The sequence below is a fragment of the Bos grunniens genome, chromosome 6 (genome assembly GCF_055505025.1).
Source record: "Bos grunniens cultivar Pamir isolate PY7600 chromosome 6, Bosgru_T2T1.0, whole genome shotgun sequence".
Lineage (NCBI taxonomy): Eukaryota > Metazoa > Chordata > Mammalia > Artiodactyla > Bovidae > Bos > Bos grunniens.
In genome coordinates this window covers 93,538,444-93,788,436 of record NC_141170.1, presented here as the reverse complement: position 1 = coordinate 93,788,436, position 249,993 = coordinate 93,538,444, and the positions used below count along the sequence as shown (strand labels likewise).

At 39.6% G+C, this 249,993-nt stretch overlaps 5 protein-coding genes, 1 long non-coding RNA gene and 1 other non-coding gene across 15 annotated transcripts; 4 read left to right on the top strand and 3 right to left on the bottom strand.

Moving 5' to 3' along the window:
- Positions 1 to 7,934: 7,934 nt before the first annotated feature.
- LOC147371024 (uncharacterized) lies at positions 7,935 to 70,508 on the bottom strand. 2 transcript variants are annotated; one of them, XM_086406743.1, is made up of 5 exons: positions 70,304 to 70,508; positions 13,570 to 13,711; positions 13,365 to 13,410; positions 9,940 to 10,026; positions 7,935 to 8,709 (listed from the first exon to the last, which is right to left on the bottom strand). In XM_086406743.1, exons 1-5 carry the CDS (start codon positions 70,475 to 70,477, stop codon positions 8,583 to 8,585), a joined length of 576 nt encoding a protein of 191 aa, XP_086262869.1. In that variant the 5' UTR covers positions 70,478 to 70,508; the 3' UTR covers positions 7,935 to 8,582. The 2 variants fall into 2 exon arrangements, with proteins under 2 accessions (XP_086262869.1, XP_086262868.1); XM_086406742.1 differs by lacking the exon at positions 70,304 to 70,508 and adding an exon at positions 28,315 to 28,815.
- H2AZ1 (H2A.Z variant histone 1) lies at positions 66,166 to 68,358 on the top strand. Its single transcript, XM_086406744.1, has 5 exons — positions 66,166 to 66,273; positions 66,717 to 66,794; positions 67,075 to 67,188; positions 67,540 to 67,669; positions 67,923 to 68,358. The coding sequence occupies exons 1-5, from the start codon at positions 66,271 to 66,273 to the stop codon at positions 67,982 to 67,984; spliced, it is 387 nt and encodes a 128-aa protein (XP_086262870.1). The 5' UTR covers positions 66,166 to 66,270; the 3' UTR covers positions 67,985 to 68,358.
- DNAJB14 (DnaJ heat shock protein family (Hsp40) member B14) lies at positions 69,924 to 111,637 on the top strand. 3 transcript variants are annotated; one of them, XR_015165711.1, is made up of 8 exons: positions 69,924 to 70,080; positions 83,963 to 84,134; positions 89,474 to 89,619; positions 96,931 to 97,116; positions 98,631 to 98,725; positions 100,301 to 100,410; positions 101,381 to 105,185; positions 106,732 to 107,303. XR_015165711.1 is itself a non-coding variant. In XM_086406737.1 (8 exons), the coding sequence occupies exons 1-8, from the start codon at positions 69,948 to 69,950 to the stop codon at positions 106,854 to 106,856; spliced, it is 1,140 nt and encodes a 379-aa protein (XP_086262863.1). In that variant the 5' UTR covers positions 69,924 to 69,947; the 3' UTR covers positions 106,857 to 111,637. The 3 variants fall into 3 exon arrangements, 2 of the variants coding, with proteins under 2 accessions (XP_086262863.1, XP_086262865.1); XM_086406737.1 differs by having other exon boundaries at positions 101,381 to 101,553; positions 106,732 to 111,637; XM_086406739.1 differs by lacking the exon at positions 83,963 to 84,134 and having other exon boundaries at positions 101,381 to 101,553.
- Positions 91,135 to 115,931, bottom strand: LOC147371022 (uncharacterized). Of its 2 annotated transcripts, XR_015165716.1 has the most exons (3): positions 114,943 to 115,931; positions 114,567 to 114,683; positions 113,270 to 113,412 (listed from the first exon to the last, which is right to left on the bottom strand). It is a non-coding gene; the product is annotated as an uncharacterized LOC147371022 (long non-coding RNA). The 2 variants fall into 2 exon arrangements; XR_015165715.1 differs by lacking the exons at positions 113,270 to 113,412; positions 114,567 to 114,683 and adding an exon at positions 91,135 to 91,345.
- A 71-nt stretch (positions 115,932 to 116,002) lies between these two features.
- LAMTOR3 (late endosomal/lysosomal adaptor, MAPK and MTOR activator 3) lies at positions 116,003 to 127,395 on the top strand. Of its 2 annotated transcripts, XM_086406745.1 has the most exons (7): positions 116,003 to 116,077; positions 116,378 to 116,423; positions 119,310 to 119,344; positions 121,587 to 121,645; positions 123,165 to 123,298; positions 124,587 to 124,650; positions 126,383 to 127,395. In XM_086406745.1, exons 2-7 carry the CDS (start codon positions 116,415 to 116,417, stop codon positions 126,454 to 126,456), a joined length of 375 nt encoding a protein of 124 aa, XP_086262871.1. In that variant the 5' UTR covers positions 116,003 to 116,077; positions 116,378 to 116,414; the 3' UTR covers positions 126,457 to 127,395. The 2 variants fall into 2 exon arrangements, with proteins under 2 accessions (XP_086262871.1, XP_086262872.1); XM_086406746.1 differs by lacking the exon at positions 124,587 to 124,650.
- An 825-nt stretch (positions 127,396 to 128,220) lies between these two features.
- Positions 128,221 to 128,292, top strand: TRNAS-GGA (transfer RNA serine (anticodon GGA)). Its single transcript has one exon. It is a non-coding gene; the product is annotated as a tRNA-Ser (tRNA).
- Positions 128,293 to 133,073: 4,781 nt separating this feature from the next.
- On the bottom strand, positions 133,074 to 188,430 carry DAPP1 (dual adaptor of phosphotyrosine and 3-phosphoinositides 1). 4 transcript variants are annotated; one of them, XM_086406740.1, is made up of 9 exons: positions 188,186 to 188,430; positions 166,424 to 166,546; positions 163,909 to 164,042; positions 145,389 to 145,519; positions 140,361 to 140,408; positions 138,702 to 138,764; positions 137,934 to 138,019; positions 134,757 to 134,844; positions 133,074 to 133,429 (listed from the first exon to the last, which is right to left on the bottom strand). In XM_086406740.1, exons 1-9 carry the CDS (start codon positions 188,284 to 188,286, stop codon positions 133,361 to 133,363), a joined length of 843 nt encoding a protein of 280 aa, XP_086262866.1. In that variant the 5' UTR covers positions 188,287 to 188,430; the 3' UTR covers positions 133,074 to 133,360. The 4 variants fall into 4 exon arrangements, 2 of the variants coding, with proteins under 2 accessions (XP_086262866.1, XP_086262867.1); XM_086406741.1 differs by having other exon boundaries at positions 133,074 to 133,249; positions 188,186 to 188,415; XR_015165712.1 differs by lacking the exon at positions 145,389 to 145,519 and having other exon boundaries at positions 188,186 to 188,415.
- Between the last annotated feature and the right edge of the window lie 61,563 nt (positions 188,431 to 249,993).

Below are 249,993 nucleotides of genomic sequence, written 5' to 3'. Positions count from 1 at the left end.
ACCAAAAGCTTTTCCTTCCTGGTCGGACTTACCAGGGAGACTAAGTCCCTTACTGACGCAAGTGCCGTACTCGTCCCTCCCAGTTCTACCACCGAGATGGGGTGGGGATGTACCAGGGGTAGACTTGATAGCATCCCTACTTGACGTCCAGCTCTTCACCTTTAACCTTGCTTGCCTCTGATGTCACCCAGGGTGAATCAGAGTAACCTTCTGGAATGCCTCCCAAGCTAAGACTGCTGGGGGAAACATTCATCATCACCTGAGTGCATGTGCACATCCCTGAGTATTTCCTGACCACAATAAGACCGACACGAACATAAAACTGAGATGTTCTTTCCAAGCATCACCACACCAGTATAACAGCCTCCTCTGATCCACCAAGAGCCGGTGTTACCAAAGAAAAAAAACCCATTGCAGTTCCAATCTGAGTAACCTTTAACCTCAGAGATGTTCTGGGAGCTACAGCTCCATCTAGCTTCCGAACTTTCGATTCCTAGCGAGGCTAGACGCTTTCTTGAATACCAATCCAAGTTTGGGACCTAAGCCACAGTACACAATAACAGTATAGATCACAAGTCCCTTGAAAGTCTATGATCCAATAGATTGGGTTAGTACTTCTAATTCCCAAGGAGTTATGAAATGGTCAAAGAAACCGAAAAGTTTGACCGAGAAAGGAGAGTTCGGTCCACACGCTTTGCTCATTTCTGGTTGGTTCCCGAAGGAGACATTGGGTGCCTCTTGGCATTGGCAGATCGGTATAACCCCCGACAGGTTTCTGCCATTAGCCGTATGAGATCACCGTGGAACCGCAGAGCAGGGCTCCTTACTTGCTTCATGCAGGGCATGCCATTCATTCACACAAGCACACGGTAGAGTTAGTAAAGCACAGCAGAAAACGTGTTCGCTAAGAGAACAAAGAACTAAAGCTCCAAGCATCCTTACCTTGTCCTGAAGGATCCCAGATGAGCCCCCAAGATGAAAGGTTGTTGTTGAATCACGCGAAGACACCGGGATTTTTGGCCCCCAGAGGAGAAGAATTCAATCCGGGGCCAGAGACGAGGCTTGCTCACTCAGAGCTTTTGTGTAATAAAGTTTTATTAGACGAGGCTTGCTCACTCAGAGCTTTTGTGTAATAAAGTTTTATTAAAGTATAAAGGAGATAGAGAAAGCTTCTGACATAAGCATCAGAAGGGGGCAGAAAGAGTACCCCGCACCCAAGGATCTTAAAATACAGATTCAGATTCAGCAGATCTGGGGTGGGGCTTAAAATTCTGCATTTCTCCCCAGCTCCCAGGAGATATTAATGCTGCTGGCTCAGACTGCAGTGTGGCTGGCAAAGCTAGGGAACAATATCCCAACAGAGTCAGGATCCTTCTAAGGAAGGAGATGGCCTAAAACAAAGTATTTCAGTAAAAGTTTCTTTCTTTTTTTAGTAATTTTTAAAATTTTGCTTTTGAAATTTATTAGAGATGATTTTTTTTTAAATTCATCTTCTGGTTGTGTGGCCTGTGGGATCTTAGGAATCAAACCTATGCCCCCTGCATTGGCAGTGTAGAGTCTTAACCACTGGACCGCCAGAGAAGTCCCAAAGCCTCTGCTTTTAAAAGCTAATCTATACAAGGTATGTAATACTGGAGTGATTTATCCTAACCCAAGAATTTAAAGTATATAGAGAAAAAATAGGTATTCTATTGATAATACACATACCTTATGCTCATAGTAATCTACCTTTCAGTTCAGTTCAGTTCAGTCGCTCAGTCGTGTCCGACTCCTTGTGACCCCATGAATCGCAGCACGCCAGGCCTCCCTGTCCATCACCAACTCCCGGAGTTTACTCAAACTCATGTCCATCGAGTAGTTGCAACAAAATTATAACTGACCATTTCAACTAGAGACAGGTACTGATGACAAGATGTCAATGGAGCGAGGGGGTGGGGGTGGGGGCGGTGGCAATCGCTAATTACACACGTGACTCTGAGTGAGTGCAAGGAAGTAAAAAAGGCCAAAGCAGAGGGAGATTAAGAGGGGGGAGGAAAATGGCCTCCTACTTTAATGCCTAGAAGACAGATTTTTCTAAAATAATGGCTACATAACAGCATGTGAAATAAAGAACTTCTCTTTTCAATTAACAAAGGATGGGAAAGAGCTTCTGAGACTGCTGTTTCAGAGCCCACAATTTTTTAACAAAAGTGCATATTTTCAATCACTGTTTTGCTTTTGACTTAGAATCGGTTGCCAAGGAAACATCTATATCAAAGTACATTCAAGGTAAATCTTTCTTCCTCTGGCTTTTGAAGTGAGTCGTTTAGCAAGGTAGCAAGGAATTACAGATTAGTTAATCCAACCGATAGTTGGGTTTAATGCCATCTCTGTGTCCTTGATAAGTCAGATGGACCTCCTTCAGCCTCAGTTTTTTCTCCCAGAAAGTAATTCTCTCCAGTTTAATTCTGGGGCATGGTAGAGTTTGTTATCTCATTATGTATGGTCAGGAATCTGTAGCGTCAAAGTCTCCTGCTTGATTATGCAGGGAAAGAAGGGGACTAAGAACCCCCATTTTCTCCCTCAGAAATGCAAAGCCAATACTTGGCTTGCTAAAAGGAAATGAACCAATGGGAAGAGTGGAATGAAATTTTAAAAAAATCTCAGCCCAGGAGAAGGGTAGTCAGGGAGTTTGGGATGGACATGTACACACTGCTGTATTTATAATGGATAACAAACAAGGGTCTACTGTATAGCACAGGGGACTCTGCTCAATGTTATGTGGGGCGGGGGGGGGGGGGGAGTTTGGAGGAGAATGGATACATGTATATATGTGACTGAGTCCCTTCGCTGTTCACCTGAAACTATCACAACTTTGCTAGTTGGTTATACTCTCAGTTCTGTTCAGTTGCTCAGTCGTGTCTGACTCTTTGCGACCCCATGGACCGCAGCACACCAGGCCTCCCTGTCCATCACCAACTCCTGGAGTTTACCCAAACTCATGTCCATGGAGTCGGTGATGCCATCTAGCCATCTCATCCTCTGTCGTGCCCTTCTCCTCCTGCCCTCAATCTTTCCCAACATCAGGGTCTTTTCAAATGAGTCAGCTCTTCGCATCAGGTGGCCAAAATACTGGAGTTTCAGCTTTAACATCAGTCCTTCCAATGAACACCTAGGACCGATTTCCCTTAGGATGGACTGGTTGGATCTCCTTGCAGTCCAAGGGACTCTCATATAAAATAAAAAGCTTTTTTTAAAATTCCATCACTATAAATACAGTTATCCCTCCAGTATCCACTGGGGTTGGTTCCAGGACTCCCATCCCCACAGACACTGTGGTCCACAGATGCTCATCCCTTCTATCAGTTCAGTTCAGTCACTCAGTCGTGTCCGACTCTTTGCGACCCCATGGATTGCAGCACGCCAGGCTTCCCTGCCAATCAGGTTTCCTTGTCAAGGGAGAATCCCTGGATACAGAAGCCATGACAGAGTGCTGACTTGTATTTAGGTTTCTCAGTTTTACACTACTTTAGAACTCACAGACAAGGAAAGTAACAAGCAGAGGTATGTTAATCAAGGTCCTTTTGGGCCATTTGGCAGACGATCACAAAGGGGGTCAGATCCAAGTAGTGTGCTTCAGAAGCCTGTACAATTTGAGGGCTCCCTTTAGAAAAAGAATCACAAACTTGTGAATCCAAAATTGAATACAGATGTATCAGGGAATTAAAAAAAAGGAAGAAAGAAATCACAACAAATAAACTAAAAACTGACACATACTGTGAGCATCCAGAAAGAAATAACAATGGTGTTAACTTCCTGACATACTCCTATTAGCCTTTTTTCCTATGTTTTAGACTTCATGCTTTTTGAACACTTTTTCATAGGACAATTATTTTAAAATTTCTATAGAGAGAATAGAAGGACTTTGGTATCTCTGTAAACAGGGTTTGCAAATTTTATTTTATTGATAATTTAGGAAAACTTTCAGTTTCACAGCTTATTATTGGTAAGTTCATGTGACTTTTGGGGATTATGATTAATATTGGAAAGGCTTTTACCAAATTTATATGACATGAGCCCTAAGGGTTTAAAAGAATTTTATACTTGTTGCATCTAGTTTATATGGCTGCATATCAAGCTATGTCCTCCTCCACCACCCACGTATTTCTGAGACTGGCTCCTGCACAAATATTCAACAGCTTGACCACACCTCTGGTTTTGCACCTGCACAAATCACAGTGAGCCGTTGGAAGTTTTCCAGAAGCCATTGCAACACCAAGACAGCTAGCAGTAACTCAACTATACGTGGAAGTATGAGATATATCCCCCAATCCCAAACTAAGTAAGCAAGGAATTGCTAGTCACTCAGTTGTGTCCAACTCTTTGTGACCCTGTTGATTGTAGCCCACCAGGCTTCTCTGTCCATGGAATTCCCCAGGCAAGAATACTGGAGTGGGTAGCCACTGCTTCTCCAGGGGATCTTCCTGACCCAAGATCAAACCGGAGTCACCTGCATTGCAGACAGATTCTTTACCGTCTGAGCCAACAGGGAAGCACTAACCCAAACTAAACATATTCTCAACTCAACTTCCCACAACTGAAATCCAGAAATGCCTGCAGTCCTTCAATGCTGGGTTATGCCAGGGCAAATGTGATAGAGAAGAAGTCAAAATGAGAAGTGAAAGTGATCTGAGTCAACTCGGATTAAAATATCTTATTCTGAGTACATTTGCGAGGGGTTCCAGCAAGTGAGGACCTGAGGCTTAGTTTCATTTGCTTCACTCTGACAGAAAACAACGACTCTCTCATTTTCTCACACCAGACAACGTTTATACCCATCTTCAATACAGTTGCTTACTTTATGCAAAGCATTGTGCTTTTTAAACATTAGCTCATTTAATCCTTACAGTGACTCTATGGGGTAGTTGATATTGCACAGCTGAGGCAACTTAGAAAGGTAAATCCACATGTTCAAGACTGCAAAACTCATGCAATTGTTTCCAAAGCTGGTGCACACTCGTTTGGTCTCCTGCCTCCTTGACAGAACAGCATGAATTTAGAGTGAAAAAAGAACAAGAGGAGGACTTAACATGTTTACTTTGGCACAAAAAGAACATGTGTAAATTTCTAAGTCATATTAAGAATTTAAAATGCATCAATAGTTTTTGCAGTAAGTTGGATCCTAGGTGAAAAAGTTTATTCAGATATTAGTACTGCCTTTGGGTTACCTGGGTGAGCAACTCACCAACAGTTTAATTCAGTTTTTAAGATATGCCAAATACTAATTTTTAATAAACTTTAAAATACATTGTTTCCATTTCTAAATCCAGATTCAATGGACACAAACAAGTTCTCTCTGTTCCTCTTCCCCTCTTCCTCTTTATTTCTTGCATTTCTCACTTGACTCTTTCTCCAACTCCAGGAAGGAAAGGTAGAAGTATTGCTTTGGCTTCAGGGGATTCCTGATCCTTCTCACTCTCCAGTTTTGCATGAGGGATTTAGCTTCAACCCTAGAGGACTGGCAGGTCATGCTCTATTTAACACTCTGGCATAAAGGTTAAAAGTGAAGAGGTTTTAAAGTGAGTACATACATAGTCTTTCTAATTGTAGTTATGCCTTTTCAATTAGTTTATTACTTTATTTCAGCAACAATGAACTATTAAAAGACATTATCTTCAACCTAGATAGCATATTGAGAAGCAGAGACATTACTTTGCCAACAAAGGTCCATCTAGTCAAGGCTATGGTTTTTCCAGTGGTCATGTATGGATGTGAGAGTTGGACTGTGAAGAAAGCTGAGCGCCAAAGAATTGATGCTTTTGAACTGTGGTGTTGGAGAAGACTCTTGAGAGTCCCTAGGAGATCCAACCAGTGCATTCTGAAGGAGATCAGCCCTGGGATTTCTTTGGAAGGAATGATGCTAAAGCTGAAACTCCAGTACTTCAGCCACCTCATGCAAAGAGTTGACTCATTGGAAAAGACTCTGATGCTGGGAGAGATTGGGGGCAGGAGGAAAATGGGACGACAGAGGATGAGATGGCTGGATGGCATCACCGACTCAATGGACGTGAGTTTGAGTGAACGCCGGGAGTTGGTGATGGACAGGGAGGCCTGGCGTGCTGCAATTCATGGGGTGGCAAAGAGTCGGACACGACTGAGCGACTGAACTGAACTGAACTGAATGCAAACAAAATCAGTATTAGCTTGAGATGCTTATAGAAGTCACCTGAAAGAATTTCTTAAAAATAAATTTAACACCAGTTAGTGATTATTTCTACGGTATATCCTCACAATGGCCAGTTTTGGTTGTCACTACGAAGTGAAGTGAAGTGAAGTCGCTCAGTTGTGTCAGACTCTTTGTGACTCCACGGACTATACCCTACCAGGCTCCTCTGTCCATGGGATTTTCCAGGCAATAGTACTGGAGTGGATCGCCATTTCCTTCTCCAGGAGATCTTCCCAACCCAGAGATCGAACCCAGGTGTCCCGCATTGTAAGCAGACGCTTTACCGGCTGAGCCACCAGGGTCACTATAAGAAATACTTATATGTCTTTGAAATACGACTTTAAAATGAAATACACTGAAGTGAGTATCAGGGCTTCCCAGGTGGCTCAGTGGTAAAGAATCTGCCTACCAGTGCAGGAGACACAGGAGATGAGACTTGGATCCCTGGGTTGGGAAGATCCCATGGAAAAGGAAATGGCAACCCATCCCAGTATTTTTGCCTGAAAAATCCCATGGACAGAGGAGCCTGGAGGGCTACACTCCATGGAGTAACAAAGAGTTGGACACAACTTATCAACTTAGTACGCAGAAAGTGGGTATCATCGTGAAGGTAAAAAAAATGCACATTTACAAGATGGTTGAAATTATTGTCCTAGTATTATGCAAATGGAATTCGTGGCTCAGGATAAATTTTTCAGAGTTATTAATATACCTTAAACAACATAGACTGAAGTGAAGACTGTGTCCTCTGGAAAAATGTAAAGAAAACCTGAAGTGTTTCTAGGAATGACAGAAATACTTAACAGAGGTTCAAGTGAAGACCTTAGTTTATGAATTTTGGATTTTCTACATTGAAGAGTTTTAAAGTGCTTGTAAAATAACGAAAAGCAGGAAAAAAGAAAATATTTGACCATTTTTATCTTCATCCTTTAAATGTTTATATGTTCAAGTCTGGACAAAGAGACTGCCTGAGATTCAGTCATCCTGAACGTGCACCTAGTATAAACTCGACACTTGAACTTAAAGGCAAAACAAGTATCTTATACACAGCTTAATTATGTTATTGAATTCTATTGTAACACTTTTGTCATTCTTACATCATGTTTCTGAATTTAAATTCCCAGGAGAGAATCATGCTATAATCGAAATGTAATAAATGCAGCTAGCTATATTGAAGATTAAAAATACTACTTTAAAAGAATATGAATATGTGGCTTGTGCTCAAATAATACAGTTAGAAAACATGACTGAGTCATTGGCTAAGGTAAGTTCTCATTGTGTACTAGTAATAGAGTCATGTACCTGCTCTTGGAGCGTCTTTGAATTTCTTAGGAATGAGATGTTAATAATTTAAGGGGGAAAAAAAAATAATTTAAGGCAGAAGTGTTAGTCAAACTAGTTAAGAAATTTAAACCTATTTTACCAGTCATGCTATGACTCTACACATATTACTTCTCTACACCTGTTTCTACATCTATAAAATGGGAATGATAATACTACCCACCTCATAAGGCTTTGATCCAAGTTAATACTAACATACTTGAAAGCAGTTAGGAAAAACCATACACATGTCAGGAGCTCAATAACTCTGAATTCTTCTACTTTAGCCTTTTCCCTCCTAGTGACAATATTCATGGCCTTCTTATTTTTCCCCATAAAGGCCTTTTTGTAATACAAAAAGCGAATACAATAAAACACCATAGAAACCTAATCGAGCAGAAAATTGAAATGTAGAGATGAAAACGAGTTTATTTTAAGCAGAACACCACATGTCATAGATTAGGCTAATGAAGAGTTTATCTCCTTCACCGTGGATGTGTGGGCGCCAACTCACACATCTAAGAAGCCAAGTCTCTAGTGTGACAGGTTTCTTCCTTCCCTCCCACCACTGTGTACAGTGCTCACTGACTTGAAACTTAACTGAGGTGAGCAGTCATGCAAGCAAAAGAAAATACCTCTCCATCCAGAAGAGGTCAAACTCCGACCCCAGGAAAACATATAGGCAACACCTTGCCTTAAAGCAACAATACCCAGCCTTGAGATCTAATGCCTGGTGATCTAGCTGGAGCTGATGCAATAATGAAAGAAATAAAGCACATAATCAATGTAATGCGGTTGAAGCTTCCCGAAACCATCCCCCGCCCATCCCCTGGTCCGCGGAAAAAATTGTCTTCCATGAAACCAATTTCTGGTGCCAAAAAGGTTGGGTACTACTGCTTTAAAGGACTTGGAACAGCAAATTGAAGATGCAGCAGCATATAAAACTGTAAGTAAAATCCACTTCCACTGACAGTTCCACAAAACACTGCAAGGCCACGGTTGACGAGAGACACACAGACCCTGCTTCAGAAAAAGCATGCGTGACATGTGTTAATGTTTATAAAAAACTCCCCACTCTTTTAGTTGGCAAGGGCTTGCTTTTAGTCCAAATAATATTCTCCAGAAGTTCCTGGGCCTCTTGGATCCCCTGTCTTGCAGCAACATGAAGGAGCATCTCTATGTCCCTAGGAGAGAGAGTTACTTAGTAGAATCACAAAGAAAAAGTGAATTCAAAGAACCTGCATGTCCAAGTGTTTAGGCTAAGGGCCATGTTAACACCGTACTGAGTGAAACACTTGCCATTTCATCTGGGTTTCATCATGAGTGTCTTCATAATAAAATAAAAAACTACCCCAAGAAACAGTCTTACAACATCAGAGTCCAGCTGGATACTTTTGCCCCATTTAGAAAAATTTTTCCAGCCAAGACTCTTAGGTAATGTCTGAGACACCCCTTTCTTACAAGCAAATTCTATATTTTGGTTTGAGAGTGGTAACTGGAGAGGGGCTCCATTCAACCTGCTCATCAGTCAGTTGTAAAACTGCCCACCAGCAGTTGTGAAAGAGAACACTGACTGCACCATATGATTTGGCTGCCTCCCATTGGTCATTTCAAAATTTCATTACCAAGTAATGCGTGAAACCGATATACCTGCGTGTTACACCAAGTCCCTAGACCCACACCATCCTTCAGGCTCTCACTGAGACTCCTTCTTTCTGAACCTCATCTACTCATCAGCTTGAGCTGGATTGGAGTCTACAATTGGGGGGTGGGAATTACACATAGAACGTGGTAATGGAATACATGTCAGTTGCATTTCTTAAAACAAGCTGAAAATTGAAGTTTATTTGGGGAAGGCCTATGAAAGAAGATGTTTCTGACTCAGAATCTCTGCATGAAAATATCATAGATTATGAACTACTCAAAAACTTTAAGAAAAACTTCTCCAGAGAAAAAAGTAGTATTTCTCTTGGGACTGCGAATAATCAAAAGGGGATTCATCTCATAAACACAAACAGAATTTGTGTCCCAAAAGAGCTTTCTACCTTATACTCTTCCATGTTCTGTTCTGTTTATGAGAAAATGCTCTACAGCTGTAAAGATGGGACTCCTAGGAACCTTAAAAATTCACAGGAGACTCTTAGGATCATGAAATAACCTGGCCTTTCATTTTGGACTCATCAGATACCTTATGAATTTATTCCATGGGCTCTATGCACATATATGAATCTTAGATCCTTTTACTTTGTGACTTTTATCATAACTCATAGCACTGTAAGTAGATAAAAAGGCAAGAGTGGGAAGTGCACTATATATAAAATGCTTTCATCTGTCAATTTCAGGTAATGTATGGGGGCAGGTTTAGAAGGAATGACATCTCAGTTGGAAGGGAGAAGACTGCTAATTTTCATTACCCTACTTCCATGGATCCAGTTATGTTTTTCAGTTTTCCTACTGCAAGGTTAAAGGAACCATGAGGATGGTTCTGCTGGGAGGCTCGTCTGAAAAAGAGAGGAAAAGAAAATGGAAGTGGAAATCAGATTGGAGAGGAATATGCAACAAAAAACAAGGAAACAGTGCTGTGAAAATGGATTCCCCTAATACAACCAAAGGCACTGCTAATACAAATATGTAACCATTACTGGAAATCATGGGGCTTCCCAGGTGGCACTAGTGGTAAAGAACCTGCCTCCCAGTGCAGGTGACGTAAGAGAGGCTGGTTTGGTCCCTGGGTCAGGAAGATCCCCTGGAGGAAGACATGGCAACCCACTCCAATAGTATTGCCTGGTGAATCCCATAGACAGAGGAGCCTGGCGAGCTACAGTCCATAGGGCCGCAGAGTCAGGCATGACTGAAGGACACTCTGAAAAACCATTACTTCTGTCTTTTACATTGGGACAAATGTTAATAAGCCTCTTTCATTAAAAAAAAAAAAAAAAAAACAACGAAAACTCTTATTTGAAACAAGCAAAGCATTAAAAAAAAAAACAAAACTGATGTTGTAAGACTATTTCAATCACTTATTTGTTCCAAACTCATTCATCAGCTTCTCCAAACATTAAAATAATTACAATCTTCTCTCCAAAATATATAGGAAATCAAAATATAGGAAAGGACCATCTGGGAATATTAGGAATTCAGTAGCATGTAACCTGATTCTTAAGCACTATTTCCAGTTACTGAAATATGTAATGTGCCAATATTTTCCAACAGAAATTTCTACAAAGATGACAATGTTTGGCATCTGTGCTTTCCACTACAGTAACCATTAGCTGTGTTTGAGTATTAAATACTTGAAATGTAGATAGTGCAACGAGAAACTGAATTTTTTTAGTTTATTTAAATTTAAATGACCACATGTGGTTAATGGCCATCATATTGGGCAGTGCAATTTATATAATTATTGCCTTGCTACTTTGCAGTTCTTTTCATTTATTTATGATTAGGTGGGAAAAGTCCAAATTACAAGGAAATATACAAAAGTTTTCTATCTCTAATGCATAAACATTTTGAAAAGTAAGCAGGAAAATAACAACATCCACTGGGAAAGTGAGCAGACTGCATGAATAGACTTTTCACAGGAAAAAAAAAATATTAAAATTACAACATGCTGTGTGTGCTTAGTCATTCAGCCGCGTCCAACTCTTTGTGACCCCATGGACTGTAGCTCGCTAGGCTTCTCCCTCCATGGAATTCTCCAGGCAAGAATACTGGAGTGAGTTGACATTCCCTTCTCCAGGGGATCTTTCCAATCCAGGGATTGAACCTGGGTCTCCTGCATTGTGAGTGGATTCTTTACCATCTGAGACACCAGACATTTAGATAAGAAAGCTTCACAATTGACAAAAAGAAAACTTTAATGAGGCACTAATTTAATAAATAAATTTAATGAGTCATGAACCATAAAAGATATGTTTAAAATATGCTGGGAGGAATCTTGCCTTGTAATACTTTCCCCATCCCATTCCTGACAGTGGACTCCATCACTGAAAAATAGAAATGTTTTTGAAATTGGCTTTTAACTGTATGCCCCATGTAAGGAAGGTCTGGTTTACAAAATATTATTTAGGGCAACACTTCTAAAATTTTAATCCATGTACTAGCCACCCCAGAATCTTGTTATAATGAAGATTATGAATCTTCATTCACTATAACAAATGAATCTTGTTATAATGTTTCAGTAGGGCTGGGGTTAGGGCCTCAAATACTGCATTTCGAACAAGTACCCGCCTGGTGATACCAGTGTTGCTGGTGTGTGGCCTAGGTCTCAGTAGCAAGGCTTCCAGCCAAGCAGAGTTAAATACCAACCATGCTTAGCCATTCTAGAGCCATGTCATTCCCTTCCTGATTCTCAAAGGTACTTCTGTTGGTAGGTGAATTTGGTCAGAATATCCACTTTAAACTTCGTTTTAAAATGTGTTACTGAAATGACTTCCTCTGCTGGTTCGTTTTTACTTTATAAATCAATGTGGACTTCTAGAGCAGTGGTTTGACTTCCCTACATGTTACAGCTACCCAGGATGCTTTTCAGCACAACTCAGTCAGTCTGGAGTTGGGCATTAGTATGTTTCAAAAGCTCGCCAGGGGACTCTAATATGTAGCCAAGCCTGTCACCCACTATTCTAGCAAGAAGACAAAAAGCATCTGAGAAGGATGATCTCATCAATACGAGGGCAATGGCAAAGCCATGGCTGTGCTCACTGCTCACTCAGATAACCAAACACTTCTCTGGATCATAGGAGACTCTGATCATCAGCATTACCCTATAGAAATAAAATGCATGCCATGGTAATTTTAAATGTCCTGATAGCCACATCAAAAGTTTTAAAAGGAATAAGTAAAGTTAAATAATATATTTTATTTAATCCTATATATCCAACATATTATCATTCAATGTATAATCAATACAAAGAATTGTTGGTAAGATATTTTATATTCCTTTCTTCATATGAAGTCTTGGAAACTCTGTGTGTACTTTACATGCATAGCACATTCCATTCACACTAACCACACTTCAAGGGCTCAGAGGCCTCTGTGGCTAGTCACTGCCATATTGGACAATATCGTTTTAAAGAATACTATGGCAAAATTCCATTTTCAGGGGTTTCTACTTTTGATGAAATTGAGACTTCATGAACCCTAAGCCAGTTCTCTATATCAAGTGACTTTGACCTTAGTCCTAACTTGTCCTTGTTTTCTACCACAGTCTCCATGTAGAATGGAGTTTCTAACATCTCAGAGCCTATTTATTCCCATTGTCTAACCCTTAGAGTGTTAGGTAAAGCATTCAAGTCTTTGTTTCCAAAGTTATTATTACTTTCTCAAACTGAAAATATAATATGTTTTTTTCTGTGAGGACTCATCACACCAATGCTATACAATCAGAATTATAAAAGCTGCCCGTGGAAAAATTTGTATATTGAATGGAATTTAGGCCCCAAATAGAATAAACAATAGATAAATGCATTTCTACTTTTAAATTCAAATGAATCTGTCTCTAATTGTCAAGAGATCAAAACTTTAATAAGCAAGGTAATGCTAATACAGTGCTGGTTAATAAAATTATTGATGTTCTGGATCTTGATCTAGAATAGTACATATTCTCCAGTTTAGCTCTTTTAAAGCTAATCTGTAGACTGTTTTGAAATGCATGAGACATCACTTCCGTCACTAATCCTACCTCACTGCTGAGTGGAAAAAGAAGTTACCAACACTTCAAGAAAGTGTACCTTATTTTTGTTCTAGAGAAGAAGCGCCAAAATCATAAGGTTTTCTATCTCAGCACTTCCTGAAATGACAGCTCTAGAGGTTTGCTTTTGGTAGGGGTTGTTTTTCTTACCTAAACCAGTGCATTGCCATCTCTTGATCCTTCACCACACCAGCTCCTGGGTGAAACCAAAGGGTATCAGAGAAAAAAGGGACTCAGTCAATTATTAACTAAAATCTTCTGTAAACCTAGAGATACATAAACAAATTCTAACCAGCAAACGCCTCTCCTTCCCTTTCCCCTAGTAAAATGAGCACAAGATGAGCAAAGGAGTTACCTTTCAGGTATCTCTGGCCAACAATATGCTGGGCACTGGGGTACCCCAAGTGAGCATAAAGATGTGCCACATGGAAATGGAAGCTCTGGGAATACAGCCAGATGTAAAGCAGAGAGACCATGCTTCCTGATATGACTAGGAGCTACAAAAATAAAGAGGAACAAGAAGAGAAGTGTGGGGATATACTTACGGTTCAGACGTGGGAGAAATGAATATATTCTAGAAGAAAGGCATTTCAGGATGAGATTCATATGGTTTACAGATGAAGGATGTTCCGCATAGGTCTCTGTTTATAGGGGAACATTATCACTAGTCTTTTATTTTTAATCATTCTGGGTGGTATACTTTTAATTTTCTGGGTGATGTAATATAACTGGCTTGGGTAACTACTTAGGATTGGATACTGACCAATAGGATCTTAAGGAAAAAAAGGGGGAAAAAATGAAGGCAGAAACAAAAGAGGAAGCAGAAAAGAGAATTAATATGTTTGCTGTTTGGGCAGAAATATGGTGCTGAGGCTAAGGTGGGAGGGAGGTTCCTGCCCTGTTCTGCCAGTCTGAAGGACCCACAGCCCTGGTCTCCTCTGACACTTCTGGCTGCAATGACAGAATTAAAAGACCTTCAGATGGCACTTTCAGCTTCCTCCCTAAAGATGTCCAGGTGAGCCAGCGGGTCTCCGGAAGATGAGAAAACCCACAGCTTGCTAGGGCTGACATAACCAAATGTGACAAACTGAGTGGCTTACACAGCAGAAAGGAATTTTCTCACAATCTATAACCAGATGCTCCAGATCAAGGTGTCAGCAGGATTGGTTTTTTCTAGGCCTTCCTCCTTGACTTATAAATGACTGTCTTCTCCCTATAACTGCCTCATCTGTCCTCTTTACATCTCTGTGACCAAATTTCCTCCTTTTATGAGGACACCAAAAGCCCATACTAATGAACTTATTTTAACATAATTACCTCTGTAAAGACCCTGTCCCCAGATACAGTCACATTCTGAGGTACAGTGTCAGCAGGGAGGTTAGGACTTTAACGTATGAATTTGGTGGAGGACAAAATTCAGCCCATACCAGTAGCCTCGTCTGATGGTGGAGGATACTTCCTAAAAGAGCTGGTGGATTAGCAGGAGCTTTGACATCAATTTTTTTTTTTTTTCTTTTTTGGCCATGCTGCATTGCTTGCAGAATCTCAGTTTTCTGACCAGGGATCAAACCTGGGCCATGGCAGTAAAAGCCCAAATCCTATCCACTAGGCCACCAGGGTACTCCCAACATCAGTCTTCTCTAGCAACTTGAACATACCTGTAAGTTCCCTTCAGGAAGCTCTACTAAGTGAGGTTCTTCCCATAAGAAGCTTGTACTTCAGCCATGGGTTGATGCTCAAACAAGTTTACATTGTCCATCAACAGAATCAATGTGGCCATTACTGTTTTCAGAAATATGGCAAGCACCTTCTGAGATGTTGATTCATGCAGAGGTCAGTGGCTGAGAGGAAACTCAGTCCTGTGGGGCAGCCTTGAAATGCAGCAAGACCATGAAGAGCTTCACCAGCATGGACAGCTCAGGGCCCCATACCCTTCTCTTACCCTTACCTAGCTGGATTCTGAGGAGGGCCTCAGACTCTGAGAAAAATACAGTGTGATTGACATCTTCCCTCTCAGGTATGATTTTTCTTCTAGGAGAAGAAAAAAATGTAGCTTCAAACTTAAAAACTCAATTCTCTATAGCTGCCATGAAAGCTAAATATCTATTACTGATTCCAAGATCAAGAGCTTAAAAACAGACTTTTCCACTCAAGTCTTTTAACCAAACAAATCAATCAGGAATTGAAAACTTGGAGAACAAGAGATGGTGTTTTACAGACTTTCATTTAGAGTTCTTATAAGCACAAAACAAAGATAATTAAATATATTTAATGGTCATATTGAAGATACACTAGAGAAAAAATAATTAGCATAGTCCAATATGAACAAAATGATGAGTTATAATTATAAATATTTATACTTACACAATAAGTTGTATATTACTCTAATTTCTATAATGTAACTTCAACTTTGATAACATATCTCTTTCCTCTTTGGTTGGTTATTCACAATAATGTATTGAAAAGTCTTTGTTTCAGTCTTTGTGTGAGTGCATTTGCGATAGTAGTGGTGTTCCTTATTGTTGAAGTGTTTTTGTATTTTTTTTTTTTGGTCTGTTCGAATATGTGTGTGCATTGGAGGAGACTTTAATTTTTTAATCCTATTAGGGCATCCAAAGTCATCTCTATTGATTCTGCTTCCTGAACAAATACTCTTTCACATATTTCTATATGTCACAAAGTTTCACAGAAGATGAATGTCTGTTTTGAAACTCTTCAAATCCTTTTTGAAATTATGTCATTAATTCAGTATTTTGTATGTGTCAGACACTGTTCTGATAACTGTGAACAAAACAAGCAAAATTCACTGACCAATTGTAGCTTAAATTATAGTTGGGTTAGAAAATGAGTGAACAGACAATAAATTTTTTAAAAAGTAAAATTTATATTGGATGATAATAAATGCTATAAAGAACAGAAGGATAATAGGGAATAGTGTGAAGCAAGAGGTACAAATTTCAAAGGGATAGATGAAAACAATGGGCAAAGAAAAGTAGAAAATGATGTGTGATGGTGGCTCTGTGCAATGGAGTGAACTCTAATGAGCCTCACAGAATGTCCAGAAAGATTTGAGAGAATTATATCAGCAAAGATACTCATAGGGACAGAAAGGGTGCAAAATAAAAAGAGGTCATTGAACCTCTGATTTTCTACTTACAGGAAGTAAGCTAAGAAAACTCACCTGCAAAACATGATTTCTGTGATGAAGAAAGGAAGGATGAATCAGAGAGTGAAGCCAAGGGCTCAGAGGATGGAGCCAGAAGTCATGGAGAAGGTCCGGAGTCATTCCAGACCTTGGAATCCAATCAAGGAACTTCCAGTCTTTGTCTGGGGGTACCCCAGAACTGCTCTAGACTGGGAACTCCTTTGTGACTCCCACTTTCCCCATTTTTGAACTGTAATGTCTATGGCAGTTTTCCTATGCTGGTTCCAACATCATATGTTGGGTGTGTGGAGTCAGATGACTTGTCTCTTTAGTCTCATGGGTCACAGGTAAACAGATACTGCATTCAAGGAGTTGTACTTGAGTTGTATGTGGTGAGCCTCCCCCACACCAAGGATTTCTGGAGCCACTAGAAGCTGGAAGAAAAGTATGGAGCAGAGCCTCCAGAAATAACCAACTGCTACTGCTGCTGCTGCTCCTAAGTCGCTTCAGTCGTGTCCGACTCTATGCGACCCCATGGACTGCAGCCTACCAGGCTCCTCCGTCCATGGGATTTTCCAGGCAAGAGTACTGGAGTGGGGTGCCATTGCCTTCTCCAAGAAATAACCAAACCTGCCAATAACTTGACCTCAGATTTCTGGCCTCCTGAATTGTGAGAGAATAAGTGTCTGTGGTTTTCAGCAGTTTGTGGTATTTTTGTCACCTAGGAAATAAACACACCCTCCAAAGCAAAGGTTAGTCAGGCTTCCTGTCTGGTATAAAAGATCAGGATTCCCCCAAATCAGGGTTCCTGTGATGAAATTCAACCCGCTGTACGTGAACTGTCGCCTGGCTCACCTGATTTCACCCTCTGGGCACTTGGTTTTGAAAGCCAATAGGGCTTACTTTCGGGGCTTCCCAGGTGCCACTAGTGGTGGAGATGCAGGAGACTTAGGAGACATGGGTTCAGTCTCTGGATCAGGAAGATCCCCTGGAGGAGGGCATGGCAACCCACTCCAGTTTTCTTGCCAGGAGAATCCCATGGACATAGGAGCCTGGAGGGCTACAATCATAGGGTCACAAAGAGTCAGACACGACTGAAGCAACTTAGCCTACATGTATGTATACACATCCACATAATACAATTTATTAATTTCACCTGCAAGCCTTCTAAGTATATAATTCATTTGGACCAAAAAATATATATAGGCTAACTTATTAAGAACATCTAGGCCATTTTCCACAATCTACATACCCAAATGGCAATACTGATAAAAAGTAAAGGTCAAATTTGTTACTGTCATCTATAATTTTATGCCATCAGCTCAAAGCAGTGAGTCTATGTCTTCCTCCAAATCTAAAACCATTTTTATTCTTTTCCAATTTTAAGGAGCTTCCATTTTCTTCCTATAAGCTCATAAATATTACTTACTTATATTTCCCCTTTATTGATTGATGCTTGAATTTTTTTCACATATCCTTCTTTTATCTGGGTTCATAGGCAAATGCATTATGTAAATATAAATCTTTTGAGAGAATGATTTATCTTCTTTCTCTTTAGACCATTTGTTCATTAAAAAGAAATGAGCCAGGGACTATGCTAGATACTAGGTAGTGATCAAAACAAAAACAATATTGAAAACATTATTGCTTATGATATGGGAGATAAATACTAATAATAAAATATGCAAGTAAAATTACAACTGTGGTAAGTACTAGAATGAAACTGTATAACAAGAAAGCTCAACTTTTCATTTCTTTGTATCAAAGAGCAAGGGTTAGTTTGGGGAAGATGAAGCTGGAGGAGACAGTGGGAAAATTAAGAAAAGTTTTGATCAAAGGCTATGTTAGGATTTTGGTCTTATTTTAAGAGCAATAGGTAATCTCTGGAGTGTTCATGTCTATGGAAGAGGGGGAGAGGGACATGAGTTAGGGGGGAACATGATCATTTTGAGTTTCAAAACTGTCACTCTGATCACACTATAAAGCCACAGCTGTCAAAGTGAAGTACACAAGATGTTCCACTGGGGAGTAAGGAAAATATTCAAACTTCTGTGAACATAATACATTAAAAAATTTAAGCTCTACTGATATTTAGCCCAGGGATTCATTTGGTCTGTGTGTCAGATGATCATACGTTGCTTGGGGGAGTAGAGATAAGCCCAGGATAACAAGACTGTTCCACAGCGCTGCCTGGGAACCCTCATTCATGCACATGCTTTCACTCATTGACTGTGTCCCAGTTTGTGTATGTTTGAGTTCATGGACTAATGCTAGTTTACTTACAACCTTGATAAAGTAGACACAGTTTTAAAAAGACTCCTGTAAAGAAGCCTGGGATGAAGTGAATGCTAACATTGCAAGGCTTAATGACCAAAAAAATTGCCCTGGGCTTCTGACTTGCAGTGACTCCAATCACTGGATTAAGAGGACCAGATTAGAATGCACTCAGTGGGAGAGGAGGCAGAGGTGGCTGACTTTTGTTTGGATCACATTGGGCTCAAGAAGGGTGGTACAGCAGGCTGCTGGCTATGGGTGTTAGGAATTTTACAGATGTCTAGATGTCTGAGTCATCTGAATAAAGGTGATAATTTAGGGTTTATAGGCTTCAATGAAATCTTAATTTTAAATATCAAATTTTCAATTGTTAAAATTCTCATATAATTTATGATCTGTCTTCCCTTATTGTCAATAATTGAAATTCTGTGTTTACTCTGATGTTTTTAAAGTTATCCTTTCTAAAGTTAAGGGCAGATGTTTTCAATCAGTATTTAGAAGAGAATTTCACAGTATTTTTTTTTTATCATGAGTAAATGTGTTAACTTTTTAATGGGTATTTGTTTTAAAAAGGCATTTGAAATCAGCCATTTCACTTTTAAAGTATGAAATTTTAAAGCATTCAGAAAATAAATTTGATTCCCATGTACCCACCAGCCATATTGAGTAGGTTTATATTTTGTCATATTCACTCCAGATTTTTTTTTAAAGAATTAAAGCACTGTAAAGATAAAAACACACTCATTCTCATCTCTTACCCTCTCTTCTCATAGAAGTAGCAACCAAGCCAGCATTAAAAGTTCAACATTGTGCTGAATTTTTAAGCAAGAATGAGCTAAAGTTAGCTACATCACCAAGCATTAATCCTAAAAATCAGCATGAAGGGAAAAAAGGAAATTCCAAGCTATTTTAGTATTTCATAGGACAGGACTGAGTGACTGAGCACACACACACACACAATATTTAACTACAGTAGCACTGCTAAAACTAACCAAAACATCAAGTTGCTTTACTTTTGATTGGAATTTTTTAAGGATTATGGTGTGTGTTTATATCAGCAAGGATCATAAGCCAGAGATTATTTTTATATTGCAATTTGCTTAGTAGAAATGTATTAAAACACAAAATTCATTACGAGAAAAAAGAGTTTTAAGTGCATCCTTTGTGATAAAAGACTGAAATCAGTATTTCAGTCCCTGGCTATAGTCAGTCCTATAAATCTGAGGACATAGTTTGTGCTACGCTCTGTGGTTACAAAGATAAACATAGGACCTGGGCCTTGATTTCAAGCATTTCAAAGTTGTGGGGGGAGATATAAGCAAGTTGCAAAACAGAATGATAAGCTCTTTTATAAAGATGCAGACTACATTGTTCCAGGGGAGAGAAGAGGATGGTACTTGTCCAGAGTTAAATACCCTGTCTTCTCCCTCACAGCTCACCCCTCCTCACCTCCCGTGCACAGGTGCTCAGCCTCTCAGTCCTGTCCGACTCTTTGCGACCCCATGGACTGTAGCCCGCCAGGTTCCTCTGTCCATGGGATTCTCCAGGCAAGAGTACTGGACAGGGTTGCCATTTTCTTCTCCAGGGGATCTTCTTGACCCAGGGATTGAACTCGTGTCTCCTGATTGGCAAGTAGATTCTTTACCACTGAGCCACCTGGGCAAACCCCTTCCCTTACATTCAATCAATTCCAAGTTCTGTGTCATCAGACTCCTGTCTCTCATATGTTCGCTCTTCTCCTTCCCCACTGTTGTGGACTCACTTTAACCGCCCCCATCTCACCTGAGCTCTTCCGGACGGTTAGAGGACCCTCCTTTTCTTCCATAGCGATGGGTACTCACCTCTGTTACAGCATCAGTGATACCACTCCCAGCCCCACTCACGCATAAACCCACATTGTATAGGCTCCACAAAAAAAAGGTTGTTCTGCTTATTTTCATTTTTCTTTGTATACCCAGCTACCTGCCTCATACACTGTAGCTTCTTTAATAGTTCAATGAATGAGTCTAAGTGGAGCAGAACTTGAACTTAATTTACAATACTTACTGGTTATCTCTAGCTTGTCCTTAGCTTCAGTTAGGGAAAACCCATTGAATTCATTTATTGAGAAATAGGAAACCATAAAATACACTGGTAATTTACAAAATGAAAATAGCTTTAATTACTAAAAAAAAAAAAAAAGAACCTGAAATAACAGTTTTGAATTTGCTTTTACAGTACCTCAGTGGTTGTTACTAGTCCAACTTGACAGCCAGGCTCACAAGCCACAAACTGGCTTCAGTCTAACAGTCTATTTGCTCAGCTTTATGGAGGGAAATGCGGGAGGAAATACAGGTGGTATAATCTCTGCATTCATCCGGGGGCCTGGAAGCCACCCCTCCGCCACAACTTGCAGGGCGGCCACAGAGCAGGTGTGTGTGGTCCCTGGGCCTCCGTGAGGCCGCCCTCAACTTTCCACCTGTCTTTTAAACCGTTCCAGTCAGGTCAGCCTAAGGCCTGCACCACCACTCACTGCACCCCAGCTGCACAGACCAAGGGTAAATAAAGCAAGATAGACACAACATTCCACATTTTATCTTCACTCTGCTGTGGCCATGGAAACAGTACCATGAGGAGACATTCCAAGGCAGGCCTGGATCAGCCCACACTTGCTGTTAACCCTTTTCTCATGGCCTACTACCCTTTCATGCCCTCAATTGCAATAAATAACTGATCAACAGGTAAACTGTGGCGGGGGAAAAGTGGGGTTTCCCAATGGCTTAGTAAAAATCCAATGCAGGAGATGCAGGTTCGATCCCTGGGGTGGGAAGATCCCCTGGAGCAGGGAAAGGCTCCCCACTCCAGTATTCTTGCCTGGGAAATTCCATGGACAGAGGAACCTGGCGAGCTACAGTCCATGAGGTCACAAAGAGCCTGACATGACTTAGCAACTAAACAACTAGGGGAAAGATACTCTCTGCTGCTAAGTCACTTCAGTCGTGTCTGACTCTGTGCGGCCCCATAGATGGCAGCCCACCAGGCTCCCCCATCCCTGGGATTCTCCAGGCAAGAATACTGGAGTAGGTTGCCATTTCCTTCTCCAATGCATGAAAGTGAAAAGTGAAAGTGAAGTCGCGAAGTCATGTCCGACTCTTAGTGACCCCATGGACTGCAGCCTACCAGGCTCCTCTGCCCATGGGATTTTCCAGGCAAGAGTACTAGAATGGGGTGCCATTGCCTTCTCCAAGATACTCTCTAATAAATTATAATAAAATAAAACCTGAGAGGAAAAAAAAGATAAAACTTATGGCTTCTCCAATTAAGTGCGTGACTCATCTCTCATGATTGCTACATGTCTCCTATGCCATCTTACATATTCACCCTTCCTGTGAGTGTTTAGCCCAGGAATAATCTTTGCACCTATTTCCTGAATGACAGATCTGGTCCTCATGTTGGAGGGGAAGCTGGCAGCAGCGCCTGCAATCCACATGTATGTCCATGCTACAGAAAAAAACTAGTCCTGGTTAACATTAGAGGAGTGAAAGCTTGGGGAACATATAAGGAATATCGAAAGCCACTGTTAAGCTAAAAGAGAACCACAATAATCAGTTAAAGGAGCATGCATTCTTGAATGTCCCTTGAATCATAATTATCTGTGTAGAAGGCTAAAAATATAAGCTCAAACTAGGATAAAATCTGGCATTTTCTTCTCCTATATATAAATTAAGCAACTGTAGTATTTTTCAGTAGTAGTAGTATTTAGTAGTAGTATACACTACTATTTTTCAGTAGTAGCATTTCAGATTAGTAGTAAAAATGACACGTTTGTATTTTGAGTGTTGGGTGTTTATATGGCCAAGAGAATGCCATATAATGCCATATAATCGAATGTCACCGAAATTTGGGACCGGCTTAACATTATGGACAAGATAAAGATTTCATTCAAGGGATTTTTTTTTTCTCCTACTTGGGAATAATTTCCCTATCCTAAACTTTGTGGATGCATTTCTAGACTGGTTAATAATTAGTCAGGCATCCTCATAAGTTTTCATGTAAGGTGATTTCATATTTAAAAAATAAAAAGGATAATGCCATATCAACTACCGGTTTAATACTGGCCACTAAGGCTTAGCCTGGAGAAGGAAATGGCAACCCACTCCAATATTCTTACCTGGAGAATCCCAGGGATAGAGGAGCCTGGTGGGCTGCCATCCATGGGATCGCACAGAGTCGGACGCAACTTAAGCAACTTAGCAGCGGCAGCAGCAGGGCTTAGCCACTAGCTCTTAGGGAACAGTTAGTTTACTGCAAAACTTCAGTTTTTTCACAATTGTCAGACTTGTGATTAAATATCATGCCACAAATATATATTCATGTATTCAGTTCAGTTCAGTTCAGTCGCTCAGTCGTGTCTGACTCTTTGCAGCCCCATGAATCACAGCACGCCAGGCCTCCCTGTCCATCACCAACTCCCAGAGTCCAGCCAAACCCATGTCCATTGAGTCAGTGATGCCATCCAACCATCTCATCCTCTGTCATCCCCTTCTCCAGGGTTTTTTCAAATGAGTCAGCCCTTCACATCAAGTGGCCAAAGTATTGGAGTTTCAGCTTCAACATCAGTCCTTCCAATGAATACCCAGGACTGATCTCCTTTATGATGGGCTGGTTGGATCTCCTTGCAGTCCAAGGGACTCTCAAGAGTCTTCTCCAACACTACAGTTCACAACCATCAATTCTTTGGCGCTCAGTTTTCTTTACAGTCCAAATCTCACATCCATACATGACCACTGGAAAAACCATAGCCTTGACTAGACGGACCTTTGTTGACAAAGTAATGCCTCTGCTCTTCAATATGCTGTCTAGGTTGGTCATAACTTTCCATCCAAGGAATAAGCATATTTTAATTTCATGGCCGCAATCACCATCTGCAGTGATTTTGGAGCCCCTAAAATAAAGTCAGCCACTATTTCCACTGTTTCCCCATCTATTTGCCATGAAGTGATGGGACCAGATGCCATAATCTTAGTTTTCTGCATGTTGAGCTTTCAGCCAACTTTTTCACTCTCCTCTTTCACTTTCTTCAAGAGTCTCTTTAGTTCTTCTTTACTTTCTGCCATAAGGGTGGTGTCATCTGCATATCTGAAGTTATTCATATTTCTCCCAGCAATTTTGATTCCAGCTTGTGCTTCATCCAGCCCAGCGTTTCTCATGATGTGCTCTGCATATAAGTTAAATAAGCAGCATGACAATATACAGCCTTGACGGACTCCTTTTCCTATTTGGGACCAGTCTGTTGTTCCATGTCCAGTTCGAACTGTTGCTTCCTAACCTGCATATAGGTTTCTCAAGAGGCAGGTCAGATGGTCTGGTATTCCCATCTCTTTCAGATTTTCCACAGTTTATCGTAATCCACACAAAGCCTTTGGCATAGTCAATAAAGCAGAAATAGATGTTTTACTGGAACTCTCCTGCTTTTTCGATGATCCAGTGGATGTTGGCAATTTGATCTCTGGTTCCTCTGCCTTTTCTAAAACCAGCTTGGACATCTGGAAGTTCACGGTTCATGTATTGCTGAAGCCTGGCTTGGAGAATTTTGAGCATTACTTTACTAGCAATTGTGTGGTAGTTTGAGCATTCTGTGGCATTGCCTTTCTTTGAGATTGGAATGAAACCTGACCTTTTCCAGTCCTGTGGCTACTGCTGAGTTTTCCAAATTTGCTGGCATATTGAGTGCAGCACTTTCACAGCATCATCTTTCAGGATTTGAAATAGCTCAACTGGAATTCCATCATCTCCACTAGCTTTGTTCCTAGTGATGCTTCGTAAGGCCCAGTTGACTTCACATTCCAGGATGTACGGCTCTAGGTGAGTGATCACACTATCATGATTATCTGGGTTATGAAGATCTTTTTTGTACAGTTCTTCTGTGTATTCTTTCCACCTCTTCTAGAATATATTAAGAGGAAGGTAACACTTTGTAAAGCAACACAGGATGAATTAGATATAAGCATATGGGAAATTAATCCAAAAAATAAAAAGATGAAAGTATAACTGTCGAGACAACAAAATTATAGAAGAAAGTAATTGTAATCATTGTGTTGATGGAGCTCAGAATAGGAGACCCCAAAATATGGCACCTTGGCATATTTAATATTTTAAGTTGAAAGAGTCTGAGAAAACTGAATAAGCAAGAGGGTCTCTTTGACCTTCCCCTGCCCCTCTCCCCTGAAGCAGGTCACATGATCTCTCCTGTAGAGGTACCCTCCCTATACCTATAAGAAAGGAACATCCTTTTCTCTAGGACCCAGAATCCGGATGAACAGGTCTCGCTAAGTTTTCCCTGTCACGTCACTGACTTCACACCCTTTGTCCTATCACATTTCTTCACAGCTGTCCATTCTTCATCAGACCTAGCAAAAACATTCAGGTTTAACCACTTCTTCAGATCTTCATTTCTTTATGAAGGTCCCTATGTCATGTAAAAACATGTCAAATAAATTATGCTTTCCTCCTCCTATTAATCTGTCTTTGTCAGTTTAACTTTCAGACTCAATCAAAAGGGTCAAGGAAAACATTTTTCCTCCCCTATAATATACTACATGGGTCAGCTGTAAATGATATTTAAATGGGCATAATAATAAACATTGAATATTGGTTTAGCAAAGAGGAAGCTGTAGCTATACTAGAACAAAGAAAGGGTAACTTCGTGTTTGAAGGACAGGAGTGCAGAGGTTAGAAATAAGAATTTATCAATATTAATACACTGAACAAAATAGTACTACATGAATGTTATTTATAAATACCAGGAGAAAGATCTAAAAGTTGAAAGTAGTTTTTGAGGAACAATAATCAGGAGAAGGAAGGAGGAGAAGACTGCTGTTTTTAAATGATAAACCTTGTGAAATACTTGATTAAAAAAAAAAGTCTGTTTATAGCGTTAAAATAAAATTTTAATTTAGAAGGTAGAAAAAAGACTTTTATCCTCAGAGACTCAAATTTAATTTATAAATAATGACAAATGAACATTTTAATGATGGTTGACCTAGGAAAATAAGTATTGAAGAGGTGTAGACTCTTGTGACTTCCTGCTGGCACATACTAAGGGCATAATGATTCATAACTAGCAATACAACTAGGATACTTTCTGAGATATGAGATGCTCATCTTGAATACAATCACTGTGTAACTGTTCTGCCAAATTTGAATGGTCCTATTTACACCCAGCAGTCTTTCTTCCCAGGTGGCTCAGTAGTCAGGAATCTGCCTGCCAATGCAGGAGACACAGGTTTGATCCCTGGGTAGGGAAGATCCCCTGGAGAAAGAAATGGCAACCCCCTCCAGTATTCTTGCCTCGAGAATTCCATGGACATAGGAGTCTGGCAAGCTAAAGTCCATGGGGTCATCGGACAGGACTCAGTGACTAAACAATAACAACAATTTGCACCCAGCAACCCACCTGTCGGACTGCTATATGGACCAATTTAGATGGCAGCAGGGAGTATCAGAGAGTGTTCCCGTCATTAACTGTCATCATAGCTTGTTTGTCATTCCAATTTAATCTCACATTTATTGCAATGAGAACTAACACAGTGCTGGCATTCATCTGCTATAAATATCAAAACAAAACTTTGGCATTATAGGAGCCATGGGTATTTTGATAGGACTTTCTGCCATACCATTTTAGTAAGTTTTAAATGGTTGCAAATTATAGCTATTTTGGTGACATCATCAATTTTTTAAAGAGAAAGCTCTATTGCTGAATTATTAATAATAGGTATTTTATATAGACAAGATAGTTGTATAAATTTATCAGTACTCTGCAAGGAGGAAGATGCATAGCTTCTCCCTGTTTTGTTTTTTGTTTTGTTTTTTTTAATTAGTGTATTTTCAGGTGGCTGGTGATAATTCACCCAAAACAGATAGGAAAGCTTGGTTATAACAATAAAAAACAAAGAGTAATCTGTCTCTTTTCACAGTCCAGGTCACCCATATCATTCAAACTAAACAAATAAATCACATTCATTTTACATTTTCATTTGGATCAGCTGTAATTTCTTGGCGATGAACTAATGAAGTAGGGTCCATTAAGGGAGGACAGCTTCCTAGGAGTTGTCTATTTATCTTGAGAGAGAAAAGAACTCTCTCTAAGGCAGAATGGGGACCATGCCTGGCATAATCAGCAAACTCTCAGTTGTCTGGACTGATATGGAAGTCATTTCCATGTGAGAACCAAAGACTAGAATTCTACTTTGCTGTTTTAAGTCAATGGAAAACTGAAGTTCTTAAGTTTCAACCAAGAGACAAAATAGAGCGTTTGAAATTTTCCATATAACATCTCTGGACAACACACAAGATATCTTAACTGTAGTTGCCTCCAGGGGGCAGAATTTGGTGGGTGAAGGTTAGGAGTGATGAAGTAGGAGTTTGTCATAGGGGATTAGTGGCTTCCTCTTACTATAATTCTTGAATTTTGCACTGTATCCATATGGTGCAAAAGTTTTTTTAAAACTAATTTTTTAAAAACCCTATACATAAGGAAGTATCTGTAGTCTTAAAATATTCATATAATTGCTGTTATTCAGACTCAGTATTGCCTGATAGCATAGCAGTTACGATAGTTTCTGTTCAAGAATATTCTGTAAAACTAAGTTCTACCTTACTATATTCCATAGCTTTTTTTCTTATGCGCACATCACAGCTTCTCCCTAAATTCTTTTGGTTTCTGGTATGTATGTGTGTGTGTGTGTGTGTGTGCGTGTACACAGCTCAGAGTTGAATTTTTATGCTCCTTAAAGGTCCTGTCTAGTTTCATTTCTTTGGGGATTATCAGGTGTACAATGTCCATTAGCCATCAACTAAGAGAAAAGAAATGCACAGAGATAAAGTAGTAGATTTAAGGGGAGTTGTGAGAAGCAGTACAAATCAAGACCAGTACCATTAAAGTACCTAAAGTTGCATTTCTAGCTGTAATAGATGTCTAAAAATGTGTACTTTTTCATTAGTTCATAAATACATTTTCTTTGCCATCACAAAACCACTAGCATCCCCCCTCCACCACCTCTGCAGCCCCCATCATCTTTATTTACCTGCAAGAAAATAATCCAGTTTCTAATACCTCAGAGTAAGAGGATGTTAAAATATGAATGAGCTGACAACAGTAATAGCAAGCAAGTCTCGTAGTAGATTTTTATTTTCCTCACACAGAGCTTCAACTTTTTAAAAGCTCTGTTTGATACCAAACAAACTTTCAAAACATAAAAATATTAACTGAAATTGATATTAGTCCTCCAACTTTTCAGCTAAGTTCGTATAGATTAAACTATGTTTATATGATTTCTATCAGCAGATTAAAAAATGGAAAAATGCGAGGCTAGCTATCTGGTGTCAAATAATCAGCTAAATTTTAATGAGTGTTTTATGAGTTCTTTGTTTACAGGTTTTTAAATAAACTAACTGATTAAGTCAGGAAGTCCAAATTTGTGTGTATATATACATTTTGAAAAAACTTTTGATGCATATAATCTTAAATAAATGTGTCTTCAATATATTGTCCAAGAAAACAAATATTTCCTCTATTAATTCTTAACTGCAGCATTGTGGAAAAATACAGTGTGGTTCCTATGTTATGTAACAATGATTTACAATTAGCACATTTCTCCCTCTTTTCCTGTTTGGTCTCGTGCCCGGGAATTGAGCCCTTACCTCCCATGTACTCCATGAATCGCGGGCGTGCGCCTTGTACTTCTGGGGCAGAATTGTTCCCAAGGCATGTGTGTCACTCGCCTGGGATCTTCTTTTCTGGTTATGAGGCATCAAAGGCGTCATCTTTTTCTTCCCTAGTCAGTGCCTCTGTTCTGTCTGTGCTCACCGGCGTGTTTGTTGTGTTTGGCCCAGTGGACTCTCCAGGGGTCCTTTAGTCTTCCTTTCTCCTTCTCTGGAGGCTTATTCCCTTTCATCCTCCCTCCAGGCCCAGCTTTGCTGGGTAACTGGCTTTTCTATTCTGATTTATGCCTAGGGTAAAGCAGCTGTCTTTTAAAGATAAGAACCAGAGAACAGAGATATCAAAAAGACATGAAGAATAACCTAGCAAAGACAAAAAGCCCCTGTCCCTAAACATGTCTTTGTCATTAGCTCTTTTTATGCTGAACACCCAGATTTATTTCCTCTTGTCCCTCAGTTTGAACAAACCAAGTTAGTCAAACTGCCTCAATCTGAAGAAAAATAAAACAGGGAAAAGGTTGTTTTTGCCAAAGTAATACAATATAAAAAGTGACTAACTTGAATCTTCATTTTTAGTAACTGTTAAAATTAGAGTAGTATAATAAAAAGGAAGTGATTTTGCTCTAAAAGAAAGTATAGGATGAAAAGATGAAGCAGAAGAAAATAAACTGTAGGAACACCAAGGAAAATGAAAAGCAAAGTAAGGTAAGCTTAAAATCATGAAGCAAAAGTAACACATGGTTATATTATATTAATAAAGTTAACCTGTACATCTGGACTCACAAAATGGAGGCCACCTCAGTGGTCAGGCCAACATCACAAATCTAAACCTAAGCTATACTGCACTTATGGAAAATCCCTGTCAAGAAAATTAACATACACCAGTCATTGTCTTCCATCTCCAGCTCAGCTTAACTAGCTCATTTTAGAAAACAGGGCCTGCTGGCCTTACCAGGAAACCCTTGACCTCCTGTTTCCTAGTTCCTACTTCTAATCTATACATGCCTCAGATCCCTCATTTAGCAAATGGGAATACAAGTACTTACTCCTACCACTGTGGGCATATAATGAGGAATACATGCATAGGAATAGCAAATGTCCATTAACTATTCATAAAGACAAGTAATAAAATATGGTTCAGGATTCCAAAATTGAATTCTATGCTCTAGTGCGCACACAATTAAATGTAACTAAAGCTGGGTTTTAATTCTAAATGTTAACTGAATTTTATGATGATTTCCCCAAATGAGATAGTCATTTAAAAATGAGTAGTTTCAAAAGGACCATCCATACCAACTTCCTAGCTAAGCAAGTCCACTTTCCTGGAAATGGGTTTCCTTATCTGAGCCTAAGAGCCACTCAGCTAATTTCCTTTCCAATTCTAAGTTTTTATTTTATGGTATTTGCTACAAAAATTGATACTCATTCACTGATTAATTTGGAATATCACAAATTAGATGACATGATGGCATAATTCTTAGTCTTTCTAATTTATGAATATTTTAATTTAGAGGGAAGAGAATAAAAAGGGAAATATGACTAGACTAAGAGGCAAAACCTAAAGGAGGGACTGAGTGGAATCCTGCAGATCTCTGATTTCATTCCTATAACTGTTAGATCACTAAGGCTGTGTGTAATTAAATGTGTTAAGTCAGAAATTCCTAAACATCATGGTGCATAAAACTCACGTGAGCCTCTGGCTTAAAAACATTAATTTCTAGGACCTCATCTCTAGAGGTTCTGATTCAGGAAGTCTGAAGAATGAAGACCTTGAATTCGTGTTTATAACAAACACTCAAGGAAATTACTCTGTAGGCAGACCACAATTTGAGAAAACACTGTGCTAGGTGGTATTTCTTCTGTCAAACACAGCTTGATTATTGCATATTAGATCATATAATGTATGGGAGCTTCCCAGGTGGCACAGTGATAAAGAATCTGTCTGCCAATGTAGGAAACGTATGTTCAATCCCTGGGTTCCTGGCAACCTGCTCCAGTATTCTTGTTGGAAAAATTCCATTGACAGAAGAAGCTGGTGGGCTACAGTCCATGCGGTCACAACTGGGCACATGCAAACAGATCCTATAATATGAAAGTATTTTCGACTCACAAATAACTACCCATAATGGGTTTAGAAGATCCCCTGGAGGAGGGCATGGCAACCCACTCCAGTATTCTTGCCTGGAGAATCCGCATGGACAGAGGAGACTGGCAGGCTACAGTCCATAGCATTGCAAAGAATGGGGCACGACTGAGAGACTAAGCACACACACACAAGCGTGCCCTAGTGTTATACACAGGTAGAGCTACTGTCATCTGGGAAAATAAAAATATGTTTCTATTTTGGCGTAAGTTCTGTGTTGGACATGCTAAGCAGCAGTTAAATAATTTAATGTTTATGTTTCTCTTTGTCCTTAATCACAAAACAGGACTGATCTGAAACACTTATTTTAAGGATTGCAAGAAATAAGTATTTCCAAAACTCTAAAGCGATTGTAAACATAATGTTGATGATCATACTTCTTCAGTTCATGATTATTTATAAGTGTGTAGGGTTCTTGAGAGCAGGGACTTCGTCTTGTAAATTTCTTTTGGTGAGCAGCTATTGTTTATCTTCCCTGGTGGCTCAGTGGTAAAGAATCAGCCTGCAAAGCAGGAGACTTGCAGGAGACTGGATCGGGAAGATCCTCTGAAGAAGAAAATGGCAAGCCACTCCAATGCTCTTGCCTGGAAAAATCCCGTGGACAGAGGAGCCTGGTGGGCTACAGTCCATGGGGTCTGTTGGACATGCTGCTGCTGCTGCTGCTGCTAAGTCGATTCAGTCGTGTCCAACTCTGTGCAACCCCATAGACGGAAGCCCACGGGGCTCCCCCGTCCCTGGAATTCTCCAGGCAAGAATACTGGAGTGGGTTGCCATTTCCTTCTCCAATGCATGAAAGTGAAAAGTGAAAGTGAAGTCCCTCAGTTGTGTCTGATTCCTACCTACCCCATGGACTGCAGCCTACCAGGCTCTTCCATCCATGGGATTTTACAGGCAAGAGTACTGGAGCTGTTGGACATGACTGAGCTACTAAACAACAATCTGCCTAATATCCCTTCCCATTTATTTTGGTAACAGAATCCTGATTTTCCTTTGGGAAACCTCTGTTCTTGCATTCTCTGCTTCTGCTGCTGCTGCTGCTGCGTCACTTCAGTCGTGTCCAACTCTGTGTAACCCCATAGATGGCAGCCCACCAGGCTCCCCCATCCCTGGGATTCTCCAGGCAAGAACACTGGAGTGGGTTGCCATTTCCTTCTCCAATGCATGAAAGTGAAAAGTGAAAGTGAAGTGGCTCAGTCGTGTCCGACTCTTTGCGACCCCATGGACTGCAACCCACCAAGCTCCTTTGTCCATGGGATTTTCCAGGCAAGACTACTGGAGTGGGGTGCCATTATTCTTGCATTCTCAGGTCATGTTATTACTGCAGAGGAAAATGACTCCATGCTGGGTCCAGTTGAGTGCCTATGATTGAACAGGCAAGTCAGAGCATCCCATTCCTCCCTGCCACTGTGATTGGTTCAGAAATTTGTAAGTATCCAAGACCAGCCAATGGGAGCCAGGCCCAGAGATTTTGTTGAAACTACGGGATAGACACCTTTCTTTTTGAACTAGCTAAACCTCCAACTAAATGCAACCTGGAGTGATGTTCACCATCACAAAAGAAATCCTAGCTGAAAACAAAGCCAATGAAAAAGAAAAGAGAAAACCAAGAGTTTGAAAGACTTGTCTGATGACATTGTTAATCACACCTAGACTTTTCCAGTACAAGAACCTGCCTCTGGCTCTCTCTCATTCCTTGGGCAATTATCAAGCAGTTGGAGGTTTTCAAATGTTGACTGATCTGTTTGCTAGTGAAACAAAAATTCTTAGTCACAGACTACAAGGCAAAATTGTTGCTCAAATTCATCGTTGCAATGTTTTGGCTATTCATTCAAAAGTAATGCATGCATGTATGTAACTGAGAGGTTTTTCAATTTAATCAGCAGAGTAACCCCAAATGTCTTGTATAACTACTAGACAGTAAAATTAGGCACGATCCATAAATTATTCTTCTTTGTACAATTAGCCAAATAATTCCCTTACTTGTTACCCAAAATCGTTCAGTTTGAAGGATGAGTCACAGCCTGATTGTCTGGTTTTATTTTAAAATCTCGGAGCTCAGAGCTCTCTTAATCCTTGCTGTTTTTGAAAGCTGGAAACCGTCATTCACCCTCAGTTCCTGCATCTGTAAAAATAAACTAGATAAAGGTTTCACTAAGTAGGTAGATTTGAGGTTTTTCTCTTTGATCATATAGATGTTTTTAAGTTAAAACGACGGCTTGAAGCGAAGGACTCTTTATTCCTTTAACATACTGCCATCATGTGGTTACCTTGCTCATTCACATTCAAGTGTTTCCAAGATGTTTACAGTGACTCCTTTATTCAGCAACATGTAAAGCAGGAAGCCCTCAAAGAAAAGGAAAATGAATAGAACACATTCTTCCCATGAGCTTAGTGCAGAGTATGGCATAAAATAGGTATAACTTGCCAAAGATGTGAAATATACATGCAATTTGCCAAAGTCCAAGATGGAATATGGTAGGAACCTAAAAAACTTAGACTAAGTGCAAAGGAGACTCAGGTGAGAATCAACTGTCTTAAACTGCAATCTATTTTAAAACCTTCAGGCCATAATTTTAATAAAGCTATTTAATAACATTTGGTATTAAGTGTTTATACTATTAATTTTTTGCAACATCTCTGCAATCCTTTTATTTCTGAGGTGCTTGAGACCCATAAAGTATTTGCCAGATGTCTCAGTGACCTAAAAGCAAAAGTGACGCTTTACTCATAGTTTGGTTAAAATACGTTGGACTTGTAGAGCTTTATGTAGTTTATACTATTGTTTTTGTGTCCTGTGAGATAGATAAGACAGAAGAATTAGAGAAGATTCCATCAAAATTTTCTGGCTTTAGTATATTTCTTTACTGCATTTTGCTTTAAATTTAGGTGCTCCAAAAAGTTGGTTTCATTCAGTTGGATGGATCCATATGAAAATACTGGTGAGTTTTGAGATTTTGTATTGATCTATGATTTCCTATAAGCAAAGGAAAATTCAGTAAAAATAGCAGGATTAAGTTCTATTGTAATATTGTCAAATTGTTTTCAGAATAAGTTTTAGCACCTAGAGCAAATTAGAGAAGTTGTGCTTTTAAGTCTCTCACACACACAAAATGTTTCTAGTGCTGCATACATAGGACACATACCTACCAAATTCTCCATATATGTAATTGCCTAGATCATGTCTGCAAATTATTCTTTTAAAACATCACTCTCATAGATTGCATACTGAGAGGTCTTCTCAGGCCTGTTCATGTTTGGAAATGCCATTATCTCAGACTCCTAGCCCTTGACACTACTATCTTCTCAAATTAGAAACCAATACAGCCAAAGGAGTCTTTTACAGTCTCCTTTCCTCCTCTCTTAAACACAAAATTTTATTAAGATTAGCAAAGGGATTAATGTTGATTGTGTCCCTCTCAAAATTCAAACGTTGCAGTCTGCATAGGTAGCACTCCAAATGCGACCATATTTGGAGATATGATCTTTATAGAGATAAGCGAGTTAAATGAGGTCATTTGAATGGGCCCTAATCCAGTATAACTGTTGTCCTTATAAAAATGATAAGTGTGGATGCAGAGACACCGACAGAAGGAAAACGAAGTGTAGACACCAAGAGAAGACAGCCATCTACAAGCCAAGGAAAATCCCATGGACGGAGGAGCCTGGTGGGCTGCAATCCATGAGGTCGCTAAGAGTAGGACATGACTGAGCGACTTCCCTTTCACTTTTCACTTTCATGCATTGGAGAAGGAAATGGCAACCCACTCCAGTGTTCTTGCCTGGAGAATCCCAGGGACAGAGGAGACTAGTAGGAGGCCGTCTATGGGGTTGTACAGAGTCAGACATAACTGAAGCGACTTAGCGGCAGCAGCAGCACAAGCCAAAGAGAGAAGCCTGGAAGAGAGCCTTCCCCCTCAGCCCACAGAAAGAACCAACCCTGCAGATACCTTGACCGTGGACTTCTAGTGAACCTGGACTGCCAGTCTCCTGGATTGCAAGAGGTTCAGATCTGTTGTTTTAAGCCACCCAGTTTGTGGTACTTGCTTGTAGCAGCCCTAACAAACTAGTGCAATTAGCCTGAGGAAAATGAATTATATTCACTTTTTAGGCCATGTGTATCTTTATGGCTAGCCCTAACTTAGTTGTTGAAATTCCAGAAGATAGAAAAACAATAAATTTGTCATTTTCATGGAGAAATTGTAAATGTATTAAATCATTTTTGAGAAAAAGTAAGCAGATGGAAAGAGACTGTATAATTTTAATATCAGAGTATTGTGAAGGAAGGATTACAAATTGGTACTTTCAGGCATAAACTCTGGCTTTGCATAAATTTTGGCTTTGGCAGCTATTTCTTTACCTGTAACCTCCTCTTTCCTTTCTCAGCCAAACTCTGACCAAGTTATGCAAAGAGGGGACCAATTATTTTCCTCTTTAGCCCTCAACATTTCAGGCCAAGAGAAGAAATAGTGTATCAGATTGATTTTCAAGTGGTCATCTTTTGAAGATCTCTGCCCAGAGAAGAAAAGCAGGTGAGAATTGCTGATGACTGTCAATCTTTTCGGCCATACAGAATCTAAACACCCTTCCAATGATGGAGCCTCCCCCATTTTATTATTTGAGCCTGGCTTTGACTACAGAAGGTGAGCATGCCTGATACTGGCTTCCATAGCTTCTCTTGAGTTAGAACATAGACACCACAACCAGATCACGGACCAAACAAAGCTTAGACAAACTAAATCAGATGCTATGCTTCCAAAGATCAAAGGAGTGCTCTAAATTTAAGCTAGAGAAGCCAGTATCAGCCACATCCATCTTCTAGGGTAAAGGAAGAGCGGTACCAGCAGTGGCCCCCAGGGTCTTTTATCAGTAGTGATCAAGCCATGCTCAATGACTGTGACAGACTCAGAGTTCTGTTACTTGACTCAAACCACTATTCACAGATGAGTAACCTAGTTAAACGCCTGCCACAGATTCCAGAGCTGTTCCATTTGTGTTCAAATCATCCATTGTTTCTATTGCTTCCGACTAAAACCTCCGACACACACAAAAATTGTATCTTTAATTTATCCTTTAATAAATGTAGAATCATGGTGATTGCAGCCATGAAATTAAAAGACGCTTGCTCCTTGGAAGGAGAGTTATGACCAATCTAGACAGCATATTCAAAAGCAGAGACATTATTTTGTCACCAAAGGTCCATCTAGTCACGGCTATGGTTTTTCCAGTAGTCACGTATGGATGTGAGAGTTGGACTATAAAGAAAGCTGAGCACCGAAGAATTGATGCTTCTGAAGTGTGGTGTTGGAGAAGACTCTTGAGAGTCCCTTGGACTGCAAGGAGATCCAACCAGTCCATCATAAAGGAGATCAGTCCTGGGTGTTCATTGGAGGGACTGATGTTGAAGCTGAAACTCCAATATTTTGGCCACCGGATGCAGAAAGCTGACTCATTTGAAAAGACCCTGATGCTGGGAAAGATCGAGGGCAGGAGGAGAAGGGGACGACAGAGGATGAGATGGTTGGATAGTATCACCGACACAATGGACATGGGTTTGGGTGGACTCCAGGAGTTGGTGATGGACAGGGAGGCCTGGCATGCTGCAGTTCATGGGGTTGCAAAGAGACAGACACAACTGAGCAACTGAACTGAACTGAAATGTAGAATCATTTTTTAATTGATTCTAATTAAATCTAATTATTTTTTCCTTTTACCCAATAAGGAAACAGACCACAGAACTGTGCTCAGTAAATAGATATACTACATACATATACTTAAAATCTTACAAACGGTTAAGAGAGAGAAGGAACAGAAATGAATAGGAAAAAGAAGACAGAGAATGAAATGCTGAAGGGAAGATGATCAGCAGAAATTCTTTCAAATCTTTTCTCTTTAATTATTTTAAGATTAAAAACCTTCTGTTTTGACTTCTGACCATTATTTGGATTTTATTTTACAGAATTCAAAATAACCTGATCAAACTTGTCTTTACGATACCTATATAGAAATATTGGCAAATTATATTAACAGATACTTAATAAAAATGGAAAGACGAATAGTCCTTAAACACATGAAAAGATAGCCAACTGCACTCACAGTAAGAGAATACAATTTAAAACAACAATGAGATACTGTCTTTCATCTATCAAATTGGCAAAACCCAAAAGTTTATAATTCACTGTGTTGGAAGGAGTGTAGGGGAAACAAACCCTTTCATATTGCCTCTGGGAATATAAATAAAAGCAACCATTATTTCAGGGGGTGAAATTTAGAAGCATCCATCAAGGTCACACATACACCTGCCCTTTAACCCAGCAAGTCTATCTCTAGAAACCAGTCTTATGGATGGATATATACATGCACAAATCAACAAAGGTAAAAGAATATTACTTGCAACTGCAATAGAAAACTAAATAAGCCAATTCTGATACACTCAAACACTGAAATACTATAAAGCTGATTAAATAAACGAGGAAGCTCTCCAAATGCTGCTATAGCAATCAGAGCCAAGTCTTACTGGTAAGTGGGTGAAGATGCTTTATTACATAATATGTTGCCATAGGGGAAAAACAATTATAACAATTTCATAATTATAGCAGTCTTTATATTTATGACTATATTCGTGTGTGCATGAATTCATGTGTGATTGTGCATGGATAAAAATATCTCTAGAAGGTCTCATTAAAAATAAAAAAAAACTTTGGCTCCTCCCTGATGGTCCAGCAGTTAAGACTCCTCATTCCTAAAGTAGAGAGTCTGGGCTCAATCTCTGGTCAGGGAATTAGATCCCACATGTAACAACTAAAACTCAGCACACCAAATAAATAAATAATTTTTTTAAATGCTAGTATAAGTAGTGATTCCTTCCTAGAAGGGAAGATAAACATCCAGAAAACAGTGAAGTGTAGATGAAATGGTATGTATGCATTCTTGTATCTTCTGAATTTGATAATCTGTTTCTGTATTAATCTATTTTAAAATTATGTAAAAATACTAAAGCATACACATGAATAAGTATATAAAACATACTATGTCATTTTTGCTTAACTATAAAGTCCAAGTATAAAAAAAAATCAAAACCATAAAAATAAACCAAAAAAATCAAAAACAAGTACTTTATCAAGAATTTTGTTGTTGTTGTTTAGTCACTAAATCCTGTCTGGCTCTTTTGCAACCCCATGGGCTGTAGCCCGCCAGGTTCCTCTGTCCATGGGATTTCCCAGGCAAGAGTACTGGAGTGGGTTGCCATTTCCTACTCCAGGGGTTCTTCCTGACCCACAGATCGAACCTGCGTCTCATGCATTGGCAGGCAGATTCTTTACCACTAAGCCACCAATTAAGAATTGAAAATGCGTCTCATGCATTGGCAGGCAGATTCTTTACCACTAAGCCACCAATTAAGAATTGAAAATGAAGTGCAATGTTAGTCACTCAGTTGTGTCTGATGCTTTGTGACCTCATGGACTGTAATACACCAAGCTCCTCTTTCCATGGAATTCTCCAGGCAAGAATACTGGAGTGGGTTACCATTCCCTTCTCCAGGGGATCTTCCCAACCCAGGGATCGAACATGGGTCTCCTGCACCGCAGGCAGATTCTTTGCCATCTGAGCCACCAGGGAAGCCCTAATCAATCATCAAGAATTGGATTCATGCCAAAAAATCTTCTAAGCTTTTTTCTGATTGAATAACTCAAGTCTGTTGTTTTCTCCTGACAAGATGTTCCCTCCATACATCTTTCCCTCTGACCCTAGATTTCACTTTAGGCCTGGGAAGACTTGAGAAAGCAGGAATGAACTTGTCCAAAGTCAAAGAACAAAAAAAGCTTGCACATGTTCAGGCTTGTACCTGTACATGACACGGTTAGAGAGGGAGAGGAAAGGTTTTGATTCTAGGAACCACAGTCACACACTGTGACAGTCCTGGCTGTCTCCAGGACTTGGGGAGAAATATCTTTCAGATAGAGAAACAAAAGCAAGGATACAGAGGGCTGCTACGGGCAATGACAAAGTGGTGCAGAGCTACACCGAAAGCTGACATTTCGAGCTGAAAAGATATTAGATATCATACGTAATCCATGTAACTCTTTAAATTTTACATATGAAAAAACCAAAGGCTGAGAAGGCTGTGACTAGTTCAGTGTCACACACTTTGAATGCAGCAGAATTAAGATAATAACTAACATTCCCCAACTCCAAGGCCAGTGGAGTTGCTTCCCTGCACCCCCAACTGCATTCATTCCCTGCCTCCCCATACTTGATTCTTCTACACATAGCTGCTTCCATTTTCAGTATAAGAGACAGAAAATTGCAGTACTTTCTTCTATTCCAACAATTGTGTAGTCAATGCTTCCACAATTCTTGATCTTTCAGTTTGAGACAGCTCCTTATTCTGGCCTCCAGTCCTGCAGACTAGGGATGAGTAAAGTCAGCCCTAGTCGGGTTAAGGCCATGTTCCAGCAACAGCTGTTTTGGGTGCAAAAACCAGAAACTTGAACTCGCATTAGTTCAAGTACAAAGAAAGCCAATACTGGCGATACAGGGGCACTGTTCTTGGTTTTACATAGTCTAAGGACAGGGAAGAAGTTAGGACAGATTTCACGTGAAATGAAAAGTTGGGAAACAAAAATGTTTTCTATACACTTTCACTTTTGCATCTGACAGGACAAAATCTACAAAGAATAGATTAAATTCCTGCAGTTGAACCTTAAAAAGCCACTGGGGGAAACAGAACAGGGGAAGTATGGCTCAGCCACCAGCCATTGCAAAGAAAAAGAAAAGTCAAGATTTTAACTAAAACTTGAATACGAACTAAGGACATGTTAGGGCTTCCCAGCTGGTGCTAATGGTAAAGAACCCACCTGCTGATACAGGAGACGTAAGAGATGTGAGTTCAATCCCTGGGTCAGGAAGATCCCCTGGAGGAGAGCACAGCAACCCACTCCAGTATTCTTGCCTAGAGAACCCCATGGACAGAGAAGCCTGGCAGGCTACAGCCCATGGGGTGGCAAAGAGTCAGACACGACTGAAGTGACAGCACACACACGTACAGGGACACATTAATAGAGGTACTGGACCTAGAATAAAGAAAGTGATTGTTTTCCTTATAATTCATACCACATCTGGAATACTCTGCTCTATTCTAGATACCATGAGAAAAATAGAAAAACTGAAAATGTCTAATGCACAGTGGTCAGATTGGTAAAAACTTGAAAACCTAGCGAGAGGAATTCACTGTTCTTGTCAAATATTTGAGGGGCAGTTAGTTAGGAATATTCTGTGAGGCTTTGAGGAACTAGGATTGATTAGTGGAAGCTGTGAAAATGGAATAGTCTGTGGTGGGTGACATTCAGTGTCAGAGGGGTCATGTGCAAGCTGGATGGACACCCATATGCTTATCGAGTCTTTTTAGCACATGGCCCAGTATGGAGGGAGAAAACTCATAGGTTACATTTTTTTAATCTCAAAGTCGTTTTTTTGAATTCCATTGGGGAAATTGTTTTACAACTTAGACGGCATTCTTTAACAAACAGCAGAATGTTGGGAAATTTTGAAACTTCTGTGTAGGCATTAAAATGTTAATACACGGACCTGTTTGCAAAATAGCAACTTTTTAACCCTGTACTCTGGTGTAGCCCTTGAATTCACAAAATGCTCTTACATGAATTATTTTATTTTGGAAACATCTCTTACAAGGTAAATATTACTATCACCAGAAAACAGGCTTAGAGAGACAAAATGACTTGCCAAAGATCCTAGAGAATGAGGATAATGTTCAAGCAATACCTAGTTCTTTCCATTCAATGTAAACTTAAATGATCAAGATGGGTTATTAAATGAGACATAGGCTCAATAAAAGACTAAGACCCAACCATAGGGCTGTAGAATACATCCCTACCCCAGCAGCTGGCCACCATATTGCTAAAGGTCTATTTATAGCAAGCTCTTTTCACTAACATATATTGTCCAGCTAAAAAGAAAAGGAATACTAAATGAACCCCCAAAGAGATCTACACGGAGAGAGAATTCACTTAACATTTAACATTGGGAGTAATAAAGTTGGAGGATATTTACAAGAATATTGTAAGTTGTGGTGGACAGATTATTAATAGCCCTGAAAGTCTGTTTGAAGAATTTGGACATTACAAGTTATAAAATTCTCATTATGCCTCTATTTTATTCTAAGCATTATCAAACAGGCTATATGGTGTCTGTTTGGCCAGTATCACTGGAGAACCTTTAATTCATTAATGTATCTCAAGAATTTCAACAGCTTCAGAGATGGGAAGTAGTATATGGAAGTAGAAGCATGTGATAATTACATGCAACTGCTTTTGCATACATTCTTATTTGATTTTTATAGCATCTTTGTAGGAATTGGACAGTATGAAATCATGTGTCATTGTCCCTTTATAAACTCTAAAACATAATAAGAATTAAAATATTTATGTAGTATTAAAACAACCCTATGAAGTAGGGCAAAGCTTATGTTTTAACTGCACTTTACTAACCTGGAATCTGAGACCCAGAGAGATTAACTGACTTTTCCAAAGTCACAAGGTCAATGGCAGAGTCAGTACTGTTAGTAGAGTGTAGTAGGAAGAGAACCAGTTTAGAGGTCAAAAAAGTGAGGTTCCAAAATATCTGTGATAGTAATTAGTCATGTGACCTTTGGAAAGTCAGTCATTCCCCTTCTGAGTATTAGTCTTTTAATTTGTAAATTGCAGTTCATTGTAAAAATATGACATTACCTTACAGAAGCTGTGAAAGCTGTGTCTTTGCTCTTCCGTGCTCCTTTCCTTTCTCCACTCTCCTTAACCTTTTCAGGTTTTCTGTACCCAATAATCTGAGCAGACACGTGGGCTGTCACTTTCCAGCTCACCTCTTAGGATTGCCTGGTATGGTCTTTCTTTTACAATTTCCCTTATATCTAAATCAGTATTAACATTCTCTAGTTCAACACCCCAAGTGAGGAAATATGATTGGTTTAAGTTAGGGGGAAATACACCTAAAGACATTAAAGCTATGCCTTGAGAAGTCAGACTGAGGACATGGACTTTAAGAAAGAAGGGGAGATGGGAGAAACACTTACTGCAGAAGCGCCATACAAACTAAATATTAGTCACTGTTCTGATTTGTAGTCTAGGTGCCTTCCAATGGTCCATATATCAGGAAAGACAAGCCACAATGGGAAATTACCTTCTGGGAAATTCCAACAACTGATCTCTGATGTAAGTCATAAACAGTAAATTAGTTACTTATGGATTCCATATGCCATTATTTAAATTTTTCTACCAGTTGAGAGAAAACCAGATCTTATTCTTAGACTTGTGCGGTATCTTGTGAGTGAAGATTTCATTTCTAATCAGTCTCTTTTGCCCCATTGGGCAAGTTCCAACATAAAATACTTTATCCTCTAATGACTTGTATATACTTTAAGCTTAAAGTATACACTTGAAGCTCTTCCTAAGAGATTGGAAAAAAAAAAACTCATAATCTTCTTTAAAATATAGAATTTTAGAGTTCACAGTTATCTTTGAGTTACTTTAGACCACCTTCCTATTTTATAAGGGCATCCCAATTGGCCCTAGTGGTAAAGAATCCACCTGCCAATACAGGAGAAGCAAGATCTCTGGGTTAGGAAGATCCTCTGGAGTAGGAAATGCAATCCACTCCCGGATTCTTGCCTGGAAAATTCCGTGGACAGAGGAGCCTAGTAGGCTACAGTCCACAGGATAGCAAAGAGTCAGACACAACTGAACAACTAACACTTTCACTTTCTTTTCTCTTTCCTATTTTTTTATTGCTGAGGAAGCAAAAGGTCCTAAGAGGTTCAGTGACTGCTCTAAGATACAACGGCTGGCTGAAGGCAGTGAGTGTAGGACCCTGCATTTGGCTTGGCTCTTATACAAACACTAGCACTTTATTTTCTAATGAGTCTAATAAATAAAATGAAGTTTTCTCCACACACAAATTTTTCGGACAACGAAAACTTAAGGACTAAATAATTGTCAGTCGTTTTTCTGAAATCAGTCCTAATGTGTATATTTCATATTTTCCTTCCTGTAAAGACAAAGTAAGTGGAACTTCACTTTGCCTTTCAAGATGCCTCATTTAGCATTATGATTGTTAATTACTGGGTTATTGTAAATGGAAATCTTAAAAGACTATTGGAAATATGAAAAGTTTGGTCAGCAGTGATTCTCTGTGTCTTAGTAGAAGTTCTAAAAATATTTGTTAGTGGATTGGTTCTGCACTTTGGCTATCAAATTCTTTGTTGTTTGTTGTTGCTACGGACTGTAGTTGGCCAGTCTTCTCTGTCCATGGGATTTCCCAGGCAAACGAACACCAGAATGGTTGCCACTTCCAGGGGATCTTCCCAAACCAGGAATCAAACCCAGGTCTCCTGCACTGGCAGGCCTTCCTATACTTCTACCACCGCATCGCCTGGGAAGCAGAGGGACTCAGTCATGCATAGACATGTATCCATTCTCCCCCAAACTCCCCTCCCATCCAGGCTGGCATAGAACACTAAACAGAGTTCCATGTGCTATACAATAGGTCCTTGTTGGTATATATACAGCCTTGTGTTCCTGTCCATTCCCAATTCCCTACTATCCCTTCTCCCAATTTGTCCCCTACTCCCTGCAACCATTAGTTTGTTCTCGAAGTCTGTAAGCCTCAAAATTAGTTCTTTGTAATTTTTCTTTAAGTTTGAGATTTTTAAAAACTATGCTTGTATATTTTAAAACTTAGCTCTTCCTGACTCAAAGATCACCTTCTCAGTGAAGTTTTCCATGACAATCCCTTTAAAACTGCAACCTCTGCCCAGCACTCCCCATACCCCTATACTGACTTGTTTTCTTCACAATATTGATGCTCAAACATTGTATATAATTTACTCATTTGTTCTCTATCTGTGTCTTTACCCCACTCTGTCCCATTACAGAATGTATGTTCTTTGAAGGCAGGACTCTGTTTTTGTTCACTGTTATAAACTAGTGTTTAGAACAATAGCTAGTATAGAGTGGGTACTTAATAAACACTTATTAAGTCACTGAATATAGTTGGTTGTTTACTTTATAAACTGATGACTTTTTTGATCATCAAAAACCCAGAAGGCATTTCGTTCCAAACAAACTGGTCTAAATATGTTAACTAAGGTAGGGGATTAAGGGTTCTTAAAACTCAATTTTCTCATCCCAACTTCTAACTAAAAATACAATTCTAGAAAAGCAATTACATAGATCTCACAAGCTTGTAATAAAATTCATTGCTCTGTTTCACATATTAACATGTGGCTCATTTAAGATCATCCGTATCTTGTACATGGATGGATGAACGGATAAAGAAAATGTGATATATACATAGAATGGAGTATTACTCAGCCTTAAAAAGGGAAATAAATTCTGTCATTTGCAACAACATGCACAAACTTGAAGGTTATTATGCTGCATGAAATAAACCAGTCACAGAAGGACAAATACTGCACAATTCACTTACAGAGGGTGTCGAACATAGTCATACTCATAGATGCAGAGATCAGAGCACTGGTTACCAGGGGTAGGAGGCAGGGGGAAACAAGGAATTGCTAATCAATAGGTATAGAGTTTCAGTTATTCAGATAAAGTTTAGAAATCTGGTGTACAATATTGTGCTTAGAGTTAACAATATTGTTTTATACACTTAAATATATGTTAAGAAGACAGATCACATGTTACAAGTTCTTGCTATAATAAAATAAAAAAATATATTTTTAAATATATTCCTTGCTTATATTTAGATTTTTGTCACACAGTTCTCGATATATACTACTTCCTGAATATTAATTATTTCTTGGTAGTCCACAGACCACTTTTCATTAAATCAAAATTTTGCCTTTCTAATATTTATGGATTTCACTTGTATTGAAATGATATATTGACTCAGAAATTTAGCAGCACTATGCATATTTAAGCTTACTTTGAGTAACATTCTAAAAATTGTCACTTAATTAGAAATAAACATCAATAATTTACATCAACTTTAAACCTTGTTGGTTGGTAGATATGTATTTTTAATTCACTTTCTCAAATATCAGTGATCACTTTGGCATTCAAGACATTTTGAAACATCTGCATCTCCACCCATCACCGCACAACTCACAAAATAGAGATTTGACTTTTTACGCCCTGGAAATATGTATCTTTATTTAAAAATAGGGCTACTTATTGATAACACTGCACATCTATAAGGCAATTCTAAATCCAGGGCAATGCTGTAGTTTCTTGGGTAAGGAAATATTATTTTCCAGTAGTGCTTAGTGTCCACTTTTTCATGCATGTTCTGTTTGTGGTTCTAAAACTGCTCATAAATTAACATGACAATCACCATAATTGCACATGGTAGCCGAGAATCGATTTTCAATATGGTCATTCATATTATAACTGAGCATGTAAATCTATATATGGCATCAGTCGTGTGCTATCAATTCTTTACATTACTATACAGATTTAGATATTGCCTTAAGAGACAGCATAAATTCCAATAAAAATGATGCCAATGAAATTTTAAATATTTTGTAAAATCTTTTAGGGTAACAATAATTTATGATACGCAAACCTACTACAATACTTGATATGTAAAATTCATGATTCATTACCAGATCTAAGAACTGCATTAAGAATTATATTAAAAATCTGATGGTATTGCTTCAGCAAAGTTTTGCCTGATTAAAATTAATTTTAAAAACTATCAGGGCTTCCTTGGTGATCCAGTGGTTAAGACTCCGTGCTCCCAAGGCAGGGGACAAAGATTTGATCCCAGGTAGTGAAAATAATATCCCACATGCTGCACTGTGTGGCAAGATTAAAAAATAAAATAAAATGCACACTGGTTCGTTAAAGCATTTTTAAAAACTATCAAAAAGTTCTACTGAATCAAAATATATTGTCTAATTTGGCACACTGCTACAGATGTTGCATTAAAATATTAATCATAGCATAATTAATGACATTTCTAAAATGAAAGGAAGAGTAACAATTATTATTAAATAAATATATACTAATTTATTAGTTCCATATTCCTTTATATTATCTAAATATCACCGGTTCATCAACAAAAGGCCAGACATGCCAACCATAATTAAAATCAGTCATCCTTTACATTTTCTGACTTTGAGTTATAAAACAGTAACATAGTTCCTCATATTTTAAAATTTTTGTTATTATAAATGTAATCCTTCCAGTGTAGGGAGATAAAAGATATTTAGCAATGTTAGCTTAATTTTTAACATGTAAACATTCAGGAATATAGTGTATGAGCCCCCACAAATGCAAGGGTTAATTTATTAAAAGTCATTACATAAATATATAAAGTATTGTTTCATTCCCAAGGATTTACACCTTATTTACCTGCCTCATTTACAGTTTATTGGTTGTTATAGTTTGTGATGCTGAAAAAGGATACCACCCATACTAAACAACCACACTGAAGATTACAAAACAAAGACAAAATGCAGTAATAGGTTTTTTTCGCATCTGCAGTGCTTTCTCTTCATCATTGGTTGTCTGTGCCTCATCCGATGTTGTCTCAACCCGGGAATCAGAGTTTACTATTTTCGTGAACAGACGGTACAGAATGAATCTTGGAGGAGCAGTGCCTGCTGGTGCTCCAAGTGAACCACGTGTAGATATGCACAACCTTCAGTTTCCTGCCCTCTGGAGCTCACTGTTGGCAGTAAACAGACATTGAATGAACCATGATAGATCCAGGATTGGGAGAGAATTTGACCAGAGCCCTGTGTACATCAGGGCCTACAGGCTGGTTGCAGCCTGATTTCAGTTTGGTTCAGTCCTGTAACAGGAATTTAAGCTGTGGAGTCTGAATGCAAGGCCTCTTGAGAAAGATGTACATTTACGGAGAAAGCATGAAGGTTTAGGTTGTTGTGTAACCTGGATGTCCAGAGTTGAAAAGCTTGCGGCTGCTTTGAAAAATGAATTATTATATTAAATTTTGGTTATAAAGCTTTTAACTTCGTAGCCTTCCTGTCTGAAGAAATAAAATACTTTAAATGAAAAAAAAATGCAGTAATAGGATAATAATAGAAATTGGTTGCACATTAAGACATTGACGGGCTTCCCTGAGAGCTCAATTGGTAAAGAATCTGCCTGCAATGCAGGAGACCCTGTTCAATTCCTGGGTCGGGAAGATCCGCTGGAGAAGGGATAGGCTACCCACTCCTGTACTCTGGGGCTTCCCTTGTGGCTCAACTGGTAAAGAATCTGCCTGCAATGAGGGAGGCCTGGGTTCAATCCCTGGGTTGGGAAGATCCCCTGGAGAAAGGAAAGGCTACACACTCCAGTATCCTGGCCTGGAGAAGTCCATGGACTATACAGTCCATGGGGTCACAAAGAGTCAGACACGACTGAGTGACTTGCACTTTCACTAAGACACTGACTTCTGTGTTGTTTTATTTCCAGTCCTACAAAGACAGTATACTTTGTTTACTTTATTATGAACTAATAAATATAACCTATAGATACTAATAGAATTGTTATATATATCATGTCAGAAATTATTATTATGAGCTTAAGAGATTCTAACAGAAATATTAGAAAAAAGATTTAGTCTAGGTATTCTATTAAAAGGTATGCAAATCTATTAATGATAATTAGAGTTATATATTGACAATGTTCAGCCTCATTAAATATTTAAATAAATTAGTGATGAAGATGAGGGCCTCGATCTTGACCCAGGTGCTTTTGAGACTCCCTGTTTCTACAGTATACCGGCATTTCTAAATGTGAACAATTCTAGATGCTTTGATACTAAAAACATATTTGAGATGGATTTTATTATTGAAATATATGTATACATCATTTTATTGCTACATCTCTTTCTCCCCCAAAATATCTCTTCTACATCAAGTAACTTCTCTGTGGCTTCCTGGTAATGTATACATTTCCCATTTTAAAGATTTCTCTACTAGGTAACCCTTCGGGCTTCCGTGGTGGAAGGGTAATAAAGAATCACCTTGCAGATGATAAAGAATCTGTCTGCAATGCAGGAAACACAGGTTTGATCCCTTGGTCTGGAAGATTCCCTGGAGAAGGGAATGGCAACTGTCTCCACTATTCTTGCCTGGAGAATCCCATGGACAGAGGAACCTGACTCCGTGGGGTGGCAAAGAGTCAGACACGACTGACTGACTAACACACACACTACACTACATTCTCCATTGTACAAGCAGTTTCAAATTAGAGCATACAGGAGTACATCAAGATGTTTCTGCTGGAGACGAGTGGGGAAGAATGGAAAGGATGCTTGAAGGGAAGGCTAAAGAAAAAGGGAAACCTAGAAGTTGATGGAGGATTTTGGAAGGAACAAAGGTAGCTGTGGTCTGGAGAAATTTAAGGAAAGAACCAAGATATGTAAAGGAGTTTGAAATTAAGGAGTTTGTCGTGTACTTTATTTAAACTTACCTCTTTCACTTTATAGCCTTAAAGTGAGTTCGATTTGTAGGCTGTAGTCTTTTCTAATATCACTGAAAAGAAATTAAGGTAAAAATTTTTTTCAAATCATTTGCTACCTGAAATCATCTCTATGCACAAGTTGTACACAGAAATGTGTGGAGAAAGCAGAGGGCTTAGGATGAAGCCCTAGGAAACTGCCATCCTGCAGTCCGGTAGCAAAGAGTCAATAAAGAGGGGACAGAGGGAGAGGAGAAGGAGCAACCACACGGATTCAGCAAATCAAGAAAGATAGTGTTCGGAGCATAGAGTGGTCATGCTGCTGAGAGGTAAGGAGGAGGCAGAAAACTGGCCCTTGGGTTTGGCAACATGACAAGTGACATGGACAAGGACATTCTTGAGGCCTGATGGGAATGAGAGCCAGATATAAGTGGGTCGAAGAGAGACTTGGAGGAGGAAAAAAATGACAACCATCTACATAGCAAAACCTTACCAGAAGGTTTTCAGGGAAGGGGAACAAAGAAAATGTGGCTGCTGGAAGAAGGGCTACGGGAGGAAGAGGAACACTTTTTTACCTGTGACCAGAGAAAAGCAGGAAAGATGGCTGTGAATGCAGGAGTGGGCATGTCTGATACTGATGGGAAGAGCATGGTTTCATGAAATGCGGGCAAGGACTGAGATGGAGGGCATGCAGGTGGGTTGAGTTACAGATTCTTAAACTTAGCTTCACATTGGAAGCTAAGTTATGTGGCAAGTTTTAAATAGTCCTTATGTGCAGATCACACCCCCAGAGATACTGATGTAATTGAAATGGGGTGAAGGTAGGAGATTATGAGTTTCTACATCTTCCCAGCTTATTCTAATAGCAGTAAATTTTGAGAAGCACCAGGTAAGATGTTTGAGGATAGAGAACACATTAGGCATCAAGTCCAGACTGCCTATTACGTGAAAACAAAAGAGATAGGGATCATTTCTTGCTTTCAAGGAACCTACAAATCCATAAGCCATTCAGAAATCTTCTGTTCAGGAAATCTGAAAATAGGCAATGGCAACCCACTCCAGTACTCTTGCCTGGAAAATCCCATGGACGGAGGAGCCTGGTAGGCTGCAGTCCATGGGGTCGCACAGAGTCGGACACGACCGAGCGACTTCACTTTCACTTTTCCTTTCATGCATTAGAGAAGGAAATGGCAACCCACTCCAGTGTTCTTGCCTGGAGAATCCGAGGGACGGGAGAGCCTGGTGGGCTGCCGTCTATGGGGTCGCACAGAGTCGGACACGACTGAAGCGACTTGGCAGCAGCAGTAGCAGCAGCAGCATTTTAAATATATTAAAGAAAGCAAGGTATAAGTCGTATTCAATTATGCAAAATAAGGGAAATAAGGAATCAATTTTAGAGTTGATGGTTCAAGGAATGCTTGTTATAGGAGAATAACGAGCTACATTCTGAAGAAGTGAAGGGGGAAAAAATGAAAGATGTCTGAAGGACATTTCAGATAAAGACAGCAATGTGAACAAAAGCAGGTGATCAAAAAAATATGGGGGAAACATATTTCTGGATAACTGGGGTACAGGGATGGGAGAGAGAATTTTCACTACATACCTCTTTTTTTAGCCTTTTAAGCTGTTGAAGTGTGTAAGCATTTAACCCCTTCAAAAACAGGTAGATAGATATGTAGGTAAATTTTTATCTTAAAAGATCAGTCTGGATTGAAAGACAAGAATAGTAAAAAGCGAGGGCCGTGAAATATGAAAGAGCCAGTTGATAAAGGTGTTAGAAGTATTAACAGTATCCATAGGAATATGGTCTGTTTTCTCTGTCTTTTCACCTGAATAATAGTTTAAGTCCACAAGGCAGCACAGAACTGTAGAGAAGCGGGGCTTGGCAGGCGCCAAGCAAACAGCCACTGTGGAGCTCTGTATTTGATGAGCTGATCTAATCCTTCTACTGACATAAAATGTAGAATTGGATGAAATGCGTTTCTTATTGCTATTCATTGGGAAAAGAAATCTTTTTTTGTTTGTTTGTTTGCTTGTTTTACAGTATTTGCAGCCCTTAAGTCATTAATTACTTGAAAGAGATACTCATGTTCTTTCGCGTGGTCTCTTCTGTCAAAGAGTGCTTGTGCTTACTCTCAGTCGCTCAGTCCTGTCCTGCTGTTTGTGACCCCATGGACTGTAGCCCGCCCGGCTCCTCTGTAGGGGGGTTTCTCAGGCCAGGATACTGGAGTAGGTTGCCATTTTCTCCTCCAGAGGATCTTCCCTGGCCCTTCCCTTCCTCCTACATTGGCAGAGACAATAGGGCAAAAGGTTATATGTTTTCTCTTTAATTCTCTTTTCATGATTTACAATTATATTGTAAAACAATTTTTCATTAATGCAAGATGTTTAAGTGCCTTAAACAATTTAGAGAAAAGCTTAGTTCAAGGGCATAACAGCACTGAGTATTGACTGCAAATTGAAATTATAAATTACTGAAAACAAGTTAAGCCACAGTCAATGTTACCTGTTGCCCTTCAGTATGGTACTAAATTTACCTGTAAGTTTTTGAATAGGTGGAACTGTATTAGGTGCTGAGGTAAAGCCAACACCAAGACTTGGTATATTGAAGAAAAGCATAAAACAGTGAAACAGGTACATTATGAAAGTATCATCTCTTTACTCTGGCATCTTTTACTGGAAAACTTTGGTGTGCTTATTTGCTTTACTTTTAAAAATTAATTTAGGAAACTTTTCACTTTTGGAAAGTAAAAATAATCATTGAAATATTACCAGTATTCATTCTTCCTGCTAATAATGTAATAAGGGTTTAGAGTTGAAAAAGTACCTCCCCTAGCTCCTGCAGTCTTTACAATAACCATGTTACCCTTCCCATCTTGCCCAAGAGAAGTGCAGTATTCACAGAGATTGATGTGACCAATGTCCCCTAACTGGGCAGTATCAATGTCAGATCCACATGTCTGAATTCAATTTTCCTTTTATTCTAGTCCTGTTTTATTGCTCCTTATCTTTTGTGGTTCACATTGGTACACTGTGAACTCTTGTACAAATTCCCTGTATGTTATTTTAGTACAGCCAAAGCAAAACAAAATTAACAATAAAAACATTTAGAGAGATAAACTTGTTTGTTAAAGACAGCTAGCAACATCAAACAATAAAAGATCCTCACATGGTGAAACCAGAGTGGCTGAGGAGCCATCCTCGTTTGTACAAATCAGATATTGGGGTTACTCTTTACAAAAAACAAAATTAAAGGGCAAACCACGATGTAAAACAGTTTCAGACCCAACAAAGGAGGGGCCATGTGTGTTGAACTTAAGCGTTGCAAGACTACAGAGCAAAGTTTACAATTTTTTCCCTTCCCCACCATGAAGATAACATGGTAGCAGTTTCATTGCCTTCAAAAAAATTTTTTTGAACTTTGCCTGAAATTTTCAAAATATAAATACCCAATTTCAACAATCATCAACATTTTGCCAAGTTTATCTTTCCTGCATTAAAAAATTTTTTTATTTCGGTTGAAACATTTTAAAGCAAATTCCAAACATGTTTTCATAAATATTTTTGAGTATTTTTTAATAGAAACATGTTACCCTAAATATTTTAGTGTGCCTCTTTACAAATAATAAAATAAGGGACATTTCTTTACATAACTAATTGCTATTAATTTATTTTATAACATTAATGATAATTCATTAATATTATCTAATGCTAAGTTCATATTCAACTTTCCCGAATTATCTAAACATAAAAACAAAAGAAAAACAAAACTAGGGACAAAACATCAGCTTGCAAAGAAGGTTCACACATACTATTGGGTTGTACTGTCTCTTTAATTCTTTTTTTAAATTTCTCAATTTAGAACAGAGTTCTTCTCTCTCTCTCTCTCTCTCTATCTCTCAATCTCTCCCTCTCTCTTCCCCTTCTCTTCTCACTACTATTTCCTTATTGGGAAAACCAGGTCAATTTTCCACTTCATATATGTGGCTAATAATGGTCCTTTGCATTGCCTGTCTGGTGTTCTTTGATTTCCAATGGACAAGAAGTTAGTCCTAAAGACTCAAATAGATATGAAATAAACTACACAGCCTCATCTATAAATATTCTTTTACAAAGATTACTCCATGTATACTTAGAAATATTTTTCTTTCAATCTTCAGTGGAATATACCACGAAGAAAAAGTGGTTTTACCATAGATTTATGAACTTTAAGTGATTCATGTGAAGGTTGCAAAATGGGATTTTTTTTTCTAATTTTATTATTTCTTCTATATTTATTAACTGGAATTCTTTTGTTTAGAAGAAATTTTCCTCATTAATTAATTCAGTATAAACTGCAATATGGGCTTCCTTGGTGGCTTAGATGGTAAAGAAACCACCTGCACTGTGGGAGACGTAGGTTCAATCCCTGGGTCAGGAAGATACTCCAGAGAAGGGAATGGCAACCCATTCCAGTATTTTTGCCTGGAGAATCCCATGGACAGAGGAGCCTAGTGGGCTACAGTCTATGGTAGGGGCAGAGTCATACATGAATGAGCGAGTAACACATTCACTTTTCACTTCAAAATGGAATACAGTTCATTGCATAGAGATAAGATGTACTGTTCACCTCTCCCCCTATAACTGTTAGTTTTTAGAGTAATGAGTTGATACTGTGGACACTTCCAATGGCATTCAATGGACTTTCTTTTCTCTTCTCTTTCTCCTTCCCTCCTCCTATCCCTTCCTTCCTCCCTCTCCCTCTTCTCTCCACTGTCCCATTTCTTCCCCTCTTCTCTGTCTAAGTTGAACTCATTGCTTTTTCTCATTTCAATGTGTTGGGCTTACACTTAAAGGTATTATTTCAATGTTCAAATTACCCCCATTTTGGCCAGTGGGAGAATCTTCACACTTTTTTCTATGTCCTTTTTGCAGGATTTCACTATCTTTGATAGTGTCCTTACTTTCTGGGACAATATAATATTATAATATCACAAACCCATCACATACGTTTTTTGCCCCAGCCCTTGGAGTCAGTCACTTCTCCAATGACTGCTTTTAGTAGGAAATGGTATTTAGAGACAGGGATCTTGCCATTATTTACTGCTAGTAGCTGGTCATTGTTTCTAAGGCTTTTCCTTAGAGAGATTTAAGATACAGAGCTTTGCCTTTTTGTTTTTTAAAGAACCAAGGAAAATTTATATTTTTTCACTGATATTCCCATTCAAATATAAGATTACAGGGTCTTTTTTCTGGTTTTATATTCATATCTCTTTTTCCCCTTATGCTAAATTACTGATACTTAAGGAAATTAACGTACTTCCTTATCCTATTATATACTTGTAATAATTTTAAAAGTAACAATACTGATATTATTCCCAACATTGACTATTTAAAGAATTATAAGACTTCTTGGTATTTGTGTGTGTGTGTGTGCCTTTATAGTATATTCCAACTCATTGAAAAAGACCCTGATGCTGGGAAATATTGAAGGCAAAAGGAGAAGGGGGCAGCATAGGATGAGATGGTTAGATAGTATCACCAACTCAATGGACATGAATTTGAACAAACTCCAGGAGATAGTGGAGGACAAAGGAGCCTGGTGTGCTGCAGTCCATGGGGTCACAAAGAGTCAGACACCACTTAACAACAACAATAATATATTCCACTAAAGATTAAGAGTAATACTACTTCTAAGTTTACTTGGATATACTTTCTTCTCTCTGTTAGAAAATGGCATTAACTTAATATCCAGGCAGATTTATTTAGTTGTTTGCTTTTAATGTTTACAGACTACTTATTAAGTTCTATTTTTTAATTATATAAAAAGATTTAAAACACACCAAGGTAAAACCTGTGAAACAAGTTTTGCTTCCATCCCTGTTCTCTTTACCCTCCCTCTTACTAACATAATTTTTATTGATTTTTGGCTTATCAATCCACTATTGTTTCTTTTTGCAAATATTACCAAATATGCAACTTATACAAAACACAACATGCTAGATAACCTATTACGTACTTTCTTTCTTTTATATAATTTCCCATTACAGCTCCATCTTATTTCATTAAGTTGATGAACCATAGTTTATTAATAAGTTCTCTATTAATGAAGCCCCCTTGTGGCTCAGGCAGTAAAGAGTCTGCTTGCAATGCAGGAGACCCAGGTTCAATCCCTGGGTTGGGAAGATCCCCTGGAGAAGGAAATGGCAACCCACTCCAGTAAACTTGCCTGGAAAATCCCATGGATAGAGGAGCCTAGCAGGTACAGTCCACAGGGTCACAAAGAGTCGGACTGATCAATTTCACTTTCACTTTTCACTTTTCTCTATTAATGATCTTTTTCTGATGGGTGGGGCCATGCTCAGTAAATCTTTAATCCAATTTTCTGTTGATGGGAGGGGCTGTGTTACCTCCCTGTTGTTTGACCTGAGACCAAACTCTGATGGAGGTAATGAAGATAATGGCGACCTCCTTCAATAGAAAATTGGATCAAAGATTTACTGAGCATGGCCCCACCCATCAGAACAAGACCCACTTTCCCCCACAGTCTCTCCCATCAGGAAGCTTCCATAAGCCTCTTATATTTATCCATCAGAGGGCAGACAAAATGAAAACCACAGTCACAGAAAACTAATCAAACTGATCACATGGACCACAGACTTGTCTAACTCAATGAAATTATGAGCCATGCCATGTAGGGCCAGCCAAGACAGACGGGTCATGGTGGAGAGTTCTGAAAAATGAGGTCCACTGGAGAAGGGAATGGTAAACCTCTTTAGTACTCTTGCCTTGAAAACCCTATGAACAGGATGAAAAGGCAAAAAGATATGACACTGAAATATTAACTCCCCAGGTCAGTAGGTGTCCAATAGACTACTGAAGAAGAGTAGAAAATAACTCCAGAAAGAATGAAGAGACAGAGCCAATCCACAACAGTTGTGGCTGTGACTGGTGATAGATGCAAAGTCTGATGCTATAAAGACAATATTGCATAGGGACCGGGAATGTTAGGTCCACTAATCAAGGTAAATTGAAAGTGGTCAAACAGGAGATGGCAAGAGTGAACATCGACGTTTTAGGAATCAATGAACTAAAATGGACTGGAATGGGTGAATTTAATTCAGATGACCATTATATCTACTACTGTGGGCAAGAATTCCTTAGAAGAAATGGAGCAGCCATCATAGTCAACAAAAGTCTGAAATGCAGTACTTGGGTGCAATCTCAAAAATGACAGGATGATCTTTGTTCATTTCCAAGGCAAACCATTCAATATCAAAGTAATCCAAGTCTATGCCCCGACCAGTAGTGCTGAAGAAGCTGAAGTTGAATGGTTCTATGAAAACCTACAAGACCTTCTAGAACTAACACCCAAAAAAGATCTCTTTTTCATTATAGGGGTCTGGAATGCAAAAGCAGAAAGTCAAGAGATACTTGGAATAACAGGCAAATTTGGCCTTGGAGTATAAAATGAAGTAGGATAAAGGCTAACAGAGTTTTGCCAAGAGAACACACTGGTCATAGCAAACACCCTCTTCCAACAACACAAGAGAAGATTTTACACATGGACATCACCAGATAGTTAATACTGAAATCCGATTGATTATATTCTTTGCAGCCAAAGATGGAGAAGTACATTCTGTATTTTCAGCAAAAACAAGACCGGGAGCTGACTGTGGCTCAGATCATGAACTTCAGTTCAGTCACAGTCGTATCTGACTCTTTGCGACCCCATGGGCTGAGGCACTCCAGGCTTCCCTGTCCATCACCAATTCCCAGAGTTTACTCAAATTCATGTCCATTGAGTTGGTGATGCCATCCAACCATCTCATCCTCTGTTGTTTCCTTCTCTCCTGCCTTCAATTTTCCCATCATTAAGGTCTTTGCAAATGAGTCAGCTCTTTGCATCAGGTGGCCAAAGTATTTGAGTTTCAGCTTCAACATCAGTCCTTCCAATGAATAATCAGGACTGATTTCCTTTAGGATGGACTGTTGGATCTCCTTGCTGTCCAAGGGACTCTCAAGAGTCTTCTCCAACACGATAGTTCAAAAGCATAAGTTTTTCCGCACTCACCTTTCTTTATAGTCCAACTCTCATATCCATACATGACTACTGGAAAAATCATAGCCTTGACTAGATGGACCTTTGTTGACAAAGTAATGTCTCTGCTTTTTAATATGCTGTCTAGTTTGGTCATAGCTTTTCTTCCAAGGAGCGAGTGTCTTTTAATTTCGTGGCTGCAGTCACCATCTGCAGTGATTTGGAGCCCCCCAAAAGTAAAGTCTGTCACTGTTTCCCCATATATTTGACATGAAGTGACGGGACTGGATGCCATGATCTTAGTTTTCTGAATTTTGAGTTTTAAGCCAACATTTTCACTCTCCCCTTTCACTTTCATCAAGAGGCTCTTTAGTTCTTCTTCACTTTCTGCCATAAGGGTGGTGTCCTCTGCATATCTGAGGTTATTGATATTTCTCCCAGCAATCTTGATTCCAGCTTGTGCTTCTTCCAGCCCAGCGTTTCTCATGATGTACTCTGCATAGAAGTTAAATAAGCAGAGTGATAATATATAGCCTTGACATACTCCTTCCCTATTTGGAACCAGTCTCTTGTTCCATGTCCAGTTCTAACTGTTGCTTCCTGACCTGCATACAGGTTTCTCAAGAGGCAGGTCATGTGGTCTGGTATTCCCATCTCTTTCAGTATTTTCCACAGTTTATTGTGATCCACCCAGTCAAAGGCTTTGTCATAGTAATAAAGCAGAAATAGATGTTTTTCTGGAACTCTCTTGCTTTTTCAATGATCATAAAATCTTTATTGCCAAATGCAGGCTTAAATTGAAGAAAGTAGGGAAAACCACTAGGCCGTTCATGTATGACCTAAATCAAAGCCCTTACAATTATTCAGTGGAAGTTACAAATAGATTCAAGGGATTAGATCTGATAGACAGAATGCCTGAAGAACTATGGATGGAGGTCTGTGACACTGTACAGGAGGCAGTGTTCAAGACCATCCCCAAGAAAAATAAATGCAAAAAGGCAAAATGGTTGTCTGAGGAGACCTTTCAGATAGCTGAGAAAAGAAGAAAAGCTAAAGGCAAAGGAGAAAAGGAAAGATATACCCATTTGAATGCATAGTTTCAAAGAATAGTAAGGAGAGATAAGAAAGCCTTCCTCAGTGATCAATGCAAAGAAATAGAGGGAAACAATGAATGAGAAAGACTAGAGATCACTTCAAGAAAATTAGAGATACCAAGGGAACATTTAATGCAAAGATGGGTACAATAAAGGACAGAAATGGTATGGACCTAACAGAAGCAGAAGATATTAAGAAGAGGTGGCAAGAATACACAGAAGAACTGTACAAAAAAGATCTTCACGACCCAGATAAACATGATGGTGTGATCACTCACCTAGAGCCAGACATCTTGGAATGCAAACTCAAGTAGGCCTTAGGAACCATCACCAAAAACAAAGCTAGTGGAGGTAATGGAATTCCAGTTGAGCCATTTCAAATCCTAAAATATGATGCTGTGAAAGTGTTGCACTCAATATGCCAGCAAATTTGGAAAACTTAGCAGTGGCCATAGGGCTGAAAAAGGTCAGTTTTCAATTCCAATCCCAAAGAAAGACAATGCCAAAGAATGTTCAAACTACTGCACAATTGCACTCATCCGACACACTAGCCAGTGTTCTTGCCTGGAGAATCCCAGGGACGTGCGAGCCTGGTGGGCTGCTGTCTATGGGGTCGCACAGAGTCAGACACGACTGAAGTGACTTAGCAGCAGGAGCAGCGGCAGCACACGCTAGCACAGTAATGCTCAAAATTCTCCAAGCCAGGTTTCAACAGTATGTGAACTTCCAGATGTTCAAGCTGGATTTAGAAAAGGCAGAGGAACCAGAGATCAAACTGCCAGCTTCTGTTGGATCGTAGAAAAAGCAAGAGTCCCAGAAAAACATCTGCTTTATTGACTATGCTAAACCCTTCTGATTGTGTGGATGACAACAAACCATGGGAAATTCTTAGAGATATCAGACCACTTTTCCTGCTTCCTGAGAAAACTGTATGCAGGTCAAGATGCAACAGTTAGAACTGGACATGGAACAACAGACTGGTTCCAAATAGGGAAGGAGCCGAAGAACTGATGCTTTTGAACTGTGGTGTAGGAGAAGACTCTTGAGAGTCCTTGGACTGCAAGGAGATCCAACCAGTCCATTCTGAAGGAGATCAGCCCTGGGTGTTCTTTGGAAGGAATGATGCTAAAGCTGAAACTCCAGTACTTTGGCCACCTCATGCGAAGAGTTGACTCACTGGAAAAGACCCTGATGCTGGGAGGGATTGGGGGCAGGCGGAGAAGGGGACGACAGAGGATGAGATGTTTGAATGGCATTACCCACTGGATGGACACGAGTTTGAGCAGGCTGCACGAATTGATGATGGACAGGGAAGGCTGGCATGCTACAGTCCATGGGATCTCAAAGAATTGGACATGACTGAGCGACTGATCTGAACCGATCAACGATCACCTGGGTTATTTCCAGTCTTTTGCTCTTACAAATACTGCCATGGAAAGTAAACCTGTGCATAAGTCATATTTTTACAATAACAGTCTTTTTAAAAGTATGGACTAATGGGGACTTCCCTGGTGTCCAGTGGCTAAGACCCTGCACTCACAATGCAGGGGTCCTAGATTGGATCCCTGGAAACTAAATCCCACATGCTGCAACTAAGAGTTCACATTCTCAACTAAAGAACTTGCATGCTGAAAATAAAGATCCTGCATGCTTCAACAAAAATCGAAGATCCTACATGCAGCAATAAGACCCAAAGCAGCCAAATTAATTAATTAATTTTTTAAAAGTAGAGAATAATGAAAACAAGGATTCTTTAGTAGGGAATGTTTGCCAAAACTTATCCTTCTATTTTACAGTATTGGCAAATGAAATCAGCATACTAATAATAATAGATTACACATACGTAGGTCGCACAGAATTGGACACGACTGAAGCGACTTAGCAGCAGCAGCAGCAGCAGCAGCAACAGGTCTCTCAAAAACACCTCTGCCTTCACGTTTTGTGTCTGTAAGCTAGGCAATTAGTTAGGGAGGGCTAACTGCTGTAACAAACATACAAGTATTTGCCTGGTGTTTTTTCTTGGCAGGTGGCTTTTGTGAGATTGATCTCATGGTTTTAATCTCTTATCTTACTTGGAAGTCTCCTGCTTTGCGTCCAACTCTCAATAGAGAAAAAGAGGGTGGAGAAGGCACATTTATTTTTCAAAAGCCCTGATATAGAAATGACACACACCACTTCCACACATCTTGACAAGAAACAGTCACAGGCCACCCCTTCTGCATGGAGCAGGAGTTCTGGTGGAAAGCTCAGGAAGAAAAAATGGATTTGATGAACAATGAGCCAGTCTTGGTCATTTAAGTCTCTGGTTATCTGCTTCATATTCTTCAATATATTTGTTCCAATGTTTCTATAGAAATCTGTAACCCATAAAAAGATCATATCAGTGAAAAGGCGCTGTGTCCCACTTGCAAAATAGCCTTTGGATATGTGTGAAGCAAATGGAACAAAAGAGCCATGACAGGTGCAGTTCTCTATGTGTCTGTATTTTTACATGAGCTATCATTCAACGCAAAGTTTCAGCACCTAGGAGTGACTTGGGGAGATTTGACCTACCTCCAAAATAAGCAGGCTGAATAAAAATGTGATGCTTTGTAAATGCAGTCTCAAGTCATGTCCCCCACTTTTGGGAGGCAATCAGATTGCCACAGACAACCAAGAGTAGAGCCTCAATATTTCGGATCCCATCTGAGAATTTTTAATATATCATTGGAAACAGAAACTGAACTACGGTTTAAATCAGCCACAAAGAATGTTTGTAAACCTACTTAATAGAGAACACAAAATACAGAAATTTCCAAATATATATTATAAAAGTTCTTGATCTTTGATACATTTATAAATCATTAATGCTATTATAAATTCTTTTTTAAAGCATATCTACTAATACTGTTCTGGGCAAAACTATTTTCTGGTCACTTGGAGTGTTATATATGATCTTTCTAGGTGGCGCTAATGGTAAAGAATCCACCTGCCAAAGCAGGAGATGTAAGAGACATGGGTTCGATTCCTGGGTCACAAAGATACCCTGCAGAAGGAAATCGCAACCCACTCCAGAATTCTTGCCTGGGGAATCCCACGGACAGAGAAGCCTGGGGGGCTACAGTACAGAGTCGCAAAGAGTTGGAGATAACTATATTTGTTCTTGGCAAAACTATTTACTGGTCACTTGGAGTTTTATATATATCCATATGTAAAAGTATTATACCTTTGCTATATGTTTATTTTTATACATATCATATATATATTTATTTATCAAGTGCTCTGTAATTTATAATATTCATTAATTTGAAACAGCACTTTCTGTAAAATTAGTAAAGTTTTATTACAAAATCAGTATTGTGAAACAGGTTCTACATTATAATAATATACAGTAACTCTTTTCTCTCTTCTTCAAATTTTTATAAAATTCCTGAATTGTCAGCTAAGTTTGGACAAAAAGTGATTTGTTTCATTTTTGAGAATTAAAATGAGTACACTGTTTTACTTTAAAAACAGGAAATAAAAATCTAAACAAAGAGCCAGCATGTAAATTTCCATATCCTGTGGTGAAATATGATGAATGACCTGGCCAGCTCTTGCCTAGACTTGTTGGAATAATCTATTAATGGAGGAAGAGTTCATCTCAGGCTGCTTCCTGCTGAGGTTCTGAGCAGTAGAGAAGGCTTATCGAAGAAATTAATAACTTATTTCACAACACATCAGGACACGAGAAGATAATGAAAATGGTATTCATCTAGAAAGAATAACATTGATGTCTTCAAAATTGTTCAGAGATTGCATCTATTTCATTTAAGACAGAGAAGATCACAGGTATATATGGTCATGGGCACTAATCAAATCCTCTCCCAAGGTTTTTAACTCAGAAGTACAAAACTATAAAAGACCACAGAGAATGTACATCGGGTCTCTTTTATCCCTGAATGTCCCCTAAGTCTGTTTCTTCATCTTTTAAAATGAAGATAAGCCATGATCACGTCTACCTCAGACATGTTTAGGTTGAAATTTGACCTCTAGGTCAAATTCCATAGAAAACTCATAAAATGCCTTGTAAGTGTACAGAATTTACAAGGCTCAAAAAGTATTTTGAGCAATTGATCTTGCTTAATATCATGCCTCAAAAATCCTAAACCTAGTGATTCGTTAATCATGATCTGATAGCCTTATCTATTCCTTTGAACAAAAGCATTGCTCTTTCATTCTCTGCCTGGGCCCAGACAGTGTGAAATCTCAATGAAAGTAATTCTATAGCAAACTGGGGAAAACTTAAAGCAGCTACAAAAGTAAACAAGATGATTCTCAGATAGATTGTTGGTTGGATTAGTTAGCTTTCACTAGGTTACTCTACGCTGACAAATAATTTCAAGCAACCACTCCCATTCCTACACACACACACACACACAAACACACACACACACACGAATACATAAAGTGAAGTGAAGTCGCTCAGTCATGTCAGATTCTTTGCGACCCTGTGGACTGTGTCCATGGGATTTTCCAGGCAAGAGTACTGGAGTGGGTTGCCATTTCCTTCTCCAACACACATACATAGCACCTACACAAAATAAAGCTGGGAAAGTCTTAGGGAATGGAAAAACGTTCAGCTTCTTCTCTGAGCCATGATTATCCTATTGAGAGGCCCAGGGAGTCACACTTACCTGTGCAAGGTTTTAACAATAGATGTGATGGTCACATCTTTTACATGGTTTTCCCCTGGGGCTGAGTCTGTAGAGGACTGTGCAATATAAACTGAATGGCTTTAAACTTGCCTTTTTTTGTGGTGCTCCCTTAACTTCTCAGGATGAAAGTGGCATTTCGATTCCCAACAGTACTAAGATAGCCTTGTGGAATTTCTGATTTACAGCATTTACCAAATGGACTTTCCTCATTATCTTACAACATTGGGCAAAAAATATTTACTTAATAACCAAGACTTTTGATAAAGCCATTTAGTTTCAGAATTTATGGCAACATCATCATCTTTGGTAAACAGAAGAGAGTGCTGCTGCTGCTGCTAAGTCGCTTCAGTCGTGTCTGACTCTGTGCGACCCCATAGACGGCAGCCCAACAGGCTCCCCCGTCCCTGGGACTCTCCAGGCAAGAACACTGGAGTGGGTTGCCATTTCCTTCTCCAATGCATGAAAGTGAAAAGTGAAAGTGAAGTTGCTCAGTCGAGTCCGACCCTAAGCGACCCCATGGACTGCAGCCTTCCAGGCTCCTCCGTCCATGGGATTTTCCAGGCAAGAGTACTGGAGTGGGGTGCCATTGCCTTCTCCAGAAGAGAGTAGTAAAGACCAAATACAGATTGTTCTTTACCTAGAGTGAGCAATATACATGTGGTAAACATCATCTTACAAGATGTAGTAACTACAGTTTTCTAGTTTAGTGTGGAATCATTACGTCTAGTGAGACACTACGTTTTACTTCTCTAGATCTTTTTGACTGCTCTTCAGCTTTCAGTTGCATTCACTCTTTTCCTTGGTATTGGCGTCTGTGGTGTCAAATTAATTAAACAAGGTTATTAGACTGAGGTGGCTCTAATGCTATGAAAATAGGCTAAAATCTATACCTGTGAATGCCTCAAGGCTATGAAATCAAAACCTAGAGATGACCAATTGCTTTAAGTTAATCAGATCTTTTAAAGCCAATCAAATAATTTCCTTTCTTTGCTTCCAGACTTTCCCTACAGAAGTCTTCTCCCCCAGCTCCTGTTGGTGGAGTGCCTCTAACTACTTCCAGCTTGGCGCTGCCAATTCCAATTGATTGCTGTTTTTACATGTTAAATCGATGATTTTTTAAAACATGTTTAATAACAAGAAACTTTAAGTAAATGTTAGTTACTCAGTCATGTCCAACTCTTTGTGACCCCATGGACTACAGCCCACCAGGTTCCTCTGTCCATGGGATTCTCCAGGCAAGAATACTGGAGTGGGTTGCCATTTCCTACTCCAGGGGATCTTCCTGACCCAGAGATCAAACCTGGGTCTCCTGCATTGCAGGCGGATTCTTTACCATCTGAGTCACCACTTTGTTGAATTACAAATTTTAAAATGGCTCACTTAATTTAAAAGTGGATCCAACCAATTTTTGCTCACATAAACTGTTAAACATGCCTCATGCTATCTTGTAACAGTGCTGACATCATCACCTAAAGTTTCTTTATTAGGTATGCTTCTTAGGATATATCTTTGAAAATTTTTCTTTCACAAACTCTTGCCCTCATTGTCAACATACTTACTAGAAAATTCCACTTGGATTCCCCGAATGTCAGCTTAAACTTTTCATAACGTTCCTGGCTTTCCTCTTTCTTCTCTCCTCTGCTCATCCATGTCTACCCTTTTGGCATTTTCATTATTATAGATGCTACTTCATATCCTAAACCATCAATCCAAAAAACCTGAGCTTCTTCTTGTATGCCCTTTCTCATTTATCTACATCCTTCCTACACTTTCTTAAATGCCACACCCAGTTACTAAATATTACTCAGTCTTCCTTCAAGATTTTACATCCTTGTCTTGGTTTCAGTGTTACATGGTTTTAGGGTTTATACCTAAATGACATACATCAGCTTTACCAGTCTTCTCACAAAAATTTTCTCTTTTATGATTTGGCTTTTACCCCATGCTAAATTAGTACCTTAAAATTGAGGAATGCTGTATTCTCCCCTTCTCAGAAATACTGATGGGTTTCTCAGTGCTGCAGAGTAAAGTGTGTTTCTTTCCCCAAGATTTAGGGTGTTGACTTACTATAACAGTTAAGATCCATTTCAGCAAGTGATAGGCAATCTAAAATTAAAGTGGGGATTTCCCTGGTGGTCCAGTGGCTAAGACTGTGCTATCCCAATGCAGGGGGCCTAGGTAGGTTTCAGGGTTGCATTGAGGCTTTTTACTTTCATGTCAAACGAAGACGGTATGCTAGACAAGGGAAAAGATGTAGGAATCAAAGATACTTTATTTCATCCTTCCCCAGCATCCAATGTGTCTGCCTGCAATGTGGGAGACCTGGGTTCGATCCCTGGGTCGGGAAGATCCCCTGGAGAAGGAAATGGCAACCCGCTCCAGTACTCTTGCCTGGAAATTTTCATGGACAGAGGAGCCTTGTAGGCTGTAGTCCATGGGGTCGGAAAGAGTCGGACACGACTGAGCGACTTCACTTCAGCATCCAATGTAGAGGACACCATCATTATTATCTGCTGCTATGTGATAAACACACGTTGGAGCATACATTGCATACCTTCTCCTTTAATCTTTCAACAACTAGCTGAGAATAGGTAGTACTGTACTCTTTCCATACGCAGAAGGCAATGGCACCCCACTCCAGTACTTTTGCCTGGAAAATCCCATGGATGGAGAGAAGAGAAACTTGAAGCTCCAAAAAGTAACTAAGATGACATACTGAGAAGGAAGCAGAGCAGAGTTCTTGTCTACTTGCTCCAGAGCACATTCTCTTAACCACTGTTCAGTGAGGCAACAGTGAATTCCTATAGCTGGATCTCATAGCAAAGAGTACATATTATCCAAACTGGAAAAGGTATTAACGTTGGCTTCTAAATTACATATCAGGAAGCCTCTGCAGAGCTCAGATTAACTATTACATCAGGTTTCACAGTTTTAAAATGTCATTGTAACAATTCAGTGGGAGAACTGATTAACTCTTGCTACTGACTACAATGTAAAAATTCCTCATTTGTAAGGGGAAGAAAATAACAAAACTCTCTGTCAAATTGTTGGGAACTTCTTCACTGGAACTTACTTACCTACCAGATATGGAGGGGTCCTCTAATTTGATAAACTCTTTCAAACTGAAACTCAAACTACAGTACTTAAGAATACATATATTAAAACTTTTTGACATCAGAAATATATTTAAAAGGTAATACACTATTAAATGCTATAAATATAAAAGATTTAGATCATTATTGTCTTCAAGCAGCTGGACATGTACACAGGTGTTATTAATCTATTAGTTGGACGACTAAGTAGCTGGCATTATGATAGTACTGTGTGTACAGTACTATTTTTTTAGCCCATCATTTGCAACTGATCACATGGACCATCTGTAACTGTCTTTGAATCACGTTAGAAGTTACCCCACTGACATTTACCGAACATTTGTCATGTAGCAAACTGTTTAGCATAGAAAAGTTGACACAGAATAGCTTTGAGGTTTCATTAAATCAACTTTAGACACCAGGCTATAGGTACAACCCATTGATGTGTAATCTCCAGAAAGATACGGGTTATGATTTGATTAAAGAATACCGTCTCACTCCAAGCCCTCTAGGGGTAGACCGACGTGTCTTTTCTGACCAGCAAGAGGGCTTTCATCACCGTTTTTCCCGTGAAAGTATGCCACTGGGGTGGGGTGGCGGGGTTAGGGCATTCAAAAATGGTGAGGAAAGACGAGGGAGTTAGAACTGAAAATGACGTGGGAGCAGTGTATCATGATCAGTCGGTGGCTCGAGACTCGCCCAGTGGGGTTAGAAGACTGAAATCACTATCAAGGATGTGGTCAGGGAAGGAATTGGGGCTCCTCTCACTGGACGCGTTCGCGCCACCTGTCAGACTGAAAAAGCTGGGCGATGCTGAGGGTATCAAGGAAGAGTACCCCGGGCCTCGGAAGAAGGCTGTGGACTGGTGGGTCTCTGCCTTCGAGGTGCTCATTTGGAAGGGGAGGGCAGGAAGTGGGGCGCGCTAGACCCCGCGGAGACTTCACGTGGTCTCCGGAATCAGGTTAGGAGACGAAGGCGAACGGGTGATGGTGGGGTGCGCGATACTGCGTGCCCCTCCCCTGAGCCTCTCAACTCCGCCTCTCGGACACGTGACCTCAGCCAGCGCGGGGGGGCCCCCTAGCTCCCGCAGCATAGCTCGCTCTGTTTCTTCCCTCCCGCCGCTGTGCCCTTCTTCTCCCCAGTTCCAATCCCTCCGCCCTCCCCCACCTCCTTCCGCATGCTCCAATAGGAATTCGAGCTGTGAAGCGCCCGCCCCTCCGCCCTTTTCTTCGCTTTCTCATTGGCTGAAGCTTCAAGGACGCGTCCCGAGGGCGGGTGGCAGCCATTGGTGGGATGAGCAACCCGAGTTCCCGGATGAGGGAACATTCTGCAGTATAAAGGGAGCGGGGAAGGCGGGAGACAGCGCAGTTTGAATCGCGGTGCGACGAAGGAGTAGGCGGCGGGTTCTCGCTGGGTGTCTGACTAGTCCTTTCTCTGCCTTGCTTGTTTGAGCTTCAGGAGAATTCGAAATGGTAAACTTGGTGGAGACGCTCGAAGACTCCGCGGGTTTTTGCCGGCGGGAGAAAAACCCGTTACACACGGAGATGGGGGTGAAGCGGCGACGGTTGGGAACGCGCGGAGACAGGATTTGGAAGAGCAGGGGGAGGTGTTTTGTCGGCGGCGAGCGGAGCAGCCTCGGATCTCGCGGCGGGCGGTGACGGTTGGGTGGCGCGCGCAGCGCCGCTGGGGGCCGGCGGGCGGCGAGCGGGCGGACCGAGGCGCGCGGCCGCGCCGAGCGCGCGGCGGGGGACGGGCGGGCGGGGTCGTCCTTGCGGCGCGCGGCGGGCCGGAGACCCCGGCTGGGCACGGGGCCGCGCTCGCGCCCGAGCCGCGGCGCGGTGGGGGAAGGGCGCGCTGCTCTGGTAATCCTATATTCTGCGTTCCTCCTTCGCTCGCGGGCGTGTGCGCGCCGCAGGCTGGCGGTAAGGCTGGGAAGGACTCCGGAAAGGCCAAGACAAAGGCGGTTTCCCGCTCGCAGAGAGCCGGTTTGCAGGTCAGTGGTGGTTCGTGCATTCTGGGAATCGTGGCGTTTTTCTTTCCTTTTCCTCTCTTGTTTATCATCGCTCTGGATTAGCGTTTCGTCTTTGCGTGGGTGATAGTGTCGCGACTTGGTTTACCGATGCAATAAATATCGGGGCGGGGGGGCGATCACGTGTGTCTGTGCTGGGGCGCGTTGCTGCACCACCGTCCATGCCCCTGCCTTTGGCGCGCGTATAATTATCTTTGACTCGTCTATCTTTGTGCATTTATGTTTGTGTATGCTAAAAACGAAGTTCCCGGTGGGCCGTATTCATCGACACCTGAAATCTAGGACGACTAGCCATGGACGTGTGGGCGCGACTGCCGCTGTGTACAGCGCAGCCATCCTGGAGTACCTCACCGCAGAGGTAAATGGGTGTACGCCTATAATCTGGAAAAGGTTGGGAGGGGGTGGGGGGAGGCGGCGAGAGGGAAGGAGGAAAGTGATGCAAGAAAACTCCCAGGCTCTGAACGCGGCGAGAAGCTTCCGACAACGCTAGGGGGGGCTGGTGATCATGATGGGGATCCTCCTGAGCTTGAGTTTGCGGCCTTAGGAAATAAAATTGCGTGCCCTCTTTATGGCTTTTGCTTATCTTGCCATTCAGGTAGTGGGGGAGATGACAGTTGGTAGATACACCTTCATCGTGAAGGTTTGATTCTTGTCTGGATCTTGACATTAATGTAAGTTGGAAGGAGATTGATTGCATTCTGCCTTCTAGGTACTTGAATTGGCAGGAAATGCATCGAAAGACTTGAAGGTAAAGCGTATTACCCCTCGTCACTTGCAACTTGCTATTCGTGGAGATGAAGAATTGGACTCTCTCATCAAGGCTACAATTGCTGGTGGTGGTATGTAAATATTAACTTATAAATTTCTCTAGAGAAAAGAATTTGCTTTTAAATTTCCCTCTAGTAATTTTCAGTCTAAAAGAGGACACAGTATATTTTCATTGATCTGTAGTATGGTTGCATCATGAAATTTGATTTCTCTATGTATTTCTGAATTTTTACTCTGCACTTAGCCTCACATTGAAAGACATCTTCCAAGTTGAACATTAAACTGTTGGTTTTAAAGTGCTATGTTATTTTATCCCTCTTCTAGGTGTCATTCCACACATCCACAAATCTCTGATTGGAAAGAAAGGACAACAGAAGACTGTCTAAAGGATGCCTGGATTCCTTATTATCTCAGGACTCTAAATACTCTAACAGCTGTCCAGTGTTGGTGATTCCAGTGGACTGTATCTCTGTGAAAAACACAATTTTGCCTTTTTGTAATTCTATTTGAGAAAGTTGGAAGTTTAATTAGCTTTCCAACCAACCAAATTTCTGCATTTGAGTCTTAACCATATTTAAGTGTTACTGTGGCTTCAAAGAAGCTATTGATTCTGAAGTAGTGGGTTTTGATTGAGTTGACTGTTTTTAAAAAACTGTTTGGATTTTAATTGTGATGCAGAAGTTATAGTAACAAACATTTGGTTTTGTACAGACATTATTTCCACTCTGGTGGATAAGCTCAATAAAGGTCATATCCCAAACTAGTTGTGTATAAAATTTGCTTGATTATAGTAGGAACAGCTTTGTTGAATAGGTATCTTACCTAGCAATAACTTAAGCACATTTCTTCCCTTTAAATTACTGTTAATTCTGTCTGTAGATCAACAAAGTTAAAAGGCCCAAGTATTTTTTTTTAAATACTGTGTAATGAACTATTAAAAGATTTTAAAACTTCAGCACAAGTTGATGTTTTTTAGGCTCAGTTTAACCATCTCAGTTCATTAGCTTTGATTGCTGTTTGTGATAGCGGCACTACACCAGAGCACTGTGGGGGCTTGGGTGGGGTTGGGAGCAGAGACCAGTTAGGAAGGTCCTGTATGTAGCTACCTACACAGAAGGGACTTTTCAGTTTAGACTGATAATTGTAGTGTGCTACACGCTGTTTTGAAGGTTACTTGCGTTAAATTGTTCAGTATATGGTAACATCTTTGGGGAACATACTATTCACATTTAACAGAGAAGAATCAAGATTTCTTTGAAAGTCCTGAGTTACCATATTTGCTGCTATAGCAGACAATATCTTTACTGAACAATGTGTGAAAATAGTTACTTTGTAATTAGGTTAAGTGGATCATTTTGACACTTAGTTTCTGGCAAGTTCTTAATACCAAGCAAAAAGTGGGCCCTTTGCCTCCACTGAGGATACCAACCTGGCAAGTATTTCACAAAGGTGATGATTAAAATGGGAGAAGGGAGAAAACCCAAGTTTACCTATATGAGGTAATACATTGCCAAAGAACTGATTCCTGTCCTTTCTGGTCATGGCTACTAGTGTGTTTATTTTCACCAGAATAAGTGCAAACTACAAATTAAGTGTTTGTACCTCTTGGGATGTACTAAGTTTAATGGCCCTGAGTCAGAAAAATGGAGTATGAATGAAATAAGGCAATGAAACGGGAATTAGGGTCAAAGGACACCCTACTGGGTTCCTGAACAGCTGTGCCGGAAGCGGTGCCCAGGGACTGGCAGCCCGGTCCTCACCTGACCGAATTCTCCCTAGTCTGACCGAGGCCGAGGGGGGCCGGAGGTGGGGCTTTCGATCCCTGGGAATTTTCCTGAAAACGAATGTCACCACCCCCACTCGTCGCCCGGAAGGCGGGCTGCCGCCTTCGCGGGCCGCGCTGGGGGTTGGAGGGCATCGCGTTGCTGAGGCTGGCGGCTGGGTCCACGCCGCGACGGAACCCCTTCAAGAGAGCCCCTCCGGCGGCCAGCCGGCCTGGTATCGCCCGCACGCCCCCCTCACCCTCCAGGTCGGTCGGCCCCGAGCCTGTCCGCGCCGGCAAGGACCAGCGAGCCGGTTCTGACGGCCCGGCGGCGGAGCCCAGTCCGGGGGCCAGAGGGATGCGGCTCGCGCCGTAGCGACCCGCGGGGGGCGGGGAGGCCGCCGTGAGGAGGCGGAGCTGCGAGCCCGCCAGTGCGCCCGGGCCCCGCCGCCGCGGTCGCCTGCGCTCCTCCCCGCTCGCCTTCGCACGCCCCCAGCCCCGGCCGGCCTTGTCTCCTCAGCGGCGGCGGCGGCGGCTTCCGCCCCTCGTTGCTGAGCTCCCGCAGGAAACGGAAGAAGGCGCAAGCCATGGAGGGGAACCGGGATGAGGCGGAGAAATGTGTCGAGATCGCCCGGGAGGCCCTGAACGCCGGCAACCGCGAGAAGGCCCAGCGCTTCCTTCAGAAGGCCGAGAAGCTCTACCCACTGCCCTCGGCCCGCGGTGAGGCCCTCGGTCCCTTTCCTCCCCGCCCTGTCCCCGGGCCGCCGCGCAGCCCGCCCCCGCCCCCACCGTCGCCCCTCATGGAGCCGCGGAGCCCCCCACCCGCCGGACCCCGCCGGTCGGACACCCAGAACGCTCCTCACCGACACACCCCCGCTCGGGCCCTGAACATCCGGGCCGGGCCGGCCGTGGGCTCCCCGAGACTCCCTCCTCACCGGCCTACCTGCGAGATGCCGGCTCTGAGCCACCCGGCTAGAGTTGCCAGTTCGCCTATCGGTTTTCCTGAATGTCCAGCTGTCATTCTCCCAGGAGATTCATCTGGTCCTGCCTTACCAGATGGGGCTTTATATCTGGATGTGTGGTTGTGTGACGCCCCCCCCCCCCCCCCCATCCTCATCCGCGATTAAGGCCTAGGTCCCTAGTGAAGTGAGAGGAACAGGGAACTCAGTGGTTAATATACAGGTCCCTGGTTCCACCGCCTCTGGGGTAGAAAACGCTGTTCCCAAAGCAAACATTTTCGAACACCTGAGATGACATTGCTTTTCCCTGGGAGAGAGTTCTTCAGAAGAGAGGACCACAAGAATGATAGAGTCAGTGAAGGTTTGCTAAATAGTATCTGATTTGATAGCACCATAATTATCGACAAATGAGACACATCTTTAGGAAGAGCTCTGGACTTCCTTTAGTCGAAATCCAAGTGCTCTTCTCTTGCTCTCTAGGCTCTAAAGTAATTATAGCCAGCACTTCGTGAGTGCTTATAAAGTACCTACTGTTTAATATGACTTATTTCATTTATTCCTCAGATCGATCCTAGAATTCATTTGACCAGGCTCACTCATATGGAAACAGACCTTTTGATGAGTGAATGAATGAATGAGTGAATGAATGAAAATATCTTACCCAAGGTCAAACAGTAATTTGTAGCAAAGTCAAAATAGTATTTGAGCTCTCCAGCTTCAAAAGGCCTTTAACCACGACATTCCATTATCTGGTCCATAGGATACAGTTTCACTTGAGGTTCAGGATATTTCCACGTTAAGAAGAAAATTAGCAATAAGTCAGTAAGAGTGTGGGGTTACCTGTTTCATTTTATTGTTGTTTTCTTAGTTTTTTCCTACTTACTGAAGTCCTTGAATTTCTTTACTTTTTTTTGTCCTTTTTATTTCCCTGCTGTTGAGGAAAATGAAAGAGGGGAAATGAAAGAAAATAAGTGATTTTTTTTCTTAATGTGGCAAAAACAGAAGCTTACCAACTTAACCATTTTTAATACAATTCCATAACGTTAAACATTTTCACACTGTGGTACAACAGATCTACAGAATTTTTTGTCTTAACAAAACTAAAACTTTATGCCAAGTAAACAATTCCCTGTTTTCCCTTTCCACCCAGCCCCTGGTAACCACCACTGTACTCTATTTTAAAAATGTGGCTACTTGGGATACTTATTATATAGTAAGTGGAATTATTTAGTATTTGCCATTTTTCACTGGCTTATTTAATTTAGTACAATGTCCCTGAAGTTTATTCATGTTGTAGCATAAATATGGTGGTTCCTTTTTGAAGGCTTCATAGTATTCCATTGTGTGCATATACCACATTTTCAATATCCATTCACCATCTAGGAATAGATTGCATTGATAGTTTCCATATCTTGAAAACCATCACAGTCTATATTGTAAATAAGGCTACTAAGAACATGGGTGTACAAATACCTCTTTGTGATCCTGCTTTAATTGTTTTTGATATATACCTAGAAATGGGATTGCTGGATCATATTGGTAATTTTAATTTTCACATTTTTTGAGGGATTGCCATACCTTTTTCTGTAAGAGTTACACAATTTTACATTCCTACTAACAGTGGGCAAGAATTCTTGTTTCTCCACATCCTCATCAGCAGTTGTTATTTTCTGTTTGATTTTTTGTTCGTTTTTGACAGTACCCATCCTGGCAAGTAAGGTGATACCTTACTGTGGTTTTGATTTGCATTTCTCTCAAGATTAGTGATATTGAGGATCTTTTTATTTGCTCATTGGCCATTTTTATATCATTTTTTGAGAACTATTCAAGTCCTTTCCCCGTTTTTAAATTAGGTTATTTTTAGTTGTCGAGTTATGCCGGTGTGCTAAATTGCTTCAGTCTTGTCTGACTCTTTGTGACCCTATGGACCATAGCCTGCCAGGCTCCTCTGTCCATGGGATTCTGCAGGTAAGATTACAGGAGTGGGTTGCCATGCCCTCCTCCAGGGAATCTTCCCAACCCAGAGATTGAACCCACAACTCTTACATCTGCATTAGCAGATGGGTTTTTTAACCACTCATGCGACCTAGGAAACTCTTACCAGATGTCTGATTTGAAGGTTTTTTTTTCTCCCATTCTGTAGGTTGTCTTTTTTCTATTGTTTCCTTTGATACATGGGAGTTTTTTCCTTTTGATATAGGCCCATTTGTCTATTTTTTCTTTTATTGCCTATGCTTTTGGTTTCATTAGAGCTGCCCTTGTAGCTCAGATGGTAAAGTGTCTGCCTGCAATGCTGTAGACCCGGGTTTGATCCCTCAGTCAGGAAAATCCCCCTGGAGAAGGAAATGGCAACCCATTCTGGTACTCTTGCCTGGAAAAGTCCATGGATGGAGGAGCCTGGTAGGCTACAGTCCGTGGGGTCGCAGAGTCAGATACCACTGAGCGACTTCACTTCACTGGTTTCATATTCAAGAAATCATTGCCAAGAGTTAAAACTTTTTGAATCTTTCTACTGTATGAATGCATGATTTCATTTAGTCATTATGTAGTCTTAGGGGGTGCTTCCCAGGTGGCACTAGTGGTAAAGAACCTGCCTGCCAATGCTGGAGATGAAAGAGATACAGGTTCAGTCCCTGGGTTGGGAAGATTCTGTGGAGGAGGGCAAGGCAACCCATTCTAGTCTTCTTGCCTGGAGAATCTTATGGACAGAGGGGCCTGGCGGGCTACTATCTATAGGGTTGCAAAGAATCGGACGTGACTGAAGTGTCTTAGCACACATGCACGCACAGACTTGAGGGACAGTTTTAACTTTAAGCATGTAACCACTCCAGACAGAATACCTTGGCTTTTGAAGCCTTGACCGTAACTCCCTTGTAACCTTAATCTTGGGCAAGTTAAATAACCTATCTAGCTTGTAGCTTTTCTGTCTACAAAATAGGACAATAATGTACCAATTTCATAGGGGTGGCATGAGGATTAAATGAGTTAATACATGGGAAGCATTTAATAGTGCTTGATAATTTTGGTGTCATTTCTATTTAACAAGTGTGAGACAAAGAGTTTTTAAACCTATAGTCTGTAATTCTTCTATGAAACAAGCAACGTGAATCAATCTACTAAAGATACTGTAAGATATCAAAGCACAATACAGCTGTTGCTTTTAAAGACATGAACATTGGGAAAGTTACGACAGTAACAGTGAAAGTTAATATTACAATGTATTGTAAGGCAACATGTGATTATGACATAAAGTGTTTAGCTACAGTTGTGGTGTAGTCTGAAGACCTTATTCAGATATGGACTTTGCCTCTGACAGATTTGAGTTACTCTGACAGGGATGAGTTACTTATCATTGCCAAGCCTTGTTTAGTTATGTATAACATAAGGATTTCATCACAGGGTTAATGTTAGGCGAAATAGATCATGTGCAAATACTTAACAAAGTGTATTTTACGTAGAATGTTCTCAGATGTATACTGGAATAATTTAAGAATACAGAGGAGGCGGAAAAGATCTAGAACATTTGTATAAGCTCCTGATAAAATATTTAGTGTAGAAGGGAATTGAAGCTATTGTTTAAAATGAAATGAAAAATTGTTATCCCTGAATTTCATGTATTCTAGACCACTTTCACATCTTTATAACTTAGAGCTTAATATTCCTCTTGGATGTATTTTCATGCTAAGGTAGGCAAAATAAAACATTGCATTTTGATTTCTCTTGTTTTTATATAGTAAATGCAAAAATGTGAGTCTAAATTCTAGCTAAATTCCAGAGTTTTTGTCCCCTTTACAATTTTGTTCTTGCTAGGTAAGGAATCTGATTGATAAACCACTTAAAAAAATTGGCAAGGGTTTTCCTTAAGGAAAAACTGCATCCTCAAAAGAATCTAGGACATTGCTTGCTTTCTAAGTATTTAGTTGAGAATATTATTTTACAGTTTATTTAAATGGACTTCTAAGCAAATTGGATTTATAACTTTCAAATATTTTCATATTATAAGTTTGGTTTACATTTGAAAGGATTAATATATGTATATGATGCTACATAGGAAATATAAACTTGGAAAATATCAGCAAGAGGAAGTAAATTGCATTTTGATTTCTTAAACTTTATGTTTACTGGATTATTGATATGTTTTAGATTTTTACAGAGAGATACAGCCTCTCAGTTTTAATGCTTTACATTGCTTTTTATTTTTTACATTGCTGTTTTAATACTTTAGTGTTTAATTCTAATTGTTAGGCAGTTTGAAGTATAGATTTTTTTCAGAGAAAAACATTTTAATTATTTTCAAGAGTTTCATAGTAATTTGAACCAAATGGCAGTCTACAGCTTCAAAAACGGCCATCCTGTGTCTACTTAATGAATAGATAACTTATATAATTTGCAACCTCTATCTGTACAATAGCAAATTAAAATAGTCCTCTTTTTATTATTTCCCCTCAGGTGAGAGCTATGTGTAAAGATTTTTCTTCCTTTTTTTTTGCTACTTTATTTTAAAATTTAAACCTGATAAAAAGTTCAAAGTTCTGTTCCCTTTAGTCTCATTTAAAATGATAAAACAGTTAAAACTGTCATTTCACATCTGGAGTATTATTCAGCTATTCCTTTGAAGACAGTACCGTTTTCTTTCTGTTTCTGACTTAATCAAAATTTAGTGATAAGTGTAAATTATACATTCAAAACAGTTATTTTGGTAGCACTAGTTAAATATTATAAAATGATTTCCACATTTCAGCTAATAACCAAACTGTTTCAGACATTATAGTTGAAGAAAGAATACTAAACTTAGTTTTGAACCTTAATTTAATGGTTTTATTTGTTTATATCCATAACTGTCTTTCTGAGCCTCAATTACGACATCTGTAGGATGCGGATATATTTATTCAACAAATATTTACTGAATCCATGCTTCTTTGTGGCAGGCACTCTTCTCAGAACTAGGGAGTCAGTGATCAATAAGACAGTTCTTGTCCTCTTGGAGCTTATACATTTTAGAGAAATGAAATAGGAAATCTCTGCTAGACACAAAAATGGTTCCGTTCCTATCATTCCCTTTTCCTTTCCTAAGCCACAGTTTTCTCATCTGTAGTCTTCACAGGATTATTATGAGGTTAGTTTATTAAGTGCTATAAGAATTTCATGTATTAGTACAATGGCAAAAGTATTTGGATGATTGCTTGGAGTTACTTATATAATATTTGTCTCTTTCTATCATTTTTTATTTACCTGTTTAACATTAAAAAATTGCCTTAAGTTAGGATTAATTTCCATGTGAATTCAGGTACTCATTCCATTCTTAGTTAATATGTAGTTCTCCCTGCTTTGCATTTATTTCTTGTATTATTTATGTATATAGCTCTTCCTCTCCTAGATTAAAAATTGCTCTGCTGTCAGGAACTGTTTTAATGTTATCATCTTTTCTACCAGTCTTTTGCATATACTTGTGGCATCTATAAATCCTGGTTTTCTGGAATGATACCTGTTTAGGTAGTTTTATCTCTTATCAGTGAAGACAATTTGTTCATAAATAAATGAAGCTGTAAGGCTTTTTGTGATAATATATTCACAAATGAAATTTTCCCACAATAGACAAGTATGGGAAAATGTATATAAGGGTTGTCATTGTAGCAAAAATTTGGAAAGAGTCCATCATTGGGAATTATTAAATAAATTGAATTGCCTGTATACACTGTGCACTTAAAAACAATGATGTGCCTCAGTAATTTTCCGTTAAGTGACCCACCTTACCGTGCTCATTGACTATAAGTTTCCAGTTGTCTTTACTGAATTCAGAGTTCAGCCTGCTGTCACTCCCCTATTGCAATAGTCCTGAATAAGGTCTTAAAAAATAAAGATGATGTGCACCTAGATTTATTGCTATAAAATGATATATACATTGAATTATAAACCTATTAAGGGCATGCTACCAACATATGTAGATTATTCTCATTTTGTTTCAAAATATGTAAAAAAGCTAGACAGCTAGCCAACTAGAGTAGCTAGATATATATAAATATATATATTTATATATATATAGCTAGATATATATAACTAGCTACTCTAGTTGGCTATATATATATTTATATATAGATATATAAATATATCACAATGGTTGAGTGATTTTTTTTTTCTTGTGTGTGATTTATAGGAGATCTTTACTTTATCTTTTTTAAATGAACTGAACAACATTACTTTTATAATCACACAAATAAAAGCTATTTTCAGTTTGCCTGGAATGAAAAAATCTGTTTTCCAAATCATATATTCTTATTTTAGGTTTTGTTAGTGATGGGTATTATATATAATAGGTGTGCAGCAGAACATTATGAAATAAAAATGGATCTTGGTTATTCACTTTTGGATTAGCCACATAAACATTTTTAATACTATGTTTACTTTTTCACTGGTCCTTAATATGGGATATGTGTAAATTAAGTACAGATTACATTAATTAAGACATACAAGCAAAGCTGTATGTCTGGAAAATGAACATACAAAATAAGGTTGGACAGTTTTAAAACCAAAAGTAATCTGGTTTATAAGGAGATATCTTATATCTGTTCAACTAATGTTTGTAATACTGCTCATTATTATAAATGTGATCTCATATAATAGCTAAGACATTTAATAAGTCAGAAAAAGGTTGTGAGTTCCAAATTCTGGCAGTACTTGAACTGAACCACATTACCTTCTCAGGCATTGGTTCCAGTGATTGTTAATACAGAAAACCTTGCTGATTCCATTTTTAAGATGATAAAACTGGATATTGGGACACAGAGGTAATGGAACTTGTTCAAATTTTCACTGTTTGGAGCCAAAATGCTTAGTGTGAGTGCATATATATACATAGCCGTTGTTAAGCAGAACCCCTAGGCTCTGAAAGATTTTCAGTATCATAATAACTTGAAAATTTAAAACAGCTATATGATCTTTTGCTTTAGCAATATCCAGCATCTAGCTGTTAGCATGGAAGATGTCTAGAAAAACTGAGAGAATGTGTTTGTGCAAAGAATGAAAGGAATGTACAGATAACTTCTAACTAGCATGCATAGGGACTTTGTGGCCACCTGTAAATATAAATACATATAACCACTTTCCCATCTGGCTTCACAATTTTTTCAAAATAATTTATTCTTTTATAGGCTGAAATAATTCTATAAAGAGACACTTCCCCCTCACCTATCTTAGGGTTACACAGTGGTAGAGTTCATATAGGAAAGGCAAGATATGATAAGTGCTTGACTGCTTTTATCAGTTTTCAAGAAAAGGAATTGACTCCTGTTTTCCAAAAGCAGATAATATCATTTTTTAGGTGTGGCTGGTGGAACCTGTTTAGGTTACCTCCTGAGTTTCATAGACACATTCCTAATAGTCTTTAATAATTTTCTTTCTCTTTGGTATGACATAAAGTTTCAGATTTCTCTTATACATTCCCTGTACTAGATCTTGAATCAAACGTAACTCCAATAAGCCCTGGTTTCTTTTAGTGGAAAATGGTGTTTTAGTATCATGGTCTGGTACAAACGATGCTGTGGTTAATAGATTGTCATTGTTTCTGGGCCTTTTCAGTGTACAGACTAGGGAATTTTTTTTTTTTTTAAGTTAAAACATCTTATACATTTATACTAGTAAATGAAATTTAAGTTAAGTATTTTGGGGTCTTTAAACTTTTCTTGCATATATTTCTATCTTTTTCCTTCCACAGTAGTAATCCTGGTTTTCAAGGCCATGGCAAATGGTAGAATATGTCATGATTATTTATTTGCTTTATGCCACATGATATATGTAGTAGTTTCAGTGTAACATTACCAGTACTACCTCACTGATAAAATTACTGAAAACAGTTAAATTTTCTTTGCATATACTTTCTCAATTTTCCCTCTTCATTTTAGCTTTTTGAAAATTCTGAAATACTTTGAAGCGTATAGGAAAGTCTTAAAAATAGTGTACACTTCCTGTATACATTTCACTCAGTGCTTCCTATTTGATAAAATTTTACTGCATTTGCTTTATCATGCCCTTTCTTTCTCCCTGCTATCTCTCTTCCACCCCCACAGGTATACAGTTTGTTCTTATATTTTTTCCAGAACCAATCAAGAGTAAGTTGTAGACATGATATCCTGTTACACCTAGGTAATTCAGTGTATGTTTTTTAAGATAAGGACACTCATACATAACAACAGTATAGCTGTCAGAGTCATGAAATTAATGTAAGTACCTCATTCAGATTCTGCCAGTTCTCCCTGTTACGTTGCATTTATTTGCCATATTTTGTTATCTAGATACCATCTTTTCTCTTTTCCTTTTTTAATTTTTATTTTATATTGGAGTATAGTTGATTAACAATATTTTGTTGGTTTTAGGTGTACAGCAAGGTGATTCAGTTATACATGTATCTGTATATTAAATTCTTTTCCCATTTGCACAGAGAGATCCTTGTTGATTATCTGTTTAAAATACAGCAGTGTATTTATTCAAAACTCCCAGTTTATCCCTCTCCCCTACACTTCCCCACCTCGTTCCCTCTATAAGTCTGCAAGTCTTTCTGTTTTGTAAGTAAGTATATTTGTATCATTTTTTTTTAAGATTGAACTTAGAAGCAATATCATAAAATACTTATCTTTCTCTGTTTGACTTACTTCACTTAGTATGATAATCTCAAGGTCCATTCATGTTGCTGCAAATGGCATTATTTCATTCTTTTTAATGGCTTAGTAATATTCCATTGTGTATATGTGCCACATCTTCTTTATCCACTCATCTGTGGATGGACTAGGTTGTTTCCATGTCTTGGCTATTGTAAACCGTGTTTCAGGGAACACTGGGGTGTACATATCATTTTGAACCATTTTTTCTCTGGATATATGCTCAAGAGTGGAATTGCGGGTAGCTCTGTTTTTAGTTTCTTAAGGAACCTCCATACAGTTTTTCATAGTGGCTGTACCAGTTTGCATTCAGTCTCTTTTCTTTCTTGATCTTTGTGTTTTGATGAATGCAGGCCAGCTATTTTATAGATTTTCCCTCAATTTAGGTTTGGCTGACATTTCCTTATGAATTTTTGGCAGGCATACCATAGAAGTGATGTTGCATTCTTAGTGTAACGTATCAGGGAACATGCTGATTTGGTCCTTACTGATGAGGTTAACTTTGATCACTTGGTGAAGCTGGTGTTACCGGGTTTGTCTACTCTAAACTTACTTTTTTTCCCCTCTTGTAATTAATAAATATTTTGTGGGAAAATACTTTAAAACTCTGAATGTCCTATTCTACAACAAACTTCCAAAGCTCCTTTTAGCATTCATTGATGATTCTTTCCAGAATAAATTTCTGATGGTTGCCAAATGTTGGTTTTCTTATTCCATTATTCCTTCTACAGTTTATTAATTGACATTCAACCTTATTTATTAACATGGATTCCTATTTAATCTATTATTATCACTGTTCATTTTGATGTTCAGATTGCCTCAGATTTAATCAGTAGGAGCCCCTTCAAGCTCCTGTGTCTTATGACATGTCCTCATCATTCTTTGAATTTCTTTACTTTCAAACACAAAAAAGTTTTCAAGCTCATTTCTCTGCCCTCGGAATCAATTCTTGCCCCAGGAGTCCTGATTCTTTTTAGTGGATAATGATACTTGGAAACTAATATATAGACACTTGATAAGCTCATTGCTACAAGTGTGTCATTGCCTCCAGATCCTCTCAGTAGACAGAGCTAAGAAATATATATATGCATGATGCATGAATGTATGTGTATGTGTATCTGTGTGTTATATGCGTTGGAAGTAAAGTTATGACCAACCTAGATAGCATATTCAAAAGCAGAGACATTACTTTGCCAACAAAGGTTCATCTAGTCAAGGCTATGGTTTTTCCTGTGTTATGGAATGTGAGAGTTGGACTGTGAAGAAGGCTGAGCGCCAAAGAATTGATGCTTTTGAACTGTGATGTTGAGGAAGACTCTTGAGAGTCCCTTGGACTGCAAGGAGATCCAACCAGTCCATTCTGAAGGAGATCAGCCCTGGGTGTTCTTTGGAAGGAATGATGCTAAAGCTGAAACTCCAGTACTTTGGCCACCTCATACGAAGAGTTGACTCATTGGAAAAGACTCTGATGCTGGGAGGGATTGGGGGCGGGAGGAGAAGAGGACAACAGAGGATGAGATGGCTGGATGGCATCACTGACTCGATGGACGTGAGTCTGGGTGAACTCCTGGAGTTAGTGATGGACAGGGAGGCCTGGTGTGCTGCAGTTCATGGGGTCGCAAAGAGTCGGACATGACTGAGCGACTCAACTGAACTGAACTGAACTGAATGAGAGCCTACTGTTCAGCACAGAGAACTCTACTCAATGCTCTATGTTGACTTAAATGAGAAAGGAGTCCAAAATAGCTACCTAATTAAGAGCCTTTCTGTACCATCTACAACTAAATTGTTATAAAAACTAAATATCTTATGTCTTTGGTGACCTCTTGAATGCATGAGCTATGAAAAAGATTTGGAAGAAAGTTCTCTTATATGTTCAGTTCAGTTCAGTCACTCAGTTGTGTTCAACTCTTTGCAACCCCATGAACTGCAGCATGCCAGGCTTCCCTGTCCTTTACCAACTCTGGGAGCTTGCTCAAACTCATGTCCATTGAGTCAGTGATGCCATCCAACCATCTCATCCTCTCGTCCCCTTCTCTCCTTCCTTCAATCTTTCCCAGCATCAGAATCTTTTCCAGTGAGTCAGTTCTTCTCATCAGGTGGCCAAAGTATTGGAGTTTGAGCTTCAGCAACAGTCCTTCCAATGAATATTCAGTACTGATTTCCTTGAGGATTGCCTGGTTGGATCTCCTTGCAGTCCAAGGGACTCTCAAGAGTCCTCTCCAACACCACAGTTCAAAAGCATCAATTCTTCAGCGCTCAGCTTTCTTTATAGTCCAACTCTCACATCCCTACATGACTACTTGAAAAACCATAGCTTTGACTAGACAGACCTTTGTTGGTAAAGTAATGTCTCTGCTTTTTAATATGCTGTCTAGGTTGGTCATAACTTTGCTTCCAAGGAGCAAGCGTCTTTTAATTTCATGGCTACAATCACCATCTGCAGTGATTTTGGAGCCCAAGAAAATAAAAGTCTGTCACTGATTCCGTTGTTTCCCCATCTATTTCCCATGAAGTGATGGGACCAGATGCCATGATCTTAGTTTTCTGAATGTTGAGTTTTAAGCCAACTTTTTCTCTCTCCTCTTTTACTTTCATCAAGAGGCTCTTTAGTTCTTCACTTTCTGCCATAAGGGTGGTGTCATCTGTGTATGTGAGGTTATTGATATTTCTCCCAGCTGTCTTGATTCCAGCTTGTGCTTCTTCCAGCCCAGTGTTTCTCATAATGTACTCTGCATAGAAGTTAAATAAGCAGAGTGACAGTATACATCCTTGACATACTACTTTCCCAATTTGGAACCAGTCTGTTGTTCCATGTCTAGTTCTAACTGTTGCTTCTTGTCCTGCATACAGATTTCTCAGAAGGCAGGTAAAGTGGTCTGGTATTCCCATCTCTTTAAGAATTCTCCAGAGTTTGTTGTGATCCACACAGTCAAAGGCTTTAGTATATTCAGTGAAGCAGATGTTTTTCTGGAATATTGAAAATAATTACTGGCAGTTCTCTGGTGATCTACTGTTAGGATTCAGCACTTTCATTACCATGACCTGGTTTCAATACCTGGTCAGGGAGCTGAGATCTCACAGGCTGTGCGGCAATGACTGCTGGATTTTTTTTAATATCTATATAGCAGCTTTGGTGGTGGTGGTTTAGTCATTAAGTCATGTCTGACTCTTGCAAACCCATGGACTGTAGCCTGCCAGGGTCCTCTGTTTGTGGGATTCTCCAGGCAAGAGTACTAGAGTGGGTTGCCATTTTCTTCTCCAGGGGATCTTCCTGACCCAGGGATCGAACCCAGGTCTCCAGCATTGCAAGCAGACTCTTTACCAACTGAGCTACAAGGGAATATATATAGTGCTTTACTGAGATGTAATTCACATATCTCACAGCTCATTCAGAGCATACCACTCCGTGGATTCACAGAGTTGTGCAGCCATTGCAACCATTAATTTTAGAACATTTGCTTCATCACAGAAAGAAATCTCATACTCACTAGCAATCACTTCTTACTTCTCCCAGAGTTCATCCTTCCCTCCCCTTGGCAACAACTGACCTTTCTGTCTCTAGATTTGCCTCTAGATTTTGTATAAATGGTATCATACAGTATATTGTCTCTTGTGACTGACTTTTTTCACTTGATATGTTTTCAAGGTTCAGCCGTATTGCAACATATATCAGTACTTCATTTTTTTTTGATTGTCATAGTATTCCATTGTATGGACCTGTCACATTTTATTCATCTACTCGTCAGTTGATGGACATTTCAATTGTTTCCACTTTTTTCCTATTATGAACAATACTGTTATGAACATATGTGAACCAGTTTTTGTATATATGTTTTCATTTCTCATGGATATACACTGAGAGATAGAAATATTGGGTCAGATAATAACTATATGTTTAATCTTTGCAAAAACTACCAGATCTTTTTTCAAAGCAAGCACCCCATTTCCTATTACCACTAGCAATATATGAGTGTTCCCATTTTCCTAGTAATACATCCTGGTCAACATGTTATTGTCCACCTTGTTGATTATAGTCATCCTAGTAGATGTAAAGTGGTATCTCAAGGTAGTAAATATCTTCCAGTGAAATCTTAGTGATAATTTTATCAGTGTTTGTTTGTTTGAAAATGTTTTTAATCTTACATAATTTCCAGAAAATTAGTGCAGAACTCCGGAGAAGGCAGTGGCACCCCACTCCAGTACTCTTGACTGGAAAATCCCATGGACGAAGGAGCCTGGTGGGCTGCAGTCCATGGGGTTGCTAAGAGTCGGACACGACTGAAGCAACTTAGCAGCAGCAGCAGCAGTGCAGAACTCAAGTTGACAGTTATTCTCCCTGACCATTTTGAAGCTATTGCTCAATTTAGCTGCCATTGTTGCTTTTGGGAAATAAGTGTGTGTGTGTGTGTGTGTGTGTGTGTGTGTGTGTGTGTGTGTGTGAAGTCGCTCAGTCATGTCCGACTCTTTACGACCCCATGGACTGTAGCCCACCAGGCTCCTCTGTCCATGGGATTCTCCAGGCAAGGGTACTGGAGTGGGTTGCCGTGTCCTTCTCCAGGGGATCTTCCCAACCCAGGGATCAAACCTGGGTCTCCCGCATTGCAGGCAGATGCTTTATCCTCTGAGCCACCAGGGAAGCCACCAGGGAACTTGTTTCTTTGTAGATAATCTCATTGGCTACTTTAAGGATTATTGTTTTCTTTGGTATTTGGCAGTTTCACCATGATATTACAAATAAAGTATGTCATAAGAAATTAGGTGATAGTAATTTTGAGTTATTAACATTAAACTTAATATTCTACTTCTAAATAGTGATTAGTGATCTGTGAACAGCTATACATAAGGGAATGCTTACTATCTATTTAAAAAGGCCCTATGGTGTATCTTTCTGGAGTACACATTTTGTCAGCTTTATAACTTTCTTCTCAAGACCATGTGTATGTATCTTGATGTAAACAGATGGAGTATGCTTTCCATATCTTTCTACAGCACTGTTGGAAATTATCATGAAAAATGGAAGCACTGCTGGAAATAGCCCTCATTGCCGAAAACCATCAGGTAGTGGTGATCAAAGCAAACCTAATTGCACAAAGGACAGCTCATCTGGTAGTGGTGAAAGTGGAAAAGGCTACACCAAAGACCAAGTGGATGGAGTTCTCAGGTAGGAATGAATATGACTTATATATATGTCAGTTGTTGTTGATGCTAATGTAAGTTTAATGTTGTAACACCTAAAAAATGGGTTTTAATTACAATTCAGTAGAAGAACAGACATTGAGGAGTTGAACTCTTGGTGTCTTATGCTTCATATTCTTTATAAAGTAGTGTAAATTACCAATTCTATTGAAATTTCCATCTTTTAAATATAAGGCACAAAACTAATTACCAAAAAAATTTTTTTTTAGGAAGATTGCTTCAATTTTTTGACACAGTACAGTGAAACCTTCCCTGATGGCTCAGTGGTAAAAAAATCCCCTTGCCAATGCAGGAGACATGGGTTTTATCCCTGGGTCTGGAAGATCCCCTGGAGAAGGGAGTAGCAACTCAACTCCAGTATTCTTGCCTGGGCAATCCCATGGACAGAGGAGCCTGATGGGCTATAGTCCAGGGGGTCACAAAAGAGACAGACAAGACTTAGCAACTAAACAAACAAAAAAACAAACAACAGCAACAGCAAATGTATATATATATATATGTATGAAGGAGAATTTCATATGAGGAGAATATTGAGTGCGATTGCAAAGCATTTTCAATTTTCTACTTATATAAATGAAGGATAATTTTTTTTCTATTTATATTCTTTCTTTAAGGCTGTCTTTATATATAGCAAATACTATAGTCTTCTCCTTTTAATATTTTTTCTTACTCTCATTGTTCTGCTTCAGTGTTATATTTTTACTTCATGATACACCTCTACTTAAAGCAGGAAAATTAGGTAGAATTGGTAAATTATGAACTGGGTTTTGGAGATTTAACTTTATTAATTTTGTAATTAAGAAAATCTTTTCTGGAAAGAAAATGAACTGAGTATGAAACACTAGAAAAAATACTGTTATTTTTTCTATACACAACATCAATACACCTTAAGGAGGCTGTATTGATGTTGTACTGGAATTGCTCTCTAGGGAATCTAAAGTATAAGGGTGAAGGACTCTGATTAATCAGATAGTTCAACTTGAAGAGTGAATAGCAGGGAACTAGCTTAAGTGAAGAGTAGGTAAAGCTAGTTTTCTTTCTCTTTTGCCCTTTCTTATTATCCTCTTTTAACCGTACTTCCTTTTTTTTTTTGTTTTTCCTTTTTTTCTCCATTCTTATTTTTAGTTAGTTCTTTTTAACTCAGCATTATTTGGAATTGAAGTTATTTTTAAATTAAGTATCAATGTATTTATATTTTACTTTTTTTCATACATATGCTAAAGTTTAAATGTAACATTTTATCTGTGTGTGACAACAATAAGAACAAAGACTCCCTAACTATGATGAAATCATGATAAAGGGTATTCGATTGGCCTGAATGGTAGTGAAGTCCTTTAAGAATTATAAATAATGTTGGTGACCACTTTTATAACTGTAGTGTTGGGTCAGAGGCTGAATAAGTGAGATAAGTGAAAAAATGAGAGATTTGCTTTTGAATTCCTTTAAGAAAAAGCTTCTACTAAACAGTGTGCCGAAATGTGTTCTAGGAAGCCATCTCTCTCCAAAAACCAAATTGTATTTTCTGCTAGAAATTACTTTTTACTAGGAGAACATATTCTCAGTAAAAGACCTAGAGTGAATTTTGTTATATGTGATTTTTATTTAGAATTATTTTAAATTTGTTTTTAAAGAAAGACTATAGAATCACCTGTATATTGGAAAATATACCCCCTTCCCCAAACAATTGAAATTTTGGAGAATAGGAATCTCCTGAATCTGATATTATTTTAAAAAAATCTCTTTTCTTCATTTCTTCTACTCTAGCCTTGAAAGGAAAACAGGAGTAGCTCAAGATATGGTAGAAATAAAGAAGAGCAGTGTTTTGTTTTCCGCTCTTTTTCAGTAGTTAGGCAGGGGGACATTTTGAGAATAGAAGAATGAAAGATGATGGTGGGTGCAGATCCACTTTTGTATGTGGCCACAATTGGGCAGAGGGAAATAAAATGTTGAGAGAGATCCTGTCTGTTGGGTCTGTATTCTCTGTGAAATTGGAGATGAAGTTATCCTCTGAGGTTTAGAAGAAAGAAATGAGATTGAAAGCTTGAGAAGAATAGTGAAAGTATGGAATACTTGCAGCCAGAAAGGCAGACAGGAAGGCAGGATTGCTGGCTAGCACTGAGGAGCCAGCCAAGTTTCAGACTGAATTCTTAGTGAGTTACAAGAATTAGCTTAGTTTTGTGCCTGTGTTTAGAGATGGTTTCTCTGGTCAATTTTAGCATACCTTTTTATTGTATTACATAAATGTAGTTTTGGGGGGGATTAATATGATCAGAACATTCTTTAATAGAATCCCTGAGTTATTCAGAGTATTTCATTTGCTACTTTATATAAGAGTTGCTTAGCTTTAGCTAATCATGTAACACTTATTCATCATATTAGCCTTCATCAGTGTTGCTTTAGTGAGGTAACAGATCACCAGCAAACACTTACATGCTGTGTGTTTTTGTTTTACCTGTACACTGGGGATTTTTCTGAAGAAAGCCATGTTATCTTGCTGGTTAGCATGATTATGCAAACAAGTTGCTCAGTGACATTTTGGCTCAAAGGGAGAAGCCATGCAATAATACTGCATCCATTGCATAAGTAAGAGCTAGCGTACAGTAAGACTGAACAAAAAGTGTGTAACTTTGTAAAACTCATATTCTGTGAAACTAAGCACTGTTTATTGTCTTCAAGTGTTGAAATGTGTTGAAAAATCACAGTGCAAAAGGTGTCCTAGGTCTTATTTGAGGAGATTTTTAATATCTCATTGGAAAAAAAGCCCATCTTTTTGTTTTAAAAATATAAGATCAGTGTGAAATCATTAACTGGCCATCATTATATTTATCAGTTAGGAACATTTCTGTATAACTGTTAAAATTATTTGAATTATGGGGATTTCATTAGGATTGGTTTTAAGCTATAGTTCTTTAAATGGAAACAAATCATTTTGCTAAATTTATAAAATAAATAATCTTTTGTCTCAGGAATAAAGAATTATTTTCCTAAATACCAATTAAATTTGGAGTACATTTAAAAATCATCTATAATAACAACAACAAAAAGTCATCTATAACATATGAAAAAAGAATAGAACAAGGCCTCCCTGTCCCAGCCAGTATGCTTTCTAGCACATAAAGGAAGACATAAAAGTTGAGCCATGCATACTTCTCCCTTGTTGAGCTCCCAGACAGATCTTTCTGGCCTTTGTCCACAATGTTTCCTTCCAGTGCAGGTAACAGTTTACCTCTTTTTAATTTATTTTCTTTTTCCTTACTTCCTTTCTTTTTTAATTCTTCAATGAGAATGGAGAAGCAGGAGCAAACTATAAAAACTGTGACAAATGCATTTAGCTGGTGAAAATGAGTATGATGAACAATATATGGATTAAAATTAATACATGAATGGTAATTTCTTGCTTAGGTGTGAAAAGTTAAGTAAATGAGTTTATGTTTAGCATTACTTGAAATATGTAGTCTACAGTTTGTCCATTGGTGACATTGACTTTATACCTCTCTACTGGCTTCTCAAAGAATTTCTCCTCTTCTGGACACAGTAGGTGTTCTGTACATGTCCTTCTTCCCTTTATTTCTGTCACATAGTTTCTTTTTTTTTTGTCACATAGTTTCTTAACATATCTAGGAAAATGAGTGTCTACAAAGGTAGAGTAATCATTTTCTGTTTTGTTCACTAACTGATCTCAAGAACCCTGGGATATAAATGTTATTGACTCAGTAATGAGTCAATAAATATTATTTCCTAAATAAAGGAAATGCCATGCTTATGAAATAAATTGACTTGTGTCAATATTTATTATCTAAAGTAGAAGAGTCTAATTTTAATTATTATTACTATGAAGAAGACTGCCTAACAGATTTTTGTTGATGTGATTATAAAATAATTCTGTAATCTTTTCAGTGTGTTCTCTTTTTACCCTTGTTCATATAACAAATGATGAGTGCTTTCATTACGAAAGGAGAACTAAAGTTCATTTATTCCATAAATATTTACTGAGAACCCCTCATGTACCAAGCACTGTGATGACTAATAGGTGTAGTAGCGAAAAAAGGTCAATCTTTTCTCTTTTCTTTGAACACCTAGAGTCAGCCTTTGCAGTCCTCTAGCTGTCAATGAACAATTGTGCCTCAGATCCATTAACCTGTTACTACCTGTCATCAAGCCACTCATACATGGAACACATTTAAAATCATAAAGTACACACCAAAAAATATGTAAAATATATCTGTATTTTAGAGAAGGAAAATTATTAGGTCATGAGAAAATGTAAGCATCCAAAAGGATTACTGTTCTTTGCTCCATTCGCAGTACTTCTTTTCCTAACCTACTTCAAAGACTCTGGGCTTAAATATTGCATATTTAGGGTTATAAACTATGTAAGTAGTCTTTTAAGAGTATGTTCATCAAAATGAAAATCAGGTGTAACAAATATGTTTGAGTCCCATAATGTATTTTATTATGAGATTATATCTTTCATGGAGAGTGACACACGTGAACTCTCTTTAACATTGCCTGGCTGAATTCACTTGCTTTGACATTTAAGCCATGGGATACAGTAGTTGTTTTACATGCACTAAACTGTTGCTTTGCTATTTGGTTAGGTTTGCATTATGCAACAACAAAACTCTTGAAATGCAGTGTCTGTTAATCTTTAGCTGTGACATCTTGAGAGGAGTTTTGGGATTTCTTATGTATTTAAGAGCACTGTAAAATTGTTCTTACTCTCTCATTTTAGTGTGCTCTGTCCTACATCCACATTTGTTATGAGCTTTGCTTTACTTCTCTGTAGTTGAGATAAATTGTACAGGGACATTCTCATGGTTAATTCTTCTTAGAGAGGGGTTGGAAAAATGGTCTGTGGTTGAAAAGAGAATGGAGCAATGACCCTTAATGGATAAACTATCATTTAATATTGAGAAAACAATCCACAAATAGTTCTTTATACTATTCTGGTGTTCATTGGAAGGACTGATGCTAAAGCTGAATCTCCAGTACTTTGGCCACCTCATGCGAAGAATTGACTCATTGGAAAAGACTCTGATGCTGGGAGGGATTGAGGGCAGGAGTTGAAGGGGACGACAGAGGATGAGATGGCTGGATGGCATCACTGACTCGATGGACATGAGTCTCAGTGAACTCTGGGAGTTGGTGATGGACAGGGAGGCCTGGCGTGCTGCGATTCATGGGGTCTCAGAGTCAGACATGACTGAGTGACTGAACTGAACTGAACTGAATCAATAAAAAATTAGAAGTATTACTCAAAGTTCTTCCTTGAAATTTACTTATAACACACTCTCTTGTTCACAGCATAAACAAATGTAAAAATTACTATGAAGTACTTGGAGTAACCAAAGATGCTGGTGATGAAGATTTGAAAAAAGCTTATAGAAAGCTTGCTTTGAAGTTTCATCCAGACAAAAACCATGCACCTGGAGCAACAGATGCTTTTAAAAGTAAAGTAAACCTTTTAAAGCAATTTTCTAAGCTCTTTTTAGAATTCACTTTATAGTATTTCAGATACTAAGTCCTACCTTTAGACTGGTGCATAAGCATTTTAGACTGGTGAGGACCAGCATAAGCATGGGTCCTCAAAATCCTTTAAAACTTAACTTGTTATACCAAGAGCCAAACAAATGCTGTTTGGCTTCACAAAAGCATCATGTCAGCTTTTGCAAATTTCAAAGTAACTTTTCTAGATACACAAGCATGCTTTCTTGTTTACCACACAAGTAGTGTGATGACTATGCATGAGCTTCTAGCATTTTACCAGCTGGATCTAAAGGAGTTAAAAGTAAAATATATTTTCTGTGAGTTTTTTAAATATTAGAGACTGTCTAGAATTGGAAAATTACTTAGAATCACTGTTTGTCCAGTGTTCTTCTATTTCTGTTAACTCCAGACAATTTTTTGCATTTTTCATATGTAGTTCTAACATGATTTTTTTTTCAAGAATGTTTGTTTCCTCTTAGCTACTATTCATTTTTCTTCATTTTCTTTATTACTTCAGTTTTATTTTGTCAATTTAGTAAACAAGTGTGAGAGAACTGATTTTATAATTTCATGTTTATTACAATTTATTCATAGGAGTTATTTTCTGGTTAATAAGAAAATGCTTAAGTTATTATTTGTTTTTGTGAATTTGGCATTCATAGAGCCAACGTATGATGTTTACGGTGAAATGCTGGGGTTTTGGAATAACAGAAAGGAGATACTAATTTTTTAAATTTTCCTAAAAAATAGATGACTCAATTGGTCACTCAACAAAATACCGTTAAAATTGTTTCCAGAATAGTTTTATTTCTTAAAGGAAGTTGCCAATCTGCATACATTTGGGGATTATTAATATAGTTCAATAAAAGCAGCTGCCAAAGTGGTACTGGTGAAATTAAGATATCACTGTGACAGTGAGAACCTTCTCTGATTGTTTCCTTAAATTAAAAGTAGCATATTGAAAGTACAGGAAAAGTTTCTTTACTCAAAAACACTAGCTTTTACCACATATTCCCCCCACAAAGGTAAAAAATTTTTTTTCACATTCAGAATTAAACTCATTTAATTTAAAATTTTTTGTGTTTGTAAGATGTTTAAAATGTTTGGCAGTGAAATATTTGCATGTCTGTGATCTGTTAGATGATTTCAGTATTAATTCTTCATTAATGCTAAGAACATGCTTCTTTCTCCCATTTCTGTATTGAAGTTGTGTTATTAATAGCATTATTGGTCTTAGAATAACAGTGAGTGGATCTACCAATATTTTTACAGCTTGTGTTGTGTTTTGAAGAGATGAGCAACATAAATGTCATCCCACACAGACACTCAGAGAAGTTTTACAAAGGTGATGCTACTTTGATGTGGTACATTTCAGAATCTAATGCTCTAATTTGCAAAACTAGAAACAATATTGATCAACATGCTGGGTGATGACTCATCTGTAGAGGAAAGGTGCACATTATTCAACACACAGGTTATTTGTAAATCAGAATGCCAGTTTATTAATTCCAAAGAGGATCATACTAGGGTGGTGGTTGATGAACCCATTTTTCATTGAGTAGAAACTACATAGAAAACGCAGATTGTTGGAACTTCCCTGGTGATCCAGTGGTTACGACTCTGTGCTTCCATTTCAAGGGGCATAGGTTCAATCCCTGGATGGGGAATCCTGCATGCCACATGGTGCAGCTATAAAGAAATAAAAGAAAACCCAGACTGTAAGCCACAGAAGATTGGTGAACAAAGGTAGTTAATTAGACAATATTACTGCTAGTGTGTCATCACAGAGAAGTGGCAAGTTTCCTTCATTCAAGTGGCAAGATCCTTCATAGGATCTTTTCATGACCTTCTGAATCATCTTATTTTCTCCTTAATCAATTGATCTTAACTTCTGTGTCTGGGATACCAAGCTATTTAGTCTAAATAAAGACTATAGTTTTTTGTTTGTATAAGAAGTAAGTATAGATTTATTGCTCTGTGATTGCTAAAATACTTTTTACAGAAGATGGAAACCGTTTTTTTTTTTTTAATTTCCTTCAAGAATAGAAAAAGAGACAATTAGTTAAGGAATGAGATTAGGTAGAAGATATATTTTCATTGTGTTTTGTAAAACTGTAAAAATAAAAGCTTACCAGCAAAGAGGGTAGATTAAATAAACTAAGGTCATATAGCTCTTTGTCGTTTAATTAGGTTTTTGAACTTCTCAAGGCAGGGAATATTTTATTTACATCTAGACAATAACTTGCATAATATGTATAAACATACCTTTAAAAATATTTGAAATATATCCCTTTCCTTCTCTCTGATGTGGATATTTTCAAAATATGCCCTGTCTGCATTTATCTTCAAAGACTCCAAGTATTTCGTAGACTGTTTGAATAATACATGTGCCTGGTGACATATGCATGAATCTGATTACAAAGGGCATTGATTAACTGTATGTTTGTTTGTTTGTTAAATAATAATGGATCAGATGCTACTGCCTATGTCAGGTTTTGTAGTTCAGTATTCTTTTTTTTCTTTCTTTTTGACTGTGCTAGGTCTTCATTGATACATGGGCTTTTCTCTAGTTGTGGCAAGCAGAAGCTACTCTCTAGTAATGTTGCATAGGCTTCTCATTGCGATGGCTTCTCCTGTTGCAGAGCCAGGCTCTAGGGCACATGAGCTTCAGTAGTTGTGGTTTCTGGGCTCTCGAGCACAGGCTCAGTAGTTGTGGCTCACGAGCTTAGTTGATCCGAGGCATGTGGTGGGATCTTCCTGGACCAGGGATTGAACCTGTGTCATCTGCATTGGCAGGTGGATTCTTTACCACTGAGCCACAAGAGAAGCCCCTCAGTATTCTTAACATCTAGACTGATTTTCTAAGAATAGAGAAGTCAGTCTACCTTGTGGGCTAAAGTTCTAGAGAAATACAAGAAGAAAATATGAGATATCCTCTTATTAAATGAATTTGTAATTTATGAAGAGGAGACAAATCTCACACAGAACATTTGGAATAATAGTAATATCTAGCATTCAACAAGCATTTTATAGTTTTTCATTCCCATTTTTAAAACTTTAATGCTATTAAAAATCTTCTGAAGTAAACAGGAACCAGTGTCATCCCTTTGCAAGTAAGAAAATGTGAATCTCAAAGAGATTAACTGATTTACCCAGGATCTCCCAGAAGACTGACTGTAATTAAAATTCAAAACATAGAATAAAGATATCCAAAGAAAAGCCAGATAGGTACAGTAGAGTTATAATCAGAGTAATTGGAGAAGCTTCCATATTATATGTGGAAATTATGTATTCTCAAGATGAGTGTGATTTCTTTGGTTAGAGAAGATGGCAAAAACTTGGGTATGAGAATGAGGGAAGTGATTTAAAAGTCAGTGAGGACTTCCACTTTCAGGAAGACTTTTCCCTGTTATTCACACTAAAGTACAACTGAAAATTAGTTATAAAACAAAACAAATATAAGTTACTCAACATAGTGTTGGAAATTCTAATCAGTGCATTTAGGTGAGAGAAAGAAATGAAAGGCCCATAAACTGTCCCTATTTGTGAATAACATGATCATGTATAAAATACCTAAGGAATGTACCAAAAAGAAAATCCTAGAACCAATAAGTGAATCCTGCAAGATTTCAGGGTGTAAGATAAACATAAAAAGATCGATTACTATTTAGTATATATCTGCATACTAATGTATACTATTTAGTATATTTCTTCATACTAACATGTAGACACTGAAATTTAAAAATGCATTACTATTTATAATCACACACACACAAGAAATATTTAGGTGTAAATTTAACAAAACTTGTTTAAGATTTGTATGCTGAAAACTATATAATATTAATGAAAGAAATCAGAGAGGATCTAAATAAATGGAATGATATATCATGTTCATAGATTCAAAGACACAGTAGTAAAGATGTCAAGACTTCCCAAGTTGATACACACATTTAATACACTTCCTGTCAAAATCTTAACAGACTTCTTTGTAGATGAAAGGAAGTTTATTCTGAAAGTCATATGGAAATACAAAGAACCTGAATAAATGATTCATTAAACGAGTAGGAGAAATAAGTGTACCTGATTTTAGGACTTACATTATAACTATGGTTAGCAAAATAGTATAGAATTGGCAGAAGAAGAGACACATAGATCAGTGGAACAGGATGGGAACCCATAGAGATATGACAGAAGTGCAAAATCAATTCAGTGGAGAAAAGATAGCCTTTTCAACAGAATAGTTTTGGAGCAACTGGACATTCATAGGCAAAACAAACAGCAAAATTTAACCTTGAAATAAGTCTCATGCTTTATATAAGAATGAGTTCAACATGAATCTTATAAAGTGTAAAACAGCACTTCAACTTTTAGCAAAAAATCATGGGAACAAATTTTTAGGATCTTAGGCTATGTAATGACTTCTTAAAACTTAACACTAGACAGTTTATAACACAAAAAGTAGATAAGTTGGACTTGATCAAAAAAATTTGTTTGCTTTGCAAAGATGCTGTGAAGTAGAAGAAAAGACAAGCAACAAGGAAGGAGAAAATATTTGCCAAGCACATACCTATCTGACAAAGGACTAGTGTCCATAATATATAAAGAACTCCCCCAAACTCCCAATTAAAATAGACAACCCTATTAGAAAATGGATATGAGACATGAAGAGACATCCTATTAAAGCTTATATACACATGGCAAGTATGCATGTGAAAAAGTTTTTAGCATCATTCATTAGCCATTAGAGATATTGCAAAGTAAGACCAAAATGAGATTCTACTGCACACCTATCAGAATGGTTAAAATAAAAAAAAGTAGGAACACCAAATACTGGTACAGATGCAGAGTAACTGGATCACTTACACATTGCTGATAGGTTATGAGATGACATAGTCACTCTGTAAAACAATTTGGCAGTTTCTCCCAAAACTAAGTATTTAACTAATAGACAACCCAGCAATTGCATTTCTAGGAATTTATCCTAGAAATAAAAATATATATTTACACACAAACTTATTCATGAATGTACATAGCAGTTTTATTTGTAATAACCAAAACCTAGAAACAACGCAGATGTTGTTCATTGGGTGATTAGTGAAACAGTGATACATCCATCCCATGGAGAACTAATCAGCAATAAAAGGAATGAATGACTTACATAACAGCTTGGATCAATCTCCAAAGAACTATACTGATTGAAAAAGGTCAATCTAGGAGATTTCATTCCATTTATATACTGTTATTCCATTGATTTAACATTCTTGTAATGTCAAAATTATAGAAATAGAGAAGACAAGTCAGTAGTTGTAGGCAGTTAAAAGGGAAAGGAGGAGAAGGAAGTAGATGTGGGTATAAAAGGGCAGCCTGAGATGGTGCTGGAAATGTTTTATATCCTGATTGTTATCAATGTCAGTATGCTTGATATAATAATTTTATAAGGTATTACCATGGGGGAAATTGGGTAATGGGTAGAAGAGTCTATCTATATTACTCTTTACAACTTCGTATGAATCTAAAGTTAACCTCAAAATAAACAGTGTAATTAAAGGAAAATTAATAAAGTGGACTGTATCTTTTTGTGAAGTAAACAACACTGGGATGGAAATGTATTTTGTGAGCTTTGAATACCAAAATGAATTTTGGTTTTAATTTTTAAGATAATAAAGAACTGAAAAAAAATCTTGATTATAGGTATAGCACAAGGTAAATAAATAGTAAATTAGTCACAGTAGATAGACTAAATTGTCTTACATATACAATTATGAATTATGACAATTTTTCACAAATGTCATCTAAAATATCATAGCATTTGGAAATTATTTTTATAGCAAAGCCTTAGAAGTAGAATTGAGTTGCCAATATATTAATAGTTTAAAAAGTAATAGTATTATGAACCTGAAATAGGTTCAGTGTATAGAGGTTAAGAATCCTAAAACTGTTATTAATACTGGAAGTACAACTTTGGCAGATATTGATAAGTATGCTTCTTTTTTGGGTATGTACCTTGGTGATGTTTGTAAGTACATTACTTGGATCTCTGATTATGCTTTCCCATTAGAGCAACATTATAAATGATTGCTATATTTCTGAGTCATAGATCTATTTGGAAATCTAAAGAAAGTTCTGGGCCATCTCCTCAAGATAAATGGACTATTCATCTAAATTTTCATTCCATAGTGTTCACAGATGACTGGAAAGCTATCTCTGAATCAGAAAAAAGTTCCAGAGTATCTGCATATAATTAATTTCAATGTGATATGTAGTCATCCAGAAACAACTATCTAATGAGCATCTATTTGCTTGTTCAGTACCTATGACAACCACCACATGGGATCCAGAAAGTATTTTTAAAATAATCCCATATGCAAGAGGCTTATGATCTAGTTTGAGAAGCAAGTTGTATTTGTGAAATGATTAGTTATTAGAAGTTTCAGAATAAGAATAGGGTAATTCCTGCTGTTAGATTAAAGCAGTACAGTTTTTGTAAATTACCTCAAGAAGACATTTTGGTAATTAATGTCCTCTTTTGGACATGGAAATGTGAGATAGGAAATCGAACTTTTTATGAATATCACAAAAGTAGCAAAGTAAGATAGGAAAACTAGAGACTATGTGGATTCATTTTTTTAAAAAATTCAGACTTTATGCTAGACCATGGAGATATTGCAATGAAACACACAGTTCCTACCTTCATGGAGTTGACAGTTTAAGAGAAATAAATTGTTCAGGATTAGAATGAAGAATACCTCACTCTGGGCTGGCGTGTGCAAAAAGAAGTTTTATGGTGTAGGTTGCAGAGAGTTCACTTACTATGCTAAAATAAATTTGATCTTGAACAAGTCTCCTAACCTTTTTGAAACTCGGGGACTTCATCTGTAAAGTGGGGATACTAATGGATAATATAATAAGATATTTGGGTTCAGAGCCTGGCAGTTTGTAGCTATTGCTGTTACTAGTGAGTGACTAGATTAGGATACTCAAAAAGGAAATCATAGCAGGCTATTAGGGGATAGAGCACAATAGTAAGAAAGCAAGATGGGCATTCCTTTATCTTCAACGCAGTAGGGAGACTGTACAGTATAAAAAATTATATTGGGAGATAATACATATAATTATAAGCAATGTATATAATACCTTTAAAAGAAATTGTTACTGTTGTATTTTTTTTTCTGATTAGCCTCAAGTCTTTTTTGTTGTTTGACAAGTAGCTTTTATATGGTACAGTCTTTTTTAATGTGAAAACTTTGCTTATCAATTTCTCATTACTTTTTCAGAGATTGGAAATGCTTATGCTGTTTTAAGCAATCCAGAAAAACGAAAGCAGTATGACCTCACAGGCAATGAAGAACAAGCATGTAATCAGCAGAACAATGGTAGATTTAATTTCCATCGAGGTTGTGAAGCTGATATAACTCCAGAAGATTTGTTTAATATATTCTTTGGTGGCGGATTTCCTTCAGGTATTTTAGTGTTAATTATAAATATTATATTTTATGAAGCTAGAGATCCTTATCACCAATTAGGCTATTTAGACACTTATGTACCTCCCTCTGAGATTTCTTACAGTATTATGGTCCTGTGATAGTTCTTCATAAAAATATGATAAAAATGTAGACTTATTAGCTTTATTGTAAGTCTGTATTTTTCCCAGAATATATTTTAATTTTAAAAAGATGTTCTATATTTTACATAAAGCTGAAAAAAGGATCTATAAGTAGGAAATCGAGTGGCAATGTCTTAGTTAAATGCTGTTACAACTATAGGAAGTAATCTGTCTATTGGAGGACTATTTGGCATGGGTTCTTTGAAGATCTTCATAGATATTTAATTAATAACATTATAGATATATTATGAATACATGTGGAGATATTTTCCATTGAAATATTAAAATGTCTGAATCATTGGTTCTATATAAAGTGGGTTTTAACACCTTACATTAAGATAGAAATAATTACTTGAACTAGGCTATCAAAGTAAAGTGCTATAGAAGTACTACTAAATAGACTTTTTAGTACAGCATATGTAGTATTGAGTTTTACTTACATTTACTGTGAGTTGCTTGTGTGGAAATTAATTTTTTTTAAGAGTAGCTTCTCTAAGGTGTTTAAAATTGTAGCTCTAGTTTTGTTTACCACAGTTTAAAAAGGTGCTGAGTTAAACATCCCATTCAAAATTAGGAGAGTCTTTATGAATGTAGCAGTATAATTTGGCCTGGTAGCACTGTCTGAATATTATTGAGAAACACTGTGGTCATTGATAAGGTATTTTGTAAAACATCCTTGAAAGAAAGAGGATATATAAAACAAATTAATGACTGAAAATATAACCTTGACATATTAGGATATGTAATTCCCTCTCATAGAAAAATTATTCAGACTAATAATTTTGACTAAAAATATGCTAGGAACAATTAGAAATCTTTCAGGAAATAGTGACTTTCTGATCGTTGATTTGCAGTTTTTTTGCTTGTCTTAACATAGTTTACTTTATCAGTGATAGCCCTTGCTCATTGGTCACCTTTTTTTGAAAACAGCTTGAATGTCATCAACAAGAAAATGTTGGAAAGTTGTGGTCCACCTGTATGATAGTTTATTATACAGCTGTTTTTTTTAATGAATGAAAGTAGTATCATTTGATTTCTAGAGATACTTATGATTCATTGATAAATGCAGAAGGCAGAGTTTCAGATTAATGATCCCAGATTTGTAAAATCAACCAACCACAACAAAAGTCCTGTTTGTATGCAGTATTAGAGAGGAATTCTTACTAAAGTTTTCATCAAGAAAGAGTTTCTCCTTTACTTTAAGGGAAACAAAGAAGAATCATTCTGGGTTTTGTCCACTTTTCATTTACAGGAGGGCAGTAAGAGTTCATTACTCAAATGTGCATTATTTTAGTAATTAAAAAAATTAAAATATAAAGGAAAATATAATATAACTTTCTCCCTAATTTAACCTTGCTTTTAATTTTCTAGGTAGTGTACATTCATTTTCAAATGGACGAGCTGGTTATAGCAATCAACATCAGCATCGACATAGTGGACATGAAAGAGAAGAAGAAAGAGGAGATGTATGTTTATGATATGATTAGAAATCAGAAAATGGCAAATTTCAGCTCAGGAAAAGGATAGAGTTGTCTGAAAACAGATCACGTTGTTTTAAAAGGAAGTAATGAGTTTTCTTTTGCCAGAGGTGTTCAGCATAGACTAGAGAATCCCCTAGGGATGATGGGGGACCAGGAGAAGAAGTCAGGGTGGCAGGTGGTTGGGCAATATGGCACCTTCACATTTGATATTCTATGATTCTAATGAAGATAAATCTCAAATGTTCATGTTCCTAAGGTAAATTCTTATTGTTGGGTCTAAAGAGTTTAGAATTAATACTGAAAAACTTAAATTAGAAGTAACTTTCCTTGTTCTAATACAGTTATACTTAATTGCATATAGCAGTTAAATTACACGAAAGAGAAAGGTAAATGGAAAGCGCTCTAGACTAGAAATTAAAAGGTCTGGGCCCCAGTTCTGCCGTTTTCATCAGTGTCTACGTTCCACCCTCAAATCCAAGGTAAAAATAGTTTTGCAACCTGCTGCATATTGATAGAGTATCTATGGAAAAGAAAAAAAAAAGAGGGAGACAGAGAACTTCCTCATCTATATAATGAGATCAGGTTATATCAGTTCAGTTCAGTTCAGTCCCTCAGTCGTGTCCAACTCTTTGTGACCGCATGGATTGCAGCACACCAGGCTTCCCTGTCCATCACCAGCTCCCAGGGCTTAGTCAAACTCATGTCCGTCGAGTCAGTGATGCCATCCAACTATCTCATCCTCTGTTCCCTTCTCCTCCCGCCTTCAGTCTTTCCCAGCATCAGGGTCTTTTCCAAGGAGCTGGTTCTTCACATCAGGTGGCCAAAGTATTGGAGTTTCAGCTTCAGCATCAGTCCTTCCAATGAATATTCAGGGTTGATTTCCTTTAGGATTAACTGGTTGGATCTCCTTGCAGTCCAAGGGACTCTGAAGAGTCTTCTCCAATACTACAGTTCAAAAGCATCAGTTTTTTGGTGCTCAGCTTTCTTTATAGCCCAACTCTCACATCCATACATGACTACTGGAAAAAGCATAGCTTTGACAAGACAGACATTTGTTGGCAAAGTAATGTCTCTGCTTTTTAATATGCTGTCTAGGTTGGTCATAGCTTTTCTTCCAAGGAAGAAAAAACAAAATGAAAACCACGATTATGGAAAACTAACCAAACTGATCACATGGACCACAGCTTTGTCTAATTCAATGAAACTATGAGCCATGCCATGTCGGGCCCCCCAAGATGGACGGGTCACGTGGAGAGTTCTGACAAAACGTGGTCCACTGGAGAAGGGAATGGCAAACCACTTCAGTACTCTTGCCTTGAGAACCCCATGAACAGGTTATATCAGTGTTTTCCAGAACAGTGTCAGGATCTCTAGGTGAAGCACCTAAAAAGTTGTATTATTAAGAATCATCCCAGGACGTTGGTTTGATCAGGCAGATTTGGAAGCACTGAATCAGATGATCTCAAATGTCATTTCTCCTCTAAAAATGTTTGACAACTGTTGGATTATTGACAACTACAGTTATATTGCAATTTGTTATTCTTTGATGATTTTTTACAGGGAGGTTTTTCTGTGTTTATCCAGCTGATGCCCATTATCGTATTGATCCTCGTATCATTATTAAGCCAGTTGATGGTCTCTAATCCTCCTTATTCCTTATATCCCAGATCGTAAGTAGCTAAGTGAAGTTTTACCCCCCAAAATTGTTGTTTTTTACTTAGATAACTTTAAAGGGCCCTGTGCACTTTTAAACTTTTAAATGACAAATCTTCTCTTACTTCATGTGTACCATTTAAAAATCTTTAATTTTAAAGATAGTTTACCTAAGCAGTAAGTTTGTGTTGTTAGTTTACATTTCTGTTCTATTGTGGATAAGGACAGAAGTGCTATATTTGAACTTGATAGCAATTTAATGTAATAGGTAATGGATTGACATCAAAGACAAAAACCTTCAGAAGACAAAAGTACTTTAAAGACAAGGTATGGGGAGGGAGGAGGGAGGAGGGTTCAGGATGGGGAACACATGTATACCTGTGGTGGATTCATTTTGATATATGGCAAAACCAATACAATATTGTAAAGTTAAAAAATAAAAATAAAAAAAAAAAGACAAGTAGAATTGTGATTGATGCTACATACATAGATTTGTGTCATTAAAGTGGAAATGATGTTACTCTTCTGTTTATAAAATATTGATTAAATAAAAGCAAATATTACTTTTTATGTATTTTTCCACAATATATTGTACTCTATAAGCGATCGGGACAAAGCAAATTTAATGCAGTATACATTCTAAAAAACTTTAGTATAATACAATGAAGATAAAGGAAACTTTGTAGAACCATATCACCAGTTCTTTTATAGTATTAAAATGATTGGTCTACAAATAATTTATTTCTTACAAATAAGATTTTTGCTAACTAAAAATTGAGAGAACTTATAAGAACATAATGTATTAAAATATGATTACTTTATCACATAAAAAAAGTAGCTTTAGGTAATTTGAAATTATATAAATACTTGATTACCAATAGTAATTTTTTTAATTATTTTTAATTGTTTTTGTTAGCTTGGTTTGTAGAAGCAAATCAGAATGTACAATTTTAATTAAAAAATAATGATCAAACATTTCTTTTACAGTGGATCAGGACAAACAATTAAAATGCAGACAGAAAACTTAGGTGTCATTTATTATGTCAACAAGGACTTTAAAAATGAATATAAAGGAATGTTACTACAAAAGGTAGAAAAGAGTGTGGAAGAAGATTATGTGACTAATATTCGAAATAATTGCTGGAAAGAAAGACAACAAAGTAAGTTTACATTTTAAATGTTTAACATTTAAAAACTTATTCAGAGTCTTGGAATTGATTACTGAAGATTTCTTTACTCAAAGGATGTTCTAAAATTGCCTGGCACCTACCCGGAGCCTGGTACTTAAGTGAGACAATGTGTTTTAACGTACTTGCGGCCTTATAACAATATTTGGCACGTGGCAAAGACAATGGTATTTGTGTTATTGTTGTTCTTAGTAACTATAGGTGGAATAAGTAGATAGTATCAAATTTCATTGTATTTAAGATGTTGATGGTTGTAACATGCATCATTATTTTATGACCACTAAGAAAGAAAGTCTTGGCATAAACAATGTCATCAGTTTTAATATACATCCTGTTTCAGAATTAACTTTGAAATTCTTCATTAATTTAGCTTCAACAGGTAGCACTGTTAGTGTACAATGAGTTTTGTTGACAATTCATTTTCCTTTACTTATTTTGTATGTAGAAAAGTTCTTGTGAACACTTAATTGTTTAGCATCTTCCAGCCTCAGCTTCCTTAATTTAGTTGTTTCTATAAAAAGATTGACCATAAGAATCTGCTGAAATGTTCCTTGTGAACTGTTCATTATAGTTTTTTGTCTGTTCCAAGTCATAAAGTAGATTATATAGTATAGACTTTGGAATTAAATAGACTGAAATTGAATCCTAGCTCTGAAATTTTTAGCTGAGTGAGTAGTAACAAATATTCTAACCTCATGTATAAGATGGATGATAATGATCAGTGGGAAGAGGAATAACTGTAGTTTATATAATACCTATTTTCTCAGTCATTGTCCCAAGCACTTGATGTATATTAACTTATTTAAAATCTACAACAACACTGTGAGGTTATTATACCCAATTTGCATGTGAGGAAACTGTGCCAAAGAGAGATTAATTAATAACTTGCCAAAGTCATTAAGGTAATCTGTGATTCAAAACCTATTTGCTTTCAGAATCTAGGCAGTGTGCTCTACAGTCTTCTCATTAATACCTAACTTTATGGGTTTGTTATGAAAATTAAATCAGGGAATAGCTAAAGTGTTTCATATGCAGTAAATACTCAGAAAATGGAAGCAGTTAACATTATCTCTTATCTACTAGGGAAAATTTGATAAAACATTACCTTTATATATTTCTCAGAGAGTTCTTATCTCTAGCCTTGGTTTCTTCTTCTATATTTTGATAATTAGAGTAGAAACCTCCTTGGTGTTTGAGTCTCTGAGTCTGTGAATCAGTATGTTCTCAGTGTAGAGAAGGTTACCTTAGTGGTTTTCAACTGGGAATGATTTGCTCCCACCTCCCAGTGGACATTTGATAATGTCTGGAAACTTTATGTGAATCAACATGGGGTTGGAGTAGAAGAGATTGCTTCTAGCACCTAAATGGGTTAAGGCCAGGGATGCTGCTGAAACATTCTGCAGTGCACAGGACAGCCTCCACAACAAAAATTATCTAGCCCTATATACCAGTTTTGTTGAGGTTGAGAAACTGTGCATTAGCCAAATGTCTTAAGAGAAGTATTTGCCAAATTTTATTTATTTAATTTTATTTCACTTAATTTTTTTATCTGTAGTACCTAGCACAATTGTTGGATGAATGAGTAATGGATTTGTATGAATGAATGACAGGGCTCTGGTGTCTCAGATGGTAAAGAATCTCCCTGCAATGTGGGAGACCCTGGGTTAGGATGATCCCCTGGAGAAGGGAATGGCAACCCACTCCAGTATTCTTGCCCGGAGAATTCCATGGACAGAGAAGCCTGGTGAGTTATAGTCCACAAGGTTGCAAAGAGTCAGACACAACTGAGCAACTAATACTCACACACACATGAATGAATGAAAGGCCTACCTATTTTGTGCTAAAAGAATGATGAGTACATTACATATATCACTTTCAAATACAAGTTCTAGTCCCCAGCCAAAACGGGTGATTTTTGAGTTTTGCATGCTTATATTCTATTAAATAATAGGGAAGTGACCGCATAAATAGAAAGGAAAGATAATTCACGTTTATGGATGAAAGTGTAATGTTATGTTTAAAGTGTTGGCTCTTGGAATCCCTTGCAAGATCCTGACTTCATCAACACAGTTACCTAGGCCAAGTTACTTAACCTCTCTAAATCTCAGTTATCTCATCATTAAAATATGGACCAGAACAGATAATATTTGTTAACACTTAGCATAATGCCTTGTACCCATATGTATTCTATATTACTGTTTGTTATAATTTTGTTTTACTCTTTCCCTAGCATGAGCCAAGTGGGTTTTTTTTTTGCATAATTTAATCTCTTAATAGTTCAACAAGATCACTTATCAGTTGGTTTCATGGACCCTTCAGTCCATCTTCTGTCCACTATACCACATTGTCTACAGCTGTATTGTACACATTTCCATGTGTCTTTCAAAGTTACTATCAGAAGTTTTAGCTAAATCTGTTTAATGTCATTATTTATAAAACAACTTGCTTGTGTTCAAAAATATCAATGAAACAAGACGAAGCTCTTAAAGACAAAGAGACATGACAACTGAATACAGTATGTGATCCTAAATTGAATCCTGGGTGGGAGGAAACCGTTATAAAGGATATCATTGGGACAACTGGTAAAATTTGAGTATGGACTATGTATTAGATAATAGTATTATGTCTAATAGTATTATGTCATTGTTAAATTTATGGATTTGAAAATTGTATTGTGGTTATGTAAGAGAATGCCCTTGTTCTTAGGAGAAACTTGCTGAAGTATTAGGAATGAAAGGTCATGATGCCTGTAACTTAACTCTCAAAAAGTTCTACAAAATAATCGCCACCACAACAGTAACAGCAGCCTTTACTGTAGAATGCTAAAGCAGATTTGACAGAATGTGAAAAATTAGTCAATCAAGGTCAAGGGCTTTAGAATGTTTATTGTGGTACTCTTTAACTTGTGTATATTTGAAATTTTTAAAATAAACTTCAGCAAATTCAGCCTCTTGATGAAAGTGAAAGTGGAGAGTGAAAAAGTTGGCTTAAAGCTCAACATTCAGAAAACGAAGATCATGGCATCTGGTCCCACCACTTCATGGCAAATAGATGGGGAAACAGTGGAAACAGTGTCAGACTTTATTTTTCTGGGCTCCAAAATCACTACAGATGGTGACTGCAGTCATGAAATTAAAAGACGCTTACTCCTTGGAAGGAAAGTTATGACCAACCTAGATAGCATATTCAAAAGCAGAGACATTACTTTGCCAACAAAGGTCCGTCTAGTCAAGGCTATGGTTTTTCCTGTGGTCATGTATGGATGTGAGAGTTGGACTGTGAAGAAGGCTGAGCGCCAAAGAATTGATGCTTTTGAACTGTGGTGTTGGAGAAGACTCTTGAGAGTCTCTTGGACTGCAAGGAGATCCAACCAGTCCATTCTGAAGGAGATCAGCCCTGGATTTGGAAGGAATGATGCTTCCTTCCAAAGGATTTCCATTTCTTTGGAAGGAATGATGCTAAAGCTGAAACTGCAGTACTTTGGCCACCTCATGCGAAGAGTTGACTCATTGGAAAAGACTCTGATGCTGGGAGGGACTGGGGGCAGGAGAAGAAGGGGACGACAGAGGATGAGATGGCTGGATGGCATCACTGACTCGATGAACGTGAGTCTGGGTGAACTCCGGGAGTTGGTGATGGACAGGGAGGCCTGGCGTGCTGCGATTCATGGGGTCACAGAGTCGGACACGACTGAGTGACTGATCTGATCTGATATATAGGTTAAAGGCTTGGATAGTCTTTCGCCAGCATTTTTCTGTTTTGAAGTCACTTCTAATACTGTCAGAAGTCTAGATTGGTTAAATGGGTGTTTTATAAAATACGAGCAGTAATCTGAGGTAATGGAAAGAATATTCGGCTAGGAGGTAAAGATTTGAATTGGCATCTAGATTCTGCCTTTACTAGCTCTATGAACTTTGGTTTATCTACCTCACGTGAAAAGAATCATCTGCAGATGGATTTTTTGCACAGAGTCGGACACTACTGAAGTGACATAGCAGCAGCGGCAGCACTTGTAAATAAAAGCAGTGGAATGATTTTGATTGATTGGTTAAATCCTGATTGATCATTTCTGAAGATTTTTACAAACAGAGTATACACTTATCTTTGAGTTTATTTTGAATATCGTCCTGATTGATGTCTTCTAATTTAGTCTCTGTTTTTGGTTACATCTTACCTAAACTGCTCCCACCCTTTAGAAGTGTTAATAGTGAAATGGCTGAGACTACCAGGAAAATGACAAGGAATAGGTTCCCTGAAGAATGTTTGATTTCTAGTCTATATTTCTTTACTAATGTTACCTACATATTGAAGGAAGGCTGAAAAGTACTTATTTGCTAAATACCACTACTCTGATTGTATAGTAAGGTTTTTTTGTGTGTGTGTGTTCCTTCAATAAGTTTAGTATATATGGTTTCTAGAAATTATTGGTTTATTTGGCTGTCCCAGATCTTAGTTGTAGCACTTGGATCTCTAGCTGTGGCATGAAAGGATCAAACCTGGGCCCCTGCATTAATTCAGATAAACTCAGAACAAGATTATAAATTTTTCTACTCAGACCTCAACATAATTAATCTGGAACTTTAGTAAAGGTCACAGCAAAAACAACCACTGACAGTATTGAATAGCATGTGATATCTTTGGGGAAAGAGATCCAGAGGATGCTTTAGAGCAGTTGTTTTTAAACCTTTGGGAACAGGAGTAGAGGAGGGAAAGGGTTGATAGGATACTATTCTTATTTCTTTTCCTGAGCAACTTGTATTTATTTTACGTGGTAAGATTCTACATGGCTTTTAGGTCTAATACTTGGATTTCTTTCAAAAAAGAAAACAGCTAATAAGAGACTTCCCTGGTGGTCCAGTGGCTGGGACTCTGAGCTCCTAATGCCGGGGTCCCCAGTTCAGTCCTTGGTCAGGAAATTAGATCCTACATGCAACAACTAAGAGTTCACATGCCAAAATTAAAGATTCCACATGCTACAGTGAAGGCTGGAGATTTTGTGTGCTGCAACTAAGACCTGGCCTAGCCAAATAAATTTAAAAACAAAAAACAGTTAATAGAAATATTTTGAAGGGCTTCTATGAAGCATCATGAGTTTAAACAACTAGTTGATCTAAATTATTTACTTAGCAAAATATTTTTGTTTGTTAACAGAAACAGATATGCAGTATGCAGCAAAAGTTTACCATGATGAACGACTCCGAAGGAAGGCAGAAGCCTTAAGCATGGACAACTGTAAAGAGTTGGAGCGGCTGACCAGTATTTATAAAGGAGGATGAATGGGAATTTTATTTATACCTTTTAGAGTACTTTCTATTTTTTCTGTAAGTTTAGTTTCATCATGAGAGCTAAAGAAAAAGATTTGATATTGAAAACTAAACTGAATAGTTGATCCTGAAATCTTGGACTGTTTATGACCTACTGGCTCCTTTAAATAGTAAGAAAATGAAAACTAAAATTATTATTTTAGTTATGCTTCTGTAATTATTTTTACTTTAAAAGCTTATATGATTCCTAACTAAAAATGTCTTGAGAAAGGATTATCATACCTGTAGCAATTTCTGGTTTTTAGATCCTCCATTTTTTTCCCTTGTCATGTAAATATTTATAGAATGATCATTTTGTGTATATACAGTTTATTGCCTTTTTATTTAAATTCTTTTGGGTTTAACTCCATGAGACACTTTAGTTTAAATTGATGGAATAAATGTTTTATGACAAAATTACATTTTTCTTGTCAGATGTCAAATGTGTGGAGTTTACAATGAAACTTTATCAAAAAGAGAAGAAAAAAAACAGAAGCTGTTTAACTTGTGTAAAATCTTGTAGCATTATCAGCTTAGATAAAATTGATATTTTTAATATTGCCATTATATTCTAAAGTATATATTGAGATAAATGAACTGGTGTAAAGTATCATTTTGCTATTTATTTAGTTTATGAATTGCTAAGCCATGCATAGAAATGAAATGCTATACTGATAGATTTTAAAGAAAATATGAGGAAATGGCTATATAAATATTAACCAAAAAGGGTCTTCAGCAGTAAATTGCAGTTACATCATTTGCAATTCCAATAACTAAAAGGCCCCCACATGTTCATATGTACGTCTTTGAAGGCTGCTAAAATTTATGAAGAAAAGGACCTACCTGTTTTACCCCTTGCCCCGTGGAAATCTGCAGTTTCTTCTTAGTGATCATTTAAGCAGGATCCAAAAGTAAATGGGTTCTTACTATTGTCTAAGTAATAAGAAAAATTACTACTAAAATGAAGCTTGTGCCTTTTAACCTGATTGCCAACTGTTAAACATATACGTAGATTACAGCACACTTACTTGATCAGAGCATGATCTGTTTGGCCATACGCACAGTGAACAGAAATATAGCAGCAGGTAGAATAGTGATTTATAGCAGGTTATCTTTACAAAATTTGAGCTCAGATTTATTCACCATTAAGTAATTCAGTTAATCCTATAGGAATAAGCTCCTTACAGTTACATCCAAAAATGTAAATTAGAAAAATTGAAGTTTTTGGTGCCTATATATGAGATATGAAGCTATTTGATTTCTAGTCTTCTATGTTTTAACAAGTTGTAGTATTTTAATGATTTTGCTTTCATACTCATTTAACAGAACATAAACACATCTTTGGTTTTTTTCTGTGTGTGGGAGAATGCTGGTTAGAGCGTGGTGTTCTTTTATTTAAAGTTTTTTTCCTGAGTATAATTTATATAGCATATGTTGAATAGAACTTCTGAAATGACCATTCTTTTTTAAATGTTCTCTTATCAATAGAAATGCCTTGATTGAATTAGTCGTTTAACTAAACAAGATACTGTCCTAGAAAAACTGGACAGCTTAACCAACTTTCTTTAGAAATGTAACCTTAAAAAAAAAAAAAATAGCATGCCTAAAAGAAAATATAATCTAAAATGTTTTCTTCAGCCTATAGAATGAGTTTCTTAAAAAAATAAAGTAATAGCATTCTAATTAACTGAAAGTTTATATGCACCAAAAAACTTATAAAAATTTAAATGAAAAAATTCCATCCATTAATTTTCTGGTTTTAATGGGAAATTTACACTATTGTGATTCATGTTTATGTGAATTGAACTCTTGTTGACTGATTGTTTTTCCCTTAATCCTGATTTTAAAGGAACAGGTGAAGTTAATCATGTTAAGTGAAGTTATATATTACAAAGTCATACATGGCTTTTGGACAGTATTATATTTCAGTTGCATTACAGCAAATTTCATAAAATGTGTTTGATAAACTGTTCAAATGACTTTGGTAAAGGACTGATCGAGTGCCTGACAATTTAAGCTACATGTAAAGTATGCAAGTAAAGAGTAAGTCCTTAATGTCACCTATGTCATGATGTAAAGGCCCGTCCAAGTAAGTGTCTTAGAATCTTGGGTTAATTCTACAAAGTAAAATGACCTAATCTGTTTGTTTGTTTCTGTAATCAAAGTATAGTTGATTTTCAGTGTCAGCTATCTTAAAACATAAGATTATCACTTTTTCTGCTCTTCTAACAAAAATCCCAATGTTTAGCCATCGTATTTTTAGCTACCTGAGCTCTCCAATTTAATGTGATAACTTGTCCTCTTTATTCTAATCATTGCCTAAATGCTCTCAGTCTTTGAATATTGCTTTACTAGCTTCTCTGACTGGTATTTTAGAAGTTTGGAAGCAATTATATTAATGCTTTACATTTTTATCCCTTTTAAACACACACACAGACATCAGTGTTCTTGCAGGAATTTGGGGGAAAGTAAAATAGTACCTTTTCTCCTCTTTTGATTTTTTTGTTTCCCGATAGATGTTAGTCCTTTGTAAGTTTTGGAATTTATTGTGAGCAAATCTGAGAATTTAATTCTTGACAATGAGAAATAATAAGTGAAACTATGTTTTGGGAACAGACTGCATTTGAATGTTTAAATAAGTATTTGTTTCGTAATCATTCCATTCTTATTTATGATCTACAAAGATTTGGTAGAGAAAAGTAAATCCTTAAGGTACATGTGTGCCAGTACATTAGGCCTCTCTGCTTGTATGTCACCTCAGGTTTTATTGGTAAGAACAGGAAGATAGAATTCCAGCTCTTTATGTTAATTGCACTTTAATGCTTAAGTGTTCTTCCTGTTGTATCTTTAGTTACACTAGTATGTAAAATAGATCCTGAGAGAAATGATTAACCTCTTGACTTCCCTTTGTTGATCTGTAGAATTTTTAAATGCAGGTGTTATTTAACAGATGTGACATGTTAATATTACTTAATAATTCATTCAACAGATTTCATTTAAAAACTCCCACCTGTGTAAAGGCAGTGAAATATTCCATGATGTTGGCCTGAGGACCAATAAGCCGTCTTTTAGTTAAGTAAGAATTATGTCAAAAGACCAAAAGATTCAAAAGGAGAATTTGTGCACTTACTTAGCTTCTCCATATGAAGCTTGTGTTCAGTATTACTATACTGTTGTCTGTCTTCATACTGAGTAACCAACTGAAAGGGCATTTATAATCTTTTTTTTTTTAAACAAAACCTTCTGAAAATGAATAATAGATCTTAATTTTAATCTGTACTAGATAGCTGAAAGACTTTATCTCTTGGCCACATTGGACTACTGCTTAAAGTTTGTTAAATTCTCTATATAGTCTCATAATAACGTCATAGTTTCTGGGTATTTTTTTTTTTTTTAATTTTTAAAGAAAAAGTGCATAGAATGAGCATCTTCAAGAACTCTTGTACATCCCTTTGATCATCTGGCAGGCAATACAGTCCTCGAATTCAGGCTTCCTTTCTGGTTTTATTACTATTAAATAGACAGTTTCATATAAATGGAAACATTTTCCCTCAAAACACTAGTTCAGAACATATTCCTTATATTAAGGATTATGTAACCACATCTTTTGTAAATTCCTTGTGTGTAACTTTCCTGTTGGTATGTAATTTCTTTTCATTTAATTTTATTATCTGCTGGTTTTGGGGCCAATAGATTTGTGAATATTCTCTGGATGTGTCCATGTATAGGTGTATATATATAGATAAATATATATATATAAATATATTTTCCAGCTAATACCTCAAATGTGTGATTGTTTAATATATACCACACTATATTTGCACAGTGCAGGGCTTCCATTAGCAGTGGATTTTCTTATTTCTAAATTTGAAAATCAGTCCATAGAATTTCATTGGTGCGAGTTCTTTTTATTGATCTTTTCCATATTTTAACAGAGATTCCTACTATAAGGCCCATACTTCAAATATAATTGTATTTTCTATAGCAGTCTGGAAATATGTAAGGGGTAAGAAGTGTTTTTTGCAATGTTTTAGTAAGTTTTCATTAAAAATTGGGATTATTGATTGCGAAACTGTCTGGTAATGCATAACAGATGACATCTGGCATGAATGTGAATGTCTCATTCACTTCAGTACAGGAGTTGGGAGATTCTAATCTGATATTCTACTTTGCCATTTAATAGTACCACTAAAATAATAGATTTTTCAGTGACATTGGAGTATTTTAAGCATCGATTTTAAAATGAATTGTTTTGGATTCTGGATGGATGACTGTATCAGTGAAAAGAAAGAAACTCACACATAAATGGTATTTTTGTAATTTATTTGTATTAAGAAATGCTTCTTACCTTTTTTGTTTTTTTCAGTTTTTGGATTGCTACATAAGACTTTTCTTTCCATATAAAGCTTAGATCATGTGTTTTTTTAAAAGCTGCAGGTAATTTTCAAGGTGTGATGGAATTTTAATGGAAGCCTTGTATAAGTTAAATGAAGTGAAATTGGTAAAGATCTTATTTGTCTATAGTGCATTCAAAATTATACAGTTAGATTTAAAAATGAAATGTCTGAGTTGTAAAATATTTAATGTTGTATCAGACTTACATAAAATGAAATTTTCTGTGTGAGAACTCTGTTAAAGAAAATACATTTGATTTTTAATGAATGTTCTGCTGAATGATTTATGATGAATTTTTGTCTTTCAGTCTTTGCAGTTTATCTCAATATATGAATAAAAAGGTCTGTTCTCACTGTAAAGGATTTGTTCTTATCATGTTTTATATTCTTACTATGACTTTTCTTTCATTCATTCAACCAACCAACAAACGTATGCATATTTGCTATGACCTGGGAAGTAATGTGGAAATTAATCACTGAACAAGACCAAAATCTTCATGAAGTTTACATCTAGCAAGGGAAATAAATGTCAAGTAAATAACTACTTATGATAAATGCTATAAAGAAAATTACAAGGTACAATGAAAGCATGTATCTAGAAAACTTTGGGAGGTTAGGGAAGTTTTCTCTGAGAAAGTGAGTTTAAGCTGAAACCCATAAGATAAGATAAGTCAGAGTGAGGTGAATGCTGGATAAGTATTTCAGGCAGAGTGTGCTAAGTAGATAAGGTCATAGAAACTTTACAGAAGTGAAAACAAACTTGTAAGATTATGACCTAGGGACCGAGACCAGGTTAGAGAATTAAGGGCCAAATCCCATGAGGCTATATATATATATATATAGATATATCTATCTATCTATATATATATATATATCTATATATACACACACACACACACACACACACACACACACACATACATATATATATATATAGTTCATCTAAATTTAGTTCATCTAAATTTGAGGTTATGTCAGGCAGGAAAGATGGCAGGGGTGTGTAAGATGTTGACAAGTGAGTAATTTCACTATTAGATGTAAGCCAGAGATCAAGGGAATTAGTGATTTCTGAAGTGACTGGTGTGTGACAACAATGGGTGAGAGTACAGTAGAGAAAGTTATTGTATAGATCTTAAATTGTATTTTCCATGGGCTAAATTCCAAGCCACAGGCAGAATCAAAATTTATAAGACATTTTACAACTCAGCCAGTGTAAGTTATAAAATTTTTATTTTTGTATGTTGGAGAATCAGCAAGCCTCTCCTTCCCATTTGAGTTTGCATACCAGCTAGAATTTTTACACAGACAGTGGAACCAACCTAAATTCAGATGATTGTTTATTTTTTGATAGGAAACCAAAATTTTTTTAAAAAGTGAGAATTAAAAAATTTTTTTAAAGCTGTATTCAACAGCTGAGAGAAATTTAAGCTCAAGAGAAGCAAAAACAAAGGCTCTGATATAACAAAGTCAGAGCATGTGTATATTTGTTAACTATATAATGTACTATTATGCAAAATAGCAAATTTGTATAATGAGATAAAAATTTTATGTGCATAGGCATGCATACAATGTCTGTTTCTTTCTGAACCTCAGCAATCATCTGTTACATCCCACTTTGGAGAACTGGCATATCGTGCTGATAATCTTTTAGGTCAGTAAATATTTCCCTTAGTCCTGGACCAACAGCAGTGTTATTGATGGGTAAATGCAAACACATCAGTCTGAGTACATAAGGAGCTCTACCGACGTGCCATAATTTAGAAACCACCATGCTTGGAAATTAAAAATCTTACTAGATTTTTCAATTGGCAGACGTTAGTGATGGTATTTGGTATCTGAAGATCTTGGAAAGCTGTGCTCTCCCTTTTTGCCACTCAAGAGGAAGAAAAAAATCAGCAATGTTTTCCAGGTCAACTACTATGTAATAATGTTATTAAGATGGATAATTTTGTTAAAATGAAAAGTAATGCTTCCAGAAATTAGAAGTCTTGGTAGAGTTCATATTTTTATTTGACTCCAAACTTAGGGGCAAATGAAGGGGAGAAACAGTGGGGAAATGAGAAATGAGTTTTAGTCAGGGTCAAGACTAATGACTTCTCGTAATGACTTTCATTCTGCAAATGTTGAATGCATACCTACAGAGTGCAAGAAACAAGCATTGTAAGAAACTGAAAAAAAAATTGAAACCATGACCCCTCCTAGACTTTATGGTCTCATTGGATAAGCAAATTAAAGCTATGATACATAATTATGCACAAATAAGTATCAGTTGTTCTTGGTAATATATAGGAACATTCAAGAGAATATGATGGATGAGAAGGTGTTATAAGGAAACAAGATTTAAATAGCTAAGGTAGAAAATAAAGGGGTTTAGAACACGTCACCCTGAAATATGCCACAGCAAATGCATGAAAGGCTCTCTGACCTCCCACCTTCACTTAAAGGCTTGTCATAAAACTTCCCATGGGAAATGTGCCCTCCTTCTACCAGGAAGAGAAGAACATTCTTATCACCAGAGATGGGACTGACACTGATATGGACCTATATAAACAAACCTACTAAAATAACCCTTATCTTCCACTAGTTTATTCCATGTTTAATAGTCACTGTCATACAATTTACTGCTCTTAGCCTAAGCCCCTTGTTTTGTCTCATCCTCACAAGTTTATTGTTCTTTGTGTAAAATGGCATATCAATTTTTGGGCCTAACCAAGTTTTGGAACTTCCATTTTTCTTCTGAAGACTCTCATGTACATGTAAAAGTAGTAAATGCATTTCTATGTTTTGCTCCTGTCAATCTGTCTGTCAATTTCACTGTTAGCCCAGCCACAAAATCTAATAAGGTATAAGGAAGTTTTTCCTCTCCTACAGGAGAAATAAACATTTCAGATTTAGGAATTTCCACAACTGCCTGGGATAATAGCCATTTTGATGGAAGGGTGAGATAATCAATTTGGCTGAAAAATAGGATTCACATTAGATTGCATTTACAAGTAAAATGATTAAAGACTATCAACTATTGTCTGCAGTGGTATGTAACTAAAGATTTGTTTGGTCAGCAATAATGTACATTGTTTTAGAAACATTTAACTGGGCTTCCTTAAATGGCTACTGATACAAGTCTTGCTGAATAAGGGTTGAATGAAGAGCTGAAAAAATATAAATGTAAAAAATCATTGTTAAGTGAGAAAAGGACATGAGAAAGGAAAGAGAAAACATGATACCTGACAGAATCATGGAACCAACAAGGACATAGATCAGGAAACAGGTTTACTGGAGTTTTTAGTACCTTTGGGTTAGAACTGACAGAAGTATGTAGAAATATCCAATATCCAACCAGCAGCTGAAAATATGAACCTCGAACTCAGAGGAAAGGTGCAGATTTAGGAATCACATTCTCAGGATACTGTGGAAAGAAAAACAGCAGAAGAATTGAAGACAAGCTTTAAGAGTAAGGAGATTGGGTGAGAAACTAAAATAAGTGCGGTGTTCCAGAGGCTAAGAAATCAACGGAAAAGGAAGTGGTCTTAAATGATGTCAGTTGCTATGGAACTGTCAAGTTCTCTTATAATGACAAGGAGATCATTTTTAACAGCTAGGTGCTTTGTAACTTACCATTTCATCCTCCTAAGGGTAACTAGCAAATTAGTATCTTTCCACCATACCTTGGTCTATAGCTGGTTCCTTTTGCACTTCTATCTTCAGGGATCCCTTGGATTTCAAGGAGCTCAAATCAGTCAATCCATCAACCCTAAATTTTCACTGGAAGGGTTGACGCTGATGCTGAAGCTCCAATACTTTGGCCACCTGATGCGAAGGTGACATTAGAAAAGACTTGATGCTGGGAAAGACTGAAGGCAGAAGGAGAAGGGGACGACAGATGAGATGGTTGGATGGCATCACAGACTCGATGGACAGGAGTTTGAGCAAGTTCTGGGAATTGGTGAAGGACAGGGAAGCCTGGCGTGCTGAAGTCCATGGGGTCGCAAAGACTCGGATAGGACTAAGCAACTGAACTGAACTTGATGACCTGTGGAAAAGAAGTTCCCCTAGAACTCATTTTCCTACCACTTACTGTAGGTTTTCCTTCAATGTGCAAACAAGCAATGCACCAAAAAAAAAAAAATTATAGACAGTCCTTAAAAGTACGGTCGTCTAAACAAAGAGCCAATGAAAGAAAGTTGCTCCATGTCTGCATATGTAAAAGCTTGATGTACACACAAAGGAGATCTCCAGAAAGCTCAAGGATCCTTGATTCAATCCAGACAAGTCACAGTACGAGGGTAGCTCCCACGGGAAGCGAAAGGATTATTAAATTGCTATCAGAGACCGACGGACCTGGGGCTTGCTGTTCAGTATGTAACACCACCCCCTTTAAATTTATTCATCTACAAGAAGAGGTTTTAAGATAACGGACCCTAAGAAAAAAATAATGAAATTTATGCACCCTCCCCAAACAAATACGTTTTCTTGCTTGCGTTTTCTGGGAAATCTTCAGGGTTCCGCGTTCTCAAAGCAAAGCAAGCTCTACTCAAGTGCAGAGGTCTGGGACAGCCGGAACTCCGCACGGCCGCAAAAAGCACCCGCGTTGAGTGGGCCGGGGCTTATCGCGCAAATGCGCGCTCCCTTGTCGAAGTACCGCCCCGGAAATCCCGAGTCACCCAGCGTCGGAGTCTTGGGAAGTGCTTCCGGGAGCACAGAAGCGGTCACAAATCATGTGACTGCGGCTTTTAGAGGAACCTGTCCGAGAAGTTGTCCCTGAAGTGGCAGTTCAGAGAACCAGGCAACCCAGAAAGCCAGGTAACTGCAGCCACTTTGCCCGGTGGCTTAGGCCGCAAGTGGCCCGGGCGGTGAGACGGAAGAGAAGACGCCGCTTTCGCCTCCCGGTTGGGCTTGGATCTTGGGGGTTAGTGAGCTGTCAGGCATCTCGGTTACCCGCCTGAGTATTTGGGAACTCCGACGCTAATCAGCCTCCTTGGCTGGAGCCCTGGAACCGTGGATCCTTGCCTGACCCAGCGGAGAACTGACACTGCTTATTAGGTTGGGGGTGGGAGGGAGAGGAAGTCTTGAGGGGAGAGTCACCCGGAGTTTCTCTTTCAGGCGTGGAGACTGATCCTGCGGGAGGAAAGGGTTCATCATGGCGGATGTGAGTTAACACCCCCACATAAGAGGAAGGAGAGAGTGGAGAGTAGGTTGAGACTGCTGGGTGGGGAGAGAGAGCGCTTCCCAAATACAAATTTGTTTCGTTTTACCGCTTCCCTCCAATTGCTTTGTCTAGGATCTAAAGTCAGAGACTAATAGGAGTAATTTTCGGGGCCCTGAGTTTCTGCCTGGAATGGGGGTAGAAGACACTAAAGGTGCCTGAGGTTGAGACAATTTTATTTTTCCCACACCCCAGTTCTGCGGGCATAAGACAGGTTCTTCATATTTACCCATTCAGTTTGTAAATGGTGGTTTGCTGCTCTGAATCTTTTTCCAGTTATGTCTCTTTAGGTTCACTGTAGCAATTTCAGATGATTTATAACCATTGCCTTAACACAGCAATATAATTAAAATTCTAAATTTAGGAAACTTTATTGTACTAGTTTCTGGAAACAACAGGGAATTAATATTATTAATGTTTATATTTGTTTATATTTTACATACTGTTATTTTGCTTATATTGGAGAAGGAAATGGCAACCCGCTCCAGTACTCTTGCCTGGAAAATTGCATGGATGGGGGAACCTGGTAGGCTACAGTCCATGGGATCACAAAGAGTCGGACATGACTGAGCGACTTCACTTTCTTTCTGTAATTCCTTTTGGAGAAAGAAATGGAAAGCCACTCCAGTGTTCTTGCCTGGAGAATCCCATGGACAGAGGGACCTGGTGGGCTGCAGTCTATGGGGTTGCAAAGAGTTGGACACGACTAAGCAACTAACACACACACATTTTGCTTATATACATGCTAAATATTCTTTGGAACGTTGAACAGATACTCATTTAATTATTACAATAACTTTCATGAGATATGCACTGTTATTATTATCACTGTGTTTATAGATGAAGATGCTAAGTCACAGAAAGATCCAGTAACTTCCTCAGATTACACAGCTAGTTTGTTGCTGAGTCAGGATACCAACCCAGGCAGACTCCAGAATCCATGCTTTTAACTACACTAAATGATTATTCAACAATATGAATCTGATTTTTCTTTTAGGTTGCAGGATTATGTGTTTCAACATTTAGCAACTTTTTATGTCTTTATCACTCCATTTTTGGGGGTCTTCCAGTATATTTTTGAGGCCTCATTCTCTAGGCATAATCAAATCGCTGAATTCTTTTGAGCATCTCCCTTGAAAAGATTGTTCTTTAAGGGCTGTGGGAGAAATAAAGATAACTAAGGTATAATTTCTCTCCTTAAGGATTTTTAAAGGTTAAAAAAAAAGTACAGTAGGCAAGTGATCATAGATATGCATACATTATTGTGTGAAAATTCAGAGAAGAGAGGGATTACCTCAGTTTGTCTTTATCAGGGAAGCCTGTTTGGAGTATTTGGTGGTTGAGATTAGCTCTAATTGATGAGTAGCATTTTTTTTTAAGATCCAGAGGGTATTAATATTAATAGTTAGAATGTAAGCATGAGGAAAATTAAAGATAGGAAACAGAAAGATGTGTGTTGCAGAGCTGTGAATAGCCCATTTCATCTGGGGCTGAGGAAATGTATGAGGGAGTGGTAGGAAGCAGGACTATAAAATGTGTTGTAGCCCATCCATATTGTAGAGAGCCTCAAATATCTACAGGATTTGTACATAATTCGGTAAACAGTGGAGAGCCATTCAAACATTGGTTCATGATCTTGGCTGCATGAAAAATCCTCTGGGGAGCATTTTCAATACAGGCATCAGAGTTCTTTTTATACTCTGCAAGTGTTGTCCGTAGCCAGGGTTGAGAGTCACTGCAATTGTCCATTTAGAGAAGGAGAATTATATGATTATTGGCTTTGTGTAGAAATGTGTGCGATAGAAGTGGTAGGCCATCATACCAATTGGGAGGCTGGTGTAAGTCATAAATATTAAAATGAACCTAAATTGTAATGTCATCCGAAAAGGAGAGGAGAACATCAGTTTAAAAATACTTGACTTCACAAGTGGTTTTTAAAGTGACACATGAGTTTAGGGTGATTATATTACCTTAAGTTTCAAAGCTAAGTAACAGGGAACAGTAATGCCATTAGTGGACAGAGGGAGAGATTGGGGAAATCCAGATTTTGGCTGGAAAATGATGAGTTTTGTGATTTTGTGTTTTAAGATGAGAGCAAAAGTAAGCTGGTGGTGATAGCATGGAATAAAATCAACATTCAGGTTTGGAGAGTAGTAGGAATTAGAGGGTCAAAACAAGATATATCTGATTTACCTATGTAGAACTCATGATTGCTACCTGGATTGTCAGTGAAATTCCCCAAATGAGAGTGTAATGAGACCAAGTAGTCTTCTAATTTTTTTAAAGTCATAATTATGTTCCATGCTGAATGCTTGACACACATTGTCATTTGTCTTTGGTCATGTAAGAAAACTGAGTTTCATGAAGTTAGTTAACTTACCTTGGATCTTAAAGTGATGTTAAAAAAGTCTGTGGACGTGGATAAGTATTCATAATATATTCTCAAGTGAACTCAAAGTTAGCAACAAGATGTACAGTAGTATGAGAAGTGTGATCTAATATTATAGCTAATATGTATTTGTGTTTCCACTGATGGATATGCTAACCACTTGACATGAGTGTTTTCAATAAACTTTAGTAACAGTCTTATAATGTAGGTTCTTTAATTATGCTTACTCAGCAAATAATGAAACTGAGGCTTAGAGAAAAAGATTAGTTGTTGCAAGTTACACCACTCCTTAAAACATCAAAAGCAAAACGAGAAAGACAAAGCACAAGCAAGAATGGTTGTGAATGAATACTTAAGGTACCTGAGATGTGGCTAGGACAGTATCTAGAGAACCAGTACTGGGCATATTATTATAATATAATTTTTATACTCTCTTTCAGGATCTAAAACGATTCCTGTATAAAAAATTACCGAGGTAAAAAATTACTACTTTGTTACTAAATGAATTCTGCTTAACGTGTTTTGTTTAGTATTTCATTTCTGTTTATCTTAGACTAATCCTGTGTTCTGCTGTTATTTAGCACTTTCAAATAGCTAACATAATCGTAGGTAGCACAAGTGATACGGTTTGAGTTTGCAGATAAACAACATGATCCCCCAGGGAAGTTACATGCCTTGTCTCAAATTAAACAGCTGGTGAATGGTGAAGGGCTAGAACCCAGTTTTTGCCACTTTAGAGTTCTTTCATAGCAGTTTACTGGATTAAAAAACCTAGGAACTTGCCTTTATTTTTAATACTGCCTTTAAGACCTAATTGCTGCATCTACGTGGGGGTATACAGTATAGTGATTCACAATTTTTTGTAATGCAGGAGACTCAGCTTCAATCCCTGGGTCAGAAAGATCCTTTGGAGAAGGAAACGCCTACCCGCTCCATGGCTATAGCCCATGGAGTCACAGAAAGTTGGATACAACTTTGTGACTAACACTGCCACGTTTTGAGTAGGCAATATATTTATAAAGTTCAAGATGCAAAAGTTAATTGAAGGACACAGAGTGAGGAGCTTCTTATCCTTGTCCTCCAGCCACACGATTCCCGTCTCAGAGACACCCATTGTTACCGTCAGAGATACGCTATGCACCTGCAGATTAAGTTAATAGTAATACTCCTCATTCCTAAGCTAAAATATTAAGCTAATACTTCTCTTTCCTAAGCTAATAACAATCATCCCTTTATTTGGAGATGTAGTAGGAACAGCAAGCGTTGCAGCTTGTAGATATTTTAAGATACAGGCATGCCTCAGAGAGGTTGTGGGTTTGGTTCCAGACCACTGCAATAAAGTGAATATTGAGATAAAGCAAGTCACAATTTTTTCTGTTTCCTGTTGCATACAAAAGTTACGTTTACACTCCACTGTAGTTTGTTAAGTGTGTAACAACATGATGTCTAAAAAAAACAATGTACATTGTTAGGTAAAAAATACCTTATTGCTAAAAAAGTGCTAACCATCATCTGAGCCTTTAATGAGTCTTAATGTTTTGCTGGTGGAGGATCTTGCCTCAGTATTGATGGCTGCTGACCAGTCTGGCAAGTGGTTGCTAAAGATTGGGTGACTGTGGCAATGTCTCCTGCATTAGCAGGCGGTTTCTTTACCACTGTACCATGTGGAAGCCCAGTATAAATGATGATGATTTGAATGTTTCCCCATTATAATTTTTAACATTTTGGGGCTCTAGGAATTCTCACTAATAATTTCATGTTTAAATTGCAGGGACAAATTATGTTATTCTCAGGGTGTACAGATGACAACATTGATATTAATTCATATTTTTGAATATTAATCATGTACCAGCCACCCTCCACTTTGCATGCATCATTGTATTAAACTTCATGGTAGCCAAAGGTTCAGCAGTAAAGAATCCGCCTGCAATGCAGGAGACCCTGGATCAGGAAGATCCCCTGGAGGAGGACATGGCAACCCACTCCAGTATTCCTGCCTGGAGAATCCCATGGACAGAGGAGCCTGGCGGGCTACAATCCATGGGATCACAGAGAGTTGAACAGGACTGAAACGACTTACACACACAGATGAGTACAAGTATCCCCGTTTTCATATTAACTGAGGCTTAGCGAGGTTTTGTAACTGATGCCAGGTAGCATAAACAGTAAACACCAGAGCCTGAACAGGAGCTCAGGTCTTTCTTACTTCAGAGCTGTGGTCTTGACCATTCTGTTTACTTCTTGTGTAGACGTGTTGAGGGGATTGCCCTGTGACCTCCCTTCTTTCTGTCCTCTTCTCTTGGCTTACAATGATCTCCCCACTCCACTTTTCTTATTACCATAATGTCTCAGCTGAGGAACCACTTCCTCCGGGAAGCCTTCCCTGACCCACCTATCTGAATCTACCCCTCCTTTTGTAAGCGCTCTCGTGGCCCCACACATCTCTTAATGGCAGTTCTCACAGTTGTAGTTTTACATTTGTGTGAGGTGATCTGAATGATAGCCACTCTTCCTTTTAGATTGTAAGTTGTGTGAAGGCAGCAACTGGATCTGTTTTTGCTTCTTATGGTGGAAGAGTTTTGCAAACGTTACAGGAGCTTATATCAGTGATTGAGTCCTCATGGTTTTTCAGAAATATACATGAGAATTATCATTGTGATTTTGAAGGTACATATTTTGAGACAATGTTTTATCGTATATTAACTTTTCCTTTCTAGTGTTGAGGGGCTCCATGCTATTGTTGTGTCAGATAGAGATGGAGTGCCTGTCATCAAAGGTAAAATGCCGCAATTACATGTCAGTGCCATGTTCGACTTCGAATAAAAATGTATTTCTATCTGAGTAATACAGAAAGCAAGCAAAAAATAACCCATTCAATACATTCAGGACATAGTCTTAGTTTGGAAGAAAATGTTTGATTTTGTGTGTTGAAGGATAGGTTGGAATCTTATTATATATCAACGATTTCATGATAGCATGAGTTTAAGTAAGGATTTATTGAAGGCCCAGTTTCCCATTAAAGACATTTTATGTATAACGTAAACGATTAGTAAATCTGAATGATGAGAATGAGCACATATACAGCTAGACATACTACACCCATGGACTCCCCCAGCATATATTTTTCATCAATATTGCTGGTGGTTTTAGGATAAACAGCCATACATTTGAATTAACATAAATTTATTGTTTTGTTTACTCTTTCTTGTTCTTCCTTATTGGAAATAAGATTTTGAAAAACTTTTAACTTCACAGTTACTTTAGTTAACCAGAATCTAGCAAGAATTTTTGCCTAAAGAAAAGTTGGTTAACCTAAAAAAAAAAAAGGAAAGAAAAGGTTTCTTTTTGCCTAAGGTTTAGCTTTTTTTTTTAAGTATATGTGATATGACAGAAAGGTTAAATAATGTCCTGCATATTTTGTTTATAATACATTCTCCACCTGGAGTTATCATATATGTCAGATAATTTCAGAGTTTAGAATTCAATCAAAGTTTAGAATTTAGCTAATGTAGTTCTTTCATTTTATTAATGAAAGTGGTCAGGTGCAAAGAGTACATTGTCAGCTGCAAGTTGCTCATGAGTCAGTGACGAGATAGTCATAGAACCCATCATCTTCTGATACGTGATCCAGTGTGCTTCCTAACCCAGCACAGAACATAGGTAGCCATGGGCAAATCACTTCCTTTTCTCAATTCTATAATGAGGACTTTGAACAAAGTAATCTCAGATTTTCAGTTCCAGTGTTCTTTTTGAGGATCTCTGTGTTAAAACCTTAAGCTCAGCACTTACGGTACAACCAACTCCATCTAGACCTTTCAGTGAGTGTAAAAAAACTTAAATCAGTGGCCAGGTGTAGAAATATCATCGTCTACAAATGATGTTTCTGTGGGTTTTGTAAGAGCAAAGGTTTATGAAACTTTTTTTCAGTATTCTCACTTTGTTCGTAGTTAACCAGAATGTTCAATTTATTAATTGTACTGATAATCCTAACCTGTTTTAAGTTAGATATTAAGAAAATAGAGATATTTAGTATTCATTTGAAATTTTTTGAAAAATTGTGAGAACCAGCATTTATTCCCTTAGTTGTGATCCCTCAACTTCTGATTGAATGGTTTTTCTCACCTAAACTGATGAGACCCAATTAGTATTATGAAGTTCAGTGTTGTGAAGCCTAACTCTTGTGCTTCTTTTTTTCTGTAAGTTTATGTTTTTGTCCAAAAAAGCAAATAACTACTGTAAATCTCTTCCCACTGTATATCCTGCATAATTTTTACTTAAATCACTTGTATTTCCAGTGGCCAATGATAATGCTCCAGAGCATGCTTTGAGACCTGGTTTCTTATCAACTTTTGCCCTTGCAACAGACCAAGGAAGCAAACTCGGACTTTCAAAAAATAAAAGTATCATCTGTTACTATAATACCTACCAGGTAAGTTCATAATTATCAAATGGTTTGCTGATGATTTCAACTATTATTATCTCTTCTTTGTAGAATAGTTTGTTTATATAATTCTAAATTTTGGTTTCCAAAGTGATGGAATTTTAACATCTTAACCTTCAAATTGGTTATGTTAAACTGTAGAGATTTTTTTTCACATTTTATTTCAGGAATTAATTAATATGAACAATTAGATTAAAAATTAAATAGTAAAATATATGTCATCCTGAAATGGGTAAGTCAGGTCACTGTTACTAATACCTCCAGTAGATGGTGCCCTGAGCTTATTTAACAACTGATTTCTCAAATGACACACTTGTCGTCGTCGTTGTTGTTGTTGTGACAGATACAGGATTTTCCTTGAAAGTCAAATGATAGTTATTTACATTTGTTATTGCTACTAATCCCATCTTTTGGCTTGAAATATATAAATATATAAAATAAATGAGGTTATTATTTGTGGGAGAGAAATTAGTTGCTACAGATCTCTTGATCTCCAGCTGCATTTTCTTTAGAATAAATCAGTAACTTCTTCACAGTAGTAAAGAATCTGCCTGCCAATGCAGGAGACACAAGACACTGTTTCAGTTCCTGGGTCGGGAAGATCCCCTGGAGTAGGACGTGGCAGCTTACTCCAGTATTGAGCAACTGAGCACACACGCTGCTTTCTACAGAGCAGTGTTTCCCAGGGTATAAGTCATGCACTACCAATGATACATGTATGGTATTTTTTATTTTAAAAGTTGTATATTTTAGTGTCTATTAGGCAGAAGATAACCAGCTCATCTGACCTTTAATTTAGTCAGTAAAGGTTAGGTTGAAACTAAACTTTTTAAAAAGATGGCTGATTTAAAGTTAACTTAAATGTAAGTTAATTTAAATTATAGTGGTACAGAGGAGGCAAAAGATTGAGACTTTATAACCACTTGAATGACTGAGAAAAAATGCCTTTAGCTCCTTAATTATCAAATATTTATTGAGCCCCTACTATGTCATTGACACTTTGCAGGGCTTTAGAATATAAAAAAGATGAGGAAGATGCAGCCCCACCTTAGAAACTTTCCAGACTAAGTGGTATTAATGTCTCTAAGAAATAATTAGTAAGTCTGTTTTACGGAAATACTTATTTTCAACTCTTTCACCTTTCATGACATAATACCATGATGTCAAGCTAGTATCTTACACATTTAAAGTTTTTAGAAAGATTAAGATACTTGATTTGAATTATACCGCCTTTTCACTACATAACAGTATACTTTAGATCTTGTTCTCTTTTTAGGTGGTTCAATTCAATCGTTTACCTTTGGTAGTGAGTTTCATAGCCAGCAGCAATGCTAATACAGGTATGTTTTAATCACCTTAAATACAGCTTTTAATCTTTATAATACCAGATCTGAATAGTCTAATATGATAACACAGATTTAGAGTAAGAAAACCTTAATGCATGGCCCAGTGCTACCATCTATTCCTTGTTTTCTGGAAATATAACTTCTCTGAATTGTTTATATATATATATATATATGTATATCTGTATAATGGAGCTAAGAACTGCTTTCTTGATCTTGTGCTATTATTTTTTAGTTCAGATGAGATGACGTATAGATAAATATCATTTAAGATAGAACGGAAAATTAAATGTTATTTTCACCTCTTTAATACAGTATCTTGCTCATATTACAACAGTTTCAGAAAGCAAAAAAAAAAAAAAAACAGTAGAGAAAATAACCAAACAAAACATAAAAACGATCACAGAATCAGGACCAATCTATAAAATCTTGAACAATAGTGGGCAAGGTAAATGTGTTTGGGAATTTAAAGAGTGTGACTAGGATGAATATACTCAGTTCTTTTTCACAGTGGAAGAATTTGAGGACAAACACTTGGAAGCTGTACTTTCTAGAGAGCATTGTAAGATCTCATTATATCCAGGGGTCTTCACTGGCTATCTTTGTGTAAAATCATAACAGTATTCAGTATTCAGTTGAATTACAATTTTTTTTTTTTTACTCTGTTTTAGTTTAAGTGGAATTTTTTAAAGGTCTATCTCCAGATTTCACCAATGTTAGAACTGCTTTACTTTCCTTTTCTGTTTTTTTATTTGCAAGATATTTGAGCCAGTTTTGTTTCCAGCTGTCACTGAAGCCTGTATTTAGATTGCTTATGTTTAAAATGTGGGGTTTAGATTGAATGAACTGTTGGGTGTCTTTCATTTCTAAATGCTTTCAAGCCGTAAAATACTGTGTGTGAAAACTCTTTGTAAATGTATAGGATAGTAGTGGTGTCGGTATTTTAAATATGTTAAACCTCAGTTGTGGTAAATCACTATCATACTATAAAATCATCAGTTATTATAAATTATGATAATCTCCAGAATTGTATTCTAGTACATAGAACATTTCCTTATGAATCCCAGGTGCTTTGAATGCTGTGTGAGACAGGAAGATCTTTAGTTGAGCGAAAAACAAGCAGTGTTTAAGATTATATAGCCTTCTACCCTAGGAAACTAACAAGCTGGATGTGCTGATTTCTAGATTAGCTTGCTGCTTTCGGTGTGTATTTTATAGTCCTATGAGGAGGCATCTTTAAAATATTTTTGCCTTTGAAATATGCATTTGTGCCTTAGCTTTACTGAATTTATATAATAAGTATCTAATTTTTCCTTTGCTATCTACCTATCTTTTAATAAAGTTCATTAAAATTGGCTCAGGAAAAAAGTCTTTTTTTTTTTTTTTCCTTTAGTAAAAATCATGTGTATTATTCCTGAATTGGTGCAAATTTTGAAATAATGAGGTATAAATGAATTGAAGTTTTTCATAAAACTCCAGCAAAATTATAGCACATATATAATTTATTTTGCATCTTCTAATGCATATCAATGGTTTTATTTACTTACATTAATAATAGATGATGAAAGTAAACTTCATAAGTGTGGGTTTTCAATTATTTTGTTCAGAATTACAGTATTTTGTTTTAAGTGTAGTTATGGAGAATGAACTATGTCTCATTTACTTTTTAGTATACAAATTTTGATAAGCATTTTTCTAATGTTCAAATTTCTTAATCTCTTTGCTTTAGGACTAATTGTCAGCCTGGAAAAGGAACTTGCTCCATTATTTGAAGAATTGAGACAAGTTGTGGAAGTTTCCTAATCTGGAGTTTTCTTCATCATATCATACACAATATCAATCCAGCAATCTTTAGGCCACAGTGACACTTGTATCCATGTACTCAAGGACCCCCTTTTTCCACTTTACTCTAGAAAAAGAGCCTTACAGATAGAATTTATGGACAGGTTGATGGTTATCTTTTTTTGTGTAGGGCTGTTTCTTATTTAGTGAGATCTGGGGATACCACAGAAATGGTTCACTCTATATCGCAGCTCCTGTGGAGTTAGTCCAACCAAATATGTGTGAGATCCTATTTGGTGGCTCAGAATCAAAATGATACTTTGATCCCCTTGAGCCATGAAGTGCTCCCTTTTATACCATGTGCCAGGCCTGCAGAATAGGGCAGACTCTTTTTATTGTGAATAGTGAGGACATATTTTTCTTCATATTATTTTCTTTGCATTGAGTGTGAGAAAGATAAAAGTGGCTTAGGAAAAGTGAATGAAACCAGTACAATCACTAACTTTCATTTGTATATATTGTTGTGCACTGTAGGTGAGTCTTACTAATGAATTTGTTTCTTCTTAGAGGGTGCTGCTCTTTGATGGAAATGAAGATGATAGCTAATGGTTTTTTCTTCCATTCTGCTTTCTATAACCAATCAGTGTTTTTTTAATGTTTGTTTATTCTTTGTAAAATTTAGGTGTGATTCATTATTGAATTCTGTTTCCAGTATTGGTATGTATGTACGCATGGTAGTATATCCCTTTTTTCATACATGAGGATAAATAGTATTTTTAAAAGTACAGTTTGAACACTATATAGCTTTCCTCCCCCTCCCCAGACTGTTTTCAAATGTTTAAACTCTGTAATTTAATTCACTCTTGCAACCACATAAATAAGTGTTTCTTGTCTAGTTTGGAGACTGTTTTACCTTAAATAAGTTGTCAGTTGGAAAATAAACCTCATCCAGGAGCCTAATGTAATCTCTGTGTAATTGGTCTCACAGTTCTAGCATGTGGCTTTTCATGTTTAGGAACGCAGTCTATCATTCAAGGTTTTAATTTCCTCCTGGGTTCTTTGACAGTCAGAGTTCATCACTGGTACCTGGCATTGAGTAGCAAATGTGTGCTGTTCACTAGAAGTACCACATTGCAGAATTCTAAGGCACACAAGTGTATGTCATATTTCTGTGCTCCAAGGATGCATTTTATGTGCCATAAGACTGAGTGCAGTCCCTTAAGTTGTGTGGTGAGATTGGCTAGGCACTGGGCCTGCCTCCTTCCTTCTTCCTCCCTCCTTCCCTTCTTCCCTCCCACTCTCCTCCCATCCCCTACAAATAAGAGACTAAATCGTGGTACCTATCGTTAAAGAATGTACAGCTCAGTAAACAAAACAGGCATAGGAAGTGTTGCGATGAAGCTGTGCACAGGATGCTATAGAAAACACAAGATGAGGCATTAAAATTTAGCAAGGACAATAGTCTTTACAAAGAAATTAGGACAAGAGAAATGTTTCACCTGCAGCAAGCTATAAATAGTTAGTTGTTACAACCTAATGAGGCATTAGACACATTGATAAAAATCTAGAATCCCCATTATCCCAATTTTTATTTAATTGTGCCCAGGAAGTTTTTGCCAGTGCAGTGATGCATGAAACAAGAAAGTCTTTTATAAATGAGGTGACCAAGATTGTGATTTTATTTCTCTATATATTATATATTTTATACACACACACATACACACAATGTGCATACATACACACACCCCAGGAAAGAGAACTAATAAATGGAGATACTTAGGGGCTTCCCTGGTGGCTCAGTGGTTAAAGCGTCTGCCTGGAATGCGGGAGACCCGGGTTCGATCCCTGGGTTGGGAAGATCCCCTGGAGAAGGAAATGGCAACCCACTCTAGTATTCTTGCCTGGAGAATCCCATGGAGGGAGGAGGCCATGGGGTCGAAAAGAGTCTGACACGACTGAGCGATTTCACTTCACTAACCTTTGCATAGTGAATAGTACTACTTTTAAAATTTCCATTTTAAGAGGTATAATAGATTCTATAATTATTCTATAGTTCATTGGAAAGGTAAAACTTAAGGAATTTTTGAAAAGATAATATAGAACTAGATTATTTTTAAAGATAGTACAAACCTACATCAGATGTATGACTAGACAGATCAGTAGAACAGAATAACCCAGAAACAGACTTTAGTACACACATATAAGACATAAAAAATTGTAACAATGACATCATAAGTCAATGGGGAAAGATTCAAAAAGCACATTTTTTAATTCCCCACTGTTGGAAATGTGAATTGTTATACCCTTTTAAGTAGCACAATTTGGCAATCTATACCAAGATCAAATGTGCATAATCTTTGACACATTGTATTAAGATTCTCCAAAGAAACAGAACCCACAGGCACAAATGTGTAATTTGGGCACCCAATGACTGGTGAAGTTGACACAAAAGCCCCCAATTCCACTTCTAGATATTTATGTTGCCAGTCCATAGGGACGTGTGAAAAGTGTATAGTACAAGTGTATTCACTGCAATTTAGTAACATTAAAGGATTAGAAACAGCTGAAGTATCAGGCACAAATGTTTAATTTGGGCACCCAATGACTGGTGAAGTTGACACAAAAGCCCCCAATTCCACTTCTAGATATTTATGTTGCCAGTCCATAGGGACGTGTGAAAAGTGTATAGTACAAGTGTATTCATTGCAGTTTAGTAACATTAAAGGATTAGAAACAGCTGAAGTATCTATCAGATAAGGTGACTTTTTTAAACGTCAGTTTATACCTGCTGTTCTTGGTGTAATCGTTAGTGCTCCTTTCAAGTGTCCCACTTTAGATAAATTATATGTTCACTCTAATATAGAGGATTGGTTAGAGAAATTTCTACATTGGCTCAATGGAAAAAAAAGAAGACATTAGGTACTGAGGTGGAATGATCTCCAAAACATAATGTTCAATGAAAAATAGTGTTCGGTGAAACTGCAATGCTGCAATTTATGTATAGGAAGAAAAAATACGTGTGCATGTTGATACTTGCTTGTATTGATATGATGGTGTCCGTGGAGATACACAGAATGGGGTGTCATTGATAACCTCCATGAAGTGGAACTGGATACTTGGGGAACAGAGATCCTAGGAATGACCCTTTTCACTGTAAACTTTATTGCACTTCTTAAATTTTTAACTATTCAAAAATAATAAAATATTTTAGCAAACAATAAAATATAAAATGATGAGGTATTTGGGAAAAGAAGTTGTATCACTCAGGGTTCACCGAAGAAACAACCAGTCGGATATATATGAACTAGATTAAATTCAAGGAACTGGTTACCTGATTTTGGAAATTGGCAAACCTCAAATCTGTAGGGCAGGCAAGAAAGCTGGAAAATCTCAGGCAGGAGCTGAGCCCGCCATCTGTTTCTTCTCTGTGGAAACCCCAGGTTTGCTCTTCAGGTCTTTCAAGGGCTTGAATGAGGCCCACACGTGTTACGGAGGATAACCTCTTTTATATAAATTCAAGGGGCTGTAGATGTTATTAAGCACATTATAGCAACATCAAGATGAATTCTTCCTCAAGAAGGCTCTGGTATGTTTTACTTGGCAGTCCACTAGCCAGAGCTACTTGAGATGTAGTCCACAGACTGGGCTATTCTCTTAGTACATGACAAATTACAGAAGTTGAGAGTTCAGGGTATAAAAGAACAGCAGGTATACTACATCTATTGAATTTTAAAAAATATTTTATCTATTTATTTGGCTGCACTGGGTCTTAGGTGTGGCCCACAGAATCTTCCATCTTAGTTGCAGCATGTAGGATGTAGTTGCCTGATCAAGGATTAAACTTGGGCCGCCTGCATTGGGAGCTCAGGGTCTTAGCCACCGGACCATCAGGGACGTCCCAAGTCTATTGAATTTTAAAAAATGGATTGTGATAGTTGTATTTGTTTCTTCAGTTTTCTAGTAACTAGATTTTACAAAATCCCAGTGATCATAAATATCAAAAAAGAAAAAAAAATCTGCCCTTTTCCACAGATAATTTAAGAAACTCCTGAATCCATGGTAAGCAGTGTGTAAGGCTGCATGTGGCTGGAAAGATGGGCAGAAATTCAGGTTTGCTGCAGTTGACCTGAAGTAGCAGTAGAGGAGGGGAGCAGAATTTACATTCACCCTGTAGTAATTCTCTTGCTCTTTCCTGAAACCGACAGTGTGACTCCCTAAGCTGCACTCCCAGCGTGAGAGAGAGGAGAGGATCAAAGAGCCCACTTGTGGGTGCCGCCTGGCTGGATGAGAGGGCTCTGAGCACTGAGCATTCTGCCCAGCGGCCCTGGAATAAGGGCAGGTTTCTCTGGAGGCAGTTACAGCCATTCCCATTGTTGAGTGGGGCTCCCCTCATCCAGAGGCAACAGTGCTTCTGTGGGGCAAGATTTTCCCTGGAGGAATTTTGAGAACAACTGCTGATACTTCGGCAGGGTCTTGAGGTACTTCCTTTACAATGAGCACGTACTGTTAGTGACAGCTTGACACGGACCGCTATTATCTCAAACAACCCCACTTGCCTGCCATTGGCACGAAATATCCTTTGTTCGAGGCCCTTTTCCTGATCTCCCTCAGGAGGCGAAATCACGACCACTTTCCAGGGCTGTTGAGAGCAGGTAAACATCTGGGTTATTACTAATTACATAGTATGTGTTAGACTGCCCTTTTCATGTCAAAAGCCTCCCAAAGAATGATTTCCTCCATGCTGAATCCTAAAGGAAATCAATCCTGAATTTTCATTGGAAGGACTGATGCTAAAGCTAAAGCTCTAATACTTTGAACACCTGATACAAAGAGCTGACTCACTGGAAAAGACCCTGATGCTGGGAAAGATAGAGGGCAGGAGGAGAAGGGGATGACAGAGGATGAGATGGTTGGATGGCATCACCAGCTCAATGGACAGGAGTTTGAGCAAGCTCCTGAAGGACAAGGAAGCCTGGCGTGCTGCAGTCCATGGGGTCACAAAGAGTCAGACATGACTTAGTGACTGAACAACAGTCCTGCTAAAGCACACCCCATCATCTAGCGCTGCCTCACTTTCAGCATTTATTGTGTTTACTTTTATGCGTTATTATGCATGTATTTCTTATCTTGCCTATATTCAACTAAAAACTCCTTGAGGACGGGGACTATTCAACTCTGAATCCTTCAATCCTTAGTAACTTGTAGTCTAACCAAAGTGGATTCTTCATTGCTATTTATGGTATTAATAAATTGTATTTTTTTAATTAGATACTAAAAACACTTTAATAGCAAAATATTACAGACAGCAAAATCATGCTCTTTTTGATACAACCAAAGGATATAAATAACATATTTTACAAAAAATAGAAACAATGCTACCTACACAAACACTTCTGGATCTAAAACAAAACATGAAACTACATCTCAGTGAACATTTATGTCTAACTTCTTACTTTGCAAACTTGACACAATACATTTTAACTTGACATTTGCTTTATCTCATATGATACAAACATTACAAAATACATTAAAAACCTTGTTGAAATGTAATTTTTGAGAGATGTTCAAATAACAGAAGAAATGTATTCAATAACAAAGTTGCCCTTTGGACTGTAAGAGCAGTGTCATAGCTTTGCCCTACAACATCTTTATTTGGTTTCTTCCTACACTTTAATCGCCCTTCAAACTTCAGCCTATTAAAGCATTATTAATAAAGATTCTAGAAGGAGTTAGAATCTACTTAGGAGCTCTGGATGATGGTATCTTATCTCCCAATTTCAACCCCCTTATTCTGGCTTGAAAATGCTGTGTAACACATCATTACACTCCGCATGTGGGTTAGTGTTGCTCCCTCAGTAGGCAAAAGAAGTTGCTCTTGAATAAGGTGTAGGATGCTCCTGGCAGTGCGGGATACATCTTACTTCTCTTGGGCCAGTACCTACTGCTCACTTTTTGGAAGGCACTGTTAAAACACACTCTCCTTGAGAAAGGCTGTTTGAGAAGTGTGGGATGAAGAACTTAGTGCTTACAAGTCCTCTCTTACTGTTACAGTAATAATTGTCATGATTATTATATTTAAACTAGAAATTACCTATACTTTCTCACTCTTCCTCTATTTGTTTTCTCATTCTTTATAAGAATGAGAATAATATAAGAATATTAATAATATAAGAATTCTATATTTCCCCCAAAATGACTAAAAGAGATGATTTTTTAATATTGTACCTCCTGTTATCTTTATCATTCTGCCTCATAGCCCATAGGAGATTTAGTTCTCACGGGTTTCTCATTAGAAGGAAAACAGGACCCATTAGATATCTGAGCTGTTTACAAAGAGAAAATAAATATTAAAAATATTTTCCATTTTTGTTTTGGAAATAGCTTTGTTTTTTGTATAAATGAGGGAAAAAATTAAAAACAAAAATACTGCCCTCCCACCAATCTTGGACGTTTTCTATCCCAATATACTTTCTGAAGAAGCAGTCTTACGCTTCAGGCTACATAAATAGCCATTTCCTTCCTGGTTAAACACACAGTCTGGGACTCAGATGAGCTGACTATGATGCAGGGTGGGACTCCGGGTAACCAGTCAACCAGCTTGGGGACAACAATGAGGGAATACAGAACCATCTCCTACTGCATGTTCTAAGAGCCAGCATGCCTGGTTGCAGTGGTCTGTCCATTCCTGTCAGAACGAGGACGCTTCGGTAGTCTCAGGGAGATGGCAGGATCCTGAAGGGCAGCAGTTTTCCCTGAGTCAGCAAATATGGTGTCTTCTGGACGGTCCAAATCTGCCTCTGCTTTTGATTTGTTTCTACAGAAAAGCCCTCAGTCAGTTCTCATGTGAAATGTGCCGAGGACCCCAGCATTGGGAGCATTCCACCCTGCTCCTGCGTCAGGGTCTCCCTCACCGAGGGGGATCTGTCTACTGAAAGATGAACGACCGAGATCGGACTGTGCCATCCCCTTGATCGAGCTGTTTTCTTATTTGAGACTGTAAGAAAGCACACCCACCTGTATGGACTATTGAGCAACTTTAAGATAACAAACTTTGGCTTTTAACCAATATTAAATACAAAATGCTGACCGGTAAGAAAAGTATGCAACAACAAGTAATTATCATATCCCCACTTCCCCAATTTTACTCTTGTTTTCTGTTTTTTTCTCAGGAGAAATACTATAAAGTGGTTGCTAAAACATACACAAATTGGGAACCGGCCTAGCACTTTTAGTAATAGCAACACTAATGAATCAAAATGAAGATATAAATCTAAATGTATTCATATGGAAAAATGTTCATGATATATTGTTAAGTGAGCAGATGAAGAACACTACAGAATGATTAAAATTGGTTTTAAATGTTTATATGCAAAGGGAGAAATCTGAAATGTTCATTTGCTGTTTTTACTTTAAATTTTCTATAATGATTATGTGTCACTTTCAAAGTTATCAAACAGAAACAATAAAAAATAATTCATATTTGAGCAAAGACTTCATATGGCAAAATATTTCCCCACTGAATATCAAATACATTGGAACTATCTCAAAAGGAGGGCTATAGCTCTTTGGATCTAAAATTGAAAAGACAACCAAAGGCAAAAATCCTAGTATTTAGAAAGGACTATTCAGTAAGATTCTAAATATAAGCTAATTTCATTTTGAAAATTGGAGATTACTGTCTATAGCTGAAAACATCAAGGGATTCAAGGTGGTATTTATATGAAATTTGAGAAAGCTTGACAAGCTCTTGGCTAACAACTGACTAACTTGCAAACACACACACGCACAAAAATTGCATGAGACTAGTATGTTCTTATAAGCACTTTGTCTTCCTCCCAGGAGGTATATGGAAAGCAGATAAATTAGAATACCTTTTGTCCTTGACCTGCACAAAGTAACGATTATACAGGACACTAAGCTAAGTCTTTCTGGCAAGTCCACCTTCTCTGACAATATAAAAGGATTTTCTACTACAGAGGTATGTCAGCGTTCCTCTTATCTGTCCTTCTGGTACCACACGTCCTCCTCCAGGCCAACTTGGACCACCCACACACTAACAGGAAGTCTGACAGACATCAGAAGTCTGATACACACTAGGCTAGGCTCTGGCAATGAGACCCCGGTGCAGCCTCATTCTTCTGTCCTTACTCCTTTCTTCAACCCTTCCATGTTCGAGAAGAATGAAGAGACTCTTCCACAAGCCTGCATGTTGACTTCCCATAGGTTTTCAGGGGTTCCCTGACTCTTCCAGTAGAAATAAGTTTGAAATCATCAACATGTGATTTGGGAGTACTAGGCATTCAGAGACACGAATAACTTACCAACTTCCAGCGTAATATCTTGATCCACTCATCAGCTTCTACTCCTGTCTTTGCACAGAGGTAAAATGTCCTGAATGGAAATACTAAGCTGATAAGACAAAAGAAAGAATGTAAGATATTCCAGACCATTGAACATCTTATTAGTTGAGCACTCATTAAAGTATTCCAAGTGGAAAAAGAATTGACGTAGAACTTGGGTAAGAACCTCAGGAGTTGTATATAGAGAGCTAGGCCTGCTGGCAAACTGCAGAAATGTTGAGAATGTTGTAGATTCACATTATTATTTTTACAGGCATATTTATATATTTTAATGAGTCCAAAGAGTGGGATGGAGGTGGGAAAGAGGTCCAGGTCAAACCCAGATCCTTTCATTGTTCATGATCTAGGCTGAATACACACATGTGTTTATTCCGCTGATTTGTTACATGGCTCAGAACTTGTGCTACAATTCAAAGAACAAGCAACACAAATAAGAGAGTTTGCTGAAGGAATTCATTTGTGTTAGCTGGCTGCAACAAGGAAGACAGCGGCCTCTGTGAATGAAGGCAGTTTTAACTTTTCAGAGCGGCAAAGGAGACAATAAATCTCTTCAACTATTCACTTTGCCTCCTTCTTGCCATGAAAATCTTTGCTGAAGGGAAGACAAACTTGCCTACTGGCATGAAAGACTGTTCTAGGAACAGAATTAACTCCTCCTTTGATTGTGTCTTGGGTTATAGAGTCAAAATCATTTGACTCATGGACTTCCCTGGTGGTCTAGTGGCTAAAACTCCCAGCTCCCGATGCAGGGGTGCCCAGGTTCAATCCCACACGCTGCAACTAAGAGTTCAAACGCTGCAGCTAAAAGATCCCACATGCCATAAATAAGACCTGATGCAGTCTAATTAATTAACTTAAAAAATCATCTGATTTATATCTTGCCCACACTTCCTATCCTAACAGTTGAGACACAAAACACTAAAAAAAATTTTTTGTCCTTTTCGTGAAAAAATAAAAATAAAAAAAGCCTTGAACTGAAACCAGAAGGGTTTCTATACTCTAAAACCAAAGCGACGTATCTTGTTTACACTAGTAAATAATGTTGAATAGACAAGAGGTAAGTCTCTGTGTATGAAAGGTAAACCTTGATGTGAAGTCCCCTTGGGCAACTAGTAGACAGAGGGGAAATTGGGGAGGGGGTGTGACTGATTGCTGGAATTGTCATTGTTTGGTACTCCTTATGAGAGACATGATTAACTACCTGTTAATAGAGATCATTTTTCCTTTCTTCTTGCTAACAGAACCCCAGGCAATAAATTACAATTAGAGCCAATTATAATCATGTGTGCATGCTCAATCACTCAGTTGTGTCCGACTCTTTGCGACCCCATGGACTGCAGCCTGACAGGCTCCTCTGTCCATGGGATTCTCCAGGCAAGAATACTGGGAAGGATTGCTGCGCCCTCCTGCAAGGGATCGTCCCGAGCCAGGAATTGAACCTGTGTCTCCTGCATTGGCAGGCAGATTCTTTACCACTTGAGCCACCTGGGAAGCGCAATCATGATCATACTAGTATCCTTTTCTAGCTTCCCTTGCTGCTGCCGATGGCCATTGGCTGCAGTCTTGGCCAATGAGATAGGAGGGAAAATATGATAGGAGAGTTTCTGAGAAAATGTCTGCTTTCCTGATAGGGCAGACCTGGCTCCTCCCATCCCAGCATCTTTCTTCATGGCTTACATGAAAATATGAGACCTACAGCTAGACTATTTCTCTTGGCCCCTGAAGTAGTAAGCAAGAGGAAAAGACCAAAAGAACTATATAGACATTGGACAGGACCTTGTCAGTGTAGCCGTCTGCCTCCCGATTGGTTGTTACATGAGACATATAAACCCCTGTTAGTGTGTACAGTGTCTTTATGTGAATTTAAAAAAGATTTCCATCATTGGCTGATACTATCCAATCATTAATTAACAATAGTTGATGTTAATTTTCTTAGGTAGGACAGTGATATTGTTCTACAGGTGATATTTTTATTCTTAGTAGATACAAATTTAAATATTCACGGGGAAAGTGCCATGATGTCTGCAATTTACTTTCAATTGGTTCAACAAAAGAAAGTGAATAGATAGAGATAAAGCAAATATGCAAAATATTAGTGATTGATGCATCTAGGTGAAGGGTATATGGGTATATAAGTCAACTTTTTTTATTCTTTTTTTTTTCAAACTTTTTATTTTGTATTGGAGTATAGCTGATGAACAATTTTATAATAGTTTCAGATGAAGAGCAAAGAGACTCCGTCATACATGTCCATATATCCATTCTCCCCCACACCCCTCTCCCATCCAGGCTGGCACATAACATTGAGCAGAGGTCCATGTAAGTCTTTCAAATTTTATATGTTTAAAAACTTTAAAATAAATGGTGGGAAATAAAACACTTTTTTCTCAAGACACTTTACTCCTCCCAGTTGGAAAATTATCATGACACACTGATAGTGTTAGAATAAAACAGTTTGGTGCCATCTGCAAGAATTGTCATAATTACACAAATCACTCATTCTTGGAGTCAGCAAAGTTATAACTAAAATTGAATAAAACATCTCAAAGGAATGAAAGCTGTCTAACATGTGACTGGCATCCTGCCATGGGCATCATGTTGCAGTGTGCGATGTAAAGAATCAGACCCAGCAGAACTGCTTATTTGTTTATACGGCTTTAAATGAGTATAGGGCTTCCATGTGGCTCAGTAGTAAAGAATCTACCTGCCAGTGCAGGAGATGTGGGTTTGACCCCTGGGTTGGGAAGATCCCCTGGAGAAGGGAATGGCATCCCCCTCCAGTATCCTTGCTTGGGAAATCCCATGGACAGAGGAGCCTGCTGGGTACAGTCCATGGGGTTACAGAAGAATCAGATACAACTTGGCGATTTTCCCAACCCAGGGATTGAACCCCCGTCTCTTACTTCTCCTGCATGGCAGGGAGATTCTTTACCGCTGTGCCACCTGGGAAGCCCAGCTTAGCGACTGAACAACAACAAATGAGATTTTATGTCACATTCAGCTGAAAGGACTCCTAATATGCATGTACCGCCTCAGATCAAAACATCTGTGTACATTAGACATACAATTTTTTATTCTGCTAAAATAAGTGTCTGGCAAGAAGATTTTAAAAAACATTTCCTCTATAAAACAACTTACCAGAAGCAGTTTACCCTTTCCTGTGAATAATCAAATTGTACAGCTGAACATTCCGTCAAATCTAGGATCCGAATTGGTTCTGGTGACTTAAAACAAAAGGACAAACTATGTCATGATAAAACACACACACACAAATCTGTTCCTCACTCATTCCCCAAACAAGTTTCCACTATGAGTGACTGTTAACTTTACTTCCACTACAGGAATTGATAATAGAAAAACTTCCTAAGGAAAGCCACATGCTTATCTGGGGATTGGCTTTTCATGAAATCGGACATTAGAAAGACACTTTCATTGTCAATTCAAATTCGGTGGAGATGGATTTTTAACACGTGGAAGGAAGGCATATTTTTCTCCTGTGTTTTTAGACATCCACTTTCTCAGAAATTTTGTGTAGGAAAAATGAGAAGAGATGAAATAATTTTAAATTTGCTTAATGAGTTAGACCTGATAAATGGACATATTTTTAATAGAGGAGAACACTGCTACAGAGACAGTCCACCCAATGTGGTAAGGGAACAATTCCACTGCTCTAAACATAGGGGGTGGCATGCCCCTGAGAGCTAGAGGTTAGCCAGACTGAGAACAGTGTCTGCTATACAGGTCTCATTTATGCAAGAAAGCTCTGCTCATATCAGGAATCAAGAACTCTCATCTCCAGTCATTTATAGGATGTTTCCTATAAATTTCAGGGATTTTAAAAGGCAGATATTCTTTTCATTTCGAGAGCTCATTTTTAAAGGGAAAATATATGATCATGTTTCTTACCATCTGGTCTTTGAAGTACTTCAGTTCATTCCTGTGCAAAGTAAACCACCTCGTTTTCCAGGTCTGAAAAAAAAAAAATGAAACATGTAGGCTTTGCATACACGATTATAATATCTGGACCGGATAATTTCCTTTTGTTGTAAAAGTACCTACAAGATTAGATACAATGAAATATTCTTGTGGTGTTATTTCTGAGAAAAAAAAACTTTCAAAGTGAGCCTTACAATTTTAAAGTTTAAAAAATTAAAATGATTCCATGCCTTAAGCTCATAACAGAGGCAAAGATATCATTAACATTTTTAAGCAAATAAAAAGAAATAACCTATCATAAATATTTAAGGTGATTTACATTACAATAAACCACTAAAATTTCCATCTTAGTAAGACTTAATAATCTTAATAAAACTATGGTAAGAATAGATATAATTTTTGAGCACCTATTGAAAATTCATACTATCCTTGGAGGTTTATATACATTATAGACAGCCCTCATACAATGCCAAATATTACTATTCTTGTTTTACAAACAAACAAACTGAGGTTTAGGAACCTCAAACCACATGCTATTCTAAACCTTGCCTAGAAATTCCAGGTCATTGGTGGAAAAATGTTACCCACTGTCTTGTTACCCTCTGTCTCCCTTTTTTTTTTTGGTCTCCTTCTTCTGTACTAACTGAACGCTCATCATCTTTGGTGGCAATGTTCCCAATTAAAGGAAGTAACAGTGGATTTAAAAATAATGCTACGAACATGAATACTTCCTCTTCCCAGGAACAATACACTTGAGTCGGGACAAAATAACTAAATATTTAGGTTAAATTCAAGCAGGCCAGTACCCTTGAGAGATTCAGTGCCCTGACACTTTAAATGAGAAAGAACAGACACTCCATGAAGGCCTTCTTAGCCCATGAATATGAAATTGAGTACCTTTAAAGGTACAGTCACATAAACAAAACAGTTGAATACCTCCCAACTAGTAAAGTCCTAAATTTTGTTTTATTTGGGATTTTATAAGATAGTTACATTAGTACCAGTGAGATGGTTGGCCTGTTGTTCTTTTTTTTTTTTTTGTCTACTGTTAAGTAAACATTTCATAAAATTTTGACTTTTTTTTAACTAAAAAAAATTCTTAAAAGGCAAAGGTATGTACTAGACATGGAACTCTGCTCAATGTTATATGACAGCCTGGATGGGAGGGGAGTTTGGGGGAGGATGGATACATGTATATGAATGGGTGAGTTCCTTTGCTGTTCACCTGAGACTACCATAACATTGTTAATTGGCTATATCCCAATATAAAATTAAAGGCTTAGAAAATGATTGAGATGGTAAAAAAATTATTGAATAAAAAAAAGATATGTGCTAGAGTTAATTTGCTACTTTAATCCTCAATTGTTGCATCAAAAGGATTTTAAGTTTTGAGTATTAATGATAGGTAAGCTATTTTCATACATGTCACTTTGCCAAAGAATCGTCAAGTGATTTTATAGAATTTTGACTAACATTAGCCATCAAAATGAATTCTGTAAACAGGTAAATGTTATAGCTGGGTCAAAATGAGTAGGCAGTTCTGCTTTTTAAAAGTCAAAATGAGAACTGAGCCCCCAGGATGCGTTCTCTCTCTTTGTGGCTGATGCTGGAGGCCACGTGCTTCCTTACCTTGACCAGACCACCCTGTTTGGTGAGGTAGCCTTCTTTGGTGCCCAGCTGAAAAAGAAATAAACACTCAAATGAAGCCCAGGACTATCACAACTTGAATTTTGTCTATTTCTGTCCTATTTTAAAATGAAACGAATTTGCCTTTGATTTTTAGTAATTGCCTTTCCTTCTTCATTGAGGCACTTGAAAATCCTTCCCGTGTGGTAAAGACTGTTTTCAGACCAGATTGTCCGGTGTGATTTTGCAGCAACAGAGAACAGTGCACAGATTCTCCTCTGACGTGAGTTAGCACTTTGCAGTCAACCAGGTTATATAAGCTATACCATTTCTAAGAGCCTGCATTGGGCAAAGGATGTCTGTGCATCCCAGCTGCTCGGATTGTTGCTGGGGTGTTATGTACATAAACACGGCCACACACACTGCCATAAGCTCAGTACATGGGCAACTTTGGATAAAGCAAAGAAGAGGTATTTCTGTACTTCCCGGAGTCTGTATTCTGCTAAACTGCTTTGTGAATTAGAAAGCACGTTTTCTACAATTTATCATATAATTCTCCAACCCCACCCCTTTGTTTTTTTCACAGACTATCTCTTGAGACCTATATTCCATGGGATAGACTCTCAAGAGTGCATATCTATTTAGACTTAATTCATCCAGAAAGGATTTAAAGTGAGAATGAGTCATTTCTTTTATCTCACCTATCAATAATTCAAGGGTAACAGTATGACACATAGCTGGCACCTATGAAGTATAAGGAATGGTGGGAACAGTATGAATAGCAATTTGCATAAAACCAGAACCCTCAGGTGAAAAAATGTCAAAATTCATACGTTCCTGAAGAAATTAGATTCATGGTAGGCTATTTTGTTCTATGATATCATAATACATCTTATATTAGTAAGAAAAAAATGAATAAAAATTGGGAAATGATTTGATTGATGTCAATGTTTTTTCATGGGAGTTTCCACAGTATTTGTTCCTGAGATGAATTCTCCCTACCAAGGAAAAAGAGGAACAGCAACCATCAAAATAAAGATTTAAAGCCAGAAATAACATATGACTATGACCACTTCCTTTAAAATTCTTAGGGCATTGAAGTAACAATGAAATTCCCAGGTATTCATTTAAATAATGTTTAATAGCATTGGTGAATATGATATTGAATAATCAATTTGATTCATTTTGACATTAGAAGAAATTGAACTGACTGAATTGAGTTTGGATATTATATTATGGAAACAGAAAAAAATTACCATTTTGGATTATTGAGTCTACAGAGGCAAAATAAAGATAAATTATTTTGTGGAAGATACTGATAGAATTGAAATCACACTAAGAAATCATGCTACTGACTCCATCTTACCTCCATCCAAACAACATATGATAAATCTAGTATTTTTCTAAGGTTTTGATAGATAAGTGAAAGGCTGCAGAGAAAAGAGCTGAGCATACCAATTTTATTTATGGTCTTGGGAGGTAAGAAAGGAAATATCTATACAGCAGCAGATTTATTTTTTAAGTCTTCTCATCTAGAAGAAGAGAGTTAATAGCCCCAAATTGGAAACAACCTAAATATTTTAAAATTAAAGCATTAGTCCGGCTATCATCCTTTCTATCTGCCTGCCTTGTGTGTGCTCATGCCAGTCATGGCCAACTCTTTGCAGCCCGATGGACTGTAGCCCTCCATGATCCTCTGTCCATGGAATTTTCCAGCCAAGAATACTGGAGTGGGTAGCCATTTCCTACTCCGGGGTATCTTCCCTGATTTAGGGATCGAACCAGCATCTCTTATGTCTCCTGCATTGTCAGACAAGTTCTTTACCACTAGCACCACCTGGGAAGCCCTGCCTGCCTTAATTTTAGTCAAAAGCCATCAGGTGGGATAAACTGAGGACGTGTTCCAGAATGAAGCCTACTCAAGAGGCGGGACAGATAAAGGCAACTTGTGATTTTGGATTGCATCCTTATGCTCTAAGGCGCCTTACTAAGAAAACTGATGACTGACGCCTAAATGGAATCTGTGGATGGGAGTGTGGCACTGCATCAATTCTAATTTCCTATTAGAATCTGGGTTAGAATTCTGCTGATGATTGTCATGATTCCCCTACTACAGTGTGAGCTCAATGAGGGCAGAGCATTTGCCTAATTTATTGCCAACCCTCCAGTGCTTAAAACAGTCCTCAGTGCATTGTAGGCACTTTCTTAAAAAGTTTGCTAAGCAAACGAATTAATTAAATTCATCCTATCTCAGAAGCCCAACTCCATGTTGTGTATGAAATATATAAACAATCATTTCCCCAAATGCAGTTGCCAAAGGATGGTAAACAGTTTTACAGAAGCATCTACATTTCTGGGTGATAGGACACCTATTTTCATTTTCACTTCAAGCAAGAAGTTCTTTTTCCTGTAAATAGTACTTAATCACCTTCCTCCACTGCCAGTGCTTGTGCAAGAAGGGCATCTCCACAAGAGCAGGCAGAAGCCCAGAAGCAAGCCCTCAATCAAAGCTGTGAACTCCTGTGTTCAGCCAGGGGAAGAGAGTCCCTGATAAGACGGTGACTGTTCCCTAGCTGGCTGGTTCATTCCGTAGTGAGGAGTACTGTGACACAAGAATCCACTAGAAAATCTTTCTAGTTTTCTGTCCATATCAATGCACAACAAATGTCATGGACTTATCATTATACAGTGTGAGTGAAGACATTTTCAACTTATCCACTCACCATTGTTTCATTTTTTTTAATTAGTTAATTTTGGCCTTGTCACTGGCCTGCAGAATCTTAGTTGCTTGATCAGGGATTGAACCCAGCCTGGGCAGTGAAAACGGCTGAGTCCTAACTATAGGACCCCCAAGCTACTGGACCCCCAGGGAATTCCAGCACTGTTTTTAAAATGCCATTATGCAGAACCTGCATATATTCATTGCTGGATCCTTGGGCATGTGAGTCCATCTGACACCTGGAGTGGGCAAAGGAGGCAAGCAATAAAGCTTGCAGAATTTGATCCCAAGAAGGTTGTTTCTACCTAAGTATGCCCCATGTCTCATGCTCACACCAACTCCACAAGTGCGGTCTTATCTGCATTCTACTATTGAAAAAGGACGCACGCAGTAGGGTCTGGTTTGATCGACCTTGAGTGGATATCTTTAGGGGAAGGTAACAGAGAAGAATGTAAAGTAAAACTGAGAGTACGAATGAAAATGATGGTGAAGTGATTGGTGGTGGGGTAGGATGGTGAAGAGAAAGGACAGGAAGAGTACTGCCAAGTCGCTTCAGTCATGTCCGACTCTGTGCGACCCCATGGACTGCAGCCTGCCAGGCTTCTCTGTCCCTGGGATTCTCCAGGCAAGAACACTGGAGTGGGTTGCCATTTCCTTCTCCAATGCATGAAAGTGGAAAGTGAAAGTGAAGTCACTCAGTCGTGTCTGACTCTTAGCGACCCCATGGACTGCAGCCCACCAGGCTCCTCCATCCATGGGATTTTCCGGGCAACAGTACTGGAGTGGGGTGCCATTGCCTTCTCCCGGAAAAGCACAGTCGACCGGAAAACAAAGACTTGGTTGGATCATGTTGTATTGTCTGGTCTGTTTCGACTTGAGACTATTTACTGTCTTGCGTTCCTAAGTTTCTCTAGTTCAGAGGTCTTCTACGTCCCTTTGTAAAAAAGCTAAAACATCTTCCTCAGCCAATTTCCAGGATTTTTATTTTTGAGTGGACGTAGTGTAGTAATAATGTAATGTGTCGTGAACCTGATTAGCCTATAAAGCTACTGATTATGATTCCAGTTCCGGGTAAAGTCTCAGGCTCCTGGGAAGTGGGGACTCCGTGCAGGTAGCCAGCCTCCTGTCCGATGATTCTAGGATAAAGGTGAGCAGAGCATGCACAGAGGACGGGGTGTTAGAGGAAGCTAGAAGGGGTCAAGAGGGCTTTCTGGAAGAGACTGATCCCAGATGCAAGCCTCTAAGGATGAGGGAACAGCAGAGATGTTGGCAGGGTTTCAGATGCAGGGAGGAGAGGAGGAGCATTCAGAAACGTGGGGTCTTCCAGCGTGAATGTGGGACAGCAGCATAAGGTCAGGCCAGGGAGAAGAGGAGGATCCAGGCGGATGAAGACAGTGGCCATCCGCCGAAAACTGTTAAGGGGAAGTCACGGTAAATCTGCTTCTCAGGAGAGATGTCTCTGGTGGCAGGGTAGAAGAAGTACGGCCGCAGAGACAAAAAAGTCATGCATGTTTTCATTTAATCTGTAGCTAAATACGTATAATGATTGCTATCTAGAACTAGTGCTTGACATTTCATTTAGGTGTGATCCTCTTTATCATGAGGACACAACCAGATACCTTATAGGAGAGCATGCAGCCAATGAGAAAGAGGAAAGGAATCAGGGCGCCCTGGGCACAGTGAAGGGAAGAAGGTGCTGGAGAGGAATCTTTGCAGGGTCACAGCTCACAGAACAAACGTCAGTGGACTCCAAAGAGAGCAATGAAAGCCCCCACTGCACTGAAAGTGAACAATGGCTCACATGCTACAAAGGAGTCCAAATGCTTCTGTCTGGATCCTTCATTTAGTGAAGGAAAAACATAAGCAATAAAAAGGCCAGGGAAGAAAATAATATCCTGAGAATTTATAGTAAAGGTGGAGAATCTTTTTCTTCCAGAGAAAGTTGAAATGTAAAATAACTTTTTTTTTTTTTTAATGAATTTATAGAATAACCGTTTAGACAACTGTGTGACCATAAACATCTTTCGCACATTCTACCATGAACTTGTTTGGTGAAGTAAGGACAGGATTTAAGTGCCATTTTTGAAATCTTTAAAATCCTATCACTATCGCATTTTAATTTTTTTTTTTTTTTTTTTTACACTTTACCCTGGACCACATGAGCCATAGGCTTAGAACTTTACGTTCCTTTTCCAGTTTTATATCCCAAGGTAGAATTTTATGTGAACAAAAGTACTGTAAAATGTGTGTAACTTATTGCATGTTATTGCTTTTGGACAGTGAGCCCGGTGGGCAGATGGATGGCCACTTACAGAAGGCGCAGTGGGCACCAGGTCATTTTCTGATCTTCCCGTCTGCATTGCTGTGTGAACCCGGACGGATTCATAAATGGATGGTTCTTCCACTTTTTTGGGATAGGGGTGTTTCAGAACAATCAGAGTGCCTGCATGTAGACCAAAAAAAAAAAAAAAAATCGAATATAAGCCCCAAAAAGAGAGTCCAAATGCTAACACCAGATCACTGTGCCTGGATCATAAAGTTTCTTGTTTTACATGGATTCACTGACTCACTGTCTCAACATTTATCAAGTACAAACTACATTCCAGGCTGTTAAACTGAACACTGGAGATATAAAGCATTGTGAGATAATTTCTGCCCTTCTAGTCTAGGACAGAATTAGCCATGAATATAGTCATTTAACTGAATAGGGTGATGAGACCACCGTCGGCAGTGTGAACCAAGCATGCTGGTTGTGCATGTGGTAACTCTGCTTTTTAGGAGAGATGTCTGTAGGTGGCAGGGTATAAAAAGTACCACAGAGACAAAAAAGATCATGCATAAGAAGTGCAGTTCTATAGAATGCTCTAGAAATGTTTTCCTAGGGGAGGCAACACCATTAGACTCCATTAGACCTTAGCAATAACTGTTGGTTTTCCAGGTGGGCTTTATAAAAGTTGTGCAAACAAAACCACACAATGTACCAGGTATAGGAGGATTTATTCCACTGTTCTACTTTGTACTATTTTCAGAACAGCTTGTAACAAATCCATGGACCTAAAAAATATGACCTCATAGCATTTTCCCTACTGTCTCCTACCACCCCATTGACAGCTGAAGGAAAAGAAGGCTTTGCTTTTCTTTGGTGGATATGAAGTGAATAGGCTAAGGCCACTGTGTAATTACCTTCACTTCCATGTGAAGGAGGTGGTCCAGGCAGAAAAAGCCCACCCCACTCCCAGCCTGTGGGGGCCAGGTATTGGGGGCTGAGAGCTTTCAACTCAACACTGATATTTCCCCCTTCTGCATCCTTCCCTTCCCCTGATCAATCAGTCAATGAGAAACTAGAAAGTGACTACAAAAAGAGTAAGTTAAGGGTTTTCTCCCTTTTGCTCTGGCTTCTTGGGTTTTTGTTTTTTTTTTTTTTCACTTGGGTCTTTCATACGGAAGGTCCAGGATTGTACCAGACACTGGGTGAGATGCAAAGATTTCAGTAGTTGATTCAACACATATTTCCTGAGCTCTCCTGAGTGCCAGGCACTTGTGTAGGCCCAGGGGATATAGCAGCAGACCAAGGAGACACAGCATTCACTCTCATGGCCACAGAGACAGAAACATTTTGGGAAAAAAAGAGAAGTCAGAGAATTGTTATGAAAACCCTAACAAAGCAAAGTGAAGGAATGAAGAGTGAAAAGAGAAAGGGGTCTGGGTAACGTGGTATTTATATCAGGTCAGGGAAATCTTCTTTGATGGGTGACAGAAAGCTCACAGAAAGTATAGACTTTGAATTGGAGTGAAAAAGACGCAACAAGGAAAGGAAAATACCTCTTCTGCAGTTAAAAAAAAAAAAAAAGAACATAATAATGATAAACCTACAAACAAAGCAAAATCTTTCTATGAGATTTGAGTAGAGACAGTGAACTGACTGCAAAAACAGAACAATGTCTTCTGACACAGGGGCTCAGATAAGGCCCTGCTGGAAAGTGAAAGGGTCACTGAGAACAGCCAAAGAGGGGGACCCCAAACAGTGGCCTCCTCCTCGCTCTGCACCCAACTCATCTCAGGAGCACTGGGATCACAGTGAAAAGTGGCTTTTGCAGTTCTCAGAAGGCCCAGTCCTGCTCTTGCACACTGCCTGCACTCCTTTCTGTTGAGGAGATTCTTTCATGAGAACAGATCCAGTCATCTTGGGACGAGGGGCCGGTTACAGGTTTACAGTCATAGTGAAAGCAGCAACACCTAAACCCAGAGCAGCCGTTGTGCAGGGCCCGTATGGATGCAGCTGTGACACGGCAGAGGCTTGCTGAACTGGGGACCGGTTACTCAGGGACCTGCCTGAGAGAAACACTTTCTGGCAGCCACCCTGGCTTTGTGGAAAGAGCCACCATGGCACTCAGCCCCTGTTGCTTTGGACATTCTATTCCAAGCTTCTCTTTCTTCCTCTGACAAGTGAGAATGATTACCCTTTCTTCATGAAGCTGTTTTAAGCTCCAAATAAAGACGGGCTTGTGAAAGGATTATAAAAATGTTAGATGTTGTTACGTTCTGATATATTTTTAAATTCTTAAGTGAAATTCCAGTGAGCGCCATCTTTGGGAACATGGATTTTAAAATTAGGTAAAAAAGACCTAAATGGAACTATGTGCTAAGAATAACCATGGCAGTAGTCTAGAGAGTCACTGACTATAGCACTCAGACAGACGCCTCTGAACACTTCCGTCTGACAGTGGAGGAGAAGACCGGAGCTCAGGTCTCAATGCAGCTCACAAATTAGAAAAGAAATGTGAAATCTTGTGCTTCATCTTCAAGTGACGTGAAGTCGCTCAGTTGTGTCCGACTCTTTGCAATCCCAGGACTGTGGACTGCCAAGCTCCTCTGTCCATGGGATTTTCCAGGCAAGGATACTGGAGAGGGTTGCCATTCAAATTCAAAGTTGATGCTAAATTATTATCCTATTCATATGCTTAATATGAAAATAATATTTTAAATGATGCCCTAGAAAGATGCCCCTGGTCAATCCTCTGTCCTTTTGCATAGAACCAAGCATCACCCAGGTATATACTTGCCTATACTAGTTTCCTATGATGTTGAAGCTGAAACTCCAATACTTGGGCCACCTGATGCAGAGAGCTGACTCATTTGAAAAGACCCTGATGCTGGGAAAGATCAAGGGCAGGAGGAGAAGAGGACAACGGAGGATGAGATGGCTGGATGGCATCACCGATACAATGGACGTGGGTTTGAGTGAATTCCAGGAGTTGGTGATGGACAGGGAGGCCTGGCGTGCTGCAGTTCATGGGGTCGCAAAGAGTTGGACATGGCTGAGCCACTGAACTGAAGTGAACTGATTGCTGCTGTAACAAATCATCACAAATATAGTGACGTAACTTGACTTGATTATCCTAGAGTTCTGGAGGTCAGAAGTCTGAAGTGGGTCTCATAATTTAAAGGGAAGGTATTGGCAGAACTGCTTTCCTTTTGGAGGCTCTCAGAGACCATCCTTTCCCTTGCCTTTTCTAGCTTCTGTAGGCTGCCTGCATTCCTTGATTGGTGGCTCCGTTCCTCCATCTTTAAAGCCAGCAGCAGTGGGTCAGGTCCTTCTCATGCTGCTGTCTCTCCAGGTCTCCTTCTCTGCTTCCATTTTATAAGGACCACTGTGCTCATAGTGGATGCTCCTGGGCAATCCAGGATAAGCTCTGCATCTCCAAGTCAGATAATTAGTAGCCTTAATTCTATCAGCAAATTTAATTCCTTTTTCCCATGTAACATAGCATTTACACTTCCAGGGAGGGATATGAACACCTTTGAAGTGGGGAGGCATCATTATTCTGTTTACTACAGTATCAGTTTCTGGGTGGTAAGCTTAGCCTCAGGGTCCTGTTGTGCTGCAGTGTAAGGATCTCTGGGCCAGGGTTGCTGCCTGAGCCTGCAGTGCTGTAATCACTTGGGACCATAAAGCCGTTGCGTTTCCAACACACACATTTCCAAGCCCTGTGAGTCCTTTCAGAGAAGGTATGGTGTCAAATTTATCTTTGTATTCCTACCTCCTGATACAGTTTCTGACATGCTGCTAAGTCACTTCAGTCGTGTCCGACTCTGTGTGACCCCATAGACAGCAGCCCACCAGGCTCCCCCGTCCCTGGGATTCTCCAGGCAAGAACACTGGAGTGGGTTGCCATTTCCTTCTCCAATGCATGAAAGTGAAAAGTGAAAGGGAAGTCGCTCAGTCATGTCTGACTCTTCGCGACCCCATGGACTGCAGCCTACCAGGCTCTCCGTTCATGGGATTTTCCAGGCAAGAGTACTGGAATGGGGTGCCATTGCCTTCTCCGAGAGTTTCTGACATAGGGAAAGCTTAATGAGTGAATGAATGAAAAAATGCCACAGTAATTCAGGTGTAAGGCAGGGAAGAACATGAAATGAACCAGGCTTCCAGGTCCACAGTTAACTTGGCCAGGGCAAGGACAGGACAGGACAACAAACCCAAGTTCAGCTCTCCAAATCTCTGCTGTGCTGTGCTTAGTTGCTCAGTCATGTCCGACTCTTTGTGACCCCATGGACTGTAGCCTGCCAGGCTTCTCTGTCCATGGAGATTCTCCAGGCAAGAATACTGGAGTGAGTTGCCATGCCCTCCTCCAAGGGGATCTTCCCACCCAGGGACTGAACCCAGGCCTCCAGCATTACAGGCAGATTCTTTACCAACTGAGCCATCAGGGAAGCCCAAGAACACTGCAGTGGGTGGCTTATCCCTTCTCCAGGGGATCTTTCCAAGCCAGGAATCGAACTGGGGATTCCTTCATTGAAGGCAGGTTCTTTACCAGCTGAGCTACCAGGGAAGCCCCATATCTCCACTGGGAGCACTCAAATTCTATTTTGAAAACTTCCTCTGAAGTTTAATCAATGAGTAGCTAAACTAATGTAAATGATACTGAGTCAATCAGGAAAGCAGAACTGACATATTAATTTTAACTACGAAGACTATGCGTGAGGCTAGTTTGAATGGTGTCATGAAGAAAATAACAAGCTACTTATAAAATTCAAGCTTCCACTGATACAAATCTGGTCTCCTGAGAGACATGTCTCCTTAGCCAACCATTCTGCCCAAGAAAGGGCCAATATATGGACTTCTTGGCATGGCTTCAAGGCTTACAATGATTTCCTCTTTTCTAAACACCATCCCATCCCCTTACACAGAGGTAGACCCCCAGAGATCCTAGCTCTCCCCAATAAACACCTAACCTGGACTCACTCATTGGACTGACCCAGGGATCTGCTTAATCACTTCTCTGGAGAGATGGTTCACTAACTTCAGTTTCTGTTCACGAAGGAGACTGTTGTTTCCTGCCTTTGACATGAAAGCTGGTTTCAGAAGCAACTCCATGAAGGCACAGTTTTGAGTTGATCAGAGCATGAGGAAGGCAGGTATTTCAATGTGCTGAAAGCTTCAGAGTAGCCTCATGATCACTTGGCTGATTCCTTGTTGTCTCTTTCTGTTTCTCTTGCCCTTAAATTTTGAATGGGAATACGAATATCTTTCCAAAAAATTCCCACTTTTCTCCCCGTATCTTTTTTTAGAGAAGTTCGGCTGGCTAGGGTTAGTTTCTGTCATTGGCAATTGAAAGAAACTTATCTAATGTAGACATCACAGACTTATTAAGTTAGAAGATTCAAGGTTCATGACAGCATGCTGACTTCATAAGAAAGAACTCTGGGTTAGTGATATTCAGACCAAACAAATTCCAGGACTTAGAAGATTCTGACAAAGGGCAACAAAAGGAGGCAGGGGCTGGTAGAGAGAGAAGAAAGATCTGCAACTACAGGTTGGAACCCTGGCTGTGTTTCACTTCAGTTTCCGAACTACATGAAGGAGATTGTTGTTTCCTGCCTTTGACATGAAACCTGGTATCAGAAACTCTTGGTGGGGGAATATTTTTGAACTGTAACTTACAGACACCTACTTAGGGTATAGTACTATGAGATTGCATTGAAAGACTCCTTATCTTATATTCCAGCAGGAATTCCGAAAATAAGTAAGGACAGTCTCAAGCCTCAGGCACTGGTTTGATATCTAAACTAGGGTATAGTGCAGGGCACACATAGCTCCCAAAAAGGAAACTTTGTTTAGAATATTTCCTTTTTCCACTGAAGTGAGCGCTGCCACCAGGTTCCCCACCTAGACTGGAAGACGGCTGGAGGGCAAGGACGATACCTGTTTTTTGCTATATTATCAGTGGCCAGCAGTGCCCAGCTCATAACTGATTCTCAATACAAATGATTAATTATGAATTACATTAAAATAGATCATATCCATCTATGTTTCATTATTGCCCTCAGGTTCAGAAAACAGGCTTTCCTGCTGCATATGCATGGCAGATTCCTCCATCTCCTCCGGCTAATACAGGGTAATTTTCTAGGGGAGTTAAAAGAATATTGAAGATCTTTGTTTTCTTCTTTGCTACCTGCTCTGCAAATGGACTTGAACTCATCATAAAATAGTGCTAGTAAAATCACGTTTGTTTACACATGAAGGAGTTTTAATATTTGATTTCTAGTCTCATAGGAAGAAATACACTGAGTTAAGAAAAGCAGACATGACAGCCAGGGCAAGAGAAGATTCTGTTATAATATCCAAGGCAAATCAGTTGGAGTACTTGATTCTACCTTTCGTATGAGTGCACTATGGAACTGACTTAAAATTTGAAGAAGACATCTCAAAGATTTAATGAAAACATTAATCCAATTGTCCCTCAACCAACGCTTCATGATATGTCAAAAATATATAGCTCTAGCGTATAATTTGGAGAAGGCGATGGCATCCCACTCCAGTACTCTTGCCTGGCAAATCCCATGGACAGAGGAGCCTGGTAGGCTGCAGTCCATGGGGTTGCAAAGAGTCGGACATGACTGAAGTGACTTAGCAGTAGCAGCAGAAGCATATAATTATTGGAATGAATTACCATAAAAAGGCTTCTTAAAGTAACATTAATAATGATTATTTCTGCCATGCTAAGAATTATTATAAATATCATTATGCTACATGCCTAATCTCATTCAGTCTTCACAGCAAGTCATTAAAGTATCAACTATTACCATCAGCTCAATTTTATAAGATGATGAAACTGAAGCTCAGTGAGGTTACATAATTTGCCTGAAGACACACAGCTGGTACATAGCAAAGGCTGGAGTTAGACCTGAGGTTCACATGTTTACACATCATACCACCCATTTTTCTTAGCCTTAGTGTTAATCACCACCATGGAAACTCTCTATGGCATGTGAAATGTACTTTGGTTATTGTGGACAAGAGAATCACGTGTATCAATCAAAATTTGATGAAATGGATTCTTCAAGACGCAACTTAAGAAAAGAAAATGAGAGTTTTTACTTCAACGTTTCCACCAGACCTCAGTTTCTTCATTTGTAAAGGAGTAATTAAAAGGTCTCTGAGCTCCCTTCCAATTCCAGCATTGCATAAATCTGGTTAACTGCACAAGCCCAACTGAAGGTGAAGAAATATTAGGATGTGTAGTAACCAAATGTTTATCCTGTTTCAGTAAATGTGCAATATTCATCTGATGTACTTCACTTCTGATGTCATTTTATTTTTGCCTCTCATTTTTCTTTTCCTCCCCCTTCTCTTCACACTGTAAATTTTATTTAACTTTACTGTAGTTACATAGGCTGTTTTATATCCTTTCTGGAGAGGCATGCATGAGGGCCTAAGTATTTGGGGGATGTGTTCTAGTCAACTTTTTTTTTAATGTATTTGATTATTTTATTTTTGGCTGCACTGGGTCTTTATTGCTGGTTCTCCAGTTGCTAGGGTGGGCTTCTCCTTGCGGTGGCGTCTCTTGTGGAGCATGCGCCTAGCGTGCATGGGCTCAGTAGTTGCAGCATGTGGCCAGAGTTGCCCCACGGTGTGTGGGATCTTAGTTCCCCGACCAGGGATCGAATCTATGTCCCCTGCCTTGCAAAGTGTATTCTTAACCACTGGACCGCCCTAGTCAACTTTTTTTGTGTTTTATGATTTTCTAGAATAATTTCTCCAGTAAAAATTCATGTTAATAAATTAAGAATAACAATAAATCCAAAGTTCAAACTGAGTCATATTCTTTAGAACAAGGATTTTATATCATATCAGAAATATTATTATAGGCTTTAAGGAGACTGAGGACTAAACCATGTACTGTAGGCCTGCCATATCCTACAAGCATTTTGTGCATCACGTGGCATGGACTCCTAATCCGCGTGGGGACTCCTAATCCCCATCCTAATCCATTCAGAGCCATGCTGTGCTGTGGCAATACTGCCTGTAGTGTCACTGGGACACCAGTTTTAGGAGAACACAAAGTGAGTGGAAAGCACACAGGCTTTAGAACCAGGTTAGCCTGGATTCCAATCTCAGCATTAATGTTTTCTATGTTTGCAACTTGGGCAAATAAATTAAAATCTCTGAGTTTTTATTTCCTAATCTGAAAATAGGATGACTTTACCCATTATTGTGGGTGGTCCAGAAGATTAAATAACTTGGCATGTGTGAAAATATCTAATAGCATGCCTGGAACTTAGTAAAACTCTGCAAAGTTTTGTTTCATTCTCTTCCTTGCCTGCTTTTTACTTTTCCAAACATGCCTCATCTACAAATGAAGATTTGTGTTTCTGGCAAACATAAACTAAAGAAGTGACTTCTGGGCTTCCCTAGTGGCTCTGTGGTAAAGAATTCACATGTCAATGCAGGAGACACCAGTTCAACCCATGATCCAAGAAGATCCTACATCCCTGGAGCAGCTAAGCCTGTGCACACAACTATTGAGCTTGTGCTCTAGAGCTCAGGAGTAAGCAACTACCGAGCCTACGTGCTGCAGCTACTAAAGCCCAGATGCCCTACAGCCTGTGCTCTGCAACAAGAGAAACCACTGCAACGAGAAGCCTGTGCCCTGCAACTAGAGAGCAGCCCAAGCAGCAATGGAGACCCAGCACAGCCAAAGGTAAACAAATAAATATAAATATTAAGGAAAAAAAAAAAGAAGTGACTCCTGGTCGTGGTTTGACAATATTCTAAGTTATCACCAATTATTTTCAGAAGTGTCACATAATTCTCAAATTAAAATTAATTTTAACTTAATTATTTTAAAATGTCGCCTGGATGAAATGGCCAGAGTCACAAAATAAAATAATAATAACCGTAGCAGTTATCAAAAGGTTGGGAATCCCCATATCAGAACAAAAAGAGAAGTGGAAATTTGACATTTAACAAACAACCAGATAGGATCTTCAAAACTGAGAACCAATCACTATAAAGGGTAAGCACAAACACAGCACTTATTCTTTTTTTCATGCTAGTTAGGTGATTAAAGTCACAACACAGTAATTTATATAATAAATTGTAGATGACAATTTCATGTACAAAAGTATTGCAATATAGAGAAAAGATAATGGAAAAGGCAATTTTTATTTTAATACTATTTGGACATGTAAGCATAAAGATAAATGCTGGGTACATTTTCCAAGACAAATCTTAGTCAAATACAAGCTGCTGCTGCTGCTGCTAAGTCACTTCAGTTGTGTCCGACTCTGTGCAGTCCCATAGACTGCAGCCTACCAGGCTCCTCTGTCCATGGGATTTTCCAGGCAAGAGTACTGGAGTGGGGTGCCATCGTCTTCTCTGGAGTCAAATACGCGAGGATTCATTAAAAATTAATAATGAACCAAACATGTCCATACTAAAAAAAACTCATATTTTCAAATCTATTTGAGTTGAATTTAGAAGCCATGTACAAATATGAGTAGAAGATTCACATAACATCTTACTATTACAGGGCTTCCCTAGTGGCTCAGATGGTAAGGAGTCTACCTGCAGTGTGGGAGACTCAGGTTCAATACCTGGATTGGGAAGATCCCCTGGAGAAGGAAATGGCAACCCACTCCAGAATTCTTGCCTGGAAAATCCCATGGGCGGAGGAGCCTGGTGGGCTACAGTCCATGGGGTTGCAGAGTCGGACATGACTGAGCCACTTCACTTTGCTATTACAAATGAAAGGCAGAGTCTGAATTTAATAATTACTGAGCATGCATACAACACAAATCATTTTCAAATTATGCTTTGTACATATTTTGGAAGTAAAAATTGCCAGCAGCTTGCTAGTTGTTATGTTGTCCCCAAAGCTGCAATGTGGACGTTGGTATTGGTATACTATCCAAGGAATGCTGTGGGTCATGATTAGCGTTTATTCTTTTAGGTGATGGGGCATAACAGGGAAAAAAAATGACAAGAATCCTTCTTCTCATAGACTTTATATATGAGTGTGAAGATATTTAAAAAAATAAGTGGGTTAAAAATAGGGACTTCCCTTGCAGTCCAGTGATTAAGACTTCACCTTTTGATGCAGTGGGTGCGGGTTCAATCCTTGGTTGGGAAGCTAATATCCCATGTGTCTCGTGGCCAAGACATGAAACAGAAACAATATTGTAGCAAATGCAATAAAGACTTAAAAAATGGTCCACATCAAACAGTTGAAATATCTTATAAAAATATGTTAAAAGGTAAAAGGGCTACTGAATAGAGTAAAAGCAAATGGGTACATTGTATATGTCTATGATATACTCGGGAGATGATTGGGTTTTGAGAAGGAGAAGTATCTTAAGAGAGAAATAAGAAGAAATTACAGTGAATGGAAACTTTAATGGAGATTAGAGATATTACAGCAAGGGAAAAGGAGACTTAAGAATAATAGAATCCTGAAGTTATTAGGAGGGTTAGATCTTATTCACAAGAATCTTCATTCTTTATTAACAAAACAGAAATCCTGGGAGTTTAAAGAAAAGAAAATAAGAATAAAATAGGGGAAATAATCTTAAAAAAGTATATATCCCTATAGGTTAACACTTTTACCTATCTTGAATGTGAATATTTTCTGATGACCCAGAACCAAGCATTCTGGTTTCACTCTACCGAAGACATTATTCAGACCGAAAACTGTAAAGCAAAAGCTTACAGTTGTTGGTTATTTGATTATCTTTCCCATTGCCCTCAAAGATAAAGTCTCTCTTAAATAAACTCACTCCCAGGCCCTACAGACTGAGGCTGGCCTGAGTGGGCTCTGGCTGAGACGCCTGAAATACCCAGCTCTAGTCCTTCCCATTCCAGAGATCAGGATGTCAGGACCCTGACAGGGTCTCATCCACAATGCAGGAAAATGCATCCCCAGGTGATCCTTAACCAAGCAAAAATTTTAATAAGAATTTGCACTTCATCTGATAGTGAGCAAGGAATCATTAGCTGGAGGTCTTCTGATCACTAGAAGCCATTCCTTTTTTATTAATTTAAAATTGTTTTATTGAAGTATAGTTGATTTACAATTTGTATTAATTTTTGCTGCACAGCAAAGTGATTCAGCCATATATATGTGTGTATATATATATATATATATATTCTTTTTTATATTCTTTTCCATTATGGTTCTATATTCTTTTTATATTTTTTTCCATTATGGTTCATCACAGGACCAGGAATATTAGTTCTCTGTGATATAGAGTAGGACCTTGTAGCCCATCCATTCCATATATAATAGCTTTCGTCTGCTAACCCCAAATTCCCAATTCACCCTTCTGCTGCTGCCCCCTGCCCTTGGCAACCGCAAGTCTGTTCCCTATGTGAGTCAGTTTCTGTTGCACAGACAGATTCATTTGTGCCATGTTTTAGACTCCGTGTGTAAGTGATATCACATGGTATTTGTCTTTCTTTTTTTTGACTTATTTCACCTAGTATGATGATCTCTAGTTGCATCTTTGTTGCTGCAAATGGCAATGTTTCATTTTTGTGGCTTAGTAGTACTCCTGCGTGTGTGTATGTGTGTGTGTGTGTGATATATACATGTATATCACATCTCTGTCCATTCATCTGCCAGTAGGCATTAAGGTTGTTTCCACGTTTTGGCTGTTGTGAATAGCGCTGCTATGAATATAGGGTACACGTATCTTCTTGAATTACAATTTTGCAAGAGCCAGCCCTTAAATGAACAAGAGTTTGGTTTTTAGGAGATGGAATCCCAGTTTCTGTTCACGGTTGTTCATAGGTCACAGTGCTGACTCTGTGACTTCCAAGAATCATTGGGATTTAAGAGCCATCACAGCTTCTGCGTGTGGTGCATGTTATCTTATTTCCTGAGGCCTATTACTCCCAGAGGACAAAGTAGGAACACTCACAAGTTATGGGTTTTGCCTCTTGTTCCTAGCTTTGGTGGCTTTGCCTTCAGCTGGCAGGGACAGATAAGAGGAATTTTTATAGTTCCTGGAATATAACTCAAGGGCTGGAAGCCAGACTGTGAAGTGCAAATCTATCATCACCTGGAGTCTATAGCAGAGGTTTAAATAGTAGCAAATTCCCAACTTGGTAATGAATAGAAGAGAGGAGAGGCAATGGAGAGGATGAAAATCTCAGTTTCCCAAGTTTTATTGCAATAAACAAAATAAATATTATAGTAATGACAAGAGATGCAGCAAGCTTTAGATTTGGAGAAATCTACTATAGGAGTCTGGGTTACAGATCTTTATAATCCCTATTGTATTAGCCACAGACATTTACTCAGATGACTGTATTTGCTGGAAAAGCTTAACATTGTCCCAATGTCCCAACATTGTCCCAACCACCTAGTGATTGGATCAGTGAGAGGAGGTTCAGCCAGAAGTTACTGCAACATGTTCATTTCAAATAAAACACATACATATGCACACAATGAAATACTACTTAGCCATAAAAAATGAAATCTTGCCATTTGCAGCAATATGGATGGAGGGCATAAGGCTAAGTGAAGTAAGTCAGACAGAGAAAGACAAATATTGTATATCACTTATATGTGGAATCTAAAAAATAGAAAAAAATAGTAAATCTGCCTGCAATGCAGGAGACCCAGGTTTGATTCCTGGGTCAGGAAGATCCCCTAGAGAAGGAAATGGCAAGCCACTCCAGTATTCATGCCTGGAAAATCCCATGGACAGAGGAACCTGGTGGGCTACAGTCCATGGGGTCGTGAGAGTTGGACACGACTTAGCGACTAAACCACCACCATGGTGAATAAAATAAAAAAGAAGCAGACTCACAAATACTGAGAACAAACTAGTGGTTATCAGTGGAGAGAGGGAAAGGGGAGGCACAGCATAGGGGTAGTTGGTTAAGAGGTATAAACTATATGTATAAAAATAAGCTTCATGGATAATTGTATAGAACAGGGAATATAACCAATATTTTGTAATACTATAAATGGAATACAACTTTAAAATTGTGAATCACTATATGTACAATGACCTGCCTCTTGAAAAACCTACATGCAGGTCAGGAAGCAACAGTTAGAACTGGACATGGAACAACAGATTGGTTCCAAATAGGAAAAGGAGTACATCAAGGCTGTATATTGTCACCCTGCTTATTTAACTTATATGCAGAGTACATCATGAGAAATGCTGGGCTGGAAGAAGCACAAGCTGGAATCAAGATAGCTGGGAGAAATATCAATAACCTCAGATATGCAGATGACACCACCCTTATGGTAGAAAGTGAAGAGGAACTCAAAAGCCTCTTGATGAAAGTGAAAGTGGAAAGTGAAAAAGTTGGCTTAAAGCTCAACATTCAGAAAACGAAGATCATGGCAATGGTCCCATCAGTTCATGGCAAATAGATGGGGAAACAGTGGAAACAGTGTCAGACTTTATTTTTGGGGGCTCCAAAATCACTGCAGATGGTGACTGCAGCCATGAAATTAAAAGATGCTTACTCCTTGGAAGAAAAGTTATGACCAACCTAGATAGCATATTCAAAAGCAGAGACATTACTTTGCCAACAAAGGTCCATCTAGTCAAGGCTATGGTTTTTCCAGTGATCATGTATGGATGTGAGAGTTGGACTGTGAAGAAAGCTGAGCACCGAAGAATTGATGCTTTTGAACTGTGGTGTTGGAGAAGACTCTTGAGAGTCCTCTGGACTGCAAGGAGATCCAACCAGTCCATTCTGAAGGAGATCAGCCCTGGGATTTCTTTGGAAGGAATGATGCTAAAGCTGAAACTCCAATACTTTGGTCACCTCGTGCGAAGAGTTGACTCATTGGAAAAGACTCTGATGCTGGGAGGGATTGGGGGCAGGAGGAGAAGGGGACGACAGAGGATGAGATGGCTGGATGGCATCACTGACTCGATGGACGTGAGTCTCAGTGAACTCTGGGAGTTGGTAATGGACAGGGAGGCTTGGAGTGCTGCAATTCATGGGGTCACAAAGAGTCAGACACGACTGAGCAACTGAACTGAAATGAACTGAACTGAACTGATACACACACATATAGTATTATCCATCAACTACACTTCAGTTAAAAAAAACTTTAAAAAAATGATTTTTGAAATCTGCTGGTATGCAGAATATGTACCCTTTCCTAACTTGGAGAAAATCCATACAGGAGCATGGAGAATGACCAGAGAGATTGAAAATAGAATCTAGAGGGAGAGTTTAAAAGAAGGGAGTCAGCTTTGCTTGGAGAGAGAAAAGAAGGCTGAAAGCAATAATGATACTGGCTTTGAAAGACACAAAGAGCTGCAGCTCATAGTCATCATTCATTCATTCACTCATTCACTCACCCAAAGTATCACTCACTGTCCCAGCACCTGGGGGACAAAGAGAAGGACAAAAATCAAAGTAGGTGAAACAGAGTCCTTAGCTTCAACATCTACTGCCCATTGCCAGTGCCCAAGAATTGAACAAAAATAAGTGCAGGTTGGGACACAAGTAGGAAATAAGCCTGAAGGGAAGAGATTTGAGAAATTAAAAAACTTTCCAGGCAAGAGTGAACACCAACATCTTAGAAATCAGTGAACTAAAATGGACAGGAATGGGCAAATTTAATTCAGATGATCATTATATCTACTACTGTGGGCAAGAATCCCTTAGAAGAAATGGAGTAGGCCTCATAGTCAACAGAAGAGTCCAAAATGCAGTACTTGGGTACAATCTCAAAACTGGCAGAATGATCTCAGTTTGTTTCTGATGCAAACCATTCAACATCATTGTAATCCAAGTCTATGCCCCAACCACTAATGCCAAATAAATTGAAGTTGAATGGTTTTATGAAGACCTCCAAGACCTTCTAGAACTAATATAAGAGGTGAGAAAAAAAAAAAAAAAAAAAAGATGTCCTTTTCATCATAGGGGATTGGAATGTAAAAGTAGGAAGTCAAGAGATACCTGGAGTTACAGGCAAGTTTGGCCTTGGAGTACAAAATGAAGCGGGACAAAGGCTAACACTTTTGCCAAGAGAATGCAGTGGTCATAGCAAACACTCTCTTTCAATAACACAAGAGACAACTCCACACATGTATAGGACCAAATGGCCAATACCAAAATCAGGTTGTTTATATTATTTGCAGCCGAAGATGAAGAAGCTCTGTATAGTCAGCAAAAATAAGAGTGGGAGGTGATGTGGCTCAGATCATGAACTCCTTATTGTCAAATTTAGATTTAAATTGAAGGAAGTAGGGAAAACCACTAGACCATTCAGGTATGACCTAAATCAAATCCCTTATGATTATACAGTGGAAGTGACAAATAGAGTCCAGGGATTAGATCTGATAGACAGAGTGCCTGAAGAACTATGAATGGAGGTTTGTAACATTGCACAGGTGGTGGTGACCAAAACCATCCCCCCAAAAAAGAAATGCAAGAAGGCAAAGTGGTTGTCTGAAGAGGATTTACAAATAGCTGAGAAAAGAGAAGCAAAAAGCAAGGAAGAAAGGGAAAGATAAGCCTATCTGAATGCAGAGTTTCAAAGAATAGCAAGGAGAGATAAGAAGGCCTTCTTAAGTGAACAATGCAAAGAAATAGAGGGAAATGATTGAATGAGGAAATGGGAAAGACTAGAAATCTCTTCAAGAAAATTGAAGATATTTAGGGAACATTTTATGCAAGGATGGACATGATAAAGAAAAGAAATGGTAAGGACCTAAGAAGCAGAAGAGATTAAGAAGAGGTGGCAAGAATACACAGAAGAACTGTTCATAGGTCACAGTGCTGACTCTGTGACTTCCAAGGAAGTCAAAAAATGTCCAAATGCCCCTGATAACTACCATGGTGTGGTCACTCACCTAGAGCTGGACGTCCTGGAGTGTGAAGTCAAGTCAAATGGGATTTAAGAAGCATTACTACTAACAAAGCTACTGGAGGTGATGGAATTCCAGCTGAGCTATTTCAAATCCTAAAAGATGATGCTGTGAAAGTGCTGCCCTCAATATGCCAGCAAATTTGGAAACCTCAGCAGTGGCCACAGGGCTGGAAAAGTTCAGTTTTCAATTCCAATCCCAAAGAAAGGCAATGCCAAAGAATGTTCAAACTACCACACAACTGTACTCATTTCACAAGCTAGCAAGGTAATGCTCAAAATCCTTCAGCTAGGCTTCAGCAGTATATGAACCAAGAACTTCCAGATGTACAAACTGGATTTAGAAAAGGCAGATGAACCAGAGATCAAATTGCCAATATCCATTGGATCATAGAAAAAGCAAGGGAATTCCAGAAAAACTTCTGCTTCATTGACTACACTAAAGCCTTTGACTGTGTGGATCACAACAAACTGTGGACAATTCTTAAAGAAATGGGAATATCAGACCACTATACCTGTCTCCTGAGAAACCTATATGCAGGACAAGAAGCAACAGTTAGAACTGGATATGGAACAACTGATTGGTTCCAAATTGGGAAAGGATTACATCAAGGCTGTATATTGTTACCCTGCATATTTAACTTATAAGCAGAGTACATCATGAGAAATGCTGGCTGGATGAATCACAAGTTGGAATCATGATTTCCAGGAGAAATATCAACAGCTTCAGATATGGAGATGATACTATTCTAATGGCAGAAATTAAAGAGGAACTGAAGAGCCTCTTGAAGAGGGTGAAAGAGGAGAGTGAAAAGGCTGGCTTAAAACTCAACATTCAAAAAGCTAAGATCACGGCATCCAGTCCAATTACTTCATGGCAAATAGAAGGGGAAATAAGTAGAAACAGTGAAAGATTTTATTTTCTTGGGCTCCAAAATTGCTGCAGATGGTGACTACAGCCATGAAATTAAAAGACTCTTGCTTCTTGGAAGGAAAGCTATGACAAACCTAGACAGCATGTTAAAAAGCAGACACATCACTTTGCTGACAAAGGTCCGTCTAGTCAAAGCCATGGTTTTCCAGTAGTCATTTAGGGATGTGAGGGTTGACCCATAAAGATGGCTGAGCACCAAAAAATTGACGCTTTTGAACTGTAGTGTGCTGGAAAAGACTCTTGAGAGTCTCTTGGACTGCAAGGAGATCAAACCAGTCAATCTTAAAGGAAATCAACCCTGAATATTCATTGGAGGGACTGATGCTGAAGCTGAAGCTCCAATACTTTGGCCACCTGATGGGAAGAGCCGACTCATTGGAAAAGACCCTGATGCTGGGAAAAATCAAAGGCAAAAGAAGAAGGGGACGACAGAGTATGAGATGATTAGATAGCATCACCAACTTAGTGGACATGAATTTGAGCTAATTCTGGGAGATAGTGAAAGACAGGGGAGCCTGGCTTGCTGTAGTCCCATGAGGTCACAAAGAGTCAGACACAACTTAGCAACTGAACAACAGGGCCAAGGTAGCAATGGAAATAAATTCATCCCCACTTGCTCTTTATTTAAGAGAACTACTGCTGGTTAAATGGTAATTTTCAGGGTTGATTAGGAGAATTTCCACCAGAAAAAAAAAAAAGATGATCGCTTCAGTCTTACGGTTTGGAATATTCTATTAAAGATCTTGCACGGTCAGTATAAGGTAAGGCAACTATTTTGTGGTTTCCGTCTCTGCTCAACACTGTATGATTCATATCAGGGTCTGTTCGGGCCACAGAAATAGCAGAAGAGGAAAAGGCAATCGTATCTCTCCCCAGAGTGGTTAACAAAAAGCCCGCTAACCAAGTTTACCATGAACATGAGTGTGTACAAATTCTCAGCAACTGACTGTGTTATTAATGCTTGAGTTCCTTTTGTGCTTGATTCTTGGAATTGTCCAACTTTTGATTAACTGAGAATTAGCATCATTTAGGACATACAAAATTGTGATTCTTTTTACACAAATACAAAGGAAATCTTTTACATACTTTAAATAGTACAGACAAATGAGCTAGATCATTAAAAAGTCAAGAGAGTGTATTTTGTTTTTAATTTGAATTTTCTGGTTTGACTCTAACCACCCAAAAAGGAAATTTCAAACTTTTTCAGGCATACTTAAGCCCCATTTAAAAATTTACAAGAAACCAAGACTTAGGAGAACAATTTTTAGTCAGTATTTTCACTATTCAATGACCTTTGGGGAAATTTAAGTGTAAATTTCATTTTTTAAAATGCTCAAAAACTGTTCAAAATGAACATTTTGTGTCTCCCAGATAGGCAAACTGCCCATACCTAAACTTCTGATGAATCAAAAAGTTTTTTTTTTCCTCTATTCTTTATTGTATACATCATTAGGCCATTTTTTTTTAAATGTGTGCTTTTAGTCAATCCACTAAATAATATATCCTGAGAAAAATACCTATTTTGTACAAAGCACCTTGTTTTCTCCTAAGGATAATACTGAAATGTCTGTATATAATTTATTTATATATAATTTATTTATGTAGCCTATGGCACAGTAATTGAAAAAAAATGTTTCTAAACATACCCAATTGTATATAGTATGCACATAATCCAATAGAAGTGACAACCATTTACTTGAAATCCATTTTGTCCCACCTCCCTTCTGAAACAATATCTCTCAGGTCAACTATATGTGCATAGCTTACCTGTCTCACTTCCAATCAAAGGCTGATTTGCAAAATGCTTGACAAAATCCCTCAAAGATGAGAATTCATTAAAGCCAAATTTAAATGAATATCCAGTATATTCAACATGAAAGTGTTTGACTGAGTCTTTGGCTCTAAAAGAAAAAAAAAGGAAAAAAAACCTTAATGCTATTTAAGAAACAAGTATTTTTTGAAGGGAAACGTAACCTTAGGCATTAGTATCACCATGAAACCCTTCTCAAAACGGAGTTATGACACAATCACCAAAACCACTGGCATTTAAAGAATAGTACTCCTCTAATAATTAGTAGTGTTGAGAATCTTTTCATGTGCTTATTTGTGTGTCTTTTTTGGAGAAACATTTATTAAGGTCTGCTCGCTTTTCAAATGGGTTGTTTGTATTTTGCTGGAGGCATAAGTGTAAGAGAGACAGGAAGAGAGATGATAGAAACGGCAGGCCACCCTCTCCCCAGATTCTCCTCTGTGCCTGGTCCTCCTCCCTTACTTGGGAGTCAGTACAAATTCTGCCTCTTTTCACTTAAGCAGTTATGTGAGCCCAGTCCTTTTCTTCCCACACCTATTTCACTCCCTGCTGAATAAAATACCAACTTTCCTACATTGCCATTTTTGGAATAAGGCAGAAAATTAAATTTTATGTATATCTATAAGCATATACACATACACACTCATACACACACACACATGGCCTCACTTCCACTATTATTCTCTTTCAGGTAACTTTCCACCTTAAGCAAAAACCAGAAGTCAGAATCACCCAAAGGGTGCAAGTTTCTGGACCTTACCCCCTGAATTCCTGATTCAGTAGGTCCGGGGCTGGGCCCAAGACTTGTATTCCTAACATGCTCTGAAGTGATGCTACTGGTCTGGGGACCACATTCTGGCAACTGCCATAGTCCAGCCAGCTGTGCTTTTCTCCTAGGAGCTTCTGTCTTTGTCCCTTAGCTTGTACTGTTCCCTTCACCTGTGACTTCTTCTGCTTTGTTTTTGATTGTGTCAGTTCAAATGCCACTTATTCTATCAAATACTGCATGATATTCCAGCTTGAGTTACTTGTTTTTTCTCTTCTCAACAATCCACACACTTACCTTGCCGTCTTTCACGTCATTTATAGCACTCTCCTTTGTAGTAAAGTATTTATATGTGGCCTTATTGCCCCTGTGAGGCTAGACTTCCTGAAGACAAGGTCTTTAAATCTCCTACAACACTTATCAAAGTGGTAAGCACAGAATGGACGCTCTGAAATATTATTAAGGAAGTGAATGAACAAATGAATAAAAACAACCATTCTCCGGAGCTGGTCTTTGGTCCTTCTCACTTTTGCTGGTGGTTATTACTTTTTAAAGCATTTCCAAGTGCTTGTAATGGAAATTAACAATTTATATTTTAAATTTGTATATAGGTGTAATATATGTGTTATCTCTTTGTAAGCCTTATGAAACATGTAAAAGTGAAAAGTTAACTTTCTTTGAGCCAACAATTCCACAGGTTTGTCTGAGATTTTGGAGTGATCCATGCAATAAAGGATCAACAATCCAACCATTAAATATAATTTTAACATTTGCTGTTGATTCGAGAAAGCACAATTCCTGCTTCAACCCAGATTAAATTCCTACTTCAAGCAGAATTCCACTTTTGATTAAAAATTTTCCCAAAGATGTTGTTTAGAAAAATTTATAAACAAAATAAAACAATAACGGTTTGAGGTTAATGGATGGGTGGCCGAGGGCAATTTCATGGAGTCCTCAAATCCTAGCAACTGCCTGTGAACCCAGTGAGACTTGATATATGTCAGTGGAAGCCAAGGTGACAGATGTTAACAGATAACCAATGACTCCCCTTGATTATCAGGTGGCTAGGTCACCTTCTCTGAAAGGGAAGTCAGCCAGGATAAAGTGTGCAAGAGAAACCCTGAAAGGGCTGGCCAATGACTGTTTTGAGCCAGGCCTATCTGGTGGGGACTAGATTAACTTTCTTAACAGTGAGGGGAAATGGAACTTTGAGAAATTCTGTTTATAGAAAAAAATTAAAAGTTGCACATTGCCTGCTTGAGTTTGTGGTTATGAAAGTTGCATAGCCACAAGTCATTTTGATTTTCCAGAGGAGCAAAGAACAGTGAAAAGGGTACTGGGCCAGGCTCCAGGGATGAGGATTCTGGTGCTGTTTCTAGCATGGTTTTATTGGGTGGAAGACACTTTACCACTTCAGTTTCTTCATCAGTCAAGCAAGAGTTTTGGATTAAATAATTCATAAAATCTCCTTCAGCTTTACATTTTTATTTTGTCCCAGCTCTAATAATATTTTCCCTGCTAATGGAAGGAGCAGGCATGTTTTTTGCAGTCTCACCACTCAGAGCTTGGCATCCTTGGACCTGTTGATCTAACAAGAATCAAGCGAATTCCATTTTCTGGCAATCTGCCTGTGATGCTGAAGTCAGTGCCCATATAAGTAAGAGATGGGGCCCCACTAAATGCATTAGAGTTCTTATGAATCCTACCTCACAGAGAGGGAGTAGAGCCCAATCCTTTCATTGCTGTCCCGCAGAAGGTAGCTCCCATCACATCCATTGGAGAGGAGCAGTGCCTCAGCAGCATGGCGGGTGAGGTTGCCATGGTACCACCTGGGGAGGAGAGAGCAGCACTTTCACTCAGAGTGAACTACGGGGGACTCTTCCTGCACTGGGTTTTCCTCTCAGAGATTACCTCAGCAATATTCTCCACCCTGGTAGCCCTGAGACCAAACTCTGAGCCAAGACATCAGGAAAAGTAAATTGCTGGATGAGGCTGAAGGGGAAAGGAGGGATTTGCCTTATCCCAGAGTGTTATGGGTTGAATTGTGTCCTGAACACTCTTATGTTGAAGTGCTGAGCCCTAGTACCTCAGAATGCTTCCTTATTTGGAGACAGGGTCTTTAGCAAGTTATAATGAGGTTCTTAAGGTGGGTCCTAGGGGTCTCCTCCCTTGGTGGCTCAGATGGTAAAGAATCTGCCTGCAGTTCAGGAGACCTGGGTTTGACCCCTGGGATGGGAAGATCCCCTGGAGAATAGAGTGGCTACTCACTCCAGTATTCTTGCCTGGAGAATCCCTTGGACAGAGGAGCCTGGCGGGCTACAGTCCATGGGGTCACAAAGAGTCACACACGACTGAGTGACTAACACTTCCATTTTCAAGGTGGGTCCTAATTCAATAGGACCATAAAAAAGGGACTTTTGGAGACAGACTTGCACACAGGGAGAGTGCCTTGTGAACACTCTCCCTAAAGACGGCCATCTGTAAGTCAAGGAGGATGAGCTGGAGCAGATCCCCCTCATAGCCCTCAGAAGGAACCAACCCTACTTGGGGTTGACACCTTGATTTGGGGCTTCTAATCTCCAGAACACGAGACAATCAGTTTCCTCTGTTTAAGTACTGCCATTTTGTGGTACTTACTCATGCAAGTCCTAGCAAACAAACACACATTACTTTGTAGACAGAAAGATTTTTAAAATTTCAAGTCAAAAATAACCATAAGAATAGGCTTGGGCCAATTATCTCTCTTTCTTTTGATCTATCACACTGTCTTTTAAAAGTGTGGTACCATGTTTTGTAATGTGTAAAACCACTGAGCTGTTATACCAGAGTCCATTGTCATGAGGGAAATGAAGTTGAACACAAGGAATTCAGACGTTTTATACAGAGATGCAAGCCTTGTTCACTATTGTTTAAAACTCACAAATACCTGCAGAGTTGGGGAAGTCCCAAGGATATTCAGACTAATGTATGTGTTTAAAAAAATAAATAAATAAACTCCAAAAACACATTAGAAAAGGTAACACATGGTATAAAAAAATCTATATAGTTCAAAAGAAGGCATAATGAAAATGAAGTTTTTTTCTCCCCTTTAACCCACATCACCCCTGTTCCTTTCCTCAGAGGACCCCAATGTTACCCATTTTCTGTGCTTCCTCCTGACAGGAATCCTTTGTGTCCAGAGGCATCCAGGCACGTCCCCAATCCCAGCTCTATGGAGACAAGAGCATCCCAGGCTCCCTGTTCTGCACCTCACTCCTTTTTCCTTTCCCATTCTTTTTAATGAGTCAATAGAGGCAGTTCAGTGTGGTGATTAGGACTGTGGTCTCTGGTGTCAGTTTGCCGGAGTCCTGATCCGCGTGAAACCTCTTATAGCTGTAACACCTTGGGCAAGTTATATAACCAATCTAAGTCTCAGTTTTCTCACCTCTGAAATAGAATTAATAACAGTGGTGCCTCATGGGCCAGCAGTAAGTTCTGCTTGCTATGCTCAAAGCAGTCTTGGCAAACAGTTGAGCTCAAAGCACATTAGTTGTCACGAAGCCATTGAGATCCCCAAAGCCATAACTTGTGATGTTGCCTTTGAGGTGTGATTTTCTTGTTGCTCAGATATACTTGTTGATTACTTTCAGCTTCTTTCAGATATGGGAAGCTAGGTCATGGTGGGTAGCAGCTGCTATTAGGAGCTACAGTGCAGGGCAGCGAAGGGGAAGGAGACCGGAGCAGCTACACAAATATTGCTGATAATGTCAGTGAACTCAGTACTATTACAGAGGTGTGCATGGTGTACAAGGAAGTGCCTTTCTCTGAGAGTGATGGATCTGCTGGGATGTGCTGTGCCATGATATTTTAGCCTGATAATAAAAAGTAAACATAAGACCAAAAGCAGAGGGAGTTTCTATATAGGTCTCTGAGCTATGTTTTCTAAATCAGCATGTCCTAATGTCTGCTTCTTTAGCACATTTCTGTGGGGCAGAGATGCCTCCGTCCTGAGTTAGAAATGTACTTGCTAACTAAAAACAATGGCAAGGAAAAGCATTTTTTATAAGAAATCCCATTGAGTTATTTACCCCTTCATTGGACTAATTCCCAAATGTGCTCAAATCTTCTTAGGATCAAATTCTTTAAATGTTGGAACCTAACACTAATATGTTGTATGTCAATGATACTTGAATTAAAAAAAAAAAAGGAAAATTGGAGGAGCTAAAAGTGAGGCTATCAAAAACTTCAGGTTTGGTTACAGGCAGAATACTAATTTTTTTGATAAATGAAATCTTTATGAGGTCACAAGTTCTGAAATGTTGCCAATAATTTTATTTTGAATGGACATTTCAGTTTAAGTTAATAGATTACTTATCTGAAGCAATGAAATTCTAAAATGTAAAGAATTTGGACATTGGAATTCTTTTAAACAAGATCTAATGATGTCTGTTTAAAGCGTTTATAGAATTCTGATAATTACAGCTTGATAGCAGTTTTTATTGTTGTTGTTGTTGTTTCAGTCCCTTGGTTGTGCTGCAGGGCATGTGGGATCTTAGTTCCCCGACCAGGATTCCAACCTGCATCCCCTGCATTGGCAACATGGACTCTTAACCACTGGACAACCAGAGAAGTCCCAGTTGAGAACTTTTTTATGGTAATTTTTTAAACAGGAACTATATATCATAAGCACATAAGAAATACTTGAATATAAAGCATTACACTGTGCTGTAATTTGGAACATCGCAGGGGTTGTTAATTTCTTGGTAGAGTTGTTAATTTCTTGGTAGCAGCTTGGTAGAGTCAGCATGGCCATGACAGGTTTCACGGAGTCCTGGGCCCAGGCAAATCTAAGACAGAGCCTGCCAGGCAGCCACCTACACTTCACCATGTCTGCATGGCAATGAGGATCTTCATTCCCCAAACAACTCTTCCACAAATGCCTAAACTTCCTCTCTTCATTGAGTTAAGCATCATTTCCCAGAAACTTTAGATCAGGTTATCTTTCAGGGAAGTGATTATAAAGCCAAACAGCATTACATATCCTTTGTAGGAATGTGTCCATCTTTGCTAAGGATGGTTCAAGATTGTGTTCATAAAGAGTGAAAGGTTAGGGACTTTCCTGGTGTCCAGTGGTTAAGAATCCACCTGCCAACACAGGGGATGCGGGTTTGGTTCTTGGTTCAGGGAGATTCCACATGCTGTGGGGCGACCAAGCCTGTGCGCATCAACTACTGAAGCCCGTGCACCTTGGAGCCTGAGCCCCACAGCAAGAGAAACCACTGCAAAGAGAAGCCCATGCACTGCAACTAGAGTAGCTCCTGCTCGCCGCAACTAGAGAAAACCCAAGTACAGCAGTGAAGACCCAGCACAGCCAAAAAGAAACCAACAAATAAATAAATAACAGTTTTTTCAAAAAGGATCAAAAGATTGAAAATATAGTCTTGGTCAGTCAGTAGTTTTCCTATAGTTAACCTTTTCTACTTTCTATCATTTGACTTTATAAATCTTTGTCTACTGAGTACTGCTGCTGCTGCTAAGTCACTTCAGTCGTGTCTGACTCTGCGACCCCATAGACGGCAGCCCACCAGGCTTCCCCGTCCCTGGGATTTTCCAGGCAAGAACACTGGAGTGGGTTGCCATTTCCTTCTCCAATGCATGAAACTGAAAGTGAAGTTGCTCAGTCGTGCAACTTAGTGACCCCATGGACTACATCCTACCAGACTCCTCCATCCATGGGATTTTCCAGGCAAGAGTACTGGAGTGGGGTGCCATTGCCTTCTCCCTACTGAGTACAAATCTGTGCAAAGCATTATACTAGGCAGGTCAAAGGGAATAAAAACCCAGGCTGGGCTTCAAGAAACCATTAATCTAGTCAAGAGGGTGAGAGAAGTACTTTGTGAACTACACCCAAGACAGAGTAAAGATCAAGGCCATTTTTTGAAAGGCCCAACATCTAAGCAGGCCTTAAGGAACACACAAATTATTTTAAAACTGTGCTTTTTCTCTGGTAACAAAGCATATATAGTAAGAATTAAAATATGTACATATACAGAAGAGGAAATGAAAGTCATTCACAGAAGAGAAAATATGTATTGCAAATAAATAGTCTCACTATTAATCAGAGAAATGCAAACTAAAACAATAATGTAGTATTTTTTTTTTAATCCACCAGACTGGTTAGTATTAAGTATTAGAGAATTTAGGGGCAATGGATATTATCATCTACTGTTGGCAGGTGTTTAAGTTGGAGGGGAACTTACATATCTAGTATAACCGGACATGCCCACATGACCAGTGACTCCACTTCTGATGTCTGATTAGTGAAACACTCACAAGTACACAGAAGGAAGTGTGAATGAAGATGTTTACCGTAGAGCATTGGTGAGAATAAAAATTAGGAGCCATCCTAATTTTCCACCAACAGTGAGATGATAAAGTTGAGTGCTCAGAGGATGAGGTTTTGTTAAAAGTTAATCAGGTAAGGAACGAAACTGGGTCATTTGTAGTGATGCGGATGAATCGAAGTCTGTCACATGGAATGAAGTAAGTCAGAAAGAGAAAAACAGATATCTAATATTAACACATGTTATAGATGAAATCTCGAAAAATGGTACGGATGAACCTATTTGTAGGGCAGGAACAGGGATGCAGATGTGAAGAACGGACAGTTGGAACAGTGGGGAAGGGGAGGGTGGAGTGAACTGAGGGAGTGGCGCTGACATGTATACACTATCGTGTGTAAAACACACACACGATAGAGCCTGGCGCTCTGTGACGGCCTAGACGGGTGGGATTGCGGTGGGAGGCTCAAGAGAGAGGGGATATATGCATCCTTATAGCTGTTTCACATTGTTGTACAGCAGAAACTAGCACAACTTTGTAAAGAAATAATCCTCCAGTTATTTTTTTTTTTAAAGCTATGAAAAAAAAAAAAAGTTAATCAGAATTTGAAAAGGTGAGAGCATGTTGGTCACCAAATGCTTGGGGCAGAAGGTCGGGTGCAACCAGCACTCCTTGAGGCAATGCCAAGATGCTTACCACCCTGTGAAGACTGACGTAGTTCTGAGCAACTGAGAATTGGCACGCTCAGAATGCCAGTTGCACCCCCATGGGAAAACACGGAATGCTTATGTCCACACATGTCAGAGCCGACAGATCCCAAAATGTACTATCAGGTACAGTATGAAACCACTAAAGAAAAACTCTCTCATCTCCAAATAATACAACACATACACATATAAAAGTACATAAAAGCACAAAATGGGAAGCTAATAAAATATACTCCAAACTCATAAGAATGGTCCTTAATGGAAAGAACCATGATTGAGAGTATTGTTAAGAGTCCTTAGTTTGATTAAATTTTCCTAATTTAGCTTGTTCTAATAAAAAAAATACATATATTAATTGAGTAACTAAAATTTGAAAAAGAGAAGACAGTATTTCTACCTTAATCCAACCTCCAGGGCCCTGGTAATGCTTATTGTATTTAATTATTTTATTTTATTTACCTATTCAACTACTATTTATTGAATTCTGGAAGCGACCTAGTACTTGAATGGAGAGGGGGAGAGAGACTTTCTCTATTTAAAGTCTGGTGGAATTTGGAGCGACAATTGTTCAGGAAGCTATCTGTGCAAAGGGAATAACAGGAGCAAAGGCCAGGAAGCAGGCAGACACCAGGTATGTATCAGGTCAGAGCCCTGCATAGTGGGGTGGGCAATATCCAGGTGAGTGTCCAAGGGCAGCAGCCAGGCATGGTGAGATGAGCCTGGGAGGATATTGATGCTATCTTATGCTTGGCTCTGGATGCTGACTGTTCCTTGGCTGATGTCTACAGAGCTTTTTATGGCTTAAAATGCATACACGACAGCTCATTACATAGAGTACTAATTGCCTGGGCCGAAATTCCTATAACTGGGGCTGTGTTTAAAGTGTTTTTATTTGATTATTCTGACTTTAGATGGAAGATTCGAATTTTAAGGGACTTGAAGCTTGTAAAATTTGGAAGTCTCTTTAAGAAAAATTAATATTAAATTACCAAAAGAGAAAAGTTTTTTAGAGTAAGAGTTCATAATAGATTGCAAATTTTAAAAGCTGACATCAACAAAATGAAAAGGCAACCTACTGAATGGGAGAAAATATTTGCAAATCATATATCCAATAAGGGGTTAATATTCAGACTAGAGAAAGAACTCAATAGCAAAAAAAAAAATATATATCCAAAGCAATCCAATATTAAAATGGACTGAAGATCTGAATACACATTTTCCAAAGAAGACAGATGGCCAACAGATATATGAAAAGATGCTCAACATCACTAATCAACGGGGAAATGCAAATCAAAACCACAATGAGATATCACCTCACACCTGTTAGAATGGTGTCATCAAACAGACAAGAACTAACCAGTGTTGGTGAGGATGTGGAAAAAAAGGTTGGTGGGAATGTAAATTGATGCAACCACTATATAAAACAGATTGGAGGTTTGTCAAAAAATTAAAAATAGGACTGCTATATGACCCAGCAATTCTACTCTTGGGTATTTATCTGAAGAAAATTAAAGCACTGGTTAGAAAACATATATGTTAAAAAAAAAAAACCCATGTTAATTGCTGCATTATTTACAGTAGACAAGATGCAGAAATAACCTAAACATCCATTAATGGATGAATGGATAAGGGAAATGTTACTAAGCCATAAAGCGTTAAATCTGGCCATTTTCAACATGAGTGGACCTTAAGGGCCTTGTGCTAAACAAAATGTCAGACAGAAAAAAGACAAATACTGTATGATATCACCTATATGGGAAATCTAAAATACAAAACAACCAACCAAACAGAACAAAACAGATTCATAGATCCAGAAAACAAATGTATAGTTTCCAGAAAGGAAAGGATTGTGTGTGAATCAGGTGTAGGTGATTAAAGGGTACTAAGTTCTGGTTATAAAATAAATAAGCCACAGGGATGTAATATACAGCATAAGGAATAATGGTGATAATATTGTAAGAGCTTTGTAGGGGACAGATGGTTACTTATTGTGGTGATCATTTCATAATGTATACAAGTATCAAGTCACTGTGTAGTACTCCTGAAACTAACATAACGGTGTATGTCAGCTATATGTGTGCGTGTGTTCAGTTGCTCAGTCATGTCCAACTCTTTGTGACCCCATGGACCATAGCCTGCCAAGCTCCTCTGTCCATGGAATCTTCCAGGCAACAATGGAGAATAAAGGGTGCCATTTCCTACTCCAGGGGATCTTCCTGACCCAGGGATTGAGCATTGGCAGGCAGATTCTTTAGCACTGTGCCACCTATATTTCAATTAAAAAAGAATGAAATACACCAACATTTAACTATGAAAAATAAGAAAAAATAAAACAACAAAAAGCAAACAAAACACCAAGTTCACAGATACAGAGAACAGATTGGTGAATGCTGGAGATGTATGTTGAGGGGGTAGTAAAATGAATACAGAGTATCAAAAGGCACAAATTTCCTCTTGAAAGTTCTCATCACAAGAAAAAATGTTTTGTTACCCATGTGGTGATGGATGGTAACTGAACTTATTGTGGTGGTCATTTTGCGATATACATAAATATTGAATCATTATGTTGTACCCCTGAAACAAATATAATGTTATATGTTAATTATATCACAAATTAAAAAAATTAAAAGCTGATAAACTGAGAAAACAACTTATATTCATTAAATACCTGTTTAACACACCTCCATACTTTTTTCTCTACACTTTTGGCCAGGTCATCTTTAGTTATTTTTTCATGTAAAACAATGTTTTACTGTAATTTTCTATAGAGAGAACAGAATAATTCAGTCTTTCACCTATAATTTTTTAAATTATTGATAGCAGAGAAAAGTTATTTTCAACTTCATAATGTGATGTTGATAATGACGTTTTTAGGACTGTTGGAAAATTTGAGAACCTCTATCAAATTTCTTTCATAAATGAGCTGTAAGTGTATTTAAAATTTTAATGCTCAGGGACTACTCTTAAATATTTTTCCAACTGATGCATTTATTTTAACTGCCTCACTAGGGTCTGTGCAAGACAGAGGCCCTGAAGCTGACGCTTCATTGGCTTCACAGTAAACTCACAGATTATAAAAGTCACATCTGCTTTTTTTTTTTTTTTAGAGTAAACAATTAAAATGTTTGACTTAGTAAATAAAAGCTACATTTAGTCCCTAATTGCCAACAGCTTGGTTTATATTTCTAATTTTTGTACAGTGTGTGGGCAAAGTCTCAACCCTAGTAAGATTCTTATCCAATCTTTGTTTACATATTGCTCGTAATGGGGAACTCACAGCTTGTACAGGCAAACCTGTACATACTTCTATGATTTATGGCCAGAAAACTCTTGCCTACATCAGGTTACTGTTTCCTGATATACAGCTTTCAACAGATGATCTCAAAGTTACTTCTTGGAGTTATATAGATGTCACTTACCCAAATAGTTAAAAGTGTTTAAAATGTTCTCGCTTTTGTTTTCATCATCTTCAACTTCTCCTTTTATGACAGACTTTCAGTCCCTTGATCACCCAGAGAACTTATCTCTTCTGAATACTTTCCAAATATTTAAAATCTATCTTCAAGGTAAGATTTGATGTGCAAACCAAAAGCCCAGAGGATCTCCCTGTTCCAGCTGTCAGGTACATGGCAAGGCAGCCCAAGATTGCATTTGTTTCTTAATAGTTGCATCACGCTGCTGATTCATGCTGGACCTGCTGCTGATTAAAACCCCCAAATAAGTCCTGTTCCTCTGTGGCTCTCCCACATCTCCGCCAGCTGCATTAGATGATGTTTTTAGAATTTAGTGCAATAAAAAACCTTTTTACTTCTGGGAACTGCCAAGCGAAAAAGAATGCTAATACGCAGTCAACCTGGCTCACAAACACCCATGCAGTAGCCGTGAAAATTTTGTGAGGCAAGAGCATGCCTTTATCTCCACTCGTTTCCTCAGTGATGAGTCCATCTGCCCCAGTGACTTCTGACACATTGGTTATGACCCCATGCAAGTAGCAACCTTCATCTTTCTCATCTGTCAAGGTGACTAATAATAACACCTGGTAGGAAAACTCTCTTTTTTCATGCTGGAACATTGACTTCTTTAATAAACCTCTTATATGATTCTTTAACTTTTGCAGAAGAGAGCAAGATACAATCTTTGCAATTTATACAACATACATGGGGTTTCCTTGGTGGCTTAGTGGTAAAGAATCCATCTGCCAATGCAGGAGGTGCAGGTTTAGATCCCTGGGTCCATAAGATCCCCTGGAGAAGAAAATGGTAACCTACTCCAGTATTCTTGCCTAGGAAATCCCATGGACAGAGGAACCTGGAGTGCTACAGTCTATAGGGTTGCAAAGAGTCAGACACAATTGAGCGACTGAACAACAACAGTTATGAATATTCTAGGCATTGTGTTGGTTGCTGGGAATACAACTCCTCTGCTGTTTGGGATAAGGTTCATTTTCCAGAAACTTAAAAAAAAAAACAAAATTTTGTCTCATTGTTCCTGAAGAAGTGAAAAAGAGCCAGAAACTACTCTTTACAACAACACATTTGAAGCAATGTTGTATTTTCTTTTCTCCCAAGGCCCACATGTTGTCATAAATGGTTCAAGGGTAATAGAGTCAACAAAAGCTTACCAAACTTCCAAAGAATATTTGTACTGGGCTTACTAGCTTATCAAACCCGCAGCTGGCCTTGAAGGAAACTGTGGCGTTATCCCTTCCATGATACATTAACAAATTAGGAAACATCCACCCACTAAAGACTTTTCATAGCTGCCTCTCAGTGAGATACAGGAAATAAGCTCAACCACAGACAAAACAGACGAGCTCCATCCAGAAACCCCATCCTCAGTTCCGCCTCTTCTCTCATTCCAGTGCCCTTTGCGCTAGAGCCTTCTGGGAAACTGCCCCACTGTACTGGAGTCTTCATGGTTTCTTATCCCTTTGATTTTAATTGTCTTAACTTAATTTGTTGATACAATTATTTCTCATTCTGCTCTGTCCTTTGAAAGAGAAGTTTTCAAGCTCTTTGAATTAACCAACAGCATAAAATATATTTTGTATCTCTGTGTGTGTGTGTGTTGTGTGTGTGTGTGTGTATACACAGTTACATTATAAACATGCATACAAAAAAATCCAAAAAGTGTTATAGGGAAAAATACTATCCTTTTAAATGCTGTTTACTATTTTCTTTCCTATTTCTTTTTTAACAAATATTGACTGTGGTCCCCTAAATTAACTTTAAGGACATGCTTGGGTTGTACCTGATGTTTGAAAAACAATGTGAGGTCTTTTGTCATTCAGAACCCTGAGATTTTGTTGGAATTCACATTAGCACATTCACATTCCTAGACCCCCTGAATTATAATCTGTTTTCATCATGAGCTCTACATGATTGGTATGAGTTTAGAGTTTGAGAAGCACAGAGTTGAAGGACTCTTGGTCCTAAAAACTTTAATTCACTTCAACAATCTTGATGGTTTGAGTGTAATGTATGTAGTATTAAAGAGGGAGACAAAGAGAGCAAAGAGTATACTAAGTGGCTTTACAGTACTTAGGAAGGAAAGAGAAGGGTCTGTGGCTAATTTAATTAAAAAAAAATCCCCAGATAGCTGCTATCTTAGTGATATGGACAGTAAATGATATAGAAGGGGGAGCTCCTGAGGAAATGAAATGATCAAGGAAAGCTTCATGGAGGAGGAAGACCATGAGTTGGAACTTGAAGAATAGATACAGAATTCATTAAGTGTAAGAGAAAAGAGCATTCCAACAGGAGCAGTAGCATCAGCAAAGGCACTGGGGTTGACGTATGCATGGGTCTACAGAAAACACAATGCCTACCTGGAACAGACGGTCTATACTGAAGAATCATGCAAAGTAACACCGGAGGAACAAGTGGACACAGAAACCAGTCTTGCATGTTAAAACATGAGCCATACATCCAGTTTTGGTTATATACATCTTGGGGAGAAAATCTCTTCCTAACTCACGTCTACAGATTATTCACATATTTAAATACCTATTTTCCCCCTTCCTGCCAAAGAGAAGTTACATAGAAATAAGATTCTGTCCCTTCAGACTTATGAGGACATATTTTAACCCAAAGCAATAACAGAAATTCCTGCTTGTATGAAAACAGCTTATAGGCTCTGGAGTTGAATGGCCAACAAAAGCACTCTTCTTTAGAGAGTTTTCACTTTTTATTCATTTTCAAAATTACGCTCACTTTTTTTCGTGTTCATGACAAGCATTTTTTTTTAGACAAAAAGTAAGATGGCAAGCCTTCTTAATCAAAAGCTTAAATATATTATATTTGAGAAGCTTTAGAATGCAAAAGAAACAGTTCTGAAAATTATTCTCACTTTTGAATGGCACTGACATGCTTTCTGAACTCTCTAGACCAAAGATGGCAAATTCATAACATATGATGCACTCCCCTTTTCTTTCTTTTTTTTTTTTAAATTTATTTGGCTGTGCAAATCTTAGTTGAGGTGCTCAGGATCTTCAGTCTTCGTGGCAGCATCTGAAATCTTTAGTGAAGCACACAAACTCTTAGTTGCAGCATGTGGGATCTAATTCCCAGACCAGGAATAGAGCCAGCCTCCTGCACTGGGAGCATGGAGTCTTAGCCACAGGAGCACAGGGGAAGTCTGCACTCTCTGTCTTCTTCCTTGCTAAGTTTATGCTTGGCCTCAGAATCCTTCTGAACACAATGGTGATACAACAACAAAAAAATAAATCTATTAGGCAATCGCAAACTAAGCCATCTTAACTCAGGCTATTTCATCCTCTGTGCTTGAGTCACTCCATGGGATTGCTTTTGTATTCATTTTTTCATGGGGTCGCACAGAGTCAGACATGACTGAAGCGACTTAGCAGCAGCAGCAGTGTTAGATACTTTGATTTCCTGAAAAAATGAAGCACTTGGCCATCAGAAATCATGGGTTAAGGAAAAGGAAATGTCTTATCAGCTCAGAAGATGTCAGTAGTGAAATTGGTACCATAGTCAGGCTATGGCATATTTTATGTGACAATGTGGTATTGTCCACATGAGCATGTTGAGTCCGCTGTTCACAGATGTGGGCTCATCTTTCCATTGATTGTAGCAAAGGATCCCATCCAAAAAAAACAGAACCAAGCAGAGGCTTGGCAAAGAAGTTTGAAAGCTCTATGTATCATAGTGTGATACATGGGGCAGTTGTAGAAAGACCCACCACAGTCTTTCCAATTAGGAGGTTTCTGTGATGGAACCGGCTGGTCCGAGGCATTGTCCATTGCCATTCTAAATGCCCACATTTACAAATGATAGTAGCAGAGCTAAATGGGGCATACCTGAGTGATGACAGAGCCAGAGTATGTCTCTGGTCACACAGTGCACTGAAGGTGGGGCCTCCAGTGTTTTTTCGTGGAGCCAAGGCCCAGGTAAAAGGAAACAGACTGAACAGGTTTGATAATTCTGTGGGAGTCGGAAACCAGGCCAAACTTGTTCTTGAAGGAGCCTGAGCAGTGAGACAAGAAGTCCTGAGAGGTGGAAACACAGAAAGAGAGCCAGAGACTCGGAAATCCAGAGACACAGAGGGACACAAAGGGTCAGAGACACATAAGCCAAGAACTGTAGAAAGAGAGACACAAGGACCTGGAGACCGAGAAAGGCACACGTAGAGGCTCACATAGGTAGCCAGAAACACCTAGGGACTAACAGAGACCCACCCAGAGTGATCCAGGACACAGTACAGTGATCCAGGACACAGAAGTGGAGAACCCCAAGTGCCAGAAGGACGCAGACCCACAGAGCCTGACTTGAGTCAGTGGACACAGGAAGGTCAGAGACATGTGAGACCCTAGGGCAGAGCCACCAGGAATGGGGAGGGTGGAGGATGAGGGCAAACTGCATCTCATCCCAGCGGAGATCCTGCCCAGTCCCCTGGTCCGCCTGCAGCGTGCACAAATGGCTGTAAAACCAAAAGAGCATCATTGTTCTCCCCGTGGCTGGGGATCGGGGAATGTGTGATTGGGACTGCGAACCAAATTTCAGAGACTGACTAGAAAAACTATGTCATAGATAAGAGCTTGAGGGGGACTTGAATGACTGGGCAGACATCCCAAACCAGAGGGTCTCTCAAGAAGGCTCATATCTGAGTGGAAGCAAGCTTGACTCTGCACTTAGTCTGGTTACCCTTACAATCTAAACATCATGAAATGCTGCTTCAGAGGGGGTAAGTGTCCTCAGACTGTAGTTGTCATTGACAACCTACCATTGTGGGCTGGGACGGGAGACAGAGACTGTCACTTTCAGGAAGCTACATCTATAGGAAAAAGTCCCAAACTTTGGGGGAATGTAAAAAAAGAAAGATCCTTGTTTCATTATCTCCTGTCTATTTCATTGTTTAGGTGATGCCTCCAACTGAGGTCAATTTTTCCCAGCAGACAAACCATTTGTTAAGAGGACTGAGTGAGTCTGAGGGTAATATATACATCACCAGTGTTGGTGTGGAAAACTGAAGTCAGGGACCTTGAGTTCTTGTCTTGGTTTTGACCCAACTTGAGGCAATTCAGATATTTAGAATTCTGCTCTTTGTCAAGTGCTGGGCTTGGACAGAATAGACAAAGCTGTGTAACCTACAGCCCTGCCCCTAGGTTGCTCATTGTCAAAAGGAATACTCAGTGCTCAGCTTGGAGCAGATGTCCAAACCTCTGAGGGCCTTAGGACTGACATCATCTGGAAATGGTTCTAAGACTATGTGGAGGATTAATCCAAAACATAGACAAAACTGGTGGTGAGTCAGAATGCTCTGAGGAGTAAAATGAGACCCAGGCACCTTTAGATTTTTATAAGATAGAGCAAACAATAGATGAATTAGAAGACATTCATGACAGTAAGATTGTCAAAAATTTTTTGATGTCATTTTGAAAAACTATACAAAAGCAGAACTCATTCTTATTTGGGTATGAATCCCTTATGTTTTTAGCTCAGAGGAATTACTGGCATCTAACCCTGTTCCTTCCTTACTATTCCCAGATCCTCTCCCTAGTTTCTTATTCACAGATCTGTAAACTCCCTCATTCGTTAGCTTTCTTGGCTCTGAACTCATTGCTATGCATCATGCTCAACTCCCAGGTTAATCTATCCCAAAACAAAGCATGGTGGCCACACAATTCCACGTTCCTGTAAATGTTCAATATTTCCATACTGTCAAATGAAGTTTGACCCAAGTCCAAACTCCTAATCTATTTAAGGCTTTCTGGAATTTGGACCAGTCTAAATATTCAGATTTTAAAATAGAGAAACAGGCTGCCTAAGGAGAGACCAGACCCAGAATCCACTTTGAGAAAGAACCAAAAGTAGATGAAGAAGATATACGGTACCAGAAATCCAGAGCAAAATGATATACATGGTATGACTGCAATTCCATCTGTGTGTATTTACAGAAAACTGCTTTTAAAAGACTGGAAAGAAGTTGAATAATATGTCATTTTGGGGGTCATTTTGGGTGCTTTTCTTTGTTCCCCAAATCATCAATAATTAATGCATTTATTATTATTTTAAACTGTGATGAATAATATCAGATATATAAGAAAGTAGAAAAATAGTATAAATAATATCCACATATTTAAATAATATCCATATTTTAGGTAAAATAATTTTTAACTTTTTGCCATATTTTCTTCCTATGTTTTTGGGTGAACATTTAAAAGTAAATTACAGATATCACAGCACTTTAATCTTAAGTAATTCGGCACGTGCCTCCAAAAAGTAACCTTGTCTGACATAGCTATATTTTTCTCAAAACAAATTGAACTCTTGCCTTTATGCTTTTTAAACTTTAAAGATTTTTAAACAAAGCAGTTCTAACAAGAGACAATGGGAGCAGACACTAGTGGGCAGGGAGTTGGGGGCACAGGACTACAGGGAGCCTAGAGGTGACCAAGCGACAGCTAAGACTCAGCTACCCAGCTGCAGTGGGGTTCAGATATGGGCCCACATCAGGGAGCAGGAGCCGGAGTGTGTGGGCTCAGACCAGGAGTTTATCCTAGCTGATGGGATAGTTGTGGGGAGGGAGTTGGTGGGAACAAGAAATTAACCCAGGTTTGAAAAAAAAAAAAAGGGTAAGAAACCAGGTGGAAGCGTTCTCAAAGAATGTAGCCGAAGGTGGGGTCTCTCAGAGGTGAAGGCCAGAGTCAGGCTGAATGCTGAGTAATGACCCTCCCAGGGGCTGGGAGGGTCCGAGTCCACGTGGACGGTTTTCATTTTCTGAATATCCACACGCTTTTCCTCTTCTACTGTGTTATTCATGCCATTTTCTCTTTAGAAAATGTCTCTCTCTCTGCCTTCACCTGACAGAAATCCTATGGATCTCCTTCCTGCCGGCCATCTGCCGTGTGCCTTGTGCAGACACAGTGATGACCCGGCCCCTCCACTCTGCCTTCTAACTCCACCCACACGGGCACTCCCTGTCCTCTGCCCTGTAAACTCCTTCAGGGGATAGCCACTTCTTGCTGCCAGCATCTCCCACACTGCCTTGCATAATGTCATCATTCAACAGACGGATCTATGAAGGAATAGAAGGGAGAATGAATGAAGCAAAGTGACCCCACTCAGTGTGGAGAACCTGTGTGGCCAGACTTCCACATGTAAGTAGGAGGAAGTCACCGTTACCCATAGAGGAACAGAAACACAGCAAGAGAAGAGGAAATTCGATTGCTTCGAGCAGAGATCGAACTGTGCACTACAAGTTACGTACTCTTGCTCAGCCACAAGAGAATCACCCTCATTTTTAGAGTCCGAGATTACAGAATTGTGCCAGAAGAGGAACAAGCTTCATTGCTCTACTTGGTATCAAGTAAACAGGTTCCTTTAAAGCTTTGACTCTACCATGTTTTTCTTAGCCTACTCAATTTGTCTAGCCTAGAAGAAAGGAATCTACCCTCAATTTTTAAAAGTTCTGATGAGTTAGCGTATTGATCTGGCTTTGTGTGCATATTTATTATATGAAGAATGTGAAAGAATAATGTCTTTTAGTTAAAAAAAAAAAAAGTTTTGGTGGTAGTCATCACAGAACTTTTTTTTTCTCTCAGTTCTCACCAGCACTAATAGTGCAGGTATAATAAGAAGAGAGAAGTTGGACAGACATTAGGAAGTTGTATTAGTGGACAAAAATGTGTGCTCTGGAGCCAAACTCCTGGATTCGAAGCTTTGTGAGCTTGTAAACCTGGGCGTGTGATAATAAAAGCTCTGTCCTTCATTTCTCCGTTTGCAAACAAGAATGACGTAAGTGGTAGTATCTATCCCACAGTGATGTGTGAATTTAATAAGTCACACAAGCAAAGGGCTTAAAATAATGCCTGCTATATGGTGAGCATCCAGCAATGACTAATTGCCATTCTTAGAACATTTATGTTCTTTCATCTCGTGGAAGGAGTAGCAGCTTTGGAGCAAGTTCCTAGGCACTGTCAGGGCACCAACATCGAGGTCTGTGACCTAGAGACAGTTCACCTGACTGACTTGAAGTCACCTCCTGAATTTATGAAATGAGCATAATCACACTGTGCTGATGGTGGTATTGTGAAGGTCAAATGATGTGAATGGCCTGGGGCTGGCACGTGACTCTTAGAACAGGAGAACAACCTGGTTCCATGGGATAAGCATGGACTGGGGACCCAGATTCTCTAGGATGCCAGGCAGTCTGATTGTTCTGCTGATGAGTCTCCTTGGATGTAGAGCTGGAACATCAGTATCATTCAAAGACCAGAGTGAGTGTATGTAAAATGCCTGCCTTGCCGTGAGAACTTGCTTTAGTTGTTATTACTCATTCCCTAGGTCAGCAAGTCATCATCCGAGGGCCAATTCCTGCCAAGGTACAAGATTTTGTTTCGACTGTGAGCCAAGTGGAGTTCTATACTTAAACAGTTAGGGGGGAAAAAAGAATATTTTGTGACTCATGAAAATCATATGAAATTCAAATTTTAGGGTAGGTCCTTAAATAACATTGTGTTTGCACACCATCACAGTCATTTGTTTTTGTGTTATCTATGGCTGTTTTTACCCCACAAGGGCAGATGTGAGTAGCTGAAGCATAAGTCATAACGCCTGCAAAGTCTAAAATATTTATAACCTGGGTTTTGGACAAAAATGTTTGCTTACCCTTCATCTGGTCTAACCTTCTCTTAGAGGTGAGAAGTGAGAGACTTTTTAATTAATATATTTTAATATCCAGAGCTTAGAATCTACTTTCTTGACTTCGACAAACACAGCCAAACACAGATACTTTCTTATCAAATTTGAGACTTGGGAAAGTATATATATAAAACAAAAGAATATTTTTTAAAGGAATATTTACTATATTTCTCACTTGAAAGAATATGTATGACTAGATAATTTGAATGATTTTTTCTTTTCTTTTTACATTTTTGCCCCACAGCACGTGGGATCCCACGTCCCTTGTAATCTCTGGACCACCAGGAAGTCCCCATGAATATTTAGTTTTAAAATATCCTAAAATATTTTTATTTCATTGTATCCCTTTTGTGTCTGTAGTAATACCATTTGCAAGGGAGCATCCTTAAACAAACTACAAACCTACACCATTCCTACATTGTTTGTAGGAATTTTTGTTATAATAAAAGAATTGTGGGAATTTTAAATGGTTAAAATGAAAGTGAAACTGTTATTCGCTTTGTTTGTCTGACTCATTTCAACCCCATGGACTGTAGCACACCAGGCTCCTCCTCTGTCCTTGGAATTCTCCAGGCAAGAATACTGGAGTGGGCTGCCATTCCCTTCTCCAGGGAACCTTCCCGACCCAGGGATTGATCCTGGGTTTCAGGCATTGAAGGCAGATTCTTAACCGTCTGAGTCACCAGGGCAGCCCTTAAATGGGGAAGATCCCCTGGAGAAGGGAATACTCACTCCGGTATTCTTGCCTGGAAAATTCCATAGACGCCTGGCGGACCTAGTCCATGGGGTCCCAAAGAGTTGGACAACACGAAACTGATGAGCAATTCTAGCCTAGTTTGCTCCTTAGGTGGTATCTCGAATCATCATTATTTGTTTCCTTTCCCCATCACTTGATTTTGAAAGCCTCACACAGCCTGCCCTCTGTTCCCTGTCCACCTTCTCCTTCACACGGACCATCCTCCACGGCCCTTGCCCCTCCCTTCCCACCTCCCCCCAACCCCCATTCGGCCGGTGTGTAAGTGAAGCTGAGCAACCATTGCAGATTGTGTTATTTCCCCTTTGCTTCTGGCTGCGTGAATATGTTTAGGGTGAAGAAAAAAATGTTTTTAGGCTGACACTTGACAAATGAGACGCAGAACTGCATCCAAGTTGCTTTAGAGAGAATAAATGCATCTTCTGTGCAGGTCATGTGTGTCCTAGAAAGGCAGGGGATGGAGCTGCTGCAATTCAGGGGTTAGTTTGCAGAGCTGATAGATTCCAGAGCCCGGAGGAAAATAGGGACCGAAGAACAAAAATGCATGACATGTCTTCCATTTAACCATCACCTTATCTGTTTGTCTATATCAAAAATACAAACATTAAGAATCTACCTAACTATTCAAATAATCCTTTTAAAAACAATTTTAAAATGAAGGCAATAAAATCAGCCCCTTTTTATCTACCAACTGCATTAAATCATTTTGTTTTTAGGGAGCATTTGAAAAACTGAATTAATTAGAAGTTTAGGGATAGCTGGATTCCGAGGTAGCACAGTAGTAAAGAATCTGCCTGCCAATGTAGGTGATGCAAGAGACACAGGTTAGACCGATCCTTGAGTCATGAAGATCGCTTGGAGTAATATATGGCAACCTGCTCCAGTATTCTTGCCTGGACAGTTCCAAGGACAGAAGAGTCTGGTGGGCTACAGTCCATGGAGTTGCAAAGAGTCAGACATCACTGAGCCTCCACATTCTACTTGGGGGTAGATTCTACCTAACCAGTAGCTTATAGGTTCAAAGAAGAAGTTTCACTTTATTCAGAATTCCACCAGAGACAAGAAGTCATTTTCAAGTTTTCTCAGATCCTACGACCAACGAGAAGTGTATCAGGATTGTCCTAGAGGGACAAGAACTCAAGTCCATTATTAAATTCTCAGGGATTTTGTAAGCTTGTTGTTAAACCTTTGGCAGCTTGAAAATGCCCATGGTCAGAGTATTTATACCTGGGAAACAGGGCCATCCATCAGCCAGGTGATATATTAACCCAACACTGAGTATTAAAAAAAAATGCTCTTGTGGTTTCTTATCAGGATGATGAAAATGTTATAAAATTGGTTTATGGTGATGGTTGTAGCACTCTTTAAAGCCATTACAAATTATTGAACTGTACACTAGAAATGAGTGGATTCTATTATCTATTAAATACGTCTGTAAAAAACTGGTAAACAAAATGCTCCCAAACCCACAAATGAAATATCAGTATCTATTTATTCATGGCTTTAAGATTCCTCATGTACATACTCAACAAATGAAAAACAAGGGCACATTGACTCAGTGCTTCTGACGGATTTCTGTTCTGTGCAGGGATTCTCAACTTCAGTCTCTCTCTGGAATCACTTGGAAACTCTACAAAGAAAATGCTTGCCTCCCAAGACACTGATGTCATTTGTCTGGTGGGTGGCCTGGGCAGGGAATTTTTTTAAACTCCTTAGGTTATTCCAGTTCATGGCCAAGGTTAAGAAACACAACTGTAGAGCAATTTCCCTAGAAAACTGTGGCTGGCCTGTTGTTGCAGAATCCATCCTCCAATGTTAAAGACATATCCGGGCCTCCTGAAATAGAGGTCTGGACATAAAAGCACCTTTTGGGGGTAATTGGGCGTTGCAGTGGATGTCCATCTCCACATGTAGAGGAAAGACACCTGTTTCCTTGTGGGTTTTACCTGTAGTCATTTCCTGCTATGGGCACTAAGGTGAGGAGAAGAGACAGCATTAACTCATCTTTGTCATTGAAGTGAGTGCCAAGGGCACTCAATCACAGAGCCTCGGTTCAAGGATTGGTGAATTAAGGGAGCAGAGCTGAGTATTTCCTTTGTCTCTTCTCCTTTGGGGCTTCCTACCAGTTGTGGGCTGGGAATCTAGATAACCCATCACGTAAAGAATGATAGTTTAATAAGTTAATAAAGATCTAAGTGAGAGCCCAGCTTCCCGCTTTCATGCCTCGGCTTTGTGATGACTGTTTTGGATGCTCAGGGGGCATTTTACCTCTGCTGTTTGGGGATTTGGTCCAGGAGGCTAGAAGCTCTGACTTCTGGTCCTGGAGCTCTGACTCCACTCCCCTTAAGGGGAGTTTCCTTTACTGAAAAGTCTAGCTGTTATGTCTGATTTATCTTATGAAGGTAGAGTTCAATTCTGAGACCTCAAGTTTAAAATCTATTAATAAAGACAGGACTTGTTGAGAACTCTTATAGTAATACAACTCCAAAAGATACACTCTCTGTAGTCTTCATGGAGAGAGAGTTCATCCCTACTTTAGTTTTTCTCTGCTTAAGAACACAGACCTGGCAGATTGGAAACCTGACTCGTAATTGATTGGTAACCGCTGGAACTTATTCAGTCCCTTTGGTGCTTGTTTCCTTCCTTTGATAGATGGAGATGAGTGAAGGTCCTCTGTCCTTGGGTGTTTGTGAAGATCAGAGCTGTTTAGTAGGATAGCAGGTGCAGGGCTTACCTCTCTGGAATCACAGGTGTCAAAACCAGCCTCGCCAGTCTATTCCTGGTGCATCCGGGGAAAGGAGCAGTTTCTCTAGGAAATCCCCCGCCCTTCTCTTGTGCAATACTTGCTTCTTTTATTGAGTATCCTGATGAACTGTCTTATCTGGTCCCTTTCTAAAGACAGGACTATGATGACTTCACCTACTTAAATGTACAGCCTGTTTGGAGAAGAAAGTTTATCCCCTTCCTCACTTGTTAGTATTTGAAAGGCTCAAAGTTGACCTTCCAGACATGCATGCATACAAGAGGTCACAAGTGCAGTGTCGGGAGAAAGAAACATATATGGGACACGGCTGCACACACTTCCTCATTCTTTCTCTTTTGAAAAAGTCCCTCTCCCTTACAGCAGGGTCTAGGCTTTCTGTTTATTTCACAGCTTGGAGCTCAGAACTGTTTAACAGTACATTTATTTATAAACCAGATCAATAACAGCAAGGAAACCCAGCAACATCAGTGACCCTAGCCCAATTCTGTCCGTAATCTCAAAGAATTTCCAATATTTTATTTTTGTCCCATTTTCTCCACCTATTTATTTTTAGATCTACAAAGATGATATGTGCTTTCACAGTGGAATTGGCCCCACACAGAGATGAGTATCTACTGTCCTTTGAGTAAAAAGGATAGAAGATTGAGACTCAGAAAGAGACAGTACTAAGGATAATCACTCATCAAGCTGAGCATTCAGGTAGGAGCAGTGAGTTAAGGTTCACCCAAGAAGCTCTTGGAGCAGGGGACCTGCCCTCTTACCCCAAGTCCTGGAGCAGCTCCGCTTCTCCATCCGACCTGCTCCACAGATCTGAAGGATCCTGGGTGCTCATCTTCCCTTCTAGAGATTCTGCTCTGCCCATTCACACCCCTCACGTCCACAAAGCCCCTGCCAAGGTGCTCTGGGTAAGAGGCAGAGAGGGACGGCTCTGCTGTTCCTCACAGTCTCCCCTCCTTAGTAAGACTCAAGCCGGCTGTAGCTGCAAGTCTCCAACCAGCAAGGAAGTGAAACTTGGTTACTCCTCCCACTGACACTCACCACCCCAGCCCCAAAGCACTGGCAGGAGTGTTGTGTCAGTCAGGAAACATGCAAAGTTAGGTAGCCACCCCTGAGGACACCCACACTGCCTCATGCAACACGCAGTTACTGTCAAAGTGCTGGGAGCAGGAGCTCCGCCCATGGCAAAGGTCATGAGGAAGGAGGCTCGGCATACGCAAAGGCGGGATCGAGCCTCAGGAGTCCCCCTGGAAATTCTCGAACATCTACCCCCAAAACCAGAGTCTGCCTACTTTCTGCTTTGTGCTCTCACCTACACCTCTGACTTTACGGGGGGCTGTCCCCCACTACCTCTCTCTGAAAAAAAGAGTTAACTTACAGCTCAAATTAATAAAGTTCCTGGGTGTGATAGTGTTTCAACCTACAAACTTCTTTGGAAGTCCTCTAGCCTGCCTGAATAGGTTTTTCTGGCCACATGTGATTGCTCAGAGCCTCCCAACTGTGAGAGGCATGAGATGTTTTAAACTGTCTAAATACAGATTCCTTTGAGCAGTTAAAAGATTGATTAGAAATTGTATTGGTGAAGGGTTTTTCACTTGTTGGGCCAATGTTTGCTGCTAAGTCTCCATATCCCTTATCTGCTGTGTCCCTGGCAGTGTATTGATTAATATAATTGGTGTAAGTAGTAGCTTTAATGTTTGTGACCTTGGACCCTTGAGTTAATTCTTTTTCTTGTTATACTCCACCACACCTTTGCCCTATAGGAATGCAACTTTATCTAATGCTTTCGGAGGGTGGCGCCTGACTAACCACCTTTAGAGAAAAATAAGTTTTCTGAAGAAAGGGTCTTAAAATGTTAACAGGCCTCCGGGCCAGAAGATGATGCAAATCACCTAAACTTTTGCATATGATAAGTTTGCAGGAAGAAAGCCTGGCTTACTGCCTGACTCTACCCCTTCCCCCATTATCCTCTATGCATAACTTAAGGTATAAAAACTACTTTGGAAAATAAAGTGCGGGCCTTGTTCACTGAAACTTGGTCTCCCCATGTCATTCTTTCTCTCACCTTCTGGCTGAATTATTCAGCCTCTTTTCTCCACTGAATTTCCTCACTGAGCTATCCTTATTTCAGCCTCTTTTCTCCACTGAATTTCCTCACTGAGCTATCCTTATTTAACCACTCTTTATATCCTTAATTAACGTTTAATTAAGCAATTTTTTTCTGATCCTCGCCAATGCCGTTTCCTCTTTGAATTCCCTGGATCCACCGGGGCTGGACTCCGGCATCAAAGGAAATACTCCAACTGAGATTGACTAGTAACTCCGACTCTCCTCGGGAGGCCAAACCATGGTTTTTCTTAATGCTGTTTGCCTCTGGTTTGTAGGGGATGCATTCCATCACCTCTGCTTCTGTCTCACACACAAGGAGCACGGAGATAGCTTCTAGGTCAGAAACATCTCTCAAGGAGGTAAAGAAGTCAGATTTGAACCAGTAGCCTCTGTCCTGAAGTCTGGTTTTTATCACTTTCTCAATATTGCTGCTTCCATTATTCAAGCTTTCCAACATACACTCGATGTTCAGGTTGAGCGTGATTCAGAGATAATTATTGTTCCTCCAGGGAAGAAGGATTAAGTGAGAACAAAGTAGAAGAGCTGCAGAGGCCAGCCAGGTGCCCAGCTCAAAGGACAGGTTAGAGCTCCCATAATCTCTGAGTTCCACTTCCTTCCCTGGGTGACTCACACCTGGTATTGCTCTGTGTCCAGTCTCATGGGTAGAGAATGCCAGCTCCCTAAAAGTTCTAAAGGGAAACTGTCATCACTCTGAATCCTGGGGAAACGGACAAAGTACTGTAATAAGGGAACAAAGAACATATGTTGCTTCCCGCATACTGTCTATAGGAACCTGCAGGAAAGAGTCTCTCATTCTCTCCCTTCCTCTTGTGACACCCGACTCAATCAGGGTTCGTCAGGGTGCTCTACAAATCACTCCTCCTAGTGCTGTCTGAAGACCAGCCGCATCACCAGAAGCTTGTAAGAATGTAGCATTTGGATTCATCCCAGCGCTTCTGAACCAGTGTCTACATTTGAACAATATCCCTAAGCTGACTCTGTAGTGCTTTCAAGTTTGAGGAGACTGCTTTATAGGAAATCAAGACGGCAAGAAGGGCTTCCCTGGTGGCTCAGTTGGCAAAGAATCCACTTGCCAATGTAGGAGATGCAGGTTCAATCCCTAATCCAGGAAAACCCCACATGCTGCAGAACAACTAAAGCCATGCACTGCAACTTCTGAAGCCCTAGCACCCTACAGCCTGCGCTGCACAAGAGAAGCCACTGCAGCGAGAAGCCAGGGCACCACGACTAGAGTAGCCCCCACTCACTACAACTAGAGAAAGCCCATGCAGCAGCGAAGACCCTGCACGGCCATAAATAAATTAATTAAATTATTAGAAAAAAAAATCTGCCTGCGATGCAGGAGACCCAGGCTCCATCCATGGGTTGAAAAGATTCCGATCTCCTGGAGAAGGGCGACAACCCATTCCAGTCTTCTTTCCTGGAAAATTTCACGGACAGAGGAGCCCAAAAGGTTACAGTCCATGAGTTGTAAAGAGATGGACACAACTGAGTGAATAAACCACCACCAGCAAGAAGAGGTCAGTCTGTACCTGACATTATTCTAGCTTTTCCCCAGGCCTTCCCTCTGGCATCTATTCATCCCTGTTGTCTGAGATCTTGACTTACCCTGCCTGCTGGGGAGGGATTCCTATGTGTCTAGAGATGGCCTGGTAAGCTCTGATAACACACAGGAATGAGTGGTACATCCATATTTAAAATTCTTTTAGCTACAGTTTGTTAAGAGAGAAGCACAGTGTTCACTCAGAACAGAGGCCAGTCCTGGCCAGGGAAGCGCTGAATGTGAACATTGCAGAGATAGGGGGACAGTCAGGCAGAGTTCCTATTCTCTTTCTACTGCTTTTTGTTCAGGGTTTTAGTATCTATTCTGATCCCATTTTAGCAAATTCTGGTTTTCCTTTCACTTAATCTTTTTTTTTTTAATTTTTAGGAAAGTAGCAGCGTTCACTAAGATGACTGTCTTCCTCTTTTCACTCTTCCTTCCCCTCTCCCTTTCTCATCTTGCTGTCCCATCCGTTGCTCTTGCCTTTGATGTCATACTTTTTTGGGTCCTGTATCCCATGTTTTCCAGGACCCCTCATCCCTACCGTTCCCATACTCCACTGAGTTGGCATTAAGCATTGTAGGGAGACCAGTTCCCACAGCATCACTAGATGGTTTCAACAAAATGCTGAACAGTCATAAAATATTTGTAATTTTTTATAATAAATTGGCCACACACCATATATATATAGGCTTATGTCACACGAGTGTATGTTCCTCAGTTCTTTGTCTCGTCACAACAAAGATTTGGAGCGACGGACATTAAAGCCCTCGGCGCGTCACAGTTCTCAGGTCTTAGACAAACTGTGCTACAGCTCTTAGGCAAATCAGTGTTACAGCTCCATTTTATTTAGAAGACAGCAGGAGAATCCAAGACTCAAAGAGAAGAGAGTGGAGGAGTGCGTAGGGAGGGAGGGAGGGGGAGAGAGAGAGGGAGGGGGAGAGAGAGAGAGAGAGAGAGAGAGAGAGAGAGAGCACGCGCCTGTGCACGCGGGAGAGGGAGTCCGAGAGAAAGCGCTTTGGCTCCTCCTTTTATATGTTTTTTCCTCCACCTGGGCCTGCCCTATGCAAATTGGGCTTAGCCAGGAGTGCTGTTTGTTCTGTTTGTTCTGCCTGAAGTCTTCACTCTGGTCCTCGGACCTTCCTTGTCTTTTAGCCACCGCCATTTTGGACTCCTTTTCCCTATTCTACCTACCTAACACTTACATATATTTGTATATATCAGATCAGATCAGTTGCTCAGTCGTGTCCGACTCTTTGCGACCCCATGAATTGCAGCACTCCAGGCCTCCCTGTCCATCACCAACTCCCGGAGTTCACTCAGACTCACGTCCATCAAGTCAGTGATGCCATCCAGCCATCTCACCCTCTGTCGTCCCCTTCTCCTCTTGCCCCCAATCCCTCCCAGCATCAGAGTCTTTTCCAATGAGTCAACTCTTCGCATGAGGTGGACAAAGTACTGGAGTTTCAGCTTTAGCATCAGTTCTTCCAAAGAAATCCCAGGGCTGATCTCCTTCAGAATGGACTGGTTGGATCTCCTTGCAGTCCAAGGGACTCTCAAGAGTCTTCTCCAACACCACAGTTCAAAAGCATCAATTCTTCGGCCCTCAGCCTTCTTCACAGTCCAACTCTCACATCCATACACGATCACTGGAAAAACCATAGCCTTGACTAGACGAACCTTTGTTGGCAAAGTAATGTCTCTGCTTTTGAATATGCTATTTAGGTTGGTCATAACTTTCCTTCCAAGGAGTAACCGTCTTTTAATTTCATGGCTGCAGTCACCATCTGCAGTGATTTTGGAGCCCCCAAAAATAAAGTCTGACACTGTTTCCACTGTTTCTCCATCTATTTGCCATGAAGTGATGGGACCAGATGCCATGATCTTCGTTTTCTGAATGTTGAGCTTTAAGCCAACTTTTTCACTCTCCTCTTTCACTTTCATCAAGAGGCTTTTTAGCTCCTCTTCACTTTCTGCCATAAGGGTGGTGTCATCTGCATATCTGAGGTTATTGATATTTCTCCCAGCAATCTTGATTCCAGCTTGTGTTTCTTCCAGTCCAGCGTTTCTCATGATGTACTCTGCATATAAGTTAAATAAGCAGGGTGACAATATACAGCCTTGACATACTCCTTTTCCTATTTGGAATCAGTCTGTTGTTCCATGTCCAGTTCTAACTGTTGCTTCCTGACCTGCATACAAATTTCTCAAGAGGCAGATCAGGTGGTCTGGTATTCCCATCTCTTTCAGAATTTTCCACAGTTTATTGTGATCCACACAGCCAAAGGCTTTGGCATAGTCAATAAAGCAGAAATAGATGTTTTTCTGGAACTCTCTTGCTTTTTCCATGATCCAGCAGATGTTGGAAATTTGATCTCTGGTTCCTCTGCCTTTTCTAAAACCAGCTTGAACATCAGCAAGTTCACGGTTCATATATTGCTGAAGTCTGGCTTGGAGAATTCTGAGCATTACTTTACTAGCATGTGAGATGAGTGCAATTGTGCAGTAGTTTGAGCATTCTTTGGCATTGCCTGTCTTTGGGACTGGAATGAAAACTGACCTTTTCCAGTCCTGTGGCCACTGCTGAGTTTTCCAAATTTGTTGGCATATTGAGTGAAGCACTTTCACAGCATCATCTTTCAGGATTTGGAATAGCTCAACTGGAATTCTATGACCTCCATTAGCTTTGTTCGTAGTGATGCTTTCTAAGGCCCACTTGATTTCACATTCCAGGATGTCTGGCTCTAGGTCAGTGATCACACCATCATGATTATCTGGGTCGTGAAGATCTTTTTTGTACAGTTCTTCTGTGTATTCTTGCCATCTCTTCTTAATATCTTCTGCTTCTGTTAGGTCCATACCATTTCTGTCCTTTATCGAGCCCATCTTTGCATGAAATGTTCCTTTGGTATCTCTGATTTTCTTGAAGAGATCTCTAGTCTTTCCCATTCTGTTGTTTTCCTCTATTTCTTTGCATTGATCACTGAAGAAGGCTTTCTTATCTCTTCTTGCTATTCTTTGGAACTCTGCATTCAGATGTTTATATCTTTCCTTTTCTCCTTTGCTTTTCGTGTCTCTTCTTTTCACAGCTATTTGTAAGGCCTCCCCAGACAGCCATTTTGCTTTTTTGCATTTCTTTTCAATGGGGATGGTCTTGATCCCCGTCTCCTGTACAATGTCACGAACCTCATTCCATAGTTCATCAGGCACTCTATCTTTCAGATCTAGGTCCTTAAATCTATTTCTCACTTCCATATATTTCATCACTTCCAATCTATTTCATCCCTTTCAATCATAAGGGATTTGATTTAGGTCATACCTGAATGGTCTACTGGTTTTCCCTACTTTCTTCAATTTAAGTCTGCATTTGGCATAAGGAGTTCATGGTCTGAGCCACAGTCAGCTCCCGATCTTGTTTTTGCTGACTGTATAGAGCTTCTCCATCTTTGGCTGCAAAGAATATAATCAATCTGATTTCGATGTTGACCATCTGGTGATGTCTATGTATAGAGTCTTCTCTTGTGTTGTTGGAAGAGGGTGTTTGTTATGACCAGTGCATTTTCTTGGCAAAACTCTATTAGTCTTTGCCCTGTTTCATTTCGTATTCCAAGGCCAAATTTGCCTGTTACTCCAGGTGTTTCTTGACTTCCTACTTTTGCATTCCAGTCCCCTATAATGAAAAGGACATCTTTTTTGGGTGTTAGTTCTAAAAGGTCTAGTAGGTCTTCATAGAACCATTCAACTTCAGCTTCTTCAGCGTTACTGGTTGTGGCATACACTTGGATTATTGTGATATTGAATAGTTTGCCTTGGAAACGAACAGAGATCATTCTGTCGTTTTTGAGATTGCATCCAAGTACTGCATTTTGGACTCTTCCGTTGACCATGATGGCTACTCCATATATAAATAGTATATAATATATATTTGGGCTTCCCTGGTGGCCCAGTGGTAAAGAATCAGCCTGCCAATGCAGGAGACATGGGCTCACCCCCTGGGTTAGGAAGATCTCCTGGAGAAGAAAATGGCAACCCACTTCTTGCCTGGGAAATCGCATGGACAGAGGAACCTGACAGTCTACAGTCCACGAGGTCACAAAAGAGTTAGATATGATTTAGTGACTAAATAATAGCAACAACATGTATATATATTTATTAAAGAAACTGTAACTTTTGCTTTCAAACACCTTCCAAACAAGCACAAAGAATATTTTTTAAAAGCACATAGCTCACTTCATATTTATTTCATTATTCTCTTTTCAATGATGCTGGTTCATAGAACTGAATTCTTTCCACACTGTATTGGACATAGAAATGGGCACAAACAGTCTTGAGCTGTTTTGACAATTTTGGAACATCTTATTCTTCGACGGAAAATTATTTTCTTTATCAACCTTTGTCGGGAAGACTATCACACTTTAATCATCAATATTCTCATTAAGAGGATTCAGGGAGAGTTATTTTGTCCAGATTTGAATTTATTTATTAGAAAAATAGGTTTCTAACATTTGGGATTACTCTAAGAAGTTTTTCAAAAGAAACGACTCCATGTGGTTGAAGAAACTTTTAAATCTTTTCCTAATCTATTTTTCTCTATGGAAAGCGCAAATGTACAATGCTTCTTTGCACCTGGTTACCTGGAAATGGCAACTCTATCCATGCTCTTCAGAGTGCAAGGGGAATGGTTTTTTGGTTCCTTTGGTTGATTAACTGTTACATAAGTATGATCTCTTCTTCTCCATCATTTATGTTGGTGGGAAATAAATAATACATTCTGGAAAAGGGAACAATATATGGGATTACCATGGACTGCGGTTACCATAGCTTGGGCTTGAGGGACCCTCACCCTATTTATTACTGGCTGTTCTTCCCGCTCATGAAAAAGAAGAAAGTATCATTTCATATAAAGTTGGAAGAGAGGAACAATAGAGGAAGAAAGAACTAACCATTGTTTTTCGGCTGCAGGCCAGCTTTCCAAAAGGAAGGCTTCTCACTCTCTTTCTAACCCTGTGGCAAGCTCAGGGCTGCCATATTGCTTTTAAAAGTACGTCAGTTGGAGTTTTATTTCAAGCCACCATTTCTGTGTTCTCTGCCACAATTGTGTGATCAATATCAAAGGTCATGTGAATTAACTGGGACCCTTTCATTTTCTTCTCTTGTCTAGATAAGCAGTACTAGATTCTTTGTTGGATAACGCTGTCTGTAAGTGGCTATAACTTGGGCTTCCCTACTAGCTCAGCACCACCTCAATGCATGAGGCATAGGAGATGGTTTGATCCCTGGGTCAGGAAGATTCCCCTGGAGGAAGGCATGGCAACCTTATTCAGAAGTCTTCCCTGGAGAATCCCCATAGACATAGGATCCTGGCGGGCTATAGTCCATGGGGTCATAGAGTCAGATACGACTGACACGACTGAGCACACACACACGCATATGGCCGTAACTCACCAACAGCAAGGTATAAAATCCACTCTTCCCTTTCCTTTCTCAGGAGAGCAGGAAACTGGAAACAAAGAAAAGACGCTTTCTCTTGAAAGGGAAAGGAAGAATATAAACACGTTGGATTTTACTTTCCAAGTGCACTCCTAGAGAAAACATGGTTTCCTGGGTAACTTAAAATTCTGAAAAAATACGATCAGCAGACCCATGGTGTGGGCTCTAAGTTGCTTAGGAAATATTACATATTAGGAGATAAATTTTAGTTGTTGAGAATTATAAAGCAGACAAGTGAAGATGTCAGCTAGGCATATGATGGGGTGACACTCCTTGACTTTTGAGGGGAGGTCATCAGAAGCCTCACAGCTTCAGCCTGGTTTCTTTGAACATCCAATCTCCAGACATTCCTTCCAGAGTGTTCCCTTGTGGAACCCAGCAGTAACACTGGGAGAAGCCATGCTCCCTGACTGTGCTCTGTTTACAGTCCCAGGAGACCCAACTCAAGTTAACTCAGTCCCAGTTCCAAACAGTATTGAAGAACCACAAGATGACCCCAGCCTCCATCCAGCTGTCAGTCTCAGGGATATGTGTCTTGCTGAGTCCCAGACACTGAAGAGCAGAGATAAACCCTCCCTTCTACTCCCTGTTTGAATTTCAGATCTAAGGAACACACACACATGATAAGATGGCTGCTGTTTTAAGCCACCGAGTTTGGGGTGGTGTGTTACCCACTGATCAATAACTGAAACACTTGTTTATCCTCTAGGTCACTGCCCAGAATGTGATCTCTGTCTTCATATGCATGTGAGCTATATATCTACGATGGTTAATTTCATGTGTTGGCGTGACTGGGCAACAAGTTGCTCAGATACTTGGTCAAATATTATTCTGAGTATTTTAGTGAGTGCATTTTTTTTTAGTGAGATTAACATTTAAATTGGTGGATTTTGAGTAAAGTAAAATGCTTTTCATAAATGCAAAAGAAACAAAATAGACCATAGCAAAAATCAACAAAGCCAAAAGCTGGTTCTTTGAAAGGATAAATAAAATTGACAAACCATTAGCCAGACTCAAGAAACAAAGGCAGAAAAATCAAATCAATAAAATTAGAAATGAAAATGGAGAGATCACAACAGACAGCACAGAAATACAAAGGATCATAAGAGACTACTACCAGCAATTATATGCCAATAAAATGGACAACGAGGAAGAAATGGACAAATTCTTAGAAAAGTACAACTTTCCAAAACTGAACCAGGAAGAAATAGAAAATCTTAACAGACCCATCACAAGCACGGAAATTGAAACTGTAATCAGAAATCTTCCAACAAACAAAAGCCCAGGTCCAGATGATTTCACAGCTGAATTCTATCAAAAATTTAGAGAAGATCTAACACCTATCCTACTCAAACTCATCCAGAAAATTGCAGAGGAAGGTAAACTTCCAAACTCATACTATGAGGCCACCATCACCCTACTACCAAAACCTGACAAAGATCCCACAAAAAAAAGAAAACGACAGGCCAATATCACTGATGAACATAGATGCAAAAATCCTTAACAAAATTCTAGCAATCAGAATCCAACAACACATTAAAAAGATCATACACCATGACCAAGTGGGCTTTATCCAAGGGGTACAAGGATTCTTCAATATCCGCAAATCAATCAATGTAATACACCACATTAACAAATTAAAAAATAAAAGCCATATGATTATCTCAATAGATGCAGAGAAAGCCTTTGATAAAATTCAGCATCCATTTATGATAAAAACTCTCCAGAAAGCAGGAATAGAAGGAACATACCTCAACATAATAAAAGCTATATATGACAAACCCACAGCAAACATTATCCTCAATGGCGAAAAATTGAAAGCATTTCCTCTAAAGTCAGGAACAAGACAAGGGTGCTCACTCTCACCACTACTATTCAACATAGTTTTGGAAGTTGTGGCCACAGCAATCAGAGCAGAAAAAGAAATAAAAGGAATCCAAATTGGAAAAGAAGTAAAACTCTCACTGTTTGCAGATGACATGATCCTCTACATAGAAAACCCTAAAGACTCCACCAGAAAATTACTAGAGCTAATCAATGAATATAGTAAAGTTGCAAGATATAAAATCAACACACAGAAATCCCTTGCATTCCTATACACTAATAATAAGAAAACAGAAAGAGAAATTAAGGATAGAATTCCATTCACCATTGCAACGAAAAGAATAAAATGCTTAGGAATATATCTACCTAAAGGAACTTAAGACCTATATATAGAAAACTATAAAACACTGGTAAAAGAAATCAAAGAGGACACTAATAGATGGAGAAATATACCATGTTCATGGATGGGAAGAATCAATATAGTGAAAATGAGTATACTACCCAAAGCAATCTATAGATTCAATGCAATCCCTATCAAGCTACCAAGGGTATTTTTCACAGAGCTAGAACAAATAATTTCACAATTTGTATAGAAATACAAAAAATCTCAAATAGCCAAAGCAATCTTGAGAAAGAAGAATGAAACTGGAGCAATCAACCTGCCTGACTTCAGGCTCTACTACAAAGCCATAGTCATCAAGACAGTACGGTACTGGCACAAAGACAGACATATAGATCAATGGAGCAAAATAGAAAGCCCAGAGATAAATCCACACACCTATGGACACCTTATCTTTGACAAAGGAGGCAAGAATATACAATGGAGAAAAGACAATCTCTTTAACAAGTGGTGCTGGGAAAACTGGTCAACCACTTGCAAAAGAATGAAACTAGAACACTCGCTAACACCATACACAAAAATAAACTCAAAATAGATTAAAGATCTAAATGTAAGACCAGAAACTATAAAACTCCTAGAGGAGAACATAGGCAAAACACTCTCTGACATAAACCACAGCAGTATCCTCTATGACCCACCTCCCAGAATATTGGAAATAAAAGCAAAAATAAACAAATGGGACCTAATTAAAATTAAAAGCTTCTGCACAACAAAAGAAACTATAAGCAAGGTGAAAAGACAGCCTTCAGAATGGGACAAAATAATAGCAAATTAAACAACTGACAAGGGACTAATCTCAAAAATATACAAGCAACTCCTACAGCTCAATTCCAGAAAAATAAACGACCCAATCAAAAAAACGGGCCAAAGAACTAAACAGACATTTCTCCAAAGACATACAGATGGCTAACAAACACATGAAAAGATGCTCAACATCACTCATTATCAGAGAAATGCAAATCAAAACCACAGTGAGGTACCATTTCATGCCAGTCAGAATGGCTGTGATCCAAAAGTCTACAAGCAATCAATGCTGGAGAGGGTGTGGAGAAAGGGGAACCCTCTTACACTGTTGGTGGGAATGCAAACTAGTAGAGCCACTATGGGGAACAGTGTGGAGATTCCTTAAAAAACTGGAAATAGAACTGCCTTATGACCCAGCAATCCTACTGCTGGGCATACACACCAAGGAAACCAGAATTGAAAGAGACACGTGTACCCCAATGTTCATCGCAGCACTGTTTATAATAGCTAGGACATGGAAGCAACCTAGATGTCCATCAGCAGATGAATGGATAAGAAAGCTGTGCTACATATACACAATGGAGTATTACTCAGCCATTAAAAAGAATGCATTTGAGTCAGTTCTAATGAGGTGGATGAAACTGGAGCCTATTATACAGAGTGAAGTAAGCCAGAAAGAAAAACACCAATACAGTATACTAATGCATATATATGGAATTTAGAAAGATGGTAACGATAACCCTGTAGGCGAGACAGCAAAAGAGACACAGATGTATAGAACAGTCTTTTGGACTCTGTGGGAGAGGGAGAGGGTGGGATGATTTGGGAGAATGGCATTGAAACATGTATATCATATATGAAACAAATTGCCAGTCCAGGTTCGATGTATGATACAGGATGCTTGGGGCTGGTGCATTGGGATGACCCAGAGGGATGGTATGGGGAGGGAGGTGGGAGGGGGGTTCAGGATGGGGAACACGTGTATACCTGTGGTGGATTCATGTTGATGTATTGCAGAACCAATACAATATTGTAAAGTAAAAAAAAAAAAATGCTTTTCATAATTTGGTGGGCCTCATCTAATCAGTTGAAGGCCTGCACAGAACAAAAGCAAGACAGTTCTCCAGCTGACTGCCCTCAGACTTCATGCATAACATCATTCTCCCTGATTCCACAGCAGACAATCTTGAAACTCAAACTGGAACATCAATTTTCCTGAGTCTCCAGCCTGCCAGCTCATCCTGCAGACTTTTGATTTTCCAGCCTCCAATATCAGGTGAGCCAATTCCTTAAAATAAATCTTTTTATATATATAAATAGTTACATAGATAAATAGATACTGATATAGACAGATATATAGATATATACATACATATACTATTGACTCTTTTTCTCTGGAGAATCCTAATACATGGTCCATAGGCCTTAAAACTATGGTTCTCAACAGGGGCAATTTTGCCATCCAGTTTGGCAGCATCTAGAGACGGTTTGGTTCACAGCTTGGGGAACTACTGGCATCCAGTGAGCATCAGTGCATGAGACACCCCCCCACACACACACACCCACACACACACAACACAACAAAGTATTGTCTCACCAAAACATCAAAACGGTCCATCTGGTCTACTTCAAGCTCATTTTTTTTCTCACACCAAGAGTATTCTATAAACAACGATACCATAGATCCACTGAAGGTAGTTATGCAAAGTCACTTACCTAACAAGAGAGCTGAAATGCAGCCAAAAGCCAGCCCTTCTCACCTGCTTCTGTCCACTTTACTAACTGCCTCCAAAGAGCCAGATTGGCTTAGCCAAAAGTGGTGTTCTGGGGAGCAGGTGGAGTCCTGTGCTACATAGAGCAACCTTAAGGAGGACGAGGGCTAAAGGGCTTTGGCAAAACCCTTGGCACCAAGAGTAGAGCAGGAGACTTGGTTTTGCACGTGTAAGCCGATGTTTCTGGAAAGTGAGAAATAACTGTGGAGGATGTGAGGGATAAAGGCTAAGGCCCCGCCTCTTCTAGGAAGAGCCTGAGTGAGTGATTGGAAGTGAGTAAACGTCAGGGAGCACTAACCCAGGATACTACAGTCACTCTTCCTTCGTGTCTACCATGTGTTCTGTGCCCAAGCCCATTCCTGGTGTTTCATCAGCTCTGCATGGTTACAGGAAGCCAATGTTCAATGTCAGTGAGGTCTGGTATAAAGGAACATTTTTATGCACTGCTCTGGGTATGAAAACTGGCCATTTAGCAGTTTATTTTTAATTTCTAAGCTCGGCTGGTAAAGAATCTGCCTGCAACACAGGAGACCCTGGTTCAATTCCTGGGTCGGGAAGATCCCCTGGAGAAGGGATAGGTTACCCACTCCAGGATTCTTGGGCTTCCCTGGTGGCTCAGATGATAAAGAATCTACCTGCAATGCAGGAGACCTGGGTTCAACTCCTGGGTTGGGAAGATCCCCCGGAGGAGGGCATGACAACCCACTCTAGTGTTCTTGCCTGGAGAATCCCCATGGACAGAGAAGCCTATCGGGCTACAGTCTGTGTGTGCGTTCTTAGTCGCTCAGTCATGTCAGACTCTTTGCGACCCCAAGGACTGTAGCCCTTCAGGCTCCTCTGTCCATGGGATTCTCCAGGCAAGAAAACTGGAGTGGGTTGCCATTTCCTTCTTCAGGGGATCTTCCCAACTCAGGGATTGAACCCAAGGCTCCTGTGTCTCCTGAATTACATGTGAATTCTTTTTTGTTGTTATTGTTAGCGACTGAATGAGCTGAATATCTATTTATTTATTTGACTGTGTCGGGTGTGAGCTGTGGCTCACAGTATCTTCATCGGGTCATGCAGGATCTCTTGCTGCGGCACACGGACTCTCTAGTTGTGGCACGCAGACTCAGTAGTTGTGGAGAGAGGGCTTAGCTGCTCTGCAGCATGTGGGATCTTAGTTCCCCAACCAGGGATCCAACTGGCATTGTCTGCATTACAAGGTGGATTCTTAACCCCTGGGTCCACCAGGGAAGTCCCTGCAGTCAGATTCTTTAACCATTGAGCCATTGGGGAAGTTTTGTAAAAATTTCTTAATGATCTTTGACCTAGTATTTCCATTTCTAGGAATTTCAACCCAAATAATGGTTGAAAATTTGCTTCAAATTTGGTTCAACCCAAATTTGGCCTATGTGGTTATTACCACATAGACCAAAATAGACAAATACAATAATAATACAGTAATCTTCATCTGATAAGACTGACAGGCTGGAAAGAGCCTAAATGCCTATTGTTAACAGAATAGTTAAGAAATGTATGGCCCAGCCATGGAGTGGATTTTTATATAGTCTTTAAAAATACAGTTTTCCAGGGAGTCTTTAGAATAGATATACAAATAATACTAATCATTTAAAGAAAAACTTGATAGAAGGAAATGTAGGAAATTTTCCAAAAGGTAGGCTGGAAACAGCTATGAATATGTGAAATTATATACAATTTCTTAAATCCTTCTTAATATTGTTTGTATTTCTTCTAAGATATAAAATACCACTTTAATAATTAGGAGATAGGAAGTTGAAAGTCCATTTTTAAAAAATTAGAAAGAAATGTGTTCTTAGTCAGACCTCCCTGGTGGCTCAGTGGTAAAGAATCCTCCTGCCAAGCCAGGAGGCAGAGGTTCCACCCTTGAGTCAGAAAGATTCCCTGGAGAAGGAAGTAGCAACCCACTCCAGTATGCTTTCCTGGAGAATTCCATGGACAGAGGCGCCTGGTGGGCTATGCTCCATGGGGTTGCAAGTAATCAGATGATTTAGTGACTGAGCAGGCATGCATGTACTCTTCAGTTCAGTTCAGTCACTCAGTCATGTCTGACTCTTTGCGACCCCATGAACTGCAACATGCCAGGCTTCCCTGTCCATCACCAATTCTTGAAGCTTGCTCAAACTTCTGTCCATCGAGTCAGTGAAGCCATCCAATTATCTCATCCTCTCTTGTCCCCTTCTCCTCCTGCTTTCAATCTTTCCCAGCACTAGGGTCTTTTCCAAGGAGTCAGTTCTAATTGCATCAGGTGCCAAAGTATTGGAGTTTCAGCTTCAGCATCAGTCCTTCCAATGAATATTCAGGACTGATTTCCTTTAGGATTGACTGGCTGGATCTCCTTGCAGTCCAAGGAACTCTCAAGAGTCTTCTCCAACACCACAGTTCAAAAGCATAAATTCTTTGGTGCTCAGCTTTCTTGATGGTCCAACTCTTACATCCATACATGACTACTGGAAAAACCACAGCTTTGACTAGACGAACCTTGTAGGCAAAGCAATGTTTCTGCTTTTTAATATGCTGTCTATGTTGGTCATAGCTTTTCTTCCAAGGAGCAAGTGTCTTTTAATTTCATGGCTTCAGTCACCATCTGCAGTGATTCTGGAGCCCCCCAAAATAAAGTCTCTCACTCTGGTTTATCACTGTTTCTCAATTTTTATCCTTGGGGTTAGATCGCTCTCACTCTCTCCTTTACTCTGACTTTGTAGCTACTGATAAAACGATTCTTAATGTTTGGAGGAAATCGCTTTTAAGATTCCTTTGAACTTTGAGATTTTGTGACTTTCCCACAGTCCCACAAAGTTGCTGAAGCTCTCCTGCCCACGCACAGTACATATCATGCTTTGCATTGAAGTCGGGGACCATTGCATTGAACCAAACACTGCTTATCACAGGGATCAACATACCTTCAGATAGAGCGGTGTTTGTAATAATTTGAAGAAAGCACATGTCCGTGTGGTTTAAGAATAGTGCTTTGTTTTGCCTGTCTCCTGATTTCCTAGAACTGCAGTACAATCTTTTTCACAAGTGATACAGGCAGATTAAATGATATTAAGCTTTCTTCTGCAATGCCTGTACTTCAGCACTCACTGTACCTTATTAAAGTCTCAAAAATAAGCAAATATCTGCATTTGAGGGTTAATATGATGGTGCTATTTGCTTGTGAAGGGTGGCACCATCTGTACAGAAAGGTCGTGCTTAATTGTCTTTCCATTGATTGCTGAATAGAGAAAGCAGGACTGAAATGAAACCTTGAACACAAGCTGGTGTTTTTCAGTTTGCAAAATTAGCTGCTAACTCAACAAAATGAAACCATGTCAGGTTACACACCTTCAGATCTTGTGGGCCTTATTTGAATCCTTTTTGTCTTCTTGGTCTGAGTTTACCTGAAAAGATTGCTATATGAACCAATAGGTGCAAATAGCAAAGAGGAAAAATTGTCGAACCAGCTGGCCAGCTGACATATTTCTGAGATATTCTCGTTTCCCTGGAGGCTCCAGGATAGAACTAGGTTATGAAAATGGGTCAGCCTTAAAATCACCCATAATAAGATGGGGGTGGAGCATGCAGAGGGAATGGAGCAGGTCAGCTAAAATTTCAAAACGTTTGGTCCCACTTAGGGAGGAAATGAATCAACAAGAGAGGTCTTAGAAATTTCATGGAGAGCATCTTAGGAGAGAGTCTATTTCAACTCCCCCGTTTAATAGGCTGGGCAAGTGGGTTGGCACATCATAAAGTTCTTGGCCTGAGGTCCAGCAGTCGGACCTGAGCAATCTTGCCTCAGTCCAGCCTGAGGTCAGTGGTGGAGCTGAGTGGATCTGACTTAGCTCATAGTTCTCTCTTTACCCATTCCAGGGATACAAAAGTCACCAAACTTCAGGGCTTTTTTTTTAAGTCACAAAGTGCCTTCTGGGCTAGAATTAAATTCATAGGGATTTATGTTTTATAAATGTATATATTATACACACACACACACACATATATGTATATATATATGATATATATTATTTGTCCATTTGGAGCCTGTATGAAATAAGATAAACTCCCTAAGAGTGAAAATCAAGGTTAACATGTCCTTACATAACTCCCTTTAAAACTATATCAATACAGACGTATTTCTTAAAATAGACCTTAAAATAGAAGCTGTAAGAGTTAACATGGTAGAAAGTTTAATTTTATTATAGTCACCTGATGCTTTTAGCTTGCAGATCAGCCCTGCAGTCGGGGAGCTTTCAGCACCCAACTCCTTGCCGTCCGCTCGGCAGGACGCTTGTGATGAGGATATTCTGCCACTAGGTGGCAGTCATACCGCACTGGTTAAGAGAAAGAAAGCGAGGTCGCTTACTAGTGTCCAACACTTGCCGACCCCATGGCCTGCATCCTACAAGGCTTCTCGGTCCATGGAATTTTCCAGGCGAGAGTACTGGAGTGGGTTGCTATTTCCTTTTCCAAGGGATCTTCCCGATCCAGGGATCAAACCCAGGTCTCCCGCATTGCGGGCAGACGCTTTACCATCTTTACCATCTGAGCCACCAGGGAAGCTCCAGTTAAGGGGCCATGCTACTTTATTCAGAGTGGAGATTAGTTCCATTGCTTTCCTTCATCTATAGAGGCAAGTATAAAGAAAAAACAGCTTTCTTTAAAGAGCTTCCCTGGTGGCTCAGAGGGTAAAGCATCTGCCTACAATGCAGGAGACCTGGGTTCGATCCCTGGGTCAGGAAGATCCCCTGGAGAAGGAAATGGCAACCCACTCCAGTACTCTTGCCTGAAAAATCCCATGGATGGAGAAGCCTGGTAGGTTACAGTAGGCTACAGTCCATGGGGTCGCAAAGAGTCGGACACGACTGAGCAACTCCACTTACTATAAAGAAAGTAGAAAAAGCAAGTATAGCTCTTTATTAAAGAAGCCGAATTTAAGGACTACTACCCAACACCTCATTTGTAGATTATTAAAAACGTTAAATGATTCAAGTATCGTTTGCTGTGTTTGCTGTGTGTCTCATCAAGCTTTAAATGGTCTAATTCTTAATTCTGCTCTCCTTTCCTTTAAAGCGTTCTGACCTTTACCAAAAGTATTTGAATAAGTAAAAAGTGATCTGAATCTAAAATTTCAGTTTTTATCTCAAAATGATTTTTGTCCCTGCGATTACAAAATATTTTAAGAACTTACTTCCCCCCTCATTTAGTAAATATAAATCTTCAAAACATTTCATTTTTCATTTACAATAAAGCATGTAGGTGACAAACTGCTAAAGCAGAAATCTTTTTTTTTTTTTTTTTAACTGCTGCAGCTGCAGCTGCTAAGTCGCTTCAGTTGTGTCCAACTCTGTGCGACCCTATAGACGGCAGCCCACCAGGCTCCCCCTTCCCTGGGATTCTCCAGGCCAAGAACACTGGAGTGGGTTGCCATTTCCTTCTCCAGTGCATGAAAGTGAAAAGTGAAAGTGAATCACTCACTAGTGCCTGACTCAGCGACCCCATGGACTGCAGCCTACCAGGCTCCTCCATCCACGGGATTTTCCAGGCAAGAGTACTGGAGTGGGGTGCCATCGCCTTCTCCTTTTTTTTTTACTACTACACGTTAACTGTTAAACTACTAGAGCAGACTCCTTTCACTGAATGAAATTTCATTAGTAAATAGAAATCTTCAGAACATTTCCTTTCTTCACTGAGTGAAGTCTCATTTCATTTCCAGTCCCATCAGTAACTGAGAACAGTGACAACACCTCTGAGGTTCTTAGTCTCACAATGAGAGCAATTTGAGAGCAGTCCCCCCGCGCTGCACCGCCTTGACAGAGAACATGATTTGGCCCCAGCAACGATTCTGAACTAGACTATGTGTCACTGCTCCTTCCTGGCCCATAAGTTAATCATATAAACATGGACTTTTTGATGTTTTAAAAATTCTAATGATAACAAAGAGAAGTTTGCTTTAACATGTAATTGTGTTTTGTGTTGTTTTGTTTTTTTGGCTTTTTTGGTCTATATTAAGGGGACTATTACGAAGGTGAATTTTTTTCTAGAAAGTTAAGTGGAAAGAGGAAGCAGGAGGAAGGGTGGAATTATGAGAAACTAGAAGAGGGTTTTAGGGGAAAAAAATGAAGGGATCAGGGAAACTACAGAAGAGGGCCCTGGCTAAGCTGATGAAATAAAGTTTAGTCGTTCAGTCGAGTCCAACTCTTTATGACCCTGTGGACTGTACCTGCCAGGCTCCTCTGTCCATGGGATTCTCCAGGCAAGAATACCAGAATGGGTTGCCATATCCTTCTCTAGGGGATCTTCCCCCGGGACTGAACCTGTGTCTCCTGCATTAGGCAAAAGGGAGGAACCTGAAGGGAATTTAAGGAGCCAAAGGCCATGTAGAAGGAAAACTGAATGGCTCCCTCCAGAAGACCCTGGAGGGTGGAGAGCTTGTGCTCGAACACCGGATAACCAAGACCAAGCACTAGAACTGGGCTTCTCCCACGGTATCCACAGCCTCAGAACCCCAGCCACACCCAGGGCCCAGGACCTGCGTCCTTGACTGTCACCCCTGGTGGTTCATACGCCCTCCAAATGTTGAGGACACTTGGAGATGATGGAAAAGCCTGCAGACCAAGAGTGATATGGCAAGAGATTTGGGGGCTTCTGGGTAAAGGATGCATGCCATAAGCCTGAGCCAAAGAAGTTGGCCATGGTGTGACCTAACCTCCTGTGTTTACACGGGTCAGCACTCTGCACCAAGGAAGGCTCAGGCATTCCCTGGAAACATCTGTTTGTGCTGGCTGGCAGTGAGCTGGGGATGGGGAGAAAGGAGAACTTCCAGAAACAGAAAAGCCCAGCTCTGTTTTCTTGGCGGCAGCTAACATGAACCCAAGGTCTCTTGTACCCAGGTCTCTCGGCCGTAGCGCAGCTGAATTCTGCAGGTGTCAGGACAGGTTGCTTCCCCATGGAGATCTTCCCTGGGTGCTCCAAGCCTTCCTGTGGGTCAGGGGTTACTCAATATCACTGGTAATGCTGGGGCCCTAAAGACCCATGAAAAGGGATTTGAACTTTATCCAGACTTAGGGTTTAGACACACACATGCCTGACAAGGGCAGAAGCTGAATTTCAGGGGGTGAGAAAGGGGGTCCTCAAGGGCAGATGCAGGCAGGTAGCAGTGCCTTTTCTTGGCCTCAGCTCAACCTAATCTTTCTCACTCTCCTGCCCCTTTGTGTCCTGGAAGTAAAGGGCCCAGGGATACTCACTGTGTAACTGTTTCCTAGGTGATCCAAGTCTGTTTGGGGGCCACTCATTCCTTTAATTAAAAAAGTAAATTGTTCCAGGCTTTCCCATCCCATCATTGTTGTTCAGTTGCCAAGTCATGTCCAACTCTTTGCGATACCATGGACTGCAGCGTGCCAGGCTTCCCTGTCCGTCACCATCTCCCGGAGTTTGCCCAAGTTCATATCCATTAATGCCGTCCAACCATCTTATCCTCTGTCATCCCCTTCTCATCCCACCTTCAATCTTTCTTCCCAGCATCAGGGTATTTTCCAATGAGTCAGTTATTTGCATCAGGTGGCCAAAATATTGGAGCTTCAGTTTCAGCATCAGTCCTTCCAGTGAATATTCAGGGTTGATTTCTTTCAGGATTGACTGGTTTGATCTCCTTGTAGTCCAAGGGACTCTCAAGAGTCTTCTCCAACACCACAGTTTGAAAGCATCAGTTTTTCAGTGCTCCCATCCCCTATTCAGTGACAAATCCAGTGATATCCCCAAGATTTCCATGAATTTGGAGCACTGACACTTTCATAGTTACTGTTCTCTTCTATTTTTGGCTTCCACTGAAATGTTCATCTCTTCTGGCTTCTCAGGCCAGCAACGCCTCCTCTCAATACCACTCCCACCCCCCTGCCTCTGACCTCTAGCTATACCCACCCCCCCACCCCCAACCTCTGTCTATACACGGTCCTTCAAACCTCAGCTCTCCTAACAAAGAGCTGGAGACAGAAGACTTTACCAAAGATTTGCTTGGAGAATTGGAGGGAGGCTCATACTATGGCCTGGCTCAGGAAAACACCTTCATGCTGAACTCTAGTCTATGCTGAATGGCTTCTTCAGCACCACTGCAGAGCATCACCTGGGGCTGAGCTGAGCCACATTCTCCACCATCTTGCACGAGGCTCCTTTCTTCTCCCACCCTTCTCAGTCACTGGCCTCCTCTCCAGAAAAGAGGTGGCCACTTGGAGGAAGATGTTCTTAACCTGAAAAAGAGGTATCTGAGACCACAAAGCAGATGGTAAGGCTCTCCAGGTTGACAGTAGAACAGAGAGCAGCCGCTCTGGGCTCAGAGGTCCGGAACACGTCCGCTTTCTCTGAGGGTGGTTGGAGACATGTCTTCAGAAGTGTTAAAGCTTCAGGGATTGGATACAAAGAGAGCCAAGCAGCAGCTGGAGCGGCAGGTAGAGTGTCTATGAGGGAACCCCTTTCCTTTCCAGGACCCTCAAGACAGGCACGAGAATGAGGAGTGACAGGGACCCTGACACGGGGTGGAGGATGTGGATCCAGCAGGCACGGGGACAAACTGGGAAAGAGTTTTGCCTAGGACGGCCAAGCTGATGGACCATGGAGACATTCAGGTAAATCTACCAGCGGATAGAATGAGGTCCATGTTCTTGTGTCCTCTTATCCCCTTTCAGCATCCAGAAACTGTCGGTTGCCTTTCCAACTTGCAAACCTAGAATAAGTAGGTCTACAATAAGGTGTGAGTCAGTGCTTCTTAAACTTTAATATGCAGATTTGTTATCTGTGGATCTTGTTAAAATACAGACTGTAATTCCGAACCATTGATATTTCATTTTTCATCAGCCTCGCATGTGATGCTGATGTTGCCAGTACACAGCCAAAGTTTGTGAAGTGAAGATACAAGCAATCTGGTGCTCTCCTCGCCTCCTTGCAAACCCTTACATTTGCAAACAACAATCGAAACTATACACTCGGGGAAATAGACAATTCTTATCCCAAAGGGCTGATTGTAAAGCAGGGGTGGTGGGAGTTGAGCAGCGGGAGTAACTGTCCTGAGATTCCTCCATGGACGTCCTTGATGAGAAAATCTATTTTAACTTCATTGATCTGGCCCAGGAAAAACACATTCATAAATTCTCTTCTCCAAAGCTTTTTCTTCTAAGGGGGCTTCTAAGACTGTGCTGTCTCCGAAGACAGTCCCCTGATTAGTCGGGTCAGGCTCTGACTTTAAAGTGCAAAGCACACACTGTGACTTTAGCAGGGGTGTTTAGATTCTACACTTGACCTTTTAATTATGGAATAAAAGGCTTGGACCATTTTCAGAGAACAAGGTAGGGGAATTATTTCAGGGGACTCTCTGGTGCCCCTGAATCAGCTGGGAGAGGCAGCCACCTTTCCCCGAATCAATGGTCCTTCCATCTCCTTCCTTGCACAGGTCTCCTTCCGAGCACCCAGGAAAACACAACAGTGTATCCTGGTAAACTTTTGCCCCCAGGGTTGTTGGTTGGGGCGCTAGCTGTGGCAGCTGCATCCAGCCCCAAAGTGACATGTCTGTTTAATCCTTGCCAGTGTGTCTGGCCACCCGTCCAGCTCTTCTATAGCCCCGTGCAGAGCAACTCCCCAGAGAGTTATAATTAGAATTTTTAAAAGCACATCAACAAAATTCAAGCCAAAGATGTCTACCCACCCCACCCCACTAGCTTCAGAAAAGCTCAAAGTCTCAGAGTAAAAGCTTTTTTTTAAAAGAATGTATAGGAAGAAAACACAAAGGAGTCAACTTGGATGGAAATAATAGTCAAACAGAAAAGGGGCCAACTCGTGGCAAAATAAGGTTGTTTGTTTATTGCAGATTATGTTTAAAAGCAGGAGTGTGGGAGGTGAGAGTGGCTTTGATGAACTGGGAGACTCGGCTTGTAGGTTGTGTCTCTGGAGAAATCCCTCAGCGAAAAATGGTCCCACTGAGTCCAGTGTTGATTGACTACGAGCTCACAGAAAACTGGGGAGTCGGTAGGTTGGGGAAGCAGAGATCATGGCTTCTGCTTTGGGGAAAGGGGAACACACACGTGAAGATACGCGGGGCCCCCAGTGGCAAACGTACCACCAGAGCCGGTTCCGCACAGCTGGGCCCCGGCCCTCTTGCCTTCCAGCAAGGAGGGAAATTCATGTAAGTTGGGAGTCAAAAAATGAAAGAGGACATTTGAAATACCAGTGCAGAAGAGCGTCTCTTCCCTGTGTTTCTGGTAGTCATAAAGTAAGTTATTCTCTGGGTGTTACCCCATGGAACCACTGACATTGTAAAACTAAGGCTGTCCCCAATACTCTATTGCCGGTACCAGGCCGTGTTTTACAAAAGGGTTTTCATTGCACTAAAAGCAACTGCGATGACCTAAACTGTTCAAGGGGATTATTTAGATGCTAAGCAAGGACTCCTGAAAGCAGATGAGCCAGACCCTTTGGTAATCACCCTGCTGATCTCACGGCCTCTGTTTTAAGGCTGGTATTATTATTTCAGAGGTAGAAACAGATAATCCTAGGCTTGCATCTGGAAACATCAGTACGCGTGAAACCCTGGTTCCAACTCTAGGTCTCTCTGGCTCCAAAGCCCTTCTTCATCTCCACACTGTTCCATCACCCCACTGTACCCAAGGAGGTTGGAGCTCCCCAGGGAGTGGAGAAGGCACCTTGCTGGCCCAGCGGTGGGCTCACTTGGCCCTGTGTGGGGCTGACACCCCAGGATGCACACAGACAACTCCACGGGTGAGACGGACTGACCCTCAGAGCCCTGGAAGCAGTGAGCAATCACAGGTTGACAGAAAGAGTAAAGAACATAGTTGTCTGTTAAGACATTTTTTAAAAAGAAGAAAAAAAATTCAACATCATGCCCCAGCAACTCATGGTGTGTACCTCCTCCAATTTCCCAAGAATAACCCACCTCTTCTTCCTCCTCCTCACCACTACATCTTTTCATGCTGACTTTTCTAATGATAATACAATCAACCCTTGGAGTTAGACTCATTGAAGGTTTATTTTTAGGAGAGCTTTAAAAGAACTATGCAGCCCACCTGTGGCAATTAAGGATCCTAGAATGCTCCTATGAGTCTGGCAGCCCGAGCACTGGCTGTCCTCCAGTTCAGGTCACTATATTTAGCCTGACTCAAAGTTCTCCCCTGCCACGGAGCCCGAGACTACATTTTCACTTCCAGAGTTTGCCTTTGGGGTGACCTATTTCTTTGGGGGCCCTCCTGTCCTCTGAACCTGGCTCTGCCACTGCTCTGTGAGGGATTTTCAGACTGCAAGTCATTCAATCCTGGGGACTCAGCCTGGCCATCTATAGAGTAGAGTGATTCGTGGACCCCTGCCATGAAAAATAGTGAATTCCTGGCAAGTGACTCTGGAAGCCTGGAGTATTACATGTCAGGAGCGTCTTCCAGCAGGGAAGATGGGAAATAACATGTGCAGATGCTAAGTTTCCACCAGGCATAGGACCTGGTGGGGCTGGCAGATTTACACAAGGTTCCACAAGGTTCCACTTGAGAGGCCACAGCTGGGAATGAGCCAGGAGGAGGCCTGGGGCAGAGAGGACTGGATCTGAGAGGGTGTCTAAGGCTCTGAGAACCAGCCTGCATCTTCCATTCCGAATATCACACAGCCCCTGCACCATGGGAATGTGCGTCATGGCTAGCCATAATAACCCAAATTCATTAGTGACAAGATGGCTTTGTTACAAAGAATGTTTTCTCTTGTTTTCATCTGTTTTCCTTTGCTAGAGAAGTTCGTATCTTGAGAATGTTTGGTTTTAGGTCCAAATAAGGGGTAAAACTCATTCTTTGTTAAAAAACATCTTAATTATACATATATGTCTCTTTCTTTTGTAACAGAAACAGTCACAAAGAAAAAACCCCATGTCGGCTTTTTGGAAACTACCTAAAAATCAAAAAGAGGCGTAGTGAATTTCCTAAGCACATTTTCCCTTTCAGATGACATTTTCATCTTCCTCAAACTGTAAGGTAATGATACAGGACAGGAATCAAGAATTCTTTTGGGGCAAAAATAGTTTCCCATATGACTAATTTATACAATTTTTCTTCTGCAAGTTGAGGCAAACCTCAAACATACATACACATGCATATGTACACACACTCACAATTACTTTGAAATCCAAGGCTATGAATACTCCTTTGCAGGCAACAACAATCATAAATGTCAATTGCATCAACACACTGCTAAATTATAACTATGAATGAACTTATCAAAATGCTCACATCTGGGTACCAAATTTACTTTATGTTTTTGCTTTTGTCATACAGGAATGTGTTTTCCAAACCATGTTTTACAAAAGTGTTTTGGAAGAAATGAAAGCAACTGTTATTACTGAAGTTAAGATAATTGTATAGATGCTGAGCAAGATAATTTCAAGGTATTAATTCTAGTAATCTGAATCTTTCCAAAGTTTTCAACCAATAAAAACGTTAATAATTGCTCTGGAAGTACTGGAGCACTTTAGCATTACTCTCAGAAGAATCTGAAACTCCTCTGCATGAATTCTATCAAACTGCTTTAATTCCCGCTGCTCCTGAATAAGCTCTTTGGTCAAAGGGTGGCTTCTCCTTCTGTTCCTGAGGCAAAGCCTGCAGGCTACTCAGAACACAGGTGTGTTCCTGGGGGGCCACTTCTTTGGAGGTCCCCACGAACAGAGTTCCCCTCCTCAGGATCTTTGGGAAAGAGGAAGTTCTAGGATTTGATTCAGGAAAGGCATAATCCATGATAACTGGCCAAAGACAATTGCTTATGTAGATAAGGGTCTTAGTAGATGGAATTAAAATAAATGAACCTCATCCTGTGCCTTCAGGCCAAAGGCCTGGTCTCCCCTCTTCAAAGACAAACGATTATGACCTTTGTAGCACAGAGTCAGACACAGTGGAAGCAACTTAGCAGCAGCAGCAGCAGCAGCAGCTCTGTTAAGATTTCCCATAATGTCTGCTTCTACACTCTGCTGAAGTTTTCCAGAAGAGATTTGACCTCAGAATATTTTCTTTCTTCTTGTTTTTAGTTTGGGAGATTCACCAGAAATGAAACTTACATTTATAAATATAAATATATTTATAAATATATTTATATTTCATATACAGTTAGCTTTTCAAACAAATAAATGAATGGAAAAACAAAACATCACTCTAAATGTTCTGAAAATTTCTGAAATAGCAGCCATCACCTCTATCAGGTCCTATACTACGCCGTTTTGAAACTGGACTCTCCAGGCAGTTTGATCTCTGGTTCCTCTGCCTTTTCTAAATCCAGCTTGTATATCCGGAAGTTCTTGGTTCATGTACTGTTGAAACCCGGCATGGAGAATTTTGAGCATTACTTTGCTAGCATGTGAAATGAGTCCAATTGTGTGATGGCATTGCCCTTCTTTGGAACTGGAATGAAAACTGACCTTTTCCAGTCCTGTGGCCGCTGCTGAGTTTTCCAAATTTGCCGGCATACTGAGTGTCTGGCGTGCTGCAGTCCATGGGGTCGCAAAGAGTCGGACACGGCCGAGCAACTGAACAACAACACCACCTCTATTAAATGCTGTGAGAGAGTAAGTGAGCATTTCTAATCAGCTGGATGGTCACTACCCTGACGGCCCCCTGGCAGCTGAAGACCCAGTGTGTTCTTCAATCTTCTTTCACGACCTGGTTCTTGAGATTCCCCTCCTCCTCATTTACAACTATTTTATTCTCCCAGTTCCTGGATTTAAGTCAGATCCTTGGCCAACCTTCATCTACTCATCACTAGTTGTGGTCTGGGAAACTCTAGAAGTCTGTAGAGGTCTGTAAGTTAAAGTTTCTTTACTTGTGACTAGGTTGAGGTCCCAACTATCATCAGGATGCTCATGAAAAGTGTGGTGGAGGATGGCATTCAGACATCAGCTCCAGGTGCATTCAGAGCCATGTTCTCTTCCTCTCTGGACCTTGGTCCACGTTGCGAACCAGCCTCTTTTTTAGGCCTTCTCACTCTCCCTGGACTAGGTCAGGCCTCCATCATCTCACTCTAGGAATAAGGTGATCGCTGGTCCTAACTGGCCTTTTTTATCTCCAGTCCATCATTCCTGCTCCCTGTAGCACATGTAGGGTAGGGAAAAGTTAGTTCTTGCCTCCCATCTTAGGTCTGGTGAATGGGCCCCTTAAATTAGACTGACAGCGGGAGGGTGGGGTTTTTCTCACATCTGCTCTTTCTCAATTACCTTCAGTTCAAAACAATACATATGCCAAAGTGGCCTATTTTAGGGTAGCCTATGCTGCTATCTTTCATACACTAATATTTAAAAATCAGCTTGCTATATTCTCCTGCTCAAAACTTTCAGTAACTCTTTATTATTTGTATATATTTAAAAAAAAAAATCTATATCCTTAGCCCGGCATTCAACTTCCGCATCATCTAGCTTCAACGCACTTTTAAAAACATATTTTTACATTATAGCCCTTCTAACCACACTGGGTTACTCTTTTCAAATATACCACGTGTTTGCCTATTTCTGTACCTTTGTCTACATACTTCTGTTATGGTAGAATGTTTTCTTCCCAATCAGAATATTGTCTGTTTTGGCAAATACAAGTCGAAAGATACTTATGAGGTGACAGTCCAGAAAATTTCCCTCAAAATTAATCATGCCATTCCCTGCCTCCTCTTGGCATATTCTGTGCGAGAAGTTGAATGGAAGTTGAATGCCAGGCTAAGGAGATAGAAATTTTTTTATATACAAACAATAAAGATTTATGCAAAGTTTTTTTTTTTTATGCAAAGTTTTGAGACTTCCTCTCCCCTATAGAGCTACCAAAGATTTTACACTGTGTGAAGATATAAGTTGCCTCATTCACCTTTTTGCACTCAGTTTTTCTCTCAAACATTTGGCAGGGAGCCTTGCACAGAGTAAATGCTCAGTAAACATGTTTGGACAAACTGAAAAAGTAATAATGCAGAAGTTATACCTTTGCCTGACTTCGAGTTACACGGGAGCTCAGAGAGACCCAGCATTGTTCCAGAAGGCACTGAACCCAGGACAGATAGTCCGGAATACTCTGTATTCTTCTGGGGACAGAACGTCAGAGTTAAATGTAGCCATAGACTGTGACAGTTCATTAAGTACAGGTGTCCTCAGAAGCCATCTGTAGAGAAGATAATCTTGGGCCTGCCTCATGCTCTTTAATCCCTGGGGTTGCAGAGGAGGGCTGTGCCATTTTAAATCAGTTTGGCTAGCAGAAGCTTTGTTTAGACACCTGCTCCTCCTCAGTAACCAAAGGTAACTGATATCTGTGTGCTTGTACGTGCCCAGACAGGCTTCCAGTTCCAAAGAGTCAACTAAAATTATCCTTCTTGGGGGATCTATTTGAATCTGACATTTGCTCATTTATTTTCTTCAAAATCTAATGGAAAAGTCAAGAGACTACTCATAGCTATTCTGGGGATAGACATCAAATGTCTTCTCTCACTTGACACACGTGGGCTTAAGTCTTCTTGTGTTTTCAGAAACTCATGGGGCAGGCACCCAGACATCTTGGGGGAAGGGAGGAAAGGACTGGAGGCTGGAGATTTTTCTTCTCCATTGAGATTTCCAGGAAAGATGTTCATGCTTTGCCTGTGCTGTTTCGGTTGACCATAATGCCCTCCTGAAACCATTTACCTCAGACTGACACTTGAAACCACTTGCAGGACTCAAATCCAATCAAAACCCAGTTTGGGACTTGAACCCATAAGGCCAGGACTTAAACTTGGTCAAAACCGTGCTTGGGATTTGAATCCACATGGCCAGGACTCAAACCCAGCCAAGCCCATGCGCTTCCAACTGAGATCACAGACCTGGTTTCAGGACCTAATGAAGCTCTGGTTCTTAATGTCTCATCGCAGAAAGAATTCAGAGAGAGATAGTGATAGATAAGAAGTGGATTTGTTCAGAGAGAAATAGACTTCACAGACAAGGGTGGGCCATCACAGAGAGCGGAGTGTGGCCTTGAAATGTGGTGTGGTTAGCTTTTATGGGCTGGGTAATTTCAAAAGGCTAATGAGTGGGATTATTCCAACCATTTTGGGGAAGAGGCGGAGATTTCCAGGAATTGGTCCACCGTGTACTTTTTGGTCTTTGATGGTTGGCCTTGGAACTGTCATGGCACTTCTGGCTGTGTCATTTAGCTTGCTAAAGTGTTACAATAAGCATATACTGAGGATCAAGAACTAGCTGAAGCGGACTTATCTGCCACCTTGGACCCATTTGATTCTGATCAGTTTATGTTGTGTTCTCAGGCTATGTCATTCTCTTCAAAGGTTGTGCTCTGCCCCCTCCCCTCCTGGTTCACTCTTGCCTACCTCATCAACCCCAGTGCTCCTAAATTCAACCTAAAATGCTGCCTGTTTCCCTGAGGCCTACCCTGATCGTGCAGACCGCACTTCTCCCTTTTCTCTGAACTGCTCTTATACTTCTCATTAGTACCACCCGATTTGCATTTTTGGCCTCTCACTGTTTTAAAGACGTTAGTTCATTTGATGTTTCCTGCCAGGAGGCAAGCATTTTTAAGGCTGAGATTTTGCATCTCTTCTGCCTCCCACCATGGTCTCACTTGGCAAATACTTGTCAGAAGCTGCTGAAATCAAGTGAAATTAAGTCAGAAGCTTCAATGGCTAGAACAGTCTCTTTATAACTCTGATTCCTAAACATCCTTTAGAAACCGAAAAGAAAGCTGAAGTGTTGCTTACAAACATATTTACTTAAAGATTAAAAATATTTCAACAATGACTCTTATACCAACGACAGCTTAAATAATTTGTGGGCAAGTTCATTACCCAATGTGAGTAACAGTCATAGACTCTCGATCGGAGAGACTTTAGGGAAGATACAGTTTTTAATCTTGCAAGTCACATGATGGAGAGAAAAGTAGCCATCAAAAAAGTCCTTCAAAAAGGGCAGAATGAGGGCTTCCTGGTGGTGCAATAGATAGCAATTCACCTCCCAATGCATGGGACACAGGTTTGATCCCTAGTCTAGGAAGATTCTGCATGCTGTGGAGCAACTAGTCCTACACCACAGCTAATGAGCTTAGGTTCTAGAGCCCAAGCCACAACTAGTGAACCCGCGTGCTGCTACTACTGAACTCTGTGTGCCTAGAGCCCGTCCTCCACAACAAGAAAAGACTGCTCACCGCAACAAAGAGAAGCCCCTGCTCAATACAACTAGAGAAAGCCTGTGCAAGCAAGGAAGACCCATGCAACCAAAAATAAATAAAGTTTTTTTTTTTTTTTTTCACTAAGGGCAGGATGAGCTCAGGGGCTTCTAAGATATATTGAAGATGCTGAATGCTTAAAATCATTCTGAAACTTTTCCAGGCCATTTTTTTTTAAATTTTAATACAGCCTTTCTAACTCTCGTCAAGTTTAGAATATGGTTCAACCTTCAGAGATTAAGACATCTCTTACTATTTATCCTTAGCAGCTTATTAAAGTATAATGGTTTTAGTTTTGTTCAGAATTTCTTTTCATGTAGAAAGCATGCTGCTGCTGCTTGCTAAGTCACTTCAGCCGTGTCTGACTCTGTGCGACCCCATAGATGACGGCCCGCCAGGCTCCCCCGTCCCTGGGATTCTCCAGGCAAGAACACTGGAGTGGGTTGCCATTGCCTTCTCCAGTAGAAAGTATGACTTTATGGATTTACTAGGGAAGTAGACATTATACATTGGCCACAGCAAGGCAGTGAGAACTTTGATTACTAGTTTCATTGAGATAAAACCAAGGAATATGGTTGTAGCAATTCAAAATTCTGTGAAGAAAGAATAGATATGCAGGAGAATAGAACTTTATGGCCAGGACAAACATTATGAATGGGGAACTCAGGAACAGCAAAGAAACTATATTTGCTTTAGATTTATTAGGTTTATTTTCTCAAGGAAAAGGGATAATAAAAAGAGCCATTGATAGTTATAAAGGGAAAAAAGTTCTCATTCTCTTTCAGAACTGATTAGGATTTTTTTTTTTTTTGAGGATAATTGCTTTACATTGTTATGTTAGTTTCTGCTGTGTAACAATGTGAATCAGCTGTAAATAGACATATATCCCCCTCCTTCTTGGACCTCCCTCCCTCCCTCCCCCTAAGCCCTGATTTGAAGTTTTAAATGGTATTAAACTGTGGTTAAATATAGTGTGAAAAGTTAATAGCACCAGTAAAACTATCAGACAAAGTTTTACATTACAATGTGCTATAAACTGTGGAAAGGGAAGGATGAAGTCAATTGTATAACTGAAGATTTAAGAAAAAAAACATTCTAATTTATATTAAATTTTTCTTCATTCATGAATTCAGTTATTCATTCAAAAACTAATTATTGAGTACCAATTATGTATTAGGAACTATACATAAAGGAATGACTGCTACTGCTAAGTCACTTCAGTCATGTCCGACTCTGTGCGACCCCATAGACGGCAGCCCAGCAGGCTCCCCCATCCCTGGGATTCTCCAGGCAAGAATACTGGAGTGGGTTGCCATTTCCTTCTCCAGTACATGAAAGGGAAAAGTGAAAGTGAAGTCGCTCAGTCGTATCTGACTCCTAGCGACCACATGGACTGCAGCCTATCAGGCTCCTCCGTCCATGGGGTTTTCCAGGCAAGAGTACTGGAGTGGGGTGCCATCGCCTTCTCTGAAAGGAGTGACTAAAGTAGTCAAAATTCCTTGCCTTCAGTAAAACTTATTCTAGCAGGGTGACAGACAATATTAAAATTGAAATATCCTATGTTGGAGAGTAACATGGGCTACAGAGCTTGAGAATGCAGCCAAGTAGGATGCGAGGAGTTGTAAATTTAAATCAAATGGCCAGGAAGGGCCTCACTGGAAAGGCTGTACCTGGGCCGGGTGAAGAGCCTGGGAAGAGCGCTTGAGGCAGAAGGCTCAGCAGTACAGGGGAGGCCAGAGAGGGGGGTGAGTGGAGGCTGCAGGACAGGAGGTTGGGAAGACGGGAGGGCATGTGGATCACTCTGGCCATGGGGAGTTTTAATAAAGAAGAGATGTGATTTGACTTCTTGGGGTCCAGGGCAGGCGGCCCCCAAATACACCACAATGGCATTATTTTGACTTAAAGTTATTTAAGAAATGGCCAGTGCAAGAGGGACACTCTGACTCTCCTCCTGATCCTTCAAAGCAGGAGACAAATCTCTCCAGGGAAAGTAGCCCTTCCCTGTACTTGGAGGCAGGAAGATACTCTTATCACCAGAAAGGGAATTCTGGCTGAGAAACCTGTATAAACAAGCTTTGCATGAAGTGTGCTAAGTTGCTTCAGGCGTGTCCGACTTTTTGGAACCCTGTGGGTTGGTCCATGGGGATTCTCCAGGCAAGAATACTGGAGTGGGTAACCTATCCCTCCTCCAAGGGATCTTGCCAACCCAGGGATCAAACCCGTGTCTCTTGTGTCTCCTGCAGTGGGAGGCGAGTTCTTTACCACTAGCACCATCTGCGAAGTCCAAATCAGCCTTGAAACTTCTTTAAAGTATTACCTTAAGCCCATGTTCTGTATGCATTCTTCACTAATTGGGTACTGCAAACTGAAGTTTCTTGGTCCTTCAATTCCTCACAAGTATTGTTTCTTTGTCTAAAAAGTACAAAAGTTTCCTGCTTTGGCCATCTCTCAGGTCCCATTTCTGTGAGACCTCTGTGACATGAATTAAAATGTCTTTTTCTTCTGTTCATCTTTCCTGTGTCAATTTTGTTATTAGTGCCACCATAAGAACTCACAAGGGGTAGAAATCCCCCTTCCAACAGACTCAGGGTTTATTTTGTTTGTTTTTTAGAATTCAATTACAGTTCCTATTTCCTTTTATTTTCCTTTCTTTCTTTTTCCATATCCCCACAGACTCATGTTGTCACAGGGTTACCCTGCTGCTCTCTTGAACAAAGTGAAGGAGGGTGTATGAGTCTTCTCAGGTTGCTGTAACAAAGCATACAGATTGGGTGGCTTAAGCAATAGAAATTTATTTCTCACAGCTTTGGAGACTAGAGATCTGAGACTAAGGAGGCAGCACAGTTGGTTCCTCCTGAGAGCTCTGAGGGAAGAATCTAAGCCTCTCAACTTGGTTCAAAGAAGGTTGTCTTTTCCCTGTGTGATAAAGGCCATATGAAAAGTTAGAGATGAAATATTCCTTTAAAAAGTTATATAGGATTACACATATATATGTTAATATATGATATTTGTGTTTCTCTTTCTGACTTACTTCACTCTCTGTGACAGACTCTAGGTATATCCACATCTCTACAAATGACCCAATCTCATTCTTTTTAATGGCTGAGTAATATTCCATTGTATTTGTATGGTAGAGGGAGCTCATCTCGGTGCCATGATTACCTAGAGGGGTGGGATGATGGAATTGGGAGGGAGGTCCAAGAAGGAGGGGATATATGGATACATGTAGCTGATTCACTTCATTGTACAGCAGAAACTAACAACATTGTAAAGCGAACATACTACGAAAAAATTATATAGGAAATAAGGAAAATAAATTCCATGAAATTATGGGAAAAGAAGGAGGAAAGTAAAGTGAAACAGAAGGAACATGAGAGCATTTAGAAATTTTACTGGAAGCTCAAGAGGAAAGACCTGAATTAACTGCTGTCATTGTAAATTAGGAAGTATAATTTAAAAGTATAACTTTCTGTCTCACCTTAAAAAATCTGAAGATCTGGAGTCTAAGGTGTGTTCCCACATGTAAATGTGGGCCCTTGAGCCCTCAGAGAGACTCCATCACTCAGTGATGCAGCGCTTCTAAACCTGGACTCTGCACAGACCAGCCTCAAGCTCGTACTGAGCATGCGCCCCTAGAACAATGCGGTCTAGGACCCGTGGCCACTTCCATGCATCATCGTTTGCACCCTTGTGTTTCTGACACACGGCATGTCTCACTCCCTTTTGTTCACCTGCTTGGTCCTCTAGACATTTGAATTTACCCTAATTTTGAGAAATTCATATAAAGAAGGATTAAAGAACATAATAACAGATTCTCCAACAGAAATGGGAGCTAAGATGTGGCAAAGAGGAAAGGAAATAGTCTTTAGAGTCAGAAAAACCAGGTTTTCTGTATGATCTTAGGGAATTTACTTAACCTTGTCTATAAATAAATGGACGTAAGTGATACAACCTGGTTTGGTTGCTCCAAAGATTAAATAAGATAATGTACGGAAACAGAGTGATGGATCAAAGCAAGCCATTAGTAATTATGGGAGAAGCAACTTTCCTTTTGAGGGCTCACTCCTCACTTGTAAAATAAGGCTGGAACCACATGCCTCATAGCTCATTGTGAAGGTTAAATAAGACATTTGAAAAGACACCCTCTCTTCTGGCCTAAGAGCCAGTTGATAAGCTTTAATTTCCTTTCTCCTTCTCTAAAATAAGTGTAGAAGTGAGTTTGACTTTGGAGTGTTTATGGTGTTTGTCCTGTTTATGATATAATAGGACTTAACTATGTTACAGAAAGCATTCAAATGAGATCAGATATAACAAAAAAGTGACTGGAAATCAAATACCTCAGATCACCTTGCATAAATAGAGGACTGAAGAATATAGCAGTAAACAGGAATATTCTTCCAAAAAAGAGTAATCATCATTAAGGTTCGTGGCATTTATGTGCCTAGAAGAATAAAGATTATGAGAGATGCTGTACTTTCTTTTTCTGATCCTGCTGTACTAATAGGAGAACTTAGGTTCTCAAAGGGCTTCCTTGGTGGCTCAGATGGTAAAGAATCCACCTGCAATGCGGGAAACCTGGGTTTAATCTCTAGGTTGGGAAGATCCCCTGGGAGAAGGGCATGACAACCCGCTCCAGTATTCTTGTTTAGAGAATCCCCATGGACAGAGGAGCCTGGCGGGCTACAGTTCATGGGGTCACAGAGAGTCGTACATGACTGAGCGGCTAAGCACAGCATCAGTCAGTTCAGTCGCTCAGTCTTGTCTGACTCTTTGCAACCCCATGGACTGCAGCAGGCCAGGCTTTACCATCCATCACCAACTCCCAGAGCTTGCTCAAACTCATGTTCATCGAGTCAGTGGTGCCATCCAACCAGTGTAGTTTCTCAGAAAGTGGTAATTTGGATAAAGGAAATGAGAGATGGAAAAAGTTATTGTAAATTAAGAAAAATGTTGTAACAAGAAGATATGAAAATATGAGAGGGAACATAACAAAATACTCAAGAGGATGGATTTTGTAGTCTGAATATTAGCTCCATCTCTTATTAGCTGTGTGGCCTTAGGCAAGTCACTTAGCCTCTCTGTGCCTCAGTTTCCTCTTTCCTCCATATCTCATTTCCATCTTTAAAATGTGTATAATAATAATAGATATCTTATCAAATGTTTCTGTATAGTAATTGAGTTAGCTTAATATAGATAAAGTATCTAAAACGGTGCCTAGAACATCATACATACTATGATGACATGCACATGTGGTCAGTCATGTCCGACTCTTTGCAATCCGATGCACTGTAGCTCCTCTCTCCACTGAATTTTCCAGGCAAGAATACTGGAGTGGGTTGTCATGCCCTCCTCCAGGGGAGCTTCTCAACTCAGGGATCAAACCCACATCACTTGTGTCTCCTGCATTGGCAGGCAGATTCTTTACCACTGCACCATCTGGAAAGAGATATACATACTATATAGGCTATTACTATAAGAGGGAAGGTCAATAGAATTCTGAATTAGTTTTTCTCAATATCAGAGACTGATACTTTAAAACATGCCAAAATTTTCTCAAGTAAAAGAATCAGTAGTGACCCTTTGGTGCAGAAAATTCTAAAAACAAATATTTCCCCAACTTCCAAACACAGAAGTGAAAAATAGAAAAAATCTGAAGAGCAAGTCAAAGACAACTGTGGGGACCTAACAGAGCTGTTAAAAGAAGCAAACAGTCTCTGCTCCTTGGTGCCACACCCATTATTATCCTCGGAATGCAGATTGAATCTGTGACTAGCTTCAAACAATAGAATGTGGCAAAGGTGATAGAATGTCACCCCTTTGATTAGGTTACATTATGTGGTGAAAGGCACGTGATTGTGTTACATCATTTAAGACTCCTGTTTGGCAGACTTGAGCTAGAGACTCTCCTGCTCACAGAAGTAAGTGGCCTTGTTGGAGAAGCCATGAGTCAAGGAACTGACATCTTACACCTGAAGGCAGACTCCAGTCAACAGCCAGTAAGAAGGTGGGGTCCACAGTCCTGTTGCCGCAAGGAAAAAACTTCTTCCAACAAACCAAGGGAGTTTGGAAGCAGATTCTTCCCCTATCAAGTCTCTAAATGAAAACGCAGCCCAGTCGATGCCCTGACGGCAGCCTGGTGAGGACTTGAGCAGTGGAGCTGGGCTAAGCTCTACCTGGACTCCTAATCCACAGAAACTGTGAGATAATAATAATACCCACATGCTGTTCTAAGCCACTACGTTTGTGGTGATTTGTTACATGGCAATAGAAAATTAGTACAGATGACCTGTTCTCACTCTACATATGAGGAAAGTGGAATCTAAGAAGTCAGTAACTTGTTCAAGACCTCACTGCTAGAAAGTGGTAAAGAGTGGGTTCAAGTGTATGGCTGTGTGCTTAACCACTGTACTCTCCTGCCTCCCAAAGCAAAGGGTCCAGGGAATAAAGGAGCTTCAAATTATTAAAGCTGTACAAGTGGAGGATGGTTTAGAGAATACTGGTATGCCATTCAGAGGAGATGAAGGCAGCAGAAGAAATTCAGAAATCAAAACCTGAGGAAAAAATCCTGAGGAAGAAAGAGACTGATCAGAAGAGTTTTCAGGAAACAAGATAAAGTTGGTCATGTTATCTCTGGAGCCACATCTCTCTCCCAGTGGCCAAGTTTGACTGGGTTGTAAGGACCACGATCTACAGAGGGCATCTTATTTTGACCCCATAGTAGAGGACAGTTGGTGGCTCACGTACCTATGTGTAGGTCACCACATGGTCATACTCTTTCATTTCTAAGGCAACAGGTGACAAGAAAGAAAGTTTTTAAAGTTCCTCACAAAGGTGTGTGTTAACCTAGGAACTCTGCTAACAGAGAAAGGAACTTCTATGAAAGTATCCTAGGAGATGAAAGAAAGACAAGGGTGAAAATCAGGGAAATGTATCCTAGAAAAAGCATGAGGATCCCAGCTATCATGACATTTTACTAAGAAGCCTTTCTTGACCACTATTAGTAGGTCTGCTCTTTCGTTCTCCTCAGTGATTCTCCATTATTTCCTTCCAGGCACTTAACCCAATTGCAAGAACATTTGTTTACTTCCTGCAGCTCCATAGGACCTGAGATGATGTCTGTTTTGTTGATCATTGGATACACAGAGATAACACACCTGTGCCTGGCACATACTATAAGCTCAACAAACAGTATTTGTCAGATGAATGAATGAAAAGAGATTCAAATACCTGCTTTATATGATACAAAGAAGAGCCTTAGAAGGGAGTGGACTTGAGGATGAGGCATGAGCTCAGGAAATAGATGGGCTCAGACAGCAGAAATACATGGAAAACTCACATACCCATCTGCTGGCTTCAGGCAACGAGGCCTTCAGGGCCAATAGCACACTCTGACCAAATGATGGAGGGGTCTGGGGGAAAGATGACCTTGCAAGGTCTCTGAATTCTGTGAATAAAAGTTGGTTAGATGTGAGCAAATTGAAGGAGGAAAGGACACACACAGAATCATATTTGCATGAATAAGGTTGTAAATCTAGTGGAAATGCCTAAGTCAGAGATTTGTAAAGATCCAGAAGAGCCAACTGGAAGAACAGGACACTTTCCAGATGAAATAAAAAGGAAAGGAAAATAATGGAAACTTGAGGACTATGGCTATATGAAATGGCTATTATACACCTATGGAAAGTTCTTGGTAATTGGGAAATGTACAAATATTGTCATTAAATAAATTTTTTGGTATTACAGTTTTCATATTTAAATCTATAATTATAGTGTAATTTAATTCTAATTTAAATACAAGTTACATATTTAAATCTGTGTAAAGATGTATGTAGAATAACTTAAAGAACAGAAATGTAAGCAATTTATTTTTCTTTTAAATCCCAGTAGCACAAAAAACCTATCATTAACGTGAGCACCCCCAGAAGGAGATGAAATCCCTTGCCGGCCAAGCAGTCTTTAGGCATGGATTATCTTTCTCACAGAAATACTCCAAGTGAAGCAATAAGGTACTTAGGAAAGGAGGGGCTCTGTAGAAGGAGAAAATAATAAAATGAAGTGCAAATTGTCAACACATTGCTTCCCTTTTTCCTGAATCTTGCTTCTAATATTTTTCTTTTTTTTTCTAAACCAATTTTTATACATGGATGTTCAGTTCTTTTTCAGATATGCTCCATAACTATCCGAGTCAGTATTTATGAAGCTCTTAAAACAGTTCCTGGCACATAGTAAACAACTCCATAAATAGTTAATAAATAAATGCATGATACTAAAATGTCAACTCTCAAGGTTTGAATTTAACCCTAAATATGCTGTCCTTCATTATATTTGAAATCAACTTGGCTAATGATATGAAATAGAACTCATGGTTTACAAAACCAGTGAAGATGGGTATGTTAAGGGGGTTGGTACACTTACAAAAAGAGCTAACTGCCTCGTTTTTTCATAATGATTTTATGCTATGCTCCTCCTTCACATTCTCTTCTCCACTTGGTGTGATCTATTAAGGTCTTAACTAAACACAATGGGAATTTTATTCTGAGACTTTTAAACATCTCAGTGCTTATATATCTACAAAAGTAACCATTTTCTTTTCATTTGTGACAGATAACTTCCCCCTCCTCATCCTTAAAAGAAACCTCATAATAAAGTTACCATTCATGTATCTATATTTACTTCACTGTTCTAGTTCTAGAAAATACAGGATACAGATGGAAGAAACTGGAGTCTGGTTTTCAATATTGCTTTGTCAGTGGATGACCCGAGACCAAATTCAGGCCTCTTCAACTCCAGATCTCTAAATGACTCCATTAAAATCCTTCTGGTGAGCTGCGGGAAGCTCAGTTTTCCTTCTCAGTGGGTGCTGCCTGAACTACATTTAGACTCTGCAGCCTGGGCCTCTTGCCTTGTGCTCCTCCTCTACCCAAATGTGGAAGAGCTGGACCGAAGGAGGAGGAGGGATGCAGAGGCAGGACCATCCTTCAGTTCAGTTCAGTTCAGTTCAGTCGCTCAGTCGTGTCCGGCTCTTTGGGACCCCAGGAATCGCAGCACGCCAGGCCTCCGTGTCCATCACCAACTCCCGGAGTTCACCCAGACTCACGTTCATCGAGTCCGTGATGCCATCCAGCCATCTCATCCTCTGTCATCCCCTTCTCCTCTTGCCCCCAGTCACTCCCAGCATCAGAGTCTTTTCCAATGAGTCAACTCTTCACATGAGGTGGCCAAAGTACTGGAGTTTCAGCTTTAGCATCATTGCTTCCAAAGAAATCCCAGGGCCGATCTCCTTCATAATGGACTGGTTGGATCTCCTTGCAGTCCAAGGGACTCTCAAGAGTCTTCTCCAACACCACAGTTCAAAAGCATCAATTCTTCGGCACTCAGCCTTCTTCACAGTCCAACTCTCACATCCATACATGACCACAGGAAAAACCATAGCCTTGACTAGACGAACCTTTGTTGGCAAAGTAATGTCTCTGCTTTTTAATATGCTATCTAGGTTGGTATAACTTTCCTTCCACTGCCTGCCCCTATCTGGATGGCAGGTCCTCCACTGCCTCTCTCCTCACATCTCCATCTCTGAAGCTTCTGCACCCTTATCCCTTAGCTTGTCTCTGGATGCCTGAAAGGTAGATGAGGGAAAGGGTGAAAGCGGGGGTGGGGGTGGGGGTGGGGGTGGGGAAGAGAGATAGGGGACCCAGGCGTGTCCTGGGGTATAAGGAGAGTGAATAAATGTGCAGGTGACCCACCTCTGTGAATCAATCATAGTGACTCTATCTTGGAAAACCATGTTACTTACTGTGTGGGACTTCCTGTAACTCAGACAGTAAGGAGCCTGCCTGCAATGCAGGAGACCTGGGTCAGAAATATCCCCTGGAGGAGGGTATGTCCATCCACTCCAGTATTCTTGCCTGGAGAATCCCATGGACAGAGGAGCCCGGTGGGCTACAGTCCATGGGGTCTCAAACAGTCAGACACAACTGAGCGACTACTACTTACTGTAGGTGGCGCAAGTGGTAAAGAACCTACTTGCTGATGCGGTAGACCAAAGAGATGTGGGTTTGTTCCCCTGGAGGCGGGATGACCCCCTGGAGAAGTGAATGGCAACCCACTCCAGTATTGTTGCCTGGAGAATCCGATGGATAGAGAAGCCTGGTGGGCTACAGTCCATGGGGTCTCAAAGAGTCAGACACGACTGAAGCAATTTAGCATGCAGGCTATTCATTTACTTTAGGAAAAAAATTTACACAGTCCTTCACATTTTAACATAAAGTTGGTCATTGAATTAAGGAAGAACAATTAGTAATACAGGACAAAGGGAATTTATTTCAGAGATAGCAGCAAAATGCTAAAAACTGTATTTTATTCAACAGTGAGTGAAAGGAAGTTCAGAGCTATTTGCTGTTTTTATTATTGTTCTTTAGAATTATTATTATCTGGAATTACTGTGGCAATGTATCCAGTTCATTCTTTGGCAAGTTGATTGCTAATTCTCTTTTAAATTGATTGCTTTTCTCTTTTTAAAAGACAATGCAGGCTGTATCTCAAGATTTGGATTCTAGCCTAAGCAGCTTTTCAAGTGTCATTTAAATTCTCTGGATTTCAGCTTTCTCATTTGTGAAATAAAGAGTTTAGTCTAAATCAGGAGGCTCTGGGGAAGGAAATGGCAACCCACTCCAGTATTCTTTCCTGGAGAATCCCATGGACAGAGGAACCTGGCGGGCTGCAGTCCATGCGGTCATGAAGAGTTGGACACGACTGAGTGACTAAACAACAAGTAGCTCAGAGTTGAGCCAACTTCTGTAAAGGACCAGATGGGAAATATTTCCTCTCTGTTGTCTCCATAATCCATGTCACAGCTTAACTCTACTGCTATAGCACGAATGCAGACAATGAGTGTGTGTAGCTATACTCCAGTATCTTTATCCAAAAGCAGGTGGTGAGCAGGATATGACCCAAAGGAGGCATTTTTTGACCACTAGTCCAGATAAATCATTTTCCAAGTGTTCCTCAGAGATTTCTGGGACCATCTCAAGGAAACAAAAAGAAGTGGGGAGCCTGAGCAAGTGAGATTCTGCAGCTTTCACCCCCATTTCAGCCAGAGCAACTCTTTTTCATAAGTGGACTTTCAAGTAAGATTATTTTTAAAGCCTCCTCTAACTAAGACTGAAAGCATTTAAAGAAAACATAAAATCTCTATAGTCCTGGGAAAACTGCATGTTTCTAAGTAGTGTCAACCTCTCTCATGTTCTGAGTCCCCCTGCCTTATCCGACACCCTGACCCCTGATGATCCAACAATTTCCAGATCTCTAATTCCAAATCAGAATCCTTCCTAAATTACACTCCTATACTCAATTTCTTATCTCAAGCACCTCATAACCCAAATATCCAAAACTCATTGTTTTCACCCCAGACATGCTCTTTCTCTCTCTCTCTTTTTTTCCATCTGAGTTAATGGCTCCAAGAAGCTTCCCTGGTGGCTCAGATGGTAAAGAATCTGCCTGCATTGCAGGGGACCCAGGTTCAATCCCTTCCAGCATTGGAAAAGACCCCAGTGCCGGGAAAGAATGAGGGCAGGATGAGATGGTTGGATGGCATCACCAAGTCAATGGACATGAGTTTGAGCAAACTTCAGGAGATAGTGAACGACACAGAAGCCAGGTGTGTTGCAGTCCATGGGGTCGCAAAGAGTCGGACATCAACTGAACATCAACACCAATGGCTCCAAATTCCCTCCTGTGAAGCAAACCAGAAACATGGGACTTTCTTCTTTCTCATCTTCTCCACTGAAAATTAGTCACTGACTCCAATAGATTTTCTCTTGTGATTACATGTTTGCTCCTTTGCACTAGTACCTCAGTCTTAGTCCAGACCCCTGCTATCTGTTATCTAGGCTATGACCAGATGGGAGAAAATAAGAGAAGCTGGAGATGACGGGTAAAGTGGTTCTGGCCACCCTCTTCATCTGTGAGAACAGTCTGTCTAAAATCTTAGCTGGAAACTCCCCTAGTTACAATTCTTCATTATTTTCCCACTCCAAGCAAGATGAAGTGCAAATTCTTCCACCTGGAGTTAGTAAAAGTTGTCTGAAACTGACTTTCCTGATGGTTGGTGGAACCATATGAAATTGTCATTTTTGTAGACCAAAATGCTTGGCTCTAGTAATGTTTTATGATTAATCTAAAACTTCTCTGTCTTCACCTGCTGTCATTCCTTCATGTCTGAATCTTTGAGATCCCATGGAATATAGCCTGCCAGGCTCCTCTGTCCACTGAATTCTCCAAGCAAGAATATCAGAGTGGGTTGCCGTGCGCTTCTCCAGGGGATCTTCCCGACCCAGGGACTGAACCTGGGTCTCCTGCATTGCAAGCAGATTCTTTACCATCTGAGCCACCTGGGGAGCCTGACTCACATGTCAAACATGGGTAAATCACTTTGCTGGAAAGTAGATGTCCACCCTCTCCCCTGGCCAGGCCAATTTCTACATATCTTTCATATTTTAGGTCTGGTGAATACTTCCTCCAGATATCTCTAAACTGTTCAGTCGCTCAGTCGTGTCTGACTCTTTGCAACCCCATGGACTGCAGCACATCAGGCTTCCCTGTCCATCACCAACTCCCTGAGCTTGCTCAAATTCACATCCATCGAATTGGTAATGCCATCCAATCATCTCATCCTCTGTTGTCCCCTTTTCCTCCTGCCTTCAATCTTTCCCAGCATCAGGGTTTTTTCCAATGAGTCAGTTCTTCGCATCAGATGGCCAAAGTATTGGAGCTTCAGCTTCAACATCAGACCTTCCAATGAATATGCAGGACTGATTTCCTTTAGGATGGATTGGTTTGATCTCCTTGCAGCCAAAGGGATTCTCAAGAGTCTTCTCCAACACCACAGTTCAAAAGCATCAGTTCTTCAGCACTCAGCTTTTTTTATGGTCTAAACTCTCACATCCATACATGACTACTGGAAAAACCATAGCTTTGACTGCTGCTGCTGCTGCTAAGTCGCTTCAGTCGTGTCAGACTCTGTGCGACTCCATAGACGGAAGCCCACCAGGCTCCTCTGTCCCTGGGATTCTCCAGGCAAGAATACTGGAGTGGGTTGCCATTGCCTTCTCCTAGCTTTGACTAGACAGATTTTATTGGCAAAGTAATGTCTCTGCTTTCTAATATGCCGTCTAGTTTAGTCATAGCTTTTCTTCCAAGGAGTAAGTGTCTTTTAATTTCATGGCTGCAGTCACCATCTGCAGTGATTTTGGAGCTCAAGAAAATAAAATCTGTCACTGTTTCCATTGTTTCCCTATCTATTTGCCATGAGGTAATGGGACTGGATGCCATAATCTTCATTTTTTGAATGTTGAGTTTTAAGCCAGCTTTTTCACTCTCTTGTCTTGTTCCCTTTCTGAGTTCCCATGGCAACCCCTGTGAGGCACCCTGTTGAAATGATGTGGTTGCCCTAGGAGACTTTCAAGGGTTTGAGAGCATTTTTGTCTGCCCTCTGCCTGGCTCAACACATTCCATTTGTTGAACTGTTAGCATTGTTAGCTAACTGTTCCATTGTTAGCAATGGAACCAAGCTAACAGGTCCGTCACAAATAAAGATAACTTGCCAATTAAGCTGACTTTGGATTTTAATGTTGTGTTTGAGTTTCAGAAGACTTTGGGGATTTCAGCCTGGCCAGTGTTTTCATATGCTAATAAATTTGAATTGAGACTGACTCATTAATTACATGAACAGATAGTTTTGAGACTTGGAGGAAAGAATAAGCCAAAGGCTTGTACTTTTAGTCACAATATTTATATCACAGTAGATGATTTGAATAAAGGATTTCTGGAGTTGTATTATGGAAGAAAAGCATTTTTATGGTATAAATAATGTATAATTTCATTTCCAAGTTCTCTGAATGGGCAAAATTGTTTTTTCCTGAATCTCTGTACATCAGATATGCATAGATTAAGACGAGATATTTCAGCCCCATTTTCCTTAAAAAAAAAAAAAACTTCTAAGAAGAGATTGTAGGCAAACAGTAATGTTAATTTAGATAAAAAACAATTCTCTGTTATCATTACAGCAACCCAGCTGTGAAACTGTAAGAGGTGTGGGCACAGACATATATATTGGTCTGTTGGGGGAGATAAGTAATATTTTACTCACTCCAGGATAGAATGTTCCCCAGTAGAGCTCTCCGGCCTGGCAGAGAAGTAGACAACAATCTAGCCTGCAGACATGTCTGCTCATCAGTCAGATAGTTGGGCAGGGTTCCCTGAGAGGACAGTCCAGAGACCAACAGAGCCTTTCACCCATGCACTCATCATGGGGGCCGGGACCTGTCACAGTGTAGGCTAGAAACAGGTGACAGCTCCATAAATTCAAAGAACTGCAGTGAAATAACAACAACAAGAGCAGGCTTAAACAGGGGCAAATATTGAACACCTCTCCTAGATCCTGTATGGGATGGACCGCTTGCCCAGAGAAAGCCTCACTGTGGCATCTCCCCTTTCCTTGAAATGTCCATCCTGAGTGGTAAGCCATCTTGCTCACCTATGTGTGTCTGGAGCCTTGTCTCCAGCACAGCAACAGCCATAGCAGCTAGTAAAGGTTTCTCAATAGTTAAAAGGGCCTTGCACAGGAAGACAAGGGAATGAAGAAGTGAGTCCCTCTGCAAAAGCAGTGTGAGAACACCCAGGCTGCAATATATTCTGTGCTCAGAGGTGGCTTGGTGCCTGGATACTGAAGCCACCTCTCTGGAGGATGCTTATAGGATCCATGGCCCTTACCACCATCAGGGGAAAGTCTAAATATAATGGATGCTATTTTTTCTGCTCTTCCTCCCCCTCCTTCCCTGTTGCTTGTGTGTGGCTCAGCAGAGGAAACAGGATGGCCCTTCTAAATTCAGCTTCCTGGAGTTTGATTTTACTTCCATGCCAGGTTCCATATCTATAGTGATCCCATATACACCCTCATTTTCCTTCACCCCAAGTTCCTTGGTGAAGGAAAGCGGTGGCTAAGCGGTAAAGAATCCTCCTGCAATGGATGAGACTCAGAAGAGGCAGGTTCGGTCCCTGGGTTGGGAAGATCCGCTGGAAGAGAAAATGGCAAGCCACTACAGTATTCTTGCCTGGAGAATCCCATGGATAGAGGAACCTGGCAGGATACAGTCCATAGAGTCACACATGACTGAGCAACTGAGCACGCATGCACGCAAAATTTCCTCAAGTATCTGGTTGATCTATCTTCCATCTTCTTTTCTGGCTCTCGCTCATTATCCATGCAATGACCTCTAACAGCTTCCTCTAGGCCTGGACCAGGAGCGGCTTTCTAGCTTTTCATACAATGCCTTTTCTAATGATGGTAGTGGTGATGTTGATAATGATGATGATCTGTTTTGTTTAGCCATTGTTTACTGAACGTCTATTCTATGCCATTTACACATTATTTACTCTCATTTACTCATTATCTGCTTTTATTCTCTGGACATCTTATTTAATAGATGTGACCATCTCCACCTTTTAGATGAGGAAACTGATGATGAGAGAGATCTGGTCACTTCTGGTCATCTTACCATCGGTAACTAGCAAAGCTGCATTATAATTTATGTTCTGTGTGGCCTCAAAGCTCAGGCTACTTCTACTTGACAGCTTTCATGGCAAATGGTGACATGTGGTTCTCCACTGTCATCTCTTTTAGTTCCTCTTCCGTCTGAGTTGGCTTCATGGACTTTTGTTATCTGCTCTTAACACAATAAATGGAGAAGAGAACGGCAACCCACTCCAGTAATCTTGCCTGGAAAATTCCATGTGTTGTAGCCACGCGTTCCGGGAAACAAACTCAGAAGGACAATGCAGATAGTGGAGTGCAGTTATTACACCAGCGGGCCCAAGGCAGAGTCTCCTCTTAGCCAAGGACCCCAACCAGCATTTGTGAAAATCTTTCATATCCCATGTGTACGTGTCTGAAGCCACCAATCCAAATTCCTTGAGACTTACATAAACCAAGGAAAATACAATCCCAATAACCCCATCATTCATGTGCTATGGGCTCAAGTGCTCAAACAGTCAAACAATTAGCCAACAATCAATAAACCTGAGGTTATACTCTGATAGATACAGAAAAATTTATGGCCTGTCTGGAGGAAGGGGTGATTAGTGTATGTTTATTCTTAGGCGATGAGTAATCTAGATATGATCTTCAAGGTTCCCCCGTCTGGAGGGGGTCTTATCCTTCTGTTGTTGTTTTCATAGGCACTAAACACAGAGTTCAGAGTCCATTGGAAAGGTGGTCGAGCATGATCAGCATGAACAGGCCTAAGATGGAGTCCAGGCCCTGTGAATTCCTTCTTCACATGGACAGAGGAGCCTGGCAGGCTACAGTCCATGGTGTCACAAAGGGTTGGACACGACTGAGCAACTAACCAACAACAACACAATTAAAAAAAAAGAAAAGTAATACTTGAGTCTACATAGATTTTTCATGGGGTGCAGATGTGCCCAGGTGCTGACGTGCCCAGGTGCTGACTTATAGGAGCACAGCTGTTCTTTGAGCATCATTGATCCATAGAGGCTAGGATTGGGAAGAAGAGTCCTCCAAGAATGAGGATCCCAGTGGCCAAAGACTATGTAGTCACTGGCAATGGAAGACTTTATCCAAAAAGTCAGGTAAGACTCGTTGCCCCTCAGGGATCAAGGAACACCTGAGACCAGCCACTTTGCAGCAGAGCATGGCACGATCTAGAGAATTCTGCATGGATTCATGTCTTACCCACCTTCCCTTCAACCATGTGAGCCAGAGTGCCCTCTCGTAAATGTGAGGCTACCTTGAAAATGACCAAAGAGAAGAAAAGACACTAGAGAGACTAAGCAATCCTAATTATGAAATCAACTCAGACTCATTAGAGAAAAAAACTACAGATGATCTGGACAAAAAGAAGAAAACAACAAAATTCACAATCCCATACAAATGGCAAGAACAGCTTTTAACATCTTGCAGCAGATACTTTTTTTGTCAAAATGTTTTGCCCATTTTTATTGTTTATTTTCTTTTTTATTGGAGCATAAGTGCTTTACAGTGTTGTGCTAGCTTCTGCTGTGCAACAAAGTGGTGCAGTATACATCTGTCTCTACCTTCTGAACTCTCCCTTTCTCTCCCTCACTATCTTTTCTGTGGTTCTGCTGTTTACTACCCCTATGACCTTGAGAACATTCATCATTTGTAAAGTGAAAGTAACAGTAATATCTACTTGATAAAACTGTGTCAAATACAGTTTTCTATTTTAAATACAAATACAAAATACAAAAGTTTTTAAAAACAGTTTAAATACAAAACTGTTATAAATACAGAAGATGCATAGAAATGTTGGTATACGTAAACACTGAACACATTTTAGCTGTTGAGTTTTTCTTTAAGAGTGTGTAACATATATTGTTTTTAAAGTTAAGCATGTATAGTGAATATCTTTTCATTTCAGTGATACTTTTTCTATGACTTCCTTCTGAAGAGCTGGATAATACTTACGCATATGGCTGGGCTATAATTGATTTAACCAATCCTCTGTTGTTGGGCATTTAGGTTATTTCTGACTCTTCATGCTTACAAATAGTTCTCACACAAATATTCTTAGAGGTATGTATTTGGAACGAAGATTTAACTGTTTCTTTCCAGAAGTGAAGTTTCTTAGTTGAATCACAGGCATATTTAAAACTTTGAGTACCTATTTTCATATTGCTTTCCAATAAGGCTAACTCAAAATTGAGATGCCTTTTAACAAATTCAGCAAAACATATCTGAGTATGTGTCATTTTTCTTCCTTGACAATGTTAAATGTGATTCAAGACAAGATAAAGTTCTGCTGTAAATCAAAGAAATGGAATAAGAGGTCTGACATTTATCTTCCCAGGTACAGTGAAATCTGTAAGAAGTGGGGAAGAAGGGTCTCACCTACTCCCTGGTCTTTGATTACCATATGTCATCATTTCTTTACAAATGCAACAGACACACCTGTCTTTTCTTTGTAAATCATTTGGTAAAGGTTCTTGTTTAAAACATACCTGCAAGTTTTAATACCTGCTAGCATTCTACATAATTGCTACATTCTAACATTAAAAAAAAACAAAACTATTACGCTGAAAACTTCTCCAGTCTTGAGTTTAGTTCTCAGCCCCGCATGGATCATCATGGCTATAACTTCCTTAGGGCTTACTCACAGGAGTGAGAACAGTCTGCTTGGTGCCTGGAAAGACTGAAATACACTAATCTACAGAACTTAATTTAGCAACTACCTGCCAAAGATGAGCTATTGAAGGTTAACTGATCCCTCCCTGGAGACGGTTCTCCTGGCTTAGCTATAACTCTGCAAAGCCTTTCTTTTGCATCTGTTACACACAGGAGGCCAGAGAGAGAAAAAAGACCAACCTGAGACAAATAGAGTCAGCCCTTCTTCCGGATCCCTGCACTACTTAGGAAGGGAGTGTGGGTTCATCTCAGAAATGAACGCACACTTTCTCAAACAGATATTCACAGTCCTCTCCAGATTAAAGCTCCACGGGATAATAATTATCAGACTCAGTCTATTTAACTGTGTATGACAAACCTTGATGCAGAAACATATTGAGCCATAAAATAATAACCTCTTGATCATTTGATTCAGATGTTTCAATATTAATTTTCTAATATTAGATTTCTTTTGTGATGTAAGATGTGCCTTGATAATTTTCCAGGCAAGAGTACTGGAGTGGGTTGCCACTTCCTTCTCCAGGGGATCTTCCCGACCCAGGGATTGAACCGGGGTCTCCTGCATTGCAGGTAGATGCTTTATCATCTGAGCCACCAGGGAAGCTTTGATAATATTAACATTCTTAAATGAATTAATTAGTTCAACAAGTTCTTGATAAACATCTCTGATGGACACAGTACGTTTAAGCAATGCAACTACTTTTCTCTCAAAAGAGCTGAGTCTGAAATAGGCAAAATGAAAACAAATAATTAAAATGTAAGGTAGAGGATGCTCTTGCCACAAGAGACATATAGATTAAGTATGCCAGGATGTCAGAGGAGAGGGAGGTGGTATCAACAGGATGAGCTCGAGGAGAGTTTGCTGAAGGAAGAGGTATTCTGAATGGGTCTGGACACAAGCAAAATTGTTTACTAAGCACAGATTCCTTTTGAGATCCTTTCAAAAGCCTCACCTACTAGAGTTTCCTCCTTTTCAACTTCTCTGTGATATCACAGCCCCATTGACACCTCTTCCCAGTCCCTTTTCTTATTCTGTATCCTACTGGAAGGGTAGGGCAGGAACTGAATTTATTTTATTTTATTTTATTTTTTTAGACCCCATGGACTGCAGCCTACCAGGCTCCTCCGTCCATGGGATTTTCCAGGCAAGAGTACTGGAGTGGGGTGCCATTGCCTTCTCCAAGGAACTGAATTTAAAAGTATCACCCCTAGGTCTCCATTTGTACTTTATTCCTATGAGCACTTTTATGAGTCCTTTAATGTGGAAAAGTGGGCCTGGAGCTGAATTGGAGAGTACGGACAAAAGAGAGTTTGATTGAATTAAGAGAGAAAAATCTAGATTAGAGCAGTAAAAGGACTCAATTCTGGAGGAAGTGTAAAAGGAGAAGAAATGGGAGGGGAGAGGGCTGTTCAGAATCCAGCCGCTGAGAAATTCCCAACGGAGGGCATCTAAATGGTTTCTTAATTTAATTTTTAAATTTGAATTTTCTGAAAAATAAAACAATTTACATAATTCATAAATCAAAATGACGTAGAGGACAGAGTGAAATGTCTTAGTTCAGCTTTTGTTCCTATGCACCCACCACCCCACTCCGACCACTCCCACTAGGCAATTCCTTTTTTACTTCCTAGTATTTCTTTCCAGTGTTTATGCAAATATAAACCAAAATTAATTTATATTTTATTTTCTGCCTTCCAAATATATTTTAATAGTGATGTCTAGTATTCAAGTTATTTGAGCTGTGAAGCAAATCCTTGAAATTTGGTAAACTCTGCTTCACACAACAGTGTTGTATAAGGGTATGGTTGTGTGTGTGTGTGTGTGTGTGTATGTCAAGGAAAGGGACTGAGTTTCACATCTGGGCTGACATGATGTGGAACAGTAACAGGTGAGGGATGGAGAGGTAATCCATGGGGCTTCCCTGTGGCTCAAATGGTTAAGAATATGCCTGCAATTCAGGAGACCTGGGTTTGATCCCTGGGTTGGGAAGATCCCCTGGAGAAGGGAATGGCAACCCACTCCAATATTCTTGCCGGGAGAATTTCATGGACAGAGGAGACTGTCAGACTACAGTCCATAGAGTTGCAAAGAGTTGGACATGAGTCGCAGAGTTGAACACTTACCCTGACTTAACTCAGCAAAGGTGAAATGAAGCCAGAGGTAATTGTGGGAACAAAAACCCACCAAGAATTGGTAGGAACCTTGGGAAGGATGTTGAATCTTCTGCAAAGTTGTGTAGTAGTGGTTGGAATCAATCTTATTCAGCTTTTAGGGAACAGAGCAGCCTCGGTTGATAACTGAATTATACAGTATTGCCTTCAACTAATCCCTAATCAATTATTAACTGGTATACTGGGACTTGGTGATAAAGCAGCATCATTGCCAAGTTGAGAGGCTTAGGTATTTTCTAGAGGCAAATGAGAAGTCACGGGAATGACAGAATCAGACCTTTATTTCAGAAAGTTTAATTTGGCAGCAGAAAAACTAACAATGCTATTCCTGGATTGGGTACTGGCTCTCTATTGCTACATGACGGATTATCTCAAAATGTAGCATCTTAAATGAGTAAGTGTTCTTTGTCTCATAGTTTCTGTAGCTCCAAAATCTGGATGGAGTTACAGGCAGGATTCAGCTCTTCATAGGCATGTGGACTGGGAATCCTAGTTCCTTGATGCCATTGGCACAGAAACCTCCTTTATTCCCCCACCCCTGTGAGCCTTTCCATTGTTCTTGTTTCAGTTGCTAAATCATGTTGACTCTTTGTGGTGCCATGGACGGTAGCCGTCCAGTCTCCTCTGTCCATGGGATTCTCCAGGGAAGAATACTGGAGTGGGTTGTCATGCCCTTCTCCAGGGGATTTTCCCAACCCAGGGATCAAACCAGCATCTCCTGCATTGCAGACAGTTTCCTTACCTCTGAGCCACCAGGGAAGCCCAAGAACCTTTCCATAGGGCAACTCATAACATGGCAGCCAGTGTCCATCAAAGCCAGTGGGAGAGAGCAAGAAAGGGCAAGCAGGATGGAAACCAGTCTTTTGTGTAACCTAATCACAAAAGTGATTTCCCACCCATGTGCCATATTCTGTTTACTATGTTATTCTATTCATTCAAAGTGAGTTGCCAAGCCCAGGGCACATGCAGGTGGAGGGGATTATTCAATGGTGTAAATATCAGCAGGCAGGGATCATTGGGAGCCATTTGAGGGGTTACTTCAACCTAGTAAGCTAGAAATAGGGCAGCATTGCAGTAGGTGGTTTCTGTCAGGCAGAGACAGGGGAGTGATGTGAAAATGAAGACAAGGTTAGAATTGCCAGAACTTGCAAGCAGATTGGATGGGGGATGGATGGAAGAAAAGCATCAAGCCTGACTAATTGGGATGAATGCCAGGGGAGACACAGAGAGAAATAAGAAGAAGCAGATTTGGGAGAAATGTCTATGAAGGAGAATAGATTTTAACAGACTCAGCCTTAAGGAATCAGAAGAGAAAGAAATGAGAATCCTTTTAGTTCTGTTCATTTGCAGTAGCTGGTGTTGAAGCAAGACTGTGGACTGGAGTCAGACACACAGGCTTCAAATAACAACTCACCCCATCATCACAAGTCCCAGCCTAGTGGACAAACTACCATGAGTCTCAGCTGCTGTTCCGTTAAATGTGGAAGCCAACTCCTAGCTCTTTTGTTTGTTTTCAGATCTACATGAAATCACCTCTTCAAAATTCCTAGTACAGAGTAGGTGCTCAATAAACAGAACTGAGTATGGTTCTCCTACACATTCTCAAAAGCAGGTATGAAAATTTTCTATCAGAATCATCTTACAACCATCAAATATTCCCTTCCCCTTGTATCATATTACTTTAACTTGAACAACTGTATTCATGAAGTTTACTTCTAAATAACTGTACAGCTAAAAATCATTTTATAGGTATAGATTATATATATATATATATATATATATATATATATCTTAATCATGTCATACAAATGCACTCAAGTGAGGGTACCTAAACATTTAGACTGTATCACTAGCTTATTATTCCTCATGTGCATAATTTACTGTATTGCTTTCCTTCTCTTTCATTTTTTTTTTTGAAGTCCTACTCTAATCTCTATGTATAATGTTATTTTTAATGGCCTCTCTTTTTATTCTATAGAAAGACAGATTAATAGATATATATATTTAAGACTAGACTGCATTTGAAGGCCTGGGCTTGAATCCTGACTATCCTTTTCATCAGCCACATATATTTTTTTGGGCTCCAGCTTCCTCATTTATAATAGGGACAGTATGCTGCTGCTGCTAAGTCACTTCAGTCGTGTCCGACTCTGTGTGACCCCACAGACGGCAGCCCACCAGGCTCCCCCGTCCCTGGGATTCTCCAGGCAAGAACACTGGAGTGGGTTGCCATTTCCTTCTCCAATGCATGAAAGTGAAAAGTGAAAGTGAAGTCGCTCAGCCATGTCTTACTCTTCACGACCCCATGGACTGCAGCCCACCAGGCTCTTCCACCCATGGGATTTTCCAGGCAGGAGTACTGGAGTGGGTAGGGACAGTATGACTTGCCTTATATCTCTACAGAGGAAATGGCTGAGAATTATGCAGGTGGAAATTGTCATCAACCTTGTCTTCATCGTAGCAAATCAGAGGGCTGGGCTGAATTATGATATCTGAGTACTTAAGCATCAGGGCAGAGTGAGTTTGGCAAGTGCTTGGTGTCGCCCACTGAGCAGTATGACGGGTGGTCGGGTGAAAAGATGCGGCCCAATCAGAGCTCATCACACACATCGCCGTTCGAATGCGGCAGGGAAGAAGCATATCACAAAAATGATAATCATCTTTACACTATTTGATCAGTATTTCCAATACTGTTTCTGACTTCCTCTCATTTTTAACATTTTTAAATAATTGTACTGAGTTCAGGAGTTTCAGGACAGGCAGAAAGGAATAACATATTTGACCGATCAGTGGAGACAGAAATGGACATTGATGCAAATTTTATTCTTTCTTCTTGTACCAGAAATCTTGAGGCCTACAAAAATCCATGAGGCTTGAAATTTCACATGTAAATTTTGCTAAACAGGTTTTCCAGCACTTTTGTGTAAGTTTGCAGCTAATTGCTAACATTAAGAATTCAAACTGTACTAGGTGCTGTACTTTACATTCATTAACTTGTCTAATCTCTGCAACCACCCAGTCAGGTAGGTATCATCACCCCCTTTTACAGCTGAGAAAACTGAGGCATAGGCTGACCTTCTGGGAGTCTGTGGGCAGTGACAGAGCTGGGCATTGATATCTATGCAGCCTTGCTATGAAGCCCACACTCTTAGCCATTAGGCTAAATTTCAAGTTCCAAATAACTGTTTTCAAAGCGTGATCTGCCCCTTCTTGGCCTCAGAATTACCCACAAGTCTTCATAAAACACTAAAACATAAAAAATATGATGGAGTTGGTAGCCATTCCCTCTCCAGACTGACACTGCACTTCACTCCTGCTCAGCTGGATTGGCATGCCTAGAGGTGAGCCCTAGAAACCTGTATTTTAGCAAGGATTCACATTATTTTGATGCAGACTAAAGTTTAAGAAATAACGCACAGCCTCACACTTTCTGTGGGTCAGGAACTATTGTATGCTGGGTCCTGCTTATTTTCTCCACCATCAGGACCACTGATGGACCCTCGTTGAAAGCTCAGTCCATGCAGTCTCCCAGTCTGTTCTGCAGATCTCTGATTTCATGGAGGCAGTGGCATCCAGTCTTACTACCCCAGGTCTGCTCTGACTTTAGGCACCAGGGATATCACCATTTCCGCCTTGCTTTGCAAAGTTAATTTCAAGCAGACTTTTTCCCCTTACTCATCTTGTGTGGTCTGAGATGCTTTCTGAGAACCTACTCTTCTGGCAAGAAGCTTGGGGCTCGGTATGAAGGGATGTTTGTCCAGACGTTGTGAGGTTAGCTCCTGACACTTACTTGCTTCGTCTTCACTCTGGCATTAGCTTCTTGATACTCTTGTCTGAGGTCTCCTCTGCCCATCTACTGCCTCATCCTCTCAGCTCCTTCACTCTGGCATTAGCTTCTTGATACTCTTGTCTGAGGTCTCCTCTGCCCATCTACTGCCTCATCCTCTCAGCTCCTGCTCCACCTCGCCTCTCAGGGTCCCTCCCTGCCTCTCCTGGTCCTCTTTGTGCCGGTCACTTTCATGAAAATGACCGCGTCTGATATGAACAAACGAGAGACCTCCCATCTTAGATGCTACCCACGTTGGCTAGACCTCCCGCCCGATACTATTCTAGCCTCATGATTCCTGTCTGGAGGACTCCAGGGCTGCGCCTTCCTTTCCCTCTCTTTGAGCTTTCCTGCCTCCTGAGGTTGCGGTCCTACCCCGTTGCCCCATCTGAAACCCTGCACTGGGTTGCTACTCCCTTGTCAATATTGCTGCCTCAGTGTGGCATGCATAGCTCTAGACACCTTTCGGCTGCTTTGGGGGACTGGTTCTTTCTTGCTCCAGGGTCATCTCTGTTCCCAGTGCTATAACTCATGGTCTGGAATATTCTCTGCTTCCCTGTCTTCCACTTCCAACTCTTTCTTAAGTGAAAGAAAGATGGGTTTCTGAGAAGCTGCTCTTCTCCTGGCAAGAGAGAAGTTTCACTTCCAACTCTTTCTTAACTCTTTCTTTCTTTCGTGCCATTGTTACTTCTTCTTTTCACCCCTCTTGATTTTTAATTCTTGGTCAAATGTTCCCCTTAAGAAATCCCCACCACCCTGTGTTCTGTCACAGACCTCCTCACATTGTAGTGACCTTTTCACTTAGACACAGTTGTTCCTGAATTCTGAGTGCCATGATGTCAGGGAGTCAATCTTCACACTGTAGCCTTAGTGCCCATAGTTCTTTTTTTTTTAATTCAATTACTTTATTTTTTTTTCCTTTTAATTGGAGGCTAATTACTTTACAATATTGTAGTGGTCTGTGCCATACACTCACATGAATCAGCCATGGGTGTACATGTGTACCCCATCCTGAACCCCCTTCCCACCTCCCTCTCCATCCCATCCCTCAGGGTCATCCCAGTGCACCAGCCCTGAGCACCCTGTCTCATGCATCGAACCTGGACTGGTGATCTGTTTCACATATGATAATATACATGTTTCAATGCTATTCTCTCAAATCATTCCACCCTTGCCTTCTCTGACAGAATCAAACAGTCTGTTCTTTATATCTGTGTTTCTTTTGCTGTCTCGCTCATAGTTCTTCAGTAAACATTTACTAAATAAGTGAATGATAACTATTTTCCCAGATGCTGCTCCATGCCCATTTGAATCAAATACTTCCTGCTCTGACATGAATCATGGCCATGTTTTGATGCCTGATCTGAGCCCTTGTGATACTACATGCGTGGCCCTCTACATTCTAGATGTGACATGGCTGCCATCCCTTCCAAATGCTGCATCTGACAAGTGGGTTGTCCCCTGAAGGACAGTAGTTGGTCTCCGTGTGGTGTGTTTGGTTCCATGATGTACTCCTCCCCCGTAGGCCCTTCCCTGTTCTAGTTACTGTCCTGTGTGTGGTAGGAGGCCTCCAAGATGGCCCTCGATGACTCATCTCCTGTACTCATGCCTGCATTATACTAAATAAAGCTGATCCCCTTACCTTTCACGGTTCTGAGCTGGAACAAACTTCTGACCCACTGAAGCATAATACAAATGCTGAAACAAGGTACAATTTTGCTCTAAAGGAAACACAATAAAACACAGGATTCACGTTTGGCTTTTCAGATGCAGGGCTAATTCTACACCTCAAGAAAATCCACTAGTCAATTGAAAAAAGAGAGGCAAGAGGACTGAAAATAGCTACAATAATAAAGGGGCATCTATATGAGTCAGATATTTCTCAACCTAGGAAGGTAAGGGTTGAAAGGAAATATAATGTAAGTCTTTAATATCCTACGGGAGCTGGACAAGTTAAAGAGGAGTTGTTCATCTGATGATGGTGTGAATGCTTAGGTCTTTAACAAGATGGTCTTTGTGGATGTCTTGTCCATATTTGGAATATAAAAAAAGCATCCATGCCAAGAAATATATGTTTTTTAATCATACAGACCTTTCAAGTCGACAACATAAATAGATACGTGTAAAACTTACACAAATTATAAGCTTGGAAGACAATGATGTGAAAAGGTAATATCTCATCCTCTCATCAACTAGCCCTTAGTCTTAGGGGATTAGAGCGTTCTTACATTTTTGCAACATCCTCATCCACATTAGCCTTTTAACTAGTGCTCTCAGTTTCACCCGTGCCCCTTTTCAAGACAGCTGGCATGTTTGTTTTAAAATATAAACCAGATCACCTGTCCTTTGCTGAAGCCCTTCAGGGCCTTCTCCTTGTCCCTGCCATAAAGCACAGCCTCCTCACTGTGACTTACAGGTCCTGCAGCCTGGACCCTGCCTCTTCTGCCCCTTCGTCCCCCCACCTCCCGCCTCTTCCGCGCACTTTCCTGTACTCCTGTGTTCTGGCTTTGGCACCGGGAGTGCCTCCCAGGGCCGACTTGCTCTCCTTTTTCTAACACCTCCTAGAAAGGCCTCCACTGAAAAATCCCATCAGAAGTATCCCATACAAGGTAAGTGCCATTCGGTTACTCAGTTGTTCTCCTTCACAGCATTTATCTGAAATCATTTTTCTTACTTGTTTATTGTCTGTTTACGTCACCAAGCTCTAAGTTTCAAATGCCTTGTTCCTCACTGTACTCCCCAAGCCGTGCACACTGATAGACGTTTATCAGCATCAGCAGCAGAGTCATGAATGTGATGAAACGGACGACTTAAATGGCAGATATGCATGGAAAATTTCCATAACCAACACTATTTCACAAACTCTTCCCTGCCTCTTTGTCTTCCTCCCTCTGTCCCTTTCCCAACACTTTCTGTCTTTCATTTCTCTATGGCTTGAAATGTGTAAAGTTTCAGCTTCAAACTTGGCTGCTCATAGAAAGTGCAAGACACTTGTATTCTGCTCTCAACTCCTGATGGAAAGACTACATGAGTCTTTACTGCTGGCTCATCGCCTCCCTTAGTTTACCTGTCAGTGTCATGAGCACTCATGCTCTTCTTGGTACTTCTTAGTGTATTTGGTTCAGAGGTGCTTTTCCTGTGGTGGAGTACTACTAATGCGTGACAGCAAGTGCTGAGTGGGGGAGGGAAGGTGCCATGGTCGGCAGTACTATTAATAGTCATTTGGGAAACAGAGCTCCACAGGGTGAGACTCACGTCCAACCCACCTGAGCCTTCTCATAGCACTGCCATGGGAATGATATTCACCGAATTCTGTTCCCTTTTCCTTTTTCCAAGCTGCAGGTTGACATGACCCTAATTAATATAAATAAAACAATAATACTTTATTTATTTTATTTGTTAAATTGTGTTGTCTTTATTTTGGTAAGTTTTCATTCAGTTATTCTTTTCATTAAATTCATTATATGTAAAACTAAGGGAAAAGAATTCATTTCATTTTCCATCTATACTTTTCTCATACACATTGCTGCTGGTGCTGCTGCTAAGTTGCTTCAGTCATGTCCGACTCTGTGCGACCCCATAGACGGAAGCCCACCAGGCTCCCCCATCCCTGGGATTCTCCAGGCAAGAACACTGGAGTGGGTTGCCATTTCCTTCTCCAATGCATGAAAGTGAAAAGTGAAAGTGAAGTCGCTCAGTCATGTCTTACTCTTCACGATCCCATGGACTGCAGCCTACCAGGCTCCTCCACCCATGGGCTTTTCCAGGCAAGAGTACTGGAGTAGGTTGCTATTGCCGTCTCCGTCCCATACACATTACCTGGGATAATAAATTTTGCATTATAATTAAATGTTAAAATCAAAATTAAGGCCTGAAAAAAAAGCCGATTGTGTTAACTTTGAAATTCGGAAGCCAGAAGAATAAATATTAAGAAAAGACCTTTTATTTTTTTAAATAAAATTATCTCCCAAAGGGTTAAAAAGTGTTCTTATGCTTATTTTGCAGATTTTACTTACCTATAACTTGATTTATTAATGAATTATCATTAATCAGAATTGAGTACATATACATGATTACACAGTCTTCCCTTGTGGCTCAGCTGGTAAAGAATCCACCTGCAATGTGGGAGACCTGGGTTCGATCTCTGGGTTGGGAAGATCCCCTGGAGAAGGGAAAGGCTACCCACTCCAGTATTCTGGCCTAGAGAATTCCATGGACTGTATAGTCCATGAGGTTGCAAAGAGTCAGACACAACTGAGTGACTTGCACTCCTATGATTACATACCCACAATTCTGACTTTAAAAGCGGTGTAAAAACCAAAAGAGTGTTTGTTTGTTTGTATTTGTGGCAAACTTGTTTGGCAACAAAATCTTACCTGAACTTAAGTGAGGCTGTTCATTATATTCATTTATTTCACCAAGTGTGAACAGCCAAACATTTTACTGCAGAAACATTAATGTGTTTGATTGGAGAGTGCTGCCTCAGCCCCCTTGAAAGTGTTATTTAAAACATTTTATGCCCTTTATTACCTTTGAAAAACAGAAACACTTGAATTCAAGAACACACGCAATATCCAGGTTTGCAGATAGAAGATCAAGAACCTGTTATCATGGAATCATCAGTAAATGTTTATATTGGAAGGTGCATGGGTGCTCAGTCGCTCAATCGTGTCCAACTCTTTATGATCCCACGACTGTAGCCCACCAGCCTCCTTTGTCCATGGAATTCTCTAGGCAGGAATACTTGAGTGGGTTGCCATTTCCTTCTCCAGAGGATCTTCCCAACTCAGGATCAAACCTGAAGCTCTTGTATCTCCTGCATTGGCAGGCAGATTTTTACCACTGCACCACCTGGGAAGCCTATGAGAAAATACATTCCAACCTCATTTTGTGAATGAGGACTCTGAGTTCAGAGACTGGCAGTAACCTGCCAAAGGTCTTACTACTCGGTTAGCAGCAGAGATAGAAATAGACTCCACTTCCAAGGTGCTCAAATCCTGGGCTCCTTCTACTCACAGCCCTTTAATGAGCTCCTCTATGGTGGCTGGGATTTCTAAACAAATGAAATATACATGAGTGCATCCTGTGCTCAAGACTCGCTATTGCCACGTGCAGGGAGACGCAGCCTTGTGCACATACCTATGTATGAGAGAAACAATGTCCCTCTTTTCTTCCCAAATTGATCCCTATAAAACTAATCTGCTGATCAGCACAAGCACAGTCGCCACCACAGCCTTCCTGATTTGTTAGGCACCGTTCCAAACTCTAAAACAGGCAATGTCCTTGACCTTACACACCATCTTAACTTCACTGTCGGACTGGTTTCTTTTAAAAGCATTTCAGAATGCGTGTAAGCTTTCAGTCAATCACTAGAAATTTACTGGGTTTCTCCTCTGTGCTTAGGACTGCGAAGTGACTAAATCACTGATTTTCAACTGGGATGATCTGCCCTCCAGGGAATATTTGGAATGCCTGCTTGCATATTTACTTTCCACAGCTTGGAGAACACTACTGGCCTTAGTGGTCTAGTGGGTAGAGGCCAGGATTGCTACCTAACACCCTATAATGCACAGGACAACCTGTGGCTAAGATCAAGAAACTCCAGGACCACATACACACTATCATCCTCTGCTTCAGAGAATTTATACTCTAATTGCAAACCAGCAACCTAACACTCATGAAGTTATGAAAAATAATTAAATACTAAATTCAGTGCCCTGAAGATTTGGAGTCAGCAGACTAAAGGTCAAGCCCCACCCTACCACCTACTTCCCCTGTGACCTCTGGAAAATCATTCAGCATTTGGGGCCTCAGTTTTCTTATCTCTAAAACAAGGCTATTGATAACTAACCTGCATACTTTGTCAGATTGCTGTGTCAGAAGAGATAGTGATTTTGAAAATACTTTGAGAACTACAAAACATTATATAAATATAGCCCTAGTCCTGCCATTCTCTATAACACTGTCTTTTACCCAGTGCAGACAGATGTGTTCTGCACTTACCAGTCTAGCACTGAACTTGTAGAAATGCCCATAGTGAGCACAGTGAAGGGCCCATTACCCACTGGTGATCCACGTCAGGAACCCCGCATCCTTCTGATCCCTTTTCCCCCTCTCATTTCCCAGTCAGTCACTGAGTCTTGGGGCATCTCTCTCTATACATACATATATTTTTTCTTTTTTAAAGGGGGTAAATGCAGGAATAGGAATCCAAATTAATCCAGGTACTCACTGATACAATTGCACTCATCTCACACGCTAGTAAAGTAATGCTTAAAATTCTCCAAGCCAGGCTTCAGCAATACCTGAACTGTGAAATTCCAGATGTTCAAGCTGGTTTTAGAAAAGGCAGAGGAACCAGAGATCAAATTGCCAACATTTGCTGGATCATGGAAAAAGCAAGAGAGTTCCAGAAAAACATCTATTTCTGCTTTGTTGACTATGCCAAAGCCTTTGACTGTGTGGATCACAATAAACTGTGGAAAATTCTGAAAGAGATGGGAAGACCAGACCACCTGACCTGCCTCTTGAGAAACCTGTATGCAGGTCAGGAAGCAACAGTTAGAACTGGACATGGAACAACAGACTGGTTCCAAATAGGAAAAGGAGTACGTCAAGGCTGTATATTGTCACCCTGCTTATTTAACTCATATGCAGAGTACATCATGAGAAATGCTGGGCTGGATGAAGCACAAGCTGGAATCAAGATTGCTGGGAGAGATATCAATAACCTCAGATATGCAGATGACACCACCCTTATGGCAGAAAGTAAAGAAGAACTAAAAAGCCTCTTGATGAAAGTGAAAGAGGAGAGTGAAAAAGTTGGCTTAAAGTTCAACATTCAGAAAACCAAGATCATGGTATCTGGTCCCATCACTTTATGGCACATAAATGGGGAAACAGGGGAAACAGTGGCTGACTTTATTTTTGAGGGCTCCAAAATCACTGCAGATATTGATTGTAGCCATGAAATTATAAGACACTCCTTGGAAGTAAAGTTATAACCAACCTAGATAGCATATTAAAAGGCAGAGACATTACTTTGTCAACAAAGGTCCATCTAGTCAAGTCTATGGTTTTTCCAGTGATCATGTATGGATGTGAGAGTTGGACTATAAAGAAAGCTGAGCACTGAAGAATTGATGCTTTTGAACTGTGGTGTTGGAGAAGACTCTTGCGAGTCCCTTGGACTGCAAGGAGATCCAACCAGTCCATCCTAAAGCAGATCAGTCCTGGGTGTTCATTGGAAG

Excerpts from the sequence above, each read along its gene's own strand:
- H2AZ1 (XM_086406744.1), top strand. Across the intron at positions 66,795-67,074 it reads CGCAGAGAGCCGGTTTGCAG|TTCCCGGTGGGCCGTATTCA; the intron begins GTCAGTGGTGGT and ends CTAAAAACGAAG. Across the intron at positions 67,189-67,539 it reads TGGAGTACCTCACCGCAGAG|GTACTTGAATTGGCAGGAAA; the intron begins GTAAATGGGTGT and ends TCTGCCTTCTAG.
- DNAJB14 (XM_086406737.1), top strand. The coding sequence starts at position 69,948 with ATGGAGGGGAACCGGGATGAGGCGGAGAAATGTGTCGAGATCGCCCGG. Across the intron at positions 70,081-83,962 it reads CCCACTGCCCTCGGCCCGCG|CACTGTTGGAAATTATCATG; the intron begins GTGAGGCCCTCG and ends ATCTTTCTACAG. Across the intron at positions 97,117-98,630 it reads TGGTGGCGGATTTCCTTCAG|GTAGTGTACATTCATTTTCA; the intron begins GTATTTTAGTGT and ends TTAATTTTCTAG.
- LOC147371024 (XM_086406743.1), bottom strand. The coding sequence starts at position 70,477 with ATGAGGATGGGGGGGGGGGGGGGGGCGTCACACAACCACACATCCAGA. Across the intron at positions 13,712-70,303 it reads TCAGAGCCGGCATCTCGCAG|CTCCTAGTCATATCAGGAAG; the intron begins GTAGGCCGGTGA and ends TTATTTTTGTAG. Across the intron at positions 8,710-9,939 it reads ACTGGATCCATGGAAGTAGG|GGACATAGAGATGCTCCTTC; the intron begins GTAATGAAAATT and ends TCTCTCTCCTAG.
- LAMTOR3 (XM_086406745.1), top strand. Across the intron at positions 123,299-124,586 it reads GTTACTATAATACCTACCAG|GTGGTTCAATTCAATCGTTT; the intron begins GTAAGTTCATAA and ends TTCTCTTTTTAG. Across the intron at positions 124,651-126,382 it reads CAGCAGCAATGCTAATACAG|GACTAATTGTCAGCCTGGAA; the intron begins GTATGTTTTAAT and ends TCTTTGCTTTAG.
- DAPP1 (XM_086406740.1), bottom strand. The coding sequence starts at position 188,286 with ATGGGCAGAGCAGAATCTCTAGAAGGGAAGATGAGCACCCAGGATCCT. Across the intron at positions 134,845-137,933 it reads GAAAGGGTAAACTGCTTCTG|CTTAGTATTTCCATTCAGGA; the intron begins GTAAGTTGTTTT and ends TTGTCTTATCAG. Across the intron at positions 133,430-134,756 it reads AGATATTACGCTGGAAGTTG|TCTCAAATAAGAAAACAGCT; the intron begins GTAAGTTATTCG and ends GCTTTCTTACAG.